This window comes from Galleria mellonella, unplaced genomic scaffold, assembly GCF_026898425.1.
Source record: "Galleria mellonella isolate WM207_F2 unplaced genomic scaffold, CSIRO_AGI_GalMel_v1 utg150, whole genome shotgun sequence".
Taxonomy (NCBI): Eukaryota; Metazoa; Arthropoda; class Insecta; order Lepidoptera; family Pyralidae; genus Galleria; species Galleria mellonella.
The window spans coordinates 2,690,270-2,934,817 of record NW_026442002.1 but is presented as its reverse complement, the minus strand read 5'-3'; the positions used below and the strand labels follow the sequence as shown (position 1 = coordinate 2,934,817).

At 36.4% G+C, this 244,548-nt stretch overlaps 13 protein-coding genes across 18 annotated transcripts; 5 read left to right on the top strand and 8 right to left on the bottom strand.

Annotated features, from left to right (window-relative positions):
* The first annotated feature begins 4,126 nt into the window (after nucleotides 1-4,126).
* LOC113520042 (uncharacterized) lies at nucleotides 4,127-6,971 on the top strand. The gene is made up of 3 exons (XM_031911793.2): nucleotides 4,127-4,204; nucleotides 4,713-4,740; nucleotides 5,854-6,971. Exons 1-3 carry the CDS (start codon nucleotides 4,163-4,165, stop codon nucleotides 6,969-6,971), a joined length of 1,188 nt encoding a protein of 395 aa, XP_031767653.2. The 5' UTR covers nucleotides 4,127-4,162.
* Nucleotides 6,972-9,562: 2,591 nt separating this feature from the next.
* On the top strand, nucleotides 9,563-10,901 carry LOC116413612 (piggyBac transposable element-derived protein 4-like). Its single transcript, XM_031913719.2, has one exon. The coding sequence runs from the start codon at nucleotides 9,724-9,726 to the stop codon at nucleotides 10,837-10,839; it is 1,116 nt and encodes a 371-aa protein (XP_031769579.1). The 5' UTR covers nucleotides 9,563-9,723; the 3' UTR covers nucleotides 10,840-10,901.
* Nucleotides 10,902-17,263: 6,362 nt separating this feature from the next.
* LOC113512274 (mucin-2-like) lies at nucleotides 17,264-36,358 on the bottom strand. Its single transcript, XM_031911792.2, has 13 exons — nucleotides 36,278-36,358; nucleotides 34,983-35,013; nucleotides 33,676-33,753; nucleotides 32,824-32,904; nucleotides 31,692-31,772; nucleotides 30,854-30,931; nucleotides 28,859-29,998; nucleotides 27,725-27,764; nucleotides 26,527-26,642; nucleotides 25,384-25,479; nucleotides 24,838-24,877; nucleotides 18,926-24,444; nucleotides 17,264-17,591 (listed from the first exon to the last, which is right to left on the bottom strand). The coding sequence occupies exons 1-13, from the start codon at nucleotides 36,317-36,319 to the stop codon at nucleotides 17,416-17,418; spliced, it is 7,518 nt and encodes a 2,505-aa protein (XP_031767652.2). The 5' UTR covers nucleotides 36,320-36,358; the 3' UTR covers nucleotides 17,264-17,415.
* Nucleotides 36,359-40,793: 4,435 nt separating this feature from the next.
* On the bottom strand, nucleotides 40,794-49,302 carry LOC113512273 (mucin-21). Its single transcript, XM_031911923.2, has 9 exons — nucleotides 49,168-49,302; nucleotides 48,329-48,356; nucleotides 47,126-47,281; nucleotides 45,790-45,841; nucleotides 43,722-44,974; nucleotides 43,399-43,458; nucleotides 42,962-42,995; nucleotides 41,861-42,528; nucleotides 40,794-41,216 (listed from the first exon to the last, which is right to left on the bottom strand). Exons 1-9 carry the CDS (start codon nucleotides 49,207-49,209, stop codon nucleotides 41,047-41,049), a joined length of 2,463 nt encoding a protein of 820 aa, XP_031767783.2. The 5' UTR covers nucleotides 49,210-49,302; the 3' UTR covers nucleotides 40,794-41,046.
* A 7,186-nt stretch (nucleotides 49,303-56,488) lies between these two features.
* LOC113518611 (GATA zinc finger domain-containing protein 14) lies at nucleotides 56,489-75,042 on the bottom strand. Of its 3 annotated transcripts, none has more exons than XM_052892252.1 (3): nucleotides 74,922-75,042; nucleotides 59,301-59,334; nucleotides 56,489-58,130 (listed from the first exon to the last, which is right to left on the bottom strand). In XM_052892252.1, exon 3 carries the CDS (start codon nucleotides 58,093-58,095, stop codon nucleotides 56,641-56,643), a length of 1,455 nt encoding a protein of 484 aa, XP_052748212.1. In that variant the 5' UTR covers nucleotides 58,096-58,130; nucleotides 59,301-59,334; nucleotides 74,922-75,042; the 3' UTR covers nucleotides 56,489-56,640. The 3 variants fall into 3 exon arrangements, with proteins under 3 accessions (XP_052748212.1, XP_052748213.1, XP_052748211.1); XM_052892253.1 differs by lacking the exon at nucleotides 74,922-75,042 and adding an exon at nucleotides 64,446-64,463; XM_052892251.1 differs by lacking the exon at nucleotides 74,922-75,042 and adding an exon at nucleotides 61,313-61,424.
* Nucleotides 75,043-76,202: 1,160 nt separating this feature from the next.
* LOC113513613 (uncharacterized) lies at nucleotides 76,203-134,682 on the top strand. Its single transcript, XM_052892316.1, has 9 exons — nucleotides 76,203-76,458; nucleotides 114,239-114,835; nucleotides 118,172-119,085; nucleotides 125,566-125,693; nucleotides 126,039-126,175; nucleotides 127,579-127,714; nucleotides 127,945-128,051; nucleotides 128,355-128,488; nucleotides 129,615-134,682. Exons 2-9 carry the CDS (start codon nucleotides 114,287-114,289, stop codon nucleotides 129,715-129,717), a joined length of 2,208 nt encoding a protein of 735 aa, XP_052748276.1. The 5' UTR covers nucleotides 76,203-76,458; nucleotides 114,239-114,286; the 3' UTR covers nucleotides 129,718-134,682.
* A 4,638-nt stretch (nucleotides 134,683-139,320) lies between these two features.
* Nucleotides 139,321-174,399, bottom strand: LOC113513375 (cyclin G). 3 transcript variants are annotated; one of them, XM_052892320.1, is made up of 11 exons: nucleotides 173,892-174,399; nucleotides 152,971-153,084; nucleotides 151,895-152,093; nucleotides 150,784-150,899; nucleotides 149,299-149,426; nucleotides 147,525-147,706; nucleotides 146,687-146,789; nucleotides 146,015-146,121; nucleotides 145,013-145,135; nucleotides 143,652-143,740; nucleotides 139,321-142,454 (listed from the first exon to the last, which is right to left on the bottom strand). In XM_052892320.1, exons 3-11 carry the CDS (start codon nucleotides 152,057-152,059, stop codon nucleotides 142,373-142,375), a joined length of 1,095 nt encoding a protein of 364 aa, XP_052748280.1. In that variant the 5' UTR covers nucleotides 152,060-152,093; nucleotides 152,971-153,084; nucleotides 173,892-174,399; the 3' UTR covers nucleotides 139,321-142,372. The 3 variants fall into 3 exon arrangements, with proteins under 3 accessions (XP_052748280.1, XP_052748278.1, XP_052748281.1); XM_052892318.1 differs by lacking the exon at nucleotides 173,892-174,399 and adding an exon at nucleotides 173,641-173,794; XM_052892321.1 differs by lacking the exon at nucleotides 173,892-174,399 and adding an exon at nucleotides 165,508-165,686.
* Nucleotides 174,400-175,703: 1,304 nt separating this feature from the next.
* On the bottom strand, nucleotides 175,704-193,541 carry LOC113513170 (uncharacterized). The gene is made up of 13 exons (XM_052892317.1): nucleotides 193,214-193,541; nucleotides 192,174-192,275; nucleotides 190,729-190,853; nucleotides 188,982-189,130; nucleotides 188,173-188,282; nucleotides 187,231-187,337; nucleotides 184,743-184,856; nucleotides 183,718-184,046; nucleotides 183,023-183,107; nucleotides 181,129-181,190; nucleotides 180,094-180,328; nucleotides 179,254-179,368; nucleotides 175,704-178,910 (listed from the first exon to the last, which is right to left on the bottom strand). The coding sequence occupies exons 1-13, from the start codon at nucleotides 193,373-193,375 to the stop codon at nucleotides 177,840-177,842; spliced, it is 2,766 nt and encodes a 921-aa protein (XP_052748277.1). The 5' UTR covers nucleotides 193,376-193,541; the 3' UTR covers nucleotides 175,704-177,839.
* Nucleotides 193,542-194,558: 1,017 nt separating this feature from the next.
* LOC113513169 (uncharacterized) lies at nucleotides 194,559-206,123 on the top strand. The gene is made up of 5 exons (XM_026897150.3): nucleotides 194,559-195,247; nucleotides 197,961-198,146; nucleotides 199,026-199,207; nucleotides 199,434-199,671; nucleotides 200,063-206,123. Exons 1-5 carry the CDS (start codon nucleotides 195,078-195,080, stop codon nucleotides 200,145-200,147), a joined length of 861 nt encoding a protein of 286 aa, XP_026752951.1. The 5' UTR covers nucleotides 194,559-195,077; the 3' UTR covers nucleotides 200,148-206,123.
* Nucleotides 206,124-207,393: 1,270 nt separating this feature from the next.
* On the bottom strand, nucleotides 207,394-214,358 carry LOC113513370 (uncharacterized). Of its 2 annotated transcripts, none has more exons than XM_052892313.1 (5): nucleotides 214,176-214,358; nucleotides 212,595-212,819; nucleotides 211,277-211,422; nucleotides 210,489-210,648; nucleotides 207,394-209,649 (listed from the first exon to the last, which is right to left on the bottom strand). In XM_052892313.1, exons 1-5 carry the CDS (start codon nucleotides 214,201-214,203, stop codon nucleotides 209,210-209,212), a joined length of 999 nt encoding a protein of 332 aa, XP_052748273.1. In that variant the 5' UTR covers nucleotides 214,204-214,358; the 3' UTR covers nucleotides 207,394-209,209. The 2 variants fall into 2 exon arrangements, with proteins under 2 accessions (XP_052748273.1, XP_052748274.1); XM_052892314.1 differs by lacking the exon at nucleotides 214,176-214,358 and adding an exon at nucleotides 214,043-214,149.
* A 2,091-nt stretch (nucleotides 214,359-216,449) lies between these two features.
* LOC113519608 (uncharacterized) lies at nucleotides 216,450-223,679 on the bottom strand. The gene is made up of 4 exons (XM_052892287.1): nucleotides 223,174-223,679; nucleotides 219,929-220,173; nucleotides 218,664-218,840; nucleotides 216,450-217,944 (listed from the first exon to the last, which is right to left on the bottom strand). Exons 1-4 carry the CDS (start codon nucleotides 223,560-223,562, stop codon nucleotides 216,641-216,643), a joined length of 2,115 nt encoding a protein of 704 aa, XP_052748247.1. The 5' UTR covers nucleotides 223,563-223,679; the 3' UTR covers nucleotides 216,450-216,640.
* Nucleotides 223,680-224,714: 1,035 nt separating this feature from the next.
* On the bottom strand, nucleotides 224,715-226,319 carry LOC113513867 (WD repeat domain-containing protein 83-like). Its single transcript, XM_026897851.3, has one exon. The coding sequence runs from the start codon at nucleotides 225,756-225,758 to the stop codon at nucleotides 224,856-224,858; it is 903 nt and encodes a 300-aa protein (XP_026753652.1). The 5' UTR covers nucleotides 225,759-226,319; the 3' UTR covers nucleotides 224,715-224,855.
* A 10,917-nt stretch (nucleotides 226,320-237,236) lies between these two features.
* On the top strand, nucleotides 237,237-242,674 carry LOC128200101 (uncharacterized). The gene is given in 4 exon segments (XM_052892315.1): nucleotides 237,237-239,038; nucleotides 239,041-240,557; nucleotides 240,559-240,647; nucleotides 241,971-242,674. Coding segments are annotated over 4 exon segments (3,375 nt in total). The 5' UTR covers nucleotides 237,237-237,564; the 3' UTR covers nucleotides 242,266-242,674.
* The last annotated feature ends 1,874 nt before the right edge of the window (nucleotides 242,675-244,548 follow it).

The following is a 244,548-nucleotide window of genomic DNA, read 5'->3' as shown; positions in this document are numbered from 1 at the left end:
GGTTTGAAGGGTGGGATATGGCGTAAATTTACTGGGTACAGAGGAATAACACCTGAATCCTCAGGAAAGGCAACGCATGGGGGGTATCATAGGCGAAACAGTATACTCTGTTATGTCCATGGTACTGCTCATGTCTATAGGCGACGGTTACCACTTTCCATCAGGTGGGCCGTCAGCTTGTTTGCCATTCTAAGTTGTATAAAAAAAAATCTCTGTCCCATTCGTGTTTTATAATATTGATAAAACAAAGTGGCTTACCAGACTGATGATGACAGATGGAATGGAAGTAGATAAATATTATACACTAGAGTACCGGGTGCACTTTAGGGGGATTTGGACGAAGGCCAGCCAGACAGATATACACTTGTTATTATATACGATTTACGAAACACAATAGTTTTTGTTTACACACGCGTTTATTTAGTTTCTCCCCGCAATGGGACTGTTAGACCTAATTACTAACAATCCCTTCCCCCCCTCATTTTAAAGAGGCTATAGTCTAAAAATGTTGCAAAACACTGTCTAATAGTAGTTAGATAATCTCTAATTCAGTGGGGAAGGGATTGTTAGCAATGCCAGTTAACAGTCCCATTGCTAGCAATATACCCTGTCAGGTCGACATCCACGTGGTCTCCCTGGAAACTATCGTGCTGAATTCCAGGTGTATTCATCACGATCGGCTAACTGACCTGCCTTTTCATCCTCACCTATCATCCCTCACTGGTGCCCCGCCAGCGTATACCGTTAGCGCAGGCGGGGTTACCATTCCATTATCATACATTAAAAGAAATCCCTAATTTAATTATCGCCGACAGATGTCGCGCTCGTAGCGTCTCGTCTAGACGTTCAGTCGTGTTTTTATTGACCTTACTAATAAAAATTAATCACCTATGTAAATATTTTAGAAACAAACGTTACCTCTAATAACAAAATAATGTATATTGTTTGTTTATTGACATTTAGCATTATATTTTACATTAGGTGGTTTCTTCAAGGTCATCAACGCGCACGTGACAACCCTAGTATTGCGGGGGGGGAAGGGATTGTTAGCAATGGATACTGAGAATCCTATTGCTAGCAATATACCCAACCAGGTCGATCTTATCGCGGTTCCCCCTATAAACTATCATGGTTAATTCCTGATGAATTCATCATGATGGGCTAACTGGCCTGTTTTCATTCTCATCTATCACCCTTCACTGGTGCTCCGCCAGCGTATCCCGTTAGCGCAGGCGGGGTTACCATACCATTATCACCCAAAAAAAAACCCTACTATTGCAGGCGTCCATAGGCTACAGTGACCGTTGACCATCTGACGGGCTGTATTTTTTTTTATACAACTTAGAATGGCAAACAAGCTGACGGCCCACCTGATGGAAAGTGATAACCGTCACCTATAGACATGAGCAGTACCATGCACATAACAGATTATACTGTTTCGCCCATGATACCCCCATGCGTTGCCATTCCTGAGGACTCAGATGTTATTCCTCTGTACCCTGTAAATTCACGTCATATCCCACCCTTCAAACCGAAACACAGCCATGCAAACACAACTGCTTCACGGTAGAAACACGAATGTGACAGAGGTAGCCAAGCAATCGACTTTTGTACAAAGTCTCCCTCGGGTGGCGGTTGTTCAGCAATTAAAGGCTGATATTGATTTATTTATTTATTCCTTATTGCACAATAAAACTTTGTACAAGTGGCGAGCTTAATGCCATATGGCATTCTCTACCAGCTGACCATTAGGTGAAAACAGAAAGCGTATGAAGGGCGGATGTGGTGAAAAATATGTGACGTAATTATAGCAACATACTGAAATAATTGTACATAATAATACATAAGAAATACACATATAACACATAAACACTACTTATAATATATAAAGTTATACTATATATATGAAATACATATATATGTGGGTCTGAGATAGAATAGGTGAGGAAGGTAGGTGAGTATGATGTGTAGAAGCGAGATAGTATGAGAGATGTGAATAGTTACGAACTAGAATGAGTGAGAGAGAGAGATGGACGTGTGTGGAAGGGAGATAGAGAGAAAAAGGAAGATAGAGGAGGAGTACTACGACGACGACGCATGTGTAAGACGTTTTTGTAAAAATAAATTCAAGAAGTGCTTGGATTATTGTTTATATTACTCCACCGAAATGTGGGGGGTGGCGTCCACCGAAATTATTCCAATCGTTTTGTCGGTGAACGGTCTTATCCCAACCAGTCTGGAACAACATCTCAGACGGTTGGGATTCCGAGGCGGCTCACTCCCGGGAAAGATGCAGAAAGCGGTGCTCTTAGACACTGCCCGCATTGTACGCCGATTTCTCTCCCTGGAGCCCTGAACCCCGGCCAACTGTGCTTCTGCCGGGGGTTAGTTTGCCATCTCCTCTCCTTAAGAGTTGAGATGAGAATTTTAGTAAAATTTAAAAATAATAATAATATTTAATCAGACTACATAAGGCCCATTTTGTTAGTTATAAATTGACTTAACCTATGTTAGTAAATGAGCGGTCATGACGCTCTTGGATTGATAACCTGTCCCACCCAATATTTTAGGATGGGACAGTGCATTTTATCAGCAATTGTCTTCAGGACGCTGTTTTAGCTAACACGCACCCTACCTAACAGCGAAACAATACGTTTGCGCCGTATTGCGTAAAAATCATCCGTATGTTCTCGTGCAAACACGTGTGACGCACTACAGCGACGAGGTAGCCCCAACAGTGGCCTGAAGGCATTATTATATTGGACTCGAAGTAAGTTTTTTGGTTACAGTTGACCGACAGGCTATTCGTGTAGAACACCTGACAAAAAACTTTAAAAAGGGGTTATTTTTACTAAAAACTATGACAAAGAATATGATATGGGAATGATGACGATTTAGAACGTTCTCTTTTTTTTAAAATCGATTGAAGTTACAGACGAATTAAGTAACTCATCTTTTTGAGAAATATTTAAAAAAAAAATAAACATATATTTCGTTAAATATAAAAAAATAAAAAAGCGAACGAAGTCAGAAAAGTATCTAGTATTTTTAATACTAAATCTTTGTTTGTATTTAAAATATTGACTTGCACTGAATGGAGTTTTATTCTATTGTTAAACTTCACACATTTTTATTGTACACTTGAGTAAATTGACAAATAGTACAGTTATTTAATTCAGTTCCTTTAATGTCTATTCATATTATATCAATATATATATATATATATAAAATAATGTATTTATAAATGTTGTGAGCAAGGGTGGACTTATCTCTGACAGAGATCTCCTTCAATAAATAATATACAGTTAAATAAAATATTTTTTTTATACAACTTAGAATGGTAAACAAGCTGACGGCCCACCTGATGGAAAGTGGTAACCGTCGCCTATAGACATGAGCAGTAATATGGACATAACAGAGTGTACTGTTTCGCCCATGATACGCCCCCATGCGTTGCCATTCCTGAGGACTCAGGTGTTATTCCTCCGTACCCTGTAAATTCACGCCATATCCCACCCTTCAAACCGAAACACAGCCATGCAAACACAACTGCTTCACCATCTTCACTCATTAGAAGAAAAAAGCTACGCCACTAATTTTATTTTTAGAATTGAAAATACTTTATGTAGCGAATCGCGCTGGCAAAGCCATGGGAAACTGCTAGCCACGATAAAACACTTACCTAACTCTTCCTTGGTGGGAGAAAGGGATTGTTAGTAATGGGGTCTAATGAACCCATTGCTAGTAATATACCCTATCAGGTCGACCTCCACGCGGCTCCCCCTGGAAACCATCGTGGTTAATTCTAGTGGAATTTGTCACGATGGGCTAACTGACCTCCTTTCATCCTCATCTATCGTCACTCACAGGTGCCCTGCCAGCGTATACCGATAGCGCAGGTGGGGTGTAAAAAAAAAAAACACTTCCTTCGTCTAACAACATAGAGCTTAAATATGATTTGACATTTGAAAATTCTTTGCTATTATCATATTTCTGTAACAAATAAATAAATCGACAAGTTTGTACAGTTGAAGCGGAAATAATTTATGGTAAACTAATGTTTGTTTAATAAAATACTTGTGGTATAAAAATTCCGTTAAGACCATCAGATAATCAGTCGGTTAAAACTAGTTTGTAAAACGAAAAAAAAACCAAGAACGAGATGAGTGGTCCGGCTATAGTTGCCTGTTTATGTGCGTTCAGTGTAAGTACATTCATAATTTTGATTTTTTTTATTTTATTTTGCTTCAAACAGTCATTACAAAAAAAATATAGTTACATTTTTTTTTTATGTTACATAATATAGTCCCATTCGTGTTTCTACCGTGAAGCAGTTGTGTTCGCATGGCTGTGTTTCGGTTTGAAGGGTGGGATATGGCGTGAATTTACTAGGTACAAAGGAATAACACCTGAGTCCTCAGGAACGGCAACGCATGGGGGGTTATCATGGGCGGAACAGTATACTCTGTTATGTCCATGGTACCGCTCATGTCTATAGGCGACGGTTATCACTTTCCATCAGGTGGCAGGTCAGCTTGTTTGCCATTCTAAGTTGTACAAAAAAAAAAAGAAAAAAGGTAGTGACTGCTAGTGAATTCGTCATACTCGTAGAATACTGACGGATCTGACGAATATTACATATAAAGGATCCGTCAGTATTCTACGAGTATGACGATTTGTCATACTCGTAGACTGTTTCTCTTTTTCTCTAGATCTTTATAAATGGAGCAACTACAGAAGGTAGGACAATTTCTATTTTCATTTATAATATATACATACTAATAAAAAGGAATTATATAATAATAATAACGTCAGGCTCCACTGGGACCGATCCATCATCACGGACAGGGCCATTCTTGCGAACAAACCTGATATCGTGGTGATGGATCGGGCACTCTCGAGGGTGTTTTTGGTGGATGTCACCATACCGCATGACGAGAAGCTCGTGAAAGCCGAAACCGAGAAGAAGAGAAAATATCTCGACCTGGCTCACGAGGTGACCGAAATGTGGGGGTGACGTCCACCGAAATCATTCCAATCGTTATGTCGGTGAACGGTCTCATCCCAACCAGTCTGGAACAACATCTCAGACGGTTGGGATTCCGAGGCGGCTCACTCCCGGGAAAGATGCAGAAAGCGGTGCTCTTAGTTACTGCCCGCATTGTTACGCCGGTTTCTCTCCCTGGGGCCCTGAACGCCGGCCGACTGTGCTTCTGCCGGGGGTTAGTTGCCATCTCCTCTCCTTAAGAGGGGGGAGATGTGAATTTTTGTAGAATTTAAAAAATAATAATAACTTTATTGTACAACCATGACTGTAAGAAACTCAGCACTGGAAGTTACAGTGAAAGCACTGCAATAATTCAGTACTGGAAACATTGTAAAGAGGAAAGGTATGTTTGTTTGTAATGAATAAACTCAAAAACTGCTTGACCGATTTTTAATATTTCTCTACCTATAGAATGCTATATTACTAGAGGATAACAAACTATATATTACTTTTTTTTATACAACTTAGAATGGCAAACAAGCTGACGGCCCACCTGATGGAAAGTGGTAACCGTCGCCTATAGACATGAGCAGTACCATGTACATAACAGAGTATACTGTTTCGCCCATGATACCCCCCCATGCGTTGCCATTCCTGAGGACTCAGGTGTTATTCCTCTGTACCCAGTAAATTCACGCCATATTCCACCCTTCAAATCGAAACACAGTCATGCAAACACAACTGCTTTACGGTTGAAAGACGAATGGTACAGAAGTACCCAAGCAATCGACTTTTGTACAAAGTCTTCCTCTGTGTTATGAGAAATTAGATTTTGAAAAAATAACGATATCGTGAATTTTTAACAGGACCGTGGAACGATCAGCCTCAGGGATATGCATGGCAAAATCCATGGTTGCCACTAGTGCCAAGGCCTGTGGGACTAGTACGCCCAGCCAGATTACAATCAAGCTCATTACCTAAAACATTACCAGCAAGAATGGACTGGCCTCGTGATGGTCTCATCCCTTCAGTTACTTCAGGGCAGTATTGGAAATCACCACAATCAAGACTGAGTTATGGACAGGATTACGATGTTATTCAACCACTAGGATCCAGCATTCAGCCGCTAGAATCTAGCATTCGACCATTAGCATCTAGGATTTCTAATTTCCAACCACTAGGATCTAACATACGATCACTAGAATCTAGTAATCGACCATTAAGATCTATCATTCTACCGACAGTGACTAATAATCAACCAATTCAATCTAGTTTTCAACCACTAACATCTAATATTCGACCTCTAGAATTTAACATTCGACCACTACAATCTACCTTTCAATCACTAACATCCAATGTTCAACCACTAGGATCTAACATTCTACCACTAGGATCTAGCGTTCGACCATTAGAATCTATCATTCGACCTCTGCAATCTACTCTTCAATCACTAACATCCAGTGTTCAACCACTAGGATCTAGCATTCGACCACTAGAATCTAACATTATACCACTAGATTCCAGCATTCGACCATTAGAATCTTCACTTGAATCTAGGATTCGACCACTAGAACCTAACATTCTACCACTAGGATCCAAAATTTCACCATTAGAATCTTCACTTGGACTTAGCATTCGACCACTAGAATCTAACATTTTACCACTAGATTCCAGAATTCGACCATTAGCATCTTCACTTGGACCTAGCACTCGACAAATAGAATCTAACATTTTACCACTAAGTTCCACCATTCGACCATTAGAATCTTCACTTGGACCTAGGATTCGACCTTTAGAATCTATAATAGATGAAATGGTATCCCCAGTGATACAATACCAACCAACCACAACAGAAGTTGAACCGATAGAGGTATTATTTGAACAACCAGGTGAAAATGTAGTAATAATAGATAATGCAATGGATCGACCAGAAGCAGTAGTTTTATCAACAGCAACCTACGGGACACTTGGAGTACCAGGTTAGTTATTATTTTTCAAATATAATAAAATTGTAACTTGACCATGTCTGTACATAATCAGGGGGTGATTAGTGATCGATACTGATGCCAAAAATGCAATCGGTAAAATTTTTGTCTGCCTGTCTGTATGTTCGTTATAGAAACAAAACTACTCGACGGATTTTAATGAAACTTGGTACAATTACTCTTCATACTCCTGGGCAGGTTATAGTATACTTTTCATTACGCTACGATCAATAGGAGCAGAGCAGTGAAGGAAAATGTTGGGAAAACGGGAGAAGTCACTTCATTTTTAAGCTTCCGTCGCGTGTGCAGCCTTAATGGCCACTTTTTTAAATATAAAAATGTCCACCCGTACGAAGCCGGGACGGACCGCTAGTATATATATTATAATTTTTGTCTGTCTCTATGTTTGTTCTGGTATCACGCAAAAACTTCTACCCCAAATAGGATGCGATTTTTACAGTTATGTTTCTGAAGGTCTAACTTAGAAACTAGTGTAAGTTTTGAAAACAGCATCTGACAATGATATTTTTTATTGGTTTTTATACTTTCGAAATGCACGTGTACGAAGTAGTAGACAAAATTTTTCTTTATAAATAAAAGATACAAAAATCTCGTGTCACGATTTTGATTTACGCTAATCTTTGAAACCGCTCGATCAATTCTTACGAAATTTTGTAAGTTTTTAAATAGATAAGTGATATTGAGAAGAAGAAGTTACTCCTGAAGGTGCTCCGCCAGCGTATAATGATTACCGGTTACTATTCCATCTTCACCTATTAAAAAGGCCATTAAACAGACCAGCTAGTCTAGCATTATAATTTTGTTCGAAAAACAAAAGTGCTGAATCAATTTCGATAAAATTTCTATAGGACCAATCTGAAAGTATATTTACCAGAGGGAGACTTTGTACAAAAGTCGATTACTTGGGTACCTTTGTCCCATTCGTGTTTCAACCGTGAAGCAGTTGTGTTTGCATGACTGTGGTTTGAAGGGTGGGATATGGCGTGAATTTACTGGGTACAGAGGAATGATGAGGGAAACACCTGAGTCCTCAGGAATGGCAACGCATGGGGGGTATCATGAGCGAAACAGTATACTCTGTTATGTACATGGTACTGCTCATGTCTATAGGCGACGGTTACCACTTTCCATCAGGTGGGCCGTCAGCTTGTTTGCCATTCTAAGTTGTATAAAAAAATATATGCCTTCAGATAAAAAAAAAATTCCATATCGGTATACAATTGTCGAAATTATGAGGTAACGAGCATAAAAAAAGAACACAACTGTACTGGTAATGAAAACCTCCTCCTATTTTAAAAAGATGGATGAATTGGGTGATCAGATAAAATGACCAGAAAGGGAGTTAATGCTGAAATGACTGCAAATAGAGATGAATGGAAGATGAAAACATATTATCTTACTTTAGCTAAAAATAACATGGAATAAAGGCCAAAGTTACCGTGTGGTTCCAGCATTGATTAAGCCACCCCTTCCTATCCCGTGAGTGTCGTAAGAGCCGACTAAGTGAGGGCGAAGGTAGATAGCAGCATCCCCCTTAACACATTTAATGCCAAATACACGGCGCCGTGGAGATGTATACGGCCGAGTACACGGCGCCGTGGAGGGGCGCGGGGCCGGGCACACGGCGCCGTGTCTTGCGACTGTGTTTTTTCTATGCATCAGTACCGCTCCGCTCGTTGAAATAGTTGTATTTAACGTACGTGGCCATATGCATAAACTAACAATCTTTTAAAATCTAGTGTTGGATTAGGGTTCGAACTATTACTTTGCAAAATACAGTCTATTGAAAAATATACTTTTTTACAGTAAAATGACTGACAAGCCAGGTCCTTCGAAACGCTCTGGTAGCGTATTAACTTCGGGTTTCCAGGCTAAAAGAGGCCGTAGTTTTAGTGCTGACAGTAGTCTGGATGACTTTGAGTGTTCAAGTGTGGAAGCTGAATTCTCTCAATGTTGTGATGAAGACGACGAGGACGATGAAGAGCAGGTTAGCGACGACAGTGCTGATAGTATTTTTGATACTAGATGTCGTATCATACAAAAACGTATGGACAGATTTGAGTCGCCAAGTCGCCAGAAGACGTCAAAACCTGAAGAGACGTTTACCCGTCAAATATCTCCAGATCGACACATGGCAACCTCACCATCTATCATTCAAGGTTATGGTGAGCTATCTGATATATCAGGCCATTTATTAAATGTTACAAGTACACCATCAGTATCCATGTTAATGTCCGATGCTCCATCGATCAACTTTCCCAGTGATGATATCCAAATCTTGCCACCAGGATCACCAGCTTCAGTCGAAACTTCACAAAATAGAGTTCTGAGGCTAGACAATCAACCATCTACGGAAGGAGCTACATCTTTTTGGAGTTCACAAGGGACAATGAAAATTATAAAATTCAGCAAATCCCAGGAGTTACTAGTTCCAGCTCCATTTGATCCATTTGAGGCATTCCAGTTAATAGTAGATATTTTAACGATGATTTATAAGATGATAATATTTTAGATTTAATAGTGCATGAAACTAATGCTAATGCTACTCGAGTACTTAATGCACCTGGTGTTAGACAACACTCGCGAATAATAGCCTGGAAAGACATAACACGAGCTGAATTATTAACATTCCTTGGGTTAGTTCTTCACACAGGTACAATCCGGCTAAACCGACTCAGCGATTACTGGAAAAAGCATTGGTTATTTAATATACCTTGTTTTGCACAATATATGTCACGTAACCGTTTTATGATAATATTGCGTTGCCTCCATTTTTCATCTGAAACAAATGAAGAAGATCGACTGGCCAAAATTCGTCCGATATTAGATCATTTTAACAACCGAATGAATAAAATTTATTACCCAGGCAAACAGCTTTCTCTGGATGAATCGGTGGTGTTATGGCGTGGACGTCTCCAGTTTAGGCAATATATTAAAAATAAGCGCCATAAGTATGGCGTAAAGTTATACATACTTGCAGAATCAGATGGCACAGTCCTCAAATTTCAAATATACGGTGGTGCAGGTGATGATACGTCCGGAATAGGACACACTCAAAAAATAGTTTTAAAGCTACTGGAAGAGAAATTGGACTCGGGACACAGTGTCTATATGGACAATTATTATAACTCGTACGATTTAGCTGTCAAATTATTAAATCGCCAAACTTACTGTACGGGTACTTTAAATAAAAATCGAAAAGGTAATCCAATAGAACTTGGTACTGTCACGTTGCGTAAAGGAGAAAATAAGTCTTTGTTTTTAAATGGTGTACATATAGGTAAATGGAAAGATAAGCGAAACGTGCTTTATATATCGACAGAGCACGACAATGAGATGATGGAAGTCACAAATAAAAGAGGCGCTGTTCTCGTAAAACCATCAGCAATTATACATTACAACAATTTTATGTCTGGTGTGGATCTGCAAGATCAAATACTTTCTTATTACCCTTGTGAAAGAAAAACCATGCGATGGTACAAAAAGATATTCTTCCACACACTGCAGATGAGTTTAAGTAATGCGTTCCTTTTATATAATAAATATAGTATAAATAGCAAAATATATTTGTATGATTTCCGTTTACATATTTTGGAAAAACTGTTACCAAAACCACCACAAACAGCAGAAAAAATGTCAACTAAACATATTTTAACCAAAATTGAGAACGTTAAGACGCGCCAAAAAAAAGAGGGTAACAAGACGAGAACTATCACAGAAGTAGTAAGAAAAGAATGTAAAAGTTGCAGAGAAAAGAAGAACCGAGTTGCTACTTTATATGAATGTAAGAGCTGCATTGGAAAACCAGGCTTTTGCATAGAGTGCTTCTTTGAAGTACATTTATAATTTTATTATTTTTTGTTACAATTGTTTGTTTTTTTTATCTGCAATTATACTTATGGTGATTATTTAATTTGTTTAATTTGTAATATCCTTTAATATTTAATAAATTAATATGAAAAACGTAATTTAAAGATTACACAATGAAAAAGAAGTAATTACACGGCGCCGTGTGTTTGGCCGCCCATACCTCCGTAGGCCTAGTACACGGCGCCGTGAAATTATTTTTTTTTTCTAAAATAATTGAATTTTTGTTATCAATATTATCAAAAAATACATATAATACTTAATTACAAATATTCAATTACTCAAGATGTATGGCCACATTACTACATTCATTACTAAAAACTGCATACAGGGATGCATCTTATAATGCAATCAGCATTGAATGTGTTAAAATATGTCTAAAGCCTGACTACGGTTTCTAAACCACCTGCCAAGCGTGGCAACTATTGGCAAAATCCCCTAAGGGGAGGCTCAGCAATGGACAGGTAAAGGCTGAATTGATGATTATGAAGGGCAAAAGTAAAATGTAGACACAGTGGACACTATTGTTGGTATATAAATCTAATAAAAAAATATATAAGTGAACCAAACTAAATAAATAATTATACAATATTTATTTTTACAGAAAGGCCTACACTAAATAATCCATGGCAGAGGTAATTAATGATTTATACATTCATATTTTTTATTTGCTCATTTAAAAACAATACAGTTAAATCAAGAAACTATTCTGGGTAACTTATGTAGGTAACACAATATCTGAAACTAGAGACAAATCATACATCCTTGTCCCTACACACACTGCTCCACAATCATAGCAGTTAATGGGAAACTTGTGTAAGGAATTTAAAATTTATTTACCAGAGGGAGACTTTGTACAAAAGTCGATTGCTTGGGCACCTCTGTCCCATTCGTGTTTCAACAGTGAAGCAGTTGTGTTTGCGTGACTGTGTTTCGGTTTGAAGGGTGGGATATGGCGTGAATTTACAGGGTACAGAGGAATAACACCTGAGTCCACAGTAATAGCAACGCATGGGGGATATCATGGGCGAAACAGTATACTCTGTTGTGTCCATAGTACTGCACATGTGTATAGGCGACGGTTACCACTTTCCATCAGGTGGGCCGTCAGCTTGTTTGCTATTCTAAGTTGTATAAAAAAAAAACTTGTTCATAGGTTACAGTGGTGGCTTACCATCTAGCAAGCTATATACTCGATCGACAGGCTCGTGAACAAATTCTATTATAATTCTTAGTCTATATGATTGGCTTTTATATTTTTTATACAAGTCATATAGTATATAGTATAATAACAAACAAACTGACAGCTCGTTTGATTGGAAATAGTAACCGTTGCCTATAGATATGAACAGTACCATGGACATAGCGGAATATACAATACTATATAGGCCCATGGTACCTTTCACGCGTTGCCTGGAGTTATGTGTTATGCAATTTCACTGTAATATCCCACCCTTCAATCCGAAAAACGAAAATACCCAAAAAAAAAAAAACTTTAAACATTCTTCAGTCTTTGGTGATAAGTTAAATTTACTTTATAAATATACTTTATAAATTTACTTCTAAAGAAATAATAATAATAATAATAACTTTATTGCATAACCATGATTGTAACAAACTCAGCACTGGAAATTACAGTAAAACTAGATACGAATTCATTTGTACATTTGGATCAGTTCAAACACCTGTGTCTGAACTAGGTTATAAAACCTGTATCTCAGACAACAGCGCTCAATCCTCATTTCATAGTATAATGTTAGTTCAGCAAAATTTTTAGTGCTACATATAGAATGTTGATTTTATATAAAGTTAGTATATCTAATTATAACAATTGGCAATAATGAAAATTGTGAAATAATGTGCTCCCTGTGTGTAGAGTGTAAATTGAATGTATGTGTGTGTACTTCTGAGGAAATAAGCTGTAAATTGTTTAAGCTGTAAAATGTTGTAAGCTGCAATGTGAAGCATTTTCGAATTTATAATTATACTATTTTGATTTCAGCACAGCCCAAGAGAATTTGAAACAAGCCACAGCTGAGGCTGACATTGAAAACTTAGGTAATAATATAATACTGTGTATTCATCATTGTAAAATACAGGCCTCTCCCTATTGGAGTGTTTTGCCGCTAGTTGCCATTCTTAGCAGACGAATTGGCAAGCGCAGTTTTTTTTTATTGGTGAAAATGGAACGATAAACCCGCCTGCGTTATCAGTATACGCTGGCTAGGCACCAGTGATAGATGATAGGTGAAGATGAAGGCAGGTCAGTTGGCCCATCGTGAAGAATTTGACATGAATTAACCACGATGGTTTCAAGGGGGAACCGCGTGGAGGTCGACATGATAGAGTATATTGGTAGAAATGGAGCTTGTTCAACCCGATACTAACAATCCCATTCCCCCATGGCAACCGCAGTTAGATTTTAGTAATATTTTAAGAGGAACTAATATATTAAGTTCCCTTTGTCGCCTCTTACGGTACAAAACACAAAGGAAAGGTAGGGGTAGCCTATCCTTACCAGAGGGAGACTTTGTACAAAAGTCGATTGCTTGGGTACCTCTGTCCCATTCGTGTTTCAAGCGTGAAGCAGTTGTGTTTGCTTGGCTGTGTTTCGGTTTGAAGGGTGGGATATGACGTGAATTTACTGGGTACAGAGGAATAACACCTGAGTCCTCAGGAATGGCAACGCATGGGGGTATCATGGACATAACAGAGTATACTCTATTATGTCCATGGTACTGCTCATGTGTATAGGCGACGGTTACCACTTTCCATCAGGTGGGCGGTCAGCTTGTTTGCCATTCTAAGTTGTATAAAAAAAATCCTATGCCGCTATATATTACAATTGTTATATTAATTTATAATTATTTTGATTTTTGAAAATGTAAAAGGTAGTTTTTTTACATAAATCGTCTGCGAGGAACGATGAATTTGGAAAAAATTTAACATCTTTCGTTTCGTTCAAACTTTTTTCCATTTTTTCAAATTATAAATTTTCTAATATCTACTACTGAACAAAAAATGGAAACCTTTTTATTTCCCTTACAATTTGCACTCATATAAATTACATTTGTATTTTGTAATTTCAGTGTATGCTGCCTTCAAAAAACTGTTGCAATTGTGGAATTCATGGAGCCAAAGTAATAGAGAAACAAACTGGCCGGGACTATCAGGTAATAAGCACTAAGTAAGTAATATTGCCGCGTAATCCCGGCATAGAATAGGCCGTAAAATGGTGGATTGGTGAAATGGTGGATGTTGTAAGAAGCGACTAAAGGTAGGCGAGAGATGGGCAGCAGCGTCCCTAATAAAACATGTCCAAAGACTAACTGCGATTGCTAATCCGCCTGCCAAGCGTAGCAACTATTGATTAAACTCCCCAAGGGGAAGGCTTATGGTCAGCAGTGGACAGTTAGAGGCTGAGATGATGACGATGATATAGTTATTGCTACCTATCTCTAACAAACACCAGTTCGCATATTCTAAACCTTTGATTTGAGAAATGTATACTTTTTTTTTATACAACTTAAAATGGCAAACAAGCTGACGGTCCACCTGATGGAAAGTGGTAACCGTCGCCTATAGACATGAGCAGTACCATGGACATAACAGAGTATACTGTTTCGCCCATGATACCCCCCATGCGTTGCCATTCCTGAGGACTCAGATGTTATTCCTCTGTACCCTGTGAATTCACGCCATATGCCACCCTTCAAACCGAAACACACGAATGGGACAGAGGTACTCAAGCAATCGACTTTTGTACAAAGTCTCCCTCTGGTAATTACGTATTTAATATATAAATTATTTGTTTTAAAGGAACGTCTTACAGTAGCCGATCACCCAGCGTTATTCCTGCATCACAGTTGAACGATAGAAGTGAAAAAGGCGGAGTCTGCGTTTGCTACGATGATTCTAGAACTATTCCGTGGAATGTTCACGGCGAGATCAGCGTGTAAATTAGAATTGGTTTACCATACAAACCATTAACGATGCCTTAATTGTTATTATCATAGTTTTTATGTGTATATATATATATATATATATATATATATATATATATATATATATATATATATATATATATATATATATATATTTTAATCAAAACTCTTAACCAGTCAAAAGTACATTTGACTAAACAGGTTGGTCAAAAGTGGTTTTGACTGAAAATTATTGGTTATTAGTACTTTTGACTGGCTGGAAGAGATCGCTGTTCAGCGATAAGGCCGTCCATTGTTGCCCCTTCATCTTGCTTTTATGTAATTTAGTTTATGTAATTGATTAATAATTTTGTTTTTTTTTTAATCTGCATTATTCTTTAAAGGGAACAATAAAGAGTTTTTACTCATACAATTTTTTTTTTAATTTCACACCATTATTCACAAGAAAAGCAACACATGATCGAAATAAATGTTTTTACTGTCGTATATTTTTTTTTTTTATTATATATTCTTTCTTGCACTTGTAAATTACATTGTTAATGCATTTATAAATATTGTGAGCAAGGGTGGACTTATCTCTGACAGAGATCTCTTCCAGTCAACCCAGTACAGTAAGAAAGCATGTTGTTAGCGTACAGCTGAAGTGCTACAACTATTAATATTTAGTGTACATAAACAAATATACAGTTAAACAAAATATTAAGATACATAATAAAATATTACATAAATATATATATACTATAAATACATATATTATAAATAAATATAATACCTACCTACTTATATAATGGATGTTAAAATAAATGAATATACTACTATTTATTTATCTTTTTTCTGATAGGATAGGCAAAAGAAGCCTTTTTAATACTCCTTTCTTTAGAAAAATCGGCATTCGGTGCATGTTTACCACCCCAGTGATATAAAAAACAAACTCGCTGCCTCATTTATAACTAGATACATAGCGAGACACAATAGAGACCGCTGACACCGCATCGCATCCAAAACTCGTGTAAATGACGTAAATGTCTAACTAGGTAGTTACTGGGGGAAAGGGATTGTTAGCCATGGAGTTTGACAGCCCCATTGCTAGCAATATACCCTATTAGGTCGACCTCTACGTGGTTCCCCTTGGAAACCATCGTGAACAATTCTTGTTGGGTTCGTCACGGTGGGCTAACTGACCTGCTTCATCCTATATCATCTTCCACTGGTACCCCGCCGGTGTATACCGATAACGTGGGTGGGGTTACCATTCCATTATCACCCATTAAAAAAAACTAGGTAGTTATTAACGTTGAAGCACGAGGCTGGTCTACGTGACGAGTTTTTTTTTCATGGGTGAAAATGGTATGGTAACGCCGCCTGCGCTAACGGGATACGCTGGCGGAGCACCAGTGAAGGGTGATAGATGAGAATGAAAACAGGCCAGTTAGCCCATCGTGATGAATTCATCAGGAATTAACCATGATAGTTTCCAGGGAGAACCTGGTTGGGTATATTGCTAGCAATGGGATTCTCAGTCTCCATTACTAAAAATCCCTTTCCCCCCACTCTATTACAGTTAAGGTCGTATTTGTACATTCGATTACCTCTGTCATATTTTTATAAATAACTGGTGTGTACAATAAAGAAACTATCATGGTTAATTACCATGATAGTTTCCAGGGGGAACCGCGGAAGGTCGATCTGGTTGAGTATATTGCTAGCAATGGGATTCTCATACTCCATTACTAACAATCCCTTTCCCCCCTACGTGACGAGTTGAAAACGCACTCCTGGTTCACACTTCCAACTGGGCTGGTCATTTAAATTATAATTAGATATAGGAAATAGGTATGAATGCGGAAATGACTGCGAATAACGGAGAATGGAAGAGAAAAACATATTACGCCGACCCCAAATATTCTTTTTTTTTATACAACTTAGAATGGCAAACAAGCTTACGGCCCACCTAATGGAAAGTGGTAACCGTTGCCTATAGACACGAGCAGTACCATGGACATAACACAGGATACTGTTTCGCCCATGATACCCCCCATGCGTTGCCATTCCTGAGGACTCATATGTTATTCCTCTGTACCCAGTAAATTCACACCATACCCCACCCTTCAAACCGAAACACAGCCATGCAAACACAAATGCTTTACGGTTGAAACACGAATGAGACAGAGGTATCCAAGCAATCGACTTAATAATTGGAATAAGGATAGGAAGGTAATTAATTTTATATTGTTACTTTTATTAATAGAATTAAATTAATTATAATAATTTTTTTTTTATTCATTCTGTTGTCATCTACATACTAAAATGAAATAATAGGGACATGAAAATTGACAGAGAGTTGTACCTCTCGTATTTTTTAATGTTTATGGTAGGTACAGTTCGTGTCTACAGGCGACAGTTACCACTTTCTATCGAATCCATGGGATCGCTATTAGTGGATACAATGAAACACTTAATGATTGAATTAATATTTATTTGTTTAAAACACATTATGTACTTAATTGACAAACTATTTCATAATATATTTTTTTCATAATTTTTTTAAACACGCTAAACCATCAGAATTATCAAAATCCACCAGATTACATGACAAAACTAAAAATATATGTTAAACTCCAATATATCTACGCACATTCCAAGGTATATCTTGTACATCACCGTAGCAAACACAGATTTTTCCTGTCTCTAAAGTGGCAGATGATTTGAGTGCACCAGAATTGCTGGGTGATGTTCTGTTGCCGTTAGATGATGAAGGGCCAGCTGGCGATGTACCGGGTGACGTCACTAGAAGAGAAGAAATCAAAATGTAGTATTGTATTGAATTCTTAAAACATATATCAGAGAGAGACTTTGTACAAAAGTCATTTGCTTGAGCACCTCTGTCCCATTCGTGTTTCTACCGTGAACCAGTTGTGTTTGCATGGCTGTGTTTCAGTTTGAAGGGTGAGATGTGGCAGTGAATTTATAGAAGAAAAATACCTGAGTCTTAAGGAATAGTAACGAATGGGAGGTATCACGGGCGAAACAATATACTCTGTTATGTCCATAGTACTGCTCATGTCTATAGGCGACGGTCACCACTTTCCATCAGTTGGGCCGTCAGCTTGTTTGCCATTCTAAGTTGCATAAAGGAAAAACACTATAAATAGCCGTATATTTGGATTGCGTTGTCTTAGAAGTATGATTTTTTCATAGCTTTAAATGTGTAATTGATATTTCAGCTTGAAAAGTGTCTTGACAGACGGACAGACAGACGATCAGCAAAGTGATCCTATAAAAGTTTCATTTTTTGAAGCATGGAACCCTTAAAAGGTTGTAATAACGTTTTTTTATTGATATCGGTATTGGTTTGTCATCTCAGTGGTCTGAGATAACAAACAAGCATACGGCCCACCTGATAGTAAGCAGTTACCGTAGCCTATAAACGCCTGCAATACCAGGGGCATTACGCGCGCGTTGCCGACCCTGAAGAAACCTCTTTACCCCCCTTTTGTGAAGAACTTCGACAGGGAGCTCTTTCCATAACCTGAGCGTTCTTGGGAGAAAACATCTTTAAAACCGCATTGTACGCAACCATCAAGGCTCTAGGGTATGGGGGTGAACTCCCTGTTAATGGCGAACTTTCAAGACGGCAGAAAGTGGCAGTGGACATCATATTGAACAATTCTTCTGAGCACAATCCATTGTACAAGCGATAGAACATTTTTTCAGGGTCGTAAAAAACTTATGTCCTGTACGTGATACTCCTGGTGATCGAAGCGTTCTTAGCCTACGACAACGGTTTACCATCAAAGAGGCTGTATGCCTATTTGCCACTTTTGTAGTCTAAAAATATGTACTCAATAATTGCAATATATTAATTATGCAATAAATGTCATAGTTGTGCAAGACACACGTTGTGTAAAACTTATAGTATTGTTTACCAGAAGAGATTTATCTATCTATCCTATTTAAGAGCTGCGCTTTTGTCGGTGAAGCTCTACCAGTAGAGACAAATGGAATAAAATTCCATTGTTAGTCCTCAGTGAGGAAACGAATACGAACAAGTGAAACTGATCTATTTTCAGTCTACGTCTACATACATATAAGTGATCTAAAAGTAATATAAAATACTGTACCTATATTTTCTGTGGCAGTTTGAGAAGCAGAACTTGATGGACTCTGGGATTTATTTGGCTGCACGACATTTGGCTGCAAACTACTCGCATTGTTTGTTTGCAAGTTATCAGGATTTTGTTGTGCACCACTTGCAGCTGGAGCTGCATTGCCTTGTGGGCTACTTCCAGGAGCTGCATTGTTTTGTGGGGTACTTGCAGGAGCTGCATTGTTTTGTGGGTTACTTGCAGGAGCTACATTATTCGGATTGTTGTTTGCAGGAGCTACATTATTTGGATTGTTGTTTCCAGGAGCTACATTATTTGGAGCGTTACTTGCAGGAGCTGCATTGCTTTGTGGGTTACTTGCAGGAGCTGCATTGCTTTGTGGGTTACTTGCAGGAGCTACATTATTCGGATTGTTGTTTCCAGGAGCTACATTATTTGGAGCGTTACTTGCAGGAGCTGCATTGCTTTGTGGGTTACTTGCAGGAGCTGCATTGTTTTGTGGGTTACTTGCAGGACCTACATTCTTCGGATTGTTGTTTCCAGGAACTACATTATTTGGAGCGTTACTTGCAGGAGCTGTATTGCTTTGTGGGTTACTTGCAGGAGCTGCATTGTTTTGTGGGTTACTTGCAGGACCTACATTATTCAGATTGTTGTTTCCAGGAGCTACATTATTTGGAGCGTTACTTGCAGGAGCTGCATTGCTTTGTGGGTTACTGGCAGGAGCTGCATTGTTTTGTGGGTTACTTGCAGGACCTACATTATTCGGATTATTGTTTCCAGGAGCTACATTATTTGGAGCGTTACTTGCAGGAGCTGCATTGTTTTGTGGGTTACTTGCAGGAGCTGCATTGTTTTGTGGGTTACTTGCAGGACCTACATTATTCGGATTGTTGTTTGCAGGAGCTACATTATTCGGAGCGTTACTTGCAGGAACTGCATTGCTTTGTGGGTTACTGGCAGGGGCTGCATTGTTTTGTGGGTTACTTGCAGGAGCTACATTATTTGGAATGTTGTTTCCAGGAGCTACATTATTTGGAGCGTTACTTGCAGGAGCTGCATTGCTTTGTGGGTTACTGGCAGGGGCTGCATTGTTTTGTGGGTTACTTGCAGGAGCTGCATTATTCGGATTGTTGTTTGCAGGAGCTACATTATTTAGATTGTTGTTTGCAGGAGTTACATTATTTGGAGCATTACTTGCAGGAGCTGCATTGTTTTGTGGGTTACTGGCAGGGGCTGTATTGCTTTGTGGGTTATTTGCAGGAGCTGCATTGCTTTGTGGGTTACTTGCAGGAGCTGCATTATTTGGAGCGTTACTTGCAGGAGCTGCATTGCTTTGTGGGTTACTGGCAGGAGCTGCATTGTTTTGTGGGTTACTTGCAGGAGCTGCATTATTCGGATTGTTGTTTCCAGGAGCTACATTATTTGGTTTGTTGTTTGCAGGAGCTACATTATTTGGAGCATTACTTGCAGGAGCTGCATTGTTTTGTGGGTTACTGGCAGGGGCTGTATTGCTTTGTGGGTTATTTGCAGGAGCTGCATTGCTTTGTGGGTTACTTGCAGGAGCTGCATTATTTGGAGCGTTACTTGCAGGAGCTGCATTGCTTTGTGGGTTACTGGCAGGAGCTGCATTGTTTTGTGGGTTACTTGCAGGAGCTGCATTATTCGGATTGTTGTTTCCAGGAGCTACATTATTTGGTTTGTTGTTTGCAGGAGCTACATTATTTGGAGCATTACTTGCAGGAGCTGCATTGTTTTGTGGGTTACTGGCAGGGGCTGTATTGCTTTGTGGGTTATTTGCAGGAGCTGCATTGCTTTGTGGGTTACTTGCAGGAGCTGCATTATTTGGAGCGTTACTTGCAGGAGCTGCATTGCTATGTGGGTTACTAGCAGGAGCTGCATTGCTTTGTGGGTTACTTGCAGGACCTACATTATTCGGATTGTTATTTGCAGGAGCTACATTATTTGGAGCATTACTTGCAGGCGCTGCATTGTTTTGTGGGTTACTTGCAGGAGCTACATTATTCGGATTGTTGTTTGCAGGAGCTACATTATTTGGATTGTTGTTTCCAGGAGCTACATTATTTGGAGCGTTACTTGCAGGAGCTGCATTGCTTTGTGGGTTACTGGCAGGAGCTGCATTGCTTTGTGGGTTACTTGCAGGACCTACATTATTCGGATTGTTGTTTCCAGGAGCTACATTATTTGGAGCGTTACTTGCAGGAGCTGTATTGCTTTGTGGGTTACTTGCAGGAGCTGCATTGTTTTGTGGGTTACTTGCAGGACCTACATTATTCAGATTGTTGTTTCCAGGAGCTACATTATTTGGAGCGTTACTTGCAGGAGCTGCATTGCTTTGTGGGTTACTTGCAGGAGCTGCATTGTTTTGTGGGTTACTTGCAGGACCTGCATTATTCGGATTATTGTTTCCAGGGGCTACATTATTTGGAGCGTTACTTGCAGGAGCTGCATTGTTTTGTGGGTTACTTGCAGGAGCTGCATTGTTTTGTGGGTTACTTGCAGGACCTACATTATTCGGATTGTTGTTTGCAGGAGCTACATTATTCGGAGCGTTACTTGCAGGAACTGCATTGCTTTGTGGGTTACTGGCAGGGGCTGCATTGTTTTGTGGGTTACTTGCAGGAGCTACATTATTTGGAATGTTGTTTCCAGGAGCTACATTATTTGGCGCGTTACTTGCAGGAGCTGCATTGCTTTGTGGGTTACTGGCAGGGGCTGCATTGTTTTGTGGGTTACTTGCAGGAGCTGCATTATTCGGATTGTTGTTTGCAGGAGCTACATTATTTGGATTGTTGTTTGCAGTAGTTACATTATTTGGAGCATTACTTGCAGGAGCTGCATTGTTTTGTGGGTTACTGGCAGGGGCTGTATTGCTTTGTGGGTTATTTGCAGGAGCTGCATTGCTTTGTGGGGTACTTGCAGGAGCTGCATTGCTTTGTGGGTTACTGGCAGGAGTTGCATTGTTTTGTGGGTTACTTGCAGGAGCTGCATTATTCGGATTGTTGTTTCCAGGAGCTACATTATTTGGTTTGTTGTTTGCAGGAGCTACGTTATTTGGAGCATTACTTGCAGGAGCTGCATCGTTTTGTGGGTTACTGGTAGGGGCTGTATTGCTTTGTGGGTTATTTGCAGGAGCTGCATTACTTTGTGGGTTACTTGCAGGAGCTGCATTATTTGGAGCGTTACTTGCAGGAGCTGCATTGCTATGTGGGTTACTAGCAGGAGCTGCATTGCTTTGTGGGTTACTTGCAAGACCTACATTATTCGGATTGTTATTTGCAGGAGCTACATTATTTGGAGCATTACTTGCAGGCGCTGCATTGTTTTGCGGGTTACTTGCAGGAGCTACATTATTCGGATTGTTGTTTGCAGGAGCTACATTATTTGGATTGTTGTTTCCAGGAGCTACATTATTTGGAGCGTTACTTGCCGGAGCTGCATTGCTTTGTGGGTTACTTGCAGGACCTACATTATTCGGATTGTTGTTTCCAGGAGCTACATTATTTGGAGCGTTACTTGCAGGAGCTGCATTGTTTTGTGGGTTACTGGCAGGAGCTGCATTGTTTTGTGGGTTACTTGCAGGACCTACATTATTTGGATTATTGTTTCCAGGAGCTACATTACTTGGAGCGTTACTTGCAGGAGCTGCATTGCTTTGTGGGTTACTTGCAGGAGCTGCATTGCTTTGTGGGTTACTTGCAGGACCTATATTATTCGGATTGTTGTTTCCAGGAGCTACATTATTTGGAGCGTTACTTGTAGGAGCTGCATTGCTTTGTGGGTTACTTGCAGGAGCTGCATTGTTTTGTGGGTTACTTGCAGGACCTACATTATTCGGATTGTTGTTTCCAGGAGCTACATTATTTGGAGCGTTACTTGCAGGAGCTGCATTGTTTTGTGGGTTACTTGCAGGACCTACATTATTCGGATTATTGTTTCCAGGAGCTACATTATTTGAAGCGTTACTTGCAGGAGCTGCATTGCTTTGTGGGTTACTTGCAGGAGCTGCATTGTTTTGTGGGTTACTTGCAGGACCTACATTATTCGGATTGTTGTTTGCAGGAGCTACATTATTCGGAGCGTTACTTGCAGGAACTGCATTGCTTTGGGGGGTACTGGCAGGGGCTGCATTGCTTTGTGGGTTACTTGCAGGAGCTGCATTATTTGGAGCGTTACTTGCAGAAGCTGCATTGCTTTGTGGGTTACTGGCAGGAGCTGCATTGTTTTGTGGGTTACTTGCAGGAGCTGCATTATTCGGATTGTTGTTTGCAGGAGCTACATTATTTGGATTGTTGTTTGCAGGAGTTACATTACTTGGAGCATTACTTGCAGGAGCTGCATTGTTTTGTGGGTTACTGGCAGGGGCTGTATTGCTTTGTGGGTTATTTGCAGGAGCTGCATTGCTTTGTGGGTTACTTGCAGGAGCTGCATTATTTGTAGCGTTACTTGCAGGAGCTGCATTGCTTTGTGGGTTACTGGCAGGAGCTGCATTGTTTTGTGGGTTACTTGCAGGAGCTGCATTATTCGGATTGTTGTTTCCAGGAGCTACATTATTTGGTTTGTTGTTTGCAGGAGCTACGTTATTTGGAGCATTACTTGCAGGAGCTGCATTGTTTTGTGGGTTACTGGCAGGGGCTGTATTGCTTTGTGGGTTATTTGCAGGAGCTGCATTGCTTTGTGGGTTACTTGCAGGAGCTGCATTATTTGGAGCGTTACTTGCAGGAGCTGCATTGCTTTGTGGGTTACTTGCAGGAGCTGCATTGCTTTGTGGGTATCTTGCAGGACCTACATTATTCGGAGCGTTATTTGCAGGAGCTGCATTATTCGGAGCTTTACTTGCAGGAGCTGCATTGCTTTGTGGGTTACTGACAGGAGCTATATTGCTTTGTGGGTATCTTGCAGGACCTACATTATTCGGAGCGTTATTTGCAGGAGCTGCATTATTCGGAGCGTTACTTGCAGGAGCTGTATTGCTTTGTAAGTTTCTTGCAGGACCTACATTATTCGGAGCATTATTTGCAGGAACTACATTATTTGGAGCGTTACTTGCAGGAGCTGCATTGTTTTGTGGGTTACTGACAGGAGCTGTATTGCTCTGTGGGCTACTTACAGGAACAGCATTGCTTTGTGGGCTACTTCCAGGAGCTGCATTGCTTTGTGGGTTACTTGCAGGAGCTACATTATTCGGAGCATTACTTGCAGGAGCTGCATTTTTTTGTGGGTTATTTGCAGGAGCTGTATTGCTTTGTGGGTTACTGGCAGGAGCTGTATTGCTTTGTGGGTTACTTGCAGGAGCTACGTTATTCTGAGTGTTACTTGCAGGAGCTATATTATTCGGAGCGTTACTTGCAGGAACTGCATTGCTTTGTTTATTAGAACTCGGTTCGGAGTTTGCGCTGTTGCCAACTTCATCAGAACTGATTTCCTGACTAGCATTGTTAGTTTCTTCTACGCTGCTTACAGAAGTTGTGTCGCTCTGTGTGTTAGTAGTGGGACTACTTTGTTGAGGTTGACTGTTGAAATAATAATGTTAATTATTTAATAATATAATTTATACCATAATACCTATCATACTAAATGTAAAAATTTATAAAGATTTTACTGAACTAGATGTTATTTTGTCCATATCACTAGTTTTGGGTAGTAATTAGAATTATTTTGTTTAATTCCACTAACATTAGTATACAAACGGTAGCGGAATTAAACATTAATTATGTCTGAATGTTTAGACGCCTGTATATTGGTTACACAATTACGCTAAAACAGCAGAACGGATTTGAATTGAATTTGGAACACGAGTATGTTTTATTCTAATTTAGAACACAGGATACTTTATGTACTGAGAAAAACATCGATGAACTTTCAAAACGATTAATGGAGTAAATCAATTTAAATTAAATAGTTACCTCTGCGTAAAACTAGTGGAACTAGGTTGGGGAGAGCTTTCTGTAACAAAAGGAGAAATCTTTGTAAAGTATACTTACCAAGAATGAACAACAAATTAGGATGTAGAACAAAATTTTCAGCATATATAATAACAAATATGATTCATCGTCATCATTTCGTCATAGTTTTAGAATACTGACGGATCTGACAAAGATTACATATATAGATCCGTATAGTATAGGTGCTATGACGACTTTTTTTATGCAACTTAGAATGACAAACAAGCTGACGGCCCACCTGATGGAAAGTGGTAACCGTCGCCTATAGACATGAGCAGTAGAATGGACATAACAGAGTATACTGTTTCGCCCATGATACCCCCCATGCGTTGCCATTCCTGAGGACTCAGGTGGTCTTCCTCTGTGCCCTGTAAATTCACTGCCATATCCCACCCTTCAAACGGTAACACAGCCATGCAAACACAACTGCTTCACGGTAGAAACACGAATGGGTCAGAGGTACTCACGCAAAAATACATTTTTTTTTTCTATATATTCAAATATTACCTTCCGGAGTCAACGATGATTCCGACGAATCTGGTAGTTCATTTCCTTGTCTCCATAATTGAAATAATTCCCAGAGTTCTTGCCAGGTAGAAAAATCTAAAAAATATATATTCGTACATATAAATATACATGTTAATTTTTTAAACAAATTTATTTAAAAACATTTTTAAAAATAAGCCTTTGCAATCTACATATTCCGTTATCTTTGACTGCAGCTATTTTTTTTATATATTAAAGGATATACAAGCTAGAAATGACAATGAACTGGTCACATAGCTCGAAGAACCGACAACCGATGGGGAACAAAGATACTTGAGTGACGACCCCAAAGGGAAAATGTAATGTAGAACATTTGTTCCCGCCACTAGATGGAGTGATGACCACCAATACATTGCAGAGAATCAGTGGATAGAGTGATGTTTCCCACGCCCCACAGGGGGGCAATTTGACAGTTAAGGAGGGGCAATTAAAAAATGGACTCGAAGCGTTTTTGACCCTCTTTCTCCGGGCCATTTAAATGCAATGCTACGAGTAGATATCGGTGTCAAATTTAACAAAAAAAAAAAGTAAATTAAAACAAATGCTGTAAATATGTATTAGGTATAATTTTGTTTGACGTTACCAAAATATTAACTGGGCGATTAGAGTCGCCAAGTAAACTTTGTCGGGAAAAATTATGTATGGGGGCATAAAAATTTTAGAAATGTTCAAGTGGGGCATGGCACAAAAAAGGTTGGGAAACACTGGGATAGAGGCACCCTATGTTCAACAGTGGACAGAAAATGGCTGATATAGTGGCTACTTTCACGTATCCTTTACATATCCTTCAATATTTTCACATACCCTCAAATGGGTTAAAGCTGAAAATCAGTGTTTTGTTCCTTGAACAATGTTCCGCGCTGAGCTTCGACCTTTTTGTATTGCTGCAGATCACACGTAATAACACAATTTTATAAATCTTATGTTGTTTTATGTATTATCTACTCTTATGAACATGTTGTGTGTGATTAGTAACAAACAAATAAACGATATATCTATCTATCTATCTACTATTGGACCTCAGTAGACTGTCTCATGGACGGGTCAGTGATTAATTTGTTTACACTAACTTGATTAAAATCCTTAAAGAAATATATACCATACCTAATGTTCCTGCTAATGCAGGAACTTCAGGAACTTCTTCAGGAACAGAAGTTGTACTTTGCGCGTTGCTTGAAGACGGCGCACTATTCAGCGGTTGACTGCTTGATGCAGGACTGCTGTAAAACACCAACTCAACATAAGCGAGTACGTACAACACTAGTATTTATCCGCGACTTCGTTCGCGTGACTGAAGTAAAAAGCCTTAGTCCTTTTCCATCCCATATATGTATATAAAATTTCATAGTGATTTGTTAAGCTGTTAAAGAGCTTTAAGGTAACAAACAAACAAACCCACTTTCACATTTATAATATTATTAAGGGCTAAATATTAATATATTTTTTATAAGTAACTTAAAGATAAAATTATTTGAAGAAATACCATCACATTAGCCATCAACTGTCCACTGCTGAACACAAGCCTCCCCTTATTAGGGGGTTTTGCCAGTAGTTGCCACATTTGGCAAACGGGTTGATAGCCGCAGTTAGACTTCGATGATGTTTTAAGAAGCACGCTACTGCCCGTCCATCGACCATTAAATCCCTTAATGGCAACTCCTTATTAGGTGATTTTGCCAGTAGTTGCCACGTTTGGCAAACGAGTTGATAGCCGCAGTTAGGTTTCAGTGATGTTTTAAGAAGGACGCTGCTGCCCGTCCATCTCTCATTCAATCCCTTAATGGCAACTCCTTATTAGGGCATTTTACCAGTAGTTGCCACATTTGGCAAACGGGTTGATAGCCGCAGTTAGGTTTCAGTGATGTTTTAAGTAGGACGCTGGTGCCTGTACATCGACCTTTAGATCCCATAGTTGCCTCTTCCGACACTCACGGGAAAGGAAGGAGAACAAAGTCTAGCTGGTTGTTCAATTAAAACCAGAGGGAGACTTTGTACAAAAGTCGATTGCTTGGGTACCTCTGTCCCATTCGTGTTTCAACCGTGAAGCAGTTGTGTTTGCATGACTGTGTTTCGGTTTGAAGAGTGGGATATGGCGTGAATTTACTGGGTACAGAGGAATAACATCTGAGTCCTCAGGAATGGCAACGCATGGGGGTATCATGGGCGAAAGAGTATACTCTGTTGTGTCCATGGTAGTGCTCATGTCTATAGGCGACGGTTACCACTTTCCATCAGGTGGGCCGTCAGCTTGTTTGCCATTCTAAGTTGTATAAAAAAAAATTCAATTATGTAAAATTATTACCTCTGGGAGTCACTACTGGAACTAGTTTGAGCAGGATTTGCTGTAAAAACAATAAATAAATAATTTATTTCCAGAGAGAGAGAATTAGAAGAAAACTCGTTTCTTGATAGTAACACGAATGGGTCAGAAAGACCTATTCGTGTTATAAATGATAATGGAATGGTAGCCCCGCCTGCGCTATCGGTATACTCTGGCGGGGCACCAGTGAGGGATGATAGGTGAGAATGAAAAGGCAGATCGGTTAGCCCATCGTGATAAATACACTTGGAAGGGGGGTAAGGGATTATTAGTAATAGAGACTGAGAATCCCATTGCTAGCAATATACCCAACCAGGTCGACCTCCTCGTGGGTCCCCCTGGAAACTATCATGGTTAATTCTTGATGAATTCGTCATGATGGGCTGACTGGCCTGTTTTCATTCTCATCTATCACCCTTCACTGGTGCTCCGCCGGCGGATCCCGTTGGCGCAGGCGGTGTTACCATACCATTTTCACCCATCAAAAAAAATACACTTGGAATTCAGCATGATAAATTCCAAGGGGGACCATGTAGAGGGTCCACCTGACAAAGTATATTGCTAGCAATTGGACTGATAGTCCGCATTATTAACAATCCCTTCCCCTCGCCGTGAAGCAGTTGTGTTTGCATGGTTGTGTTTCGGTTTCAAGGGTGGGATACAGCAGTGAAATTACAATGCACGTTAGCAAAACAACTTAGTTCTCAGAGGTGGTAATATATGAGAGATGGTGGGGATGGAATTGTTAGTAATGGGGATTCACAGCCCCATTGCTTACAATATATCCTATCAGGTCGAACCCCTTGCGGAACCACTTGGAAACTATAAAGGTTAATATTTGTGGAATTCGTCACGATGGCCTAACTGACCCGTTTTCATCCTCACCTCTCATCTCTCATTGCTACCCTGTCAATGTATACCGATAAGGCAGACGGGGTTACCATTCCATTTTCATCCCAAAAAACGTATGAGGTGTACCATGGGTATTACAGTGAATTCTATAATATCTATATCAGTTCATTTCTATAGACTATTACCATTTTCCATCAAGTAAACCATCAGCTTGTTGGTCATTCGAAATATCATGAAAAATATTAATACAAGTTAATAATTTACCTGGTGAAGAAAGCGGCGCAACAATAGGATACACAGGGGAAGATACTGGCTCTGGACTTCTTTCGGTATTACTTGGTAATACAGCAATTGTCTCAACTGGACCACTTTGTACCGGCACTGTCTCAGTCGGTACCGTATTACTTGGAGCTATTGGAGTTGTCTGTACTGGCCCAGATTGTACTGGACTTGACCCAACCGGGACTGTATTGCTTGGAGTTATGGGGATTGTTCGTACAGGTGAAGCTTGTACTGGAGTCGTTCCAACCGGTACTGTATTACTTTGAACTGTGGGATTTGTTTGTACAGGTGCAGATTGTCCTGGAGTCGTTCCAACCGGTACTGTATTACTTGGAACTATGGGAGTTGTTTGTACTGGTGAAGATTGTACTGGAATTGACCTAATCGGCACTGTATTACTTGGAGTTATGGGGATTGTTTGTTCTGGTGCATATTGTAATAGAGTTGGTCTAATCGGTAATGTATTACTTGGAGCTAAGGGGATCCTTTGTATAGATACAGATTGTACTGGAGTTGACTCAACTGATACCGTATTACTTGGACTTATGGGAATTGTTTGTACTGAAGCTGGCGTCTCCAGAGCCGGACTTGAAATTGTTTGTACAGGAGCTCGTAGAGGAATAAAATCAACTTCCACAATATCTCTTGGTGGTATGGAAACTGTTTGTATTGAGCTAGTTTGTTCCGGAACAGTTTGTACTGGGGATTCGTTCACTATACCTCTCGGTATTATGGGATTGGTTTGTATTGTTGGAACAGTTTGTGGCTGAGCTGACCCATCCAATGCTATAATTCTTGGTACTATGGAACTAGTTTGTACTGAGACTGGTTGGTTTACTCCAGGTCTTAATTCTTCAATTGTAGATGGTCTATATAGTGATTGGCCAGGTATTGTTGGTAGTGCAGGTGAAGATTGAAGTAATGAGGACTGAACAGAACTGGGTGGTTGAATTGATTCAGAAACTGGAGGTACTAGTCCATTAGTAGGCAATTCTGGTCTCAATGGTGGAGTGAGGCCTGGTGACAATCCAGCTGGGCGTATGGTCTCGACGCGCCATGATGTTCCCGGTATTTGATATGAGCTTGATTGCAAGTTAGCCACACCCGGTTGTACTGCTAATCCTATAGAAATAATTATGGAGAATGTAAGTAAGATGGAGTATTTTTGAAGAATTTATGAAATATGATAAGTTTTGTCATATAAATGAATAAATAAGGGGGGGGGGAAGGATTGTTAGCAATGGGGTTTTGACAGTTCCATTGTTAGCAATATACCCTATCAGGTCGACCTCCACGTGGTTCCCCCTGGAAACCATCGTGGCTAATTCTTGTTGAATTCGTCCCGATGGGCTAACTGACCTACTTCATCCTCACCTATCATCAATCACTGATGCCCCGTCAGTGTATACCGATAGCGCAGGCGGGGCTATCATTCCATTATCACCCATTAAAAAAAAATTATAAAGAATGAATGAATTCATTCATTCATTCACATGATAAATTTCGTCATAGTAAGATAAGTGATATAAAAATATCACTACTGTTATTATAATGTTAGAAGCCTTCGTATATAATGAAGACGGCCTAGAAACTTTTCAACACTAGAGGGCGCCACCCATCACACGAGAACAACAAAACTATAAATTATATATGTGGCCTGTATTCCACATATTAATACAGACTTTTAATTCATTCATCCATTTAATGTTGTATTGTTTTTAAAAATGAAGGAAAATTGCGTCGTTGCTAGCCGTAAGCGAAAGTGAATTTACTTGGTACAGAGGAATAACACCTGAGTCCTCAGGAATGGCAACGCATTGGGGGTATCATGGGCGAAACAGTATACTCTGTTATGTCCGTGGTACTGCTCATGTCTATAAGCGACGGTTACCACTTTCCATCAGGTGGACCGTCAGCTTGTTTGGCATTCTAAGTTGTATAAAAAAAAACGCTCCTAAATATAACGTAACAACATACCTTGTTGATTGATGTTGCTTGCTTGTTGTTGGTCGCTAAGTTGATTCTGCCAGTTGATACTGCGTAACTGATTAATCGCTAACAAAAATAAAAAAAAAAATCTTCAACGGGTTCCCCAGGGGGGAAAGGGATTGTTAGTGATGGAGACTAAGAATCCCGTTGCTAGCAATATACCCAACCAGGTCGACCACCTCGCGGTTCTCTTGGAAACTATCATGGTTAATTCCCGATGAATTCCTCATGATAGGCTAACTGGCCTGTTTTCATTCTCATCTATCACCCTTCACTGGTGCTCCGCCAGCGTATCCCGTTAGCGCAGGCGGGGTTACCATACCATTTTCACCCATCAAGAAAAAAAAACGGGTTCCCCAAGGAAAGTAAATAATATATCTATGTATACATATAATAAAATTGTTCTATATATAGGAGATATGTATATATATGTATAAAAGGAAATTTTATAAATTTACTATGTCTGTCCTTTCGGACAAATGTTTCCAAAACGAGATAGGTATTTAAGAAAAAATTGTAAGAAAAATAGAAACCAAACTAATAATTGCCAGAATGTCTGTCTGTCTGTTCATATATTTGCTCCGGGATGAAACAAATACCACAATTAAAAACTACATATCAAATAGTATGCAGTTTTTACCCTGCAGGTTTAACATAAAAAATATGTACCTATATTTTCTCAGCTACGTCTTCAAAATCCATACGATTTTATAAGCCGTTAGCATAAGCTAGGTTTATTTTTTTTTTTATTTTTTTTTTTATTTTACACAAAAGTACATTAATACAGTAGTTAAATAGACATAAATAAGTTGTTATTATATCATACCTGGTTGATTTAAGACATTTGCCTGATTTTGAGAGATCTGTTGATTCTGCAAATTACTGATTTGAATATTGTTGTTCGCTGCTGAAAATAAATATACACTTTTTAAGTAAATTGGGCATAATACATGTATTATTACTTCAATCTATACTATTATAATAAATTGGATGAGTTTGTTTGCACTAATCTCTAGATTTAGGAGATCGATGTGAAAGATTCCTTTTGCATTTGATAGCTTATGCGTAATATAAAATATATTTACAACTACATTTTTTTATACAACTTAGAATGGCAAACAAGCTGACGGCCCACCCGATGGAAAGTGGTAACCGTCGCCTATAGACATGAGCAGTACCAAGGACATAACAGATTATACTGTTTCGCCCATGATACCCCCCATGCGTTGCCATTCATGAGGACTCAGGTGTTATTCCTCTGTACCCAGTAAATTCACGCCATATCCCGCCCTTTAAACCGAAACACAGCCATGCAAACACAGCTACTTCACGGTTGAAACACGAATGGAACAGAGGTACCCAAGCAATCGACTTTTGTACAAAGTCTCCCTCTGGTACATCTACATCAGCTGTTAAATGTTTATTATATAAAATAAATTATTAACTAAAAGAATGCACAATAAGAATTATAATCATAAGGACAAATGATCTATAATCTAAATTCATCATCATCATCATATCAGCCTTTAACTATCCTCTGCTGAAGATAAGCCTCCCCCTTGGAGGGTTTTACCAGTAATTGCCACGCTTGGCAGGCGGATTGGCAACCGCAGTCAAGCTTTAGAGATGTTTTAAGAGGGACGCTGCTGCCCATCCTTCGCCCTCCCTTAGTCGGCGTTTACGACATTCACGGGAAAGGAAGGGGTGGCCTATTCTATACCGGGACCACACGGCCAGTAATTTAAATTACCATTAAATAACTAGTTTTTTATTAGTCCCAGATCTATTCATATACTGATGTTTCACATATTTGACACTATTTACACCAATTTCTTAATAAAACTATTTAACATCTTGCTACTATTACGGGCATAGCCATGGTATACAACTAGTAATAGAAGGTTCTATAATAGAAAAAAATTAAAATAGACAAAGTGATAACATAATGATACGCGTACCTAATTGGTTTAACAGATTTGCCTGATTTTGAGAGATCTGCTGACTCTGCAAATTACTGTTTAGAGCGTTGTTGTTTGCTGCTGAAAATAAAGTTTTTTTTTTTTAATTTTGGGTTGATTTAAGACATTTGCCTAATTTTGAGAGAACTGTTGACTCTGTAAATTGCCGATTTGAATATTGTTGTTCGCCGCTAAAACAAATGAACATAATAAATACACAAAAGTACGATTGTCTGACAATTGTGTTTTGTTATGTGTGTAAATATTTTTTTATAATATTATAATTTTATAAATATATTTTTTTAATAAAAATAGTAAAAAATAATCTATATCACTCGGGTGATATAAGGTTTCTAACAATACTCCATATATGCAAATGTCTTCAGGCGTTTAGATGTTATGGTGAAATAAACAAACTCACATACATACATAAGCCCTGAAAACATTACACTCCTTATTTGGGCAGTTGTGTAAAAAGATTGTGTTTCATAAAAAGAACCGACTTTAATTATGGCGAAACCAGATAATTTCTACAGGGCCAATATGTAAATATATCCTATTATCCTATCAGATGAAAAAAGACATAAACAGTACCATGGACATAACAGAGTCTAATGTTTCGCCCATTATACCCCCCATGCGTTGTCATTCCTGAGGACTCAGGTGTTATTCCTCTGTACCCAGTAAATTCACGCCATATCCCGCCCTTTAAACCGAAACACAGCCATGCAAACACAACTGCTTCACGGTAGAAACACGAATGGGACAGAGGTACCCAAGCAAACGACTTTTGTACAAAGTCTCCCTCTGGTAAATATAAATATTAAGTAAGATAATGATTGTGCCACACACCTTGTTGATTGTAGACACTCGCTTGATTTTGTTGACGCTGTTGTTGCGGCCAATTGCTATTTTGTATTTCGTTGTTAACTAAAAAAAAAATTATAAGAACACTCTATTGCATATGTTTCAGTCAAAACTCTTTACCAATCAAAAGTACTACTGACTAGCAGAGTCAGTCAAAAGTACTTTTGACCGTATGCTTTAGTCAATAATATGTTTGGCTAAAATAGCAGTTTAAAGTACTTTGCACTAAGTGATTCCGTCAAAAGTGGTTTTGCCTGGTTGTATCAGTCAATATTCTTAAAAAGTCCTACCCTAATGTAACCTAATTTACTTAAATTAGGTTTTTTTTTTTTGATGGGTGAAAATGGAATGGTAACCACGCCTGCGCTAACGGGATACGCCAGCAGAGCACCAGTGAAGGGTGATAGATGAGAATGAAAACAGGTCAGTTAGCCCATTATGATGGATTCATCAGGATAATTAACCATGATAGTTTCCAGGGGGAACCGCGAGGAGGTCGACCTGGTTAGATATATTGCTAGCAATGGGATTCTCAGTCTCCATTACTAACAATCCTTTTCCCCCTACTTAAATTAGGTTAGTTTAGTATATTTTCTTTGTATTGATCGTAATGTAAAATTTTTCGTATTAAACGATTTCACATAATAAATATCTTTTTTATTTACATTTAACGAGTTAATAATGCTTTTGACTTGCTTTATTGCAGTTAAAACTACTTTTGACGAAGGGTGTCAGTCAAGAGTACTTTTAACCGCAAATATGCAGTCAAAAGTACTAATAATCAATAATTTTCTGTCAAAACCACTTTTGACCGACCTGTTCAGTCAAAAGTACTTTTGACTGATTTTGCTAGACAATAGTACTTTTGATTAGTTACAAGTTTTATATAAATGTTAAGATTACCGTGAAGCAGTTGTGTTTGCATGGCTGTGTTTCAGTTTGAAGGGTGGGATATGGCGTGAATTTACTGGGTACAGAGGAATAACACCTGAGTCCTCAGGAATGGCAACGCATGGGGGGTATCATGGACGAAACTGTATACTCTGTTATGTGCACGGTATTGCTCATGTCTTATTTATTTATGTATGTATTTATTGTATGTATATTTATATTATATGAATATATCAAATATTGCTTTTTTTTTTCTCTCTTGTCAATAATGCACCGCCTACTTATTTTTCTGTTTGCCCAATGCTCGACTGGTAGAGAACACCGTCCGGTGTTAAGTCCGCCATATGTACAAAGAATTTTACTGTGCATTAAAGTTTAAATAAATAAATTTGAGTTTTTACCATTTGGAGGGGCTCCACTGACGGCGAAGATCTAGAAAAGAGAAGAAAATTACTTCTATAATTGGTGATGAATTTGTACTATAATATATTGTTATAAAAACTAGAAAGGTAAGCTGGGGGCCTGCCATGAAATGAAATTCCGAAGTTTCGGACTCAATTTCGTGTTTTTGTTCACACCTAAATCGAGCCAGTAAATGGAGCTTAACATTTCGTTCGTCATAAATCCTACCATAAAAGTCCCAAAGAATAATATTTTCATATTTTATAATATTTTTAAACGGTAAGTATTATGTAATTTTAACATTAAATTTGTGTAAACGGAAATTTCGGAAAACATTTCATGGTAGGCCCTCTGGTTTTCAAGAAGTTTTCTTTTTTTTTTTATACCACTGAGGTGGCAAACAAGCATACGGCCCACCTGATGGTAAGCGGTTACCGTAGCCTATGAACGCTTGCAATACCAGAGGTATTACGCGCGCGTTGCCGACCCTGAAGAAATCTCTTTATCCCCCTTTTGAAGAACCCCATGCTGGTCTCTTGGGAAAACCTCGACAGGGAGCTCATTCCATAACCTGAGTGTTCGTGGGAGAAAGCATCTCTGAAACCGCGTTGTACGCGACCATTTAGGCTGTAAGGTTTCTCACGCGAACGCTCAGATTGTGAGATGAGCTCCCTGTCGAGGTTTGTTTCAGTTATATTTTGATGTTTAGCATCATGGGTGCTTCACACCCATTATTTAATGGGTGCTGGAGGGAGGAAAGGGATTGTTAGTAATGGATACTAAGAATCCCATTGCTAGCAATATACCCAACTAGGTCGACTTCCTCGCGGTTCTCCCTGGAAACTATCATGATTAATTCCTGATGAATTCATCATGATGGGCTAACTGGCCTGTTTTCATTCTCATCGATCAACTTTCACTGGTGCCCCGCCAGCGTATCCCGTTAGCGCCTGCGGGGTTACCCATTCCATTTTCATCCATTTAAAAAAAAAAGCTATTTGTTGTTTAGGTCGAGCCTTTTTAGATTAGGGTACGATAAGGCTGACATATTCTTATAGGATAAAGGCCTCTAAATAAAAAAAATAAAAAAAGGTCGAGCCTGTCTGTCCAGCACGCAATATACATCTTTTAGCTAGAATAACGTACCTAGTTATTAAAATAGCTTGAGCACTCACGTAATTTTCTAAAAGCTGGAAACAGATTGGTAAGCCTATGAGTGTTACCAATTTTATCCCATTAAAAAAATTAATGTTTAAAATTCAATTTAGAAATACTTGTGATATAAAAAACTTACGCAAACAATGCAGAACCAGAGGACTGTCCCGTGAAAATTCATCGCTGGATCTTGGACCGTGCAGATCCGTTTGAGACCGATGAAAACACAACGAATATATGTCACTTCCGAGCACAAACGAATTTTATATCTTTCAACTAAACAAACATATTAAATGATAAATCATTTTCGGATCATCTGAGTAAACACGTCAAGAAATTATTTGAAACTTTAAATTGTATTGTCTAAATCTATGTTTACCTTATACTACCTTATACCTTATAGTACTGCGTGTACTAGGTGTTTCCTGGATTCGCTCATATTTATCATGGGGGGTTTTGTAGTTGCCATGCTTAGCAGACGGATTGGCAACCGCAGTTGAAGATATTTTAAGAGCGCATCCCTTGACCTCCCTTAGTCGCCTCTTGCGACGATGCCCACGGGACTATGCCGGGACCACACGGCAAATTTATTACTCTAAAACGCTTCATATTTATACTAGTTTAGTTTTTTTATTTATTTATTTTACGATGTTTTATGTGTATGTGTGTATACGATAGGTAGCTACGATAAGTATCAAATAAAAATTCTTCACATTCCATATATTTACGCACGTCAACATAATGTTTACGTATTGTTCCATTGTTCGAAACTACACAGTTTTCGTATACACCTGTGTAATCGTTTCAATAATGAAATTATTTAATTTACTACACACAATTATAATGAATTATTATGGCTTTATTCAACGTTTACAAAGTTTATTGTAAAAGATACTGCGAATAATATTATTTGTAGATCAGTATTGAGGAATATTCTTTTATTTGATAATGGCAAACAAGCTGACGACATATTAACGCGAAATAACTGACGTAATTTTTTTTTTATTTAATTTCATTAAAATATTTGTAGATCAGTAAATAAATAAGGTAGTACGAGAGTAATTACGTATGAGGTACGTAATCAGTCCGTACAAATATGTAAACAGTTTGCGATAAATGAAAATTGCGTGATATTTACTGCTGAACTTTGATGCTAACGATGGTGCTGCCTCTACTGAGCGATTTAGGGACTAAAATTATTATTGTAAATTGCTATAATTGCAAATCCTTGCTAATTAGTTCTATCCATTAGGTATCACTTCACAAAAAATTACGTTATTTGTCAACGAAATGAACTTTTCACTTCGTCGACAAACAATGTAATTTTTTTGTAAGGTTTTTTGAGATGCGAATAGAATTATAACACGTCTCGTATACGTTGGAGGAGAAGCAGTAAATGAAGATAGATAAGTCAGTCAGTCGTGACCCAATGATTTTTAAGCAAGACCGCGTGAACCTTACTGGGATTTTTGCTGACAATAAATCGATGGGGAGGGACCCCATTATCAGCCTTTAACTGTCCATTGCTGAACACTTGGAGGGTTTTGCCAGTAGTTACCACACTTGGCAGGCAGATTGGCAACCGCAGTTAGGTTTTGGTGATGTTTTAAGACGGACCCCGCTGTCCATCCTAGTCACCCCGTCATGTTATCTCAAAGTAAATGCAATAATATGGAATCCCCATTCTAGAAAAAAAAATACAAAATTTAGTTTAGTTTTTACTGTCATAATTTTATAATTATATCTGTAACGTCCTATTCTGCTACCTCTTTAAAACCGCGCCAACAAATTTTATGTCAGTTTTATATTATATTAAGACTCTTTTCATCGATAAGAAGAAAATTTGACGTTTATTTATTTATTATTTATTTTATTCTTTATTGTACACAAAAAATTATAAAATATAATATATATAAAATAAAGATGTACAACAGGCGAGCTTAACTCTGTAAGAGTTCTCTTCCAGCAAACCCTGAGTGGAAAGGAGCATTCATTATTAGCGGGCAGTGTGCGTACAATTTAGTTTTAGCTTTACTTAATTCTTTCTTCAATATAATATTAAATTCTGTTTAAATGTTATTAACGTTTCCCGATTACTTACTTCCTTCTGTCTTTCAACTGCGGGATTCATCAAAAAAACTTCAAGCAAAGTTAGTGACTGAGTTCAGTAAATATCCTAGGTTTTTTTTATACAACTTAGAATGGCAAACAAGCTGACGGCCCACCTGATGGAAAGTGGTAATCGTCGCCTATAGACACGAGCAGTACCATGGACATAACAGTATACTGTTTCGCCCATGATACCCCCCATGCGTTCTCATTCCTGAGGACTCGGGTGTTATTCCTCTGTACCCTGTAAATTCATTGCCATATCCCTTCAAACCGAAACACAGCCATGCAAACACAACTGCTTCACGGTTGAAACACGAATGGGACAGAGGTGTCCAGGCAAACGACTTTTGTACAGTCTTCCTCATGTAGGTCACTATAATAACTAAATAAAATAAATAAATAAAATAAAAATAAATATTTAAATTAACAGACCGTTTTCTTACTGCATTGCACGCACTTACATATATATTATTTATTAACATTATAAACTAGCTATATCCCGCGGTTTTACTCTCTTGAATCAGTACATAAAATATCCTTTATGCTAACTTAAAATATAATCTACCCATTTACCAAATTTATCAAATCGCTTCAATAGTTTTTGCGTGAAAGAATAACAAACATATCCAGACATCCATTCTTACAAATTTCACATAAAGTTGGCGATATATATATATATATATATATAATCTAAATAATATAAATAAAATATAAATAATCTATAAAATTATGGTATAAGGCAGAGGGAAAACAGCGAGGCACAAAAGATCCTTAAATAAATCAGGTCTAGCTACAGCCCTGAGATACAGTAAGCTGTCCTTAAAAGATAGACATATGCCATCGTGAACTTTTTTGTAGACCTATAAAAAAGAAACAATCCCACCATACATTGTTTTATAATATCTCAAACGGATTCTTTTTATGGATGGCAATGGTATGGTAACCCCGCCTGCGCTAACGGGATACGCTGGCGGAGCACCAGTGAAGGGTGATAGATGAGAATGAAAACAGGCCAGTTAGCCCATCATGATGAATTTATCAGGAATTAACCATGATAGTTTCCAGGGGGAACCACGAGGAGGTCAACTTGGTTGGGAATATTGCTAGCAATGGAATTTTTAGTCTCCATTACTAACAATCCCTTTCCCCCCTCTCAAACGGATTAGGCAGTGTTTTCGACGAAAGACAATCGACTTGATTTCATTCAACATCTTGAATAATTATCGTCATATTTCAACAAATTAGCATAAAATAATATTAAATTAAAGTAACCATCCCATTATCACCCATTAAAAAATAATAATATAAAGTAAGTACTTTATATTATTCTCAATTTCGTGTATAATATAGTATATGTCATATATGTATAAGTATATTTGTTATTTATATATATTTATTCGTTTATATGTGTAATTTTAGTATGTATGTATATCAATAATTAGTAGTACCGCATTCGAGTATTCTGACACTTCCCTATGGTTGACTGGGAGAGAATGCTTTTAGCATTAAGTCCGCCATGTACACATATTTGTACTAATGAATAAATAAATAAATAAATAAATAAATAAATAAATAAAAAAAATCTTATTCATTAAAACGTCAAACCTGTCATAAACCTATTGAAGTGTTTTGTCTCTTTCTTTTAAGTTGAATTCCCATTTTGTAAGAAAGTGACAAAACATTGTAATAGTGCTTTTTAGGAAGTTTTAGCTTTTATGAATAAGGGAGTTATATTATAGAGAGGAAAGACTTGCGTTATTTATTTGTAAAATTAAAATTTGCTTCTTTTTTCACAGTTTTTCTTTCATAAATTATTGTATTTCTACTATTTATATTATATATTTGGTTGTGTGGTACCAGCATATATTAGCATAGCATATAGCATATAGAATAGGCTACCCCTTCCTTTCTCGTGGATGTCGTAAGAGGCGACTAAAGGAGGACGAGAGATGGGCAGCAACGCTCCTTTTAAAACATCACCGAAACCTAACTGTGGTTGTCAACCTACCAGCAAAAGAAGCAACTACTAACAAACCCCCCTTTATGATGAAGGCCTTTGTTCAGCAATGTACAGTTAACGGCTATATCGTCATCATCATATATTTAACTAGTGTTAGAACATTAAAACAAGTACATTCAAATATCCCGCGCCCTCCCTTTCCATTCAATCTGTCAGCGAATGCGACCAATCAGAGCTGCCCAAAATGACAACATTCGAGAAAAAACAAAAATCGTCGATGGCGGCCGTTTCGCGCGTTCAGAATAAAATAATTATCATCAAGGTGTTTCAGTGAGGCATTCATCCAAGTTTGTGGCTAAAAGTGAACCTAAGACGATCGACAGCCCGTACACTTGTGGGCAGCTCCAGGCAGATTACAACAAGAATATTCCGTAAGTCCTTACCTTTCTACATCTTGTCTGTACTTGTTCACTTGTGCCGGTATTTTACAGCAGTGATAAAGCCCTATTTAAGTTTCTACAGTCCACTTAAATCAATTTTTATACCAACTAGGTTATAATAAATGGAAAAAGAAAATACATAATTTTTAATTGCACAGAAAGTTTATTAAAAAGAAAACAAAATTTTCAATAGGAATACAAATTTTTTTATGAATTTATTAAAAAAACAAAATGCATCGTTATAGGAAAGTAAGTTAAACAACTTTAGTCAATTAAGATCGCCTGGTCGATTGTCTATAAACCATTTAGTTAAATAAAAATATATACATAAATGTAGGTGTGATGGATTTTTTTTTAATATAATAAATTGTAACATCTCAAATGTTCTTAATAATCTCAAACGTTGACTTGTCTACGAACGTTCCAAGGAATGTTTTCGACCCTATCGTAGCAAATGCAAATTCTGCCCACAGGTCTAACAACGCTCGATGCAGAACTTGCACTGCTGCTTGATGCAGAACTGCTGCTGGACGCTGCAGCGCTGGATGATGCACCACTAGATGTTACTGTAAATTAAATGGTGCGTTGTTAAGGCAAATCACTATAAATACATTGGGAACTTTTACTAACTGGTTCTTTCTTAAAAGCGTTCATAACTACCCGCCAGCGAAGCGTGGCAATTACTGGCCAAAACCCCTCTTGATGGAGGAGGCCTATCTTCAGCAGTAGACAGTTAATAATGGCATAAGCCATGCCTTCCTTTCCCAAACAAAAGAAATTTAATGGTCGAGAGATAGAAAAGGACGCTGTTAACAAACATCACCAAAGTCTAACTGCAGTGGCCCAACCCACTTGAGATGGGGGGAAAAGGATTGTTAATAATGGGGTCAAATAGCCCCATTACTAGCAATATACCCTGTCAGGTCGACCTCCACGTGGTTCTCCCTGGAAACCATCGTGGCTAATTCTAGTTGAATTCGTCAGGATGGGCTAACTGACCTGCTTTTATCCTCATTAGTCATCAATCACTGGTACCCAGTCACTGTGTACCGATAGCGCAGACGTGGTTACCATACCATTATCACCCATGAAAAAACCCACCTAAGAAGCATCAGAACTACTTGCAAAACCCTTCTTTATGGAGGCCTATCTACAGCAGTGGACAGTTAAAGACTGATTTTATCCTCAACATTGTAAATATTTTTTTTACCTGCGTTAGGTTGAGTGACGATACTTGATGAGCTCTGCGCAGCGCTTGAAGATTGTGCATTGCTTGCAGAAGCTGTATTGCTCTGTAGATTGGTTGCAGCCGTATTACTCTGTGCACTGCTTGCAGAAGCAGCACTGCTTTGTGCATTACTTGCAGCTGCATTACTCTGTGCACTGCTTGCAGAAGCAGCACTGCTTTGTGCATTGGTTGCAGCTGCGTTACTCTGTGCATTGCTTGCAGAAGCAGCACTGCTTTGTGCATTAGTTGCAGCTGCATTACTCTGTGCACTGCTTGCAGAAGCAGCACTGCTTTGTGTATTAGTTGCAGCTGCATTACTCTGTGCATTGCTTGCAGAAGCTGCACTGCTTTGTGCATTGCTAACAGGTGCTACATTATTGGGTGCAGTGCCTACAGAAGTAGCACTACTTTGTGCGTTGCTTGCAGAAATGGCACTGCTTTGTACGTTGTTAACTGGAGCTACATTGCTCTGTGCGCTACTTGCAGAGGTTGCACTGCTCTGTGCACTATTAGCAGGAGCTATATTATTCGGTGCGCCGTTTACAGGACCTACGTTACTCTGTGCGCTGCTTGCAGAAGTTGCACTGCTCTGTGCACTGTTAGCAGGAGCTACGATAATCTGTCCGTTGGAACTTTGTGAGGAGCTTGTGCTGTTAAACGAAGAGTTATATTATTAATTATGTAACAATTAGATATAGCACATTGTAATCTAGAAAAAATTACTTAAAATGAAGCTGAATTTGATGTTAATAAGCTTAGCAATGAGGATACGACTATTTAAAATAAGAAAATTTATGTAGGTACTGTTTACATAAAATGGCGTCATAGTAAGTCCTGATAGTGTTTTTAAAATATTTGTCAACAACGCGAAAATTTAAAAATAGATATCTTCTCTTATGTTACAAACGCAAAAAATTTCAGACAAAGGTTCAATAATCATCTTAATTAAAAAGTAACCTTGAGTTTGGGAGTCTGGTGAATGGTAAGACGGGTATCGTAGCACCGATACCAATCTCTCACAAAGATTGTTTTAAATTTTCTAAAATACATTGCTAAACTTTTTAATATCATAAAAATTATTACCTTTGCGCAGCGCTACTGGAGCTAGCTTGGCTCTCTGCAAAAACAAATTAAATTTCATTTTACTACAGCTTATTAATAGCTGTAAAAGAAATTCGTGCAATATTATCTGCGTGGATATCTCTATCTGCATGCAGCTATACTTGTACGAAAATGTTTTAGTTTAAAAGAATAGGATATGATAGTAAAAAATTTGATAACGCTTAAGAGACATCATTGATGGGCATTGCAGAGTTTTCCGTTACCACCAAATCCACTGTCAAATCTATAAATGATAATTAAAACCAAATATTTAATTCCTTATTCTTAGATTACAACTTTCCATTTGTTGGCCTGTCATTTTGTATGTCATTCCAAGTTGTACAAAAATTAATATTATTAGAAACATAAAAATTGTTAAATTTCCTAAATACTAAATAGGAGAAATAAAAATCTCTTACGTGCTCTCTCCTGATTCCATAACTTCCACAGTCGCCATAACTCTTCCCATGTTGAATACGCTGCAACAGCATAAATTCAGCATTAACATAATAGTACGTAATTGTTACTTATAAATTGAAAAACAAATAAAAATAGGCTTCCTATGTTGACAGCCATAAAGAATGCTTCTGAGCCATCTGCATATATATGCATATAGACGTTATAACAGTCACTATATAGATATTATAAATAATTAATGAGATAAAAGAATTTACTACTTTAGTAAAAAATATTAAAGTTGTACGGATTAAAAAAAAAATTTCAAATGTTTAGAAAGACTTACTTAATCTATCAGAATCGCTCGTAGATGAAGAACTCGACGAGCTTTGGGCGCTGCTTGAAGACTGTGCGTTGTTTGCCGCAACAACGCCTGATTGAGAACCACTAGCTGCATTGCTTTGTGCACTTGTTCCAGAAACGACATTGTTTTGACCATAAGAACTTTGAGAAGAGCTTGCACTTTGACTAGCTGCAGTAGAACTGCTTGATTGTTGAGCATTACTGGCATATTGTTGTGCGTTACTTGCAGAAGCTGCACTGCTTTGTGCGTTGCTGGCAGAAGCTGCATTATTCTGTGCATTAGTACTTTGAGAAGAACTAGAACTCTGGCTACTTGCAGCAGAATTGCTTGATTGTTGAACATTGCTACTGTTCTGTTGTGCGCTACTTGAAGAAGCTGCATTGCTCTGTGCATTACTTGCAGAAGCTGCGTTGTTTTGTGCGCTAGAAGTCTGAGAGGAGCTTGCACTCTGGCTAGCTGCAGTAGAACTATTTGATTGTTGAGCATTACTGCTATTTTGTTGTGCACTACTTGTGGACGCTGCACTGCTTTGGGCGTTGCTGCCAGAAGCTACATTGTTCTGTCCATTTGAACTCTGAGAGGAGCTGGAACTATTGCTGTTGCTAGCTGCAGCGGAATTACTTGATTGTTGTGCATTACTACTGTTTTGTTGTGCGTTACTAGCGGAAGCTGCATTGCTCTGCGCATTACTTGCGGAAGCTGCATTGTTTTGTCCATTTGAACTCTGAGAAGAGCTTGAACTATTGCTGTTGCTAGCTGCAGCGGAATTGCTTGATTGTTGTGCGTTACTGCTACTTTGTTGTGCGTTGCTGGCAGAAGCTGCATTGCTCTGCGCATTACTTGCGGAAGCTGCATTGTTTTGTCCGTTTGAACTCTGAGAAGAGCTTGAACTATTGCTGTTGCTAGCTGCAGCGGAATTGCTTGATTGTTGTGCATTACTATTATTTTGTTGTGCGTTGCTGGAAGAAGCTGCATTGCTCTGCGCATTACTTGCGGAAGCTGCATTGTTTTGTCCATTTGAACTCTGAGAGGAGCTGGAACTATTGCTGTTGCTAGCTGCAGCGGAATTGCTTGATTGTTGTGCATTACTGCTACTCTGTTGTGCGTTGCTTGCAGAAGCTGCATTGCTTTGTGCGTTGCTTGCAGAGGCAGCATTGTTTTGTTCACTAGAACTCTCAGAAGAACTTGAACTATTGCTATTTGAAGAGGAACTGCTGGAACGTTCTTGAGAATTGCTATAATAAAAAAAAATATTATTATTATGATCATGTTAAAATCGAAGGATCATAAATCTGAATATTTTCACAGTTAGTCTTTTTTTTATATTCAGTCGAAGTCGAAAACTATAAAAATTGAGATTCACGGCGTATTCTGCCGAGTTGGTATTAATTTACGAAATTCACATTTAAAACCTGTTCTAATTTGAAATTTTATTTAGTGTGTTAGCACACTACTCAAAATGGTACTCATCATCTTCCTACCCTTACCCCAATCATTTGGGATCGGCGTAATATGATTTTATCCATATTACAAAAAGATTTGGTTTTTAGTTTTACAACCGGCCACCTGCCTGACGTCAACCCTCTTTGGGACTTCAAAATGGTACTAATGATTCAAATTTCACTTAAATTTTGTTTCATTTTATTTTATTAACACAATACAATTGTAGAAAGTAGACGATGTCTGTAGATAAGAAATATTTAAGAAAAACAAATTTAAGAGATCGTATACGATAAAATTAAAAAGAAACCACAACAATATGTTTTAGATTTTTAAATTTTGTTTGTCTGCCCCTCTGTCTGTCTGTATGTTTGTTGTGACATCACGCAAAACTACTGCATTAAATACGATCCTCACTGCTGTGTTCCTAAAGGACTAACTTAAAAACTGGTGTATATTTTAATCATAATACATGATCTAGAAGTGGATCTGTTTCATTAATTCCCCGTCTTCTGGCATCTACACTTACGGAATGGCTAACAAAAATGGTTAAAATAAAAAAAAAATTGTACAGATTAATTGAAAAGAAAAAGAAGTGCTGATACAACACCTGTGTGAGGAAGAGCTGGAATTGGATTGACTACTGGAACTGGATTGGCTTTCTGTAAGTAAGAAAATACATTTTTGAAATCGTTTTTATTGTAGTAATTAAAGACGCCTCCAAAAAAAACGACTTTAATTGTGACTAGTCATTTTTATTTAAAAAACTAATCTATCTATCTAAGATTTTGCTAAAATTTCTATGGAACGAATAATAATAATAATAACTTATAATAACTTTATTGTAGCTAAAAGGACGGGTACACAATTTCTTATACAGTGATTACTACACTAGGCTCGTAGGCCTGTATCGTATTAGTCAGTGAGTGGCTAATTTAGTTCATATTTATTGCCATTTACAGTCCGGTTCTTGTGCAATTTTATCATTTAGGTACTTACTCGAAAATTAAAATACATTTGAAATTAAATAAAAAAATAAAATACATAACTAAACAAGAAAAAAAAAAGAAAAAATAAATCTGTAAGTATATCCTTTTAGATGGAAAAAGAATCTTCTAAATCCATTTGGATTTTTTATTTACGTTTGTCACCCCGCAACTGCGTCATTTAGAAACCAATTAGAAAAATTTTATTTTTATCTGAAAAGATAATATTCTCGAATTCACGGGAATTTTATTAAATTTAGTTCCTTAGTCTAGTTTTCAAACCAAAATTACTGGTTTTGCCAAGATTGAAGAAGAAGAAATTTTTTGGAAGGAAATGTCAGTGATTTTGCAAAACAAATTTTTTATTGCTATGTGGTCCCAGAATAGAATAGGCCACCACCTCATTTCCCGTGGGTGTCATAAGAGGCGACTAAGGGAGGACGAGGGATGAACACCAGCGTCCCTCTTAAAACATCTTCAAAGCCTAACTGCGGTTGCCAATTCGCCTGCCAAGCGTGGCAACCACTGGCAAAACCCCCCAAAGGAGGCTTATATTCGATAGTGGACAGTTAAAGGCTGATATGTTGATGATGAATCTTTGTTAATTGAAATAGGGAGAGGAAGAGGGAGACTTTGTACAAAAGTCGTTTGCTTGGATACCTCTGTCTCATTTGTGCTTCTACCGTGAAACAGTTGTTTGCATGGCTGTTTCGGTTTAAAGGGTGGGATAAGACAGTGAATTTACTGGGTACAGAGGAACAACATCTGAGTCCTCAGGAATGGCAACGCATGGGGGGTATCATGGGCGAAACAGTATACTCTGTTATATCCATGGTACTGCTCATGTCTATAGGCGACGGTTACCACTTTCCATCAGGTGGGCCGTCAGCTTGTTTGCCATTCTAAGTTGTATAAAAAAAAGTAGGTGTTTTTCTTTAGGGAACAAAGTCTACTTCTCACCTTCTGATCCCGATGCCGTATGATACGAGTGTTCGCTGGAGCTGTTCTGTTGTGTGCTTGTGTTTCCGTTGGCGTCGGTCTTCTTGTCGTAACTCTGCTCACTGTAGCCGTTAGGGTCGTTGCTTCTCTTATCCCAACTAACTTCTTTGGGCTTGGCTGAAAAGTAAACATTTTGCATTAATTGTTAATTTCGAACAAGCGTCCAGTGAAGTTTGACACGTAACAGGTGGGGGGAAGGGATTGTTAGTAATAGCATCAAATACCCCTATTACTAGCAATATACCCTGTCAGGTCAACCTCCAAGTGGTTCCCCCTGGAAACCATCGTATCTAATTCTAGTTGAATTCGTCAGGATGGGCTAACTGACCTACTTCATCCTCACCTATCATCCTTCACTGATGCCCCGCCGGTGTATACCGATAGCGCGGATAGGGTTACCATTCCATTATCACGCATTAAAAAAACCTAACAGGTCGTGGTTCCCCTACAAAATCGTCGTGGTTATTTCTTGTTGAATGCATCACAATGGGCCAACTGACCTCATGCTGCCACTGCTTTAATCTCACCTGTCAGTGTATATCGTTAACGCAGGCGGTGTTACCTTTCCATATTTTTTTTTAACAGTTATTAAACTTCTGTTCCTGCGATAATTTCGGAAAAAAATTGTTTACTTTTTATTAAGTTCTTTTGAAACAGAATACAGTATCAAATAGTTGCATTTGAATAATTATTTTAATAACATATTGTAGTTAGATAAAATATTATTTAGTATAAAAGAAATTAATTAAAAGAGAACAAACTATATCCTCCTAAACAATAAAAATATTATACACTAATTAAGTTTTTATATTTTTAGGATTTTTTAATTAATTTATTTACAAATATTAAAAATACCAGAAGGAGACTTTGTACAAAAGTCGTTTGCTTGGCCACCTCTGTCCCATTCGTGCTTCTACCGTGAAACAGTTGTTTGCATGGCTGTTTCGGTTTAAAGGGTGGGATTTGGCAGTGAATTTACAGGGTACAGAGGAATAACACCTGAGTCCTCAGGAATGGCAACGCATGGGGGGTATCATGGGCGAAACAGTATACTCTGTTATGTCCACGGTACTGCTCATGTCTATAGGCGACGGTTACCACTTTCCATCTGATGGGCCGTCAGCTTGTTTGCTGTTCTAAGTTGCATAAAAAAATAATAATTACCGTTTGGCGCAGCTTGCACGCTCAAGATCTGAAAAGCAAAATGCGTCCAATTAGAAGCTATACTAGCGACCAGCCCCGGCTTCACACGGGTGCACATCACATCACATTAGAAACCTCTAAAATTATCAGTGTTTCTCTACAATATTATGCATGTATTATACATATAAACCTTCCTCTTGAATCACTCTATCTATTAAAAGAAACCGCATCAAAATCCGTTGCGTACTTTTAAAGATCTAAGCATACATAGGGACAGACAGACGGGAAGCAACTTTGTCTTATACTATGTAGCGTTTTACTTTGCTTTCCTTATACAAAAATGGAAACTTTATTATTAATAATACATTTTTTTATAACATAAGGGGCAAACGAGCATGCGGCTCGCCTGATGGTAAGTGACTACCGCCGTCCATAGACACCCGCAACTTCAGAGAAAATGTAAATGTGTCGTCGACCTTTCAGAAAGGAATATACTCTTTTCTTGATAGCTTCAATGTCATATATTTTCTTTAAAAATTTTTTTTCTGTCTTGTTTTAACACTTATTTACTTTATTAATTAGACACAAGTCTTCAAAAGGACAAAAATTTGTAAAATGGACTGACTTTTTGAATAATAAAATAAAAAAAGTATTTTTCCCTAAAAAAGTGACCTTGACATTGACCTTGATGATCTTCATGATATGAGAAAAAAATATTAAAATAAAATATAAAAAAAATAAAAAGGAAGCTAAGCTGGTTAATTCAAGTTGATTGCTAAAAGCTTAATGCATTTTAATTGTTATTTTTTTTTTAATTTAATTTATATTTTTTTTTGTTAAAATGCATTTTTCAAACTTACACTGAACGCGCAAACTGAAGCGAAAACGTACAACCAACGCATCGTGGTATCTTCTGACTTCTGCACTTTCCGATGAAGTCAGCCAGACTATAACTAAAAAGTCAGCCAATAATTTTTATACTCGAAACTGTTGATCGTGTACTTGTGTATAAAAGTAATAAATTAATTTTATTTGATCCATATCAACAATTTAACAATACGTACTTTGTTAATAACATTTATATTGCCTGGAAAAGTGTGTAAATTACGACAAAAGATTAACAGCAATAATAAATACTCTTCAAACATCTGTAACGTAAATTATCTGTGACATATTTACCATAGATTGGTATGAATAATATCAATTATAAGGAATTACACGCGCGTCTCACACACAGTCGCATGGAAATAATAAAATGGGCTACCCTGTCCTTTCCGGAGGTCGTACAGGGGCATAGCATAGTTCAAGGGTTCAAAAGAACTTTTTAGTAGGCAGAAGTCATAATTAAGTGACTTCGAAAAAGCGATACTGTCTAATTTTCTTGGGGCCTTCCATTTTAAGGTAGGGCATTGAGCCTTTTAGGGTTTTTTTTTTTTTTTTATTGGATGAAAATGGAATGGTAACCCCGCCTGCGCTAACGGGATACGCTAGCGGAGCACCAGTGAAGGGTGATAGATGAGAATGCAAACAGGCCAGTTAGCCCATCATGATGAATTCATCTGGAATTAATCATGATAGGTTCCAGGGGGAACCGCGAGGAGGTCGACCTGGTTGGGGTATATTGCTAGCAATAGGATTCTTAGTCTCCATTACTAACAATCCCTTTTACCCCAAGCCTTTTAGGGTTGGACATTACCCCTCAATGTCCCCCTCCCCTAGCTACGGCCATGATGTCGTAAGAAGCGACTAAGTGGGCTTAATGGTCTAGGAATGGGTAGCAACGTCTCTCTAAAAATATCTCCAACGCCTAACTGCAGTTACCAATTTGACTGCCAAGCATGGCAACTACTCATATTGACAAAATTCCCTAATAGGAAGATTCCTATGTTCAGCAGTGGACAATTAGCGGCTGATATTTTATGGAGTGTTGACTTCAAATGCATTTCAGAGAGTCAATGGATGCATGTGGCTCAGGACCGTTCCTTATGGCAGTCTATGGGGGAGGCTTATATTTAGCTGTGAACAATAATGGCTAAAATGATGATGATGACGTTGCAGGCATCAGTCACCGTTTACCATCAGTATGCTGCTGTGAAGGCTATATCCTTGTTTGCCACCTTCCATCTTTAAAAAAGTTGTAAAGAGGTTTCTTCAGGGACGGCGACGCGCGCGTAACACCCCTGGTATTGCAGGCGTTCATAGGCTACGGTAATCACTTACTGTCAGGTGGGCCGTACGCTTGTTTGCCATCTCAGTAGATTAAAAAAAATATAAATGGTAAATATACAGGCAACTGCGTACGGGTAAACACAGTGTGGGACGACCCCCCCACTAGATAGAGTGACGATCTGAAATGCATTGCAGGGAGCCAGTGAATGCAGGTGGCTCAGGACCGTTCTTTATGGCAGTGTATGGGCAAGGCTTTTATCCAGCTGTGGACGAATAATAGTTGAAATGATGATGTTGATGAAATATACAGGAAGTTCCAATGAGATGAGTTCCAAATAGATATAGGAAAAGGGCAAGAAGATAACAATAAGGTTGATTCTGAGACGCCATACCTCTAGATTTTATATATATTCTTTATTGCACTTGTAAATTACATTGTTAATGTATTTATAAATATCGTGAACAAGAGTGGACTTATCTTTGACAGAGATCTCTTCCAGTCAACCCGTCAGTACAGTAAGAAAGCATTTCGTTAGCGGGCAGCTGAAGTGCTACAACTATTAATACATAAACAAATATACAGTTAAACAAAATATTAAGATACATAATAAAATATTACATAAATACATATACTATAAATAAATATAATACCTACTTATACAATGGATGTTAAAATAAATGAATATACTACCTACAATAGAAATTTAGTTCAATGATTTTAAAGTTTGACAGTTCAGTTACAAAAATAAATAAATTAAGATTATGACTCAAACGAAAGGAAATGTAACTTCAACCTTTTCTTGAAAGAGGTAATTGAAGGGCTCTCTTGTATGTGGGAAGGGAGTTTGTTCCATAATTGGGCAGCTCGATACGAGAATGAGTTGCCCATAAAATGTGTTCTACACAAAGGTAGGTCGAGAATCCTGGACTGAACTTGACAGGAGCGTTTAGGACGGATTGGTTTTGAATTGAAATATTTCTCTACAATTAAAATTTCCATTTCATGATACAGCCTAATCTTTATGCTAAGGTCCAATATGAATTCTATTTGCAGTAGATGTCAGTGAAAATTATTATAAATTTTGTTGTATGAACGTTCCTTTTTTTTTTTAAATGGGTGATAATAGAATGGTAACCCCGCCTACGCTAACAGTATACGCTGGCGGAGCACCATTGAGGGATGATAGGTGAGAATGAAATAGGCAGGTCAGTTAGCCCATCGTGATAAATACACCTGGAATTGTTTCACACGTTATATCACACAATAGTTTCCAGGGGGAACCGCAAGGAGATCGACCTGATAGGACGTATTGCTAACAATGGGGGTACTAATTCCCATTTTTAATAATCCATTATCCCCCCTGTTGTATGATGATTATATTGTAAGTTTAGTTTATGAATTAATTATTAATAGACAGTAATTTTGGTAAACAAGTTAAGACATAAGTTTCGGAAAACACCTGATTCCTCAGAAATGGCAACGCATGGGAAGTATCAGGAGCGGAACAGTATACTCTGTTATGTCCATGGTACACGCTCATGTCTATAGGCGACGGTTACCACTTTCCATCAGGTGGGTCGTCAGCTTGTTTGCCATTCTATGTTTGAATAAAAAAACTATTATTTGCCCCCTGTGTAATAAAAAACATAAGCCGTTCTGGAGATTAACGTGAACAAGTATTAATATATTAATATATATATATATATATATATATACATATACATATACATATCTATATATAATATAAATAATAGCATATATATTAAAATGATATTAAGCATACTATTTACAGTACAAATACGTTAAATAACAAATAATTCACACAGTAGTCGCATTGTCTGTAAGCAGTTCTGAATAATACTCTTTTGTTCGTGTAATTAACAAAGCTCTGACCACTTGTGCAAACTTATTAATAATTAAATGTTTGACTTCAAACAATAGATTTTCTGGAACGCAACGTCTTCCGTTGGATTTACGAGTTTGTACGAACGCACAGTCTGTTGACTGAAGACGATGACAGTTTGTAATGACGTGATTATTATTGTTATAAACTAATATTATAATAAAGAATAGAAGAGCCAAAATGCTGAGCCAACTTATACGACTTCTAGCAGATCCCTCATCCGACAATTCGAGGCTGGTGTATGATTTTTTTTTTACAACACAGGGGGCAAACGAGCGTGCGACTCACCTGATGGTAAGTGACTACCGCCGCTCATGATCACCCACAACACCGACGGCATTGAAGGTGTGCTGCCGGCCTTTTAAAAAGGAATATGCTCTTTTCTTGAAGGTTATGATGTCGTATCGGTTCGGAAATACTGCTTCTGAAAGTTGATTCCAAAGAGCGGTTGTGCGTGGGAGAAAATGCTTTGAAAAACGCACGGTGGAGGACCGTCACTAGTCGGTATCTTTTTTTTAATGGGTGAAAATGGAATGGTAACCCGCCCGCGCCATCGGTATACACCGACGAGGCACGGTGATGGGTGAAAATGAATGCAGGTCATTTGGCCCACCATGATGAATTCGACAAGAATTAACCATGATAGTTTCCAGGGGGAACCATGTGGAGATCGACCTGAGAGGGTATATTGCTAGCAATGGGGCTATTAGAACTCATTACTAACAATCCCTTTCCCCCAAACACTAAGTGTCATGTCGTATGGGGAGGTTAAGGATATAGCCTGAGATAGAGCTGGCTGGAAGATGCATGAATTAGTTGTACCGGCAAGAGGAAACTCTTAAATGAAAAGAGAAATCTGTCGTGGTGTTTGTTACCAAACTCCTCTGAAACGACTTTACCGATTTTTATGAAATTTTGTGTGCATATCGGGTAGGTCTGAGAAGCGGCCAACATCTATTTTTCATACCCTTCAATGATAAAGGTGGGTCACCCCTAAAATTTTTTTTTTTATTTTTACAACAAAATTTTTTATTTTTATTTTACTGAAAAGATATATTTACCAGAGGGACATTTTGTACAAAAATCGAGTGCTTGGGTAGATAGATAGATAGATAGATAGATAGATACTCTTTATTGTTTCCTCCAAAAGATTACAATAGTAAACTTATTATAAATATAATGAGAAACTGACGCTTCACGTTTTTTTTTTATTTTTTTATGATGCTGTCATTGTGAAGTGCGATAATTTATTCAGAGTTTATTCTTCTCGGTTTTGGTTGTAATTTTTTGTGTATTTGTTGTAATGTTTTATGTATTTATTGTAATGTTTTATGTATGTGTTGTAATGTATTATGTATTTGTTGGTAAGCGTGTTGAGTCTCCCATCCGAGAAATAGGTATTAGCGATCCGCACGCATGCTAAAGGTAAAGAAGTTAAGGGGCCGCCTGAAAATCAGCGCTATATAGGTACATCTCGCTGGAGCTGTACATATATAGCAATAGCTGAGGCGGCTCCTATTACCAGCAACATTAATTGTTTTTTTTTTCCTTTTTGTTGTTTTAATTTCTTAGTAATGGTAATAAATGTCATCTATCTATCTATCTATAAATAATTACAAGAAATAATCACAATGAGAAAACAATGGGCGACCTTATCGCTAAGAGCGATCTCTTCCAGGCAACCTTTGGATGGAGAGGAGTAATTATAAACAGTTTGGTGGGAGGCACGATGAAAAATTTTGTTAGTTCTAAATATGGGAGATGTGATACATATAATAATATAAATATTATCCCTACTCATTATTATATTTATATACATACACCTACACACACATATATATATATATATATATATATATATATATATATATATATATATATATATATATATATATATATATATATATATATATATATATACATATTATACATATACATATACATACATGGACATAAACGCCTACACAAATACATAAAAATATATAAATACTGTTCACGAAAAGTATGCAAGTAATAAGTATGCTAACCAGACATATAAACACATTAAGAAGATGACAACTTGCTCAAATAATAGTTCTTCAGTTTTGTTTTAAAACCAGCCGTACATTTTATATTTCGTAAGGAAACTGGTAAAGCATTCCAAAGCCGTACAGCTTGCACCGTAAATGATTTGTCATAAAAATTTGAGAAATGTACCGGAATCTTCAGCTGAAGGCCCTCAGAAGACCTAAGATTAAAAGAATTGACGGTATGCAAGAATTCAAACCGCTCTCTGTCCCATTCGTGTTTCAACCGTAAAGCAGCTGTGGTTGCATGGCTGTGTTTCGGTTTGAACGGTGGGATATGGCGTGAATTTACTGAGTACAGAAGAATAACACCTGAGTCCTCAGGAATGGCAACGCATGGGGAGTATCATGGGCGAAACAGTATATTCTGTTATGTCCATGGTACTGCTCCTGTCTATAGGCGACGGTTATCACTTTCCATCAGGTGTGCCGTCAGCTTGTTTACCATTCTAAGTTGTATAAAAAAAAAAGATATACTATTAAGATATTGGTCCTATTGAAGTTTTATCAAAATCGTTTCAGCAATTCAGTTGAAACGATTGAAACGATCCACAAAAGAAGCCAGTGTTTGTTGTGAAAAAAAAATCTTAAACTATTTACCCATTTATTTAACTATTTATCAATTCGTTTAAAAAAAAAGATAACAGAATTGGAATCAAATCAAATATTTTTTTTTTACAATTTGGCTTTTACTACGAAGTGGCCAGTTATTTTAAAAAGGTATAATAAAAGAGGTCGTGTATTAAACACATATTTCTCAAGCTTTATTAAATTACATTATGATTATAACATGGTACATATAATATGGTAGGATAATAACAAGCAAGTAACATTTCAATCTATTCCCATAAACAAATCTTATGGTTTTTAGACAAGTGGCAAATTACAGCATACAACGCGGTTTCAGAGATGTTTCCTCCCACGAACACTCAGGTCATGGAATGAGCTCCCTGCCGAGGTTTTCCCAAGAGACTAAAGCGTGGGGTTCTTCAAAAGGAGGGTAAAGAGGTTTCTTCAGGGTCGGCAACGCGCGCGTAATACCTCTGGTATTGCAGGCGTTCATAGGTTACGGTAACCACTTACCATTAGGTGGGCCGTATGCTTGTTTGCTACCTCAGTTGTATAAAAAAGAAATTCAGAATTTCATTTCGTGGTAGACCCCCAGATTAACCCCTCTAGACAAATAGTAAACGAATCCATCGATGGGATTGTCATCGCTCGCGAATCAATGAAATAGAATGAATGGTATCTCATTGGAATTCATGGTCTCCATTGAAGCTGGGATTCTACCATATAATGAAATTCTGAATTTTCGGACTCAATTTATTGTTTTCGTTCATACCGAAATCGGGCCAGTAAATGGAGTTTAACATTTCGTTCATCATATATCCTACCATAAAAGTCCAGAGGAATTATATTTTAACATTTATAATGTTCTTAAACGCTATGTATTATGTAATTTTAACAACAAATATTGTGTTTCGTTCGGCTACGAAATTTACTACTGCAATATAGATATATTAGAATTTCAGTTATTTTTTTTTATACAACTTAGAATGGCAAACAAGCTGACGGCCCACCTGATGGAAAGTGGTAACCGTCGCCTATAGACATGAGCAGTACCATGCACATAACAGAGTATACTGTTTCGCCCATGATACCCCCCATGCGTTGCCATTCCTGAGAACTCAGGTGTTATTCCTCTGTACCCAGTAAATTCACGCCATATCCCACCCTTCAAACCGAAACACAGCCATGCAAACACAACTGCTTCACGGTTGAAACACGAATGTGACAGAGGTGCCCAAGCAATCGACTTTTGTACAAAGTCTCCCTCTCCCTTCAATAACAAATTATATAATATTAATATTAATACATTAATAAATATATTAATAAAAAAAATAACACTCAAATCAATGAATAATCATAATATATATATATATATATATATATATATATATATATATATATATATATATATATATATATATATATATATATATATATATATATATATCAATTAATTTATAATCATAATCCTACTTAATACAAATCATTATACAATTTGAAAATCGATAAAACATATAACAAAATATCGTAGATTTCATCAAATTTTTTTTCTTGAATTTTATACTTATATTTCTTTTACTTTTTATGTTACAAATTCTTCTCTTACATTTATTTCGTCATATTTTTAAAGAAGGACATAAGCACTCTCTCCACTATGCTGTTGTACGTAAACAAGTAAAGGATTCACTTTCCTTCCATTGGTTTCCAAGTCTTCCAAAAGAGCTCTTCCGTTTTCTGCTAGATTCAATGCCATTAATTCTGGGGCTCTCTTCTCTCTTGAATTGTTAGAAGAATCATTAACGGCCGATAAATTAGCTTCGTTAGAAGAATTAATATTGATTTCAGAATTCTGTGATGTAACTGCATTGCTGATTGGTTCATTTTGTACATAAACCAATAAAGGATTTACCTTCTTTCCTCTCTGTTCCAATGTTTTTAAAAGATTTATACCGTTTTCTTGTAAGCGCAATATCTTTAATTGAGGTGCTTTTTTGCCTTTTGTATTATCCGTAGGAAGATTACTTACATTTTCATTATTTGATTCATTACTTGAATATTGCTCAACACTTTCGTTAGAAACATTAGAGGTGTTGTTATTTTCATTGTTTGAGTCAGTTTCTGTTTTTGTATTATTATCACCAGCATCTTCTACTGATGTTTCAGAAACGTTCTCTTCTGAATTCTCTGGTATATTTGCTCTGTCGATCTGTTCTGTTTGCTCTTGTTTTTCTTCTACTATCGTTGGATATTCATTGACATTCGTCGTATTATTTATATTTTCGTTATCTGAATTAGTGTTTGCGGATTCGCGGACGGTTTCGTTGGATAAATCAGGAGTGCTGATCTCCTCAATTTGATTTTCATTATTTGCCAAAGGTTCATTATGTTCACTATTACTATCTCTGTCTTCTGCAGAATTTCTAGAATCAGGAAGTATAACATGGTCAGAATTGTTATTCACAGAATTCTGTGGTATTACAATTACTTTGTCAATTTGATCTTCATGTTCTTCTACATATACCAGTACAGGATCAGCGTTCTGTTCAATTCTATTTTCTTGTAGATCTAATACCAATACCTGTGGGACTGTTTTGTCGTCTGAGTAGTCCTTGGGAAGATTGACGTCTCTCGTATTACTTACATTTTCAGGGATTACATTAGAATTTGTAACTGATTGATCAGTTTCATCGGAAGAATCGGCGGTATGGTTTTCTTCGTTATTTTCATCATTAATTGGAGTATGTTCACGTCCATCATCATTATTATTATTGTTAACATCCTCTATTGATTTATCCGATCGTAAATTACTTTCAGGGTCATTATTTTCAGGATGGTTTACTTCAATTTCTTGATTAATCTCCTTTATATTATGTGCATGTGATTGATATACCTCAGGACAGTTATTGACTGTTATTTCTAATTGGATATCTTTTTCTTCTATCTCATCGTCTGAATGTGCTTCAATATCGAATTTGACAAGGCGAATATCTAAGTCTTCGTGTTCCAGCATAATATTATTTATATAATCTGTTAGTTTATCAATTATTACATTGATTTCTTCGTCTCTCTCTGGACTCATTGGGATACAATGTTCAGTTCGGCTAGTGTTGGCATCTAGAAAAACATATACGTTATTTTTTACAGACATGGGACAGATAAAGGAAACACTAAGTGTCATGTCGTATAGGAAGTTTAAAGATATGGCCTGAAATAGACTTGACTGGATGAGAATGAATGAATTAGTAGCCTCGATAAAAGGAAACTCTTAAATGAAACGAATAATAATGGTATATGTAAAAATAACATTGATAACTGTCACTTATAGACATGAACAATAATACCATGGGCATCATTGAATGCCCATGATAATCCATTCCTGACAATAAAGCTATTGTGTGCCTCTGTATCCTGTAATTTCTTGTAATAGGCCATCCCTTCCTTTCTCGTGGGTGTCGTAAAAGGCGACTAAGGAAACTTAATGGTCGAGCATCACCAAAATCTAACTGCACTTGCCAATACGCTTGCCAAGCGTGGCAACTACTGACAAAATCCCACAACCAGAAGAGACCTATATTCAGCAGTAGACAGAAAAAGGCTGATAGGGTGATGATGTTGATTATGATAATTTATAATTTTTGATAATTCTATCAACTCGTGCGAAGCCGAGTCGCACCGCTAGTTGCAATGATAGAGGACAGAGAGATTAATACTTGATTGTGGGGGGAAAGGAATTGTTAGTAATGGAGACTGAGAATCCCATTGCTAGCAATATACCCAACCAGGTCGACCTCCTCGCGGTTCCCCCTGGAAACTATCATGGTTAATTCCTGATGAATTCACCATGATGGGCTAACTGGCCTGTTTTCATTCTCATCTATCACCCTTCACTGGTGCTCCGCCAGCGTATCCCGTTAGCGCAGGCGGCGATACCATACCATTTTCACTCATAAAAAAAAATACTTGATTGTAATATAAATGTTAAGATTACCGTGAAGCAGTTGTGGTTGCATGGCTGTGTTTCGGTTTGAAGGGTGGGATATGGCGTGAATTTACTGGGTACAGAGGAATAACATCTGAGTCCTCAGGAATGGCAACGCATGGACGTATCATGAACGAAACAGTATACTCTGTTATGTCCATAGTACTGTTTATCTCTATAGGTGACAGTTACTAATTTCCATCAGGTGGGCCGTCAGCTTGTTTGCCACTGTATAGTGTTGCATAAAAAGAACTTATGCAAGCTAACAATCCTAACAATTTATTTAGAGAACAAAAAATAATTACCAGATTCAGTTTGCGCCAAAATGTTGTGAATTATCTGAAACAAACAAAAGAAAAAAAATTCACTCATATATATATATATATATATCGTCATAGTCGTAGAATACTGACGGATCTGACAAATATTACATATAAAGATCCGTCAGTATTCTACGACTATGACGATGTATAACTGCAAAGAAGCCAGTTTCGATTCTCTACTCCAGAAGTACTGGAATGCTATTTATTGTCACGAATCCAGTGCAGTTGGAGACGGATAGCGGTCCACGACGACTCCAGCGACGTATGGGGGGAAAGGATTGTTAAAAATACCGAATACTTGTTGTTGATAATGGCTGAAAATATTTGATATTTATAGATTTTGACATAATTTTTAAAATTATTGTCCTATATCACTTTTTGTCTTGTCATTCGCTCTTCTAATAAAAAAATATTTATTTATTTAACTCTTTATTGCACCATAAATAAAAATATACAATGACAAGTGAATAATTCAAGTGAAATACAGTAACATAAATACAGATTGAAATATACACATAAAGGTACAAAAGGCGGTCTTATCGCTAGGGCGATCTCTTACAGACAACCTTTAGTTAAAAATGCACAATTCTCTCTGAATAAATTTTTCCTTTCTAATAATCTTTTATTTTTTTTTTTAACTCTCCGTTTAATTTGGGATTTTTGTTTTTTAACATGTCAGTCCCATAAAATCTAAACAAGTTATCTACTATTACAATTATGACTAAACAATACTGCTTACTAATTCACTTAAGCACAAAGCAATTTTGGTAGTAGGAGCATGCATTATGCTCTAAACAATCCACACATCAAATTTATTACTATTAAATGTTTTTAAAAATGTTTCCCTTCCCCTTTGGTTCCTATCACATTCCATCAATAGGTGCTGTACATCTTCAACTTTTCCACAGACAATGCAATTTGGTGAATTTTCGTTTTTTCATTAAATATGCTAACTTTTTCTAATAAGTCTAATATATAAAATTCTCGTGTCGCGGTGTTTGTTACCAAACTCCACCGAAACGGCTTTACCGATTTTTATGAAATTTTGTGTGCATATCGGGTAGGTCTGAGAATCGGTCAACATCTATTTTTCATACCCCTCAATGATAAGGGTGACCCACCCCTAAATATTTTTTTTGTATTGTTTTGACAAATATTTTTATTTTATTATTATTTAGCATTGAAAAATACATACAAATGCAAATTTACACGCTTTTACGATCAACTGTTTTTTAATCGCGATTTTTATATACCGCAATAGGGTTGCAAGATGGCAATCCAATATAATAATTGTAGTACGATAAATTTTCATGTATAGTTCTCGAAATAGTGTATATAGTAAAACAACGTTTGCCGGGTCAACTAGTCATTTTATATATTCGACGATTTACAACATTTGTCGCATTGCTAGCAATATACCCAGCCAGGTAGACCTCCCTGGAAACTATCCTACTGAATTCGAGATGTATTCATCACGATGGACTAACTGACCTTTTCATTCTCACCTATCATCCCTCACTGGTACCTCGCCAGTGTATACCGATAACGCAGACGGGGTTACCATCCCATTATCTTCAACGATATATAAATGAAATAGTGTATTTTTTTTATTTACATACATACTAAAATTACATATATAAACGAATAAATATATATAAATAACAAATATACTTACACATATATGACATATACTACCTTCTACCCAAAGGTTGTCTGTAAGACATTGCCTAGCAATAAGACCGCCTTTTGTACTACACTATACGTATTGAAAATTGTTCAACAAATCATGTTATGTTGGTGCAATAAAGTGTTAAATAAATAAATAAATAAATACTATATTATACACGAAATTGAGAATAATATAAAGCACTTACTGCTCGGATAAAGTAAAAATGTGAGCGTGAACGCTTGCTTTGAAAAATAATGTTTTAAACGTAATATACAAAGAGTTCTTTATACTGCGTTTTAAAATTTCCAAACGAAATTTTACTTACACAGAATCCGAGAAATATGTATAAAGGCAACTCCATGTTGATCCAAATCTAATTGGTTTTGTTTAGGATGAGCGACGCAAACGGATTACAAAACACAACTGAATAATTCGACTCGAATAAACAACGTTAATTGTGTAAAATAATTTTAAACAATTGTACAAACAAAATTATTTTCGAATAATAATCGTAGCTTAGGACAGTTATTCTCAATGTGAACAGTAACAACCGTTCGGGGGTCAAAGCGAGGTAATAAAAAACTCAAATAAAACCGTGAACTAATGTCATTGACGTAGGTATTTAGAATTATTTATCTATCTATCTATCTGTCTATCTATCAGTCAATCAACCAACCAATCAACCAACCAATCGACCAACCAATGGACCAACCAATCGACCAACCAATTGACCTACCAGTCGACCAACCAGTCGACCAACCGGTCGACCAACCAGTCAACCAACCAGACAACCAACCAGTCTACTAACCAGTCAACTAACCAGTCAACCAACCAGTCGACCAACCTATCGACCAACCAATCGACTATCTATCTGTCTATCTATCAGTCTATCAGACAACCAACCAATCAACCAACCAATCGACCAACCAATCGACTAACCGGTCGACCAACCGATCGACCAACCAGTCGACCAATCGATCGACCAACCAGTCGACCAATCGGTCGACCAACCAGTCGACCTATCGGTCAACCAACTAATCGCCAACCAGTCGACCAACCAATCGACCAACCAGTCTACCAACCGGTCGACCAATCGGTCAACCAACCGGTCGACCAATCGGTCGACCAACCAGCCTACCAACCAATCGACTCATCAGTCGACCAATCAAGTAACCAATCTATCAACCAATCAAGAACCAATCAAGCAACCAATCAAGTAACCAATCAATCATCTCTAAGCATGAATACAATAACATAAAAAGAAATATTACACAAAAATAACAAATATAATATAAAAATCTTTAACTAAAACAAAAAACGTCTCCCACATTGGTTACGGAATGAGCTCCCTGCCGAGGTTTTCCCAAAAGACTACAGCATGAGGTTCTTCAAAAAGGAAGAGAGTAAAAAAAGAGGTTTCTTCAGGGTTGTCACATTTTAATTTGAAAATTAGTTGTGTTACATTAAAAAAAATGTATTATTTGACGCACATAAATGCAAGATCATCATTTTCTTTAATATAACATATGATTTTGTTGAAAATTATTTATAAATACATTATCACAATATGATATGCACACTTGTTACAAACACGTGTTCAATTAAGCTTAAATTTGCTTAAACTTGTCCATTTTCATATTTCATATATGTTTCATATTTTTTCTAATTTTTATTACAAAAAATTAGAAAAAATATAGTGTGACTACTCAAAAAAAAAATTACATAAAATTATCATGATATTTAATAAAAAGACATAATATTTTTGACAGCTGACTATAGTTTTATTTAATTATTTATTCATTCATTCATTCATTCATTCATTCATTGCACCAATTCAAAATAACAAATACAATTAATTTAATTAGAAGTGATACAAAAAACAGTGTTATCGCTAAGCAATCTCTTCTAGACAACCTTCGAGTAGAGGGGGGAAAGGGATTATTAGTAATGGAGACTGAAAATCCCATTGCTAGCAATAAACCCAACCAGGTCGACCTCCTCGCGGTTCCCCCTGGAAACTATCATGGTTAATTCCTGATGAATTAATCATGATGGGCTAACTGGCCTGTTTTCATTCTCATCTATCACCGTTCACTGGTGCTCCGCCAGCGTATCCCGTTAGCGCAGGCGGGGTTACCATACCATTATCACCCATCAAAAAAAAACCTTTGAGTAGAGGACATTGAGAAAAAAAAAACAAAAGACATAGTTAACCGTTTATGATCTATAGGACTCGACAAGTTGTAACATAACAATAAACTTATTAAGTATTTGTGAATAACACTCTATTTTCAACGTTCAATAGGATTACATAACGTTTTTACTAAAGAGCTTGTTAGACCTACAATAAGATTTTTTACAAATAAATCTGTAACTTTGCTCGCAAATTCGTCAACATGGTAAATTAAAAACATAAACGTAAAATAGCAGGTAGCAAACCCACGCAACACCAATACCGGTTGTCGACATTCAAAAATACTTTTTTCCTCAAACATGCTTGGAAATGTGAGCATTATTTTGACAATCTTCTTAGAGATAAATCAAAATTGCCGTACTGGCCAGATACATGCGGGCAGCGGCCGGCAAAACTTGTATGAAAATCCATATCTGTCGTGTTTTGCGGCCAGATAAATTACTATGTAAACTCATATCTGTCGTGTAATTTAAAAATGGAATGACCTTTTACTTCGAAACATGGCTACCAAGGAAGTAACTAATAAAATGTTTTATTTAAATTTCGAACTAGCTTGCAAATAAAAAGCTGTTTATTGAAAAAAAAAACAAAAGAACATTATGGCGCGTAAAAAATTATTATTGTTCGTTATTCGTCATTGAACTTAAAAAGTAAAATTGTGTTTTTGATTTCCGCGCATTGTTTGAGAAAAGTACTATACAAGCCTTGGCCACAACTAGGCATTGATGGACTCACGTGTATGTGCCTCGACTACGCCTCAGCCCACATGTGCACGTTCGTCCATCAATACCTCACTCAAATGTTACTGGCCGCTGCAGTAATGTATAGTACATTACTGCAGCGGCCAGTAACATGTAGCCATTTTAAAGAAGTTCCGATACTGGAAACGAATTGTTTTTCCATAACAGCACTGATGACAGCGTCATCAATGGAATTGCTCGGTAACAATGATGCGGTCCGACGCGATCTTTTTTTTATGTAGATCAAATCAATTATTAAATAAACACATTTACGATTCAGCTTTAAAAGCTTTTACCACGTCATATTTTCTCTTTCTTTCTCATAAAAAAAAAAACAAATCTACAAGATTTTTAACCCATACATTATAGTTTTACTAGCAGCGCTCGTTACGTCTCTCCTCTTACGAAATTTAATCTTTTTCCATGAATTTGACATACTATACCATAATAGGGTGGAAAGGAACTGTTAGTAATGGAGACTGAGAATCCCATTGCAAGCAATATACCCAACCAGGTCGACCTACCTACGGTTCCCCCTGGAAACTATCATGGTTAATTCCTGATGAATTCATCATGATGGGCTAACTGGCCTGTTTTCATTCTCATCTTCACTTCCTTGCCTTCACTGGTGCTCCGCCAGCATATCCCGTTAGCGCAGGCGGTGTTACCATACCATTTTCATCCAATAAAAAAAAAACTTTTAAAAGAATAAAGGAAATTGCAATAACAATGTAATTACTTTGAAATTCGTGTAATAGTCTTTAAGAAAGCATAGACAAGCTCTAATTGCATTTTTTTTAATAATCCTTGATAGTTGTGGGCGGTGGGCGGAACAAGTTTGAGAACCTTTGGCTTAGTACAGTTAGTTTAACAACAACAGCCAAACAGATCAACTTTAGACGTCAACGAATTAGGATCAATAGAAATAACACTATATAGAATTCAACCTTATGTTTTAAATATATTAAAATGGGGACATACAGCCCCATCACTAGTAATTTACCCTTTTAGATCGACCTCCTTGTGGGCCTCTATGGAAACCGTCGTGGTTTATTGTTAACGAATTCGTTGCAATGGACCAATTATTCTTACTTATCAGAGGGAGACTTTGTACAAAAGTCGATTGCTTGGGTACCTCTGTCCCATTCGTGTTTCTACCGTGAAGCAGTTGTGTTTGCATGGCTGTGTTTAGGTTAGAAGGGTGGGATATGGCGTGAATTTACAGGGTACAGAGGAATAATACCTGAGTCCTCAGGAATAGCAACGTATGGGGGGTATCATGGGTGAAACAGTATACTCTGTTATGTCCATGGTACTGCTCATGTCTATAGGCGACGGTTACCACTTTCCATCAGGTGAACCGTCAGCTTCTTTGCCATTCTAAGTTGTATAAAAAAAAATTCCTTAACAGTACTCCACCAGGGGGAAAGGGGTTTGTTAGTAATGGAGTCTAACAGCTACACTGCTAGCGATATACTCTATCAGGTAGACCTCCACGCGGTTGTCACTGCAAACCATCGGTGTTAATTACTGTTGAACTCATCAGGATGGACTACCTGACCTGCTTTCATCCTCACCTGTCATCATTAACTGGTGCCCCGCCAGTGTATACCGATAACGCAGGCGGGGTTACCATTCCATTATCACCCCATAAAAACTCCTATAAAAATTAAAATAGCAATTTTTCGATCGTTTTCTTTAGATTAAAAAATGTATCAGGCGTTTTATCAATAAATTTTCTCTATTTAATATTTTTTTTTAAGAAATTTGATTCAAAAAATTACAAAGAAGTACCTTAAAACGAGAACTACGGACAGTAGCCCTGCCTTCTTCTAATATAATACCATTTCTTTCTAGCATTAAAACAATTCTGTTCCACAAAAGAAACTATCTTCAAATGTGGCAAAACTTGGTTTTTTTATTACAAAACTACTAAACCGATTTATTTAAATTTCTCTTGGACTTATCTTCAAGTATATCTTTCCAGATAAAAAAAAATATTTATTAGAACTAACGGAGTTACGAGGTACCAAACATGTAAAGTAATTAAATTCAAATCGATGACTTCCTTCTTTTTGAAGACTGTTGAAAATAGCGGGAAACCTACTAGAGATAGAAGAGAAGCAAACTGCACTGTCAACGCAAATGCCTTCCTAACAAATAATAAAAAAAAAACTAAAACGCGGGAAACATGTGCACTATAATTCCTTAGCCTTTCTTACATTAAAAAAAGCGAGACACCTACTAGAGGTATAATTACACAATCAACTCATTTGCCTTCTTACTAGACAATCAAAAAGAAAACGAAATCGCTGTAAACAGGTGCACTATCATTCCTTTGCCTTTCTTACATTAAAAAAAGCGAGACACCTACTAGATAGAGGTAAAATTACACAGTCAACTCATTTGCCTCCTTACCAGACAATAAAAAAGAAAACAAAAACGCTGTAAACAGGTGCACTATCATTCCTTTGCCTTTCGTACATTAAAAAAAGCGAGACACCTACTAGATAGAGGTAAAATTACACAGACAACTCATTTGCTTCCTTAACAGACAATAAAAAAAAAAAACAAAAACGCGGGAAACTTATTACTAGAGAATGTTTTCCTCAAAGAAACAAATGTTTTCGCAAACAGGATTATATATATAACTTAGATCATGCAATCATACATTAAGCATGAACATAAGTTGAGAAATAGAACAAGATAATATGTTTATTTTTCCCTAAAACTTAATCTAGCTTACAAGCGATTTCCAACTTTAACATTCGAATTTGAAAAGTCATTTTCCGATGTCAAACTATGTTACAGAATAACCTCGACCCGTTTTAAATGAACCATAACACAGACAATATGTGAATAAGTACATATTTATGAAAAAAATATTTACTCGAAATTTCTTTTTTTTATGCAACTTAAAATAGCACCTGATGGAAGTTAGTAAAATATATAGTTAATATATATATATATACTAGCTGACTCGGCAAACGTTTTACCATATACATTATTTGTGGAACTATATATGAAAATATATCGTACTACAATTATTATATTGGATTGCCATCTTGCAACTCTATTGCGGCATATAAAAATCGCGATTGAAAAACAGGGATTGATAGTAAAAAGGTGAAAATTTGAAGTTGTATGTATTTTTTAATGCTAAATCATAATAAAATAAAAATAAAAAAATTTTTTTAGGGGTGGGTCACCCTTATCATTGTGAGGTATGAAAAATAGATGTTGGCCGATTCTCAGACCTACCCAATATGCACACAAAATTTCATAAAAATCGGTAAAGACGTTTCGGAGGAGTTTGGTACCAAACACCGCGACACGAGAATTTTATATATATTAGAATTTACGACTACGTGACCAGTTTTCTTTACTATCAACTGATACTGATATTCTGTATAATAAAGTCATCAGTTTACGAAATGATGACTCACTAATTTGACAGTAATAAAAATACTTACAGATACTGATATCGTCATAGAAAATAAAAAAAAAATAGATAACAAATCAGACTGTATAAAATTACAATACTATATATATTTTTTTTATACAACTTAGAATGGCAAACAAGCTGACGGCCCACCTGATGGAAAGTGATAATCGTCGCCTACAGACATGTGCAGTACCGTGGACATAACAGAGTATACTGTTTCACCCATGATACCCCCCATGCGTTGCCATTCCTGAGGACTCAGGTGTTATTCCTCTGTACACAGTAAATTCACGCCATATCCCACACTTCAAACCGAAACACAGCCAACCAAACACAACTACTTCACGGTTGAAACACAGTTGTTTGCCATTCTAAGTTATATAAAAAAAGGCGTTTTTTTTTTTTGGGATTACGGATTAATGGTATTTCAATTAATTTCAATGGAGAAAATCGCTTTGAGATACAAGCAATTTGACATACGAGCAAGGTTGCGGAACGAATTAAACTTGTATGTCGAGGTACCACATTTTTTTTTTATAGGTGGAAATGGAATGGTAACCCCGCTTGCGCTAACTGCGGGGCACCAGTGAAGGGTGAATTCATGATGAATTCATCAGGACTTAACCATGATGGTTTCCAGGGGAAACCGCGAGGAGGTCGACCTGGTTAGGTATATTGCTAGCGATGGGATTCTCAGTCTCCATTACTAACAATCCCTTTCCCACCGGTACCACTGTATTAGTTAAATACACGGATGTATGTATGGAAAGGGCATCAGACAGAGTCAAATACCGATAATGACTACTTGGTAATGGAAACCTTGATGAGATAGAAAAATACAAATATACAAAGGGGAATATAAAACAAGTTACATAGCGAGCCACTATCAAGACCTCTGACACCGCATCACCAATACACTTTGCTTCGGAATTATCCAAATACATTTTCGTTAACAATTTTTTAATGATAGCTTTTGTAAAAATTTATTTTTTATTTATTTTTTAACGCTTTATTTGTACCACTTCAAGAATAACACAAAGATATATATATATATATATATATATATATATATATATATATATATATATATATATATATATATATATATATATATATATCTTTGTGCCAAGCCAAATAATATAATAGTAATTATAATCTAGATAGAAATAAATAATCTAAAAAAATTTCCTTCATGTTACTACAGATGTGTACTTTTTAATATATTTTTTTCTGTTTTGTAGTCTCGAAACTATGTATGCACACTTTACATTTTAGTGCATTATTGCATTGTTAACCTTTTTGGTTCGCTTGTGAAGAACTTTTTAAATAATTGGTCAGAAATTAAAATAAATGATCAATTTTTTTTTTTATTTTGACAGCTAATTATGACGTTTCCATTTTTTTTTTTTTTTTTTTTTTTTTTTTCTTTTTTTGTGGCGTTCACCCCGATATTAGGGTATTTTGCCAAGAACAAAACGGGGAAACGATAATAGTAATAAAAATACCTAACACAAACGAATTTAGAAAGGATAAGGATTAGGTCTAGGATATTTATAGGATATGAAACATATACTTGTACATATGAGAATATACTTATAAATATATAGGAAAAGCAATTGATGCAACTATAAATGTATTCATGTAATATAACTAAATCTTAATATTGTTATCATATATATATGAAGATAGTATTTTATAGATAATAGGATCATTGGAAGAAAGTAGAGTAAGAATAGAAGTTGGGAATGGAACACGGATGGATCGGAGATGATTAAAAAGGGAGGTGTGGTCAAATTTAGAACATGAGAAGAATATATGATTCAAGTCCGCCACTTCAGCACCGCAATTACACGACGAACTTTGTACAATACCAAGCTTGTATAAATGAGAAGGTGTGCATACGTGACCTAGACGCATACGAGTTATAATAGTTGTTGCGGTCTTTCCAAGCTTTAATTTACAAAACCATGGTTTGAAAGGAATATCGGGTTGTATAAGGCGATAAAATCTTCCTTTTATTGTACTTGTTTTTTCCCAATATTCCTTCCAGGCATACCTTAAATATATTTTTGGGAGACAAGCTAGGTCACTACAGTAATTATGATACGGATACATATCACCACAAGTTACAGCCTCTCTTGCAATAAGGTCAGCTTTGTCATTGCCGCTAATACCACTGTGTCCTGGTAACCAGGCAAAAGAAACGGAATACCCTCTCAACATGCAAAGATAAAGACTTTGTCTTATGTCACAAATAATGGGATAAACTGGTTTTGATTTAAACGGATATTTGGCTAGAGCTTGCAAAGAGCTCATAGAGTCAGTGAAAACTATTGCCTTATGTAATTTCATTAAAAGTATATATTCTACAGCTTTTAAAATACCATAGCATTCCCCGGTAAAAACTGAAGATTCCGGTGGAAGTTTAATTTTTTGAACGATATTAAATTGTGAATGAAACACACCCACACCTACACAACCGCTATTGTCTGGTTTTGATGCATCAGTAAAGATGTAGTGCCATTCATTCCATTCAATGTCAGTTATAAACATAAATTTGGCATTCAATTCTGAATCATTTTTTGATAACCCAAAATCATATTTAATATTAGGAGATAAAACTAAAGATTGATATGAGCATTTATAAATGGGAAAACAGGACGATGTAAAAGTGGGAGATTCTATGGATTTATATTTTTCATAACTTTGTATTAAACATGGAGGTTTTTTATGTTTCCAATAAGATGAAGACGAAATAAAGATATATAGTTGAGATAACTTTTGAATAAGCGGATGATCAGATAATTGTAAACAACGAAAAAAGAAGCGATCAGATAAATATTGCCTTCTTAAAACCAAAGGTGGATCACCGACTTCGAGCTGTAAAGCATTGATTGGACTTGATTTCATTGCTCCAGAGATAATCCTCAAGGCCTTTGATTGAATTAAATCCAATTTCTTAAAAGCAAATGAACTTCCTGGAGCTAACAAAAAAGTTCCATAATCAATGACACTCCTTATAAGACCATTATAAGCAAGTTTTAGTGAAACGGGATGTGCTCCCCACCAAACTCCAGCAAGGCACCTAAGAATGTTGAGGTTACGCTCACATTTCGTGGAAATATAATTACAGTGGGACAGACCTGTTAATTTATTATCTAGCACGATACCTAAAAATTTAATTTCAGTCTTTATAGGAATGTATGAGTTATCATAAAGCACCTTAATTTGTTGCGGTGATCTCATTCTTGAAAACAAAACTACACTACTCTTGGTTACAGAAAGATTAAGACCATTTGCATCTAACCACGTTTTTAACAAATCTAATGAATCAGATAATTTGTCAGAAGCAGATTCTATGGACTTCGCAATAAAATATAATAAGAGATCATCAGCATATTGTAAAATTTTGACGGATTTATCAAGGAATGATTCTAGATCGTATGTGTATATGTTGAATAAAATTGGACTGAGAACAGATCCTTGTGGAAGGCCTTTCCATACTGTTCTAGATAATTTGGTATCTTCATCTAGATCCATATGTATTGTTCTTTCTGATAAAATATTAATAATGAAATTAGAAAGCATTACCGGTACATTTAAAGCTTGTAATTTAGTTTTTAAAATAGAAATTATTACATTATCATAGGCAGAATTTATATCTAAAAAGGCTGAGAGGATTGACAAATTTTGTGAGAAAGCTATATGAATATCTGAAATAAGAATGCTCACATTATCTAAGGTGCTCTTACCTTTCCTAAAACCAAACTGGTTCGGGGATAGTAAGTTATTACTTTCTAAAAACCATTCTAGACGGTTCTTCACTAAATGTTCAGCTAGCTTTAGTAAGACAGAGGAAAGTGCAACAGGACGGTATGAAGATGGTTCAGAAGGTGGTTTATGAGGCTTTAGAAATGGTATAATAATCTGAGACTTCCATGAAGTAGGTATATTTCCCAAAATAATTATGGAATTAATTATATTTAAAAAGTAAATTAATGTCGCATCGCTAGCATTTTTAAAAAAGAATACGGTATACCGTCTTCTCCCGGTGCAGAGTCTTTAATACAAGCTAGAACACCTTTAAGTTCTACAAGAGTAAAAGGAGACTCAAGTTCGGATAATTCGTCAGAGACGGATAGAGAAATATTGTAAAGGCATTCCGGCACATAACTAGGAGCAAGGCGATCTAAAAATTTATTCGCTAAAGTTAAATCGAGTGCAGAACGTGATGTATGATCACTAAAGGTAGATCTGAATCTTTTAATATTATTCCAAACGACTGATGAATTAACTTCTGGACAGATAGAAGAACAAAATCTTCTCCAACCTTCCAATTTCTTTTTTTTCAGTAGTTTTCGAGTAGAACGTGAAACTGCGGTGTAAATTTCAAAATTTTCTGATGTCATGTAATTATTATAATTTTTTTCAGCCTCTTTACGATTTTTAATTGCTTCCGTACAATCTTTGTCCCACCAAGGTGGGGAGGGAATTTTCCCTGAAGCACTATTTTTAACAGGAAATAATAAATCAGCAACCTCCTTCATATTAATTATCAAGTCATTACAACATTGATGTTCATTTCCATGATAAACAATAGGTAACTCCGATATTTTATTATCTAAATATTGTTTGTAAATATTCCAGTCTACATTTGATAAATTATATTTAAGTCGAGGACCACTCTTTCGACTTGAGGGAATGGAAATTGGAAAAGAAAGAATGAGGGGAAAGTGATCGCTTCCGAAGGTAGAGGAATGAGGATACCACGACAGTGAAGAAGCTAAATCAGAAGAACATATTGAAATATCAGGAGCACTAAACCCTTCATTCGGTGCAGTTCTACGTGTCGGTACATCGGAGTTAATAATACATAAGTTGTAAGTGTCAATTATCGTCAGGAGTTTTCCACCATAAAAATTAGAAGTAGAACTGCCCCACGATTGGTGCTGAGCATTAAAATCGCCCATTACGAGAAAAGGTTTAGGTAAAATTGAAAATAATTGTTCTAGTTGTGAATATATTTGGCATGTAGGATCAGGAATATATAAAGTAACAAAACAGATACCATTTATAATTATAGCAGCTGCATTAATGCCGCTATATACAGGAAGCGAAAAAGAAGAAAAAAGAAGGGAGTTTTTGACCAATATGGCAACACCGCCATATCCGTCAGCTCTATCATCACGGAGACTTGTAAAGCCTGAAATCCTAAAAGAATATCCTGGCTTTAACCAAGTCTCTTGTAGAGCTATTATAAAAGGATTATATTTATTAATCAAATAAAATAAGTCTGATTTCTTATTTGTTATGCTACGACAGTTCCACTGAATTATTTGGATTTTGTAATCCATTGTGAGAAGTTAATAATTGAGAAAATACATTGTACATGGCATCGTTGGACGGTGGTAAAGTTGTTTGTATCATTTTTGATTGCGATAACACTTTAATAAGCATGAGAATAATATCAATGATGGATTGATTATTGTCAATATTATTTGATGATAATGCACAACCATTAGAGGGAGCAGGAATATTATATTCCTTAACTATGGCTTCATGGGCAGAACGATCATATCCTTGTTGTATTTTTTGAGGAGAGCGTGGTTTAAGTGTAACTGTTTTTTTATATGATGATTGTATATGTGGTAATGATGATTTCTCTTTAAGGAAAGAAGATTGAAAATGAGATTTATTGGAAGGAGATGATGATGTTAATACATCTGAATATAGTTTAGAAGTTGGAGGATGAAATTTTGATGCTTCAGCATAAGAAACACAACTATGGGCCATTGTTTCTTTAATGGCTTTCTGACGTGCATATTCAGGACATTTTTTACTAATTGCTGAATGAGAACCATTACACAAGATACAAGAAACATTTTCCTCATCTACTTCACATTTATCACCTGTATGATTTTGCCTGCATTTATAACACCGAGGATTTGAACGACACTGCATCTTGACATGTCCGAACCTACAGCAGTTAAAGCATTGGATAGTAGGGTAAATGTACAAATCTACAGTTAATGATGTGTAAAACATAAATACTCTTTTTGGCAATATTTGTCCATCAAAAGTAATAACAATGGTTTCAGTATTAATAAAACTTGGTTGTCCTTCATTAATTGTCTTTTTCTTTATTCTTCTGGTTTTTAGAATTTTCCCACAACCTATCGGTACTGATATATTTTGGATTACTTCCTCTTCTGTCCAATCTTTAGGAATACCCCTCACAATTCCCATACGGGTTACATGGAAAGAAGGTATAAATGCCTTAAAATTATGTGTCACTAAGTTACTATTATTTAAAAATGCATTTGCATTTTCAAAATTTGAGAAAGAAAGCGATAAACGGTTTCTTCCTATTCTTTTGAGGCTACCATTCACTATATTATTTATCTTATTAGTGTGTAAAAAGCGACCAAATGCAATAGGATGTAATGTAGTGTTATCATTAGGATGTGTTTCATTTTTTTGTACATGAACGACATAAGGTGCTATATCCTCGGCATTGTACAAAGTTCTGCTTAAAGTACTGGGTGGAGAAGCAGGTTTAACAGACTCGGTATTGTTTACAACTGGTATTGATACTTGAGTTTGATTCTCATCTTCAATACATTGACAATCACTATCTTTAATTTTAGATTCAAGACCCTTGGTGTGCCTCCTTCGTTTTTTATTGCAATGTTTGCAAATGCGACGTTCACCACGTACTCGCTTACGTTTAGAACTTGCAACGCTAGAACCATCTGTGTCCATACTAGATTCACCCAATATATCAAAACTATTATTGAATGGAATAGTTATATTTGCAGACACCTGGGGGGTTGTCCCCCCAGGGTCTATAGGTGGATCCATAATGTTAATATAGGTAATTTACTTACCAATATTTACAGCAACAAACACTATTACTACAAAATATACAATTAAATATACAATCTAATACACAATATATAAAAAAGACTAATCCTTATATAAATAAAAATAAAATTAATTTAAAGAAGATCAAAAAACACTCCCGCTTTTTTAAACGTTTCCCGCGCTTTTTTCCGACGTTTCCATTAGTAAAGCTGAAATTATGAATGCTCTCAAGTGCATAATAACTAACATTTTAGTTTAGTTATCAGACTATTTAAATAAATAATCATTCAAGGAATAGTGAAAAATATTTACTTTTAAAAATTTACAAATAATACAGACGTTTCTTACTTCCGGTGATACCGGCAAGTTAAATAAGTACCTGCTATCAGTGATTAGTGCACGTTCTTCTTAAATCTATATGCATCTCGCTCTCGCATGTTAGAGAATTGAATAATTATTGGCTCGACCGGCTTGGCGAATGACGTATGACGTTCGATGACGCATACTCCAGAATGGTCAGTGTTGCCAACAACATTTATTTTATATTTAAATAGTAATATTAAAAAAAAACATAGAATTTATTTGTAAAATTTAGATTTCAGTTACTAACATATTGTGTTATTTTCAAAATTTTTATTCATTATTAGTACGATATCTACATACATATATAATGGGAAATTAACGAACTCACTGTGTTTTGCTGTTTCAGACAAGTTTCGACTTCATTCGGAAGTCTTCTCCAGGGGTCATATAGCGCTTCGCGTCACAGCGTCTCTCACTGCGAACCGCAGCTTACATAGCACCTGAAGATATCAATGCAAGCAGGAGTGGAGGCGGAGATATAGTAATTATTTCACATTTTTCACTTTAAAAACTTTGGAGTAAAATTATAAAACAAAAATAATTAATAGATTGTTTTTGAATGTACAAATGAAATCCATTCATATGATATTTCACTCCGACTAATAGATGAAGATTAGAATATTCAAATAATTTAAAAATATTATTTCACTTATTCTTTTTAAAATATATATGGACCGAGAAATAAATCAATAACATTTATAATCGCTGAAAGAATACACCATGATGAACTTACAAAATTGTACCGTAAGGGTTCCATTTCATTATTTTGATACGAAGCCCTAAAAATAAGAATAGTTGAGAATATAATTTGAAGATTCCTTACTTTTTAACTTTAATTTTATTTTATTTATTGCACTCATAAATTACAAGGATTACATATGTTTACAGTGTCCAACTCCTTACATAATACTCTGTTGTATATAACAATGTTTCACATATTTAATTTATTTATTTTTTATATTTTAATATATTTCGTTTTATAACATAATTTAGAATAACCTTTATAATTATGTATGAAAAATGGTTATCAAAAAAATAACTATATACAAGTCTTCAATATACTTAAAAAAAAAGAGATGATAGCACTATGCACGGCTCTCATATATAAATTTAAAAAAGCATTGAATTTATATTAAAAATAATTTAAAAAGCATCAATATTGATTAATTATAATTTATTCTCTACTTTATTTTCATCGTTTAATTAAGATCAAATTAAGCAATCTCCTCTATAATTTAATAATTCAATGTCGTTTTACATAAATTTGATGGCAAATTGAATTAAATTGTATGTGAAATAAATTGTATTACATAATTCAAAATAGTTTGCAATCGAAAATATACCTATATAAATATTTATACCTATATAAATATCTATACCTATATAAATTCCGTATATATTTTTCTTGACTGCTAGATAAAATTGTCATATAAATTGTATAGAAAAAAAAGAAAAACAAAAGACATGTACACAAAAACATACAAACAAAAAACACAATAAATACATTACAAATATAAATTGTTTCCAATACAAAAGAACCTTATAAAATATTGGTAGCATTATTAAACAATATTTATGTGGTAGATTTCTTTTGTGTGATACTGGCAATATTTTATGAGTAGCACTCGTGCGCAGTTTATTCGCGAATTTGTACGCGCTCGTCTTAAAGTTTATAGTTGCCGGAAAACAAAATTCTAAGAACAGTGCGTATTTGTGTTGTAATAGTTTTGTGTGTAATTGGTTTAAAATTAGATTTTTAACTGGTTAAATATCTGATTTGAATAGTGAAAAGTTCAATAGTGGAATATTAATTTCGGATTTTTTACACATTCAATCGGTACCACTATGATTGTCCAACTACTGAGGTGAGTGGCCTAATTTTACCTTCGCAGTTTTTATATTTGCACTGTGCAACAAAAAATCAATTTTAACAACAGTTTGACTGAATGTCCATTATTACATTGAGTGGGTACCAAACACAATAAAAAAAAAGTTAACTTCGAGCACAGACTTTTTCTTTTTTTTTTTATCATTTCTAAAGGTCTTCGTCTTTCACTATTTTGAAATAATCTAATATGAATTCTCTGTCTAAGTGAATAGAGTTCTTAATACAGCATCCAATTTTTGTTTCCTGGAATTTAGCGCCAATTGTAAATTTTAGCTATTCGCTTTTGTCACATATTTTTTTGCTATTTTCTTTTATATTTTTCTCGTCAACCAACGGTCAAGTTTATGAACTGGTTCAGCTAAAATATATGCTTATTTTTAATTCTCTTCAAACAGAATTAAAAAAAAAAAAACAATAGCAGTTTATTGCATGCAAAGGAATAGTTCCATAAGTATGAAAAGTTATATGTATTTATAGGACCAAAAAGCAATTTTAGTTATTTTAATTATGTAAAATTTATATAGTTAATATAAATTTAATACTTTAATAGATAGATAGATACTCTTTATTGTTTCCTCCAAAAGATTACAACAGTAAACTTATTATAAATATAAATAATTGCAAGAAATAATCACAATGAGAAAACATTGGGCGACCTTATCGCTAAAAGCGATCTCTTGCAGGCAACCTTTGGATGGAGAGGAGTAATTATAAACAGTTTGGTGGGAGGCACGATGAAAAATTTTGTTAGTTCTATATATGGGAGATGTGATACATATAATAATTAATTCTTTTTTTAATTCTTTCTTTATTTAATAACAATTTACACCTAGTTACATCTACTAGCCACCGAACTAGGCTGAGCCTGTATCTCAGTGGTTAGTTACAACAATTAGTTCTCATTATTCAAACAAAAGCAATTTATTTTGTAATTAACACTTTATTATATTGGTAAATCAATTTACTATTACTATAGTTGTCTGGAAAGGATTGATTTAGAAAAAAGACCTTTTTGTACTTCATAATTATGGTGTAATATTGTGTTTTTGAGAATTATTAATAATGTTTCTAATACCCTCCATTGCTAGCAATGTTATATATATACATATATATTGACCTATACACAATCCCTCTTGCAGATCATTATGATTTATCTATGTGTATATATTAATATTATAAACAGGGAGACTGTACAAAAGTCGATTGCTTAGGTACCTCTGTTCCATTTGTGTTTCTACTGTAAAGCTATTGTGTTTTTTTTGATGGGTGAAAATGGATTGGTAACCCCGCCCGCGCTAACGGTGGAGCTCCAATGAAGGATGATTGATGAGAATGAAAACAGGCCAGTTAGTCTATCATGATGAATTCATCAGGAATTAACCATGATAGTTTCCAGGAGGAACCATGAGGAGGTTGACCTGGTTGGGTATATTGCTAGCAATGGGATTCTCAATCTCCATTACTAACAATCCCTTTCCCCCTGAAGCAGTTGTGTTTGCATGACTGTGCTTCAGTTTAAAGGGTGGGATATGGCATGAATTTACAGAGTACAGAGGAATAGCATCTGAGTCCTCAGGAATGGCAACGCATGGGGGGTATCATGGGCGCAACAGTATACTCTATCATGTTCATGGTATTGCTCATGTCTATAGGCGACGGTTACCACTTTTCATCAGGTGGGCCGTCAGCTTGTTTGCCATTCTAAGTTGTATAAAAAAAGAGGGGGGAAAGGGATTGTTAGTAATGGAGTCCCTCTCTGTTGCTAGCAATACACCCAATTAGGTCTACATCCATGCAGTTCTCCATGGAATCCACTTTGTGATTTATTAAATAGCTATGTTGCCAAATCATCTAGTAAAAAAAAATTGCCCCAAAAAGAAGAGGATTAAAGTCAATATCTGTCAGTTTTAATTCACATTTACATTAAGTATTTTTTTCTCTTGTTATTCTTTATTGTACACAAAACATACTGTTAATCACAATTCATTATAAACATAATGTACAAAGGCGAGCTTATCTCTAATAAGAGATTTCTTCCAGGAAAACCTTTTCTTGTAGATTGTGTTATATTAAAAATAAATCTACAAATTACAATCGGCTCTTCCATAACAGCTATAATCAGATAGTATCTTGTGTGAAAATTTGCGTTTTGAGGAGCAGTCCACTGACAGCTCTCTCAGAGTGATTTTGTAAAGCTCATCAGGCAGGGGGAAAGGGATTGTTAGTAACGCGAACTGTCAGTCCCATTGCTAGCAATATACCCTATCAGGTTGACCTCCACGTGGTCCCCTCTGGAAACCATCATGCTGAATTCCAAGTGTATTCATCATTGGACTAACTGACCTGCCTTTTCATCCTCACCTATCATCCATCACTGGTGCTCTGCCAGCGTATACCGTTGGTGCAGGCAGGGTTACCATTCCATTATCATCTATTAAAAAAAACTCTTCAGGCCCTAGTGTCAAGATTCTATACAAGCCATCGTCTCAGTCTTGTAGATTGTCATGCTGTGAGTAGTTCTCCAGCCAGGTCATTCGTATGATTTATAAGGCGCTATTTATATTATTTGCTGTTCGCCCTTATCCCGTCTTTATCCCTTAAATACCTGAAGTTTCAAATTTGATACCGGGGTATAAATCGCATTGGGCGCCTACAATCGATTTTAATATAATATTTGGCTGTTTACATGTTACCAAATGTTTTTTCCAAATAAATATATAAAAAATGTCGTTTTGATTTTTTTTTACTATTTTTCCCCATTAGTAAACACAGTAAAGGGTACACTTAAATATTTTTATTTTAATACATAAAATCAGGCTTTTAAGGGTTAAAAGCCAAAATTGCTGCACTAAATTATATGCGGTTTTCACCGTTGTGGTCCTGAAGCACTGATTTAAAAATGCGCGTGTATATTTTATCTTATTACGCAACCCGAAAGTGGTATAATTCATTGATTTTTCTACTTCTGTCCTTTGTCATTTTTTTTTTTATACAACTTACAATGGCAAACAAGCTGATGGCCCACCTGATGGAATGTGGTAACCGTCGCCTATAGACATGAGCAGTACCATGGACATAACAGAGTATACTGTGTCGCCAATGATACCCCCCCCCCCATGCGTTGCCATTCCTGAGGACACAGGTGTTATTCCTCTGTACCCAGTAAATTCACGCTATATCCCACCCTTCAAACCGAAACACAGCCATGCAAACACAACTGCTTCACGGTAGAAACACGAATTGGACAGAGGTACCCAAGCAATCGACTTTTGTAGAAAGTCTCCCTCAGGTAAATATACTTGCGTTCTCTTAAAAAAAAAATTGTTTATAGTTTACAATTACTTCAACGAATGAAATTTATTTGAAAGAAGAATGTTATTTATATAGGTAATTATATATAATACCTAGCCTTTTTTTTAACGTGAGGAAATCTTCCAAAGACTTTCCCAACTGCTGGAGGGAAGGCAGAGGGAGTGTGTGGGATTTTTACCCACTAAAACCTCACGGTCCCCGGGCTCCCAGGTTGCAGACGACCGGAGCGATATAATACCTAACCTAGGTTTATTTGTCATTATCTATAGGTATATAATTATTAGTCAGTCTGTCTTATTTATTTACGTAGGTTTTTAAGGTAAAATCCAAGTTTTTTTTTTTTATCGGTGAAAATGGTATTGTAACCCCACCTGCGCTAACGGGATACGCTGGCGGAGCACCAGTGAAGGGTGATAGATGAGAATGAAAACAGGCCAGTTAGCGCATCATGATGAATTCATCAGGAATTAACCATGATAGTTTCCAGGGGGAACAGCGAGGACGTCGACCTGGTTGGGTATATTGCTAGCAATGGGATTCTCAGTATCCATTACTAACAATCCCTTTCCCCCCAGTTGAAGTCTTAGACTGTACCTACATAAAACAATGAATCCCCAAAATTCTAAGTCTTATCTGTGCAGGTCATAAAACAAAAAAAAAGAATAAAAACAAGTATAACATGAAGTGAAAGGAGGCAAAGGAATTAGGGGTCTAACAGCTCCATTTCTAACAATGCTCCCTATTAGATCGACCTCCACGCAGTTCCCCCTGGAAACCATCGCGGTTGAGAGGAATAACAACTGAGTCTTCAGAAATGGCAACGTATGGATAGTATCATGGGCTAAACAGTATACTCTGTTACGTCCATATTACTGCTCATGTCTATAGCAGGTGGGCCGTCAGCTTGTTTGCCATTCTAAATAGTATAAATTACAAGAACTTTCAAATTTATTTAGCACTTGCTGACTATATAAATAAACATACAGTCATCTTTAAATCGAAAGGGTTCATGACGTCAATGTAGCGCTCCAATTTATCGTACCGGGCCATCCCATTTTAATACTCTGGAACTTCTGTGAAACACAATTGTCGAGATAGCAAATATCCTTGGCCTAATTAAACCTTATGACATTGACATTAGGGTTTAATTTGTAACATATAATAACTAGACATCATATCACGTGTTTTTTTTTTTTTTTAATATTGGCAAAGGGCTAGTGTTGCCCATTATGGTACTAACAATTTTTTTTTAAAGTATACGAATATAGAACAAAGCCTATAATACAGCCTTGATTTTTTTTTAATGAACTTCAATCTTGTCTAAAGACACCGTCTATCATTATTTCAACCGGGGTTCACCCATTGTTGGTTCTGTCCTCTTCATGAGGTTTACTTCCTCCTCATCCAGGTTTGCATACCGTTCTACCTACTTATATCATCAGCCCAATGCATGGGTTATCCCAACGTTCCTCCCGCCAATTCTTTGTCTCCACTGTCCTATCTTATGCCTTTTTTTTTTATTTTGGCAAAGGACTAATGTTGCGTATTATTCCAATCGTATCTTTTTTTTTTTTTTCAGTAATTTTCTACACAGAAATTGAGTCAATGTCGGTAATTGTACACAGCTTTATCAATGTTATGTTTATTTTGTGATCATCTATTTAACCTGTATGCTATCATATGTAAACAGTACAGTTAATGTACAGAGTTCAAACTTTATATCAACTGTACCTGCACTATTGTATTTGTTTATCCTTCTGTTGTATATTGTATGGAGACGAAGAATCCCATTGCTGGCAATATACCCAACCAGGTCGACCTCCTCGCGGTACCCCCTGGAAACTATCATGGTTCATTCCAGATGAATTCCAGAATTCATCATGATGGGCTAACTGGCCTGTTTTCATCGTCATTCGTCGAACGGGACGTGGCGAATTCAACGACAAATTAGTCAAGATAGTTTCCAAGGGAAACCGCGTGGAGGTCGACCTGATAGTATATATACATATATTGATATCCCCCCCCCCCTACATCCCTAAATAACGGCTAAATAACGCCACCGGCTAAATAACGTATATAAATAATAGACGACAGGACATATGAGATTTATAGTTTGTTTATTTTTTTTTTAAGTATTAGCTAAAGTCCGCGGAAAGTTCTTATGAAGAGAAAAAAAAACCGGAAAAACGTAATAATACCGTATTACTTTTTCCGCATACAAACTGCCTCTAGCTGCCAATTCAAACATTTCAATTAAATATTGACGTCAAACAAAAAAAAAACGTCAATCAAAAACAAACTGTTCATTCTAGGATTGAATATAGGTTAATTGAAAATTGAAAGGAATGTTAGCAATGTGTGTGATTAGTAACAAATAAATAAACGATATATCTATCTATCTATCTATCAATGGAGTTTGACAGCCCCATTGCTAGCAATATGCAGGTCAACCTCCGCGTCATCATCACGATGGGCTAACTGGCCTGTTTTCATTCTCATCGATCACCCTTCACTGGTGCTCCGCCAGCGTATCCCGTTAGCAGGCGGGGTTGCCATGCCATTTACAGAAAAAAAAAAAAAAACACTTGACAGCTTGCAAAAAATGAAATCAAGCATAGACCATAATTCATACTGCCACATCCGTACAGCGACAAATGATTAATATGTTTATTATTATTGTTATTAAACGTTAATTGTACTCTTATCAGTGCAGTCTTGAGTTATATGCGTCATTTAAATGCTATATATATATATATATATATATATATATATATACTTACCTAATAGATATCGTGTAGGTATATAGAATATTCCACTGTAACTTGTACCTATATTATGAAACTAATCAACACTAGTAGGGGAGGAAGGGATTATTAGTAATGCGGACTACCACTCCTATTGCTAGCAATATACTTTGTACAAAAGTCGATTGCTTGGGTGCCTCTGTCCCATTCGTGTTTCAACCGTGAAGCAGTCTTGTTTGCATGGCTGTGTTTCGGTTTGAAGGGTGGGATATGGCGTGAATTTACAGGGTACAGAGGAATAACACCTGAGTCATCAGGAATGGTAACGCATGGGGGGTATCATGGGCGAAACAGTATACTCTGTTGTGTCCATGGTACTGCTCATGTCTATAGGCGACGGTTACCACTTTCCATCAGGTGGGCCGTCAGCTTGTTTGTCATTCTAAGTTGTATAAAAAAAAACACATTTATTGATTTGACTTGATAATTGTTTGAGAATTGTTTTTTTCTTTTTTTTTATTTATTCTATAATCTTAATAATGTCTAAGTTAAATTTGTATTATTTAAGCAATAAATTAGATTTGCACGCCTACAATTTTAAGGCAATTAAACAGATGCCAAAAAGTTTTGTCACATGGCCCTTATAATGTCAAATGTCTGTTTAAAGCAAATAAATGTTTCATGTCATTTCATTAATGGAAAAAAATAGTTCAATCTATGACACCTATTATAAAACTATTTAATATATGTTCCTTTTACATAATAGGGAAGGTTTATTAATTAAACTGCTTCATGTGTTAGTCACTAATGATGTTTATTTGTACGTACCTAGGTAGCTGTAAACGACGCCTCGACGATAAACTAAGTGCGTAATCTTAATTAATTACTAATAATAGAAATGATCCAATTCTTTCATTATAAACACGTGAACTTATGCAGAGAAAATATCTGTCAAGATCACCATGTAATTATCAGTCGACTTCAAAAAAGAGGTTTACAATTTGGCTGTATTTTTAAAGTCCCGTACCACCAGAGCACGCACTTGACCGGTTCTGAACCGATTTTGAAAATCCTTTTTTCATCTGAAAGGATATAACTTACAGATTGATCCAATAGAAATGTTATCAAAATTCAGTACTTTAGTTTTTATTTATTTATTTTTATTTTGATTATATTTAGTGTAAAATAACTATGTAGTTATGTCACAATTGACGTCAGTTTTTTTTTTTTGTGGGACACGTGAATTTACTGGGTACAGAGGAATAACACTTGAGTCCTCAGGAATGGCAACGCATGGGGGGTATCATGGACGAAACAGTATACTCTGTTATGTTCATGGTACTGCTCATGTCTATAGGCGACGGTTACCACTTTCCATCAGGTAGGCCGTCAGCTTGATTGCCATTCTAAGTTGTATAAAAAAAAATTCAACCGCCACGCCATCAAAAGAGTGACTTAAAAGTGGCCTAAGCAACGACCTTCCAACAGATATTCCGCGAACTAAAAAGGCGCCTATTTGTTTTCCATACCGTATGTTTTTGCTCAAAAATTCGCAATGACTGTACAAAAAGAGGACTCGAAAAACCACCAGTAGCGATTAATCCACCTACGCATAATTCACACGTCCCAATCTGCGCCCACGCGTCGCACGTAGGGTTGCCAACTAAACTCTTAATGCTTTTATTCATAAAAAATCATATCTTCTACAAACCTGTTTGAACAATTACACTGTTTTGTCACTTTGTAAATTAGGAATTTGGCACAAAAAAAAAAAAGTTTTGACATTTTTATGAATAAGGTTGGAAACCCTCTTCATAAAAACGCGAAAGGTTTTAAATATTTATGTTTAAAATATATGATGCACAGCCAAATATAATATATTTTTTTATCTATTTAAAAGTGTCATGACTGTTTGTGCCATAATAAATAAAAAAAAAATGTACAAATTTATTCTTACGACTACGTGAAACTTTTTAATAAAAAAAAATTATGTCGCCTGTAATGGCCAGTATTATATTCCAACATTTATAAACCTTTTTTAGCTATTAGAGTATTATGTCAATTTTTAAGCTAAATTCTTAATTTAAAAAGAATTTTTTAACCGTTCTTGTAGTTAAAATAAATTTGTAAGACATTTTTTTTTATTTTTATAAATAAATAGGTGAATCTATTCTAAAATTAAAATTTCATTTTGATACCATAGAGGAATCTTTACTCCAAGTAACATTGTGAATTATTAATCCTTACTACTAGTAATATTATAAATATATCAAATCAAATCATATTTATTCGCTTGCTACATGGTACAATAACAAGTTACATATACAGGCACATAACATGCAGCACCCCGCGGAGGTATGCAAATGTTAAACTGTATTTAGTCTACATTATATTACAATTATAAAGTCCAAAAATTTTCCAAATTACAATATTCTGTATGAAAAATTATCATGTAAAAATGAGTTTGTTTGTTACCCCATAGCGCCTGAAATAAAGCACTATAAAACTTGGTACTGACGTTCTATATGCGATGGAGAAGGACTTAGGCTATTTTTTATCACGAACATGAGTCGCAACTTAAAGCTATGTACTGTTGACGATTCATAACCTATGTCACATGATAATAATACTGGACTACATGGGAGTGACAGTTTACAAGGCTCTCTATTGTTTTTTGCTTGTCAACAAATTTTTTTTTCTTGTCTTTGATCTTTTTTTTAATCTTTTTTTTTGTTTGTCTCTCTCTGTGCCGTACCCTTAGATTATAGGTATAGAGCCTCGAGCCTCGAAAACGGGTCAACTTTTTGTCAGCTGTCAAATTAGCCGACTCGTTTTTTTTTTTTTTTTTTATCAGTGTTCTATGTACTAACGCATACAAGGTATCTTGACGTATTATTTAATAATTAAAATGGTTATTTACGCATTAAAAAAATACGCAGAATTTATAAGACAAAATAAATATAAAAGTTATAAAGGAGTCACTCATAACTATTTATCACGCAAAATTATATGACAAAGTTGACCCGTTTGTCTCGAAGCATTTCTAGGGAAATACTCTGTTTATATAATCTGAGGCCGTACCATATAAACAGAAAAAAAAAAACTAACAATTTCATCATTTTACAAATACATAATCCCAAATTGATTATATACTGATATTTTTAGAATGAAAAAAGCATGAACTTATTTATCCACCTTAATCAACACATCCCCCTCACGCGGATAAATGCTATGTACATAAATTCTTAAAATTATAATACAATTACAGTTTTTCCTGTTATCTGACAGAAGGTCAAACTTCTAGACATATAAAAAAAAAAGTCCTGCCATTTGATAACCCTAACCATGTATTGTATCGTAAAAAATGTAATAGTGTGCCCCCTCCATACAAACAGTGGAACGCACACATACCAATGTGTGTGTTTGTTTATTTACTGAATTTATCTATTTAAATTTTTACCTAGCTATGCTGTCTGTGTACATAAAAAAAAAAATATTTTCTTTAAAAAAAAAACAACCCATTCGAGTATACCATTTAATTAATATTCATTACAAATTATAGTAAAAAAATTTCAAATTAAATGACTGGTTGCATAAATTTCGTACAAACTTTTTTATTCGGAGTGTCGCAGGCCTGATCGAAAGTTATTTGCACTGCTGCTTACCATAGATTAAAGATAGTACCTACCTGAAATTCTCTTTCTAAACTATTTGGCGCCAATTCAGTGCCATTTTTATTTGATCCAATTTGATTGATTAAAATAAACAGCTTATGTAGGTTACATACAATAACGATTGTCGAGATATATAGATACATATACATATATATATATATATATATATATATATATATATATATATATATATATATATATATATATATATATATATATATATAATATTGATCTAATATCTTCGCATAGAGATCATGCGTGTGACGCGTGCTACCACTTAACATATTCTTATATATGTATGTATGTAAGCATAATACGCAAACTAAACGACCTTGCATTCTGTCCCAGAAGCAGTTTACGCGGATATAACTATCCCCCTCTTACATTACCTCTTCGTGTATCTCCTTCCTGCTCTGTCCCGGCTTGAGATCATCGTTGTTTCTTGCTTTAATATAAGAAGATTAATATATCTATCTCATTCTTTGTTTTGCATTCGGCGGTCGCAACTTCCCGCCGTATGTAATGAATATCAATTTAGTAACAGGTTAAATCCAATTAATACCTAGGATTTTATACTTACAATAAGGATAGTACTTACTTACTGGGGGGAGGGATTATTAGTAATGCGGTCTAACAGTGGAGCTGTTAGACCGCATATACCCTATGCTATTGCTAGCAATATACCCTATCAGGTCGACCATCTCCACGCGTTTCCCCCTAGAAACTATCGTGGTTAATTCTCGTGGCATTCTTCACGATGAGCTAACTGGCCTGCTTTCATCCTCAGCTATCACCTCTAATTGGTGCTCTACCAGCATATACCGATAGTGCAAACAGATTTTTTTATGCAACTTAGAATGGCAAACAAGCCGACAGCCCACCTGATAGAAAGTCGTAATCGTCGCCTATAGACATGAGCATTACCATGGACATAACAGAGTACATTGTTGCGCCCATGATACATCCCCCCATGCGTTGCCGTTCCTTAGGACTCAGGTGTTATTCTTCTGTACGCTGTAAATTCACTGCCATATCCTATCCTTCAAACCGAAACGCAGCCATGTAAACACAACTACTTCACGGTAGAAACACGAATGGGAGAGAGTTGCCCAAGCAAACGACTTTTGTACATACAAAAAAAAGTACTTACTTGCCTAGGTAAGTTTTTAAACGCATGATAATAGAATGGTAATCCCGCCTGCGCCATTAATGTATACTGCAGAAGTGTCAGTGAGTGGTGATACATAAAAATGAATGAATGATTTATTTTTCTCTTCACAAGAGATAGTAAAAATTAACAGTCTGCGGTACAATTAAATGTTTTTTTTTTTATACGACTTAGAATGGCAAACAAGCTGACGGCCCACCTGATGGAAAGTGGTAACCGTCGCCTATAGACATGAGCAGTACCATGGACATAACAGAGTATACTGTTTCGCCCATGATACCCCCATGCGTTGTCATTCCTGAGGACTCAGGTGTTATTCCTCTGTACCCTGTAAATTCACGCCATATCCCACCCTTCAAACCGAAATACAGCCATGCGAACACAACTGCTTCACGGTTGAAACACGAATGGGACAGAGGTACCCAAGCAATCGACTTTTGTACAGTCTCCCTCTGGTAAGACAAGTATATGTGAGACAAGTTTTCCGATAAACTGGTGCCTGCAGCAGGTTTGGAAAAAACCTGTGTTACAAGTCACCAGTGTTCCATCTAAAAATGAAATCAGGTCATTTGGTCCATCGTGACCAATTTAATAAGAATTCTCTCAATTGTTTAATAACCTCTGATCCTTCAAACGTATTGTGAAAAAGTATTTAACGGGCCAACATAGTGCGGCCAGTCGTTGAAAGTGGTGCATTCTCCTTTCTGTTGGTCGTATACATGGACCATATTGTCCCTATCTTCGCTCGGGGTGTTGTGTGCTCTTTCATAATTCTTATTAAATCCATCCTCTTCGAATGATCAAACCACCACATCTTTTAGATCTTCGCAACAGTCAGTCCAGTCCACATTTCTCTTTGTTTACACTATTTAATTTCTCACTTTTTCTTTTAATGTAGTACCACATATACTTCTCAAAGCTCTTATCTCTAAAGCTTTTATCTTGCTTTCATGTTTTTTGTGCTATACCCTTTCATACATTCATTCATTTCCATACATGTAAGTTGGTGCCAGTACTCTCTGAATTATATCAAGGCGAGCCTTGCTCGATACATTTTTACTTGCCAAAAATTGAAAGCAATGCACTATTAACAGTTTCCTTTATATTAACTTACATTTACGATAACAAGGTGTTACCAAATTCGTCAGAATTGTCTTTTATATCTACATATACCTTTTTATTTTGACGATGGCATCAACCTACTACCAATAATGAGTATTATTAACATCCACTAACTAAGGTTCTCATCAATAGTACATTAAGAATCGGATTAATGAGTCGATAATTTCAATTGCTGACTTATTAAACTAAGATACACTGTGTTGATTTGATAGTATGTTGTGTAACTTCTAGAGGTATACATTTTAATTAAATTTACTTACAAAAAAAATATGTAAGAAACGAGTATTTACAGTTTTTCTTGACTGACAAAAGTGCTAGTATCCAGGTCCGTAAAATTATTAGTAATAAAAACCTGAATATTCTGTCATGGATAGAGGATACGTAAGTACGATTCTTTATCTATTTTCAAACGACTTTTTTTCTGATTTCTCATATAAAGTTTTATCCACTTTCCTTGTGTAAAAATAAAGAGAATAATTAATAGATAATTAATAATTCACAGAGATGTTAAAAATTTCTGTTTTGAGTTCAGCTAATATAGATTGAATAAAAACTATATTTCATTTATTTAGATTAAAGTGGTGCATGAATTCTTCTTTACCCTTCACGTTTACCGACACACTAACCGTATATGTTGCACATCATTGATGGTAACGCAAACTTGACAGTGGGGTGATCGAGTTATCGTTTCCAATCATATGTGCAAATTTTTTGATGGATAATGACCAGAACGATCGGCTTCTTTATTGGCCCGTAATCCAACGTGTGCTGGAATCCATTGCAGTATTAGATCAAATTTACTTTAGTTTAATTTTTGAATGAATTCTAAAATTTTGTAAGCAATAAGAATTTCTCTTCTTCCCGAGGTACAACGAATTAAATATTATAATCCACTCTTACAGTCTGACTAAATTACACATTGTTGAATATTTATTACAGATAAAATATATATCAATGCTTCTAAAATTAGAATTAAGTCCGCTGACATAATGAACTTATAATAATTAATTTTAAAGCAACCAAATTGTTTTTTACTTAAATCATAAAACAACTTTATATAGATTAAAAATGGTATTAGTGATAACCTGTGGAGTACCAACTATCTATGAATTGCCCGGAAAAAACTACCACGGACATAATTGTCGCAGAAATGTTTAGTATTGTATAGTAACAATTTTTATCCTGTAGATTAAATAGACGATTGGTTGCAGAATTTATCATAAATAGTTTAATAACTCGATAAAGTACGATACTATTGTTATAGATATTGGAAATAAAATACAATGATAAAATTGAATAGTCAAAACAATTTGTATATGTAGAAGTGACGCAATGTCACCGATGTTCCCGCCTTTTTCGCCGCCATCTTTGTTTTATTATCAGGTGTTGTATTCGACTGTTATTCCTGGATTTACGTTTCGTACACATCATTGGCTCAACCGTTTTCATCACAATCATTTTTGCCGTCGTATTTTTTTTATTTATATGTACGTGAGTGAGTTTGTTTATCTACATTTTATAGGTGTTATGTTTATGTATAGAACAAGCTGAAGTAAACATTTGCAGTCGTAAAAAAACGATCAAATCTGTTATGATTCTGAAGGGAGTCTACAGATTATTGGCTATATGTACTTTACAAAGGTTTTTCTTAGGGTTTATATGTTTTTTTATCATCATCATCATCATATCAGCCATTGACGGTCCACTGCTGGACATAGAGGCCTTCCCTATAAAGAGAGTGGGCAGCTTGCCAGTAGTTGCCATGCTTGGCAGGCGGGTCAACAACTGCAGTTAGCCTTTGATGATGCTTAAGAGGGACGCTGCTGCCCATCCTTCGACATTTAAATTGTCTTAGTCGTTTCTTACAGTAGCCGGGACCACACGGCTAATGATTTAACCAATCCTCATTAAACTTGATATGCATATAATATGTGAAATGGAAAAGAATATATTAGTATACATAGTATTTCGACCAGTTGCTTAGTACCTATAAGTTGTACTTAGTCTAAGAACAAGTGGCGCTGTGGAATATGTGGAACATAGTAAAGTCGTTTTTTGGACTGAAGAGTTTGAAATAGATCCGAATTCCAGGGTCCACTCTGTCTACCTCATGATAAGTATGGATACCGATATCTATATATTGGGTTCCTCTGAACTTTGATAGCGGAAAAAAGTTAGTCACCCATTTCTATAACGCCCGTATCGATCAGATATCTGTTTTCTAATATGTTAAAAGTCTTATTCAATATTATTTTTTGGATAACAGACTTTCAATATATTCGTGTATATATATATATATATATATATATATATATATATTTGAAAATTACCACACTTACAGTTTCCCAAAACGTGCAGTTTTATTTTACAAACTTACAAATTTTGTACATTTTAAAAATATATTTGTTTTGTCATTAAATATGTCAATATCTGGCTGCTTAACAATCGGAGAATCGAGCAGAGAAATTGCCTGATAAGTGGGAGCAAACTGAGCAGTACAGGTGCGAACCGGCGGCGATATTACTATAATATTACCATGCATGACATATGGTTGTGAATCATGGGCTCTGACACACCAGCAAAGAGAAAAATTAGCTAGTACACAAAGAGCAATGGAAAGGAGCATGTTGGCCACCGTGATTAATGATCAAATCAGAAATTCTGAAATAAAAACAAAAACTAATGTTACAGATATAAGAACTCGTGTAGAGCATTTAAAATAGTCTCCGTTTAAAAACCCCAGCACATACCTCCGTGTACTACACCAAATCTTTTTATGTGTATATGTATGTATATATGTATATGTATGTGTGTATGTATATGTATGTATATATATATGTGTGTGTATGTATATTTGTGTGTATATGTGTATGTATATATGCCTTTTTCTATCTGTTCTCTTTAACCAAAGGTTGTCTGTAAGAGATCGCCCTAGCGATAAAACCGCCTTTTGTACCTTTATGTGTATATTTCAATCTGTATTTATGTTACTGTATTTCACTTGAATTATTCACTTGTCATTGTATATTTTTATTTATGGTGCAATAAAGAGTTAAATAAATAAATAAAATGGTGTTGGACAGGACATATGCTACGTTGCAAAATTGATAAATCGAGTAAACAAGTAACTTTATGGTGTCCAAGAGAAGACACTAGAAGAAAGGGGCGCCTGAAAACAAGATGGATAGACGATATCCGTCAAACCTTAGGGCCTTACTGGAGTAGAGTGGCAGAGGATAGAGTTCAGTGGAGAGAGCTGGAGGAGGCCTATGCCAGGAGGCACACCGAATTGAGAGATATATTATAATAAATAGAAAGGGAAAATATGTCTTACTAGGGTTATAGAGAATTCTGAAGAAAAGGGCTTATATACATATATATATTTTTTTTTGATGGACTAAAAATGGTATGGTAATGGTAACCCCGCCTGCGCTAACGGGATACGCTGGCGGAGCACCAGTGAAAGGTGATAGATAAGAATGAAAACAGGCCAGTTAGCCCATCATGATGAATTCATCAGGAATTAACCATGATAGTTTCCAGGGAGAACCGCGAGAAGGTCGATCTGGTTGGGTATATTGCTAGCAATGGGATTCTCAGTCTCCATTACTAACAATCCCTTTCACCATAAGGAGACTTTGTACAAAAGTCGATTGCTTGGGTACCTCTGTCCCATTCGTGTTTCAACCGTGAAGCAGTTGTGTTTGCATGGCTGTATTTCGGCTTGAATGATGGGATATGGCGTGAATTTACTGGGTACAGAGGAATAACACCTGAGTCCTCAGGAATGGCAACGCATGGGGGGTATCATGGGCGAAACAGTATACTCTGTTATGTCCACGGTACTGCTCATGTCTATAGGCGACGGTTACCACTTTCCATCAGTTGGGCCGTCAGCTTGTTTGCCATTCTAAGTTGTATAAAAAAAAGAAAAAAAAATGTATATATATATATATATATATATATATATGTATGTATGTATGTATATATATATATATATATATATATATATATATATATATATATATATATATATATATATTACCCACCCCTAATGATTGTATGATTCATCCGTTTACTGTAACTCCATCTAATTACACTAAAAAAAACCACAAACCAAAATGGCTGATAGCTGCATACTTTGAACGCATTTAATTATGATGTCACCTGCTTATCACTGACTACCTAACTAGTAACTCACTGCATGCATTGTAAACAGTTCACTCGGCTTCGTCACTGAAACGCGAATAACACAAATATTTACTAGCTGTGTCCCGCGGTGTCGCCCGCGTGAATCGTTAATAAAATATCTTGGAGGCGACTAAGGAAACTTATTGGTCGAAGGATGGGCAGCAGCGTGACTCTTTTAAACATCACTAAAAAACAAACTACGGTTGCCAATCCGCTTGCCAAGCGTGGCAACTACTAGTAAAGTTCCCCTTTCTGGGGTTATGTTCAGCAGTGGACAGTTAACGGCTGGTACAACATATAGATGTGGGGGGAAAGGGATTCTTAGTAATGGAGACTGAGAATCCCATTGCTAGCAATATACCCAACCAGGTCGACTTCCTCGCGGTTCTCCCTGGAAACTATCATGGTTAATTCCTGATGAATTCATCATGATGTGCTAACTGGCCTGCTTTCATTCTCATCTATCACCCTTCACTGGTGCTCCGCCAGCGTATCCCGTTAGCGCAGGCGGGGTTACCATACCATTTTCACCCATCAAAAAAAAACATATAGATGTACCATACCGTGTACCAAATAACACTCAAATCCATTCAGTAGTTTTTATGTGAAAGATTAACAGATAACCATTGTTTTAAACTTAGGCATTTATTATACTCCTATTTAATAGGAATTAAAACAATAAACACCATGTGGTCCCGGCATAGAATAGGCCACCCCTTCCTTTCTCGCGGATGTCGGAAGAGGAAACTTATGGTGAAGAGAGGGCAGCAGCGTCCCTCTTAAAACATCTAGAAAGCCTAACTGTGGTTGCCAGGGGGGAAAAGGATTCTTAGCTATGGAGTTTGACAGCCCCATTGCTAGCAAAGTGTCTTATTAGGTCGACCTCCACGTGATTCCCCCTGGAAACCATCGTGAATAATTCTTGTTGAATTCGTCACGATGGGCTAACTGACCTACTTCATTCTTCACTGGTACCCCGCTAGTGTATACCGATAGCGCGGGTGGGGTTACCATTCCATTATCATCCATTAAAAAAAGTGTGGTTGCCAAACGTGGCAACTACTGGCGAAACTCCCCAAGAAGGAGGCTTATGTTCAGCAGTGGACAGTTAAGGGCTGAAATGATGATGTGAAAATAACAAAATTGGTTACAAACGTATAATATACACAATTAAATTTATATATACACATACATACATACATATCTGTCACGCCCGTCTCCCATTAGGGTAGGCAGAAACAATGGAACGCCAAATTCTTCGATTTAAACAAACCTCTTTCGCTTCTTCCACATCCATCAATCTTTTCATACACGCTCGCCGGTTACGTGTACTTTTAATTTGGCCCTTCTTCAGCACATCGCCTATTTGGTCAGCATACGTCCATCTAGTGCGGCCCCTACCGACATCTCCATTCATTCTTGCTCGATAAATCTCTTTAAATTTATATATATATAGAAATTTAAAAATTTACATCTATTTTTCATACCCCTCAATGATAAGGGTGACCCTCCACAAATTTTTTTTTTTTATTTTTTTAACAAATTATTCCATTTTTTTATTATGATTTAGCATTGAAAAATACACACAACTTTAAATTTTCATCGTTTTACGATCAACCCCTGTATTTTAATCGCGATTTTTATATTTCGCAATAAGTGGTAAAACAACGTTTACGGGGTCAGCTAGTATATATATATATATATATATATATATATATATATATATATATATATATATATGTATATATATTTTCTTTATTGCACTAAAACATACAGTAATAACAATGTTAGCAAAGGCGATGTTAATGCTCCAATTTAAAACAATAAAACAATATTGTTTAATTAATAACACATTTAGAGGTAACTGACATCAGCCTAAGAGGTAGATGACTCCAATTAACAAGATTAATGTTTAAATTATCTATAACTAATGACTTTCGGGGGTGTATGTATGTCCATATATTGGGTGTAACATGTACATAACCTAAAAACATTCTCATCTCTTGTACAGAGGAATAACATCTGAGTCCTCAGGAATGGCAACGCATGGGGGGTATCATGGGCGAAACAGTATACTCTGTTATGTCCATGGTACTGCTCATGTCTATAGGCGACGGTTACCACATTCCATCAGGTGGGCCGTCAGCTTGTTTGCCATTCTAAGTTGCATAAAAAAATTGTAGTTTGTGTGACAAAAGTTTTTAGTTACAATATAGATGCAAGCTACTTGGAATCGATGTTTCGCGCCATTCCATTTAACAGATAAACTTTGCAACAGAATATAACCGGCTGTAATCTTATCAAATATTTTGTTATCAAAATCATTCGATGATAAATGCTCTTATACCGGAAATATTTGTGACTAGTTTACATGCAATATAGTGTCTATGGACAAAAAAAGGCGGGAAACGTTCAATTTGACAGTGGCATAATAGACAACACTAGTCTCTTGCCAAAATAAAAATAAAATGTTTGTGTTTTATAATTTCAATGTATTTTAGTGAAAGTTCATTTATTTTAGTTTCGGTTGTTATTACCTACATTAGAATATATGTATTTGGGGGGAAAGGGATTGTTAGTAATGGAGACTGAGAATCCCATTGCTAGCAATATACCCAACTAGGTCGGCCTCCTCGCGATTCCCCCTGGAAACTATCATGGTTAATTCCTGATGAATTCATCATGATGGGCTAACTGGCCTGTTTTCATTCTCATCTATCACCCTTCACTGGTGCTCCGCCAGCGTATCCCGTTAGCGCAGGCGGGGTTACCACTCCATTTTCACCCATCTAAAATATATATATATATATATATATATATATATATATATATATATATATATATATATATATATATATATATATATATATATATATATATATATATATGTATTTACATAACTATTAACAATAAAAATATTTGTGATAAAAAAAATAAGTGGCTGTTCTTACAAAAGATTAAGCTGTATAGCATTGTACCTTTGCCTTCCTCATTTCAAATAATATAAACTGCTACTATATTAAAAATAGAACATAGTCGTAGAAGCATTCTTTTCAATATAAATTTTTTAAGATCATGGACGTAGCAACATAATCTAAGATCTAGATAAAGTGTCTCTACAAATGCTTCGAATACGACAAATACAACCCAGAACATAGATTAAGAAAAGTATTAGTAGAAACGATACTTAATCTACCTTTAACTAACTTCAAAAATTCTCTATTCAATATTTTTTTTTTCATGTTTGCTTCCACATAACTACATCAGTTATAAACCGATTACAGATTAGTCCGATAGAAATATTATCAAAATGTTCATTGTCAAACAAACATACAGCCCGTCTGATGGTAAACGGTTGAAGGAACTACGTGGAGATCGACCTGGTTGGTTATATTGCTAGCAATGGGATTCTCTGTCTCCATTACTAACAATCCCTTTCCCCCCTATTGTTATATATTACCCACCCCTAATATTTAACAAGGGGGGTAAAGAGGTTTCTTCAGGGTCGGCAACGCACGCAAAATACCTCTGGTATTGCAGGTGTTCATAGGCTACGGTAACCACTTACCATCAGGTGGGCCGTATGCTTGTTTGCCATTCTAAGTTATATAAAAAAAAATACTTTACAAAATCTCTGAGTTTCAGATTGTTAGACCTTGTTTAAATTTCTGGTTTATTTTGTATCCATGAATAAACAAGTTCATTATAACTGCATTGTATTTTATAACTTATTTGTACAGATGTATAAATGACTAGCGATCCGCCCCGACTTTATTCGGATACATAAATAGAGTAATACTTGTAAATTAAGTTTTTATATATATACTAGCTGACCCCGTAAACGTTGTTTTACCACTTATTGCGAAATATAAAAATCGCAATTAAAATACAGGGGTTGATCGTGAAACGATGAAAATTTAAAGTTGTATGTATTTTTCAATGCTAAATCATAATAAAATAAAAATGGAAAAATTTATCAAAAAAATAAAAAAACATATTTTGGGGAGGGTCACCCTTATCATTGAGGGGTATGAAAAATAGATATTGGCCGATTCTCAGACCTACCCAATATGCACACAAAATTTCATAAAAATCGGTAAAGCCGTTTCGGAGGAGTTTGGTAACAAACACCGCGACACGAGAATTTTATATATAAGATTTTTTTTAATGGATGATAATGGAATTATAATCCCTTCTGCGCTATCGGTATACACCGGCGGGGCACCAGTGAAGGACGATAGGTGAGGATGAAGTAGGTCAGTGAGCCCATCATGACGAATTCAACAAGAATTGTTCACGATGGTCTCCAGGAGGAACTACGTGGTGGTCGACCTAATATGGCATTTTGCTAGCAATAGGTCAAACTCCATTGCTAACAATCCCTTCCCCCCCGCGTGAAAGAAATAATTTAATCAAAGTAGGCTGATGATGATGATGATGATGATTATTCCACAAATTTATCTATGACCACTGAAACGTTAATTCGACTTTTAAACGTCGAAACGTTTGCAACAATTTTTGGCGGGAAACAACTGACATATTTGTTGTTTTTAAACAATACGTCGTCGACACTATGTCTGTGTCATTAATCAGGAGGGACTTTTTTGGCGGGCCGAAAATATTCTAATCTGTTTAGCAAGTAACCAATGAAGTGATAACAAATGCTAATAAAACATATATATAGAAAAACAAGGCGTGCGTCAGTTAGCTAATGCTCGTTTCATATACGACCGTCGTGTTAACGATAATTCAGTGTTATCGGTTTATATTTTAATCATTTACAATCATGATGAATATGAATGATTATTAATATCAATTCCTTATCAATATGAGGGATTGTGACAGCTTTAATGATCTTTTACCGCCATAATGCACCTCCATTGTACTTTGGCAATGGCTTGCCAGATCGAAAAATTATATATATATTTTTTTTTATACAACTTAAAATGGCAAACAAGCTGACGGCCCACCTGATGGAAAGTGGTAACCGTCGCCTATAGACATGAGCAGTACCATGGACATAACAGAGTATACTGTTTCGCCCATGATAACCCCCATGCGTTGCCGTTCCTGAGGACTCAGATGTTATTCATCTGTACCCTGTAAATTCACGCCATATCCCACCCTTCAAACCGAAACACAGCCATGCAAACACAACTGCTTCACGGTTGAAACACGAGTGGAACATAGGTACCCAAGCAATCGACTTTTGTACAAAGTCTCCCTCTGGTAAAAATTTTCGTGTTGTGAAGGAAATGTCGCGCTCGCTCTCCTCTCCGTGTTTTTAGGCGGGATTTTAATAGAAGTGAAAGTGAACTCTGATTTTTCGTAAAATCTTTAATATAATAATTTTTTTTTATTTTTTTTTTTTCTTTTTACTCATTAAAAAATAGTTCTAATAAAAAGAAGTCGACGACCTTCCCTACGATTCATATATATGCAAAAGTATTCAGAAAGTTTCAAACTTATGGCAACTCTAATTCTAGTATCTAAATTTAAGTACTTTCTAAGTTAGCAACTGAAAAATTTATGTCCAATATGAATAAATAAAAAAAGGCATACCTTGATCGGTTTATTATAAAAAAAAAGAACGGGCAATTTATCAACAAAAGCAATGTACACAAACTGCATGATTCTTTTTTTAACTAACACTAAAATTGACTGTATAAGTATTAGATCTTTGACTTGGCTCCAAAAAAAAATTATCCATTTTTATTATTACTAGCGACCCGTCCCGGCTTCACACGGGTGGACATTTTTACATTTTAAAAAGTGGCCATTAAGGCTGCACACACGACGAAAGCTTAAAAATAGAGTAACTTCTCCCGTTTTCCCAACATTTCCCTTCACTGCTCTGCTCCTATTGATCGTAGCGTGATGAAAAGTATACTATAACCTGCCCGAGAGTATGAAGAATAATTGTACCAAGTTTCGTTAAAATCTGTCGAGTAGTTTTTATTTCTATAACGAACATACAGACAGACTGACAAAATTTTACTGATTGCATATTTGGCATCAGTATCGATCACTTATCACCCGCTGATAGTTATTTTGGAAATATATTTCATGTACAGAATTGACCTCTCTACAGATTTATTATAAGTATAGATAGATTAACAAGACAAGTTTCTTTTATAAATCTACAACTACTACGTACATATACTAAATACTACATCGTGCGGTGTTTTTTAACCTTCAAAACTACGTGCTTATTTTGAGGAAAATGAATTTTGCATAATATGTTGAAGTATTTATATATTATACTTATATAATATACGTACAGTAAGTATATATGTACCTGTATCTAATGTTGCGTCGTGAAGATAAAATTGAAACCAGCAAAACTCGTATTTTTCCTGTGTCTTCTATCTCGCTCATATCCCAATCTGCGGATGCCCTTAGACTAAGCAATCAAACTGAAAGTCATTGACATTTTTGTTCCATTTTCAAATAACTTCGAAAAATTCTTTTCTCCCAATTTTTTTATGTCGTGCTATGTCATAATTGTTTTTTTTTTAATCTTAATTGAAAAGCGCAGGTACTATTCTTAGTCTATGTTAGGAACACGAGATCGTTGCAAAAAGCTGAATCTCCATCAACGCCACTCTTGAATACTGAAGGGTATTATAGAAAGCTATATACAGTGTTATATAAAAAAGCGAAGTCAAATGTGATCTCTTAACATAGTCGTCCTTTCACTTCGTTACTAGTTGGCAAAAGTCGATGACCCCTTTAACGTTGTAACTGTTAACGTAGCGTATTTTGCTTTTAATATTAAATTAATAAAAAATCGAGTTTTTTATCGTCTTGGAATGGCCAAGCTCCAAAATTCGAATAATATTGGAATTGAGACGTTTCGCACAATCGAATTGCAATACTAACGATACAGTATAACTTGCTCTACTAACATAATGTTGACTGCTAATGTAGGCTATTGCAAATCGATCCCAATTCTAACAAAATTCCTAATTCTTGTTTCATGAGTTTAGTCGATTGCTTGGGTACCTCTGTCCCATTCGTGTTTCTACCGTGAAACAGCTGTGTTTGTATGGCTGTGTTTCGGTTTGAAGGGTGGGATATGGCGTGAATTTACAGGGTACAGAGGAATAACATCTGAGTCCTCAGGAATAGTAACGCATGGGGGGTATCATGGGCGAAACAGTTCTGTTACGTCTATGGTACTGCTCATGTCTATAGGCGACGGTTACCACTTTCCATCAGGTGAGCCGTCAGCTTGTTTGCCATTCTAAGTTGTATAAAAAAAAATTAATACAAAATTGTCGTTAACAATAGATTGAATGATATCTTTTACTAGTTCTGTTTTTAATTTGACATCATTTTTTTTTTTATTTTATGTTATCTATCTGTCCATCAAGTTCCGTTCCTTCCAGAAGCAATAAAGGCCCGATGTTAAGAATATGTTCACATTCAGTTTTTACTATTCACACACACACTATTAACATAACAAAGTGTTGTAATCTTTGTATTCAGCAGCCATTTTGTTTGTTAGCACAAAATGGCGAATCGTATACTAAAATGAACGTGAGATTATCTCGCGTACAGGAAAATAGAATTGAATTCATTTATGACCTTTAAATAGTTGTTTTTAATTTATTATACGTATAGGCGGAAATATATAAACAATATATAATAAGGTTCTAATGTAATAAACATGTTGTAGTTGCCATGCTTAGCAAGTGGGTTGGCAACCGCAGTTAGGCTTTGTCGATGTTCTAAAACAGATGTTGCTTCTCATATAATATCTTGATCGTTAAATTCCCTTATTCGCCTCATAGGACAGACATGGGAAAGGGAGGGGAAAACTTCTCAAGGGGGAAACCTGTGTCTACAGTTGAGTAGACAACAGTTGATATGATGATGATGATGATGATGAAATACGTTGTCTACCGTACTATGTAAGATTACAACTAAAATAGTAATAATGTCATGCAATCACATCAGCCGTCATTTCCGCAAATTACCTGTGTTAGTGTTATGTGGTACTTGGCAACGAACATCTAGTAGCACAACCCAGAACAGCCAGTCTCGATCTGGCTGAAAACGAAGTTTTTTTGAATTGACCTGATCGAGAATCGACACTAGGACCTCATTTACGCAAAGCAACGTCCCTCCCACTGCACTATGAAAGTTATGTATTTAGTTACATAACTTTTTACAAATATTATTTATTTATGAATTGTGACTTCTCCATTGTCTACGTCTCTTTGTTTACAATCGGAATAGCTCATAGATAAAGAAGCTGAACAACGCAAAAATTAGTTATTTTCTATCTCTCTTACGCTTAGACTACTTATTTGGCTCAAATTTTAATTTTGTGTTCGCTTGTAAAGTTGTACATGAATGAATGAATGAAAAAAATTAATCATAGATTAACACATACCTATTAACGACTTTAATATACCTATGTAGATATTTACAAATACTATTTAAAAAGTATAAAGTTTTTGGCGGGAAAAGTGTCAAATTATTATGTACCAGCTGCGTATATATTATCATCACATACTTATGATAAAAATCCATTTTTATTGAAAAAAAAGCTGCATTCACACAAGTATTCGAATAATAATAATAATAATAGTCCAAGAGTCTAGAATGTGATGATTTTTATTTATAAGTCTGTTCTCAGACATTGAATTTCAATGTGGGAAACTTGTAAGTAGTGCCATGAATAATCCATAGATACTCTATACGACATTTAATAGAGAAGAAATACCCAACATTCTATTGCAAATTTATATGAATGAACTAACAGGATCGCATATCGTATGTAACAATCAGTATTTCCCAAAGAACAAGAACTAGTCCATTATCTGTGGTTTTTCCTTTTGTCTATTCCTTGTTGAATGGCAACGGACACATAGCTATACATCTTTAACTCGAAGAACATAAAAAGGTAACATTTACAGGACAAACAATCATTACGTTATTTAGTGACACTTATTTATTACTCATCATCATCATCGTCATCATCATCATCGTCAGCTATTCTCTGTCCACTGCTGAACATAGGTCTCCCCCATAGACTGCCATAAGGAACAGTCCCGAGTCACCAGCATACACTTACTCTCTGCAATGCATTTAGTCGTTCGCATCCTGCACAATCGGTATACGTTGGCGGGACACCAGTGAATGGTAATAGGTAAGGATGAAACTAGGTCCTTTTTTTAGGCGATAATGGAATGGTAACCCCACCCGCGCTATCTGTATACACCGGCGGCACCAGTGAAGGATGATAGGTGAGGATGAAGCAGGTCAGTAAGCCCATCGTGACGAATTCAACAAGAATTGTTGACGATGGCTTCCAGGGGGAACCACGTGCAGGTCGACCTAATTAAGCATATTGTTTAGCATTGGGGTCGTCTAATTCCACTGCTAACAATCCCTTCCTCCCAACTAGGTCCGTTAGCCCATGACGGATTCAACAAGAATTAATCACGATGATTATCAGAGAGAACTGCGTGGAAGTCAACCAGACTTGATATTTTTAGAAAGGATTAACACCCTTACTAATAATCCCTCTATCACCCCCCCCCCCCTTATTTTTTTATGCAACTTATAATGGCAAACAAGCTATAATATACATAATATGTACCGGGGGAAAGGGATTGTTAGTAATGAAGACTGAGAATCCCATTGCTAGCAATATACCCAGCCAGGTCGACTTCCTCGCGGTTCCCCCTGGAAACTGTCATGGTTAATTCCTGATGAATTCATCATGATGGGCTAACTGGCCTGTTTTCATTCTCATCTATCACCCTTCACTGGTGCTCCGCCAGCGTATGCCGTTACCGCAGGCGGACTTACAATACCATTTTCACCCATTAAAAAAAATATATACATAATATATTTATGGGAGTTAGGTATATAATCAATATTTACTCGAATGATATACTCATTGCAACCTGAAATCAGCGCTGACCCGTTTTCTTGCTGAAAACCATCCATTTTCCTTTGTGATTAATTATTTTGTTTGTGAATTCATTAAACGGGAATCGAGATCTGGCCTCAATCCAATATTGTGGGAGGAAGGGATTGTTAGTGATGGGTAGGTTAGTCTCCATTGCTATTAATATACCCTATCAGCTCGACCTCCACGTGGTTCCTCCTGGAAACTATAGTCACTGATTTATCCTCCTTCTACATCCTCGCTGGTGTCTGCTCTTAAAAACAGAAATAGAACAGTTTTGTCGTTGTCGCTCTTAAAATATTTAATAAGTAAAAGATTTAATTTCACAATCGTGAGAGTTTAATTTTAGAACTTAATATTTTTGTATTATCGAATAAACTACGCAACAGGTTTTTTTTTATACAACTTAGAATGGCAAACAAGCTGACGGCTCACCTGATGGAAAGTGGTAACCGTCGCCTATAGACATGAGCAGTACCATGGACATAACAGAGTATACTTCCTCTGTACCCAGTAAATTCACGCCATATCCCACCCTCCAAACCGAAACACAGCCATGCAAACACATCTGCTTCACGGTTAAAACACGAATGGGACAGAGGTACCCAAGCAATCGACTTTTGTACAAAGTCTCCCTCTGGTAATTTCTTATGTCGCTAAAAAGACATTTTAAGATTGAAACGTCTGTCGGAGGATTCAAAATAGAAACCCTTAGTAATTAAAACATTTACGAGGTAATTTCGGGTAACTTTAGCATGCTTTAGGGAACTGAGTGATCCGATTATGTTATAAAAGGAATTTTACCAAATCAAAGGGTAAGTCATTTGAACTAAGTTTGTGTCTAGGTAGTTTAGTAGTACTTTTATAACGATTTATCGTTTTCGCATTCTCAGATCTATTTTAAAAACATGTCGTACTTACTCTACACTTATATTCTCGCACATTTTGGTTGCCACTCCATTACCATCCATTAAAAAAACTGGCCAAATGTACAAATACACCTAACTACTAATTATCAGAGATATCGAATAATTTATCTCAATCATAAATAGATATATGTATATGTAGTGTGCATATTGCAAAATCATGTAAATAGGTTAAGAACCAGTGTTGATAAACCCAGTCGGGTTTTAGATGAATTCTTGTTTTTAAAACCTGTTGTTGCAATAAATACATTTGCAGCAACACAGGATATCTAGAATCGAGTATACTTACAAGCAAAATTATACAACGATATGGGAAAAGTTGTTATTTATCTGTAAAAGATTATTTTTTAGTCTATGCCCAATTTGTAACTTATCTGTGTCCCGATATTAATATCTAAGAACAAGGAATTACATAGAAGGAGTGATAAAATTGTCAATACATAGCAGGCTAGTGTATAGAAAATGTTATACAGCCGTATAACCCTACCAAATTCAAATACAACCTGCTCGCATACTTTCTACATAAACTGTGTCGAATATATAATCTAGTAATGTAAAATTTGTCATTGACAAATAAATGACATATCAAACATTTTCTATACACTAGCCTGCTATGAATTGAGATAAATAGCAATTAATAGTGTATCTTTCGTCCTCTTTTCACTAATTATATCTGCATAAGAAGAAAGGAAGCAATCATATGATTTACAGTTTTATTTTATCATTCCTTCTATGTAATTACTTGTTCTTAGATTAATACGAAGATTTAATTCCTTGTTCTTAATATTAATATAAATGAAAGCTACTCTGTAATGACATTAAAGAGGTCCGTTGACGATCAAGTATATAAATTTAGTCGTCTACAATGTTTGTTTCTTAGATTGAGTACGTTATACTAAGTCTATGTTCGCTTGATACATTTATAGCGCCACTACATGTTTTACTATGGGTACAATTGAAATTAAATTATATTTTTGCGTCACGCGAAGTCTGAGTCACCATTTTAATATGATAACAATAAAAAGTCGGTCAGTAACACTAGAATACACTTATAGTGCCTAGAATAACAGATATAACGCTTTGATAATAGTGATTTATTCATATATTTTATATTTTAAAAATTTATACTAACTAACCGCTCCGGCTTTGTACGTTTTTCAGTAGAGTTTAAAAAGTAGGTTCACAGTACAGTTGTATTTTTTTTTTATGTTTGTTGCCTCATAACTCCGTCAGTTGTAAACCGATTTAATTTTTTTTTTTATTTAAAAGTATATTATAGATACTTACATATTGATCCTATAGAAATTTGATCTAAATAGATTTAGTATTTTCTTTTTTATATCACTATACCTGGTATTGCCACAATTAGTCTGTTTTTTTATGGGCCCAATCTTAATTATATGAAAATAAAATATAACTTAATGATCGAGGAGTGAACAGCAGCGTTCCTCTTAAAACATCGGCCAAAAGCCTTACTGCGATTGCCAATCCGCCTGCCAAGTGTGACATGTACTGGCAAAACCCTCCAATAGGGGGGGGGGGGGGGCTATGTTTAACAGTGGACAGTTAAGGACTCATACGTTGATGAAGACTGAACCCTTAACTTATTGTTAATTTACATACTTTATATAATAATTTTCTATAGATATATAATAGTATAGTTATATATATAATAGTTTTAGAGTATTGTTGGGGTTACCTCGCTTTTGTAGCGCTCCTAGCATGTTTGCTCAATCTCGCGTACATGATTACTACGCTATAAGGGGAAAGAGAACTGCATCATTGCTACACAGGGTTTTTTTTAATGGATGATAATGGAATGGTAACCCCGCCTGCGCTAACAGTATACGCCGGCGGGGCAATAGTAAGGGATGATAGGTGACAATGAAAGCAGGTCAGTTAGCCCACCGTGATGAATTGCACTAGAATTAACCACGATGGTTTCCAGAGGGAACCACGTGGAGGTCGACCTAATAGGGTATATTGCTAGCAATGGGGCAGTTAGACCCCATTACTAACAATCCCTTTCCACCCTGCTACACAGGGTTAGGACAAGCGCCAACAGCATTCTGAAAGTAATAGGCGAGAAATATAACTCGCCTATAATTGGGCATTTTATTCAGATGCTGTTCTAGTCGGCTGGCTCACGTCTGAATGAACTTAATTAAATTTAGCTTTAATTAAATTAAATTACTTTTTTTTTCACTAACATAGTTTGTAAGAAAATTGTTACTGACAAAATGGACCACATTGTAGTCTGGATAATAAAGTACATTATTATTATTAATAAAATACTTGAAGTATTTTTTATTATCCATTTTAAACAAAATTGACGATGACACACGTATCAAAATCCGTTTTATAGTTTAGAATTTTAAAAGTAATAAGTAAGTAAGCGCAGAAACTAACGAATCTGCCAACAACTTTATTTTATACCTAGCGGCCCATCCCGGCGTCGCACGGGTGGACATTTTTACATTTCAAAATGTGGCCGTCAAGGCTGCACACGCGACGGAAGCTTAAAAATGGAGTAACTTGTCCCGTTTTCCCAACATTTACCTTCACTGCTCTGCTCCTATTGATCGTAGCGTGATGAAAAGTATACTATAACCTGCCCAGGAGTAAGTTTTGTTAAAATCCGTCAAGAGTAAGTTTTGTAAAAATTTTACTAATTGCATTTTCGGCATCAGTATCGATCTCTAATCACCGCCTGATAGTTATTTTGGAAATATATTTCATGTACAGAATTGACCTCTCTACAGATTTATTATAAGTATAGATATAGATAACTTTATCACGCGGCTTCGCTAGTGTGTATCATTATAATTATTTAAAAGTTTCAAGTTAGGATATAGTCTATACTTGTACCAAATTTTGTTCAAATCCATTCAGTAGTTTTTGCGTGAAAGAGTAACAGACGTCCATGATTTAATGATAGTAGGACTACAGGGAGACTGTACAAAAGTCGTTTGCTTTAGTACCTCTGTCCCATTCGTATTTCTATCGAGAAGCAGTTGTGTTTGCATGGCTGTATTTCGGTTTGAAGGGTGGGATATGGCGTGAATTTACAGGGTACAGAGGAATAACACCTGAGTCCTCAGGAATGGCAACGCATGGGGGGGTATCATGGGCGAAACAGTATACTCTGTTATGTCCATGGTACTGCTCATGTCTATAGGCGACGATTACCACTTTCCATCAGGTGGGCCGTCAGCTTGTTTGCTATTTTAAGTTCAAGACATAGACTATGGATAGTATCTATGGTCCTTTATAATCAATGGTCTTAGTACTTAACCCAAGCCACAAGTCCATCTGCGAACCTCTTTAGAATTCAAAGAGTTGTTGTTGACGTCAACAGACGAGTTTCGCATACTGAGTCCGTCGATGTTTATACGGTAATCGACTTATTTGTATTTATAGTAAGATTGAAAATTGACCGCCACACCCACGCGATCGGATAGCGTAATTTTGCATATTTTATTTTAAGAGGTAAAGTACCTGGGAGTGTCGGTATGTATTTAAGTATAATTGCATTTACTAATTCTAGAAAACCTTTATATGGTGCTGTGGCACTTTAGTGCACTAAATATGTTCCACAGACTTGCGAATTACCTCAGTCTCTTTCAAGTTATGGGCCCAGATTGAAAAGTGAGTGAGAGTCCTGTGTAAAATGGAAGATATTTTGAATTCGTCCATGTAAAGTGCACTAATAAAATAACGACAAAAAATTTATTTATTTATTTATTTACACTTTATTGCACCAAGTAAAAAGAGAAATAACAAATACAGTAAATATTAATGAGAAGTGATACAAAAGGCGGCCTTATCGCTAAGCAATCTCTTCCAGACAACCTTTGGGTAGAGGACATTGAGAAAAAGACAAAGGGTAGGTGGCGTATTACAAAATTAATATGAAACCGACTCTGCAAAAAACACTGGATTGCAATTCTATTAGCAATGCAAACGTCCATCAAAATCAATGCAGAAATAGCAAAAGATGAAAGACATGACGTAACATACACAAAAAAAAACCAATCGAATCTTTGGGTATTTGGTTGATAAATAATTAATTAATGTTGCATTAATAATTATGTAATATTGAACGGCAACAGTGAATACGGTAATGGCGTACGGTTGTCCGGGTTAAGTTGTGCGCAACCCGGATTTCAAGATCTATCCTGTCGTGTTACGAAACTGGTCAAGTGACCTACCACTTGACCAGATTTTTTTTTTCTTTTTTTTTTCCATATTATTTGGTTAGCGATTGGGAAATGAGTATTAAGCTTAAGCGTCTTAGTTGACTTAAGCTGCGATTTGATACAGCATAAGTCTCTAGTCTAGCTATTTAATTCTTGCACGCGTAATTTATTTTTTATTTTATTTATTTATTTATGCTTTATTGACCACATTACAAAAAAAAATGTCTGGTACAAAAGGCGGTATTTTGATAGTGTTTCGGGTGCTTATTTTTCACAACAGCGACAAGGTGATATGTATGAATGTGACTTGTTATTAATGGTATTTCTACCACTTGACCAGTTTTGGGCAGTATTTAAGTTACTAATAACTAAAATACGAGTACAAATCTCGGAGTCTCTTTGCGTGATAGAATCCGAAACATGGATATCCGCAAAACAACCAAAATAAACGACATAGCCCGAAGGGTAAGCAAGCTGAGGTGGCAATGGGCTGGTCACATAGCTCGAAGAAGCGACAACCGATGGAGAAGATAGGTTCTTGAGTGGCGACCACGTACGGGTAAACGCAGTGTAGGACGACCCCCCGCTAGATGGAGTGGCGACGTGAAATGTAATGCAGGGAGTCAGTGGATGCAGGTGGCTCAGGACCGTTCTTTATAGCAGTGTATGGGGGAGGCTTATGTCCAGCAGTGGACAAAGAATAGCTGAGATGATGGTGATGAAAATACAAATACATATTTTGTATTTGTATCTTTTAATTACTTCCTAAAAATGTAATAAACAAGTCCTGTTCTCCCCCCCCCCCCCCGTGTGGTCCCGCCATAGAATACACCACCCCTTCCTTTCCCGTGGGTGTCGTAAGAAGCGACTAAGTGAAATGGACTTCTACCACCACCATACTAGAGGGAGACTTTATACAAAAGTCGTTTGCTTGGGTAGCTCTTTCCCATTCAACACGAACAAAATGCCGATTTTCGTCATACGTCTACGAATACCATTTTATATTGAAAATAAAATTATTCAGAAACATACCTAACCTCGGTTGTTTCTCAGAACTTGTAAATAAACTTACATTACGTATTCCATAGCATAACATATATTCGCTTGTATAGTTTCAGGCAATTTGCCAATATCTAACTCGTATGCTTAGATTGTACAGACGGAGCGTCGTGTGTAAAAAACGTGACAACTTTTAGTCGGCCAATCGTCAAATCGGATATTTATGCCGAAGAAAATAGGACCATTTGAAAGAATCATTATGATAGATATTGAGCTGTATGGCTCTTTGCCTTTCCCTTTGGAATATAAACAGAAGCAAAAAAAAAAGCCAGTTCTTTTTTTAAATCAAAACAAACGCAGTTTTATTTTAGTGTTACAAGTAATTAGATTAAAAAATTCCCGGGATTTTTTTTTAAATAAAATTGGAAAGTATTTTTCTGATAAAATATAAAAATACAAATGTACGTATTAATTACAAATTAATGTACATATATTAATTAAAATGTTGCCCATTTTCAATTATTCAAAACCCAAAACATATTGTATGTAATTACTTAGATATAAATCAGAATATCATTACCAATCATTACGGACTCTTTATCTGGTTCTTTTAAATATGAGAATTTTTTATCGTTTTCATTTTTAATTGAACCTTACAATATATTTTCTCCTATATGTGTGTCTCCCGTATGCGTGAGCGTGTGTGTGTGTGTGTGCGTGTGCGTGTGCGTGGGCGTGCGCCTGTGTGTGTGTGTGTGTGTGTGTGTGTGTGTGTGTGTGTGTGTGTGTGTGTGTGTGTGCGCATGCGCGCACGTGCGTGCGTGCGTGTGTGTGTGTGTATAATATCTGACTTGTTCTTATCCAAGCATTTCTATGGAAAACACTATCTGTATAATTTAAGCTCGATGCAGCTGATGACCTGGAGGTCATCTACCTACTGACTCAGCAAACACCTTGCCCCTTACCGCCATCTATCGAATCCTTTCTTTTTCCTATCGATATCTGTAGAGTTGTAACGAACGATACACATTAATGAAACTTCATTAAAATCCACTGAACGGTTTCGGAGACTAGCGTAAACAAAAACTGTGACAGTATTTGTATATATTTATTTATTTATACTTTTACACACGTCGAAAAATGTCTACAGGGCGGACTTACTAGAGGGAGACTTTGTACAAAAGTCGATTGCTTGGACACCTCTGTCCCATTCGTGTTTCAACCGTAAAGCAGTTGTGTTTGCATGGCTGTGTTTCGGTTTGAAGGGTGGGATATGGCATGAATTTACTGGGTACAAAGGAATAACACCTGAGTCCTCAGAAATGGCAACGCATGGGGGTACCATGGGCGAAACAGTATACTCTGTTATGTCCATGGTACTGCTCATGTCTATAGGCGACGGTTACCACTTTCCATTAGGTGAGCCGTCAGCTTGTTTGCCATTTTAAGTATAAATTCTAAGTATAATATTCTTGTATAAAAAAAAAAACTTAATGCCTGATGGCATTCTCTACTATTTGTATTTGTATATATAAGAAAATAATATAGTCACTATCTACTTTACGAATATGGAAGCGAAATTACAGGATTCATAAACTAAAAATATACTTTTATTAATATTTAAAAAAAAGATTTTTTTTTTTAAATATGCTCTTTTATTTATACTAACTTTGATATGTCACAAATCAATTTTGCATAAAATAAATAAAAAAAAAAGTCCTTGATGATTTCCCGCGTAAAAGCCACGTAGGTAAAAGAGATTTTTTTTAATACGTTTATTCTGTTGTGGAACAGGCTAAGGTCGGAGACCATGCTGCTTTGTCTTCAATATGATAATTTGTCTGGAATTAAAAGAGATAAATTGAATTGTCAAAGTGACAATTTGTTTATAGAGTACTTAAAATTCTTTCGGGAATTTCATACGAATTTGGCTTCTGGCCATAGACCATTCAATGAGGTGACAAAAATTTTCCTCCCAAGTTTTTTTTATGCTCATCTTAAATAGATTATTATTATTATGCATTTTATAAATCTTACTCATTGGTAAAAGTATCACGCGATATGAACTATTGTTATATACACGTCTATTGATTCCTAACATGACCAAACATTTTTTATAAATAACGTATTTCTTTTTTAATGGGTGAAAATAGAATGGTAACCCCGCCCGCGTTATCGGTATACACCGACGACGCACCAGTGGAAGATGATAGGTGAGAATTAATACAGGTCTGTTGGCCCACCATGATGAATTCGACAAGAATTAACCATGATGGTTTCCAGGGAGAACCGCGTGGAGGTCGACCTGAAAGGATATATTGCTAGCAATGGGGCTATTAGACCTCATTACTAACAATTCCTTTCCCCCTATGTAACGTATTGCAACGAAGATATAGCCAATTTTTTTTATGGATTACTAGCGACCTGCCCCGGTTTCGCACAGGTGCAAGGCTTATGCAGCGACACAGACTCGAAGCTATAGCCAATTTTTTTATGGATTACTAACGACACGCCCCGGCTTCGCACAGTTGCAAGGCTTATACTAAATATACTACAAGATACATTAAAGTAAATGATAAAAAATGGTTTATGTGGGTTATCCTTAAGAGATAGACATATACCATCGCGGACTTATTTGTTGACCTTTTTAAGGTGTACAATACTGTAGTACATTATTTTGATTTATCTCGTAAGGTTCAGCCAGCGTTTGCAATGTAAGCGCAAAAAATGTGTTTATTTACGACATCACATTAGAAACCTCTAAATTCATCAGTGTTTCTCTACAATATTATGCATGTATTATACATATAAACCTTCCTCTTGAATCACTCTATCTATTAAAAAAACTGCATCAACATCCGTTGCGTAGTTTTAAAGAGCTAAGCATACTCGTACATATGGGCAGACAGACAGCGGGACGACTTTGTTTTATACTATGTAGTTTTTTTTTTTTTGTTGGGTGAAAATGGTATGGTAACCCCGCCTGCACTAACGGAATACGCTGACGTAGCACCAGTGAAGGGTGATAGATGAGAATGAAAGCAGGCCAGTTAGCCCATCATGATGAATTCATCAGGAATTAACCATGATAGTTTCCAGGGGAACCGCGTGGAGGTCGACCTGGTTGAGTATATTGCTAGCAATGGGATTCTCAGTCTCCATTACTAACAATCCCTTTCCCCCCTATACTATGTAGTGATTATGACAACGAATGCCTAAGGGCGCTCTAGCGGCTCGGATCTCTAATTAAGCCATCGTATTTAGACTATGGGACTGAGGGTTGACTGGTTTGGTCTTTTAAATTATAAATACCAATAAAAAAAGTAATTTATGACACTGTTCATAAGAGTGGGCGACAAAGGAAACCAGGAATGGAAATTAGAAATATATATGTATATTAATAACTATAATCTATAATCTTTTTTTTTATACAACTTAAAATGGCAAACAAGCTGCCGGCCCACCTGATGGAAAGTGGTAACCGTCGCCTATAGACATGAGCAGTACCGTGGACATAACAGAGTATACTGTTTCGCCCATGATACCCCCCATGCGTTGCCATTTCTGAGGACTCAAGTGTTATTTCTCTGTACCCTGTAAATTCACGACATATCCCATCCTTCAAACCGAAACAACCATGCAAACACAACCGCTTCACGGTAGAAACACGAATGGGACAGAGGTACCCAAGCAATCGGCTTTTGTACAGTCTCCCTCTGGTATCTGAGGCACAGAGTATGGAATAAGTACATAGCCCCGGAAATGACGTTCAATGACAATCCACGCAAGTATCGTGTCACGTCAATGTATTTATTACACTATGGTATCACTACGCACCTTTTACGGCACACTACCCAAATTAGACATGTTTCAAACTCATGTATATATTATCCTAAAAACAAGAAATTACATAGAAAAAGTGATAAAATTTCAATTCATAGCAGGCTAGTGTATAGAAAATGTTATACGGCCGTATAACCATACCAAATTCAGATGCAACCCGCTCGCATACTTTCTACATAAACTGTGTCGCATATATAATCTAGTAATGTAAAATTTGTCATTGACAAATAATTGACATATCAAACATTTTCTATACACTAGCCTGCTATGAATTGAGAAAAAAGGCAACTGATGGTGTATCTTTCGTCCTCTTTTTACTAATTATATTTGCATAGGAAAGGAGTTTTAAGTTGCATAAAAAAAAATACCCGAATAGACATATATCTGAAATATAAACAACAAAATTGCACATTTTTCGTGTAATTACGCTGTTACCTTTAAAGGGAACATTCCAGAACAATCAGACATATTTTGTAAAAGGATTGGTAGAAAAAAGTATCCAAATAAAATTCCTCTCTCCATGTCTCCGAATTGAATTTAAAATCATAATAGATACATGAAATATTGATACATTTGCAACTTCAATTGCACGACAATTTCGACCCGTCACCTGCACAAGTTTACAAACAGGGGGGAAATGGATTGTTAGTAATGGAGACTGAGAATCCCATTGCTAGCAATATACCCAACCAACCAAATATTATGGTTAATTCCTGATGAATTCATCATGATGGGCTAACTGGCCTGTTTTCATTCTCATCTATCACCCTTCACTGGTGCTCCGCCAGCGTATCCCGTTAGCACGGGCGGGGTTGCCATACCATTTTCACCCATCAAAAAAAAATGTGTATAAACAGCGCACACTAGTGTAACTATTTTCTTGTCTTGTTTAGGGTTCCGTACCGCCAAAGGAAAAAACAGAACCCTTATAGGATCACTTCGTTGTCCGTCCGTCCGTCCGCTAAGACCCTTTTTCTTAGAAACGCGTGGAGGTATCAAGTCGAAATTAATATCATATACTCACGTCTGCAATCTCTTAAAGCAGTGAAAAAGTCAAGTTTTTAAATCGACGCATTCAAAAGATACGGTCGTTTATTTTCCATTTATTTCGCATATTTTGACATTCACAGAAGGAATCGAAATTTTGGCAAGAAACAATGTCATGTAGTACAAGTAAAGGAAAAAATTGGAAAACTGTAAATTTTTAGTTATTTCACAAAGAAAAATTTTAACTTGATGATATTGTACGGAGCCCTCGTTGCACGAGTCCAACTCTCACTTAACCGGCTTTTTTATTGCTTTACCATTTTGTCAGTAAATGAGTACGATCCGAAATCTTTGGGTACAATATACTACGTCTGTGTTTTGCATACACACACAAATGCACATCGACCAAGGAGAGAGAGAAAAGAGAGACCCAAACGCCGTGCACACTTCAATCGTATCCGTCAATCGTAGCTGATGGACGCGTCCTATACTTTGTTAGAGACTACATCGTACTCCTTGGGATGGTAATATATTACTGTATTCAATATATGTATATCTAGTAGGTTTTGTTCCTATCCATTCTGGGTCGTGAGCTTATTTGCATTTCCAGATCGCGTAAACAAATGAAAGACTATTACTAACCTATGTATCTTATTTGTTACAGAATGCGGAAAATCTTCAAGAAGATTTGAAACCTAATTTAAAATAAATAATGGGTAGTGCAAAAGAGTCGCCAGCGAAACCACTATTACCAATGGCTGATACCGCAGACAAGAAATCCATAGCTAAACTGATAAAGAGGCTCTTTAAGAAAGATAAAAAGAAAGATGAAGTTGTTAAAGTGGACGTAAAACGAGAAGAGCAACCAACTGTGAAAGTCGATCCAAATACTGCAACCGTCGCGAACATAATTGAGAATATTAAGAAACTCGAATTGAACGACAAAACACCTGAATCTGATGAGGATGACGAATTGAAACATTTCTCCTTTAAAGTGGTAGAGGACGAAGGCAGAGGGGAGAGGATTGACTCCCATTCTTCTGAAGACAGCGGCTTCTCAGAAAAGGTCGACGACTGCGACGAGAAATGCAAAGAAGAATTGGTCGAGTCATTGAACAATTTGAAGATAGATATAGGTAAGAAACAGAAGAAACTTCAGACCGTCGTGGTATCAAGAACGCCGATCAGAAATAAAGTTAGTGATTTCGGATCTAACGCAAGACCGTATCCAGTCCAGTCGACAGATGTCGCTTTTAGACAGGTAAATATTTAATTACTTTTATTAGATATAGAAATTCCCCTTATGGTGGAGGGAGGCCTATGTTAAGCAGTGGACAAAAAATGGCTGATTTGATATAAGGTTTATTTAAATGTTGACAATCTAATGGTAATTCTCCATGTAATCCCGCCACCTTCCCTTCCCATGGGTGTCGTAATGGCGACTAAGGGAGCATAAAGGTCGAGGAATGTGCAGCCCTCTTAAACATCACCAAAAGCCTGACTTACATTATATAGAGCGTCGAGTGTCAAAATCGTGTGAACATTTAGTCAGCTAGTTTGACATTTAATTTTTTTTTTTTAATCAGAACAAAATACGCGCTTATGTTTAGTGTTGTGCAAGTAATCGATTTAAAATTTTTCCAGATTAGGTTAGGTCGATTTAAGAAATTTGAATTTGTAACTATATTTTCTGAAATAATATTAATATATGTTATTATTAATTATAATCCTGTGGTAATGGTAATGTGTCGTCATTATAACGACTTACTGCTCGACCGCAAATCCATCGACATATTCGGTGCAAAATATTTGCTCTTTAGGAAGAACTTGTTTTCTATTTTGTCATATAATTGAAAAAATGTTTTATATATATATATATATATATATATATATATCTTTTATATATTTATATAACATTTTAAGTATTTTCTTTATTTTATGTGTTTGCTTTTAATGAATTACTCAAGCTGTGCACATAATGTGATTGGATTATAACCTAGCCGAATCACAAATTTAACTATTATTTAAGTTTTTTATGGTTGTGATCTGTGAAGTGTGGCATGAAAGACGATGTAGTGACAAAAATCGAAAAAGGAATGTTTCGTTGGTTCGGCGATTTGGAGAGGATGAAAGAAGAATTACGAAAGAGATACATCGAGCAAGAATAAATGAAGATGTCGGTAGGGGCCGCACTAGACGGACGTATGTTGACCAAATAGGCGACGTGCTGAAGAAGGGCCAAACTAAAAGTACCCGTAACCGGCGAGCGTGTATGAAAAGATTGATGAATGTGGAAGAAGCGAAAGAGGTTTGTTTGAATCGAAGCATTTGGCGTTCCATTGTTTCTGCCTACTCTAATGGGAGACAGGCGTGACAGATATGTATGTATGTATATGGTTGTGATCTGTTTTATGTGCCAATAAAATAAAATATATATATATAAAGTTGACCAATTTTCAGTGAATCACTTTAGACTCCACTGTCTGTATAATCTAAACATAAGTATACAAATAATTTCCCAGCCATGACACTGGCATGTCGACATTCAAAAATATTGCCGTTATTCATATTTATTTGTATTTGCCGTTCTTGTGCTAATAATAATACTTTTTAAAGAACTCAATGCTTTGTAAGCGACTACGAAGGTTCAGGTACAAATCTTTACAATACAAACTTAAATTTTTTCTCACAATGCATGTACCTAAAATTCTCAATTGTACGTAAACTACCTGTTTGAAGATGGTCCAACCACAGAGTAAAAAATCACTGCTTTGTTAAATAGTTGACACTGCTCATACGTGACAAAATTGGTAAATGAACCTATGCAACCATCTAGGTATATCGACACAATAAAATTAATGAGGGTTCATAGCGTTGTATAACAATTTATATAATATACCTATATCCAAAATATACATTAAATACATATTTATCATAATTACATTACATATATTTTATCATAAAAGACTTAGATGCTTTATAGTATAATATTCCTAATTTCAAAGTACTGGTTGCACAGATTGTAAGGATTAGTTTTTTTTTTTCGAAATATTTTTTTCTGTTAGAAGTGACGCAAACTTGGTTAAATCTAATTAGACATTATCATAATGAATCAAGTTCAACGCTAAAGAATTTTTATATACAGCTAAAGCTACATGTAACTTTTAATTCGACGTCAGTGTTTCATATATAAGTAATAGGTATGTAAAAATTATTAGATATATTGTAGACTATTATTCTTTGAATTAAATCGTACCAATATTGATTTTCTATTAGGAGTGTATTATATATAGTAGTATATTATATTTATTATATGTATATATTTATCCAATAAAGGAAATCCTATTAGTACAATAAATGCGAAAGTTTATAATGGTATCCACCATTATAAACTTTCGCATTTGTTTGTAATTTTTTTGCGCAAAAGCTACTGAACAGACTTAAAAGGAATGTTATACACTAATAGGGTATTACTAACTTAGCACATAGTATACTTTATGAAGTGGCTAATATTAAATATGGCTAATCCAATTTATAATGTCGAATTAATGAACCCAATCCAAACCAGAAGGAGACTTTGTACAAAAGTCGATTGCATGGGTACCTCTGTCTGTCTATTACTAGTACCGCATTCGAGTATTCTGACACTTCCCTATGGTTGACTGGGAGAGAATGCTTTTAGCATTAAGTCCGCCATGTACACATATTTGTACTAATGAATAAATAAATAAATAAATTTACAACATATCCTAAAAATAGAAACCCATGGTTTTTCCTACCTACAATTAAATATTATACGTATTTCCCGCCAAAACTGGTCATTGGTTATCTATCTAAGTCAAAGTGTCAATTTCTAAAGTAACTATAAATCAAAATATGTACTTACTGTGCATGCGAAATATACAAATATAATAAATCCCACCGTGTAAACTGAATTGAATAAAACTACATTTTCCGCATTATTAATAACACTTTAAAACAAAAATGGCCAGTATGTTTCTTATTTCAATTAGCACAAGGAATATTTCCATACAGCCGTATAGCTTTTAATCAATTGGAGTGATGTACCTATGTATTAATTATATATTCTGACGTATATTACTTTATGGTCAAGGAGGATAAATTGTGTTGTAGTTTTTTTTTTTTTTAAATAATAGGTAGTTTTGAAAAATACGTCAACGCCATTTTGTAACAGACACGTAATAGGGTTTCCTTTGCCTCAAGTTATAACATAATCGTTCTGATAAATACAGATAATATCTATTTCCTTGTGCTTCACTTTTTTTATTCTTTTCTAACGACCTGCACTGACTTCGCACGGGTAAATAGAATTTTCTAAAATAATATATTATTACTTATTGAAAATGCAGTTTTATATATAACTACATATTATATATAAAACCGCATTTTTTAAAGTTGGTTAAGTAGTTTTTGAGTTTGTCCACTACAAACTAACAATCAAACTTTTCCTTTATAATCACTACATATAAAACAAAACCTCCTCCGCGTCTGTCTATCTGTATTTTCGATATAAGTTGATGCCTACAAACTAGAAATCATATGCCACAATTTTAAGAAAACTTTATTTCTATTACAGATCCATCAAGTCAACAAGCAGTTTTTCAGCGGAGGTCAAGTCATAGAGAATCCGGTTGCCACCATCGACAAGACCATAAGTACACCTCAATGTCATACAAATATTCCCGCCGCCCGACACCAACACGACAACCGCCTCGAGTTCGACTTAGCCATCGAGCACGTTCAGAAAACAACAGAATCCTCCCAACACGAGTATGGCCAAGAATGGCTACTAAACACGGTCAACGAGGTCATAGACAACATAGAAAAAAACAGCGATATAGAATCTGAGCTGAATGTATTCGGGCTGAACGAGACGGAGGATATAAATTTCGCACAATACAATAGCTACCTTCAAGCGGAGGTGCCGAACCCGATCGAGGAGTTCGAAAACCACTTAGACAACGGTGCAACCTGCCTAACAAATTACGATGACGTTTACAATCTGATAAACGATAAATATGCTCAGGAATATAACAGGCCAGAGGAGTCTTTTGTGTTCTTGACACCGCCACATTCGGAAGAAGTGGCCAGTCCCATGTCAGATTCTCAAGCGTCTATGTACAGAAATACGTCAGAGTACACTCTGTCCCCGGAAAGGTCTTCCCCGATCGGAAACAGTGACTGTGAATTGTTCCAGGAAATTCCCCACGGTATTGAACAGTTAGATTATCCAACATGCGTATCTGCCGACAGTGATGTTACCAAATCTAGGAACAGGTCGTCTTCAACTGGATCTTTGAAGAAACGGATGAAAGAATATAAAGATCTGCAAAAAGAGATAGGAAATAGATACAGTAAGAAAGAATGCTGTCAATTATCAAGAAAACCGTGTAAAATAATATTTCAGGAGCACATGCAAAAGTTGAAGATGGAACAAAGGGCGGGACTTTGTCTAAAGGTCGCAAAGATGGACTTGAAAACCGCGTTTGGGTAAGAATTCCTTAATGTTTTCTAACTATATTTTACGGGCAAAACCAGGACCACCCTATCTTTATGATAAAACCCTTAGCGGTGGCTTAAAATCTTGCTAATTTTAAAATGGTCTTTTGTAAATTTGGTATTAAATCTTTAATAATAAAATGGTAACACGTGTAATAAAAGATCTACTAACTAGTTCGCGTTACAAACAAAACTGTTTTTTCATTGTTATCACCATATCTTTATAGTTAAGCCTTATTAGTGAATTAAAATCTTCGCATACAGCTCCTTATAAGACATGATGGGAGCAATGAAACCATATTTGACCAAATTAACACCGATACATAAAACATCTAGCCTTTTTCTCAGAATTTGATGTTTTTCTGCGACTGATCTTGATCCTATTGTGAAATAGATAGCTAGCTTTTCGTTGAATAGTCTTCGAGTTTAATTTAAAAGGCAAATATCATTGACTACAGGCCTACTTTTGTCTGTGGTATGGTAACCCCGCCTGCGCTATCAGTATACATTGGCGGGACACCAGTGAGGGGTGATAGGTGAGATGAACCACACATGTCCTATCGTAATGATTCCACCAGGAACCAAGAAGAGGTCGAACTCACATTACTAGCAATGGAGTCGCCAGTGCTTGATCCTATCTTATTCGCGTATGGGATCAACTAAGTCGTTGCACATTGGGATCTTTTGTGCTTCCCCCTGCCTTATACCATCATTTTATAGATCATATGTGGTACATTTACGATATCCCGCGGTTTAAAACATCTATAGTCTGGCTCTGGATAAGCCGTTCCTAGTAGACTCATACGCATACTTACCAACGAATCACAGTTGCAAATCAGGTGTTCCATGGATTTCGATTTCTCAGCGCACAATCTGCACATGTCCGAGGATAAACCCTTTTTATACAGTACTAGCGGCCCGACCCGGCTTTGCACGGGTGGATATTTTAACATTTAAAAAAATGGTTATTGTGACATAACGATAATATTTGGACATATAGTATCGTGAAGTTTTTTGTAGTTATTGATATTTTCTTCAATATTGTAGAACATACTTTTGTTCTATCACCAATAGTTTCCGCAGCGCACGCGACGAAAGATATTTTATAGCATTTTTTTACACCTTGAGTTACATTACTAAAGATCCCTAATCTTTTCTAGCAATAAATATAGCCTATGTTACTCAGGGTGAATGTAGCTTTCTAATGGTGAAAGAATTTTTGAAATCGGCAAAGTAGTTTTTGTGTTTATTCATTACAAACATACATACACACAAAAGCACAAATCTTTCCTCTTTACAATATTAGTGTAGATATGCTTTACTGGCATATTTCCAGCTATGAGACTCATTATGAGTCTTGCCTGTTGTCTGCCACTACTGTAGATGAGTTTATCCCATCCCTCAGCCTTGGGGTCTACCATGAAATGAAATTCCGAATTTTCGCGCTCAATTTCGTGTTTTTGTTCGTACCGAAATCGTCCCAGTAAATGGAGCTTAACATTTCGTTTGTCATAAATCCTACCATAAAAGTTTAAAGGAACGATATTTTAGCATTTTTAATATTTTTAAACGGTACATATCATATAATTTAAACATCAAATATTTGTTTCGTTCGGATCCGAAATTTCGGAATACATTTCATGGTAGGCCCTCTTATCATAGCCTGATTGCTAGCAGTATGCTCTATACCGCTAGCAATCAGGCTAATACTAACAACCCTTCCCCCCCCCCCCCGGGTCTCACCACATATGTAACAGTTACCCCTTTCAATCCAGGTGGGCTGTTAGCTTGTTGACCATTCAAATTGTATGAAATGAATTTAAGTCTTCTTAAAGTTAAGATACTAACCAGCCTAAATACGACTCTTTTAACCCTTAAAGTAAAGAATTGTGTCCCACAAAAAAAAAAAACCACTTCAATTGTGACAAAACATTTTGGTTTAAAAAATAAACAACTACATATGTTTTTTACCTCATTAACTATTTTCACCTACGTTTTTTACCTCATAACGCCGTTAGTTTTACCAGAGGGAGACTTTGTACAAAAGTCGATTGCTTGGGTACCTCTGTCCCATTCGTGTTTCAACAGTGAAGCAGTTGTGTTTGCATGGCTGTGTTTCGGTTTGAAGGGTGGGATATGGCGTGAATTTACAGGGTACAGAGAAATAACATCTGAGTCCTCAGGAATGGCAACGCATGGGGGTATCATGGGCGAAACAGTATACTCTGTTACGTCCATGGTACTGCTCATGGCGACGGTTACCACTTACCATCAGGTGGGCAAAAAAAAATTTGTTTTATCTGCAAATATATCTAAAAATATAGATCCCAATTTAATTAAATCAATCCAGTGGTTTAGTTTTTAGATCAAAGTAACTGCTTTTGTCACTATTTTTCAAATTGATAAATTAATGCAAGAACAAAAAACTTCCGTGTATTCTAAAATAGGTTTATGAGAGATTTTTTTTTTTATATACAACTTAGAATGGCAAACAAGCTGACGGTCCACCTGATGTAAAGTGGTAACCGTCGTATATAGACTACGGTGACCGCTTACCATCAGGTAGACCATATGCTTGTTTGCCACCTCTGTGGTATAAAAAAAAGACATGAGCATTAGCATGGACATAACAGAATATACTATTTAGCCCATGATACCCCCCATGCGTTACCAATTTTGAGGAGTAAGGTATTTTTTTTTAATGGGTGATAATGGAATGGTATCCCCACCCGGCGCTATTGGTATACACCGGCGGGGCACCAGTGAAGGATGATAGGTGAGGATGAAGCAGGTCAGTTAGCCCATTGTGACGAATTTAACAAGAATTGTTCACGATGGTTTCCAGGAGGAACCACGTGGAGGTCGACCTAATAGGGCATATTGCTAGTAATGGGGCTGTCAAACTCCATTGCTAACGATCCCTTTCCCCCCGGAGTAAGGTATTATGCCTCTGTACCCTGTAAATTCACTGCCACATCCCACCCTTCAAACCGAAACACAGCCATGCAAACACAGCTGCTTCACGGTTGAAACACGAATGGGACAGAGGTTGAGAAGAGACAGCAAGAAACTCAACAGTGACTCTTTTAAATTTATATCTAACTTTATTTATTTATTTATTTATTACATCCACTATCAATCATTCCCACTCACAAATAGACGTAAGCGCCTCAAAACATGTTTTACATTATCTTTTTATTGGTTTGACCTTCGTACAAACGAGTTTAATAGCATCCATCTGGTTACTATAATTATAAGAATGATATACACGATATAGGGTTGGGTAATATATAGAAATATATATATATTACCAATATCTAATATATATATCATCATCATCTTCCTACCCTTATCCTAATTATTATTTGGGGTCGGCGTAATATGATTTTATCCATATTATCAAAGGATTTAGCTTATAGTTTTACGACCGACCGCCTGCCTGACGTCAACCCTCTTCGACCTGGTTGGGTATATTGCTAGCAATGGGATTCTCAGTCTCCATTACTAACAATCCCTTTCCCCCCTACACACACACTACCTATTTATTATACATAATAAATTTTACATTATACATAATACATATAGGACAAATACATGTAATAAATCATATAGGACGAAAAACTACTCGGTTACAAGGCAAACGACAGTATCAGACAAAGCAGTGTCTAAAATATGACTTTATATTGAATTCTAAATAAAATGAACATAGTTGATCCTTGAATGCTAATTTACTTGAGCAGATCTATTAGCAAAGAGTAAAGATTTCCAGTGCTTGATAGCCTGAATGGCGAAAGAATTGGAGGAAAAGCCAGTGCAGCGAACAGGAACATGTAGCAGGAGATTTAGAGAGAAAATATCTGACCGGTATGCGTGACCGCAATAGCTGATGTCATTTTAATAGAGGAACTCAATATAAAGGTATTGGAACGTTACTGACGCTACCCATGCCTAATCACGATATCGGGGGGGGGGGGGAGAAAGGATTGTTAGCAATGGAGTTTGACAGACCCATTGCTAGCAATATGCCCTATTAAGTCGACTTCCACGTGGTTCCCCCTGGAAACCATCGTGAACAATTCTTGTTGAATTCATCACAATGGGCTAACTGACCTGCTTCATCCTCACCTATCATTCTTCACTGTTGCCCCGCCGGTGTATACCGATAGCGCGGGTGGGGTTACTATTCCATTATCATCCATTAAAAAAAAATCACGATATGGACAATAGTTTTTGGATGCCTCAATATAAGTCTGGTTAAAATTAACTTTTCGAATAATTTTTTTTATGGTACTTAAAATAGCAAACAAGCTGACGTCCTTCCTGATGGAAAGTGATAACCGTCGCCTAAAGACATGAGCAGTACCATGGACATAACAGAGGAGTATACATGTACCTAAAACAGATTTTTTGTGGAAGCAATTGGAGTGTGCTAAATGTTACCACAAGCCACTATAATATAATAAATTTATGTTAAATTCGTATAAATTACAAGCTATATATATGCAATTATACAGGGTGGAAGAGAGAGGACAGACTGAAACAGGTTCCCAAACTTATTTTGTCTACTGCCCACTTTGAGAATAAATTATTTTTTAGCGCCCCCATTTATTTACCTACTTAAATACCACTATTATTTCGAGATCGACAAATCACCCCCCAAGCCTCTACACAACGGCCCCATTTTCTATGTCTCTTACTGACCCCCTTTAGGCCTGCAGCGCCCACATTTACTGGGCGTTATCGCCCACTTTGGGAAAGGCTGGACTAAAACAAAAACGGTTGATTCCAATAAATAGTCTGAATCAGATGACAGATTATTTTTCCATCGGTAATGCCCCACAGCCATATAATCAACGATTCTTAGTTTTGACACCAATGTATTTGAAATTTTACGATCCACCAAAAACGCAAGGAGCTTCTTCGTAGATAGTTTTCGTAAGCTTATGGCGTCTTGTGACCTTACACAGCTGATTTCGCGCGTCCTCTACGGGAAAGCTTAAGCAATCGTTATAAAATTTGGTATTCACGTATTATATCGGATCGATTAGGATATAGGTTATTTTTTATGCCAGATAGTAAATATGGGATATGGTCTTGCCGACGAAATCGCGGGTAAAAGCTAGTAAATCTATAAAAAGATGGAGTTTCTCAATCCGTTTCCATGTTTTTTTTTTTTTGTTAGATGCTAAATAACTATGTAAATATTTATTTTAATTTCTGTCTTGCACTACTACTGCCCACTCACTACTTCCTATGCCACTGCGTTAGGTTGACTGGAAGAGATCTCTTTTAGAGATAAGTTCACCTTTGCTAACATTGTTATTAACTTATTGCTGTTACTGTATGTTTTAGTGCAATAAAGAATCATCATCCACCAGAGGGAGACTTTGTACAAAAGTCGATTGCTTGGGTACCTCTGTCCCATTCGTGTTTCAACCGTGAAGCAGCTGTGTTTGCATGGCTGTGTTTCGATTTGAAGGGTGGGATATGGCGTGAATTTTTTTTTTTCAATTCGTTTTCCCACCTATCTTTTGTATCAGGAGGCTGCAGTTCTGACAGTGCGTCAACTTTATATACTTAAAATAGTAATTATGCACCACAAATCTCCTCTCCTCCCGCAAAAACCTTCGGACCAGAGAAGGCGCAAAATAATCATCCCTCGCATTAATACTGCATTTGCAAAGCGCTTTAGTTATTATTCGTGCCCATTTATATATAAAAAACTTAATAATCCCTGCAAACTGGATGGTCTGAACAATGCGGAAGCTAAACATAGGATACAAGGATATTTACAAAATCTTGATTACGATGCCACAGAATTAATATTATATACCATTTATTGATATTCGTATATAGTAGTGTATGTCTTTAGTATATTTAATTGTATGTATTTATTTACGTAATATTAGAGTATTTACATAATTTTCTGTTTTATGCGCATGTCTTCACGAAGCACTTCATTTTAACTTTCTTAAAACTGGCTTAGTATTTTAATTTAATTTATATTTGTAAACCACCGTGTCTTGGTAATCTCATATGGACTCCCGATACAGGTTCTCCTAGTGCGGGGTCCAATGTACTCGCTGTTGTAATTTTTTTTTTGTATTTAATAAATAAATAAATAAATAATAAATTTACTGGGTACAGAGGAATAACACCTGAGTCCTCAGGAATGGCAACGCATGAGGGGTATCATGGGCGAAACAGTATACTCTGTTATGTCCACGGTACTGCTCATGTCTATAGGCGACGGTTACCACTTTCCATCAGCTTGTTTGCCATTCTAAGTCGTATAAAAAAAAGTTATAAAATTATTATTTTTTTTTTTATTTGAAAGGTACTTACAGATGGGTCCAATGTGAAATTTTATCAAAATCGATTCAAGTTTCGTTTTGAAATCAGAATAACTGGTTTTATCTCAATTGAAGTTGTTTTTTTTTTTAATCTTAAATTATGTTTTTCTTTATACAGGGTGCTACAACGTATACTCCAAAGCCTGTCACTGAGCTCCGAGCTAGAGGACCTTCAGCACGTGCTGTTCGTGCTCATCTGCGAGCGAGTACTCTCACAGAAGCCTTCAGTTTTTGCGCAACAATTCGGTAGGAGTTGACGTCTTTTGCTTTTTTAATTTTTTACACTATGTGTCTTGAAATAAAAACTATTTTATCAACCGATTTGATCGAGTCCTCAGGAATGGGGGTATCATCGGCGAAACAGTACTGTTATGTCCACGGTATTGTTCATGTCTATAAGCTACGGGTACCACTTTCCACCAGGTGAGCCGTCAGCTTGTTTGCTATTCTAAGTTGCTTAAAAAAAAAGCTATATGGGATGGATGTACACTTTTTATACTGATCTGTAAACATATTGCGGTCACGCAGACCAAGTCGCGCGTAAATCTTAGTAATAAATTTAATAATCCTAAAACGCCTTCTATTCTCCAGGCTTGAACTTGCTAAAGGAGGCCGCTCTCCGCTGCTACCGGCGACCTCTTCTAACTAGATACCTGGTGCAGTGCATACGTATCGCCATCAAACTGGACCCGTCCCTCGTCAGCGGGAAGAGTACAGTGTTCCACGAGGTGAGTTAATGAATAAAAAGTCCTGCAACGCCATTTTTCTAAAGCTGTCTCTTAAGCGTTATTTTAAATTGATAATTTCGCAAAATTACTGTCTTATTTTTTTGTTTTATTTATTTATTTATTTTTAGATAACTTGGATCCATTTTTGTTAGTAAGTGTACTTAAAAACTATGTTAATACTTAATCACTTAATACTTAATTTACTGGGTACAGAGGAATAATACCCGAGTCCTCAGGAATGGCAACGCATGGGGAGTATCATGGGCGAAACAGTATACTCTGTTATGTCCATGGTACTGCTCATGTCTATAGGCGACGGTTACCGCTTTCCATTAGGTGGGCCGTCAGCTTGTTTGCCATTCTAAGTTTAATAAAAAAAAAATCACTTATAATGATCTAGTCCTCTCGGCGAGCACTCTCACGAGAGGACCATCCAATTTATTAACAAACATGTTCAGGATACTGTTGCTACTCCCGCGTATTCGACGTAAAAACGAAGCTGTCTCTTTACGCCAGACTGCGTCAAAACTATCTGTGCGAGCGTCGGCAAACATCGCTGAGGCGCTACAGAAGCGCGGGAGCCGCAACAGCAACCTGAAACTATTATTGATCCCGACATGGAATGGGCCACCCCTTCCTTTCCCATAATTGCCGTAGGAGGCGACTAAGAGAACTTAATGGTCGAAGGATAATCAGCAGCGTTTCTCTTAAAACACTACCAAAGGCTAACTGCCATTGCCAACCTACTTGCCAAGCGTCGCAAATACTGGCAAATCCCCATATGGTGAAGGGTTATGGTTAGCAGTGTACAGTTGACAGCTGCAATGATGGAGACTTTGTATAGAAGTCGATTGCTTGGGTACCTCTGTCCCATTCGTGTTTCTACCGTGAAGCAGTTGTGTTTACAAGGCTGTGTTTCGGTTCGAAGGGTGGGATATGGCGTGAATTTACTGGGTACAGAGGAACAACACCTGAGTCCTCAGGGATGGCAACGCATGGGGGGTAGGTATCATGGGCGAATCAGTATACCCTGTTATGTCCATGGTCTTGCTCATGTCTATAGGCGACGGTTACCACTTTCCATCAGGTGGGCCGTCAGCTTATTTGCCATTCTAAGTTGTATAAAAAAAATGATGATGATGATTTAATCGTAACTCTTCAAGCTCATTTATTTGATATTCATATAAACTGGGTTGACAAAATGTACGCCATCCGCCATCTTGTAGTGACGGCCATTTTGAAAATATTGTAATATTGAACGTATGACCCGCTTGATAGGCTTTTAGAGATGTTTTATGATTAACGATGAAGTAAAATGCTTAAATTTCAAAATGGCCGCAACCACAAGATGGCGGATTGCATTATGAAAGTTTTTTTTTTTATTATTATTATTTTTTTATTAGGTGGACGTGCAAGGCGACACTTTACTGATCGCGTGTGTCCGCATCGGTGATGCAGCCGCTGACGTGTTGAGCGAGCTGGTTCGAAGAGAACACGATCAGTTACCTCTGTTCAAGATACACCACGTCAACACTGATGGTGAGACCATCATAAATCAACGTCATTATAATCTCCTTTCTAATTAATATTAATGTGGAAGTAAATATTTGTATTGTTACCTCTTACCTGTAGTAATCACTATGTAATTTAATATATATGTACTATATTGAATGGAAAAGAATATAAACTGTACATAAGCATACTTACCGCTGATAGAGATATCAATTATGCGGTTTATACATTTTAATTTATTGAAATATTGTCTTCAGGTTTATCCGCGCTGCATGTCTGCTGCGTGGAACACTCGGCCGAGTCGCCCCGTCTCCACGTTGCGCACGTACTCCTGCAGCACGCTGACGCTGACATATGGAAGGGGGTGAGTCCATATACCACCCCCCCTTTTTTTAGTCTTATTATTTTTCTGTCACAGCTTGGCCAGACAATTTTAATACCTCTCCATCCTATGGTTGTCTGGAAGAGATCGCTATTCAGCGATAAAGTCGCCCATTGTTACCTTTTTATCTTGCTTTCATGTAATTATTTGTTTTGTTTGTGTTTTTATAATCTGTATCGTTCTTTAAACAATAAAGGGTTTTCATTCATTCATTCATTCAAACTCACCTTTATCTAGCTTTGGTGTGAACGCTCCTTTACAATTTTTTTTTTCTTATATTGCCAGAACAATAAAAGCGGCGACACAGCGCTCCATCTAGCGGTGAACTCGCGCAACTGCGACCTGAACCTTATCATGTTACTGTTCAGGCACGTGGACCGGAAACTGTGGAAGAAACTCGCACATACACCCAACATGTGGTAAGTTGACATTCGTTTTGGCGGGAAAAGGTTACTGTCAACTTTTTTTTTCTCGATACGGCAAACAAGTTGATTAAACAGTTACGTAACAGTTTTTTTTTTTTTTTTTATTTAGATAAAAACTAGAGAATTAAAATCCCTTTTCGTTTATGTTTCACGAGGACTCATTTCGACTGTATAGTACGTCATTTTTATTTCGTTGTCAGTGTTCGTTAGTGTTGTGACTTAGGTAAAAATTGTCACTCGGTGGATGCTATGTAATGTTTAGGGAGGGTAGAGAGGTGGGGTACAAAATAATGTTACGGCGCGTTAGATGGAGGGGAGGGTCAAAAATTTTAACAATTGCGTTACGTAATACTAGAACGTCCCCTGTGGTAAACGATGTTGATGATAATATTTTCCTTTATTAATACTTTATGTTATTCTTTACTTTATCATTGTTAGTTTACCCAAATACCATATTTTTAATTTACCAGAGGGAGACTTGTACAAAAGTCGATTGCTTGGCTACCTCTGTCCCATTTGTGTTTCAAACGTGAAGCAGTTGTGTTTGCATGGCTGTGTTTCGGTTTGAAGGGTGGGATATGGCGTGAATTTACAGGGTACAGAGGAATAACACCTGAGTCCTCAGGAATGGCAACGCATGGGGGGTATCATGGGCGAAACTCTCTCTGTTAACTACCGCATAGAGGGTATCATTATACTCTGTTATATCCATGGTACTGCTCATGTATATAGGCGACGGTTAACACTTTCCATCAGATGGGTCGTCAGCTTGTTTGCTATTCTAAGTTGTATTAAAAAAAGTGGTAAAAAAAATTTTCCAGAGTAACCTCATAATGAAGTCCGTAAGTTTTTTAATCGCTCAATTTGGATAAGATCAAGAACGTTACATATCCTTAATTTTAAATTTCGAATACCTAATTAGTTTTTAAATATTCTCTAATTAAAACGGCTAGACAGATAATAGAATAACGTTAGTTCAAACCAGACCCATAATTTAAAATTGACATTCCTATTTCAAATTATTAGCCAACACGAAATAGATAAATTGTTACGGCCATGTTTTTTTATCATATAAGAATTTCAATACAAAATATTACACATATGATTTAATCTTCCACAGCTCAAGAACACCTTTAGATTACGCCCGCGAAGCTACACGATCTCAAACTCGACAAAATCATCCATACGAAGTGCTAGAATTCCTTCAGAAATGTCGTAATTAATTAAAGGTGTATGTAATATAATAAATTGGATTTATTAATTGATGTTAAAACAATAGAAAACCTATCTTCGTAGCGAATGGTTAAACCATTCCGCGGCGGAAGCTTTTAGAACGAGATCTTTTTACATTTAGGTCCATGCGTGATCTTTTGTCGGCTGTGTTAAAAAAAAATACTGGGATGTAGGTAACCAAATATGTTACTTGGAATTTGAATAATTTACTCATATGAACATACAAGAATAAAACTGCGCTATAAAATAAACTAATTGTGCATTTTGCCGGTTTCTTTACCCAAATGTGTAAAAAAATATAACTGTCAAAATTGGCGCCATTCTACATAGTCTGTGGTCATGTTACCTTGTAATTGTTACTTTTTGGCTGACGGCTTTCGCCAAAGTCACAATAAATGAAAAAAAAAAGTCTGTGGTCATACACTACGTAGAGTAAAAGTAGGCGCCAAATTTGTTGATCATAATTTAGGTTATTTGATTTTAAGCGGTGGATCTTCCATTATGTATTCAATTCACTAATTGAAATTGCTTTAAGAATTTTAGTTGTATCGAGTACTGTTGCATGTTTTTACTTTTTAATGTTGACTTTTGTGTCAAGTTGTCACTCTAGTTGTATATTTTTTTCATAAGTACACAGATATAAAAAAAAAATTAAGAATAAAAATAATGTATTTGTTGACAATTAAAACTGGAAACGATCTGTGCAATGGCACTGATCGTTTACAATTTACAATGTTATTTTTATTCTTTTTTTTTTTATAAAGATTATATTATATTTGCTGAAACAATGAATAGTAATGAATTACTATGAAATTGCTATTTGAGTCACCAGACACTACATTGATTAAATTGTAATTATTTTGTCTGTATGAAACATTTCTTTGGTTGTGTTTATGTTCTAGTGTCTTTTTTTTTTTTACATCGTTACTTTTTTTTAAAATAGGTATAAGTACTGTTTCATTTACAAAAAGAGAATGCAGATACTATTCTTAATCTATGATTTCTTATTCATATTTTTTTTTATGGTTGACAATAAGGAACGCCACATGTTGTATGTTTATGACAATAAATATTTTTTTAGAGCTTAAGGACATTACTAATTTGTATATACGAGTCGAGTATTTAAGTTAATACATCATTATAGTCGTTCCAAACTACGTCCAAAAATGTTAAAAACATTTCGCTCCGTTACACAGAATAATTCATACAACTAGTCCCACTTTATATCCCTTAAATGAGATATAAATACGAATTAATTCTTATTTAATGCATATAAAATATAACACATAAACGGATGACCTCTGTATACGTGCAATCTGAACATTTTGTTTTGCATTTTTAAACAATCGTGTAAATCACAGAAGAAGGTGCAATCAACTTGAGTGAGACCATAAACGTATAAAACTCTAAAGTATGTTACAATCAGAGTGACAGAGAATAGTACTTATGTTGTTAGTATAACGTTACATCCTTAGATTAAAAACAAAGCGTCAATAACGGGTCAACTTTTTTATAATAAAAAAAAGAGTTAGCTAATTTGACTTCATTATCTTTCTCTCTCTCTCTAGCTCTTTATTAGTGTTCTATATACTGACACTTCGACGTGTCTATATTTATTTAAAATGAAATAAAAAAAAGAGCGAAAATTAGAACTAATAAAGAAATCATTTATAACCGGTAAATATCTTCAATTTTAAGCATAAAGATATCTAGAAATATATTTGTAAATATTCACAATCTTTTTAGAGAAATCGCGCCATTTTTAGTGTTGCAATTATACGAAAAACTTCCCCTCAAGTGAATTAAAATTCCCGAAATGAGGTGTATTTTTTTTTAATAAGAATTATTCAATTGTTATTTTGTCATTATTATTTGTATTGTATGCTTTTTTTTTTTTTTTTTTTTTTTTTTTTTTGAATTTTTACTAATAATTTTTTAAGGTACGATTCCCCTTACCATATTTATCTTAATCTCAAGTATTAATTTCTAATCTGGTAACACTGTCTCGTATAAAATTGTATAAAAAAGTTGACCCGCTTTTTTTTAAGCATTTGTACGAAGACACTATATGAAGGTTACATCTTTTATGAGACAGAACCAGTAATGACAGACATTATTGGACCTACTTACAAATTAGATTGAGATTATCATCAGATTTATTTTAATCATGAACAAAATCATCATACGTAATATAGAAGTAAGCAGCACGAAATATTTTTTACGTTTTAGTTATAGTTTTGTACAATTGTTGTAAATTTAAAAACTCTGCATACGCGCTATATACGATTCTTAATCTAAGACAAAAAAATTAAGAACTAGTCGCTACATGCGACTCTTTATCTATGACAATGCGTTACTAGGTTTTAAGTCGATAAATAAAAAATCTATGCAGTTGTTTATTACGAATGTTATGAAAAGTCAAATTATATTGTGGCGATAGTTACTGCGTCGATTCTATATTAAAGTTACTTTAAAACGGTCCTTAGAATAATGTTTGCATAATATCTAAATGAAATTTTACCTTTAGAAATGAGGAATACGTTTTATAATCGACTCCAGTATAATTTAGTTGCCATTTTCTATGAAACCTTGTCAGTCACAATAAATACTTAACACGAATTTCTTTGTCATTTCATTTTGACATCTTTGTCTTATTTTTGAGGATAATAAATATGAATAAAAAGCTAAATTATGTGAAATAGCAAACTGTTAATTACCACTGTCTATATTTCTAGCTATGTTTCCTACAAGTGCCTATAATATTGACAGAGCTGTACAAATTAAAGATTTAGTACCGTGATAAATAGAACTCAATAACAATGGTTACAATGTTTTAATAAAAATGTCACAGTAATAAAATTAGTAAACAATAAAAACATTGAATAAACTAAAAGAATTTTAAATCGTATTTTTGAAATTAGCATACTGTCTTGTAGTCGGATTTTGATTTTGGAACTAGTGGCGGGTAACATATAGCGATATCTATATATTTCAACTTAAATATCTATATACCGGTCCAATAACGAATATATTGAAAGTCTGTTATCCAAAAAATAATATTAGTTAACAGACTTTTAATATATTCGAAAATAGATATCCGACCGATATAAATGATGACCTTTTTCCCGCCATCAATATCCAGTAGCGTCCAATATATAAATATCGTATCGGTTTCCATATTAGCCGTGCCTAATTCAAACATACCATAATAACGATTGATGTACTTAGAATTTATTAAAAAATTGTAACCTTTTTAAAAAATGCGAATTAAAGAAATCAGATAAAACTGTCATTGTATACAATGCTTAATTATAATAAATAACAGTAATTTGGATTAAGAAATATTATTCAAAATTGATCTCTTTCACTGTGCATTAGGATCTGATCATGTTTTAGATTAATTGTACAAAAAGGTCCCACCATTGTGATTTTTATTTGTTAAAATTTCCTGATAATATCAAAGATGTAAATTTAGAATAATGCTGTTTATTTTATTATAATCAAATCAAGAAAATTGTTGTTTATTAAAAATATAGATAACATAAAAAAATAATAATTGCTTCATTTCGATGAAGTTATTTATCTATGCTGGGTACAGCAAATCTGTTTTTTTTTACGACATCATTATCTGTGGATCGGTGCACTAAAGGCGGGAGAATATTTTCCACCATATTTAAAAATGTTAGCTGTACACTTATTATTCATTATATTTTTTCTTTATTGATGTTTTAAAAATATTTTTGTATTGTAAATAGCATGTTAGTTGTTAAGAGTTTTTAGAATATCGAAAATAAGGTAGATTATAACTTTTTTTCATGTCATAAAAAAGGACATCATTAAGTTTTTCTTTTTTTTTTTTTGTAAAAATAAAAATGAAATTAGGAATGCAAATTTATATTTTTTAAAGTAATGAGCAATACTTAATAGGCTTGGGTAATTTAAACTGTATATAGTCGCAATATATGTATATTGGTGAAAAATTATAAATCTATATATAGACGAGGCAAACAAACTGTATATTAGATATTATCTGTTACAAGTAACATGCCTCTTTTTGACACCGTTCTGCGGCCGACTGCGACGTAGCTGTTCGAATCGGCCCGGTCAATATCCAATATTGCACTCAACTCGATACACTGATACATGCGAACCGAATCAGTAACCGATACGCACGTATTTATCGCGTATAGTATGATATTGGCCGGGGCAATTCACCGCTACGACTCGATTCGTAATAGGGGACATCTGGATAAGACAAGACTAGACAAAATAACGATAACGAGTTAATAATATCCGATATAGACGTTGTTAATATATAAAAGATTCGATTTAAATGAATCATGAGTGCGTGAATAGGTACGAAACTACGGTGTATGTATTTGAATATTAAAATGAATGGACGTTCTAAGCAAACTGTCGACTAAAAGAAACATGTATGACCATTTATTTCTTTCTGTATGTATCAACTATTTAATGTAGAATAAAATGATTTTTAAACATTTTTCTTGAGTTATTGAAATAAAATCAAAGGTATATAAAAGGGGTCGTTTTGTTTGGTGTCCACCCTAGCAGTTTTAGGCGTTACGAAATACCTAAATATATAGTTTGAATGTCTCTAATTCAAGTCAAATTGAATAACCAGTACTAATTCAATATTGCAAAAAAAATATTACCTAAGCCTAATATTTTTATTTCACTGTATTTTTTTTTATTCTTAATTTCTGCTCTCTGTAAAATAGGCAGGCACAGTCTATATTTCCGTTGTATAAAAAAAGCACGTTATTTTCACTTCACTACTCTATCATTGCTCCAGTGTATATATATATTTTAAATTTATATATTTTTTATATATTAATAACGCGAGTACGTGACATACCTCGGACAATATTTCTATGAAAACCATTTGTTTTATACATGATTTGTTTTATCATAAATAAAATTTTGTTGTAACGTTGCTTCTTTGTTTTTTTTATTTTATATCTTTATAATATAAAAATCGCAAAATTTTGTGAATGTATTTTTTATATATATATTTTAATGGTTGATAATGGAATGGTAACCCCGTCTTCGCTAACGATGTACACTAACGGGCCACCAGTGAAGGATGATAGGTGAGAATGAAAAGGAAGGTCAGTTAGCCCATCGTGATGTATATGTTACAGTCTGTATGCTTTAGCCAATAATACTTTTGACTAAAATAACAGTTAAATCGAACCTAACCGCAAATTTGCAGTCATAAGTACTAATAACCAATAATTTTCAATCGAAACCACTTGACCAACCTGTTCAGCCATAAGTAGTTTTGACTGATTTTGCTAGTCAATAATAATTTTGACTGGTTAAGAGTTTTGACTGCAACATATACACGTGAAATTCAACACGATGGTTTCCAGGAGGGACCACGTGAAGGTCGACCTGACAAGGTATATTGCTAGTAATGAAACTGATAGTCTAATAGTGTGTATTGTTTTTTTTTTTTACAACACAGGGGGCAAACGAGCATGCGGCTCACCTGATGGTAAGTGACTACCGCCGCCCATGGTCACCCACAACACCTACGGCATTGCAGGTGTGCTGCCGGCCTTTTAAAAAGGAATATGCTCTTTTCTTGAAGGTTATGTTGTCGTATCGGTTCGGAAATACTGCTGCTGGAAGTTGATTCCAAAGAGTGGTTGTGCGTGGAAGAAAGTGCCTTGAAAAACGCACGGTGGAGGACCGCCACTCGTCGAGATGGTTGGGATGAAATTTTAGTTTATGGCGGGTTGTACGATGGTGAAAATCTGCAGCAGGTATCAATCCGAACAATTCTTCAGAGCACTCCCCATGATAAATTCGGTAGAGATGCACAGTGATGCAACATCTCTACGCAGTTTCAGTGGGTCGAGCCGGACAGTAAGACGCCGATCGTCAACAATTCGAGCTGCCCGACTTTGAATGCGGTCTAACGGAAGGAGTTGGTACTGTGGCGCTCCTGCCCACAGGTGAGAACAGTATTCCATGTGTGGCCTCACTTGAGCTTTATACAGTTTCAGGCGGTTTTCTGGCGTGAAATACCGTCTCACCCTATTGAGCACCCCCAACTTTTTGGAAGCTATCTTAGCTTTTTCCTCCAGATGACCGCAAAACTGGACGTCGCTAGATATATCGACGCCAAGAATCCCCAGACTCGACTTATTATCAAGGGAAGTGCCCTGAAAGTGAGGTGATACGACAAACGGTGTCTTTTTTGCGGTGAACGCGCAGACTTGTGTCTTCTTAGGGTTAAAGTGAACAAGATTGCGTTCACCCCAGATCGAAACTTTATCGAGTGAAGTTTCGATTTCAGACACAAGTCTGTTCCGGAGCTCATCGGTATGTGCCCGCGAGATCTTTGCATGACCGGTGTATAATGCATCTCCTGTACTGTCGTCCGCATAACAATGAATATCACTGATCTGTAACATATCATTGATATACAGAAGAAACAGTGTCGGAGATAGTACACAGCCTTGCGGGACACCAGCATTCACAGGTTTTAAGTCAGAGCATGCTCCGTCGACTACGACCTTAATGCTACGTTCCTTAAGAAAGCTGGCGACCCAATTGCACAATTTCGCAGGCAACCCAAATGAAGGTAGTTTTGAGATTAGTGCCCTATGCCACACCCGATCAAAGGCTTTCGCAATATCCAGACTAACAGCTAAGGCCTCTCCCTTATTCTCGATTGCCACTGCCCATCGGTGTGTTAAATAAACTAAAAGATCACCAGCCGAGCGTCTCCGTCGAAAGCCGTACTGGCGGTCTGAGATCAGCTGGCGATCCTCTAGGTACCGGAGCAGTTGATGGTTAATAACTGATTCCATGACTTTCGAGAATAAGGAAGTGATAGCTATGGGCCTATAGTTAGCTGGATCTGAGCGGTCTCCTTTTTTAGGGATCGGATGCACCAAAGCAGTCTTCCAAAACTTTGGGACTATACCTGATGAGTAACAGAGCCGAAAAAGACGCGTAAGAACCGGAGCCAACTCTGGTGCGCACGTCCTTAGCACAATTGGAGGAATGCCATCGGGCCCGCTCGACTTATGGATATCAAGGGAGAGAAGTGCTCTACGCACTGATCTTTGCGTGAATTTAACATCCGGCATAGAGCTCCTACAACGCGGGATGGTCGGCGGTAGTTTCTCCCCGTCAACCAACGTCGAATTTGATGCAAAGAGAGATCCAAGGAGATCGGCCTTCTCTTTGGCGTTCAGAGCCAACGAGTTATCCTCCCTGCGCAATGGTGGAAAAGATGACTGACAGAAATTCCCTTGTGCAGCTTTGGCAAGAGACCAGAAAGCTCGAGATCCCGAAGGTAAACTAGCCAATCTCTTGCCAATTCTACCAATATGCTCTGACTTCACTGTGGCCAAAACTCTTTTGAAGGACCTAGAGGCAAAGTTATACTTCTTTTTAAGGGCACTGATGTTAGGATCTCGCGATGCCACACCTTTGGCCCAGGCTAGGAAGCACTCCTGTTTCAGGCGAGATGCTATTCTACAAGAGGCTCCATACCAGGGCTGGGATTTCCCACCGACAGGTACCACAGAGTTAGGAATAAATAATTCCATTCCCTGAAGCACCACATCGGCGATGGAATCGGCGATGGCGTTGGGATCCCCCAGTGCGAAGCAAACCTGCCTCCATGGGTAAGATGCGAAAAAAATCCGCATCTCATCCCAGTCTGCCGACCTGTAGTGCCAAACACGACGTCTACCCGTAGAACGTGGTGGAATCGGACTCATGAGAGGCACCTCGCTCCGCACCAGACAGTGATCCGACGATCCAAGCGGAGCTTCGACGGAAATCACATAGTTGTCTGGGTGGGTGGTCAGCAGAAGGTCCAGCAGTGAAGGTGTATGGTCCAACACATCAGGTATTCGCGTGGGCGAGGAAACAAGCTGCGTCAGACCATAAGCCAAAGCAAAGTCATGAACAGATCTTCCCGCATAGTCGGTTGTACGTGAACCAAGCCATTCGGTATGGTGGGCATTAAAATCGCCAAGAATCACGACTTCAGCGGAAGGAATCTGTTCGAGCAGGGAATCTGTAGCCATTTGGACGTGCTCAATGAGTTGGTCGGTTTCGATGTTACCGCTTTTTTGCTACGCCTTGACAGTTTTAATCAAAGTCATCTGAACCGTCAGAGGGTTTAGAGGTTAGGTGGTGGCCTCGGGGCGGACCCTTTTGCCTCACCTTCAACTCCAAGGGTGACTACCCCCGAGTCCGGGTCCATGCCTCCTGGTGATGAGGCGTGGTCTTTGTTGTGTTTCAGTGATATGAGAATGGATCACATCTTCTCTTACAGATTTTTTATCCCAATAAGTAAAAATGGACCCAGATGGCGGTAGCGGGTACAAGATTTGCCATTGTAGATTTAATAACAGATGAAGCAATAGATATGTATAAGTAGCAACGGAAAATTTTTAATATGCAAACTGCATCTCTATAGAATCTGTGGGAGCAATAACAACATCCTAATTTCAGAGGAAACCGGCTGTTTACTCCAAAGGGAATGAAATTCCATGCATCGTTATGGGCCCAGGAAAAATTGTAGGTAGACATAGATATAGGAAAATATATAAAGTAAATAAATATTATCTCTTAGTAACTGAGTTTTTTCTCTGTTAAGTACTAACACATAAATTGTAGCCCGAAATATTATTAAATCATATTATGACACTAATATTTTAAGGCATGAGTAATATCGATACCGTTCCAATATGTATATATTGGGGGGAAAGGGATTGTTAGTAATGGAGACTAAGAATCCCATTGCTAGCAATATACCCAACCAGGTCGACCTCCTCGCGGTTCCCCCTGGAAACTATCATGGTTAATTCCTGATGAATTCATCATGATGGGCTAACTGGCCCGTTTTCATTCTCATCTATCACCTTTCACTGGTGCTCCGCCAGCGTATCCCGTTAGCGCACAGGCGGGGTTACCATACCATTTCCACCCATAAAAAAAATGTATATATTGGTTGATTAGACATCGACTTGATATTGCTAATTTTTTTATGCAACTTAGAATGACAAACAAAGTAACACCCCACCTGTATGTACTCACATTAATTAACCAAATTTATACCGTTTTGAACGAAATTTGGTACACAGTTAAGCCATATTCAAACATAAAATACCCTATATACTTATTCATGCAAACAAAGCCGTGGGTTACAGTAAGTTTTGGATAAATAAAACTACAAGTTAAGAGTCGTAGCTTTTTATTCTCTCATATGAGATTTCAGTACTACATGCAGCTCGCACTGTGTCCATTGTATAAAATGTAAGTAACACTGACATTGCTCGTAAAAAACCACTGATGAGTAATATCCAATATATATATAGAGTTCTTCTGATCACCCATTGCAATATCGACCATACCAGTCTGATTATATATATATATATATATATATATATATATATATATATATATATATATATATATATATATATATATATATATATATATATATATATATATATATATATATATATATATATATATATATATATATATATATATATATATATATATATATATATATATATATATATAGTACCCATAAAAAACAGTTTTAGTAATAAACTATCACTGATTACAAAATATACACTAGTTGACTGATGAATACGAATAAGATTATTGATTTTTTAAATCAAACATTATATTATAGATATTTTAAAATCAGATATTGCTTCGTACACATTTTTAAATCGATTTTCTCGATTGTCAATATATTAAGTTGAAATAATCGAAATAAACTATTCTTAACTAAGTTAAGTAACATGTAAACAATGATATTCGTTGACAATTTAAAAAAAAATATATCAATTGTTCCTTCATTTTATACATTATTTATAAAATAGTTATTTCGTATTGCCACTGAGGACTTACGAGAACATCAAACAATTATGTTGTCTCGCTCACGCATAATAAGTTGACATAGAGATAGTACCGATGTCAGATTTGTCCATTTCAATTTTGTAGCGTTCTCGTAAAAACCTCGGCGAGAATACGAAACAATAGACACAATGCGTTATAGACACTCACACTAAATCAAGCCAAGTGACTTAAATGCAGAATTGGATCGGCGATTCGACTTCAACTATGATTCATAGATATGTCATATTCGAGATAAAAATACAATTTAATTATAATAACTATAATACCATTATATGACTATTTCACTAAAAATAAATCACCCGCAAATACTAAATTCATATCAATGGAATTAATTAATAATAATAATAATAAATATTCATTGAATAATACGAATTAAAAACTGAAAGTTAAATCGCCGAACGCAAATTACAGTTTCAGACTATCTTACAAATTATATTCGGCTTCACTGTCTCATTGTTAAGATGTCTGCAGCTTTTAAAAACTGTTATTACAAAACTGATCTTAAAATATTCGATACGCCATGACGTTCGACGAGACATATCACAGAGATTGTGTACATTCTTTATCTATGGACATACAACCCAACGTCCATGCTGAATGAGCGAAGAGAATTAAAAAAAAATATAAGATTGAACAATTTTGTTTGCATTTGCTCAATGACAATTTTTTTTTTTCAATGTGGTATAATATAATGTAAAAATAAAATTTTCGCGCCTAAATGGTCCCAACATTACATTCTAAATTTAAATGCGATGGAATGAGAATGTAATGTGAATAGATTTGAATTTGATTTTAGAATATTAGGCCACCTCTTCGCTCATCAATGGACATTAGGAACGACATTCACGCATACAAATTGATAGAAAATCTTATGTTTTAAATAGATGCATAAGTTCTGTATGTGGGTGAAGACCAACCCATTCATAGAAACACACGACTAAAAAGCGAAGATAAAGAAAATCAAAGCAAAGGAAAATATACATACAGACCTTATGTGTTTAAAAATATTTTGTTTTTTTTTTTTCATATTTTTATTGACGTAGGTAGTATAGAAACTATGAAAAAATTACCTGAGATCATTTTTTTCTGTATTTTTTCAAGATTTATATATTTTTTTTTTCATTTATTCATTTATAGACTATAATTATTAGGAAATAAGTATCAATATTAGAATTACTATAAATAACACTACAAATAATTAGAAATAATATAATGCCAACATTTTTTTTAAGTATAAGATTTTTTCTGTTTCAACTCAATAAGGAGTTAGTCTGTCACTGGATATATTTTAATAACTACATATTTATAATACTTAAGTTATTGATAGATAATAGAAAAAAAAAAACTTCGGTGGATTTGATTTTTTTCACTTTTCTGTGTATAAAATATCGCATTCACACTATTAACACAAATAGAAGAAAAAATACCAAATACAAATGACAACTTTATGGTTGAGCATAGATTAAGAAATAATCTATTTTACAAAATTGTAATTCGTACGCAGCATTTTTAGACCAACAAATATTCAAAGAACTTACTCTATCAGAAAATATGGAATTTATCTTGTTGTTTGTTTGTTTACAAAAATCACAGTATGAAAGCTATGGTGTGCGGTGACGTCGATTGCTCCATAATGTTCAACACATTACACTTACAATATTATTACATTTACAATTAATAAAGCCACTGACAGAAAAAAAAAGGAACAATCGGCGTCGTAAAAAGAAAAAAATCCAATTCGAATCAATAATTTGACATTTAATTTTAGCCATTATCAAAATTACAATCAAATATTACAATCATGTATTTATATAATTTGAAAGCCCTATTCATTTTACATTTAACTTGACAGTTCCAAATGTAAAATTACCGATTCGAACATCATAATTACATAATACTTTTTTTTTTAATTTTTTTTTTAAACTGGTTCGACCACTTTAATTGCACCTTCATAAACTCAAAAGTCTACAAACTATAGATAACCTAATGCCCGCTCGACTCTTGAAATTCAACGCTCCTAAAAAATATCGGAATTTAAAATTTTAAACAAGGAACGACAATATCCATTGTGTTCTTTTTTCGAATTGTTACTCTTTTAATTCCGTAACTTCGCGCTAAAATGTTCGGATCACGGTATTTTGACTACTATTTCAAAAATGGGATCACACATACATCTACGCATATAAAATAATTAAAACAATGAAATAATGGGATGATAAAACGCGCCTTCCTTCACATTAGCTGCCTGATTAGTGAGAGATTTTTATTCTATGATTATTTTACGCAAAAAAAAAAAACTTAAATCAAAAGCTAGGCTCTTTAAACAATATTAATATAAATTTTACCACAGAATAAAAATCTCAGTTTGCCTAATTTCAAACATGTATTTCGGACCGATTGCTTCTATACTAAGGCACGCCATTCAATCAAACCATAGACAATTATTGCACTCAGACAAAAAAGCTTTCCCAATCGATGTTTCCATTGCACAAAATAAAATTATCAGTCAATACTTCCAAACATACTTCCAATACTACTACAAGAGATAATTTTCTTATTATGGCAAAAGAAGAAATCCATTCAGCTAAAATTTTTTAAAAGAAATGTAATAAACATCCGCCACGGTCACACTCACATACAGCCATAAGTTTTTGTCTATGGTTTGATAATTCCAACTTAAATATCAGCTTACAACTAGAAGGCGCGAGTGTTTGGTGTTCAGTTGTTGCAATACACTGGGAGTACGGGGCTTCGCGGCCAGTCGGAGGTTTCTTCGCTCTCACTGCTTTCGCTGCCGGATCTAAAATTAAAAATTTAATACTTAATTAAACTAATATGTACATTCGTCATTCTACATTTAGCGACTCAGCTAGTTATAATAATGTAAAGATTATAACTAATAAAAACAAAATACTAGGAAACATGGTTAAATATAATAATAATAATAAACATTTTATGTGAAATCTACTATACCAAACCGCATAGCCGGGCGACGTAGTACACGAATGAATTCCTCTGATTATTGAGACTCTCAGCAGTAACAGACTATTAAGTTATCAAGACGAGATATAAATTAAGACAAATAACAAATTGAGGTGAAGCAATGCTAAACCATTAACACCACTGAGGAAAATGATGGTGGCGAGTCAAGTTTCTTGGCAGTTCTCGACTGAATATACAGAACTGAATGGTACGGGTGGGTAATAATATAGAAATATATATATTCAATTTTTTTTTTTTGATGGGTCAAAATGGTATGATAACCCCGCCTGCGCTAATGGGATACACCGGCGGAGCACCAGTGAAGAGTGATAGATGAGAATGAAAACAGGCCAGTTAGCCCATCATGATGAATGCATCAGGAATTAACCATGATAATTTCCAGGGGGAACCGCGGGGAGGTCGACCTGGTTGGGTATATTGCTAGCAATGGGATTCTCAGTCTCCATTACTAACAATCCCTTTCCCCCCTATATATTCTAGTTAGAATATCCATATATTGACCTAGTTTCGGATATAAGAAAAAATAAAGACTATCCAATATATAATATAAATGGGAAACCCGATCAAATTGAGGAGCCAGGTGACGAACATCGAAAGGTACAAACAATCTAGAACACCCAAACCTGAGACAATTCAAAAAAGCACGTTCCTAAACTCCAAGGTTACTGGGAATCGAACCGGGACACCGGGAATGGAGGTCTTTCAAATATGTCCTATATGAATAATTTTGATTTCTTGTTGGTGACGATGATGATATTCCACATGGTTGAGGTGAAAAAGAATTGCTAACAATGGGGGCGTTAATCCCCATTGCTGGCAATTTACGCTGTCAGAAAGACCTCTGGTAACCATCGTGTCTTTATTCTCGTTGAATTCGCCACGACGGGACAACAGACCTGCTTCCATTCTCACCTATCAACCTTCACTGGTGCCCCGCCATCGTATACCAAAAACGCAGGCAGGGCTCCCATTATCATCCGTTTAAAACACCCACCTGGTTCTGTTGGGCGTCTGCTCGACGGCGAAGTGTTGCTCCTCTATGGTCGGCAGCAGAGAGGTCAGCCGGTCGGTCGGACGCAACACCTGCGCCAACAACAAACTATTAGTCGAGCAAAAACAATCATTACTCTAAAGCAACAACTATTATTCCTAGGAAACTAGTTATTCCTAAGAAACAATTCTTTAGGGTCGGCAACGCGCGCGTAATACCTAATAATATACAGCACTTTCATACCTACTTGTACAACAATTAGTCCATTACCCTAAGGTTGTCTTGTAAAGATTGCTCTCAGCAATAAGACCGCCTCACTGTACTTATACAACTGTATCGTTGTGTTTGTAAGTTGCCTTGCTTATTTCCTATATTGTATAATGCAAATATACTCATTCATTCATACCTCTGGTATTGCAGGTGTTCATAGGCTACGGTAATCGCTTACTATCAGGTGGGTCGTATGCTTGTTTGCCACCTCAGTGGTATAAAAAAAAACAATAGTTTTTTTTTTTTTAATAGCGAATGTTTGTAATATGTGCTGGTTCTTAGTATTTAATTATATTATTAAATACTATTATATTATTTATTATATTATATTGTAAATAAAATCACCGTCTGTTGACTTGAAGTATATTATGTATTTTTTGTTCTATTTGCAATTGTTTTATCAATTTTCTTTTTTATAAACTACAATTGTCAAAGTATATAAAAAGGTTAATTTTGAACAGGGAACATATAAATAATAAACACAGCCATAACATAATACCAGTGAAGCTTCCACAATACACTAACAAGCAGACGATTAATATGAAAAAATATATGACAATACAAAAAAAAAAAGGTAAGAAATATAATAATAACAATTATTAAAACAGTTTTTTTTTTATACAACTTAGAATGGCAAACAAGCTGACGGCCCACCTGATGGAAAGTGGTAACCGTAGCCCATACACATGAGCAGTACCATATTCCATACACCAGAGGGAGACTTTGTACAAAAGTCGATTGCTTGGGTACCTCTGTCCCATTCGTGTTTCAACCGTGAAGCAGTTGTGTTTGCATGGCTGTGTTACAGTTTGAAGGGTGGGATATGACGTAAATTTATTGGGTACAGAGGAATAATACCTGAGTTCTCAGGAATAGCAATGCATGGGGGGTGTCATGTATAGTGGGCGAAACAGTATACTCTGTTATGTGCATGGTACTGCTCATGTCTATAGGCGACGGTTACCACTTCCCATCAGGTGGGCCGTCAGCTTGTTTGCCATTCTAAGTTGTATAAAAAAAAAAAACAGTTATTCTTAGGAATCGATAATTATTTCATTATTATAACAAAAATTGCTTGTTGTTTTTGTTTGCACCTTGAGCGTCCGCTCGGAGAGCCGCCACACGAGCCGCTGCGGGTGCGCGCGGCCGCGGGCGCCGTACCGCGCCTGCGCCGCGCGCATTAGCCCACGCGTGGACGCCAGGCTCGCCTCCGACATCTGTACAACACATATAAACATTTCATAGATTAATACCTTAAATTGGGGGAAAGGTATTGTTAGCAATGGAACTTGACAGCTCCATTGCTAGCAATATGCCCCATCAGGTCGACCTCCACGCGATTCATAGGTTAATTCCTGATGAATCCATCATGATGAGCTAACTGGCCTGTTTTCATTCTCATCTATCACCCTTCACTGTTGCTCCGCCGGCGTATCCCGTTAGCGCAGGCGGGGTTACCATTCCATTTTCACCGATAAAAAAAAACTGCAGTTGCCAACCTGCCTGCCAAACACAGCAACTACTGGCAAAAACGTCTCTTACATAAGAGGCATATGTTCAGCAGTGGACAGTTAACGGCTGAATAATGATGATGAAAGTTGATAAGGTTTTATTCATCAAAATTCATAGTAATTGGTCAAGTCGTTAAGGCACTATAAGGTAACAAACTCTGGTATTTGGGGGGAAAAGGATTGTTGGCAATGGAATTTGACATCCCCATTGCTAGCAATATACCTTATTAGGTCGACCTCCACGTGCTTCCCCCTGGAAACCATCGTGAACAATTCTTATTGAATTCGTCACGATAGGCTAACTGACCTATTTCATCCTCACCTATAATCCTTCACTGGTGCTCCGCCGGTGTATACCGATAGCGCGGGTAGGGTTACCATTCCATTATCATCCATTAAAAAAAAAACACTCTGATATAAGGTAAATGCTTCTAGTATTATGGGTGATCGCGGGCGACGTTAGCCACTCACCATCAGGTAAGCCGCATGGTCGTCTGCCCCGTGTTAAAAAAAACAAACACTTTACATCATGCCAGTCATCAACTTGTTTACAATACAGAGGTAGCATAAAAGAGCAATACTAACGTTGCAATGCGCCTGCAGCTGTGCAGCGAAGTCGTTGAGGTAGTATACACTGTCAGTGTTGCCGCCGGCGGCGCTCTCGCGTTGGGACCACTCCGCCAGTTGCTCCTCTGTTGAACAATCATACATAGATATATTCTTTATTTTCGCCACCATTATTTTTTTAGACTCGCCGTGTGGTCCCAGCATAGAATGGGCCACACCTTCCTTTCCCGGGGGTGTCGTAAGCTTATGGGATGCAGGTATAGACAGCAGCGTCCTTCTTAAAACTTCTGTAAAAGTTAGCCTAACTAACTAAAGCTAACTTAACTAAACTAAAAGCCTAACTGTAGTTGCCGGGAGGGATTGTTTGTAATGTGGACTACATTTGCTAACAATATACCCAGTCAGGTCGACCTCCACGTGGTCCTCCTTGGAAACCATCGTGCTGAATTCCAGGTGTATTATTCATCACGATGAGCTATCTGACCTGCCTTTTCACCCTCACTGGTGCCCCGCCAACGTATACCGTTAGCGCGGGCGAGTTTACCATTACATTATCATGCATTAAAAAAAACTGTTATTGCCAACCTGTCCAGCGTGGCAAGAACTGGCAAAACTACCCTTATGGGGAAGGGTTATGTTCAACAGTGGACAGTTAAAGGCTGGTATGATGATGATGGAGTCTGCACTCACCGAGCTTGTGGTAAATGATGACAAGTGCCAATTCACTGGTACGCGCGTTGACGCAGCTCGCGTCGCATACAGCTATCTCAAGCAGATTCACCAGTTCGCTTTCCTGTAAAAAAAGATAATAATAAAAACAATACTATTAGAATTATTAAATACTAGCTGATGCCCGCGACTTTGTCCGCTTGGTATTTGTTATTCTAAATATTAAATAAATAGTAAATAATAAAAATATTATAAATAAAAATTATTTCTATTGTTTTCCAAACAATTGTGAGGTGGGCATCAGATCAATGTGAGGTGGGCACGGCCCCTCTTAAATACGCTTATAATGACAACGCTCCTCTCCCATTCTGGGTTGGACAGTAGACAATAGTGAAGTGGACACCACAAAACTATGAGGTAGGCGTAGCCCTTCGTAAAAACGCCTATTTGAACAATGCTACCCTCAAATCCCTAGGTGGCCAATAAACAATTATAGAGTGGGCACAAGAAAATTATAAGGTAGATACAATAATTTCATGGTGGTGGGCACAAGAAAATTATGGTGTGGGTGCAAGAGAAACTTATGGAGTGGACACAAAAAAATTATGAAGTGGGCACAAGTAAATTATAGGATCAATACAATGAACTTATGGGACGGGCACAAGAAACTTATGGAGGTGGGCACAAGGAATTACGGGGTGAGCACAATAAATTTATGGAATGGGCATAAAACTTATGGGTAGGGCTCAAGAAAATTACGAGACGGGCACAAGAAAATTACAGGATGGGCACAAGAAAATTACAGGATGGGCACAAGAAAACTAAGATGGCCCGTGCCCAAGCTAGGCGTGTGTTGTACCTGCAGGGGCGGCAGGCGCATGTGCAGGCGGGCGGCGGCGCGCGCCAGCAGCGCGTGCAGCAGGCGCAGCCAGTGCAGCGCCGTGCGCGCGCGCACGTGCGCCGCCAGCGCCAGCTTGTCGCCGATCACGCGCGACATGCGCCGCACGTCGCCCGCCGTGCACGCCGACTGCGACACTGACACTGCGCGTGCAAACATTATTTTTTTTAATTACATATTTACTTTTTTTTATACTACGAAGGTGGCAAACGAGTATACAGCCCGCCTGATGGTAAACGGTCACTGTAGCCTGTGGACAACTGCAATATAATTATTTTTTATTTCTTTACTCTTCCTAACTGCAGTTGCTGGGGGGAAAGGATTGTTGAACGGATTACCAATAAATACCTTCGCTAGCAATATACCCTGTCAGGTCGACCTAAACATGGTCCCTCCGGGGAGAAAGGGATTGTTAGTGATGGAGACTGACAATCCCATTGCTAGCAATATACCCAATCAGGTCCACCTCTTCGCGGTTCCCCCTGGAAACTATCATGAGGTAACTGGCCTGTTTTCATTCTCATCTATCACCCTTCACTGGTGCTCCGCCAGCGTATATCCCGTTAGCGCAGGCAGGGTTACCATTGCATTTTCAATCATAAAAAAAAAATATGCTCCCTCCAGGAAACCATAGTGCCGAATTCCTGACGTATTCATCACAATGTGCTAACTGACCTGCCTTTTCATCCTCACCTATCATCTCTCACTGGTGCCCCGCCAGCGTATACCGTTAGCGCAGGCGGGGTTACCATTCCATTGTTATCTATTAAAAAAAAACTGCGGTTGCCAACCCGACAGCCAAGCCTGGCGACTACTGGCAAAACCCTCCTTTACTGGACAATTAACGACTGGCATGACGAAAAGAATAATAATAAAAAAAACCTATAATTTTTTCAAAATTTATAATAATAATATTTCTTTATTACAGATTACTAAGATCCATTTTTGTTAGTAACAAATGACTTAAACTATGTTAGTAGAAAAAAAAAAAAAATAAGCCCTTTATGGAAATGAAATTAATATGAAATTTTAACGACACAGATAAAGCAAGGCGGTTTAAACCGGCACGAACGTATATTTTACGACCTTTCTACAGCGACAGTGTGTAGTTATAAACGGCCATTGACCTTGCGCAGCTGATTTCTTTGTTCACCGATAAGATTATGATAATTACACGATGTTGGTATTCCATTTATAAAAACTAACACCTACCAACTTATTTTTACAGTCAGTGTTTTGTCATCTTTAATTTTTTTTTTTGTATGCAACTTAGAATGGTAAACTAGCTGACGGCCCACTTAATGGAAAGTGGTAACTGTCGCCTATAGACATGAGCAGTACTGTGGACATAACAGAGTATACTGTTTCCCCCATAATACCTCCCATGCGTTGCCATTCCTGAGGACTCGGATATTATTCCTCCATACTCTGTAAATTTACTGCCGTATCAACACAACTGCTTCACAATAGAATCACTAATGAAACAAAGGCGCCCAAGCAAAACGACTTTTGTACAGTCTTCCTCTGGTAAATATATGTATGTAACTAAATACCTATGTTTGTACAATAGTTGTACAATAGTGTAGTACAAAAACAAATGTAATGTTAAATATATATATATATATATATATATATATATATATATTTCAATTTTGGAAATTGTTTGAAATTTTAAACACGATACTTCGGTATGAACACGCATTACCTATCATCGTGGCATGTTCAAATGACTCACCAAGTTCCTCCACGGAGACGGTCCTCGGCTGGCGAGTGTCCTCGGCGCGCTGATCGATCGCGATGTTCATGCAGGAGACAGTGATGCACGGGATATGGCAGGGGCGCACTTTCATTTTGGTCAAGAACCTGTCGCAACACACAACATACCATTACTCCCTTCAATTTACCGTGGAGATTGTTGACATTCAAAGAAGTAAAAAATAAGCGAGCTAGCAACAACTTTAATACTATTTCTAAAAGACTTAATTTTTTTTTTTTTTTTATACTACTTAGAATGGCAAACAAGCTGACGGCCCACCTGATGGAAAGTAGTAACCGTCGCCTATAGACATGAGCAGTACCATGGACATAATAGAGTATACTGTTTCGCCCATGATACCCCCCATGCGTTGCCATTCCTGAGGACTCAGGTGTTATTCCTCTGTACCCAGTAAATTCACGCCTTAATATAAATCTATTTTCGAAAAACATAATATCAGTGAGAGACCAACTGAGTGGGCATTTTTTTATTCATAGTTTGAATAGCTATTGTATAGACAAGAAGGCCATATTTTAATCAAATACTTGTAATTTATTTTTACTTTGTATTTTATTCATCATTTTTTTTTTCGTTTTCGTTCTTTTTTGTTAATTTTTTTTTGTTTACAAGCTTTTATTTAACTTCACTTTTTTTTGTTAACTCCTATTTTTGTTGCTCTGTGTACATATATATTGCCGCAACTTGTGAAAACCTATTATTGGCTTATTTTGTAATCCCAAACTGTATCTTTTTGCTCTAGTGTAGCCCTGGTTTTCCTATGAATAAAAAAATAAATAATAAAAAAAAATTCTTCAATTGTGGCGAACCAAGTTATTTCGATTTATTTATTTATTTAAGGACAACCAACAAAGCATACATTTATATCTATTTAAAATACATTATAATAAGGTTACATTATAAAATGCTGCCTCAATTAAAGGCCGCCACGACATGCGTATTCATACTATATTATTATTATTATTAGGATGAAAATTTATAAAAATTACAATACAATAAATAGTTTTTTTTTATGCGTAAAAATGGTATGGTAACAGTAGCCCCGCCTGCGCTAACGGAATACGCTGGCGGAGCACCAGTGAAGGGTGATAGATGAGAATGAAAACAGGCCAGTTAGCCCATCGTGATGAATTCATTAGGAATTAACCATGATAGTTTCGAGGGAGAACCGCGCGGAGGTCGACCTGGTTGGGTATAAGCATTGCTAGCAATGATATTCTCCATTACTAACAATCCCTTCCCCCCCCCCCCTTGAAGTCGGTTAAAAATAGAAATCCTGTTTGTTTATTACACCTACACGATTTAACCAATCAATATGAAATTTGGTACTATGGTGGATGGAAAAGTACAATCTAATTTTATCCCGCTCAGTGACCATACCCCGGTCACGCAAAGCCGCGGGTAAAAGCTAGTAAATAAAAGAAAAAACACCGCCTTCGTACGCACCTGTCAAACAGATTGATGGCGTTGATAAGTACTTCGGCTGGCAGGTCGTACCACACCTTGAGACAGCGCAGCACGTGGGCGGCGCCGTCCCGCGCACCTATTGTCACCTCACCATTCTGTAACCGTGCGCGGGTATAGCGCTTTAATCATGGACTTCATACATGTAGATAGAGTCTACAATATATATAGCAGTGGTGGGCATATATTTTGATAGTCGGGCCACATTGCACATGAAAAGTTTGACCCAGGGCCAGTTTTTTTTTTTCTAATTTTAAGTTTAAATTTTGCTAAGGATATCAATTAATGAATTTTAAAACTAAAATTTTTGAAGCAAAATATTTATTAAGCTCGGAAAAGAGCAGTCGTCCGGGAGAAAATTTTGGCTCCCACCGGCCCTGATAATGTGTATAAGTATTGCTTTTTTTTTTTTTTATACAACTTAGAATGGCAAACAAGCTGACGGCCCACCTGATGGAAAGTGGTAACCGTCGCCTATAGACATGAGCAGTACCATGGACATAACAGAGTATACTGTTTCGCCCATGATACCCCCCATGCGTTGCCATTCCTGAGGACGCAGGTGTTATTCCTCTGTACCCAGTAAATTCACGCCATATCCCACCCTTCAAACCGAAACACAGCTAAAATTGTATTATATATGCACCAATAAAGACAAAAACTAATATTTGTGTTTTTAATAATAACATATACAATGCTTCAAGGGCCAGACAAAATTCTACCGCGGGCCGGATCCAGCCCGCGGACCGCCATTTGCCCAGGTCTGATATATAGTAGAGCCCTGTTGAAGAGGGGAAAGAGATTGCTTCACAATGGAGATTTAGTCATTAAGTGTTTAATCGCAACCAAAACATAAAAATAAACAATGTTATAAACAATTCAAGTGAAATACAGGCACAAAAGTCGGTCTTATCGCTAGGGCAATCTTTTACAGACAACCTTACCTTTTGGTTAAAGGAGAACAGATAGAAGTGGGCAAGGATTATTATTATTAGAGATTCAGAATCATCGTAGTAAATACCTAGTGTATTCGACACAATAGGATCATCACCATTCGACTACCAATCATCTGGTAAAGTCTCAGGAGTCTCACCTCAGAGCCGGCAGGCAGGCACAGTCTCGGCTGGAACTTCTGCTCCAGCTGCAGGTACTCGTTGAGGGTCGCGTACATTTGCACGTCCACGTCCTGGTCGTGCTGCCGCGATGTGGACGCCTCGAGCTCGTCAGCATCCGGGTGCCTCGCGCCCGCTCTCAACATGATCGGGCTATGCGAGCGGCGGGTGAATCGGCACCTGTACCGTTAAGGATTCACAGCATGTTCAAACGGGAGTGTGACGACATCGGAAAGATTATTAGTCAATTTTTATCAATTTGTTCCCTAGAAACTGCTCTATATAGCCTGATAGTGATCTAAATTAAAAAAAAAAAAAAAAATCTATACAATTCCTATTAGTCTGAAAAATTTAATATTAATGGCAAACGCGATATATAGGCGACGATTACCACTTTCCATCAGCTTGTTTGCCATTCTAAGTTATATATATATATATATATATATATATATATATATACCTAGAAAATTTAGAAACAAAATATTTTCAGCTTTGTTTAAGAATTGCATGGAAACCGGAGCTCAAAAAATTTTTTCACCAAAAAATCTGAAAACTAGAGTTTTCAAGCTTCAAAACCCTTTTTTTAAATTTTCTGTACGATTATTTTTCACTGAAATACAGCCTGTCGAAAATCACCCAAAAATTTCAAAAATTTTTATGTTCCCTTAATTTTTGCGAGGTGTATATATATATATATATACACACTTTTTAACAGTCTTCCTCTGGTCAGAAACCTGGCCTTCGGAGATTGGCAGAGGTGTTAAAGAATTATAATATTGGATCAGAAACTTAACACATTCATTGCTTACGAAAATAATGGAAAATAATAGTTGGGAGCCAATTTTTTTTAAGAGTAATTTTGATTAAGTATATACAAATATTTAAAAATATGAATGAATGTTTATGATTATTATTATTATTTTAATAAAAAATAACATTTTTCGGATCCGAGTGGGAGGCACCGCCACTACGGCCCTGCCCCACTCGGATCCGAGTTGTGAGCAATGAATGTGCTAACCTATATAATGTGTTACTCATATTCAGTGCAAGGACTTACCTAAGCGTGCGCAGGAGCAAGCAGCGGCTAAGTGTCGTTGTGTATGCCCGCGCCGATCCCCCCACGGCTCGTCGACCCGACGGTTTGAGCGACCGGGCGCGGAGGCCCTAGTACCTGACCACAAGAGAGCGCTGTCAACGCACTGCGGCCGAAACGGCCACTGAGCGGTGAAAACAGGGTTAGCTTTTAGGATTGGGATAGATGGAAAATGTCGTCTAGGTAAACGAAATCTGGTTATAAGTGAAAATGAATTATTTCTTTATAGAATACAAAGAAAAATAATTTAGGGAGATTTGGAGACCAAAATAAATAGTAAGGGTTGATTTAACAGGATATTTAGTTAGAAAATATAGGGTATTGAAACAATTTAATTGAAAATCGAATGTGATGGAAGTCGTAAGTAGGTTCTAAGGATTGGAATAGGGATTTAGCTCAGTAAGGTTACTGGGTACAATGTTTTGTTGAAAAACAATTGCCCAGCCACCTACGCGCCTCTCGGTGCTACAGTCAGATACACGTACAGCTGTGGTTGAGCACGGCTGTAGGCCTAGTACGTTACGCTCACGAAAGCAAGACGCAACGACGCTAAAGCTTGGGAAAAACTTTAAAATGCCACGGTCAAACCCCTTGACCCTAGTACACACCGGGTGCAGGAACACCCTTGATACTATTTTTATGTGAACCGTCGAAGGTTCCTCACTGTAAGTGAGATGGGTCGCTTGACAGGGTTGTACAACAATAAATATTTGGCTCAATCAGATACCTGTAAAATGATCACATCGCCGATATTGTCACATGCTCTAATAATGGTGTATTTACACCGTCACTACCTTATGAGTCATGTTTAAAACAAGATTTGATAAAATTTAATGAAGGCCAACCAGTGTCATGTTTACTACTATTATTAATTACGCAAATTTCTTCTTTTCCTCTAGACCAAGAGTTCCCAAACTTATTTTGGTCTACTGCCCACTTTGAGAATAATTTTTTCAATAATATTTTAATTTTTTTACCTACTTGAAAACCACTATTACTTCAAGATCAACAAATCACCCCCCAAACCTCTACACAACGCCCCAATTTTTTTTGGGTGTCTTACCGCCCCCCTTTAAGCCTGCAGCGCCCACAAGGAGGCGTTATCGCCCATTTTGGGAAAGGCTGCTCTAGACCTGTGAATTCGAGTAATTATTTCGTTATTATGACACGTATCAGTTCCTATCTAATTTTTGTGTTTGAAGGGGGAGATTGTTAACAATGGGGTAACTCCATTTTTAACAATGAAGCCCCTAGAAATCACCCTTATTAATTCCAAATGAATGAAGTCACATCAGATGACACGTAATTAGAGACTCTCACATGATTAGCAGTAATACGACACCCAAACACAAAGTATCTATAAGCACAAAGTATTATAAAACTAACAAGTTGGAATCAATTAGACAAGGTCATTATTAAATTATTAATTTTGTATGAATTTTAAAACGGCAATATGGTATTTTTATCAGCGATTTAAACGACTTGCTGTTTACATATTCTTTTATCAGAAGTGACGCAAACGCCAAAACAATTCAAGGCTTCTGCGTTGTTATTTTTCATAATATTATTACGATATTTGTTCTGTAGTACTATTATTGCCGTGCGGTCCCGGCATAGAATGGGCCACCCCTTCCTTTTCCACGGGTGTCGTAAGTGGTAACTAAAGGTATTTAATGGTCGAGGAATAGGCAGCAGTGTATCTCTTTAAATGAATTTACAGGGTACAGAGGAATAACCCCCGAGTCCCCAGAAATGGCAACGCATGGGGGGTATCATGGGCGAAACAGTATACTCTGTTATTTATAATTTTAATAATTTTTATTTAATTTAAATTATACAAAAAATGACTATTCAAAGATGCTTAACAATTAAACATACTTAAATAAAAAAAAAAAAACATTTATTTACTAGTCTTAAAACTGAGATGTTTACAAACTAGCAGCCATAACTTCACCATTACCACACCATATGTTGACACCATTGTTGCAACTCTATATTAACGTATGGAAAATGTTAAAAAAAATATATATATAATTAACATATGTGATAATTTACATCAGAATCACATCTTGAACACTTACAAGTTTCACTTTCCATGGGAGTTGTGTAACATATGGTCATGTTACGTACTGTGTTAGGTTCAATGCCCTTTTGGTTTACTATATTTATCGTTGGTCACTGTTTGCCTCCACGGGGAACCATCCACATATCGTCATAGTCGTAGAATACTGACGGATCCTTTATATATAATATTCGTCAGATCCGTCAGTATTTTACGACTATGACGATATGTTTTAACAGTTATATACAGTAAACGTCTGGTGTATTTTCGTGTGGTCCCGTTATAGAATATCTAGCCATCATAAGCCATACCTTTTTTTTCCTTTTTTTTTATACAACTTAGAATGGTAAACAAGCTGACGGCCCACCTGATGGAAAGTGGTAACCGTCGCCTATAGACATGAGCAGTACCATGGACATAACAGAATATACTGTTTCGCCCATGATACCCCCCGTGCGTTGCCATTCCTGAGGACTCAGGTGTTATTCCTCTGTACCCAGCAAATTCACGCCATATCCCACCCTTCAAATCGAAACACAGCTATGCAAACACAACTGCTTCACGGTTGAAACACGAATGGGACAGAGGTACCCAAGCAATCGACTTTTGTACAAAGTCTCCCTCTGGTCTGCTTGATCCTCACCAATCATCCCTCACTGGTGCCCCGCCAGGGTATACCGACAGCGCAGGCGTGACTACCATTCCATCATCACCCATTAAAAAAAAGTGCATTGCTAGCAATGGGGACATTACTCTCCATTAAAAACAACCCTCTCTCCCCAGAATGGATAGTTATCATAAGTTTCTAAGTGCATTCTTAGATTGCAACTGAAATAGACTCCACTAAACTCACAGCTCACTTTCACTGGTGCAAACGTAACCGTCGCGGTGAGATTCTCTAAATATCGTATAGTAAGTTACTGGAACAAGCAATTATATGTACACGTACGTACATACACGCATTTCTATTTACACGACCGCGCAAAAAAGTTGTGTAATGTTTTTAGGGTTCGTGTATGATAGATAGATATACATATATATTTTTCTAGCTATTTCCCCCGCTTCTAACTATGTAGTTCCCGTATATCATTCCCATTGGAACTCTCCATGAAACCGCTCTTATGTTGTATTATATACTTAAATGATAATTACGTACCTAATACCTTCATAAAGTTTCAGCCAATACAACTGCTTCACGGTTGAAACACGAATGGGACAGAGGTGGCCAAGCAATCGATTTTTGTACAAAGTCTCCCTCTGGTACAACAAAAAGTTTTATTTACCCTTTCTATTACCCCATTAGTTTACAATTCCTTGTGTTGATATGTGGATATTATGAAACAATACACAGACTATTTGGCAGTGCTCGTGTAAATATGTTTATGCCATTGACCCAATGGCGGGACCTTCGCACGCGCCGTCAGCCGCCAGGCCAATGCCAGGAAAACCATAATAGTATGGGACGCCATCTTTGATTTTTTCTTTTCAGCGATGTATGCAATGCCATCCTCTTATTATATTATAGCCGTTAACTGTCCACTGCTAACATAGACAACCCCCTATTGAGGATTTTGATAATAGTTCCCACGTTTGGCAGGTAGATTTTTTTTTTAATGAGTGAAGATGGAACGGTAACTCCGTCTGCACTAACGGTATACGCAGTAAAAGGTAACAGGTGAGGATGATAGCAGGTCAATTGGCCCACAGTGACCAATTGAACAAGAATTAACCACTATAGTTTTCAGGGAGAACCGCGTGGAGGTCGACCTGGTAGGGTGTATTGCTAGCAATGGGGCTGTTAAATCTCATTACTAACAATCCCTTCCCTGTCAAGTCGCCTACTCGTGCCTATTGTGAAACCGAATGATAACTAATATAGGCACGAAATCGCAAACATTTGAGTCAAATTTATAAATAGAAAGAAAAAAAACTGTAAAACGACAACTGTCATAATAATAATATGCCGTCATCAGAAGAAACGGTTAACGTAATTACCATACGGTACGAAAATCCGTTATCGAGCGAAACAAGATGGCGTCCGCGGGTGTTCTAATTTCAAATGTCTATTTCTGTAGATTATTGGCGGGAAAGTGGGACGGCGGGAAAGGCGTTACTGTTTGATACGATACACAACAACGTCTGTGTGATTACAATATACCTACTTAATTAATTTCACAAAGTACAATTGTTCCATGAAACTCCTAGAAATATTATGTGAATGATTGTGAATATGAATGATTGGTTGATTAATACACTCAAAAATTTTGTACACGGATAGGTTATATACTAACTTTTATTTATACAACTTAGAATGGCAAACAAGCTGACGGCCCACCTGATGGAAAGTGGTAACCGTCGTTTATAGAGATGAGCAGTATCATGCACATAACAGAGTATACTGTTTCGCCCATGATACCCCCCATACGTTGCCATTCCTGAGGACTCAGATGTTATTCCTCTGTACCCTGCCCCCCCCCATGCGTTGCCATTCCTGAGAACTCAGGAATGGCATGCCTGTAAATTCACTGCCATATCCCACCCTTCAAACCAAAACACAGCAATGCAAACACAATTGCTTCACGGTAAAAACACATGGATTTTAAATATTATAATAATAAACTCCTATCTCTAATTAGGAGAGAAAACAACACAAAACTAAGGTGGCACACGGCCAATTTATTATTATAAATAAATAAACCAGTCAAGTTCGGAAGGATCAAAAATAACCATATTTCGGCCACCTTGACCGAAATATCGGACAATTTTGGAAATAGAAAAATAAAATGAAGGTGTGATGACATCATTTAATATGGCACGGCTGCACTTTGGCCCATCAGAATGACCAATGTCATGTAAAAGATTGGGTCACTCGGGCACAGTGTAAGGAACGATCAGTGACCTTTGGTATGTCCTGAAGGCTACGAGTAACGATTGTAAAAAAAAAATATAAAAAAATCAATAAGAATCGGGGAAAACATCGAATGAAATACAGGTGAATTCGAGAGCTAGACCGAGAAATTAGAATCTTTGAAAGATGAACAAATAGTCCGTAACATTGTACTTTTATGTAACTTTGAATTTAGAATGCCACCTGATTAAAAATAATAGGCGTTGTCTATAGAATTGGGCATGTGTGATGCGATTAATCGTACTAATTTACAATAAGTTTCTCGAAACAATTAGTAATACGAATTTGAAAAACGAACGCCTACGCAATCATCGCCGAACACAGACATTCGGCCGAGCGCGATTACGCCTTCTACACGCGACGATATTGACCTATTCTCACATAATTCGCCAACGTGTAGAGGATTATTTATTTATTTTTTATTGCACAATAAAACTTTGTACAAGTGGCGAGCTTAATACCATATGGCATTGTTGGGGGGAAAGGGATTGTTAGTAATGGGGTCTAATAGCCCCATTACTAGCAATATACCCTTTCAGGTTGACCTCCACGCGGTTCCCCCTGGAAACCATCATGTTTAATTCTTGTCGAATTCATCATGGTAGGCCAACTGACCTGCATTCATTCTCACCTATCATCTTCCACTGGTGCTTCGTCGGTGTATACCGATAGCGCGGGCGGGGTTATCATTCCATTTTCACCCATTAAAAAATAATACCATATGGCATTCTCTACCAGTTAACCATTAGATAAAAAACAGAAAGCGTAAGAAAGGCAGACGTGGACAGATAGCAAAAATATGTCACATAATTATAGTAACATACTGAAATAATAATACATAAGAAATATACATATAATACATAAACACTACTTATAATATATATGGTTATACTAAAATATATATATGGCGACCCCGTACGGGCAAACGTAGTGTAGGACGACCCGCAACTACATGGAGTGACGACCATGAAATGCATTGCAGGATGTTAGTGGATGCAGATTTTTTTTATACCACTGAGGTGCCAAACAAGCATACGACCCACCTGATGGTAAGCGGTTACCGTAGCCTATGAACGCCTGCAATACCAGAGGTATTACGCGCGCGTTGCCGACCCTGAAGAAACCTCTTTACCCCCTCTTTTGAAAAACCCATGCAGGTGGCTCAAAACCGTTCTTTATGGCAGTCTAGGGGGAGACTATATCCAGCAGTGGACAAACAATAGCTGAAACGATGCTGATAACATGTCATTTTGATGCTGATACATCAAAATGACAATAAGCATTATGAGATATAGTAACTATTGAGTAACCTGTAACTAGAGCTAGTTTTGTTGACTCAACAAATAATTGAAAAGTCTTCTTTTAAAAATATGCTTACTGCATAGATCTGATTCCAAATTACAATTAAGAACGTAAGTTTACATAAGGTCAGACGCGTGGTAGTGTGCCCTTGTCGATGACCATGTTTGGCGTTGCAATAGGCGGTGTTAATGACTCGGAGAACAAATATTTTTTTATGCGATTTAGAATGTCAAACAATCTGACGTCTTACCTGATGGTAAAGGGTAACACGAATAATGCTATACTTTAAACGTTTCAAATGGCGGGAAGTTTTTTTTTTTTTTTTTTAATTTTAATGTAATTGTATTTTATTATGCAACTTAGAATGGCAAACAAGCTGACAGCCCACCCGATGGAAAATGGTAACCGTCGCCTATAGACGTAAGCAGTACCATGGACATAACAGAGTATATTATAAATAGCGCTTGAGACTTATTTAAAATAATAATAAGTCTTAATTTCAATTAAAAAAGTACTTTATTTTTACATTTTAAATGTTACACAAATTTATTTATTAATTTGGTTAATAAGTTTTTGATAAAATAAACGGTAACCAATTTACAGTAAAGTGTGAATCAAACGTTCAACATTACATAAACCCGTGTTTGTTGACATCGGTGTAACCCAGGAAGCTAATATAAATTGTTTACATAATTCACGACATGGGTGATTTACAATAGAATAGAATAGAATAGAATAGAATAGAAAATATTGTTCACATAACCGTGATTACAAAACAGAAAACAAAAAAATCGTGTCCCAAAAACAAAAGCAGTTCATTCGAGTATTCTAACACTTCACTGTGGTTGACTGGGAGAGAGTGTTTTTAGCATTAAGTCCGCCATGTACACATATTTGTACTAATGAATTAAATAAATAAATAAATAAAAGCAGAAAAAAGTTAACACTAAACCTACTAAGTGCGGTCAAATAATCGTTTTTGAAATTTAGTTTAAAAATTTTCATGTATAACGTTACTGTGTCACCATGTAACTTATTGCCTTTTCCTATAATATACATACAAGCCATTTTTCAATATTTACAATTTACTATTATTTACTTGTTTACTATCCAATTGGCTCCTCCTATATTAAGAATTAAACTGTCATATCTTAAAATCATTAAACGAAATTTCTAATGTAAGTATTATATTCATTTATTTTAACATTTATTGTATAAGTAGGTAGGTATTTATAGTGTATGTATTTATGTAATATTTTATTATATATTTTAATATTTTTATTAACTTTATATTTGTTTATGTATTAATAGTTGTAGCACTTCAGCTGCCCGCTAACGAAATGCTTTCTTACTGTACTGGGTTGACTGGAAGAGATCTCTGTCAGAGATAAGTGCACCCTTGCTCACAACATTTATAAATACATTATTTTATATGTAACTTACAAGTGCAATAATATATATATATATATATATATATATATATATATATATATATATATATATATATATATACTTTATTTTAAAGCGGTCATTTGACCGCTCATGGTAGGATTAGGTATATATGAAATGTCGGTAGGTTTAGTGATAAAATAGAGTTAAAAACCATATGCCTATTTTAAGCGTTTATGTCACCGCTGAGTGTGAACGCGGTACGATGCGCGCGCGCAGCCTCCACGCGAGGTCGACGGGCGTACGTGATGTATGACGCGCAAGCGCACGTCACCCGCGAAATTCGGGTCACACGCAACAATTCGACTACGGGACCGTTGGTAAATTACGTCATCGATTTTTGCCGATTTTCGACTTCCCTTTAAAATAACTTTTTGTTTATTATTATTATTGTAAGGGCTTAGATATATCAGCTCTATCGTACCCTGAACTGATTTCTCAAATAAAGCTTTACCTACTTTCCCTTACTGAAAGAGAAGAATTAATTGGCATCAAAAATTTACAGAAATGTTCTAGGGAATGATACCAATGATGGATGATAGGTGCGGATAAAGTCAGTCTGAACATTGTTCACTTACCATTAAGTTACAATGAAACAAGCTATAAAATTTTCTTTTTGAAGTATTTAATAAATAAAATTATGTTACACAAAAAAAAAACAGACTTCAAATTGGGACAAAAGAAGGTATAAGGATTTCGCAAATGTTTGTTGTATTATGTACGTAGAATATCAATAGGCAAGTATTAGGCAAGGTAACCAAACCAACCTCCAAAAAGCACCATTAACAAATCTTTGCTCAACTGCGTGAGAAGGTTAATGCGTTTACGTGCAAAATGTTTGTATGTTATTAATATAAATGTGGTTGAACAGAGATAAAATAAATATGCTTATTGCTTACAATTATATATATATATATATATATATATATATATATATATATATATATATATACTAAGCTAATCTGATAAACGTTATTCTGCCCTATAAATGTTTTTTTCTGGAAAGGGACACCCTAATCACCGAGCGGTATGAAATATACTTTAATACCTATTCTAATAACTAGCAAAAAAAAATTTCATAAAAATCAGTCGAGCCGTTTGGAAGGAGTTACACCACAATTATTATATATATAATAATGAGTAGAGATATAAATTTACATTATTGCATGTATTGTATTACATCTTCATATACATTTAAAAATGATAGAATTTTCATCGTGCCTCCGATCAGTTTATAATTACTCCTCTCTATCCAAAGGTTGCCTGCAAAATAACGCTCTTAGCGAGACCGCCTATTGTTTCCTCATGATTTAGCGAGACCGCCCATTTTTTTTTTTAATGGGTGAAAAGGTTGGTAACCCCGCCTGCGCTATCGGTATACACCGACGAGGCACCAGTGGAAGATGATAGGTGAGAATGAATGCAGGTCAGTTGGCCCACCATGATGAATTCGACAAGAATTAAACATGATGATTTCCAGGGGGAACCGCGTGGAGGTCAACCTGTAAGGGTATATTGCCAGTAATGGGGCTATTAGACACCATTACTAACAATCCCTTTCCCCCCACGAGACCGCCCATTGTTTCCTCACTGTGATCATTTCTTGTAATTGTTTGTATCTATAATAAGTTTACTATTGTAATCTTTTGGAGGAAACAATAGAGTATCTATTTATTATAAATGCAAATATTTGTGAGGAGAATGTACAGACATCTGTTGCTTTTTCACTCAAAAACCACTGAACGGATATGATAGGAACAAATTTATAACATAGGATACTGTATAAATTCACGCGAGCGATGCCGCCGGACATAGCTAGCGTGCAATACAGTTTACATGTAATAAATTCACTATTTCGTAACAACAAACGGCTGTTTGGTCAAAGCCATGGCCACGCGCCCATTTTTTTTTTAGTCCCAGTCTATTTCTACAGCATCGTAGAATTTTCTAGTAAAATTCACTGTGTCGTGTTGCCATTTAATAAATTTCATTTCATTTCATTTCATTTCATTTCATTTCATTTCATTTCATTTCATTTCATTTCATTTCATTTCATTTCATTTCATTTCATTTCATTTCATTTCATTTCATTTCATTTCATTTCATTTCATTTCATTTCATTTCATTTCATTTCATTTCATTTCATTTCATTTCATTTCATTTCATTTCATTTTCATTTCATTTCATTTCATTTCATTTCATTTTAAATTTACAATATTACTGTCTTTTGGCCCATTACTTCGTACTGTTATACCATTTCATAGAATAGGTTTTCGTATTGCTATTTATTTATTTACTAGCTTTTTCCCCGCGACTTTATCCGCTTTTCCGTCGTTTTTCGTAAAATAAGTAGCCTATGTCCTTCCTCGCGGTTCAGTGGTTTTGATGTAACAGACACATTTTCCCTTCACTGCTCTGCTCCTATTGATCGTAGCGTGATAAAAAGTATAATATAACCTGCCCGGGAGCATGAAGAATAATTGTACCAAGTTTCGTTAAAATCCGTCGAGTAGTTTTTGTTTCTATAACGAACATACAGACAAACAGACAAAAAAATTTACAGATTGCATTTTTGGCATCAGTATCGATCACTAATCACCGCCTGATAGTTATTTTGGAAATATATTTCATGTACAGAATTGACCTCTCTTCAGATTTATTATAAGTATAGATTGCACAATAAAATTTTGTACAAGTGGCGAGCTTAATGCCATATGGCATTCTCTACCAGCTGACCATTGGATAAAAACAGAAAGCACATAATCACTACTTATAATATATATTACTAATATATATAAATATATATATATATATATATATATATATATATATATATATATATATATATATATATATATAAATCCATTGTCGAATAGCATATTGTCTCAAATTGACAATAGATGGCGTTAAAATTGTGTAAAATTAAGCAAATACGATTGAAGGTTATTCTTATGCACGCGAAATCGCGAGGCACAGAAGTCCTTACTAATATTATAAATGTGAAAGTGGGTTTGTTTGTTACCTATTAGTGCCTTAACGGCTTAACCAATCGCCGTGAAAGGTCCACACTAGCGTATTATAATATGGAATGAAGTACGTAGACTACCGTTACCAGACTATAGTTACCAGAGGGACAGTTAACTATAGTTAACAGAGGGAGACTTTGTACAAAAGTCGATTGCTTGGGTACCTCTGTCCCATTCGTGTTTCAACCGTGAAGCAGTTGTGTTTGCATGGCTGTGTTTCGGTTTGAAGGGTGGGATATGGCGTGAATTTACTGGGTACAGAGGAATAACACCTGAGTCCTCAGGAATGGCAACGCATGGGGGTATCAAATGGCAAAACAGTATACTCTGTTATGTCCATGGTACTGCTCATGTCTATAGGCGACGGTTACCACTTCCCATCAGGTGGACCGTCAGCTTGATTGCCATTCTAAGTTGTATAAAAAAAAAACCCGGTCACACAGGAGAGATGGGGGGTGGAGGGGTAATAATAGTTCATCGTCACTTTTGTTGCCCTCATATATAATTTAGAGGCAACCATGCTTGGCTAATATCCCCGCATGGCTGAACATTTTAACCCCCATTATTATATAACATTTAATGCCCCATCAGGGTATTTTTAATGGGTGATAATGAAATATTAACCCCAGCCGCGCTATCGGTATACACCGGCGGGGCACCAGTGAAGTATGATAAGTGAGGATGAAGCAGGTCAGTTAGCCCATCGTGACGAATTCAACAAGAATTGTTCACGATGGTTTCCAGGAGGAACCACGTGGAGGTCGATCTAATGGGGCATATTGCTAGCAATGGGGCTGTCAAACTCCATTGCCAACAATCCCTTTCCCCCGCCCCATCAGGGTATCTCAATAGCGCGCGCTAAAAATTACCATTACATTATCAACCATAACAATTCGAATGACGGGGACGAAAACGGGAGTAAAAGCTAGTTTACAATATTTTCAAGGGTTTCGTTCGCTACTTAGGGACAAAACCGGACGTGCGCCCTTCAAAATCTAAAATATTCGTACAGACATGAACACGCCATATACCATATGTAGAACGCCGTGGAGGCAAAAAAAAAGCCAAGGCAAACCGCTTTTTTGTTATCTGTACGCTTGCCCTGTGTAGCATTACGTTTGTTAACCATTGTGAACCATAGGTGTGATCTTATTTCGGTCGTATTGTACTTTTTAACCGACTTCAAAAATTAGTCTAAACTAAAAGCTTATTTACTGTCCAACCTTGCTAATACAGCAAAATTTTAATGTCAATATTGACATTTGAAAACGAAATGTAAAGTATTACACACAAGCCCAAGAGGTTTTTTTTTATGGGTAAAAATGGTATGGTTGCCTGCGCTAACGAGATACGCTGGCGGAGCACCAGTGAAGTGATAGATGAGAATGAAAACAGGCCAGTTAGCCTATCATGATGAATTCATCAGGAATTAACCATTATAGTTTCCAGGGAGAACCGCGAGGAAGTCGACCTGGTTGGGTATATTGCTAGCAATGGGATTCTCAGTCTCCATTACTAACAATCCCTTTCCCCCCAATGACAACGGGTAGAGCGGTGTACAATATTGGGACAATTTACAAACAAAAAGAACTAGACAAATTTAAATTCATATATAATTAATTACATTATATTTAATCGTATAAATACACATATACATAGACATAAATATATATTTACACCTATGCATATACATACATACACAATTTATTTATGTTATATTCTAAATAAAATTGGAAACAAAACAAATTACATACAATAGAGCCAAAGACACGTGTCGCAATGTGACCTCCAAATACAATCCAAATGTATTGGCACTATGAAGCTGTGAGCGCTAAAATGCTTCGTAATTAATGGATACATATACAGTTACTGTGTTCCGCGTGGTCCTGACATAGAATAGACCACCCATTCCTATCCCGTGGTTGTCTTAAGAGGCGACTAAGGGAACTTATAGTAAAAGAATGCACAGCAGCGTCTCTATTAAAACATCTCTGAAAACCTAACTACGGTTGCCAACCCGCTTGCCAAGCATGGCACCGGCAAACCTCCTATGTGTAAGACATGTTCAGCATTGTGCAATTAACGGCTGAAATAATAACCGCAGTTAGGCTTTGGAGATGTTTTAAGAGGGACGCTGCTGCCCATCCCTCGCTCTCCCTTAGTCGCGTCTTACGACACCCACGGGAAAGGAAGGGGCGGCCTATTCTATACCGGGACCACACGACGGACTGCAATTACAATGAGCCTTAAGTTCTATTTATATATACAACTGTGATTAAGAAAAAAATAACCTAAACATTCCTAATTGCGACGCATCTAGCGTTCGACTTTGGTACTTTCCAATATGGGCAAACATTTACGCAGTTATGTGTTGCGCAGTTTATAAGTGCCGCTGTATATACATACATAATATACCTACAATACCCGTATCTACCATCCGTGACGTCATCACGGCACCTAACTGAATATCAGCGCTACCAACAATGAGAAAAGTGCCTTAACGCTGAATTAGGGACTCTTTGGTATTTTTTTCTTTTATAATTATGGTCGTGTACTTGTGAAATCGAGAGGACTATGCTCGGAGTTTCTTTAAACGGGAATACCATATACGTAAAAGAACTAAAGTATGTAGGTTATATAGCCCGAAGTATAAGCAAGCTGAAGTGGCAATGATAGCTGGTCACATAGCTCGAAGAAGCGACAACCGATGAGGAAGAAAGGTTCTCGAATAGCGAGCCCGTACGGGCAAACGCAGTGTAGGACGACCGCCCACTAGATGAAGTGACGACCTCAAATGCATTGCAGGTGGCTCAGGGCCGTTCCTTATGGCAGTCTATGGGGGAGGCCTATGTCCAGCAGTGAACGGATATAAGTCTGTGTAATTATTAGACGTTAAAGTGGACTACCAGTCCCATTGCTAACAATAAACCCTGACAGGTAGACCTTCACGTGATCCCTCCCCCCCTGCCAATCATCGTGCTGAATGCTTTTCGTCCTCACCAGAGTGAGCTTCTTACAAAAATAGATTGTTTGGGTACCTCTATCACATTCGTGTTTCAAGCGTGAAACAGTTGTTTCGGTTTGAAGGGTGGGATATGGCGTGAATTTACAGGGTACAAAGGAATAACACCCGAGTCTTCAGTAATGGCAACGCATAGGGGGTATCATGGGCGAAACAGTATACTCTGTTATGTCCATGGTACTGCTCATGTCTATAGGCGACGGTTACCGCTTTTCATCAGGTGGGCCGTCAGCTTGTTTGCCATTCTAAGTTGTATAAAAAAAAACCTATCATCCCTCACTGGTGCCCCGCCAACGTATACCGTTAGCGGAGACGAGGGTAACTATTCCATTAGTATTCATAAAAAAAAAATTCACCCCACCATCTGTCCAAAGAAGTCTCGGTGAGAATTCTAGAAACTTTATTACTCGCTAAGTAAATCAATTACTTCATTGTTCATGTAAAGCGCGTTGCATGGGAAATATATAAGTGCGTAGAAACATTGCTTGCAGCTGTATCAACATTGAAATATCTGTTGTCTCTATACGCCACTCGCGTACTAGGTGTTAACGTGACTTTGTCCGCGTGGAGAGAAGGGATTAGTTATGCGGACTACCAGTCCCATTACTAGCAATATACCATTTTTTTTTATTATTGGATGATAATAGAATGGTAACCCCGCCTGCGCTATAGGTATACACCGGCGGGGCACCAGTGAAGGATGATAGGTGAGGATGAAGCAGGTCAGTTAGCCCATCGTGACGAATTCAACAAGAATTGTTCACGATAGTTTCCAGGAGAAACCACTTGGAGGTCGACCTAATAGGGCATATTGCTAGCAATGGGGCTGTCTAACTTCATTGCTAACAATCCCTTTCCCCCAGCAATATACCGTTAGGTCGACCTTCACATGGTCTACACTGGAAACCATCGTGCTGAATTCCAGGCGTATTCACCACGATGGGCTAACTGACTTGCCTTTTCATTCTCACCTATCGTCCCTTACTGGTACCCCGCCAGCGTATACCGATAGCGCAGGCGGGGTTACCATATTACTAACATTCATAAAAAATATATATATATATACGAATCTATTATAACAAATTTCACGTCATTCTCTCATGTTGTTAACATTGTCACCATTTCAATTGCCCTCAATCTATTCAATAGACCTCATGCGACATCTTTGGTAATTAATTTCGTATTGATTTGGACAATTCCACGTGTATATAATTTTTTTTTTAATACCTTACGGGCAAGAAACAACTGGAAAACATTCAGAACATAATGGGGCCGACTCTCTAAACCAATCTCTAGTTTTTTCTTTTTAGGGAAAATTTTTATTCATAAAAACTAAAACCAGCAACAAACCTATATTTTTTTTTTGATGGATGAAAATGGTATGGTAACCCCGCCTGCACTAACGGGATACGCTGGCGGAGCACCAGTGAAGGATGATAGATGAGAATGAAAACAGGCCAGTTATAGCCCATCATGATGAATTCATCAAGAATTAACCATGATAGTTTCCAGGGAGAACCACGAGGAGGTCGACCTGGTTGGGTATATTGCTAGCAATTTTAATGATTGCATTTTTGGCATCAGTATCGATCACTAATCAGCCCCTGATAGTTATTTTGGAAATATATTTCATGTACAGAATTGACCTCTCTACAGATTTATTATAAGTATAGATAGATAAGTCTTTTATCGCCTTTTTTCAAATTGAAAATTTAATGGAAAAGAAAGTGACAATACACTTCAATAGCTAAAATAGATATTTGGATATATTTTTTTGCTGTTTGCTCCATTTAATGTTAAGTGTTTGTTTTATTGCAATCGGTTCTTAAATAAAAAAGTTATATCAATCTAAAGAATCACATATAAAATGCTATAAAACAACCGATCAGTTGTATTGGCTGAAACTTTATGAAGGTATTAGGTACGTAATTATCATTTAAGTATATAATACAATGAGAAGTGAGTGTTTGCTTAAAGGTAGTAGCGCTAATGCAAGTTAAATAACCGCGGCCGTGGTTCCAACTAGGATGGGTGACCACAATCCGCACTATATGGGATGACGGCTGCTCTTTACCGCGATCAGTATCACCTCACTTTCAGGGCACTTCCCTTGATAATAAGTCGAGTCTGGGGATTCTTGGCGTCGATATATCTAGCGACGTCCAGTTTTGCGGTCATCTGGAGGAAAAAGCTAAGATAGCTTCCAAAAAGTTGGGGGTGCTCAATAGGGTGAGACGGTATTTCACGCCAGAAAACCGCCTGAAACTGTATAAAGCTCAAGTGAGGCCACACATGGAATACTGTTCTCACCTGTGGGCAGGAGCGCCACAGTACCAACTCCTTCCGTTAGACCGCATTCAAAGTCGGGCAGCTCGAATTGTTGACGATCGGCGTCTTACTGTCCGGCTCGACCCACTGAAACTGCGTAGAGATGTTGCATCTCTGTGCATCTTCTACCGAATTTATCATGGGGAGTGCTCTGAAGAATTGTTCGGATTGATACCTGCTGCAGATTTTCACCATCGTACAACCCGCCATAAACTAAAATTTCATCCCAACCATCTGGACGAGTGGCGGTCCTCCACCGTGCGTTTTTCAAGGCACTTTCTTCCACGCACAACCACTCTTTGGAATCAACTTCCAGCAGCAGTATTTCCGAACCGATACGACAACATAACCTTCAAGAAAAGAGCATATTCCTTTTTAAAAGGCCGGCAGCACACCTGCAATGCCGTAGGTGTTGTGGGTGACCATGGGCGGCGGTAGTCACTTACCATCAGGTGAGCCGCATGCTCGTTTGCCCCCTGAGTTGTAAAAAAAAAAAAAAAAAAAAAAAAAAAAAGTAAATATGCCCCGATCAAGCAGACGAAGTCGCGGGCGAAAGACAGTTTATTAATACTTTAATAAATTTAAAACTGTTATTAAAAAGCACACTTGTTGAACAAAGCCTATTTACACACTAAACGAATACTTGAATGACAAACGTGCACGGTGTTAGTCGATCATGTATGGGCTTTTAACGACCATGTAATTTTAGACATAATACATTTAAATAAATACACATAATGTTAACAGAGATTTAAAAGAGTAACTGTTGAGTTTTTTTGCGGACTCTTCTCAACAAATAACCTTCCGAATCCTACCGTAGATTAAAAAGAAAAATGACGATTTAAAAGTGCTTGTAAACAAGTCTATTCGAAAAAAAATAATTAGAATTAAAAAAAAAAAGAAAATTAATGATGCTAATTTGACTCACGTACAAGGTTCATTTTAGCACACTTCTAAATTTAAATTTATTTCCGCACTAAGCCTCTCGTTTGGACCGTTGTGCGTATAAGTCGTGGCTAGTTCAGCCTGCCAGGGGGGAAAGGATTGTTATTAATCGGGAGGTTATTCCTCATTGCTGTCAATATACCATAACAGGTAGACCTCCACGCAGTTTCCCCTAGAAACCACCGTGACTAATTTATCGTTGAATTCGTTACGATGGGTTAAATGACCCGCTTTCTCCTATCATCCCTCATTGGTGCCCCTCCAGTGTATACCGATAGCGTAGGCGAGGTTACCATTCCATTACAAAAAGTACAGCCAGCCCAGCTCTGCCCAAAGGCACAGAAGCTTCCTGGTTCCTGGTATCTCACAGGCCTCACGGCCGACCCCATTGTTCCGATAATTTCTGAACGTCGAGGGTCCATAGCCTCACATTGCAGGATTACGTGAGCAGCCGTATCTTCGGAGTCAAAACAGCCTCGAATATAGAGGGCTGTCTGTGGCCCCTATTGTGTATAAATGTTTAAAGGACAAATGCTCGTTATTTTCCGTATCATTTTAACGTTTATCCTATCTAATTTTTTTTTAAATCACTGAGGTGGCAAATATGCATACGGCCCACTTGAGTAAGTGGTTACCGTCACCTATGACCGCCTGCAATACTAGGGGCATAACGCGTGCGTTGCTGACCCTGAAGAAACCTTTTTAAACCTTTTTTGAAGAAATTACGACAGGAAGCTCATTCCATAACCCGAACATCTCTGAAATCGCACTGTACGCGACCATCCAGGCTTTTAAAGTATAGGAGGTGAACTCCCCGTCGATGGCGAGTTGTACGATGATAAAAGGAAGGTCGTGCATCCTATTTCCTATTGAACAATTCCTCTGAGCACAGTCCGTTGTACAAGCAGTAGAACACAGAGTAAAGTCTAAATAGATACATACATACATATCTAACTTATTTTCTTTCATTATAATATCGTTGACGTGTTACAAACGCACGTGACATTCGTCACAGACACTGCTGCATAAGATTTCCATTTCAGTATGGAATGACGACAAACACTATTGTATTTTAATCATACATTCATTGAAATAGGTAACTATGCTTTCGGGAGAAATACAATTTTAAAACAGTGATTTTTCTGTAACTTACAATGCAGCAAACAATATAACAGCCCATCTGATAGAAAGTGTCAATCTTCAAAGTATAAAAATAGACTTTCTTTTGGACAAGTTTTTTAAACCGACTTCAAAAAGAAAGAATTTTAAAAGAATAATTCATAATAATTAGACTAATGCTGCATTTACACATATGCAAATGCAGGGTAAATCACTAATTATATCATCACCATTATATCAGCCTTTAACTGTCCAACGCTGATCATGACCTTCGACCACAATGAGGATTTTGCCCGTAGTTGCCACAATGGGCAAGCAGGTTGGCAACCACAGTTAAATTTTGGTGATATTTAAAAAGAAGGCCACTACTGGTTATCATTCTATCATTAAATTTCCTTAGTCACTTTACAACACCCACGGGGAAGAGGTTTTTTGATGGGTGAAAATGGTACAGCCTGCGCTAACAGGATATGCTGGCAGAGAACTAGTGAAGAGTGATAGATGAGAATGAAAACAGCCCATCACGATGAATCCATCAGGAATTAACCATGATAGTTTCCAGGGGGAACTGCAAGGAGGTCGACCTGGTTGGGTATATTGCTAGCAATGGGATTCTCAGTCTCCATTACTAACAATCCCTCTCCCTCACGGGGAAGAGGTGGCACATTCTATGCCGAGACCACATGACCCAATGACTAGTTATATGTACATTATAAATAAATAGGTCAAAGAGATTAAACCATTTCAAACATTATCAGTGTCCTATATATATTTATCAGAGGACTTCTGTTATATTTATATATAATATATATAATCATTATATTGATAAAATATATGTATATGCAAATTATTACTGGAAAACTCCAGATATGAGTGGAAGGCGTTGTTAGAAATGGTAATATTATTTATTTATTTATTTGATCAACTAGTCAGCTTCATACAATAGCTTTCCGAATACTCTCACAGAGTAAAGCATCAGTACAATAACACATACTTTACAATTATAATTAAAACAAATCATATTAATAAGATAAAAATCCCATACAACCAAATTACAATAATAATAATAACATGTATATCTTAAATATCTGAACATCAACATGCTGTGGTCATTTAAAGAAACTCTAGAGGGAGACTTTGTACAAAAGTCGATTGCTTGGGTACCTCTGTCCCATTCGTGTTCCTACCGTAAAGCAGTTGTGTTTGCATGGCTGTGTTTCGGTTTGAAGGGTAGGATATAACGTGAATTTACAGGGTACAGGGGAATAACACCTGAGTCCTCAGGAATGCCAACATATGGGGGGTATCATGGGCGAAACAGTATACTCTAATTTTTTTAAATTTCAACTTTGATTAACAAAGTTTTAATTTCAATCAGTCAGCACCGCTAGTAATATATCTTGTCAGATCCACCTCAAAGTGATAGCCACTGGAAATAGTCCTTGTTAATTCTTGATGAATTCATCACAGTGACTGAACTAGTCATCAATCATCATAAATCATCCCTCACTAGTGTCCTGCCAGTGTATACCAATATCACAAGAGAGATTAACCCCCCCCCCCCCCAAGATAAAAGATATCACAGGATAATCATTCCATTTTGACCCATTTAAAAAATTTCATCTATGGACTGGTCATATGTTCTTGATCTTATACAGGGCTCAATTAAATGAAAAAAAAAAAAGCCTAAAAACCTACTCCGACTAAATTTAGATATTGAGTTCCAGCATAAGAGATATGTTGCAATATTGAAAAAATAAAACTTTTTTATAACTATAAAATACTTATAAAAATAATTTTATTGATTTTTTTTTTTTTGTTATAACTTGTATATTTCTCAATATTTTGAGATTCTGTACAATGACATTGATCAATATTGTGATTATCCCAGATTATTCTCTGTTCACTTGTAATATTATAATTTAATAATTTACTTGTAATATTTATTAATTATCATTTTTATGATCTAGTGTTATGGTTCCATATTCAATAACTTGACTATTCTACTTTAAAATTGGAATCAAATATTATGCAACAATCAAACAGGTATGGACATGTTCATGATCAGTTTGAAAACTTTAAATTACAAATTACACTATGTAAAATAAAAACGTTTTACTATAATAGGAACTACATTAGATTAGAATTACGAATCTGACATATGGATTAATAATAAAGTATTTGATATTTCACGACAAAATTGTCCCCACAAAGGAAGCAACAGCCAATAAGAATGTTGAACTTTCAACATTTTTTGTTCGTCGGAACACAGTTTCACGTACTTAAAAGGCGTATGAGAGATTGATTATGCAAATATAACCATGCAAACGAGAAATTCGCTAAGATGACACTGGTTGACCTATAAACGGATTCAAGCTAGTAAATTAAGGTTATGTTACTAAAAAAATAATTTCGCTACAAAGGACAGTCTAAAATATAAATCTAATAAGTAAAACTGCCATTTCTCACTTACCCGGATGCTTCCGTGGTGGTTTTTGTCGTTAAAAACAACCTTATAATTTGGGAATTTTTATTTTACACTTCGTAAGAGAAATTCAAAGAGCACTTGACAGTACACTGATTGTATACAAAAAAAAGATGGCCGAAAGCGCTGAATTACGTCATGCGCGGGAAAATCGAAACGACAATTTCACTTAATTTTTATTTTTTTTACACAATAACAAAGTACAAATAGTGGATATTTATATATAAATATTAACTTACCTCATAAAGTTTATTAACTGTGAAAATGATGGGTAGTTTCCAATTAGTTATGCTAATACATCAGAATCTTCTAGTTCACTCCAACTCTGCGCGCTGTTGCCAAATCGGTATTGCGTCAGAAACTGAATATTGTTCAAATTCAAACATTTCAAACAAATGGCGCATATCTTACAGTTTGTTTTACTTAAATTTTATGACGGAATCGATTTAGAAAGAAACTTTTCTTTAACAAATTAAAATAACTATATTTTTCTGTTATTAGAAAACTTCGCCGTAAGAGCGGCAACGTCGCTTCACTTTTCACAGTTTCAGAACAAAGACCTATCAATTAAAATATTATAAATTAATGTACTTGAATCACGCAATATTTTCTAAACTAAGTACTATGGTACTTAATATACTTTTAGAAAGAAGAAATAATTTAATTAAAAACTGGAGAAAATTTTCTACTTCTGTAGCCAGTAAGATTTAAACTTGTTTTTGTTTCACTCAACTTCACCGTTGGGATTGTAAACAAAAACTTAGTGTTGCTAATTTAGAAAAATAAAATCATACTATATAGAAAAAAAAAACTAGTAGGAATTTTCGTGACAATAAATTATTTTATTTATTTAATGATTTTTGTACTTTCATAATTAAATAAAAAAACCTCCTATATCAAGTAGGATTAGTAGATTAAAACTCGCCTCTGACAAAAGAAGATAGACTGGTGCCCTGTATTTTATTTTCAGACTATAACAGCCTATAAATGTTAGTAACAAATCTTTACAAATTATGTGAGTAGCATCATAGTGATTTAATATAGTGCGGCTATTTAGCCAACCATAAGTTTACCCTTTCACACGCAAAACGTACAATTGAGTGAACTGCCGAAAATCGACGCGTCTTCCGTTGTGTATTTCTTAATTTTTTTACGCATAGTTGTAAAAATCAGCATTAAAAATGTATAAAAATAGACCCCTGCAGCATCCGCAAATAAGCTAAAGGCACTACAGAAGCAACGGAACCTAAACAAGACCCCGAAGGTTTTATTGTACTTACCTCTCAAGGCACTATTCGATCCCAGCGTAAAGCCCGTCTACAGAGCACAGATATAAAAACTCTGACAACACACGTATAAGCATGTTTTACTTCAATCGTACACCACGTGAATCTATGAATTTACATATTGGCACGAAGTGACAGCGCCCTACGCTCCCTCACAATATTATGCTCATCCCGACGTGATCTATTACAATGTGACCAACATATTTAAACTGCTCAACACTGTGCTTAATAGTTTAAATTTCTTTATCTTCTTCTATCACTAAGAGCTATAAAAAAAATTCTCGGGCCCAACGTTTTAAATTTACTTTAAAATGATTTAAGGATTAATTTATTAAGATTACTAAAACGAATAAAGTTAGGAAATAACAATGGTCATACCTACTCCTTTTCAACATACACACTTGATGTTAAGCTTTTACCATAGCCTATGAACGCTTGCCGCCAGAGGCATTATGCGCGCGTTGCCGACCCTGAAAAAACCTCGTTATCCCTTTTTTGAAGGATCCCATGCTGTAGTCTCTTGGAAAAATTTCGACCGGGAACTAAGTCCATACCTGAAGAGTTCGTGGGAGGAAACATTTCTAAACCGCGCTGTACGTGATCATATAACTAGGCTCTAAGATATGCGGGAGAAGTCACTGTTAATGGCGAGTTGAAGGATGGTAGAAAGTGGCTATGGCCATCGTATTAAACAATTCCTCTGAATACAGTCTGTTGTACAAGCAGTGGAATCATTCTAATAATCTAGTCTATAAACTAGAAAAATGAAAAACGGAATTTTGGGATTTAACATTTATTCACTTGCAATTTATTTACACTAAAAATTTAAACAACCAGTGCGAAATGTATAAACATTGCCTAAGTTTAAGAGGGCTTTTTTTTTTAATATAATGCTAATTATTCAGGGCGTTGCTCTAAATGATAAATTTCATATAATAAACTACAAGTGCTAAATAATATATTTAAAAAACTACTAAACTTAATATTCTATGACATACTGGCAACTATTACATGCAAATATTGCTTCGCCCGCGAGATTTAAAAATCTCGAACATGAATATTGCAATAGTAAAAAAAATATACGATTGAAAAGTGCTTGATTATTACAAAATAAAAGTATTCTAAAATTGTATTCTATTTACATTTTTTTTTATAATTACATAGTGTAATTTAATTGCTGTACTGTTTAGGTGTAAAAAATACATAACAGTTTATATATTTTAAAATATGGAGCACCCTTTTAAATTAACTATTATTTTAATGGGCGATAATGGTATCCCCACCTGCGCAATCGGTATACGCTGGTATGGCACCAGTGAGAGATGATAGATGAAGGTAAAAGCAAGTTAGTTAACCCATTGTAACGGATTTCACAAGAATTAATCAAGATAGTTTACAGGGGAAAATGCATGGAGATCGACCTGATATTGGTAACAATATAACCCATATCAAATTTAATTAAAGGATTATTAATAATGCCGACTACCAATTCTATTGCTACCAATATACGTCATCAGGTCAACCTCCAAATGGTCTTCACGTGGAAACCTTCGCGCTGAATTACGTGTATTCATCACGGTGGGCTAATTGACCTGCCTTTTCATCCTCACCTAATCAGCCCTTATAGGTGCCCCGTCAGCGTACACCGTTAGCGCAGGAGTTTCCATTCCATTATCATATGTTACACACTTAGGTATTATGTTATTTATTTTAGCACATAATTAAATTATCAAACTATTGTGATGTATATAAATATGGCCACTGACCACTTCTGTCCGTTTCTCCGTTTACTTCTTCTAAACCACGTAACGTTATTTAGACCTTTTCCTGAAGGTTTCTATTATATCCTTAAACTTTTAACACAAGTAGACAAATTCAAAAAAATTTAATGAAAACAGAAATTTAAATTTTCGCGTTGTTTACACATATTTTAAATACACTAACCTCGACTTAATGCAATTAAACATTTTTGCAGGTAAACAGTACCATACCTGCATCTTTTTTGCCATCGTGACCACGTCGTGGTACAATCCACGTCGATCGTGTTAAGTCCAGATAGTGTATTTTAAATATAGTCTAATCAAGTCGCCAAAAAGGAAAAATATTTCCATGGCTTATAAGTACAGTTAGCATGTAGACAACCAACCTATTTCAAAGTATACTGTTTCGCCGATGATACCCCCCATGCGTTGCCATTCCTGAGGACTCAGGTGTTATTCCTCTGTACCCAGTTATTTATTTTAAACTACTGAGGTGGCAAACAAGCATACGGCCCACCTGATGGTAAGTGGTTACCGTAGCCTATGAACGCCTGCAATATCAGAGGTATTACGCGTGCGTTGCCGACCCTGAAGAAACCTATTTACCCCCCTTTTGAAGAACTCCATGCTGAAGTCTCTTGGGAAAACCTCGGCAGTGAGCTCATTCCACAACCTGCGTGTTCGTGGGAGGAAACATCTCTGAAACCGCACAGTACGGGACCATTGAGGCTGTAGGACATGAGGATGATGTATAATGAATACAAAGTCGATTGCTTGGGTACCTCTGTTCCATTCGTGTTTCAACCGTGAAGCAGTTGTGTTTGCATGGCTGTGTTTCGGTTTGGAGGGTGGGTTATGGCAGTGAATTTACACAGTACACAGGAATAACACCCGAGTCCTCAGGAATGGCAATGCATGGGAGGTATCATGGCCGAAACAGTATACTTTGTTATGTCCACGGTACTGCACATGTCTATAGGCGACGGTTGCCACTTTCCATCAGGTGGGTCGTCAACTTGTTTGCCATTCTAAGTTGCATAAAAAAACAATTGCAATCAAATTGAGAACCTCCTTTCTTGAAGTCGGTTAAATAGTGCTGCGATCATGTATGGACTGTACCAATGAAGTACAGGTCATATATTCATTCATTCTTGGGGACCAGTTTGAAGAAACTCTGTATAGAAGTTTGTTTCAGATTGTCCGGCGACTTTTCTAGCTTTACGTATTTCCTCTTGATAGGCGTTACATCACGTGCTGGCTTCTCTAACACATCTTTAGACGATCCCTCGTTATATTTTAAAACATACTGTTTCAAACTCTTTGGAGAAGACAAGTCCTTTTTTCTTTTTTGCGAATCGGTTATTTTCAATTTAAGTTGCCTTTCCCGCCATCGAATCTTGACTTTTATATTTTTATCTTTAATAGACAAATTCGTTGACTTTTTCCTTTTTTTCTTGCGTCTCTTTGAGGCCAGTGACAATTTCAAATTACTGTCATTATTCGACAACTCTATCTCTGTGTCGGGCTCGCATTTAACGTTACACTCAACATATTTATTTTTCGACACCTTTTTTCTTTTCCCGCTCTTTTTCATATCGGTAAATTTCCGTTTCCTGTTCGCTTCAATGGCGAAGTCTATGGGCGTTTTCAATTTCTTGCCAGTATTCACTCCCTCAGAATGATTATGTTTGAATTTACATTTAAAATCTCGAACGACTTCATTCAAATATTGATTCTTAAAGCTCTCCACGTCAATATCGACATTTTCCGATTCTAATGTCTCTTTATCTAGCGGACTAAATTTAAACGCGCACTTCTTGGACTTATTAGGACTTTTTATGTTTAATTGCTTAATAAAATCCACGTTCGGACTGGTTTGCTCCATTTGAACTACATTTATGTTGACTACTTCGTTGTTTTCAGATATTTCTAGGCTGGAATCCTTTTTTATATCAACAGTTTTTAATTTGGGCGTGTCTATTATTGGTAAACTGTCGTCGCTGTGGTCTGCTATAAATTCAGGTGGCAATTGGAAGGTGGAACTCGAGGATTCGTCGACATCTATGCACTCCGTTTTAATTGGTGTTACAATACAACAATCTTGTGTCTCTTCATCGACGGAAATAGGCGAAGACAACTTCTTTGGTGTAGTTTTCGATGTTTTTAGCGGACTGTTATACTGAGATTTCGAGGGTGGGATATTTTCTTGTTCCTGAGAAACAAATGATGTATTAAATGTAATTTAACATATTCTTTTGGGGAAACACACTGTCCTTGTTTATAAAACTTAGAATAAGGGGGTGAGCAATATATACCAATATGTATATATTTTAGCTACAATATCTATACACTAGTCCAATAACGAATTTGTTAATAGTCTATAATATATATATATATATATATATATATATATATATATATATATATATATATATATATATATATATATATATATATATTTTTAGATTTTTAACAACTTATCATTCCTCACTGGTGAGGCACCAGTGTTATACCGATAGCATTTGTTAAAATAAAAAATAAAAATAAGAAATTACCTCATTTTCACATTTGATCTCTGTCAGCTTCTTCGGTGAGCACCATTCTTTAACTGGCTCCTTGTTTTTCGGAGATTCCTTCGTTGATGCGTTCAAGAAATTCTCTATAATATCCCTGTAACAATATATATTTACTTGTTAATTTTGTTGGCAACACCTGCCAACAATTATTTATTATATTGGCAACACTGGTAAGGCGGGATCTTTTCCCGCCATTTTTGTTGTATTGATCGTTCAACCTCTAATAAAAATAATAAGTACATTATTGAGGAGTTTGTGCCACACCATGCAGCCAATCTCATCATCATCATATCAGCTGTAAACTATCCACTGTTGGGGCTTAGGCTTCCCCATAAGGGGGATTTTGCCAGTAGTTGCCACGCTTGGCAGGCGGGTTGACAACCGCAGTCAGATTTTGGTGACGTTTTAAGAGGTTTTAAGAGGACACTGCTGCCCATTTCTCGCCCATTAAGTTCCCTTAGTATGTAAATGTTATAATAGGATATCGAAGGATATTTAAGAACAACTTTTTAATAAATTTAAATCTAATTAAAAAATATTTATTGAACAAATACTAAACAATTACTTGAATGGCAAACGTGCATGGTGTTAGTCGATCATGCACGGGCATTTAACAACCATGTAATTTTAGGCATAGTACATTTAAATAAATACACAATGTCAACAGAGATTTAAAAGAGTAACTGTTGAGTTTCTTGTGGACTCTTCTCAACAGATAGCACCATTCCGAACCCTGCAGTAGTTTAAAAAAGAAAATTATTTTACATTTTTCATTACAAGATTTTTAATTTAAAAATAAAAAAGCTATAATATACTAACGTAACAATCCTTTTCTTCACACACAACGGCTTCGGTTTCTTAAAGTTCCGTCTCACTTTCTCCAGCAGTTTCGCGTCTATTGCTATCTCGCTCTGATGCGTCACCTCTATGATGCTGTGCTCGAGCAGCTTCCCGGGTGATTTGATGTCAATGTTCCTGAGGACGGTGGCCTCGACTAGCGGCCGCCTGGGCGGTTTCAGGTTCAATTGCTGACGGCTTGACACTGTATTCCAGTCTATGGACAATTAATATTTTCATTAAGTGGATGTAATAAATAAATAAATATTATAAATGTAAAAGTGTGTTTGTTTGTTTGTTTATTGCATTATAGCTTAACCCTTTTTTGCATATTGGTGGAAATTTCCATAATAACATTTAATGCCCAAAAATTTCACTTTAAGTTGATCGTGTCTAGATACCTTTTTAATGTCCATCGCAGAAAAAAAAACATAGCTGTAAATTTTTTTTTTTAACATGAATTATATCACATTGATTTATTTCACCAATAAAAAAATCATGATATATATAGGGTACTTTTTATCCTAGTCAGGAAATATCTCCCGGTCACACGGACAAAATCGCGGGTAAAAGCTGTTTCTGAGGACTCAGGTGTTTTTTTTTTTTTTATGTGTGAAAACGGTATGGTAACCCCGCCTGCGCTAACGGGATACGCTGGCGGAGCACCAGTGAAGGGTGATAGATGAGAATGAAAACAGGCCAGTTAGCCCATCATGATGAACTCATCAGGAATTAACCATGATAGTTTCCAGGGAGAACCGCAAGGAGATCGACCTGGTTGTGTATATTGCTAGCAATGGGATTCTCAGTTTCCATTACTAACAATCCCTTTCCACCCAGGACTCAGGTGTTATACCTCTGTACCCTGTAAATTCACTGCAAATTAAAACCTTTCTCTTTATAATATTAATATAGATAAATACAAAGTTATGTTTTAGTTTAGTTGCACCCGCGCGAAGCCGGGGCGAGCGGCTAGTCTATATGATATGTACTTGAAATAATAATAAAAAAAAATACCTTTCTCATCCTTCTCAGTTTTAATTTGAATGCAATCTTGCGATGTAGAAGAACTGCTTGCTCTGAAAAAATAACAAGGAAGACTGTACAAAAGTCTACTTGGGTACTAATGTCCCGCTCTTGCTTTTGCTACCAAGAAACTGGGCTTTTGCATGGCTCTTTCGGTTTAAAGGGTAGAATATGGATAGATATAGAAAATATCTTTCAAAAAGGGTGTATTAAGGTCTCTAGGGTCAATGACAGCGTGACGTCCTTGGCGTTACAGGCGTCCATAGACTGCGGTAACTTCGTTCACCATCAGACGAGCCATAAGCTTGTTTACTACTATAGTGATGGGGGGGGGGGGGGGAGGGTTTTGTTAGTGATGTGTTCTAACAGCCCCATTACGGGGGGAAAGGGATTGTTAGCAATGGAGTTCGTCATTGCTAGCAATATGCCCTATCAGGTCGACCTCCACGTGGTTCCCCCTAGAAACCATCGTGAACAATTCTTGTTGAATCCATCACGATGGGCTAATTGACCTGCTTCATCCTCATCTATCATCCCTCACTGGTGCCCCGCCGGTGTATACCAATAGCGCGGGCGGGGTTACCATTCCATTATAACCCATTAAAAAAGAAAACAGCCCCATTGCTAGCAACACAGGAAGTGTCGATAGTTTCTAAGGAGAGCCACATGGAGATCGACCTGAGCAGATATATAGCTTGCTTGTCCCCGCCTCTATAGGCGACGGTTACACTGTTCCATGCACTAAAAGACTTGAAAACAACAACTTATAATAGTTGTCACAAGCTTTATTATTTTAATAATTCAAAGGAATCGAAAGATCATCGACACACGATCCGCCATCTTGTGACGGCGGCCATTTTGATAACATTACAGTATTGAATTATTGCATATTGTATTGTGACCAGAACTAAAGACACATAATAAACATAACAACCTCATTTAGATACAGATGTTTAAGCTGATCCAAATTTACAAATGAAGTCGTACTTACTTTTATTATTATTACATGTATATTACCATAGCTAATAACGCAACTTTTAAAATATTTGTACTCTAGTATTATTTAATTTGGTACAAAGGGAGATTTTGTACAAAAGTCGATTGCTTGGGTACCTCTGTCCCATTCGTGTTTCAACCGTGAAGCAGTTGTGTTTGTATGGCTGTGTTTCGGTTTGAAGGGTGGGATACGGCGTGAATTTACAGGCTACAGAGGAATAACACCTGAGTCCTCAGGAATGGCAACGCATGGGGGGTACCATGGGCGAAACAGTATACTCTGTTATGTACATGGTACTGCTCATGCCTATAGGCGCAGTTACCACTTTCCATCAGGTGGGCCGTCAGCTTGTTTGCCATTCTAAGTTGTATAAAAAAAAAACTTCATTTCATACTGTATAATTATGTTAAAGAAAATATTTTATTGTATTTAATTTTTGTTATATCACTACATAGTGTAAAACAAAGTCGCTGTCGCTGTCTGTCCGTCCCTATGTATGCTTAAATCTTTAAAACTACGCAACGGATTTTGAAGCGGTTTTTTTAGATAGATAGAGTGATTCAAGAGGAAGGTTTATATGTATAATACATGCATAATATTGTAGAGAAACATTGATAATTTTAAAGGTTTCTAACGTGATGTAATGTAATGTGCACCCGTGCGAAGCCGGGGCGAGTCGTATACATTATAATGCAATATGCTGCTGGTGTTCCTTTAAATAAATAAATACTGTAAATTACATATATACAAAATTTAAACACAATCGGATATCAAGAAGTGGTTCTAATTTATCTAAACAAAATAAAATTTGAGCTAAACAAACAAACATTGCAATTTCAATAAAAGTTTGTAATAAAAAAAAGAAAACGTAAAGCTGTATGTACTCACGCGTGCGCCTTGGTCCGCCTGAGCGACATCCGCGCGCGCATCAGAGGCCGCGCGGCTTGCGCCGGCGCACGCTCCGCCTGTATCACTGGAAATCAATAAAAACTTCAATGTCAGAGGAAGAACACCTGAGTCCTCAGGAATGGCAACGCATGGGGGGTATCGTGAGCGAAACAGTATACTCTGTTATGTCCATAGTACCGCTCATGTCTATAGGCGACGGTTACCACTTTCTATCAGATGGGCCGCAAGCTTGATCGCCATTCTAAGTTGCATAATAAAAAAAAAAAGTGACGGAGTTATGAGGTAACAAACATTGTAAAAAAATCCAACAGAATCTAAAACCTCCTTCTTTTTAAAGTCGGTTGAAAATAATAATAATAATAATTTATTTATTTGCTCGAAATATGGTAATAATAAAGGTCTTAAATATAATAGATCTACACATTTCGCCTTATCTTAAGGCATGCAAATTTAGTATTATAATTTAGTGGCTTACGTATATTAATAGCCTAGTAGGAGTCAATCCATAAATATTGGCAGCCGCACACATACCAATATACAAAAAACAAATACATAACAAGTCAAAAACTACAAATAGCATACAACACAATATTAATTTTAGACATAGGTTTAGAGAATGATACCTCGGAATTGACCAGAATTGTGAATGTATACTAATTATAAACAAAAATTACCTGCTTCAATACTGTTGGCCAACGTTTCTAGATCTTCAGGCGCGGCAGGCCGGCACACGCGGCACACGTAGTGCTCTGGATGGACACCACAGACCATAGAACCCTCAGTAAAATTCCCAGAGGCACTAGCGGATCCACCAGGGCCTCTATTTGATTCACCAGTGCTTCTATTAGAATAAACAGTGCCTGGAGGAGAGTCGTCAGTGCTATTAGTGGAGTCCCCTGTACTCCCAGAAGAGTCCTCACCGCTAGATTCAGAGTCCATGGTAAGACAATGCAGATGGATGCCACTGCTACCGCATAGGATGCATAGCTTTATATCCCAGGGTCTGGAAAACAAATATTACCTTATGGGATTACATTTATAAGGTGAAATTGAATTTAGTGTAAATTACTTACTATTGCTACTAGAACAACCTACACTAGATGAAGTGACGACATCAAATGTATTTTTTTTTTAACGAATGATAATGGTATGGTAACCCCGTCTGCGCTATCGGTATACACTGACGGAGTACCAGTGATAGATGACTGATGAGGATGAAAGCCAGTTAGCCCATCATGACGAATTCAACTAGAATTAGCCACGATGGTTTCCAGGGGGAACCACATGGAGATCGACCTGACAGGGTATATTGCCAGTAATGGGGCTACTAATCCCCATTACTAACAATCCCTTCTCCTTCCCCCCCTCAAATGCATTGCAGGGAGTGGATGCAGGTGGCTCAGGACCATTCCTTATGGCAGTCTATGGGGGAGGCCTATGCCCAGCAGTAAAGGGATAATGGGAGAAATAATGATTATTGCTACTTGTGAAAAGTGGCGAAGTCCCCCTTATGGGGAAGGTTTACGTTCAACAGAGGACAGTTAATGACTGAGAGAGAATAATGATTGCCACTCGATCCAATGATGGTTACGGCCATTTCTACCATTGTACAGATCTCCACCTGCAACATACCATCTAAGCTTGACTTCAGCTATAAAAGAAGGAAATTCAAATACATTTAAAGCTGACAACAACTCACCCGTCACCGTCGTGGCGGCGGCCGCGCGGGCACTGGCACCAGATGGCGTCGCAGGCGGCCTCCCGTTCGTATATCTCCGCGAACGCGTTCTGCTCCAGTTCCCACGCTGCGTCCCTGCGGTCATCGTCATCATTAATTAGCATTATTAAGTTTTTTATAGATGACAATGGAATGGCAACCCTGCCTACGTGGGGAGAGATGAGATAGTTAGTAATTGGGATTAGAAGCCCTCTTGCTTCCAATATACTATATCAGGTCGACCTCCTCGTGGTTCCCCCTGGAAACCATCGTGATTGATTTATTGTTACATTCGTCACGGTGGGCTAACTGACCTGCTTCATTCTCACCTATCATCCCTGGTGCCCCGCCAGCGTATACCGATAGCGCAGGCGGGGTTACCATTCCATTATCGTCCATTAAAAAAAAAACCTGCCTACGTTATCGGTATACGCTGGAGGGAAACCAATGATGGATGATAGGGGAATTTGAAGATCAGTTTAATCATCATGACGAATTCCATATAAATTAACCAAGAGGGTTTCTGTTGTAAATAGCAGGATGCAGCAATAAAACATATGTATTTGAGATATAAAATAAAAAGTTTAGTGAAAAAAAAAATACGAGACATGTCTTATAAAAATCTGACATAGAACAAACTTAAAAATAATACATTGTTCTAAAAAACCTCAGTGTCAACAGCCAGTATTAAAACTTCAACAGTTTCCAGGAGTACCACATATGATAAATTATTATAATTGAAAATTTTTATTTTGAAGGCAAAGAAGTATTAGAAGATTCTCGATTTAGATTCAGATTCTTTATTTGAATTAAACATGGTTACATTAGATGGTCAGTTGTGTATATTTCAAGCTACACATTTCACCGAAATACTGGTATGCAAAATTTATTAAAATACTATAATTTAAAAAAAAATAAATCCGAAATCCAATGAAAATTCTTAAATAATTTTTGAAAATTAACACATATTGGCTTTTAACATTTCAGAAAGAAAGAAAAATTATTTAGTAACATATGTAATTACAAAACAAGTTCTAGTCACTAAAAGGGGGGGGGGGGAAGGGATTGTTAGTAATGGGGTCTAATGAACCCATTGCTAGCAATACACTATCAGGTCGACCTCCACGTGGTTCCCCCTGGAAACCATCGTGAAAAATTCTTGTTGAATTCGTCACAATGGGTTAACTGACCTACTTCATCCTCACCTATCATCCTTCACTGGTGCCCCGCTGGTGTATACCGATAGCTTACTCGGCAAGTGTCGGTAGTCGTTACGGGTAATCAACATAGTAAAACATACTAAAAGATTTTATAATAAACTGCCGGAATCTGCATTAAATCTGACAGAGAGGCAATTCAAATCTTATATTAAACAATTTTTATGTAAGAAAGCCTATTACAGGATAGACGAATTCATAGATGACAACATATCAAGTAAATAATTAGTTTATTAGCATACAACGTTATAATTTTATTTTCTCATTGCTTTCTTGATTTAATTGATTAATTTTAGAAATATGAAAGCGTAGCGGTTTTTTGTATTAATTGCCGCATGCATTCTTATGTAAAATGTGAATACTATAACTATCAGATGGCAATTGTGAGTAGCTTTGACGTGGTCTAGTGTTTTGAGTAGTCATGCTCACTAAAATGTCCAGACTTGTGGCGGCGTGGTGGGCCGGGTCATTGGGCTCCCTAAAATATGGTCGAGCGCAGTGATGGCTGGCTCATCCGTCATACTCGTGAACGGATGCTGCTTGTAGGGACTGGTCTGCTCTAATCACTGACTGATTTCCTCTTATTAATTGTTTAACCAGTTGGTTATGTATTCAATATTTTTTCTTTTTGAGTATTTAATTGAATTAGTGCTAATTGGTGGTTTGTATTCACACAATTAAACTTAAAAATGTAAAGTAATAATAAAATTATTTAAAAGAGCAACACGCAAGTTTCTTGCTCGTTCTTCTTGTGATGAGACAGCTTTCCGAACGAGCGGTAGATTAAAAAAAATGTAATGACTTTTCAAAAGTGCTTCAATGTAAGTTTATTTGAATAAATGATTTCTATTCTATTCTATTCATTTTTTTTTTTTTTATACAACTTAGAATAGCAAACAAGCTGACGGCCCACCTGATAGAAAGTGTTAACCGTCGCCTATAGACATAACAGTTGCGTTACCAATTCTGAGGACACAGATGTTGTTCCTCTGTACTCAGTAAATTCACTGCCATATTCCACCCATCAAACCGAAACACAGCCATGTAAAAAAATACATACATTTAGTAAAACATAAAGTTTCAAGAAGTCTTTTATAATAGAATAATCAATTCTCTCGTTCTTTGCTTACTTCTGAATCACGCAACAATCTTTGATACGAGATTCCTTGTCATTTACACAGAAGAGTCCTATGTACAATTTACGGCCGGGTGAAGCCGGGAGGGATCACTAGTGAAGCTATAAACGTACTCACCTATCTGGCACGTAATATCCTTGACTGATGACCGCCTCGTAGAAATTGTCTTTGTCGTTGCACAGCGGACATTTCAAATAGTGCATGCCGGCGCTGAGAGCCATGCGCTGTAAAAAAAATATATATAAAAATTTAAAAAGAATGTCTAATAGCCAATAGTTCTATAAACTGATGAAACAGTTTTTTAATAGTATCTAATTTTCACATGATTTTTTTTTTTTTTAAGTTTAAAAAAAGAGGCCTTTTTCGCTTGCGCGAACCAGCAACTCGAGACGATTTCGGCCTTTCGAGAAAACAATCTTATCGCATACTGTAAATAAGGAGATGCAGTTACAAAAGACCATAGCGTCGTAGCAGCGTAGTTCGATTTAAAGTTTTAAAACACTCGGGCGCCGCAGCAGCGCCGCTCGAGTTGCCACTTCGAATCGGCCGGGCGCCGTATCCGCGCCGCTCGAGTGCAAAGGGTTAATTCAATTCAATATAACACCATGTTGTATATTTTTTAAAGTTATATAAAAACATAGTGGCTCAAGAAAGACAAGAATGTGAACGGTTGGAGGAGACCTTTGGCGATTTGGCAAACAGATCTACAGAAAATAAATAAGAAGCAAATACTAAGTTATTTTGTTTTTATAGTTTTTTTTTTATTTTAAGTTTAATGTTTGTTTTTAACCAGTGTTACTAGGTTAAGTTGATCTGAATAAATGAATGTAAGCCTTTACCATAAGGGGAGTTTTGCCAGTACTTGCCACGCTTGGCAGGCGGGTTGGCAACCGGAGTTAGGCTTTAAAGATGTTTTAAGAAGGATGTTGCTGCTCATCCAGTGACCAATAAGTTTCTTTAGATCCCAGGGGTGGGCATAAGACAATTTTAAGGTGGGCACGACCCAACCGCCCCGCCCCCATCGCCTCTCTTAAATACGTCTATGATCATGAGTGTTACCTGTAAACAAGTCCTGTGGAACCAGGCATCTCGAGCACAGCACGGCGGCCAGAACGTCTCCGGCGTTGGATACCCAGCCACTTCTTCATAACATATCACACACACCGTCTCTGTGGATATACGGATTTATATTTTATTAATATTTTACCAGAGGGAGACTGTACAAAAGTCGTTTGCTTGGGTACCTCTGTCCCATCCACAAAAGAAATTAGATTAAACGAATTGACGGAATGTAGAAAATCAAACCGCTCCTTTAGATAGCAAGGAAAAGAAGAGTTAAAAAGGATATTGTGGAGTAGTGAAGGAATGTGAAAATTCCGCAGAAAACGAATAGGAAGTTTCGTGTTTCAATCGTAAAGCAGTTGTGTTTGCATGGCTGTGTTTCGGTTTGAAGGGTGGGATATGGCAGTGAATTTACAGGATACAGAGGAATAACACCTGAGTCTGAGAGAGTGAGGGGGTACCATAGGCGAAACAGTATACAGTGTTATGTCCATGGTACTGCTCATGTCTATAAACGACGGCTACCACTTTCCATCAGGTGGGCCGTCAGCTTGTTTGCAATTCTAAGTTGTATAAAAATAAAAAATTTTCGCCTTTTTTTGCATTGTCATACAAAACAAATAAATGAATCTAGGAATTTAATCATAATTTTATTTTCATAAATATATGAGGGTCAAAATGGAACAGATAAGACCACCTTTTGTACCTTTGTGTATATATTTTAATTCTGTACTTTATGCTACTGTATTTCACTTGAATTGTTTATTTTTGTTTCTGGTGAAATAAAGAGTTAAATAAATAAATACCTTCGCATATATTGGAGTCACTACTACATCCATCACGGTCTAATGTCGCATGTTGTTCCTTCTTCCTGGCCTTTGCCATTCTGATCCTGGCATTGACCATTATATTGGGGGCGATAATTTGTTTCGGCGCATGATTCTGGCAATATGATCTGAAAAATATAATAATTATATATATAATAATAAATATATATAAATAATAAATGGGATAGTCCTTCCATTACTTCCTTCAAGAGAATACTGAAATCATATCTTTTAATCAATTGTACATGATAGTTCCATGCACTTATACACACATATATATATATATATATATATATATATATATATATATATATATATATATATACACACATATATGTATATATAATATTTATCTATTTACGTATTTATTTATTTATATATTTATTCACAATAGTGTTTGCTGTATTTACATTATTTTCACCGGTACCTTTCCTGCACTGGATTACCCAAATTAAATTTTTTCTCTCTAACTACACTGGGTTGATTGGAAGAGATCTCTTTCAGAGATAAGCCCTCTCTTGCTCGTCGCATATATTGTTTAAGTGTAATAAAGAATATATATATATATAATTCGTGTGAGGAAGACTTTGTACAAACGTTATCTTTGTTTTATAACACTGAGTTTTTTTTTTAATGGGTGATAATGGAAAGGCAACCCCACTTGCGCTATCGGTATACGCTGGCGAGATACCATTAAGGGATGATAGGTGACGATGAAATCAGGTCAGTTAGCCTATCGTGACGAATTCCACTAGAATTAATCACGATGATTACCAGGAGAAACCGCGTGGAGGTCATACTGATAGGGTGTATTGTTAGCAATAGGTTCATTAGACCCCATTACTAACAATCCCTCTCCTCCCGGAGGAATATACCACTGAGTTGCAAATAAGCATACAGCCCAATACTTGGTAAGCGGTTACGAGTCTATGAATGCCTGCAATACCAGTTGCCACAATTAGGAGCCGCAATTAGGCTTTGGTGATGTAACAGAGACGCTGCTGCCCATTCCTCGACCCTTTAGTTCCCTCAGCCGCCTCTTACGACACCCAAAGGGAAAGGAAGGGGTGGCCCATTCTAGCCGGGTCCACACATGGATTCCATTTATTCACTCATTCCTATTATACCAAAAAATAAATTATTAATATTCATTTAGAGGAGACTTTAAATACACCTGTATTTCTTATACGTATGTATGTTTTTTTTTTTTTAATTTTTTTCCATTGCTTCTGCCGCTATGTTTTAATGCGACAACCTTTATATCTTTGTCATATTGGCTATCTTATACATTTACTGAGTTTTTATATGTATGTATGTATGTTTTTTTTTTTTTGATGGGTGAAAATGGTATGGTAACCCCGCCTGCGCTAACGGGATACGCTAGCGGAGCACCAGTGAAGGGTGATAGATGAGAATGAAAACAGGCCAGTTAGCCCATCATGATGAATTCATCAGGAATTAACCATGATAGTTTCCAGGGGGAACCGCGAGGAGGTCGACCTGGTTGGGAATATTGCTAGCAATGGGATTCTCAGTCTCCATTACTAACAATCCCTTTCCCCCCTATGTATGTATGTTACATGATATCTTCTGCATTTTTCTTATCCCTTTCAACAATCTATAGAGATTATCAAGAGATTGTCACTGCATGTGTTGATCTTACTTTTGTTTGAGCTGTTATTTATATAAATATGTAAAATATGTCCGTTTTACTGAAATAACTTACTTGTAAGTCCCATAAAACAGTGACACGGCCATTCTTCGCCTCCCGCACGGTAGGTGGAATTGCTTACGGCACTGGCTGACGGAGCACCCCAGGGAGGCACCATCGCGGCCGCAATAGGAGCATCTCTGTGGGACAATTGTCATAATAATCATCATCGTCATCATCATCATCATTTTAACCGTTAACTGTCCTCTGCTGAACATAAGCCTTCCCCATAAGGGGAGTTTTGCCAGTAGTTGCCACACTTGGCAGATGGGTTAGCAATAGTAGTTAGGTTTTTAGAGATGGTTTAAGAAGGACGCTGCTGCCCATCCCTCGTCCTGTCTTAGTAGTCTTTTACGACACCCTCGAGAAATGAAGGGGTGGCCTATTCTATGCCGGGACCACACGGCCACTTTTCTAATATAAGCATTTTAATAAAAAAATTTCCTATTTAATTTGAACGGCTTCTTTATACAATTTAGGATGACAAACAAGCTAACAATCCACCTGATGGAAAATGGTAACCATAGCCTGTAGATATGAACAGTACCATGGATATAACAGAGTACTGTGTGCCCTGTGTTGTCCATGATCCCTACATGGGTTGTCATTCCTGAGGACTAAGGTATTGATGATTGTTAATAATGCCAGTCATATTGCTAGCAATGTACCCTGTCAGATCGACCTCCATGTGGTACCCCCTGAAAACCATCATGCCGAATGCCTGGTGTATTCATCATTCATCTTAGAAGATTCCTACCAGGAAACATTTTCCAAAATTTAAGGGCCAAATGAAACAAATATTTGATGTTGAAATTACATACTGCTTAACAATATCAAAAATGTTAAAATACAATTTTCAATAACCTCATTCTCAGTTTCAGTGCTGAACATTTAACACTCTGTGCAGCAATCTCTAATAATTTGCCTGAAAATGCCTCATTTAGAGGTACACACACACATGTCACAAAATATGCATGAAAAAATGGCAGGTGGAGGTTAATGATTAATATGGAAAGTTCTGGAAATTCTGTAATAGTGGTGGTCAATCTTAAAGTGTTGGCATTCACAAACATACTAACGGTAGCAGAATTAAACAAAACAAGTCTAATCAAATAACCAGTGATGAATTTGAATTCACTCTATACAATCTATCTAATCTATCTAATCAATTTAAATATCTTATGGCTGTTTCAGTTGAAGGGTGGGATATGGCATGAATTTACTAGGTACAGAGGAATAACACCTGAGTCCTCAGGAATGGCAACGCATAGGGGGTATCGTGGACGAAACAGTATACTGTGTTATGTCCATGGTACTGCTCATGTCTATAGGCGACGGTTACCACTTTCCATCAGGTGGACCGTCAGCTTGTTTGCCATTCTAAGTTGTATAAAAAAAAGTACTCTATACAAGTATAACTATTTTTTCTTATTAATATTGAAAGTATAAAAAAACCTTACATGTTTCTTACTCCGCTCCACTTCTGCCAGTATATCAGGATACAGGAATCCAAACAGTCCCTCCTCATCTTTGCCTTTTTGCACCAGGCAACAAGACAGCAACTGTTGATAAGTTATACAGGTATTGATTTATTTAACTCTTTATTCCGTTAATATATAAAAATATAAATTGACAAATAGAAAATTCAAATAAAATACAGTAGTATAGATTACAGATCAAAATATAGGCATGAAAGTTTCAAAATACAGTCTAACCCTCTAACTGGCCATCCTACATGCAGAATCTATTAGTTTAATTTTATGCATCCCATGATTTCAACATGCTCACATTTTTTTGTTCGACATTGTTGATGCATTGATGTTTTAATACTGCGATTTTTGTTTTAATAGATTGATATTATTTCTCAGAATCTCACTATACAGCTGAATACTCATACTGCTACTTGTTGCCAAAGGATGTGTTTTATTGTTGTGAAAAAAAATGCAGTCAAAGGGTTAATGGAAAGCAGACAGATAAGTATTCATCATATTTTTTAACTACCTTAAAAATATAAGGGATTATTTTAAATTGATTATTTCAAACCTACTGCAAAATATTGCAGAAGCAACTTTTGACTTTGAAATCTGAATAAAGCTAAAGGGTCTTTTTTGAACATTGTAAATTCAGCTGTGAGAGTGACTGTTAATAATGGGGACTACAAGCCCAATTCTTTTAGTGTACAATACAGACACAGACTACTGATATTATAATAAATTTCTGTTTCAACCTAGATTTGAACTCAACGTAATTATCTAAAATGCTTAAATAATTGTTAAGTTTGAATCTTAAAATTTACTTATAACTATTGTTTGGATGTTTTTTTACTCCATAACACATATCGTAAGTGAATGGATTTTAATGAATTTTGTTGTGCAGTAGATCAAATCCTAGATTAAGATATAAGATAACTTCAAATTGCTTTAAAACTACTGGTTACAGTTAATTATGTATAACAAAACGAGCTTATGACATAAAAACAAACGTACAAAAAATGACTTACAACACAAAAATAATGACATTTTATATCGCCAATAGCATACAACTTGCCGTATATTATCTCATCATCTACATCATCACGGCAAAATACACAAGGACCTTTCTCTCTAGTCACTAATTTTGCTAGCACCTTAGTCCTACGCGATGCTACTTTCCTACTAGACATATTTATTTAAATACTTTATTTTATTTATTTACATTTCTTTAAAAACTTTATTAATTAGACTAGAATAGAATTGCTTTCACAACTTATATCAAGACTAATTATTTATATAGAAAATTTATAAATTAAACTAAAGTTAGATGAACAAACGTCAATGTAATGATTTACTTTGGCGGGACTTTATTTTTTTTAATCTTTAGAATTAGTGCTCTACAATATGGCCGATTCTGAAGTAAGAAATAAAAAAAAATTAATCTATTGCAACTTTATATTTGAATTTGACAATTTTTTAATATTAATGTTTTATAAGCCATCATAAACTAAAACAAAAATTTTTTCAATCTTTCAGAAAACGTTTTCATTATAATTAAGATTTTTTGCAGTACAAAATAAATTTTTTATTGAAATATTAGACAATTAGTGCCTCAAAATCGACTCTATTATTTTAACCATACGTTTAGAATAACGGGTTCTTCAAAAGGGGGATAAAGAGGTTTCTTCAGGGTCGGCAACGCGCGCGTAATACCTCTGGTATTGCAGGTGTTCATATAGGCTACGGTAACCGCTTACCATCAGGTGGGCCGTATGCTTGTTTGCCACCTCAGTGGTATAAAAAAAACGTATTTATCTGTTCCGTTTTCATTTTCTTCATTGTTTTCATCATGAATATAGCATTGCATTATTTATTTTTTTATTTTATCACGTTTTTATTTACTTATTTATTTTATTTTTATTTATTTATGAGGAAAGGTTGATTGGTAAAGAGAAGGTAGAAAGACAAACCTGGTTCAATTAGTTTTCGCGTGTAAGTCTTGTCATACGCGTTCATATTTTATTTCATTCAACCCAACACTTTTGTTGATTCTGTTGCGGATTTGTTAAATGACGCGCTGAGATCACAATTCATTATGTGTAACTGGCGAAGATTTATCGAGATCTTTTCACTATTAAATCTGCTTGACACGCAGCTAGCCGACGGATCACTTTATTATATATCGGGGGTAGACTCCCAATGTGATCCCAGATTTGATCGGGGTTATGGATAGGTAAGGAAGATAGAAGTACATATTATTATATTGCAGTCTTGCGTTCGGAAATGTTTGATGTTCGATAGCAACGACAACATTATAATAACCAATTGTCTATGGTAGAAGATATTTTTAAAATATGAAATATGAGTAATTAGTGAAGCAACACTCTTTTAGAAACGTCAAAAAAATCCAAAAAAGCCGCAAAGGCGACATTAGTTTTAATTTATTTTTATTGTTATTTGTTTAATTATTGTTATAATCAATTTAGGAAGTGTACTACAACCATAATTTTATCTAGTCCTAGACATTATCTATATTAATTCATCCGCAACCAAAAGCGTTGACTTTATTGTGCCATAAAAATGTTGATTGACGATCCTTTGTTTTGAAAATTGTTGGTTTTCGTCATTTTCTATTGGAATACAACTTGGAAACTACTTATAAATGCCCATTTTAGTGCGTATTTTGAAAGGACAGTGTCCTAAATCCACTCATTTGCATTATATTTACGCGTTTTCTCGTTTCATTCTCGTTCTATTTCGCAACCATACTGCTTCGTCGGTTCGCTTCGGATATGGATGTATTGCCTAATAATCATCGTGAAAACCGCCAACAGACGGTAAACATCAGGAAAGCCTATTTAAATATCCAATAAATAGTAATATCTCTGTAAAATGTCCAAAATTGAGAATAGTCAAGGTATTTGGTCAGTTACAAATGAGAATATCGATTCTAAATACGAAAAATGTCGTAACATTACCGAAGAGATATACAAGAGGATAAATATAACGTTTGAAATAAAAAAACTGGAGACTGAAGTCCAAAGTGATGTGTCTGAACACAGGTAAATTTATTTATATGTTATTTTATTTATTATAAGGAATTCCATTTATCCTTCTTTTATCACCATCATCATATCAGCTGTTACTGTCCACTGTTGAACATAAGCCTCCCCCATTAAAGGGGTTTTGCCAGAAGTTGCCTTGCTTGATAGGTGGATTAACAACAGCAAATAGGCGTTGGTGAAGTTTTAAGGAAGAAGGTGCCCATCCTTCTAGCTTCAAGTTCCTGTGAACTTAATGGTAGAGGGTCTAAGGAGTCACCTCTTACGACACCCATGGGAAAGGAAGGGGTGGCCCATTCTATGTCAGGGTTTATTTTCTTTTATGTAGATAGATAATTTTTTTATTCCATTATTTATTTATTTATTCATTAAAAATAATTCTAACATTATAACAGCAAAAGTAAATTTTATAACATTATATATTTGTATGGGGAAATCTAGCTTAACCTATTATAATCAGATTGATGCCTAGAGACCGGAACTGTTCTGCATCTATGAAACCAGTGTATAAGCAAGAGATGTATGTATAGATAGAGGCCTTTGCCCTTTTTAGCACTATTCTCAACTTTAGTTTTTTTTTTTTAATTTGACACCAGAGAGAATCATCCTGATATAAATAATAGTAGTATGGCGTATTGTATATTTCTCTATTTTTTTTTTATACAACTTAGAATGGCAAACAAGCTGACGGCCCACCTGATGGAAAGTGGTAACCGTCGCCTATAGACATGAGTAGTACCATAGACATAACATCTATCTATGTATAGTACATTACTCAATCCACTTAAGAGGTGAGAATTGTTAGTAATATGAATATTAGCCCCATTGATAACAAGGTATTTACCTGTCACCTTAACCACCATATGATTCCCCATGGAAATCATCACAGTTAATTCTTAGTGAATTTGTCATGATGGGATTATTGACCTCACTTCATACTCACCTATTTATCATTGACTGGTGCCCCATCTACATAAACCAATAGCATAGGCGGTGTTACCATTTTATTTTTATTTATTAAAAGAGCTAAAAAACTAAAGATGTTACAGTCACAGTTAAAAAACTTAAATGGAAATGGGCAGGGCATACAATTAGAGGGAGAGATAAATGGAGTAAAAAGATAATGTTTTGGTACACAAAAGATAAAAAAAGGAGAAGAGGAAGACCACATAGAAGATGGGTAGATGACATTAGGGCTGAAGCCGGTGGAATTTGGACAAGAATTGGTAGCAATAGAGACCATTGGAGACAGTTGGAGGAGGCCTTTACTAATAAGCAAACAGACAACAGCAATTAAATAAATAATAAGTTGTTAAAAAAAAATTGTCTAAATAAAGGCTTATATTATTATTAAAAAATACATACACTAAATTAGTGCAAGAAAAGCACTGAGTGTTGTAAGAGGTGACTAAGGGAACTTAATAGTCCAGGGTTGGGCAGTGCCCCTCTTTAAACATCACCAAAGCCTAATTGTAGTTACCAACTTGCCTGCCAAACGTGGCAACTACTGGCAAAACCCCTTCCTTATGGAGAAGACCTATATTCTGTAATGGACTGTTAACAGCTTATTTGATATGATGATGCATTCCAATGCATGACATGCCTTCAGCTGCCATGTCAGGGATGTTCTTTAGTACCCTCAAAATTCTCAACACTTGAGGGTGCCACCCTCACACAAGTAGTTAGTGGTGATTTAGACATGCTTATTACTATAACCACACCACAGTGACTTGGGGGGAAAGGGATTGTTAGTAACGGGGTCTATGGGTGGAAACTGTCGTGGTTAATTCTTGTGGAATTCGTCATGATGGGTTAACTGACCTGCCGGCTATAGCAGACTATCAGGATACAGTGCAGGTGAGGTTACCATTCACTCACAAGGGTGCTACGTCTGCTCAATGAGGTAGTAGCGAGTTCCAATCTGGACTTATTTCACTGTACTGCCACAGAGTTTTGCAGAGTGGTAACAAATTATGCAGAAATGCATTTTTAATATTTATTTTATATAACATAATTAGATTTTTATTTTTATTATTATTTCTATATTGTATTATTATAAATTTTGATTTTTTAATTTTTAATAAGTGCATTGGTAAAAACTGTGAAACTCACCAAAAATATGTATATAAATAAATAAATAAATTATCATCCATTAAAAAAACCACAGTGATGTCGGTAGGGGGAAAGGGATTGTTAGTAATGGGGTCTAACTGCCCCATTGTTAGCAATATATGTAATTAGATTGACATTCCTGCCCTTCCCTCAGAATACCATTGTGGTAAGTAATTGTTGAATTTATCAAAATGGGCCAAGGGACCTGCTTCATCCTCATCTGTCACTATTGATTATCCCTAATTAGTGCTCTGCTAGTTTAAACTGATGGCATGGGGCATAAGGGGTTACTATTTTTTTATTTTATTGTATGTATTGTGATAAAATGGAAGACCTTCTACATTTGCTGGTGGAATGTGTTCAGAATTGTAACCTGAAATAGAGGATTCTCGACGATATGCCATTATACAACGGTAATATAAATTTAATACTGAGTCAACCTGGCAGTTGCAATGCAAAACAGCTATATCTGTGGGCAAAGGTGTTCCTGACGAATTGACGGACTGACTTTCAGACATTCCCTATGAGGCTGGCGTTGACTACGCCAGCCTCAGGTGTACTAAAGCCTCAATAGAAATTTGAATTAAAAATAATTCCACAGCGACCAGATAGATAGCAACGAACTGAGCAACGAAACAGACTTGTTTGCGTGTGACAAGAGCGACAGCATATCTAGCAGCACGGAGGCGGAGAAACCGTCGGCGACCTGCGAGAAGTACATCAACATCAATAACAACGAGGAGACCAGTAAGAAAGCAATTGTCGTCTGCAAGAGGCCAAGGAAAAGGTAATCAGATCACACACGCTCATAACATAACTCCTTTAATTATTTCTCTAACTTTTTAGTCAAGGGGGGAAAGGGATTGTTAGCAATGGAAACTGAGAATCCCATTGCTAGCAATATACCCAACCAGGTCGACGTCCTCGCGGTTCCCCCTGGAAACTGTCATGGTTAATTCCTGATGAATTCGTCATGATGGGCCAACTGGCCTGTTTTCATTCTCATCTATCACCCTTCACTGGTGCTCCGCCAGCGTATCCCGTTAGCGCAGACCATACCATTTTTATCCATAAAAAAAACCCTTTAGTCAAAGTATTTTGGCCTTTTTTGTGTGTTTGTTTTGGTTTTTAACCTATTACAAAAAAATAACAGGTTCTCAATTAAGTTTATTTTGTTTTAAGTTTGTTACCTTAGAATTCTGTCAGTCAGAGTGGAAGCATTGTATTCTATGCATTTTTAACTTTAAGACTGGTCCCATAGAAATTTTATCAAAATCGGTACATTAGTTTACTTTTATTTAAATTAAAACTAGCGACCAGCCCCGGCTTCGCATGGTTGCAATGTCGATACTAAATGGCGTCGTCTATCCCCAATTACATTACGACATTACATTAGAAACCTCTAAAATTATCAGTGTTCCTCTACTATATTACGCATGTATTATACATATAAACCTTTCTCTTGAATCACTCTATCTATTAAAAAAACTGCATCAAAATCCGTAGTTTTAAAGATCTAAGCATACATAGGGACAGACAGACGGGAAGCAACTTTGTTTTAAACTATGTAGTGATGGTGATGATGATAACTGGTTTTCCCACCATTTTTTTTTTGTGGAAAATATAAATTTATCATTAAGTCTATTACACTGTAGTAACAATACAGGTTCAGGAAACGCGTGAAGAAATGCCAGCAGAAACCGGCACGGAGTGAATCGGACGGGTCCAGTGATGAGGCGCTCCCGCTGAGCAGGATGCTCGACGTGGACACCAAGAGTGCTGATGAGTGCAAGAGCGAGTCGCCCGACAACGTCATGGGTGTACCGAAAATTGTTATCATTACTAAAGGTAATTTCCATTGTTTTTTTAAACTACAAATGCATCTCTCAGCTTTGGCTGCGTGAATCGGTATATAAAAATCTTACGTATTAATTTAGGATATAACCTGTCCATGTACTAAATTTCATTCAAATTATTACAGTAGTTTTTGCGTGACAGAGTAACAAATACACATTCAATCATTCTTACAAACTCTCACACTTGTAACACTAATCTGATATAAATTACGTTACAGATTTGAAACCAAAAATTCAGAAATCCAACATTTCCACTAAACTGAACTCCTCTCCAAACACCAAAGAAGCGGAGTCTGTAAATGAAGATCAGATCAAAACCCCCATAGACACGGATAGTTCAATAGACATTTCAAAGACCATAGACAAGGGAGGGATGGAAACTAGCAAAGACAAAGTGTCAGAGTGGAAGCATTGTAATTTATGCAGCTTGTCGTTCCGCGGTGAGCGAGGACTGAGGTACATATATTTTTTTATACAGCTACAGTAGCAAGGATGCGGCTGGCCTGATAGTGTAGGTCTATGTCCGTCTACACTCGAAATAATAAAGGCATCTGGCATGGTAACTCTCATAACATGTCAATTTGGGGGGGGGGGGCATAGTAATAGGCTTCAGTAGTTCTATTGGTAGTAGGTTATATACGTTATCAGGTAGATCTGCGAGTGATTCCCCCTGGAAACCAACGTGGTTGATTCTTGTTGATTTTGTCACGATGGGCTAACTGACCTGCTTCATCCTCACCTATCATCCCTCACTGGTGCCCCGCCGGTGTATATATACCATTAGCGCAGGCGAGGCTACTGATCCATTATCATTTATTAAGAAAAAAATATCTTCTGTCCCTTTCAGACGCCACCTGACAATGTCACACATTTTAAGCCCAGAAAATTTGGACAGCAACAAACCGGAGCAACGACACTCGAGACCTATATAAACTGGTAATATCATTTTAGTCGCATCTTGCGAAGTTTGCTTTATACAAGAAATCATTTTTATAATGAAAATCTTTGATAATTCTATTTTAGTGCACACAAGAATATATAAAAAAAAGTAATATAATTTGTATGTACCAAATTATACAAATTTATGAGATGGCAACTCTTTTTGTATTCCGCCAACGTCGCGGTTTGGAAAATAAAAATAAATTAACATTTCAAATTTAAATATCGAATTGTAAATTGTTGAAGCAGTTTTCGCAAATAAGTGAATTTAAAGTAAGTACGTACCTACTCACTTTAAATTCGCTTAATAAACAACTTCTAATCAATATTCGCAAGATGACGACATTTTTATTTTGTTTCTGTTTAACAAAAGAGTTCTAAGAATTAAAAAAAAAAATATCTCACTGGGTTCCTATTAATATTCTAAATTTAAATTAATTCTAAATTGCTAATGTGTATACATGAGATGGTAATCATAAGATACTTACTTGTATACATTTACATCATTCAGCTGGTAAACTTAATAAAATAGTCTGTGAAGGTTATAGAATATATAGGAGCTATAATATACATACTTTTTTTATAGTTCGTATTTATAATTTAAAGAATAATGTGTATTGTACCAAATCAGGAGAGACATTTAAAAAATTTTTTTATTAATCTATGGTTTGAAAATGGCGGGAAAAATATGCTGCTATCGGATCAATATATGACAGATTTGATTAGGAAATCTTAGAACTCTTTTGTAAATAATGATTTAGTATATTTTGTTTGTTTTAATTTATATTAGGTGTGTGTATGTAAGAAAAATGTGGCTAGTTAGTATTGTAGGAAGATGTGAATGAGCTACTGTCGTGATTCATAACACAGATTAACCACAGATAAAATAGTATTTATTTATTATTAAATGATTTAAAAAATTGTGCCAAACTGGAAACTTGAGCGCTTAATTTCTTTTTCGTCGCGACAGTAGCATTATTGGTTGGCAGGGTCAAATATCTGTGATCGATGGCATAATGTGATTGTAGGTTAGAATGGAACATTTGAATGGCTTATCATAGACTAAATTGGAGGGAAATTTAAAGTTATGCTGTCAAATTATTCTATGGTAAAGGTGTAGTACAAGAAAGTTTCGGCCGTTTTTGAGTACAAAATTCTATTTTAAACAAATCTCTTTAATAAATTAAAAAAAAAAAGTAGTCATCCTATAGTTAAGGTGTTGAAAAAAAAAATTGAAGAGCCGTCTATGTTTAGAGGTGTTGTCGATTTTAAAATTTTTGTCTATGAATAAGTTAGGGTGTTGCAATAATTAAAAAAAAAATATGTGTTTCCTTTTTCTATAAATGTGGTGCTTATTTGTTTTCTTTTATACAGAGTAGAATAATCTTTTTAACATATAGTGAATTAAAATATAATGAGAAAGTATTATATTTATGAATATAAAAAAAAAATGTAATGAGGTCGTTTCTGAAGCTCTGTTTCTCTAAACCAATCTCTATTCAAGATTCAGTTTGATATCACAGTGAAAACTTTATTCTAAAGACCGATATGAACTAAATATCTAATATATTTCAGTCAAAATTATTATAAATATAGTTTATGATGATCAATTTATAGCTTATTAACTTTTAAAATGTTAGTTAATTTTAGAGTAATAGCGTCTCAGAAACGACCCCAGGTCATATTTTATCGATTGCTCCAAATTAGTGTTTGAAAAACACGTTCTACTTATTTCTTTTTTTTTATATATATATATGGCAATTATATTCATATAGTGAAACACTATGGAAAATGTAATATTTGGAATTAATATATTTAGAGTCCATTCTCTATAAAATGCATGGCAATGTCCATTTTATATTTATAAATATAAGTACATATATATATATATATATATATATAATTATATTGAATTAAACATTCAATGTTTAGTTGCAAATACATGTTAATTCTAATATTTAGGATTACAATTATAATAACTGTTCTAAGAATTAGAATGAACACTATAAGCATTAGTGTTAGACGAAAAATCTATTCTATATTTATATTGCGGAAGGTTCAAAGCCATTTTACTAGTCGAAAATTGAGAATAGAATGAATTCTTATTTTTTTTTTTAGTTTATATAAAAACTTAACTCCCCTATTTATGAAGACTAAAACTTATAAAGCTGTTTCAATTGTCCATGTTTTGTCGTTGTCTTTCAAATTTGGAATTTAGCATAAAAGGAATAGACAAAACATTTCAATAGCTTTATTAGCTTTTATTTTATTGGATGGTTGTCGTTTTTTTTTTTAAGGAAAGAGTTAATGTACAAACTTTTTTTACCACGACAGATACAAGAAAGGACCTCTATGGATTATTTGATATAAAGCCAAATTAAAAGTCAATTTAATTTATGGTCATTATGACAAAAAAAAATATATCAGTCGATTTTTACCTAATGTGTATCATATATTGAAATAAACTTGCCATGAAACCATTGAAAAATATGATGGTCCTTCGAGCCGGATATCGTAGTTTATTTCCACAAAGCTTTTCTTGTATTTGTCAAAATAAAATCGATCTGAGCTAAAGAGTAGGTACTAAAGTTTTTGTACAAAGCATCTACTACTATAAATTTACCGTATTAGTCTTAAAAACGTAAAACATCTAAAAAATCTATTAAATAGTGGGCATGCTGTCTCTTTCTTTTGTATTAAGAATAACTTGAAAGAAAGAGACAATACTATTGATTTATCAGATGTTTAACGTTTTTATGATAACTACGATTATATTTTTAGCTTCGATAAATAACAGTTAAGGATGCACATCCGAAGGAATTTGCAATTTCTACAATTCTATAATAAGTGTAATTATAAGTCACTCGTTTGTATGTTCGCCTGCTTATTGTCGTACAAATGTGTAGTGGAAATATTTTGAAACCCGTCAACCTGCATCCCAAACTATTATAGTTGAAAACTTTACCTTCCGATATCTAAATCCGATGAGATTTAAACCTACATTTTATACTTACGTCTAGGTTACTTGGAAAAAACTGAAAGTTCGCCCAAAAGTCGTCTGCATCAGTAACTATCCCATTCGTATTTTTACTGCAAAACAGTTATGTTTGCATGTCTGTGTTTCGGTTTAATGGGTGATATTTGGAGTGATATTAGAGGCTATGATGGCCTAACACAGTATTGGGGAGGATAAAGAAATCTAACAGAGACACTCTAACAGATTCAATAACACTTGAGTCCTCAGGAATGACAACGCATGAGGGGTATCATGGGCGAAACAGTATACTCTGTTATGTCCATGGTACTGCTCATGTCTATAGGCGACGGTTACCACTTTCCATCAGGTGGGCCGTCAGCTTGTTTGTCATTCTAAGTTGTATAAAAAAATCAGAGAAGAAAGGGATTGTTAACAATGGTGTTTGACAGCCCCATTGCTAGAAATATGCCCTATCAGGTAGACCTCCATGTGGCTCTCCCTGGAAACCACCGTGAACAATTCTTGTTAAATTCGTCACGACGGGCTAACTGACCTGCTTCACCCTCACCTATCATCCTTCACTGGTGTCCCGCCAGCTCATACCGATAGTACAGGCAGGGTTATCATTTCATTTTTATTTGTTAAAAACACAGTATTCGAGAATGGAATGTGTGAAGAAGAAATGATAGCCCCGCCTGCGCTACGGGCTCACTGGTGCCCCGCCAGTATACGCTGGCGGGACACCAGTAAGAGGTAATAGGTGAGGATGAATGCAGTCGGTTAGTCCATCATGACGAATTCGTCAACAATTAACCACGCTGGTTTTTAAGGAAAACTGTTAGGATATATTGCCAGCAATATTGTTAAACCCCATTACTAACCATCACTTTTCCCCTGAGATATGGGTGTAAATCCTATTGGATCGAGCTGTTTTAGAAAATAATTTTTTTAAACAATTATTTAAATGTCTACTTACGTAGTTCTCAGTGGAACGGAAACCCATATTCGTGAAAAGAAATCTGTGAAGATTGATGAAAATAAAACTGTAATAGATCACAATTGATTAGATATATATATATATATATATACTTATTTATATAAAATTTTTTATTTGAAACAATCGACAAAGCAAAGTAGTACCTTATACCGTAAAAGCTTTATACAGTGACGCGACGAATCTCAACTCGAATAGGACTCAAGTTCAAGACTAGATTGAGTTGATATTTTGCATACACCTTTAATTCTGATGCAAATACAATACGCATTACTCAATATTGTAATATTTTCAAAATGGCCGCCGTCACAACATGGCGGATAGAGTATATTTTACAGTCAATATTTTCTATTACAGACTTATTGTCCGTAAAATAGAATTATAACGCATACAAGTACAGGACATGTACTGTAGATAATTTTATCTTTTTATTTTGCATCCATACAAAATCACATGAATTCGGTGACTATAACGATTACATCAATTCATTTGTTGACCATTTGTCAAACAGAAGCAGTAATCTAAGACTCGTCGCGTTACAACATCTCCTTATTTGTTTTATCTATGCCTTTAATTTTCTTATGTATCCCTTTATTTTTCTTTATCGAATGATCTCTATTCGTGTCATCTGATCTATGGTGCAATGGGTGTTGCCATATTGTTTATTTTATTATCATTTATTTTACTATCAATATTGATTAATGTCTTCATGAAAATGTAGACTTAGCTATATTAGATATCAAAAAATAAATTCTATTTATTTGTTTATATTTTCATGGATTCATTTTTATGTCTAGTTATTATTATTGTTCCTTTTTAAGAGAATATGTTTTAATTTATAGTTTTAATTAGCTTATACTGTTATTCGGCGATGTTGATACATTGCCAGCCAGTTATAAATATAAGTGTTTGATTCTATGTTTAAATAGAATTAAAAAAAAAAACTTTAATTGAGGTGCGTAGATGTTTTAAAGATTAAGTTATCATTACATAATAAGATTGGCGGGAGAATGAATGTCTTTTTTTTTTTAATAAAATTCTTTTGAATTTTTTCTGACTAAAGTATAAAAACACGTCGGATTAATATTAATTAATGTTTTTGTTATGGATTTGTGGTGTTTTAAGTTATTATTGTGTAATAATATTATATTAAAGATCTGTTTGTCGGTTAAGGTTACTTGTGGGAAAAAGATGGATATACTAGTCTCGTCCGCATGCGTTTCATTTGTTCAGTGTTGCCTGAATGCTACATATTTTTCTACTCCAAATTTTTATTTTTTTTTAATCACAAGCTTGAGTAGGTTTTCTTTACTACGTTTTACTGTATCATCACCAGAATGGTGAAAAACCATCCTCTACGCTAACGTTTTACCACATGTCGCCTACATTAGTATATTCTATGTTGACTACAATTGATAAATTCCAAAATTCTCAAATTATTTACCCAAATTTTTCCACGTCCAATTTATTTTTTTGCTATATTAGTGTTGACATCAGCACTGTCTTTTGGTCGAGTCAATTGTTCGTTTAAAATTATACAAACTTACATTTTCGTTGGTTTTTCTTGAAAAAAAATTTTAACATTATGCAATAATATTGCAGAATATAAGGGACAGGTTGTCAAAAACAAAGTGGACATTCATTTCGGAAAATTTCAAACTTTTCCCTGTATTTTTCATTTAAAATCATTTAATCATGTATTAAAATCCTATCGCCACACACGGAATCAGCTGTGTAAAATCTACGCCACAAACATACGAAAAATACCTACGAAGAAGCGCGCGCTGTAGATATCACGTGTCATGTGGATTGTAAAATTTCAAATACATTGCGCCGCGTCAAAACTAAAAATCGTTAATCAATATGGCTGTGGTGCATTTCCGGTGGGAAAATAGTCTGCCATTTGATACAGACTTTCTGAATTAGCTGTTTTCGTTTTGGCCAACCTGTCCCTTCCGTTCTGTGTAAATCGACAAATATAAAAACTTTTTTATTTTATTTTATACATTGTTCATTTCATTTAAAAATTATGCCAAGATAGCTGACTAATTGTCCCAAGTATAATTTTAACCGAATCCAAAAGAAATTTAACTGTATTATTATGACGCTTAGAATTGAATTTTAAACGTCATCAAAATTATAATCTATATAATAATAATAAGAAAAATAATCTGCAAGATTATTCTTAAAATTTTTTAAATAATATATTTCTACTACTAAGAACCTACAACTCGACTTTAAGTCGATCATTTTGTATTTTTGCTAGGGGAAATTTCTTAAACTACCAGACAAAGTCGATCATTTTGTATTTCTACTAAGGAAAGCCTACTAAAACTACCAGACTGTAAGTCGATCAGCTCAACTAGTTAAATGTTTATTAGATGCACTTATAGATAGGTGAATTTTAAAATGTAGGTAATTCTCTTGCCGTTTTTCTATTGTAAGGTTTGTGTTGTTAACGAATGAATTAGGAATTCTAAAGTGTTATATAAAAAAAAAACATTAAATTATTGAACTTTTTAAAGCGGGCAGTACGGTCTCTAGTCAAATTTATTATAGGAATCATACTCGAGCCGATTTTGAAGTGTATTTCTCTAAACCTTTAATGTAATGTTTTAATTTGATAATTTCACAAAATTACCGTTTTATGGACTATCATAAACTAAATTTGCAATTATTTTGACATAAATATATTAGAAATTTAATTCATATACCTTCTTAGAATAAAGAATTTGCTGTGATATCAATTTGTAATTTTAATTTTAGACAGAGGTTTAAAGAAATGGCGCTCAAAATTAGCCTGTTTCCGTATAATTTCTTTTTTTAATATTTGAACTATTAGCATTAAAAAAAGGAAATCTTAATGCCATTTTCTTGGTACATAACGGCGTCATTATGTTATTATAAGGTTAACAAACTTCCTCTGTTTTATTCTGTAGGCGGGAAAATATATAAAACTTTACTTTCCCGCCATTACGTATTTTTTCTAAAGTCACTCTGCCATAGACTAATGAGGATTTGTCGTTTATGTTGTAATACAATGGCGCCAACATTTTTGTTTTTTTTTTAATGGGTGTTACATTCGCAAATATTCGAACTTTGTGTAATTTCGCCTGTTTAAATATTTTCCCGCCAAATTCGAATTCCTAATTTATTTGTAACAACTTATTAATTAAGGTGTTTCGGCCAGGCCCTGTCAGGTACTGAATGTACGCACGTACAACGGTTCAACCGTTTTTCATTGTGATTACAAATAAAATACAATATAAAATTTGAAAATGTGGTTTTATTTCAACATGTCATTTGGTTTACATAAAATAAATACATTAGGTTATAATAAAGCCATATTTGCTAGTCACAAATATATCTAACCATTAAGAGACTATAAAAATCATCTATTACAGTCTACCGTAAAAAGAAATTACGAAAGTTTGGATTCATATTCATATTTCTTTTATGCAACTTAGAATGGCAAACAAGCTGACGGCCCACCTGATAGAAAGTGGTAACCGTCGCCTATAGACATGAGCAGAGTACCGTGGACATAACAGAGTATACTGTTTCGCACATGATACCCCCCATGCGTTGCCATTCCTGAGGACCCAAGTGTTATTCCTCTGTACCCTGTAAATACACTGCCATGTCCCACACTTCAAATCGAAACACAGCCATGCAAACACAACTGCTTCACTATAGAAACACGAATGGGACAGAGGTGACCAAGCAAACGGCTTTTATACAAAGTCTCCCTCTGGTAATCAGGTGGGCCGTCAGCTCGTTTGCAGTTAAGTATAATAATTGAATCTATATCTGGGTGATATTTACACAATGGAAGAGTGTATGTAATTTTTAAGTTAATGTCTCATAAACTGATTTGTCATCTTTTTTTTACAACACAGGGGGCAAACGAGCATACGGCTCACCTGATGGTAAGTGACTACCGCCGCCCATGATCACCCACAACACCAGCGGCATTGCAGGTGTGCTGCCGGCCTTTTAAAAGGGAATATGCTCTTTTCTTGAAGGTTATGTTATCGTATCGGTTCGGAAATACTGCTGCTGGAAGTAAAATTTTTCAATTCATCCGTCATATCAGCCAACAAATGTCCACTGTTGAATTCTAAGCCTCATCTTTAGGGGGTTCTAACTGCTGCTGCATGCTACTGGCAGTAGTAACGCTTGATAGGCGGATTGGCAGTAGCAGTTAGGCTTTAAAGATGTTTTAAGAGATGTTGCTGCTCATCCCACGCCCTCCCAAAGTCGTCTCTTACGACACCCACGGGAAAGGACGGGTTGGTCTATTCTATGCTGGAACCACATGGCCATGTTTTTATATAGCCACATGCAATAGGAAAAGTGAGCTTGTTAAAATTGTTAATTAAATTAATTTATACTCTAAAACGAAATTAGTAACATCGAAATATTTAATAAACTAGCGGCCCGTCTCGGCTTCGCACGGGTGGACATTTTTACAATTTAAAAAAGTGACCATTAAGGCTGCACACGCGACGGAGGCTTAGAAAATGGAGTAACTTCTCCCGTTTTCCCAACATTTCCCTTCACTGCTCTGCTCCTATTGATCGTAGCGTGATGAAAAGTATACTATAACCTGCCCAGGAGTATGAAGAATAATTGTACCAAGTTTCGTTAAAATCCGTCAAGAAGTCTTTGTTTCTATAACGAACATACAGACACATAGTCAAAAATTTTACTGATTGCATTCTTGGCATCAGTATCGATCACTAATCACCCGCTGATAGTTATTTTGGAAATATATTTCATGTACAGAATTATCCTTTCTACAGATTTATTATAAGTATAGATTAATCGACTAAAATAAGTCAACCTGGCTCTTCTTCCATTAAAAAAAACTACATGATTGTCAAATAAAATCAATCGATTCTCAATTTGTATTAACTATTAAACATCAAGACATTGTAAACTTTTCATTTATTTACATTTTTATTAATATGTATTGGAACAAAGTATAAAAATATTAAACATGATTGACAAATTTTACATGAAAATTGCATGGCATTCATTACCAGTCATCCAGAAGAGAAGTGAATAGACAGAGATAAAAATCACTCACTATCCTCCTTGCAATAAGTGACCTTATTCGATTTAATTTGATGGAAGATTTTGAAGAAATCCGACGTCGGCGCTAGAGCGCTTTTCTCGACCCACGCTTTGAAAGTGGACGCTATATTATCACTCTTCAGTGTCACTCTTAAATTTATCTGTTTATTCAATATAAACGGATCGAAGAACTGTTTTGTTGTTGAAATATTCAAATTGGTCAATAAAGGGGGATCGGGGCCTAGTAAATTGTCCACGTATTGGATGTCGTACGTTTTATATGTGTAGTCGATTCCGGATCGCGTTGTTACAGGCACTGGTGTGTATTCTGGTATTTCTGTGAGGTGGTCAGCATTCTCTGTGTACCGACGGTCGAATATCTGGAGGAGGGAGCGTATGTCTCGACCGTAGAGGTTTGCATCTTGATATTTATTGTAGCCGAGTCCTGTAACATGATTATTGAGTTACAAACAATTATATACAAACTTGTTTATCAAGCGACATTGAAAAAGTAGGTTCTAGTAGGTAGGTAGTATTTTTTTTTAAGTTTGTTTTTTTTTAACTTTGTCGGTTCAATCAGGAAGTCGTCCTGACAAGGTATTCTATATTATGACGAATTTTATATTATGCAAATTAAACAAATTTTAAGTAACAAGACGTTTTTTTAATATTTTTTTTTTTACTTATTCCCTTCGATACTAACAAAAAATATAAGAGTACTGATTCACAAATACTAACACATGCCCTTACTCAAATATTATTTAAAAAACAATATTTACTGTTCCAATATTTATTTATTCATTAAAAATAATTATAACATTATATTTCTTTTCTTTTTTTTTTTTTGTTATAACAACTTATAACAGCAAATGTCAAATCAATGTTATAAGTCTAGTGTGCTTACATACAACGTTATAATAAATGTATTTAACCCGACTAGATATTTCTGAGCCGCTTCTAATACCTGAAGTTTCAAATTTGATACCGGGGTTATAAATCGCATTGGGCGCCTACAATCGATTTTATTTTAACATTTGGCTGTTTACATGTTACCAAATGTTTTTTTTTTCTCAATATAAATATATAAAAATATCGTTTTGATTTTTTTTTTTTACTATTTTTTCCCATTAGTAAACACAGTAAAGGGTACACTTAAATATTTTTTAATTTGATTTAAAAAATCAGGCTTTTAAGGGTTAAAAAAAAACTTTTAATGTTCAATGTAAATTATGTATAATAAAAAAAAAAGAATTTCATCTGAAAGGATATAATAATACCACTTACCGTCAACGACTGCTTTTAACAGTGTAGTCATGCCGAGTGAGCTGACAAGTGCGACCGGCTCCGTGGGCGGAGTGGCTACGTACAGTACGCTGCCCTGTTTGGTATCAGACAGCAACTGTACGCTTACGTACATCAGGTCGCCCAGTAACACTGTCTGCACCTACAAATTAAAACATAATCATTATCATCATATTTTTTTTTTTATTATTATTTCAGCCCTTAACTGTATATATATTTTTTATACAACTTAGAATGGCAAACAAGCTGACGGCCCACCCGATGGAAAGTGGTAACCGTCGCCTATACACATGAGCAGTACCATGGACATAACAGAGTATACTGTTTCGCCTACGATACCCCCCATGCGTTGCCATTCCTGAGGACTCAGGTGTTATTCCTCTGTATCCAGTAAATTCACGCCATATGCCACCCTTCAAATCGAAACACAACCTTGCAAACATAACTGCTTCACAGTAGAAACACAAATGGGACAGAAGCGCACAAGCAAACGACTTTTGTACAAAGTCTCCCTCTGGTATATTGCTAACAATGGGACTGGTAGTCCGGATTATTAACAATCCCTTCCCTCTGATACGGGGATGGTGTAAATTGTGCGTGCGTGCGTGCGTGCGTACGTGTGCGTGTGCGTGTGCGTGTGTGGATGTGCATGAACGTGTGAGTGTGTGTGTGAGCGTTTCACCAGGACAAGTGAGGTATTCACCAAAGTGACAGGATCATCACGTCCAAGATAAAAAAATAGAAGTTTAAAAAAGAAAAAACTCATAAACCTCCGGCCTCATATTCTTATTCCTGTACTTGCTCAGTGCTTGTGTCACTCTGCTGGGTAACATGTGAATCTGTTTGGACACTGACTCCTCCTGGTCTTTCTCCATCAGCTCTATCACGTGCCACATCCGGCTTTGGGTTGCTGCTACTGAAATATGCAAGCTGACTGGTTAATTGACGAGTACTTTGATTATTATATGTTTATCTTTGTTATTTTATGTTTTTGGTCCAAGTTAAATAAATAAATTATTTAATGCAACAGTTTTTGTTGGTAAAAAGTTGAAAGTTTAACTTGTTGGATCACATTGTCTCTTTGGAAACCATCATGGTCAACTCATGGTAGATTCTTTACGATGGATCAACATCCTTCCGACTTTGTCATCACTTATTTCTTACTGGTATCCCACCAGTGCATACCCATAACATAAGTTGGGTTACCATTCCATTTGGTGTGTTCTTCTCTAGAAGTGTCTGATTCTAGAACAAGGACATATGCGACCCCGGCCTCCCGAGCCGTTGCAGTGTCCCAGTCCTTTCCGCAACTGCAGTGTCCCCCCTTTCCTTTCCCACATAAGTCCCTTATTCCTCTTATTTACTAATTTCCTTTATGAATTTCCTCCCTTTTTCCCTCAATCCTTTCCTCTATACCGTAGGTGGCGGCAACCACCAACAAATGCATTCCCAAAGAGTGTTGACGTCAAACAGGCGACCGGTCGTAAAACTATAAGCCAAATCTTTTTGTAATATGGATAAAAAACATATTACGCCGATCCCATATGACAATTTTTTTTGATTGGTGAAAATGGAATGGTAACCCTGCCTGCGCTAACGGGATACACCGGCGGAGCACCAGTGAAGGGTGATAGATGAGAATTAAAACAGGCCAGTTAGCCCATGTTAGTTTCCAGGGGGAACCGCGAGGTGGTCGACCTGCTTGGGTATATTGCTAGCAATGGGATTCTCAGTCTCTATTACTAACAATCCCTTTGCTCCCTAACGACCCCCTATAACAATTAGGATAAGGGTAGAAAGAAGTATATTAAAAAAAAATTTTTATCCAACTTAGAATGGCAAACAAGCTGACGGCCCACCTGATGGAAACTGGTAACCGTCGCCTATACACATGAGTAAGTACCATGGACATAACAGAGTATACTATTTCGCCCATGATACCCCCCATGCGTTGCCATACCTGAGGACTCGGGTGTTATTCCTCTGTACCCAGTAAATATTATTTAAAAGAGCTTGTAAACAAAAGCATAAAGATGATTTGAAATGATCTTTTAAAAGAGAAATAAGAGATATAAAAGAAATACTTACATTTCAATCGTAACCTTGATGCTATGTCCTCAATTTCCTCTTCGGGTAATGACTTAGATGCGTGTCTGCACAGCACGCGAGCGACACTAGCACTTGTCATAGGCAGCCTGGAGCTACGGACGTGGCGGGAGACCTCCCGCCAACGCACCCCAAACTCAGGGAGGACTGTCACACAACATAACTCGAGCGGCATCCTGCTTATTATTGTTTGTAGCTCTAATAATTCTGAAATTTATATTTAATTTTTTTTATTAACAAGTAGTTTAATTCAACTTTTGTTAAAAAAAAAGCAATATCTGAAATTATTTATATATTTTTATCCAAGCCACAAAAACGAAATGCTTTCTCACTATATTGGGTTGACTGGGAGAGATCTCTGTCAGAGATAAGTCCACCCTTGCTTACAACATTTATAAATACATTATTTTATATGTAACTTACATTTGCAATAAAGAATATATAAATAAAATACATTCTATAGGATAGGTATAAAGTACCCATAACTGGTGAGCGTGTATGAAAAGATTGATGAATGTTTTGGGGGAAGCGAAAGAGGTTTGTTTGAATCGAAGCATTTGGCATTCCATTGTTTCTGCCTACCCTAATGGGAGACAGGCGTGACAGATATGTATAGGATACTACATTTACCATTTCAAAATTAAATTAAATTAAATTGCATTTTGAATTCAGTAACAGTATGCTAAAAGAGTGGCTGTGGGTTCCCGGCATAGAATAGGCCACCCTTTTCTATCCTGTGGGTGTCATAAGATATGATTTAGGGAGGGTGAAGGGATGAGCAGCAGCGTCTCTCTTAAAATATTTATAAAGCCCAACTGCAGTTGCCAAGTGTGGCAACTACTGGCAAAAACCCTCAAAAAGGAGGCTTATGTTCAGCAGTGGACAGTTAAAGGCTGATATGATGATCATAAAAGAGAATGCTTAATATGAAGTCTACCTATGTAAATATTATTTCTATTATTAAGCTACACTACACTGATATCTACAGTGCAGCTCATGTATTAGTGTGAGAACCCAGCAATTTCACTGTCATGTCCCACCCTTCAATCAGAAACAGCAATAGAAGCACAGATATTTGGCAACAAAAACATGAGTGGGACAGAAATACCCATGCAAACAACTTATGTACAGAGTCTCTTGTGTTAAAGTTAATTATTACTGGCCATACTGTATAAATTGTCTACTGCCAATTAAAAAAAAAATTACTTTATTCCATTGACCAATTTACAATTTGTATTTTAGTAAATTTTCTTCACTATCGCATGAATACGAGATGTCAATTTTAAGAAATAGTTGTAAGATTGGATGTATTCTTAGCAGCATGGAGTTTCAGTTATATATATACACAATCAGTATTAAGCTGTCTAGGTTAAGGCTGGTGTTGAAAAAGGTCAGTTAACTAAAAATTCATCAAAGGTTATTGCACTCACATTCATTATTTTTCATGTTTGGGGTTGATATAGTATTCAAATAGCACCCAACTACATACAGACTTATGTATATGGTAAAACATTAACATTTTAATAGAACGATCACTGGAGACATATCATAAACTGTACTTACTGTTCTTCGCGACACGGCGTGCCTGCATTTTCGTTTAATTTATTCACTTGTCTAATTAAGTGGTACACACAATAATGAGAGTATTAATAACAATAAACAATAAAATAAAATTTGTTTTCAAATTAAACATTCGTTACAATTTAAACCAGAGGTATATAACTCCAAATTGTCAACACAAATGAAATTTTCGTTTAGACACACATCGTTAGATGGCGCTAATAATAAAATTTATTTTATTCTTCTCTTAAAATATGTTTAATTTTTATTACACATTTTTTAAAATTAGTATAATTCTTTACTTTTAATATAAATATATAAAATGCAATAGAAATTTTATTTGATTTGTGTGTGTTTTTTATGGTATTGTCATTATTTTTTAATTGGCTACACTAAAAATATAATCACAAATAATCCAATTTATGCATAAAGTTTTAAAATCTTTAAGCAATTTTCCTGTTGTTTCACATAATTAAATATGGTTTATGTACTATATATAAAAGCAATATTACTTATGATACTATTTTTTAAAACAGCAAGCATTTTGTATGTATTATAAACTTTATATTTTACAGCCAACTTAATGTTTTATTTATTAAAAGGAAGTAACGAAACGCGTTTGATATTTGTCTAAGACTAAGTACAAGACTATTAGCTAATCTAAGATATATATATTTTTTTGATGGGTGAAAATGGTACAATAACCCCGCCTGCGCTAACAGGATACGCTGGCGAAGCACCAGTCTAGGGTGATAGATGAGAATGAAAACAGGCCAGTAGTTTTCAGGGAGAACCGCGAGGAGGTCGACCTGGTTGGGCACATTGCTAGATAGCACTGGGATTCCCAGTCTCCATTATTAACAATCCCTTCCCCCCCCCCCCCAATCTAAGATATACTAGTCTGCTATGAATTGAGAAAAATAGCAAGTGACGGTGTATTTTTCATACTCTTTTTACTAATTATATTTGCATAAGAAGAAAGGAGGCAACCATAAAATTTAGTTTTAATTTCAATCATTCCTTCTATGTAATTCCTTGTTCTTAGCATTGACAGCTTAAGGATGATATTAATCTTATTTTGTTACTCAATAACTTTTAACGGCACTTGAAATATTAGACACATTCCATACTCCTATTTTTTGTCTTTGAGTGGATTCTACGTACCTTATCAATTTATGCTTACCATTGTGATATAATTTTTTTATGCAACTTAGAATGCCAAACAAGCTGACGACGGGGGGAAAGGGATTGTTAGTAATGGAGACTAAAAATCCCATTGCTAGCAATATACCCAACCAAGTCGACCTCCTCGTGGTTCCTTCTGGAAACTATCATGGTTAATTTCTGATGAATTCATCATGATGGGCTAACTGGCCTGTTTTCATTGTCATCGATCACACTTTACTGGTGCTCCGCCAGCGTGTCCCATTAGCGCAGGCGGGGTTACCATACCATTTTCATCCACCAAAAAAAAAAACAGGCTGACGGCCTGACCTGATGGAAAGTGGTAACCGTCTCCTATAGACATGAGCCCATGGACATAACAAAGTATACTGTTTTGCCCATGATACCCCTTATGCATTGCCATTTCTGAGGACTCAGGTGTTATTCCTTTATACCCTGTAAATTTACTGCCATATCCCACCCTTCAAACCGTTCATCGTCACATATCATCCCTCATTGGTGCCCCGCAGCGTATACCGATTCCGCAGGCGGGGTTACTATTTCATTATCACCTATAAAAAAAACCCTTCAAACCGGAACACAGCCATGCAAACAAAACTGCTTCACAGTAAAAACACGAATGGGGTAGAGATGCCCAGGCAAAAGACTTTTGTAGTCTCTGGTAAATAAATATTATACACCACTGCTGAGAACTATAGTGTTAGGCCTCCATATTATTCCTCTTAAATGTAAGCAAGTTATACTGGAGGAAGGGAATCTTTACTAAACCACGGTTTAATCTTTTTATATGCTGGATCAAACAACACTATTGCTAGCAATATAATACCTATAATTAAAATAATCAGGTGACATTCGCGCGGTTCTCTCTAAAAAATATTAATTATTGTTAAATTCGTCATGACCAACTGATCTGTAGGTGACGTACTATCATCTGTAATTTATTTGTTAATTATTTGTTTTGTTAATTTTTTTTATCATCATCATAGAAATCAGCACTTCAAATGGACACGCATTAGTATCAAATTAATATATTTGTCACTATACTCGAAGCCTCGATGCTTTTTGTAATAAAAAAAAAAGAAAAAACTAAAACACTTCTTAAAATATTTAATTTCATCAATATTAACATAATGCCAAACAAAAACTATATTACAATGATCTGGGTGTAAATAAAAAAAAAACATGAAACTAGGAAACTAAGCATATACAGAGTGAAAAATTGAATGATACATTTTACACGTGCGTTATAACTATATACTAAACGAAATAATACTAATTTAGTACTATATCTTTAAAATTAATATATTACAATCATTCTCCTGTTCCTTGACTTCATATTCGAAGTCAACTATTGACTTGTTAATAGATGTATTTGACGTATTTGATTCAGTCGATTTTTTCGGAGATAAACTGGGTTTGAATTGACCGATTTTAGTTTTAACAATATTTTTCTTTGATGTTCTCTTGATCTCGGCAGATTTTGACGTTGAATCTTTTTTGGATTCCAATTTTGAAATGGGACTATCTTTTTTAGCATCAATCGTTTTTGACGAAGTAATATCCTTTTTGTTCAGAATAGTTTTCGAAATATTTTTGTTTGTGGTCTGTTTTGATGATTCGACTAGTAGATCAGTATTATTTTTTTTGTTATCTATCTTTGAAATAGGACCGTCCTTTTTATTCTCACCAGCGATTGAGTTAGTGAGTGCAAGTTTTTTAACTGTAGTCATATTTGAAGTGGAAATACCCTTTAAACCATCAACAAGTAGATAATTTTTGGATGATGTATCTGTTTTCGTTGCAGTTTTAGACGGAGTATCATTCTTTTTGTTGGCAACATTAACATTAGCATCTTTTTTCGCTTCTGCATTCAAACTTGCTACTTTCCTTGTTTCAGTTTTAGTATTACTATGTTCGATGCCTGTTTTGAAGTTTTTATCTAGGAAATCTTTATAGGAATCATTGTAAGAGGGTGATTGCATAAGTGATTTATATTTAATTCTAGCTGCTTCCTCGTCTATAATAGGTTTAGTGGATGCTGGTGTTGCAGCTTTTTCAGTCTGTTTTTTACTGTTCTCCACAGTTTTGGCCATAGAGAAAGCATTGATAATTTTCGGCGACAAAACCGTTATATCTGTGTTGCGTTTCTTTAGTTTTCTATTAACATCAACATCTTCATCGTCATCCTTCTCTAATTTCCGTTTGTTGGAATTTTGCAAACTTTGTAAGGCTTTTGTTATTTGGTCGTCTGTCATGCTTTTGCTTGTTGTTACCTGAGGTTCAATTAGTGACGTCATCTCTTCATCTTCCTCATAGTTGGTGAGAACTGATGTCATTTCTAAAGCCTTCCCCACCATAATCTTCAGGGTGTCGATTTTAACTTTGGCAGCTTCTAACACTATTGATTCCATTAACGTTTTGAACTGTACATATAAATCTTTCTCGTCTTCTGTCACCACCTCTGTGCATTCGTAACTGGATGCTTGCGCTATGATTGGTGTTATGTGATATTTCTTGTATGTATCTGTTAGTGTGTACTTTTCACAATTGTGTCCATAATGTTGTTTATAATAATGAACTTGTATACCTGGAGAAATTAAAATTAATGTTGGTAGACATTTTAAAACAAAATCTTTAATATCTAACACCTTTATTCATAAATACTAAAATCTATTACAAACCTATTTTAGTACTATATAATACTGTTTTATCACTTTCTTTCAAATTGGGAATGCAGCATAAAAGAAAGAGACAAAACAGTTCAACAGCTAAAATAGGTTTGCAATAGGTTTTAGTTTTTATGAATAAGGGTATTACACTTTAAAGACTTTGTTCTTTTGTTAATTTTAATGAGGGGAGGGGGATTATTAGTAATTTATAGTATCAGTCCCATTGCTAGCTATACCCTGTCAGGTCGACCTCCAAGTCGTTATCCCTAGAAACCATCATGCTAAATTCCAGGTGCATTCATTACGATGGGCTAACTGACCTACTTTTTCATTTTCACCTATCACCCCTCACTGGTGTTCTGGGGGATTACCATTCCATTATCACCCATTAGGAAAAAAAACCCTTCCTCCGAGAAATCATCATGGTTAATTCTTATAGAATTGGTCACAATGGCCTTACTGATTTGGTTACATCCTCATCTATCATTTCGCAATGGTGAACCATTAGGGTATACCGGTAGCACAGGCTGGGTTACCATTCCATTATCACCTATTAAAAAAAAAACCCCACCTCCCGATATTAGTAACTAACCATTCATAGGCAAGTATATATTTGTGAAAAAAAAAAGGATCATACCTTTTGTAAACTCCTGTACCACGAGGCTGGATGGGCAGAAATGAGCTGTCCGACTGTCTGCAGGCTCACCGCTGGGCAGAAAAGTGCAACGATACGTTTGCTTCATGTTACACTTCCCCAATACTAGATATTTGATCTTTGTTTGGCTCTCCATATCATTTTTCCACGTCAAAAACTCTGAAATCAAAATTTGGTTAACTTAATCATCATCATCATAGTTCATCATCATCATCGTAGGTTCATCGTAGGCGTAATAACCACCGCGGTAAGTGCGAATTAGGTTTTTCCGTTATTTCTCGTATTAGTATCGGATTTTATTAATATTTCCACATTCTATATAAATTTTTCAATATATAATTTAACATTACTTGCCAACTGCTTTAACCGGAGGGGGGTGGGGGGAGCTAATATGATGATGATGGTGATGATAATGACCCCAAGAAATAATATGGAAATGGAACAATTACAGATGTATCTTTGTTTCTCTTTCATGTAAAAGCTACTCAACAGATTTGAATGAAATTTGGTATACGGGTAGACTATACATATCTAAGTACATAACATATCTAAGTTACAAGTTTGTAATAGGTTTGTAATATATTTTATATAATACATTAAATACAAGTATATAGTATCTTATGGTTGTAACTTTGTTTTTTTTATACCACTAAGGTGGCAAGCAAGCATACGGCCCACCTGATGGTACGCAGCCTATGAACGCCTGCAATATCAGGGTTATCACGCAAACCTTGCTAACCCTAAAGGAACCTCTTCAGCACTTTTTTGAAGAACCCAATGCTGTAGTCTCTTGGATACCTTGACAGTGAGCTCATTTTATAACCTGAGCGTACATGAGAGGAAACATCTCTTTAACCATGTTAGGTACGGGGGGAAAGGGATTGTTAATAATGGAGACTGAGAATCCTATTGCTAGCAATATACCCAACCAGGTCGACCTCCTCGCGGTTCCCCCTGGAGACTATCATGGTTAATTCCTGATGAATTCATCATGATGGGCTAACTGGCCTGTTTTCATTCTCATCTATCACCCTTCACTGGTGCTCCGCCAGCGTATCCCGTTAGCGTAGGCGGGATTAACATACCATTTTCACCCATCAAAAAAAAAAAAACATGCTAGGTACTCCGAACGTATGCGAACCATTTAGGTGTTATTGTGAAATAATAAATTTTTGTCTTTACTTTTTTTATACTAATTCACGCGGGCGTAGCCGCGGTAAGTAGCTAGTTACCGATAATAAACTTACCATTCATTGTTGGAAAGAACATGCTATCAACGCCATCGCTGTGTAGCCCTGATATGTGCAAATCAAACACTTGTATCGTGCTGAATCCTTGTGAACAACCCGTGCACACATAGTTTGTAATGAAGCCAGACTCATGCTCTATGGTGTCGCTGCATACGTGGATATCATTGACGTGCACTTTCTTATTACACTTCACGCACAATTCCACTCGTATTGGCTTTATCAAATCCGGCGAGCTTGATGGACTGTAACAATAATTTTTTTTTTTTTTTTTTACAACACAGGGGGCAAACGAGCATGCGGCTCACCTGATGGTAAGTGACTACCGCCGCCCATGATCACCCACAACACCAGCGGCATTGCAGGTGTGCTGCCGGCCTTTTAAAAAGGAATATACTCTTTTCTTGAAGGTTATGTTGTCGTATCGGTTCGGAAATACTGCTGCTGGAAGTTGATTCCAAAGAATGGTTGTGCGTGGAAGAAAGTGCCTTGAAAAACGCACGGTGGAAGACCGCCACTCGTCCAGATGATTGGGATGAAACTTTAGTTTGTGGCGGGTTGTACGGTGGTGAAAATCAGCAGCAGGTATCAATCCGAACAATTCCTTAGAACACTCCCCATGATAAATTCGGTAGAAGATGCACAGAGATGCAACATCTCTGCGTAGTTTCAATGGGTCAAGTCGGACAGTAAGGCGTTGACTATCGATAATTCGAGCCGCCCGACTTTGAATGCGGTCTAACGGAAGGAGTTGGTACTGTGGCGCTCCTGCCCACAGGTGAGAACAGTATTCCATATGCGGCCTGACTTGGGCTTTATATAATTTCAGGCGGTGTTCTGGCATGTCGTCTCACCCTATTGAGCACTTCTAACTTTTTGGAAGCTATCTTAGCCTTCTCCTCCAGATGACCGCAAAACTGGACGTCGCAAGATATATCAACGCCCAGAATTCCTAGACTCGACTTTTTATCAAGGGAAGTGCCCTGAAAGTGAGGAGATACGACAAACGGCGTCTTTTTTGCGGTAAACGCGCAGACTTGTGTCTTTTTGGGGTTAAATTGGACAAGATTGTGTTCACCCCAGATCGAAACTTGATGGAGTGAATTTTTATATTAGCCAATTTTTTTAATGAATAATAATGAAATGGTAACCCCGCCGTTGGGGGGGAAAGGGATTGTTAGCAATGGAGTTTGACAGTCCCATTGCTAGCAATATGCTTTATTAGGTCGACCTCCACGTGGTTCCTCCTGGAAACCATCATGAACAATTGTTGTTGAATTTGTCATGATGGGCCAACTGACCTGCTTCATTCATTAATTCAGTGAAGGATGATAGGTGAGAACCTATCATCCTTCACTGGTGCCCCGCCAGCCATTATTACATATTATTCCACTATTACCCATTAAAAAAAAAAACCCCCGCCGTTGCTAACGGTATAGGCTGGCAGGGCACCAGTTAGGGGTGCTAGGTGAGAATGAAAGGACAGGTCAGTTAGCCCATCATGATGAATTACATCTGGAATTCAGCACAACGGTTTTCATGGGGAACCACATGGAGGTCAATCTGACAGGACATATTGTTAACAATGGAACTATACCGTACTGTATGTCAGCCATAAACTGTCCATTGTTGTACATAGGACGTTTTTTGGGAGGGGTTTTGACACAGACACTGCTGCCCATCCCTCAACCACTAGATTTTTTTAGTCACTTCCTACAACACCCATGGGAAAGGAAGGGATGACGCATTCTATGCCGCAGCATGAAGTCCCTCCACATGGCATATAATAAGTATTTTTTACTACTTACAAAAACTTTTTTTAATAAAACGTAATCTAACTCTTTATACTCCTCTCCATCCAAAGGTTGCCTGAAGGAGATAGCTTTTAGCAATAAAATCACCCATTTTTTAAGTTGATCTTTTCTTGTTATTGTTTGTATCTATAATAAGATTACTAATGTAACCTTTTGGAGGAAACAATAAAAAGTATCTTGATCCTGTTAAATTCATCACAATTGGCCAACCAACTATCATACATTGGTATTTTAATGGAGGAGGAAGGATTGCTTGTAATAAGGACTAGGAACCCTATTCCTAGCAATATAAACTATCTGATTTAATTAACACAGTTCCCCATGGAAACCATCATGGTTAATTATTGTTGAATACATCATGATAGGTCAACTGACATGTTTCAATTCTTTGTGCTGTCCTCCTGGTATGGTAAGTAGGTGTAGGAAATAATAAACAATAATATGGCACAATGCGACTCACACGACCACCGGCTCGAACTTCACCCAGAGGAGTGGCTGGAGCCACTTGGAGTAGCTTGCAGTCTAAACTTTAATGAGTACATCACATCTACCTAGCATATCTTACTGGTGAACTGTGAGCATTTTTTAATGGGTGATAACGGAATGGTAACCCTGCCTGTGCTATTGATATATTCTAGGAGTGCACCAGTGATAAGTGATAGAGGAAAATGAAACCAGTCAGTTGACTCATTGTGCAAAATTCATAAAGAATTAATCAAGATGATTTTCAGGGGGAATTACATGAAGGTTGATGTTACAAGATACTATATATAGAGCTGTTCTTTTTAATAGATGATAGTGGAATAGTAACCCTGCCCATCCCAACTGGCAGAGCACCAGTGAGGAAGAATAGGTATAAATGAAAGGCAGGACAGTTAGCCCATCATGATGAATACACCAGGAACTCGTGGGGAAAGGGATTGTTAGTAATGGAGACCATTGCTAGCAATATGCCCAACCAGGTCGTTTTTCTCGTGGTTCCCCCTGGATACTATCATGGTTTATTCCTGATAAATTCATCATGATGGGCTAACTGGCCTATTTTCATTCTCACCTATCACCTTTCATTGGTGCTCCACCAGCGTATCTCATTAGCACAGGCGGGGTTACCATACCATTTTCACCCATCAAAAAAAATAACACCAGGAAATCAGCACAATGATATCTAGGGAGGATATGGAGGTCTACTTGGCAGGGTATATTGCTAGCAATGGAATTGGTATCCGCATTACTAACAATCCCTTTCTCCTGCAATAGGGCTGTTAAATCCCCATTACTAACAATTCCTTTCAATATAACGTTGGTACAGGTGGAGTTACCATTCAATTATCATCCTTAAAATTGGTACGCCGTAAATATAAATTAATAGTACAGCTGACTTCACTATATTCTGGATTAGTAAAAAATATTCAAATACAAAAATATACTAACACTTTGCGTCCTTTGCTATTGACACAATGGTGTTTCTGTATATGTCTATACGCCGAGAAGTACACATCAAATAGCTTCTCGCATTTAGGGCACTGAAATTCGATTCGACGAACATCGCTCAATTTCGCCGGTGAAATTACGGGACTTTTTTTTTGTTCTGCAACTTCAACTGTCGGCTTACTCGTTATTTTAGGCTCTGTCGTCTTATTTTGAACCGTTTTCATATCTTTCGCTCGCACAGTATTCGCTTCTGGTTTAGGCTTCGATAAATTGTGTATGCAATATTGGTGGGTTTTTAGAGCTTGCGCGCTCAATAACTTTCGGTCGCAAATGTTACATTTGTACATTGGCCGTCTGAGTTTCAGCTTCGCTGGCGTTTTGGCACCCATTCTAAAGCATTGGATATAATTATTAAGTAGAAAATTTTATTTTAATAAATAAAGCGGTAAGAACGTAATGACGCGCCCCGCATGACAGTTTCTGTGAGTGTTGCCAGCTTCAGATCAAATTTATCGGGCTAAAATTGTTTAAAGACAATATTAAAATAAAATAGACTCAATCAGTAAACGTATTAATGTGAAAGCGACAAGTATATTTGTCTAAAATATAGTCTCAGTATTAAATAACAGAATTCTAGAAACATACTATATTTAGACACTAAAAGCCAAAAAGTCCATACTATAGTATATTTTTTCTACTGACTAGAAATTATTTTCATTTCTATTTCAATAAAAAATTCTGTAAGATAAGTGAATATTTGGACATGAAAGCTAGACTATTTCGAGAAATATAGAGTTGGCAACACTGCTAACAAAAAAAAGGAGTACTTTTTTTATGGGTGAAAATAGTATGGTAACCCCGCCCGCCCTAACGGCATACGCTGGCGGAGCACCAATGAAGGGTGATAGATAAGAATGAAAACAGGCCAGTTAGCCCATCATGCTGAATTCATCAGGAATTAACCATGATAGTTTCCAGGGAGAACCGCGAGGAGGTCGACCTGGTTAGATATATTGCTAGCAATGGGATTCTCAGTCTCCATTACTAAAAATCCCTTTACCCTCAAAAAAAAAAAAAGAATACTAGTTAGTAGTAGGCTGCAGATAAATATATTCTCAGTCACAGTTTAGATAAAGGAATATTGTACTTGAGATAGAGGATTAAAGAATTTAAGATTTTTCATGTTCTTTAGGCATTTATTTTGTTTACACCAGTATCATGTAGTTTTAATCGCAATCGCAAATGTTTATTCTTATAGAAAAACTCAACCTCGCAATTGTTAGTGCAATGTTTAATATTATAGAAAATAATGGGGAGTAGTTCAGTTGAGCTATTATGATAATTTACTACAGGATATAACCCATGGAAATCATAAGGGAATTGAGTTGGGTTAATCTGATATTGCTATTATAATCTGTTTTAATAAAACTTAATAAAAATATAACAAAGATATTTTGAAATTATCATAGAAATATTTTTTGAATGAAAATGCAGCAAATTGCAAAGTTTAATCGATAGGTAGGTTTAAAAAAAAAAAAAAGACTAGTAGGATTTTTATTAGTACTCTTTTTGAATATCATCCTTTTGTACAATGTGACCTGACGACTTGTTCAAAATTCCAAGGTGCAAAAAAAAACTTTATTTGTTATATTTTAAAAATTATGTATTTAATAAAAAAGAAATTAATTTTCTACACTCTGTACACCCCACAATTTAATTTCATCTTCACATGCTGTCAATAAACAATTTTCTGTTGGATGATGACTGAGGGAGACCATTGGTTTATTTTTTGTGTGAACCAATTTTTGAGTACAACTACTGCTTATCAGGTCCCAATAAAAGATCTCCCCTGTTGCCGACCCTGATATTATATGACTGTCCTTTTCATTCACAGCATTTTCCAACAAATAATCTTTACTTTCATGCCCCTTGAATGTGTTTAGTAACTCTCCAGAATCTTTATCAAACAATTTAATTGTGCCATCTGAACAGCTCAGAACATAACACTGGCCATCGTGTGTCATACTGCCATAAGTAATAACTTCCCCAATATAATCAGAAATCATCTTTCCAATTCTTATATCGTACAATCGAGCATGACAATCCACTGAGCAAGTTAAAATTTCATGATCTGTCACTTGTATCGAAGTTATAGTGTCTTTGGCATCCTTCAAAACTTGTACAGGTTCTTGCCTCTGACTGACAACATCCCAAAAAGCGACTGTATTGTCTATGGACCCAGAAATTGCCATTGTGGATTCTTCATTGAACTTAACACATGTTATAGAGCTGGCTTGTCCACGGTACCTTCTTACTGGTTGTCCGGTAGTCACATCCCATAGGATTACAGATTTATCTGCACTTCCTGAGATTATGTGACTGCTGTCACAGGATCCGGTGGCATCTAACACTTCATTTGCATGACCTCCATATGTTTTTAACAAAAGCTGCCGATGTGGGTTCCAGAGTTTTATTTTCTTGTCTGCACCGCATGTAAGGCAGTATGTTCCATCTATGTTGAACCTTACAGCTCGTACAGCTTGCTGCTTGCATTTTATTGTCGCTAATGTTATTAATTCAGCCATTAATGTTAGGTATTTATTGTTACAAATATTTTGTTTTTATAACATTTTGGTACAAAGACAAAACACAAGATACCTAGTTATAGGTTATAAGAACATTCAGTATTTTATTCTTTTTATTCAAAAACTATAAAAAAAAAATTATATCGACCCTAAGTATTTATATAATAAAAATCTTTTTATAATAATGATTAGTTCTAGGTAATTGTAACACTATTTATTGTAATGACTTTTATTTCTTTTTTTATTTATCGATGGCAATTGGTCATATGATAAGTATTTAAATATTCAATTGAAAAGCACAAATTTGTAATTTTTTAAATAAAATAGATAAATATTTTGATTCGTGAATACCATTACGGCCGATAAACAAACAACTATTAAAATATGTTATTTGTCACTGTCATCTGTCACATTACACAATTAATAGTATCAATTTATCCACAATGAGAAAGGCAAAGGAACTAAGTCATATAGTCTGATCTTCAATAAAAAGTTTGAATATTCATGTTTTAACGTAGCAAAATTAGCATATCTTGTTTAGAACTATGAAATTTATATCTATAGATGACATGCAACTTGAAAAAATCCATAGATTAAGAATAGTATTTACAGAACAAAAAAATAGGTAATTATAAATTACTAAATTACTACTACGATGAGGGTTATCAAGATCGTTTTTTGATTTTTACTCTATTTGCCATAAAGCAAACGATAAAAAAAAAACAAGATGTGATTTCAGGGCAAACCGTCTATTTTTGCTTCTTTTACACCATCTTCTAATTTTTGCCTTTATTTATATATTTTGTTGTATTTATATACCGCTATACAGTTTACAAATATTACATACGTCCAAACAAATTACGAACATTTCTACAAGCCATTTCACTTTTTTCCAGGTATTAGAAAAAATTCCGAACATTGTCAAAAAAAAAAAGAAATCTATAATCTGATAATAGTTTCAGTAACATTTACTAGATGTAGATAGTGTTTTAAAGGTCTTTTAATATAAATTTTTGATAATGCCAGATTCGGCAACATTGGGACGCTGTCACTTACTATCATGTTATTATGTCAATCAACTGTTAAAGTGTCAGATTCATCACTGAATTTTCCCTATCAACTATACAATTGTCCATTCTAATTTTAATTTTGGCTAATTTACGTGTTTATTTTTGTTACGTATCTTTTTTATTGTGTCTGTAATTGTCTTACTTGGGTAGTTTTCATACTGATAATACTTTATCCATCCTCAAACGTACTTTAGAAATTAGATGGTAAATTCGAGAAATTTGGTCAATAATCTTGTTTAAAGTCAGTTTTGCATTATGTTTACTTCTTCGATTATCCTATAGGGTAAATTAGTAAATTGGTTTTGTAAAATCGTGTTCCATTATTCGTTATTTTTGTTATAATCGTTCGGTTATGAGTAATATTATCTCCTACGATTAGCTATTCGGTAGTAGGAAATCGGTCTAATATGAGTTTTGTTTGCTTAGGTATTGTGTTTAAAATTTTCGGTCAGTAAGGCAAAAAGCCGACCTTGCCCGTCATTCGAGTTAGTCTTCAGACTATATTGTGAAATATTATCATTATTTTATTGAACTACTTACTTGAAAGCAGCCATTTTCGATTTGACTGTATTTTTTTTTTGTGTTAAATAAGCTATGGTATTGTGTAGTAGGTGATGTATCTATATTAATTTGATAATAAAAAACCGAAACCAAACGAAAACTATAAACATTAAAGTGAAAACTAGCTGAAATGGATATTGGTTATTTTTTTTTTATTGTTGATGTTTTAGTACACCTGGGTGACTATGCCAACCTCATAGGAAATGTCTGAAAGTCAGTTTTGTCAATCGTCAGAGACTCCTTTACCCACAGATATAGGCTTCTGGCATTGCAACCGCCAGGTTGACTGAGTATTAATATTACCATCTAATGGCATACCCTCTAGAATTAGTTGTTTTAGGTTGCAATTCTGACCACATTCCACTGGTAAATTTAAGTCTTCTATTTTATTACTATATATACAATTTGGTAACTGTTTAACTTCCATAATAATATTAATGGTTATATATGTATTTCCATACTATTTGTTACCACCAAGGTTATTTTACAAAAACTTAGTACATCAACATATGGAAGTAGTATCTGGAATCCACATAGTATTCTTATGAATTTACATTGTTATCTCAATATTACATCATGATAACTTCTAACTAAACATACTGATTTTCAGCTTTATTTTTTTTAAGGATTATGTTAATAAAAGTATATATAATAATATATTACGTTGGTAAAAATGGGAACATAATTAAAGATAATGATTAAACAAATCAAGGGAAATATCTGAAAAGCCATTTTTTAAATTTAAATACTATACTTAATATTCTATTTTTAAAATATAAAATCTAAATAATCTAAAAAGTATAATAATTAAAATATTTATTGACATAAAAAAAACATATAACAATTTTATTATAACAAAAAAAAAAAGAAATATAACAATTATACATTTTGTTCCCAAGACTTCACACTAGCATTCCCTGTGTCGACAAGTCATGGGCCCTCTTCTGCTTACAAATCTTAAAATTCTTTTAAGTATATAATAATAGTCATATTAATTAGTACCTTTGTGACAATGCCAAAATTATTTTAAATTTAATGGACATTATTTAAACCATTGTAAACCTGTGTATAAAATAATGATTAATAAAGTCTTTTTATTATTATTATTTATTTATTACATCCACTGGGTGAGCCTTACAGTCTTCCAATACGCTCACCCAGGAAAGCATGAGTACAATAACATATAAAAAGGAATATTACACAAAAATATTAAACAAAAAAATAATTTAAAAATATTTTACTGAAACAAAAAACGTCTGAACACAAATCTCTATATCCAACAATAATTTTAAACTGTATTTTAATACATTATGGTTAGTACTAGAAATCTTAATATCTATGTTAGTTTAGTATAGGCCTCCTCCATTTGGTTCCATTTCTCTCATATTTTTGCTATAGGTATTTATCCAATTGTTCTTTGCTATTTGTTTAATATCCTCGGTCCACCTTTGTTTTGGTCTGCCAACATTTTGTTAATAGAATAGGTCTCTTTAGTATTTATACTGGGAAACATGACCAGCCCACTTTCATTTCAGTTTTAGTGCATTTTGTAAAGCATATGTTAATTGTGTCCTATCTCTTATATCAGGACTTTTTACTTTTTCTATATTTCAAAGTTGAAGAAAACTCTGTTGATTGTTTTTTTTGACACATTTATTTTATGTTTTATTTGTTTTGTGTATATTCAAGTTTGGCATCCATATGTGAGGCAAGTGTCCCTTACAATCTTTTTCAATTTTAAATTATAACCTCCTTTTAAGATTTCTTTGTGTCCAATATTTTTTCCATATAGTGGTTATGTATTGTCGCGCTCTATCCTTCTGTAATGACATCCAACTATAAGTTTTAGGTCGTCTTCCCCTCTTATTTGTTGGCGTCCTTTACTCTTACCATCTCTGGGATACCAGTCACTAGTTCTTTTGCACCATTTTTCTTGTGGTTCGTGGATTATGTGACTTGCCCATCTCCACTTTTGTTGGCCAATTCGGGTTCTTATATCTACAATTTTGGTTTTTTTCTCTTATTGTGCTACATACATCTTAATCTGCCCTGCTTCCTTACTCCTGTCAAGCTTCTTTTCATGGCTTTCTGGTAGCTTTCCAACATTTTTGCTGCGGTGTTTAGTATGTGCCCAGGTCTCATATACATAGGTAACATGATCATTTCTTTGACTCAAAACGGGAAATTAATTTATTTAGGTCAACTAACAGGTAGTCAATAAAAACACTATAAAGATTCAGAAAAAGTTAGCTAAAAAGTTAAGAATAAAAAAATATACGTGATAAATATAAACATAACTAAACATTTTGTTTAATTATATTTATATTTATGGAAAAAACAAATTTGTTTTAATATAACTGTTGGAATTTGTATTTTATATTGCAAAACCACCTTTTAATTTCACAATATATTTATTTTAATTATATTTTTACACAAAGACTTGCACATTGGACGATTGTTGTAACGGAAGAGAGTGAAGGGAATTTTAGAGTTGCCATAGTATAAAATTAAATTTAGTGTTTCCAACAATAACTGATGAAGATTTTTAAATAAGACTGAAACTCTTGGCACGTTTTTTTATATTCACCTTAATTATCGACATCGCCTTTAGAATTGAAATTTGAAATTGAGGATTCTCAGATGTTTACGATTTGTTCATCATCTTATTTTCGCATATGGGGTCAGCTAAGCCGTTGCACGTCGACCCATATGGATCTTTTGTGCGTCCCCCCTGCCTTGTACTATCATTTCATAGATCCCATGTGTTATCCTAACGATATCCCGCGGTTTAAGATATCTGTAGTTCCCTGGTTCTGGATAAGCCGTTCCCAGTTGACTCATACGCATACTTGCCAACGAATCGCAGTTGTACATAAAGTGTTCATCACATTTGTTCATCATAGAAAAAAGCTCTTTTTGCTGGAGCATTTGTAGTAGGTAAACATAAAATATATTTAATTAAAATAAAAAAGTTTTCATGCTGTAGACTGTTGGCGTGAAAGTATTTGAATGCTTTGACCGAACGGGTTTCCGTGGAAACATTTAGATTATTCCATTCGAATGTGATGTACATATCCAGCTCCAGATATTCACGGCTGGTTCTTTTCTAGGCCGTAGAGAGTGCAAAAAGTTTTTTTTTTTTTTTTTGTGTTTAGTTCTGAAGTCGATGGTTGCTGGATTGGTAGTGTTGATTTTGAAGATTTTTCCTTTTAATAATGTTTTCTCCAATTCTATAGACACATATTTCGAACTGGTTTAATCTACTCTTTTTCTGATAATTATTTTCAATTAAATTGTAGAATTTTGCAAAATCGATGTACTGCCATTACTTAAGGTTTTGGAACTATCAGCAAACATATTGTTAGTTGCTTCGAACAAATGCTCTGGGAAGAAATTTCTGTTCACTGGCCACACACCAGTTCTCCTGAATTCATTACAAATATTACCAATTATGGCAGTTTTTTTTATATATATCATTATTGTTGACGCCAGGCTTGAGATGTCCTGACGTTAGGGGGAAATGGACTGAAAAGGCACTTATTTGGTGTGGATGTGGCTGAGATGCGCGGATGAGCTGAGTAGAGAGTAAACTCCCTGAGCTGAACGTATGAGCTGGATTGATGAGCCGAGCTGAATGTACAGTTCTTTCCACGACACGTTATATACATTCGAGTTAGACGGACGCGTTGAAACGGTCACCATTTTGGGGTATGGGGGGGGGGGGGGGATGTGGCATGCCCAGCCATCTCCAGTTTACTCCCTTAACACCAGCTTGCTGGGGTTAATAGTGCATTCCGCGGGTCTCTTGGCGAGTTGGGTCGAAACTTTGAGTTAATATTTTCCCGGGTTTGTTATAATTGTTGTTGTTTGACAAATTACAAGATCTTAATGGTTTTTCTACATGTTTTGGGTTATGACTATAGTTTTTTCGGTCAAGTACCAGAACTGAAGATGACGTTGGCCGATTTGTCGCTTTTGTAGGCTGTAGATATGCTCGTACCACCGTTCGTCTAAATGTCAACTGATCCATATAACTCATATATTCGTTCTCTTTGCTTACTAGTACATGCAACCGCCAAGCATTTGACATTGCCATATCTATAAGGTATGTAAATAATACCCACCACCACTTTTTCCCTTTTTATATATAGACTAATGGATTGGTCCATTTGATCTACTCCGCCCATTCCTTCGTTATAGTTTATAAGCAACTTTGAAATATCGAAATCCACCTTCTGTTTACGCCCGTTACACCATCTTTTTTACAATACCTAAAGATTCAATATCGTCAAAGTTTGAACCCATTGTTACAACTTTGATATATACAGTATATATATAGTACAAGTTAATTAATAAAAATATATAAAATAAACAAAAAAAAAAAAAAAAAAACTCATATATATAAAAACAATAATACACTAACAAGCATGAACAAAACCTAGGAGCACAGCCTAACACTTCTGAAAACAAAAATAATGTAATATACTATAATAATATAATATAATATAATAACATTGTAAACATGATTGGTGACACTGCATGCTGTCAACCTAACCGGCCGGCCAGCAGTGGTTCTGGGTCAGACGGACAAGGTCTGCCTCGGTGCCACTATTAGGCAAATTGTAACACCTCGGCTGGGGGCTCCTTTGGAGTTGCACAAAAGTGAAAATTAAATAACATAATAATATTAAAGATAATTAAAAAAAGGCACGGACGAATAAGTCTGTGGAGAATCGTATTTTATTTAAAAAAAAAAAAAAAAAACCCTATGGCTAGTAGACAATAATTAGCCCCGCGTTTCACTCAAGATGAAGTATTGGCTGATTTACCAATACATATATAAGATACCAAGAAGAAAAGGGGTCCTATTGCTAAATCAACACTTTTTTACACCAGCAGCATACATTTGTAATTGCACTTGGGCTTTACATTTATCAGATATAACACCATTTTTTAAATATTTATCCATAGATTTTGCTTTACTAGGGCACTTTGTTTCTATAATGGCATGATTACCTACACCGTCAGGTGAAGCTGCAATCATGGGATATGACACACATACAAACCATAAAAATCAATTTTGATTCTTAATTTCTTACTGATTGTCTTCCTTACTATTTCCTCCAAATTCCTATTCCTTTTCATGGAAACAGTGTCAGGTATTTTGGCACCCAAAATTGCAGCAACTAATGAGCCATCTGATGTACGGCAAATACTCATTTCATGCGCTTTAGAAGCAGTAATACGACCATATCTAATTTCATACCACAAGCTAGTCTTATTCTGTTTTCTTGTTGTTCTTTCAATCATCTGTATTGCAGCGACATCAAATGTTGCCTTCATGGCTTCTATAAGCTTCTCTACATCCATTTCAATTTCCTGACATTGATTTATCATGAGATATGCAGAGAGTATTGCATAACACCAGTATGTTTGAAATCATGTTGATATTTTAGCAGTTCACAGGTATCAATAATCTTTTTCTTTGCCTTGGAAATAAAATCATCATAAACTACTGATGAACTTGGTCTATAAGGTACTACTTTGTTACACAGGTGGGTAACTGTGATGTACTTGAGAGTAGTACCTACTCTAGATAGAATAGGTTTCTTCCAGTAACACTCTACTGATGTGCATGGGGGTTCTTCACTGCGACGATGAGCCCACATCAAAAAGGCAACTGCATGCTTACATCCACCAGCCGAAGCTGCACAATCATGGCACTTACAGCTAATGATTACACCGTTAGTTTCGTTCACCATCATTGTAATATTATATGGCTTGCTTCTTAATTAATATAATATAATAATTTATAAACTAGAATAATATAATAATATAATATAATAATTTACAAACTTGCACGGAATAGATGCAACCAAATGGTAAGGGCAGCTAAGAGACAACATTTTCACAATAATGTTTCGAATGCTTCTTCAACCAGCATTTGGAAGTTTTTACGTTCTCTTGGTCTTGGGAAAAGTAAATCTGATTCTACTTCCTACCCATTCACATCAAATGAACTTAACCGTCACTTTTCATCCACCAATTGTATCAATTCATCGACTAAATTAGCTACTATCTCCAATATAGTTCAATCGATTTCATCTGAAGATAATTTCGCTTTTTCTCCAATAACTCACGACGAAACCCGTAAAACTATATTGTCTATAAAATCTAAGGCTATGGGATATGATGGTGTAAGTCGAGATATGATCACAGCTCTATTGGATCACATTACTCCAGTAATTACTCACATTATAAACTTCTCCTTTTCGTCTGGTAACTTCCCCTCTCTGTGGCGTAATGCAATTGTTCTCCCTCTTCCAAAGGTCTCAGTACCTCAATCCCTAAATGATTTTCGCCCCATTTTTCTTCTTCCCTTTTTGTCCAAAATCCTGGAGAGTGTAGCAAATAAGCAGGTGTCCAGCTTTATTCATAAAAATAAAATTTTAACTCCTTTTCAATCCGGTTTTCGCCCTGGACACAGTACCACCACTGCTCTTCTAAAAGTCACTGAAGACATTCGATTTGGCATGGATGATGGTTTGGTCACTATTCTCGTTCTTATTGACTTCTCCAACGCTTTTAATATGGTAGACCACAAAATTCTCCTTGCCATTTTGCAAAGTAATGGGTTCTCATCTTCTGCATTAAACTGGTTCTCCTCCTATCTGAGTGGTCGACAACAGGCAGTTCGCATTGACCATAAACTCTCAGACTGGCAGGAATTGATTGCCGGAGTGCCTCAGGGTGGGATCCTTTCTCCTTTATTGTTCTCTATTTTTATTAATCTTCTTTCTCTTGTCCTTGGCTGTCATTACCACTTTTACGCAGACGATCTTCAGATATACACTCAGAGCACTGTAGATGATATCAATCAATCTGTAGCGAATATTAATAACGATCTGAATAGCATTCTGGCATGGTCGTCTAACTATGGATTAGCTGTTAACCCCTCTAAGTGTCATGCTGTTGTAATTGGCAGTTCTAGACAATTAGCTAAACTTAATGTTAACACAATGGCACCAATTACATTTAACAATTTAGTTATAAAATTAAAAACTTGTGTTAAAGATCTTGGCCTTTACATAGACTCATCACTCAGTTGGTCACATCAAGTTGCGGAGGTAAGTCGCTCAGTTGTTGCTACGCTACGCTCCTTATATCGCTTTAAAAACTTTTTGCCTATCGCTACAAAAATTAATCTTGTTCACGCACTTATTATTCCGATTATTGATTATGCTGATGTGTGTTATCCAGATCTTAATGAAGATCTTCTCGATAAGCTGGACCGTCTCCTCAACCAAGCTATACGCTTTATCTTCAACCTCCGCAAATTCGATCACATTTCTTTATATCGGTCTCAGCTCAAGTGGCTTTCCATTCGTCAACGCAGAAACGTTAGAACTCTTTGTACCCTCTACACTCTTCTTCGAAACCCCCAGTCTCCTAACTACTTAAGGAGTAAATTCCATTATCTTTTTGAAACTCACGAACGTAACCTTCGTTCCAATAATACTCTCCAATTATCCTTCCCCTCTCACCGTACTGGTTACGCTTCAAACTCTTTTCTCCTACATTCTTCACGACTCTGGAACGCGCTTCCTGATGCCATTAAGAGACTACCGACTAAACCGTCTTTCAAAAAAAGCGTTAACGCACACTTTTTATTTTTATCCGAGCAGTAAGTACTTTATATTATTCTCAATTTCGTGTATAATATAGTATATGTCATATATGTGTAAGTATATTTGTTATTTATATATATTTATTCGTTTATATATGTAATTTTAGTACGTATGTATATCAATAATTAGTAGTACCGCATTCGAGTATTCTGACACTTCCCTATGGTTGACTGGGAGAGAATGCTTTTAGCATTAAGTCCGCCATGTACACATATTTGTACTAATGAATAAATAAATAAATAAATGTTATAGCAGCTCCGACTTTATCGTCTATTTTGCTGCCGTCTGTATAAATGTGGGGGCCCACTAGGGGGTTTTTAGTGTCCAGACTCTCCAAGAGCTCGTATTCCGTGGATATTGACGATGACGGATGTGGTAGATTCATTATTCCTATTTTGGTTTCGAGCATCTTGTTTGGTGGTAAATAGTCGTTTGATAGTCCTTTTTTTGCTTTGTATAGGCTGGCTACCTCTTGGATCCGCAAATCCAGGGGGAGCATCCCGGCCAAAGCCAGCGCCGAGGTGAGCGATACCGTTCTGTACGCTTTACATACTTTTTGTGCGAACCCTCTTTGCATCGACTCCAATAGCTTGACGTTGGTTTGGAGTTCGACCGCTTGGCTCCATGCACATGCCGCATACGTCACGATCGGCTCGATGACCGCTATGTAGATTATCCTGACGATTTCGCCGTTAAGTCCCCATGTAGCCTTCGCCGCACATGCTAGTTGTTTATATATATCCGTAGATTTTTTGCATATTGCGGCCACATGCGCGTTGAAGGTAATTTTGTGATCTATGATGACTCCTAGTAGCTTCATTTGTTTGACCAGGTTTAGTTGGCAGCCTTCCATAGTGATGCATGGTGGCACGAACTTAAGCTTTTTTGTTAAAATTCAAAAAAATTCAAAATTCAAAAATCATTTATTCATGTAGGACATTTTAGCCGCTTATGAACGTCAAATTTTTACATTATAATTTTATATTTTCCCTACCGTCCAGTTCGGTATATAGATCCAATTGAGAAGAACTGGCAAGAAACTCAATTTAATTACTTTTTTTTTTTTAAAGCCAGTTTATTTACAATGTATATTTATATAGGTGTCTATGTCTAACATTAAATGAAAATTCAGTGCATGAACAACTATTGCCATGCACACTCGTCATTCAAGTAATCGTTTAGTGAGTAATAGGCTTTGCTCAGTAAATATGATTTAACAGATGTTTTGAATTTATTTAAGGGTAATTCCAACATATTCTTTGGTATCTTATTGTAAATTTTTATACCTATTCCCATAAAAGACCTATTAACTTTTTCTAAACGATACTTGGGGACAGCAAGTTTGTCTTTAAATCTAGTATTAATATTATGAATATTGCTGTTTTTTGGAAATAAATCAAGATTTTTATGAACATATAGAATATTTGAATATATAAATTGAGAAGCAACGGTGAGAATATTTGCCTCTTTGAATTTCTCTCTTAATGAGTCACGACTCTTCATACAGTAGATCGCTCGAACGGCACGTTTTTGTAATATGAATATATTCTTAATATCTGCCGCTTTTCCCCATAGTAATATTCCATAAGAGAGTAAACTATGAAAATAACTAAAATAGACTAATCTAGCAGTATCAGTATCAGTGTACTGTCTAACTTTACGCACGGCAAAAGCTGCTGAACTTAGTTTCGCTGCAAGGCTTTGAATTTGTGCACCCCATTGTGTTTTATTATCTAGTGTGATTCCTAGAAAGACAGTAGATTCTATAAATTCGAGAGATTCGTCATTTAATTTAATATTGCAATTAGTATTAAAACTTTTAGATAGAGAGAAATTAACACATTTTGTTTTTTTAGCGTTTAACATAAGATTGTTAGTTGTAAACCAGTGCAGGAGACGCCGCAAAGCACTATTTACATCGTCATAATTATTAGTCATTCTATTAACTTTAAAAATCAATGAAGTATCGTCTGCAAACAATACTATGCCGCATCTATCCTGCATGGCATATGGGAGATCATTAATGTAAACTAGGAATAAAAATGGACCGAGAATAGATCCTTGAGGTACACCCATTTGCACAAGTGACCCGTCAGACGTAGCGTTGCTAATCTTCACTTTCTGTATTCTATCAGATAGATAAGATTTTATTAAATTTAAAGCATTGTCTTTGACGCCATAAAAAGCAAGTGTAACACCGAAAGGTATATATATTACGCACGCATAGTAAGTACCTACGCCGTGAGACCCATCTAAACGTACAGCGCAGGCGCGTCGCGCGGTAACCGCGCGACCGACCAATAGGAGCGCGCCTCTCGCGCTTCGAGAAAGTTCGCGACTAACGAACGAGAGAGTAGTTGGGCGATGAGTGTCCTAGTGATATCATACAATACTGTTTTGTTGTTAAATATTGTAATATGTTGTAATACAATTTTCAATAAATAACGTGCTCACCCGTTACATTGGCGCTCAACTAGTGGCCGAACTATGCCTAGACGAGGCGCGAATCGTCCAGAGCTGGACAAGGTAGTAGAAGACGAAGAGCTGCAGGAAGTGGGCGAGCTGACCAGTGGAGTCCCCCCACAAACGCACCTTCCGTCGATGTCACACAACCAGTCAGTGATGGAAGCATTCGCGAGGAACATGGAAGCGTTCACAAGGAACCAAGCCGAAACAAACAGGACTCTCATCGAAACGCTGTGTTCAGTATTTCCCCAACCACTGAGATCGTCTACACCAGCGACGCCCGGAACGACTGCGGCGAGCGGAGCCACGCCCGTCCTTCAAAGCGGTGACTTTAGTAGGTGTACGGCTCGATTCCACGGAGAATCCAGGGATAATGAAGCAATAGAGGCATTCATCGACGCTATTCTGGTCTACAAGGAATGCACCAGCGTCAGCGACGAGCACGCGCTGCGCGGCCTGCCCATGCTGCTGGGCGGGGACGCAGCGATTTGGTGGCAGGGCATCAAGAGAGACGTGCGCGACTGGGACGAAGCCGTTCTCCGCCTCCGCACGATGTACGGAGCCACGAAGCCGGGGTACAAAATATTCCGTGAAATTTTCTCTCAAGAACAACCCGACGACCAGAAGAGTGAAGTTTTTGTGTGTAGAGTTAGGGCTCTCTTAACTAAACTGCCATATGAACTTTGTGAAGCCGCGCAAGTGGACATTGTGTACGGCCTATTATCATATAAAATTCGTAAACGTGTTCCGCGCGATACTATAGTGTCCCTGGACAGTTTAGTGATAAAATTACGCGATGTAGAGGAGTCCATGGCGGAGGTACAGTATAACTTGTCCGGGAAAACTGTAAGTAATACAAAAGCTTATAATAATAAAACAGCTGATAGGTCATTGAACCCGTCAACCTCCGTTGGCCCCGCGCCCCCTTCTAGTGCAAACACGGCTCCTAAAACACAACGACTACGTTGTTCGTATTGTAAAAATTATGGGCACCGTCTAGAAGATTGTAGAAAATCCAAACAACAGCCGACCGGCAACGACGACACGGTCCGTTGCTATGGTTGCGGACAAGCAGGCGTTATTCGGTCGAAATGCGGAAACTGTAAAGATAAAAAAGTCTATTCTAAAGGTCCAGATTTCAATTCGGCAATTATAGATAACAACCATACCTATGTTTATAACTATAGTACAGACAAACCATGTTTGAGTTCGCCGACCAATATACCTACTTGCATAGGAACGGTTTCGAATAACGAAAGGGCGTATTCTGGAGAACGTCTCTATTCTGTAACAAATTTTGATTATAATAAACGATGTCCGTATTACGTAGAACGTCCTTATGCTTTAATAGTAATAATAGTGAACCGTCGTGTACTAAATCGTATTTTGAACCGGGTTCGATTCCCGATAAATTTCGATTTCACACTTTTTCATCCGATAACGTTAGCTCATCAAAGGCTTGTCGCATTCCCTCCCGCGAATGTATTATGAATTCAATTGAGATAAGCAACGCCTTTATGGAGTCTGACCGGGAGCGACCCTTGATCGACATCGGTATTGGGGATTTTGAAGGTGTCGCCATGGTGGACACCGGTGCCACGCATTGTATTGCTAGCCCGATGCTCTATCGTGTGTTACAGCGTAGTAACGCACGTTTCTTAGAAACGCAACGTTCTATTCGTTTAGCCGACGGTACCGCAAAAGTGTGTACTGTGTTTACTAGCGATGTTATTGTTAAATTACAAAATCGTAGGATACTTACCACATTTTTAGTCATACCCGGAGCGGATACAAAGACGCTTCTTGGAGGAGACTTTATTCAAAGCGCGGGTATGGTGCTGAATATACCTCAACGTTCATGGTATTTTGTAGATGAACCTGAGCGCAATTACGATTTTGTGCAAAGTTACAGACTCCGGTCGGAGACTGACGAGGACATGTTTTATGTCGACACTTTTCAGAACTTAAGAGAAGATGAGGGCGCCGACCTCTCAGAGGGCCAGCGCGCCCAGCTTAATAAGCTACTAGCCGAGAAGGTAGATCGCTTCGCCGCGGAAGGCGAACCTACCAGTTTCATCACTCACCGCATAAAGGTAAGTGAAAAGCAGGAACCCATCGCTTCGCCGCCGTACCGCATGTCGCCTGGGAAAAGGGCGATTCTTGAACGAGAGCTGGAAAAGCTCCTGTCCACTGACGTGATCGAAGAGTGCGAATCACCATGGGCAGCTAACGTGGTTTTGGTGAGTAAAAAGGATGGAGCTGCGCGGTTGTGCATCGATTATAGGAAACTCAATGCGGTTACAGAACCCGATCGTTACCCTCTGCCGCGGATGGATGATGTGCTCCACGCTGCTAAGACTAGCAAGTTTATGTCCACTTTGGACCTGCGATCTGGGTACTTTCAGGTCAATGTCGCTGAAGAGGATCGTGACAAAACTGCGTTTGTCACGCCATTAGGCACCTATAGGTTTAAGCGTATGCCTATGGACCTACGCAATTCTGGCGCTACATTCCAGCGTTTAATGGACAGATTCAGGTCTAACCTGCAAAATGTCTGTCTGCTGTGTTATTTAGATGATCTGATTGTTTTATCTGATAGCTTCGAAAAGCACATTGAAGACCTTAATGCCGTCTTCGCCAGGTTAGAGCTATTTGGATTGAGAGCCAACCGGGAGAAGAGTTCCTTCGTCCGCGGCTCTGTGAAATTTTTGGGTCATCTTATCGTTCCAGGCGGAATCCAAGTCGATCCTGACAAGACGGCCGCTATTGACAACATGCCAGCGCCGAAGAATATTACGCATCTAAAGTGTTTTCTGCAAACGTCCAGTTGGTTTAGGCGTTTTATTCCTAATTACGCAGATGTGGCGAGGCCGCTAACGGCGCTTCTTAAAAAGAACAGTGTTTGGCTGTGGACCACAGACAGGCAAGCTGCGTTTGATCACATCAAAAGGCTGCTTGTTTCGGCTCCGATACTTCGTCAAGCCGACGAAAGACAAGCGTTCATCATTAGGACTGATAGTAGTGGGTATTGCCTCGGGGCAGGGGGAGGGCCCGGAAGAGCGCCCTGTTGAATACGCTAGCCGTCTCTTGACGCAGGCTGAACGTAATTACACAACCACCGAGAGGGAAGCTCTCGCTGTAGTATGGGCCGTAACGAAATTCCGTGGGTATATTGAAGGCGCCGAGGTCATCGTAAAGTCAGATCATCAGCCGTTAAAATGGCTGATGAGTGTAAAGTCGCCGAGCGGACGTTTAACCAGATGGGCGCTTACTCTGCAAGAATTCAATCTTCGTATTGAGTACACCCCAGGTAAATCGAACGTCCTCGCTGACACCTTATCGCGTCCGGCATGTCCCGAGAACTGTGATCTTTGCCAGGTCGTTGTCGACGTACCATCAACAAATGCTCGCGATTATAGGAGATTGCAGCTGCAAGACCCCGACGTTCGCAAAATCCTCGAAGATCTTGAAGCGGAAGACGAACCGTTTAGGGGGAGACAATGGTCCGACCGTGGTTATGTTGTTTCAGACGGTGTATTATATAGGTACGGGCCTGAAACTGATGAAAGCGACGACGCTTGTTTAGTGGTACCTGCCAGTGAGAGACAGAAGATCCTCGCCGATTACCACGATGCACCGACAGCGGGCCATCTGGGAGTGGAACGTACACTCCAACGTGTAGCATCGCGATATTATTGGCCAGGTATGAGAGCTTATATTGCAGCATATGTAAAAGAATGTGTACCGTGTCAGCGATACAAGGTAGATACTCGTAAACCAGCGGGACTTATCCAGTCACCCGCTGTAACGCAACGTTTCGAGGTGGTTGCTGTGGATCTTTTTGGTCCCCTTCCGGAGACGGATGCCGGAAACCGATGGATACTCATTGTCGAAGATGTCTGTTCGCGTTGGGTAGAGCTGTTTCCACTAAAGAGTGCCACCAGCATGGATTGTGCTAAAATCTTGATAGATGAGGTATTTTTAAGGTTTGGGGTCCCTCGCAGGATGGTCAGCGACAATGGCGTTCAGTTTGTTAGCGAGGTCATGCAGCAGGTTTGCCATGTCTTCAAGATTGAACAGTCGTTGACTCCGTATTATCACCCCGAGGCGAACCCAGTCGAGCGTAAGAACCGCGACTAAAAGCCGCAACTTGCCATCCACGTGGGTCAAGATCACGCTACGTGGGATTTGCACTTGACTACTGTGAGGTTCGCTATGAATTCAGCTGTAACTCACAGCACTGGCTACTCGCCAGCCATGCTGATGTTTGGGCGAGAGATGCGCGCCCCTGCCGATGTTGTCAACGATATGCGTGCTATCGCTGACAACGACCGGTTCATTCCGAATATTACGCCCTATCTCAGAAGGCTATCTACAGCCCTTTTGGATGCTAGAGACACACACGAAAAGAGGCAGGCGTACTACAAGAAGTATGCCGATGGAGCTCGACGTGCTACTCCTGCATATGAGGTGGGTGATCTAGTCTTGCTAAAAACTCAGGGTCCAAACGACGCCGGTCGAGGGCAGACTCCCAAATTCATCCCTAGGCGCGACGGTCCTTATAAGATAGGCAAAGTGTTAAGTATTTCGACTTACCTTTTAGAGCGGAGCAACGGAGAGGTATTAGGGAAGTACCATTCGTCGCAATTGGTTCCATTTGTGGGTCAATTGCAACAGCCTCTGCAAGAAAAGCGCAGGAGGGGACGTCCACGTAAATCATAAAAAAATCTGATGCGAATGTCCAGGTGCTACTCCAAACGCGAGGGCGCCTTGTTTGGACTAGAGGGGGAGGCTGTAACACCGAAAGGTATATATATTACGCACGCATAGTAAGTACCTACGCCGTGAGACCCATCTAAACGTACAGCGCAGGCGCGTCGCGCGGTAACCGCGCGACCGACCAATAGGAGCGCGCCTCTCGCGCTTCGAGAAAGTTCGCGACTAACGAACGAGAGAGTAGTTGGGCGATGAGTGTCCTAGTGATATCATACAATACTGTTTTGTTGTTAAATATTGTAATATGTTGTAATACAATTTTCAATAAATAACGTGTTCACCCGTTACACAAGTTTTTTTAGCAATGTATTATGATCAACGCAATCAAAAGCCTTAGAAAGGTCACAAAAAACACCTATCACATCCATTTTAGTTTCCCATGCAGCAAATACGTGTCTAAGCAACTCTGCACCTGCGTCTGTAGTTGAACGACCTTTGGAAAAACCGAATTGACTATTGTGGATTAAATTATTTAAATTGAAATAACTGACAAGTTGCATAAGGATTATTTTTTCAAAAATTTTACTGAGTGCTGGGAGTATGGATATAGGTCTATAATTTATTGGGTCACTCCTATCTCCAGATTTAAAAAGCGGTATGATTTTACTAATTTTCATTATGTTAGGAAATTTACCTTCATCTATACATTTATTGAAAATAAAAGCAAGAGAGGGCGCAATAATTTCCATTATACTATCCAGTATTTTAACAGATATACCCCATAGATCCTCTGTTTTTTTATTATTAAGTTGTTTGAATATTTTCATTATTTCTACTGATGATGTATGTCTAAAGTTAAATACAGCTGATGACTTGCTAACATTGTCTGTTAGTAAAGTTTCAGCAGCAGACGGGGAAGATTTTAGAGCCTGTGTCGTAATTAATGGAATATTAGTAAAATAAGATTCGAATGTATGCGCGACCTCTGTGTCGGAATTTACCAATTTGTTATTAATATTTAAAGCTATTTTGCTGTTTTGAAAATTAACTTTTCCAGTTTCGCTATTTATTACTTTCCAAGTGGCTTTTATTTTATCTTTAGATTTAGTTATTATTTTACCTAAATAGAGAGACTTAGCTGTATGACAAACCTTTTTAAATATTTTCGAATAAGATTTTACATGTTCATGAAATAAGGGATCGGATATATAGCTTCGTTTTTCGTAAAGTTCGTAAAGATTAGCCCTAGACTTATAAATACCAAACGTGGCCCAGTCACAAAACTTTGATTTTACACTAGTTGAAAATGTTTTTGTTTTAAATTCACTGCTAGCTTCATGTTCAATTAAATTAAAAATATGTTCACATACAATGTCCGGGTCATATTGAGGTACTATGACACTAGATATTTTATGTTCAATTTTATTTTTAAAACGTGCCAAATTCTTTTGTGTTATTTGTCTGCATGTAATTGTTTGAGTCCCTTTGGATCCCTTAGTTTCAATTATAACTTTTTGTCCGTAATGATCAGATCCAAGACAGTCGAAATTCATTTTCACCTTTACTTCACAATTACAAAAAACATTATCTATACAAGTGGCAGAATTTCCTGCGACCCTAGTGGGTTCTAAAAAAAGATTGTGCAAATTAAATGATTTAAATAAGTTAATCAATCTTAAGCTTATTGAGCATTCCGATAATAAATCAACATTAAAATCGCCACATACAAATAATGTTTTATTCCTCCGTGCGACTCGTCTCAATGCTTCCTCCATAGCCAGTTCAAAAGAATCAAAACAAGCCGTTGGCGGACGATAAACGCAAATTATTATACAAGTAACTAATTCTACGCAAGATAGTTCAATTGTTTGCTCAATAGAAATATTTACAATGTCTTGACGGTTTTTATATTCTACATCATTTTTTAAAATAATAATTGACCCGCCATGAATGGCATTGTTCCTAGCAAAAAAACTAGCTATATTATAATGTTCAAAAGGACAAATTATTTCATATTGTTTAAGCCAATGTTCTGTCAGACATAACACCCGTACATTGTTAGATTCTAAGAAAAGACTTAATTCTAATTCTTTGCTGGAGAAGCCACGAATATTTTGATGAATAATGACCATATCCTGTGGCTTAACCAATGTCGTAGATGTTAGTTTAAATTAACACATGTCACATTATTAGTATAATTACTAATATTACTAATTAAACCCGTTATACTACTTATAATGGGATCATAAATGTTATACGCTAGTAAACTAGCAATAGTCTTTTTTTGTT

What these genes read in the sequence shown, in the direction of transcription:
- LOC113512273 (XM_031911923.2), bottom strand. Translation starts at nt 49,209, where the DNA reads ATGCGTTGGTTGTACGTTTTCGCTTCAGTTTGCGCGTTCAGT. An exon ending in TCCAGCTCTTCCTCACACAG is followed by an intron (nt 44,975 to 45,789) that starts GTGTTGTATCAG and finishes TTTTTATTATAG; the next exon opens with CAATTCTCAAGAACGTTCCA. An exon ending in TCCAGTAGCGCTGCGCAAAG is followed by an intron (nt 42,529 to 42,961) that starts GTAATAATTTTT and finishes TTCGTTTAACAG; the next exon opens with CACAAGCTCCTCACAAAGTT.
- LOC113520042 (XM_031911793.2), top strand. Translation starts at nt 4,163, where the DNA reads ATGAGTGGTCCGGCTATAGTTGCCTGTTTATGTGCGTTCAGT. An exon ending in CCTGTTTATGTGCGTTCAGT is followed by an intron (nt 4,205 to 4,712) that starts GTAAGTACATTC and finishes CTTTTTCTCTAG; the next exon opens with ATCTTTATAAATGGAGCAAC. An exon ending in AAATGGAGCAACTACAGAAG is followed by an intron (nt 4,741 to 5,853) that starts GTAGGACAATTT and finishes AATTTTTAACAG; the next exon opens with GACCGTGGAACGATCAGCCT.
- LOC113513867 (XM_026897851.3), bottom strand. Translation starts at nt 225,758, where the DNA reads ATGGCTGAATTAATAACATTAGCGACAATAAAATGCAAGCAGCAAGCT.
- LOC113513370 (XM_052892313.1), bottom strand. Translation starts at nt 214,203, where the DNA reads ATGCAGGCACGCCGTGTCGCGAAGAACA. An exon ending in ACGCCGTGTCGCGAAGAACA is followed by an intron (nt 212,820 to 214,175) that starts GTAAGTACAGTT and finishes TATAAATTTCAG; the next exon opens with AATTATTAGAGCTACAAACA. An exon ending in ATAAGAATATGAGGCCGGAG is followed by an intron (nt 210,649 to 211,276) that starts GTTTATGAGTTT and finishes TTTAATTTGTAG; the next exon opens with GTGCAGACAGTGTTACTGGG.
- LOC113512274 (XM_031911792.2), bottom strand. Translation starts at nt 36,319, where the DNA reads ATGAATTTTCACGGGACAGTCCTCTGGTTCTGCATTGTTTGC. An exon ending in AAATGTCTTAAATCAACCAG is followed by an intron (nt 30,932 to 31,691) that starts GTATGATATAAT and finishes TATTTTTGTTAG; the next exon opens with CGATTAATCAGTTACGCAGT. An exon ending in ATCATCGTTGACTCCGGAAG is followed by an intron (nt 24,878 to 25,383) that starts GTAATATTTGAA and finishes CTTTTGTTACAG; the next exon opens with AAAGCTCTCCCCAACCTAGT.
- LOC113513169 (XM_026897150.3), top strand. Translation starts at nt 195,078, where the DNA reads ATGTCCAAAATTGAGAATAGTCAAGGTATTTGGTCAGTTACAAATGAG. An exon ending in AGTGATGTGTCTGAACACAG is followed by an intron (nt 195,248 to 197,960) that starts GTAAATTTATTT and finishes ATAATTCCACAG; the next exon opens with CGACCAGATAGATAGCAACG. An exon ending in CGCGGTGAGCGAGGACTGAG is followed by an intron (nt 199,672 to 200,062) that starts GTACATATATTT and finishes TGTCCCTTTCAG; the next exon opens with ACGCCACCTGACAATGTCAC.
- LOC113513613 (XM_052892316.1), top strand. Translation starts at nt 114,287, where the DNA reads ATGGGTAGTGCAAAAGAGTCGCCAGCGAAACCACTATTACCAATGGCT. An exon ending in GACTTGAAAACCGCGTTTGG is followed by an intron (nt 119,086 to 125,565) that starts GTAAGAATTCCT and finishes TTCTTTATACAG; the next exon opens with GGTGCTACAACGTATACTCC. An exon ending in AGTTTTTGCGCAACAATTCG is followed by an intron (nt 125,694 to 126,038) that starts GTAGGAGTTGAC and finishes TCTATTCTCCAG; the next exon opens with GCTTGAACTTGCTAAAGGAG.
- LOC113513170 (XM_052892317.1), bottom strand. Translation starts at nt 193,375, where the DNA reads ATGTCTAGTAGGAAAGTAGCATCGCGTAGGACTAAGGTGCTAGCAAAA. An exon ending in TGGAGCGGAGTAAGAAACAT is followed by an intron (nt 190,854 to 192,173) that starts GTAAGGTTTTTT and finishes ATTGTCCCACAG; the next exon opens with AGATGCTCCTATTGCGGCCG. An exon ending in AGGCGGACCAAGGCGCACGC is followed by an intron (nt 181,191 to 183,022) that starts GTGAGTACATAC and finishes TTATTTTTTCAG; the next exon opens with AGCAAGCAGTTCTTCTACAT.
- LOC113518611 (XM_052892251.1), bottom strand. Translation starts at nt 61,348, where the DNA reads ATGGAGTTGCCTTTATACATATTTCTCGGATTCTGT. An exon ending in ACATATTTCTCGGATTCTGT is followed by an intron (nt 59,335 to 61,312) that starts GTAAGTAAAATT and finishes TGTTTGTTTCAG; the next exon opens with ATAATTCACAACATTTTGGC. An exon ending in TTTGGCGCAAACTGAATCTG is followed by an intron (nt 58,131 to 59,300) that starts GTAATTATTTTT and finishes ATGTTTTTCTAG; the next exon opens with ATGCCAACACTAGCCGAACT.
- LOC113519608 (XM_052892287.1), bottom strand. Translation starts at nt 223,562, where the DNA reads ATGGGTGCCAAAACGCCAGCGAAGCTGAAACTCAGACGGCCAATGTAC. An exon ending in AATAGCAAAGGACGCAAAGT is followed by an intron (nt 220,174 to 223,173) that starts GTTAGTATATTT and finishes TTATTGTTACAG; the next exon opens with TCCATCAAGCTCGCCGGATT. An exon ending in GTTCTTTCCAACAATGAATG is followed by an intron (nt 218,841 to 219,928) that starts GTAAGTTTATTA and finishes TTTTGATTTCAG; the next exon opens with AGTTTTTGACGTGGAAAAAT.
- LOC116413612 (XM_031913719.2), top strand. Translation starts at nt 9,724, where the DNA reads ATGTCACGTAACCGTTTTATGATAATATTGCGTTGCCTCCATTTTTCA.
- LOC113513375 (XM_052892320.1), bottom strand. Translation starts at nt 152,059, where the DNA reads ATGTTGAGAGCGGGCGCGAGGCACCCGGATGCTGACGAGCTCGAGGCG. An exon ending in GCCATCAATCTGTTTGACAG is followed by an intron (nt 149,427 to 150,783) that starts GTGCGTACGAAG and finishes GTGTTGCGACAG; the next exon opens with GTTCTTGACCAAAATGAAAG. An exon ending in TGCGCCTGCCGCCCCTGCAG is followed by an intron (nt 146,790 to 147,524) that starts GTACAACACACG and finishes CTTTTTTTACAG; the next exon opens with GAAAGCGAACTGGTGAATCT.